The 288,358-nt window shown below is 40.1% G+C and overlaps 12 protein-coding genes across 14 annotated transcripts; 5 read left to right on the top strand and 7 right to left on the bottom strand.

Annotated features, from left to right (window-relative positions):
• Positions 1-6,783: 6,783 nt before the first annotated feature.
• cracr2ab (calcium release activated channel regulator 2Ab) lies at positions 6,784-18,439 on the bottom strand. Of its 2 annotated transcripts, none has more exons than XM_054624871.1 (18): positions 18,004-18,439; positions 16,736-17,105; positions 15,318-15,429; positions 14,600-14,789; positions 14,304-14,450; positions 13,041-13,131; positions 12,810-12,905; positions 11,687-11,874; positions 11,480-11,551; positions 11,266-11,314; positions 11,075-11,154; positions 10,125-10,803; positions 9,845-9,983; positions 9,307-9,388; positions 8,496-8,610; positions 8,084-8,185; positions 7,926-8,002; positions 6,784-7,595 (listed from the first exon to the last, which is right to left on the bottom strand). In XM_054624871.1, the coding sequence occupies exons 2-18, from the start codon at positions 16,886-16,888 to the stop codon at positions 7,508-7,510; spliced, it is 2,460 nt and encodes an 819-aa protein (XP_054480846.1). In that variant the 5' UTR covers positions 16,889-17,105; positions 18,004-18,439; the 3' UTR covers positions 6,784-7,507. The 2 variants fall into 2 exon arrangements, with proteins under 2 accessions (XP_054480846.1, XP_054480847.1); XM_054624872.1 differs by having other exon boundaries at positions 10,125-10,710.
• Positions 18,440-18,538: 99 nt separating this feature from the next.
• On the bottom strand, positions 18,539-20,722 carry ccdc59 (coiled-coil domain containing 59). Its single transcript, XM_054624873.1, has 4 exons — positions 20,478-20,722; positions 19,520-19,901; positions 19,119-19,227; positions 18,539-18,971 (listed from the first exon to the last, which is right to left on the bottom strand). Exons 1-4 carry the CDS (start codon positions 20,623-20,625, stop codon positions 18,804-18,806), a joined length of 807 nt encoding a protein of 268 aa, XP_054480848.1. The 5' UTR covers positions 20,626-20,722; the 3' UTR covers positions 18,539-18,803.
• A 2,331-nt stretch (positions 20,723-23,053) lies between these two features.
• On the top strand, positions 23,054-34,680 carry mettl25 (methyltransferase like 25). Of its 2 annotated transcripts, none has more exons than XM_054624673.1 (12): positions 23,054-23,330; positions 25,181-25,369; positions 25,462-25,568; positions 25,660-26,229; positions 26,512-26,659; positions 28,593-28,687; positions 28,894-28,923; positions 29,493-29,566; positions 30,812-30,905; positions 31,238-31,312; positions 31,753-31,824; positions 34,027-34,680. In XM_054624673.1, exons 1-12 carry the CDS (start codon positions 23,114-23,116, stop codon positions 34,111-34,113), a joined length of 1,758 nt encoding a protein of 585 aa, XP_054480648.1. In that variant the 5' UTR covers positions 23,054-23,113; the 3' UTR covers positions 34,114-34,680. The 2 variants fall into 2 exon arrangements, with proteins under 2 accessions (XP_054480648.1, XP_054480647.1); XM_054624672.1 differs by having other exon boundaries at positions 31,235-31,312.
• Positions 34,681-42,113: 7,433 nt separating this feature from the next.
• Positions 42,114-92,461, top strand: LOC129112492 (protein O-mannosyl-transferase TMTC2-like). Its single transcript, XM_054624611.1, is given in 13 exon segments — positions 42,114-42,196; positions 65,252-65,867; positions 74,543-75,377; positions 75,857-75,971; positions 76,726-76,811; positions 77,359-77,543; positions 77,663-77,741; positions 79,523-79,644; positions 82,372-82,453; positions 84,600-84,714; positions 86,931-86,994; positions 90,700-90,867; positions 90,869-92,461. Coding segments are annotated over 13 exon segments (2,586 nt in total). The 3' UTR covers positions 90,905-92,461.
• A 3,827-nt stretch (positions 92,462-96,288) lies between these two features.
• LOC129112498 (protein mono-ADP-ribosyltransferase PARP11-like) lies at positions 96,289-98,938 on the bottom strand. The gene is made up of 7 exons (XM_054624622.1): positions 98,760-98,938; positions 98,515-98,629; positions 98,365-98,434; positions 98,172-98,235; positions 97,084-97,217; positions 96,854-96,999; positions 96,289-96,756 (listed from the first exon to the last, which is right to left on the bottom strand). The coding sequence occupies exons 1-7, from the start codon at positions 98,853-98,855 to the stop codon at positions 96,458-96,460; spliced, it is 924 nt and encodes a 307-aa protein (XP_054480597.1). The 5' UTR covers positions 98,856-98,938; the 3' UTR covers positions 96,289-96,457.
• A 1,484-nt stretch (positions 98,939-100,422) lies between these two features.
• Positions 100,423-103,188, bottom strand: LOC129112499 (protein mono-ADP-ribosyltransferase PARP11-like). Its single transcript, XM_054624624.1, has 7 exons — positions 103,012-103,188; positions 102,766-102,880; positions 102,616-102,685; positions 102,430-102,493; positions 101,235-101,368; positions 101,009-101,154; positions 100,423-100,910 (listed from the first exon to the last, which is right to left on the bottom strand). Exons 1-7 carry the CDS (start codon positions 103,105-103,107, stop codon positions 100,612-100,614), a joined length of 924 nt encoding a protein of 307 aa, XP_054480599.1. The 5' UTR covers positions 103,108-103,188; the 3' UTR covers positions 100,423-100,611.
• A 1,518-nt stretch (positions 103,189-104,706) lies between these two features.
• LOC129112589 (protein mono-ADP-ribosyltransferase PARP11-like) lies at positions 104,707-108,505 on the bottom strand. The gene is made up of 8 exons (XM_054624750.1): positions 108,335-108,505; positions 107,380-107,504; positions 106,584-106,704; positions 106,306-106,381; positions 105,814-105,886; positions 105,600-105,727; positions 105,154-105,305; positions 104,707-105,052 (listed from the first exon to the last, which is right to left on the bottom strand). The coding sequence occupies exons 2-8, from the start codon at positions 107,494-107,496 to the stop codon at positions 104,736-104,738; spliced, it is 984 nt and encodes a 327-aa protein (XP_054480725.1). The 5' UTR covers positions 107,497-107,504; positions 108,335-108,505; the 3' UTR covers positions 104,707-104,735.
• Positions 108,506-109,573: 1,068 nt separating this feature from the next.
• On the top strand, positions 109,574-122,950 carry LOC129112556 (sodium- and chloride-dependent GABA transporter 2-like). The gene is made up of 16 exons (XM_054624710.1): positions 109,574-109,636; positions 109,945-110,148; positions 110,680-110,814; positions 111,102-111,242; positions 111,408-111,525; positions 112,612-112,662; positions 113,333-113,462; positions 114,609-114,743; positions 116,611-116,714; positions 116,809-116,933; positions 117,665-117,777; positions 117,850-117,987; positions 118,500-118,602; positions 120,477-120,577; positions 121,595-121,741; positions 121,883-122,950. Exons 2-16 carry the CDS (start codon positions 109,956-109,958, stop codon positions 122,051-122,053), a joined length of 1,905 nt encoding a protein of 634 aa, XP_054480685.1. The 5' UTR covers positions 109,574-109,636; positions 109,945-109,955; the 3' UTR covers positions 122,054-122,950.
• Positions 122,951-131,098: 8,148 nt separating this feature from the next.
• On the top strand, positions 131,099-140,153 carry slc6a1l (solute carrier family 6 member 1, like). The gene is made up of 14 exons (XM_054624711.1): positions 131,099-131,336; positions 133,140-133,271; positions 133,781-133,881; positions 134,708-134,817; positions 134,947-135,079; positions 136,129-136,263; positions 136,348-136,451; positions 136,543-136,667; positions 137,027-137,139; positions 138,107-138,238; positions 138,550-138,652; positions 138,956-139,056; positions 139,558-139,725; positions 140,058-140,153. Exons 1-14 carry the CDS (start codon positions 131,099-131,101, stop codon positions 140,151-140,153), a joined length of 1,791 nt encoding a protein of 596 aa, XP_054480686.1.
• A 4,598-nt stretch (positions 140,154-144,751) lies between these two features.
• On the bottom strand, positions 144,752-231,019 carry LOC129112447 (IQ motif and SEC7 domain-containing protein 3-like). The gene is given in 15 exon segments (XM_054624551.1): positions 144,752-145,369; positions 149,550-149,593; positions 149,927-150,019; positions 152,350-152,508; positions 152,912-153,011; positions 154,473-154,598; positions 158,427-158,566; positions 160,844-161,010; positions 164,874-164,996; positions 169,528-169,689; positions 178,016-179,295; positions 186,566-187,211; positions 211,751-211,831; positions 229,233-229,924; positions 229,927-231,019. Coding segments are annotated over 15 exon segments (4,668 nt in total). The 5' UTR covers positions 230,221-231,019; the 3' UTR covers positions 144,752-144,808.
• A 9,791-nt stretch (positions 231,020-240,810) lies between these two features.
• On the bottom strand, positions 240,811-243,435 carry LOC129112335 (troponin I, slow skeletal muscle-like). The gene is made up of 7 exons (XM_054624388.1): positions 243,392-243,435; positions 242,613-242,654; positions 242,153-242,194; positions 241,808-241,939; positions 241,621-241,710; positions 241,338-241,520; positions 240,811-241,210 (listed from the first exon to the last, which is right to left on the bottom strand). Exons 2-7 carry the CDS (start codon positions 242,631-242,633, stop codon positions 241,109-241,111), a joined length of 570 nt encoding a protein of 189 aa, XP_054480363.1. The 5' UTR covers positions 242,634-242,654; positions 243,392-243,435; the 3' UTR covers positions 240,811-241,108.
• A 7,318-nt stretch (positions 243,436-250,753) lies between these two features.
• On the top strand, positions 250,754-262,823 carry st8sia1 (ST8 alpha-N-acetyl-neuraminide alpha-2,8-sialyltransferase 1). Its single transcript, XM_054624788.1, has 5 exons — positions 250,754-251,642; positions 252,566-252,710; positions 255,416-255,525; positions 257,246-257,338; positions 257,936-262,823. Exons 1-5 carry the CDS (start codon positions 251,389-251,391, stop codon positions 258,414-258,416), a joined length of 1,083 nt encoding a protein of 360 aa, XP_054480763.1. The 5' UTR covers positions 250,754-251,388; the 3' UTR covers positions 258,417-262,823.
• The last annotated feature ends 25,535 nt before the right edge of the window (positions 262,824-288,358 follow it).

The raw sequence follows: 288,358 nt of genomic DNA, 5'->3' as shown, positions 1-288,358 counted from the left end.
AGCCACACATCACAGTCACATCACAGTCACACATCACAGTCACACATCACAGCCACACATCACAGTCACACATCACAGTCACATGAACGCACATCACAGTCACATCACAGTCACACATCACAGCCATCACATCACAGTCACACATCACAGTCACACATCACAGTCACATCACAGTCACACATCACAGTCACACATCAGTCACATCACAGTCAAACATCACAGTCACACATCACAGTCACACATCACATCACCACATCACATCACAGTCACACATCACAGTCACAGTCACATCACAGTCACATCACAGTCACACATCACAGTCAAACATCAGTCACACATCACAGTCAGTCACATCACAGTCACACATCACAGTCACACATCACAGTCACATGAACGTCACACATCACAGTCACACATTATAGTCACATCAAAGTCACACATCACAGCCACACATCACAGCCACACATCACAGCACACACATCACAGTCACATCACAGTCACACATCACAGCCACACATCACAGGCACACATCACAGCCACACATCACAGTCACATCATAGTCACATCAAAGTCACACATCACAGTCACACATCACAGCCACACATCACAGCCACACATCACAGTCACATCACAGTCACACATCACAGTCACACATCACAGTCACACATCACAGTCACACATCACAGTCACACATCACAGTCACATCACAGTCACACATCACAGTCACACACATCAGTCACATCACAGTCACACATCACAGCCACACATCACAGCACACACATCACAGCCACACATCACAGTCACACATCACAGCCACACACACATCACAGTCACACACATCACAGTCACATCACAGTCACAGTCACATCATCACATCACACATCACAGTCACACATCACAGCCACACATCACAGTCACATCACAGTCACACATCACAGTCACACATCACAGTCACACATCACAGTCACACATCACAGTCACACATCACAGTCACATCACAGTCACACATCACATCACATCAGTCACATCACAGTCACACATCACAGCCACACATCACAGCCACACATCACAGCACACACACATCACATCACATCACACATCACACATCACAGCCACACATCACAGCCACATCACACACATCACAGTCACACATCACAGTCACACATCACAGTCACACATCACAGTCACACATCACAGTCACACACAGTCACACATCACAGTCACACATCACACACATCACACATCACACATCACAGCACACACATCACAGTCACACATCACAGTCACACATCACAGTCACACATCACAGTCACACATCACAGTCACACATCACAGACACATCACAGTCACACATCACATTCACATCACAGTCACATCACAGTCACACATCACAGTCACACATCACAGCCACACATCACAGTCACACATCACAGTCACACATCACAGTCACACATCACAGTCACACATCACAGTCACACATCACAGTCACACATCACAGTCACAGTCACACATCACAGCCACACACATCACAGTCACACATCACAGTCACAGTCACATCACAGTCACATCACAGTCACACTTCACAGTCACACGTCACACATCACAGTCACATCACAGTCACACATCACAGTCAAACATCACAGTCACACATCACACATCACAGTCACACATCACAGTCACACATCACAGCCACACATCAGCCACATCACAGCCACACATCACAGTCACAGTCACACATCACAGCCACACATCACAGCATCACATCACACATCACAGCCACACATCACAGTCACACATCACAGTCACACATCACAGTCACATCACATCACAGTCACACATCACAGTCACACATCACAGTCACACATCACACACATCACAGTCACACATCACAGTCACATCACAGTCACACATCACAGTCACACATCACAGTCACACATCACAGTCACACATCACAGTCACACATCACAGTCACACATCACAGTCACACATCACAGTCATCAGTCACATCACAGTCACACATCACAGCCACACATCACAGTCACACATCACACACATCACAGTCACAGTCACATCACAGTCACACATCACAGCCACACATCACAGCCACACATCACAGTCACATCACAGTCACAGTCACACATCACAGTCACACATCACAGCCACACATCACAGCACACATCACATCACAGTCACATCACAGTCACACATCACAGTCACAGTCACACATCACAGTCACATCACACATCACAGTCACACATCACAGTCACAGCCACACATCACAGTCACACATCACAGTCACACATCACAGTCACAGTCACACATCACATCACATCACAGTCACAGTCACACATCACAGTCACATCACAGTCACATCACATCACAGGAACATCACACACATCACAGTCACACATCACAGTCACACATCACAGTCACATCACAGTCTCATCATCACAGTCACACATCACAGTCACACATCACAGTCACACATCACAGTCACACATCACACACATCACAGCACACATCACATCACAGCACATCACATCACACATCACAGTCACATCACAGTCACATCACAGTCACATGAACGTCACACATCACAGTCACACATCACAGTCACATCACAGTCACATCACAGTCACATCACATCACAGTCACACATCACAGTCACACATCACATCACATCACATCACAGTCACATCACAGTCACACATCACAGTCACACATCACAGTCACACACACATCACAGTCACACATCACAGTCACACATCACAGTCACATCACAGTCACACATCACATCACACATCACAGTCACATCAAGTCACACATCACAGTCACACATCACAGTCACATCACAGTCACACATCACAGTCACACATCACAGTCACATCACAGCCACACATCACAGCCACACATCACAGTCACACATCACAGTCACACATCACAGTCACACATCACAGTCACACATCACAGTCACATCACAGTCACATCACAGTCACATCACAGTCACACATCACAGTCACACATCACAGTCACACATCACAGTCACACATCACAGTCACAGTCACACATCACAGTCACACATCACAGTCACATCACAGTCACACATCACAGTCACACATCACAGTCACACATCACAGTCACACATCACAGTCACATCACAGTCATCACATCACAGTCACACATCACAGCCACACATCACAGCCACACATCACAGTCACATCACAGTCACATGAACGTCACACATCACAGTCACACATCACAGCCACACATCAGCCACACATCACAGTCACACATCACAGTCACACATCACAGTCACACATCACACACATCACAGTCACACATCACAGTCACATCACAGTCACACAGTCACACATCACAGTCACACATCACAGTCACACATCACAGTCACACATCACAGTCACATCACAGTCACACATCACAGTCACACATCACAGTCACACATCACAGTCACACATCACACACACACACAGTCACACATCACAGTCACACATCACAGTCACACATCAGTCACACATCACAGTCACACATCACAGTCACATCACACACATCACAGCACACATCACATCACATCACAGTCACACATCACAGTCACACATCACAGTCACACATCACAGTCACAGTCACACATCACAGTCACACATCACAGTCACACATCACAGTCACACATCACAGTCACACATCACAGCCACACATCACAGTCACACATCACATCACATCACAGTCACACATCACACATCACATCACAGTCACATCACAGTCACATCACAGTCACACATCACAGTCACACATCACAGTCACACATCACACATCACACACATCACATCACACAGTCACACATCACAGTCACACATCACAGTCACACATCACATCACAGTCACACATCACAGTCACACATCACAGTCACATCACAGTCACACATCACAGTCACACAGTCACATCACAGTCACACATCACAGTCACATCACACATCACAGTCACACATCACAGTCACACATCACAGCCACACATCACAGTCACACATCACAGTCACATCACATCACAGTCACATCACAGTCACACATCACAGTCACACATCACAGTCACACATCACAGTCACACATCACAGTCACACATCACATCACATCACAGTCACATCACAGTCACACATCACAGTCACATCACAGTCACACATCACAGTCACACACATCACAGTCACACATCACAGTCACACATCACAGTCACATCACAGTCACACATCACATCACACATCACAGCCACACATCACAGCCACACATCACAGTCACATCACAGTCACACATCACAGCCACACATCACAGGCACACATCACAGTCACACATCACAGTCACACACACAGTCACAGTCACACATCACAGTCACACACACATCACAGTCACACATCACAGTCACACATCACAGTCACACATCATCACACATCACACAGTCACAGTCACACATCACAGTCACACATCACAGTCACACATCACAGTCACACATCACAGTCACACATCACAGTCACACACATCACAGTCACACATCACAGTCACACATCACAGTCACACATCACAGTCACACATCACAGTCACACATCACAGCCACACATCACAGTCACATCAAAGTCACACATCACAGTCACACATCACAGTCACACATCACAGCCACACATCACAGCCAATTCACAATCACACATCACAGCCACACATCACAGTCACATCACAGTCACACATCACAGCCACACATCACATCACATCACAGTCACACATCACAGTCACACACATCACAGTCACACATCACAGTCACATCACACATTCACAATCACAGTCACATCACAGTCACATCAAATTCACATCACAGTCATCACAGTCACACAGTCACACATCACAGCCACACATCACAGCCACATCACAGTCACACATCACAGTCACACATCACACATCACAGTCACACATCACAGTCACACATCACAGTCACACATCACAGCACACATCACAGTCACACATCACAGTCACACATCACATCACAGTCACACATCACAGCCACACACATCACAGCCACACATCACAGTCACAGTCACATCACAGTCACATCACAGTCACACTTCACAGTCACATGAACGTCACACATCACAGTCACATCACAGTCACACATCACAGTCAAACATCACAGTCACACATCACAGTCACACATCACAGCCACACATCACAGCCACATCACAGCCACACATCAGCTGTTGTGTAAGATGATGTTAATGCATTCATGCATCCAGTGCTTACATAATGTTGTGTAGAGGAGGTTCTATGTTTGGCCGAGTCTGTCGGGCCTGAGGCTGAGCATCACTGAAGGAGTTCAGCCTCTGTATTTCTCCCACTGGGTGAGCCAGTTTCAGGTGCTTTGCTGTTCAATTTATTCCATGTTAACGTGCCCGAGGGACTCTGTTGCCCATTGGAACCATTTTGTAAATTCAAATGCTCTCACGCTTAGCGTAAACGTCTCTCTCTTTTGTTTCATTCTGCTTCATTCCTTTTTTTCTTTAACCTTTTAACACCTCATCTTTCTCCTCTCTACATCCTGTTCTTTTTCATTCCTTTTCCTGTTCCCCTCTTGCTCACATACACAATGTTCCTCCTGTCGTCTACCTTTAGCTCCAGATGCTGCCAGCACTCACTGGAAGCAGACAGTGTTTTACTTGGAGGACTACTTAACTGTCAAGAAGGGAGAGGAGATCTTTGGCAGCATCACAGTCAGGCCCAATGAGAAGAATGTGGTGAGACTCATTTTGAATAGATTTGAATTTTGTTAGTTTAATATTCAACGTCTTTATACTTTTTAATGAACTGGTAAAGCATGAAGGTAGTGGAGTAAAAGTTACAATATTAGTAGAAGTATAAAGTAGTATGAAATAGAAATATTGAACATTTACTTGTGTACTTTTTACAGGTAAACAGTAAATGTTAAACTCCACCACTGCTTTTTTTTTTTTTTTTTTTTTTTTTTTTTTTTTTTTTTTTTTTTTTTTTTTTAAGATTTAGTTTGGCTACCTATAAAAGAAGTTGAAATATTTTCATAAATGTCTTTATTAATTCATTTAAATCGTTTCATCGTCTGTAGCGTGACCTGGAGTTCACCATGGAGCTAGACTTTAAAGGTCAACTGTGTGAGGCCGCCATTTCCCACGACTATAAAATGCGTTAGGAGCAACAAGAACCGACCCCAACTACCCTCAGCCCCTCTCAACACACTCCCAGTGTGGGGGACGGCGCAGGCTCTCCAACGGGCTCCAACAGTTGGCCAGTGAGGGACCAGCGAGGGACCAGACGCATCTGATTAGGTGCCACCATGCCAGCACCCAAGTGATGTCATCAGAGTAGGCAAGTATCGATCAGCAATATTGCCATCAACTGTACCAACGTGATCGACTCGGGCACATCGTTGAATGTAACATCCTAAATGAACTTGATTTATTTTTTTTCGGTCACTAATTTCTGGAAATTATTTTAATTTTGAGCATTAGTGAGTCTTTATATTGTCTGTGCAGCTAACTGAAAAGCATTGATCTGTGTGATGTCAAGAGGGTCACGGCATAGTCATCTTTTTTTTTTTTTCTTTAGTCATTTGTTAAGATTTATTATGCTCTGTGTAATCGTTTAGCGGGTGCGGTAATTAATTGTGTTTTATTTGTTATTTATTATTTGCAATTTCTTTGCTTCATTGATTTCAGAAAGGTGTGAAATGTCATTTTTTTTGTATTTCTTTAATAGAGGATAATTGAGAGCAAACGTACTTTGGTGCCGGAATAGAACAGAACAATGCCTCAGAACAGCAACAAACACAGATGCAATATGTCATGTACCACTTTGTTATGATCGGACAAAGAATATGAAAAAAAAAAAAGAAGATGAACAACGATGATGAATAAAATGTCAAAGAATCAGATTTTCTTTCTCTCATGATTTTCATTTCTAACAGCTATTTTAATGAATTCCACATCATTTAGTTCATCTTAAGCTTAAACATAAAGCATTACTACATTAACATACATCAGACAAATACAGATAAATTAAGACTTTTAAGATAGCATTCATTTATGGAAAAAAACTACAGTTAAATTAATGATTTCTGTCTCGGTTGAGGTTTTATCAAAAGTGATTATAATACAGAATATATTTCTATGTTAAATCTTATAGACAGCACTACTGTGATTTCTCCAACACAGCATTATATACAGGGAATGGTGCAGCACCTTATTTTCACTCTAGATGAGCTCTTCCTCTGAGCCTCATCATTTAAACTTGACAGTTGGTTTAATGTTGAAATGGGCTTCACAGTCCTTCATGAGGGACTTCAATATGTTGTGCATTTGTGGGCCAAAATAAAGCCTGCTTGTTTAAAAGACACATTCTACTATAAAGTTCAAGAACGATTTCATTGTCATCTTATGAAAGATGCAAAAAAAAAGGTGATCTAGGACTTAGTAAATTGAGTTTACACTTCACTTGCAGCAGGCTTTCTTCTTTATGGGCTGAGCACTCAGAACGACTGTGGTGTCTCTCACCTTGTCCTCCTGCTCCATTAGCACTCTGAGTGAAGACAGAGACACAGAGAGCACACTGCATGAGCCACTGATGCACACACACACACACACACACACACACACACACACACACACACACACACACACACACACACACACACACACACACACACACACACACACACACACACACACACACACACACACACACACACACATACACATTCATTTCCTTTAAAAAGGTTGCAAGTACAAAAGGCCGTCTACTCTTCAGCAATTTATCATGTGTCTGATTACTGGTGTGCAGTGAGTCTGTATGGTTTTTCTCTTGAAAACTATTTCGACAAATTTATTAGATTGACAGCTTTGAGGTTACCTTGCCAGGTGTGTGAGGGACTCTGTCACATTCTTGGCAGTGTAGGCACTGACCTCAAAGAACATCACCTTGTTTTCCTACAGAGGGTTGAAAACAGAATTAATATTTGGAGTTAGCACGTTAAATGAAAAGATCGACGAGCTTTGAATTAAACTCACATAAGCCAGTTGCTCGGCTTCTTTGAATGACACCTCCCTCTCTCCATCCATGTCCATTTTGTTGCCCAAAAGGAGGATGGGGATGCCTTCTCCTGCTGCTTCCTGAAAACGAGTAGTCCATTAATAGTCATAGGAGACATTTTTACAGGAAAACAGACAGGAATTTACTATTGAGATCTTTGCTTGATCTATGGATAAATAAACACGTTCAACTGCTACAAGTGACGACCTTTAAACAGTGTAACATTTTGTGAAGACTTCAAATGGTATAAACTGGTAATTAGCATCAATTCAAATAAAATCAGTAAAATAAAATGGATAAAATTGATAAATAAACCCCCATAATCTTCCAACTCTCCACATGAAAAAAGCAAAAGAGTTGCAGAGGACATCCTGGGGTCAAAGGTCAGACCTGGACGTTGCTGAGCCAGGGTTGCACAGCCCTGAAGCTCTCCTCCACGGTGACGTCGTACATCACCACCACACCGTCGGCCTTGCGAAAGAACTGCTTGGTAATGCTGAGGTACCTGTGTCAAAGACAGAGATTAACTACACTACATTGTCTTACTCTGCACACCGGCTAGTATTATATAATTCAAGTGCACCGAAATACTACTACAGTATCATTTTATTGTTAAGATGTAATTAAAAGTGTAAAAAAAATGACTTCCTTCATATAATTCATCCATTAAGAGCACCTCATTATAGGACACGAACATCTACTTTAACTTATATTTGTAAATACTATACTAATTCTACAGTATGTGTTGACTTGGAATGTATTTTGGAAAAAATGTACACTTGTAATAGTAATGCTTATTAGCATACTTATATTAAGGTTAGTACACTAAAGCACTACAAGAGGAATAACTATTGTAAGTACAGTGAAACATGTTTAAAATATTTTCCAAGCACTAACATTTCGCACCGAAATGAATGATGTGCTTTAAATGTACTTATTTATATTTAAGTACAGTGAAAATGCATACTTAAGGTTTACCTGGGATAACAAAAAGACTTTTAGGACATTATATTATTTATACTTTGTCTTGGGGTGTGTAGAAGTTGGTAAATGATAACAATGTCCGTACTACTTATATAAATGACATGATGATTTTGATGTTATATTCTCGGTAAACATGCAAATCCAAGTTATGTTTTGTATATGTAAGTATATTTACAAGCTTCACTGGATTTGTATCTACAACTAAACTGAAACCCACCTCTCCTGACCTGCCGTGTCCCAAAGCTGCATGGCCACCTGCATATTGTCCAGGGTAAGTGTCTTCACACTGTAGTCAATACCTGAACAACACATAACAAAGATCACTATAATTTAACCAGGACACATTGATCATTTCTTAGTAGAAGTTTTTTTGTAATATATTTCATATTCAATTTAAACAAGATTATATTCAATGTTGTTTTTTTTGACAGAGCAACAAAGACAAAAGTGGCCACTAGGGGGTCCGGCGAGGCGTGATACTGACTTTGCCTCATTCCAGAGGAGAGGAAGGGGGAACAGAGTGGAGATAACAAGGCTCGTGTGAGGATTGAGAAAGATCAAAGCGAGGAGAAAAATTCATCAGAAGTGACATAATCTGCAGTACAATGTGTGCCAGGCCTCTCAGACGGGCAGTGTGACTTCACAAGCCCTTTCATGTGATGCTAAGTCACCCTCCGATCTTCTGCGTCAGCATCCACAAACACAGCCCCTGACACATGCAACACACAATATCATTACGATGCTTCTCTTCTCACCCACAGTAGCGGTTGTGGAAGGATGGAAACGGCCCTCACAGAAGGAGCGTAGCAGGGATGTCTTGCCTACGCTCGAGTTTCCGACCAGGACCACTTTGAAGAGACGGTCTGGGGCAAACAGTGCTCCTTCATGTGTCGTCTGAAGCAGATAAAACCACCGGGGGGAGGCCGAGGGAGAGAAAAAGAAACTAATGTTAATCTGGTTTATTAACTCTGCAGGTAATAACACATTTTCATTAGGATCAAAACATATTTGGAGCTACTAAGCTGTGGACCATACTTGCTGGGTCTCCTTCCCGACTGGCTGTCCTCTTGGAGACATGGGCGTCTTTTTCGTATGGGTGGAGCGGGATTTCCTTGCTCCTGCCGACCCAGGGACGTGACCAGAGGGTGTGGTGGCGGACAGGTCTACTGCCAGGACAACACTGGTTTCAACGTCACTCTGCGCTTCCTCTTCCTCCTCGTCTTCCACTCCGTCTTCCTCCTCGCTGAGCTGGTGCATTAAAAGTTGAGGCCCTCCTTGGAGCAGGTGGGGCAGGTGGTCCTCCTCAATAGAGATGACCCGGCGGAGGGGCCACCCGTCCGGAGGGGCGTCCAAGGCCTCCTCTTCTGCGTCTGTCTTCTTCTTAAATTCCACTTTCTTCGCTCTGTCTCTGTCTTTCGCCGTCAGCCTCTTAGTGGCGGCCATCTTTCCGTTCGTTTTTTTGACCTTTGGCCTCACATCGTTCGCTTTGGGTGGAGCCGGGTTGGCGTAACCGTTGGCTAAGCCAGTGTTTTTCTTTGCAGCAGGGCGTTGTTGACATGCTGGGGCGCTAACGGTGGGGGTGGAGAAGGAGGAGGGGGCGGCAATGGTGGTGTCATCCTCACTACAGGAAGAGGAAGCAACAAACACGATTTGAAGGTGCTCCATAGGCAGGGCCTCCAGAGACTGGTAGGACCCGTCCACCAACAGTGGGGCTCTTTGAAAAACAGAGGAGAAACAGAGGATATATATTGGGTCAATTCACTTGACTGAGAAGAATATCTGGAGGCCAAATCACTCAAATGTTTCTGAATTTAGTCTCATCTAAACAAAAAAGTTAAATCAGTGGATTTCAGAATCAGGTATCCTCTGTTTTTCCTCCATTGATTTTCACATAAAAAAATGAGGCACAAATTCATCTTTGTCACACAGGAAACACTCTGACAGATGATTTGTGTCAAGGAGTATTTGGAAGATAAATGAATCACCTTTTTGGCTGGCTGGTGTCATCAAACATATTGTCGAGGCCCGCTCTCTGCTTCTGCTTCTTTCTGAGCGAGGTCCGGGGCTTTTTTTTAACAAACAGAGTATATGTTTGTGTTACAGAGGTATTTGTTATCAATCAGGTGATGCCATGATGGATGCTGCAGCAGTGCAATCACATCAAATGTATACTCACTACTCCGCAGCATATGTCTCGTTCATCTTTTAAATGCTTGTTCATCTCTCTGGGAAGATTGAAAAGAGAAATTAATGAGAAAGCTGGAATACGCATTTAAAATCATTACAGTTCCTTTAACTTTGCAACCAGATTTGTGAAATTTGCCAATTACGACTTGACCAGAGGCCAAAGAGATTACCCGGCTTACATATGAGCTCATGGGATGTCATACCTGAGGAGGTCAAGCTGCTTCATGAGACTTTGCTTCTCCCTCTGCAGTCCCTCAGTAACTCTGTACATTTCCCTGAAACAAGACAAACTCAATATTCAGTAGAAGTACAAGTGAGTTTGTGTGTGTTTGTAGTCTTCAAACCTTAATGTAAGGATACACTGCTCAATGATTGTTACTCGAGCATGTGTAATATGTGTTTCTACCCACATCTCTTTCTCCTGCTGCAGACGGGCCGCCTGCTCCTGCAGCATGGCCAGCTGTTCCTGGGCCAGCCCCAGGTCCTGGCTGGTGCTCTCCAGCGCCCGGGACAGCTCGTCGTTGGTCATCTTCAGCTTGACGTTCTCCACGTGGCTCTCCTGCTTCTCGCTGTTCAGCTCGAGGCACTGGACCTCTAACTGGAGGGAGAGGGAGAGGGAGAGGGAGAGGGGGATGTTCACAGGAATGAAATGCACTCATGCTGGCTTAGTGTACTTAAAGTATGTCTACAGTGGAAAGGGAACCGTGTGGCTGCTGTTTAAACCCCTCCCTACAACACTTCAGGGGGGAGGATAAAAAGCATCTAAATGCTTGAAATGTTTCAGCAGTTTTAATTGACTTTTATTTTCCACCTACAGTACCAGTCAAAAGTTTGGACACACCTTCTCATTCAATGGTTTTTCTTTATTTTTTTTATTTTTTTTTTTCTACATTGTAGATTAATATTGAAGACATCCAAACTATGAAGGAACACAACACATTACATTACATTACATTACATTACAGTCATTTAGCAGACGCTTTTATCCAAAGCGACTTACAGGAAGTGTATTCAACATAGGTATTCAAGAGAACTACTAGTCACCAGAAGTCATAAGTGCATCTCCTTTCTTAAACAAGCATCTAAAAGCATAAACCAGAGCAAAAGTATAGTGCAGAAGCAAATTACTACGAAAACAATAATTGCAACAGACTAATACGAATACAATAAGTGCTACAAACTAATACGAATGCAATGAGTGCTACGAGGAAGGCTCAGGGTAGTACTTCATGAAGAGGTGACACATATGGAATTATGTGGTAAACAAACAAATGCTCAACAAACCAGAATATGTTTTATATTTTAGATTCTTCAAAGTAGTTGAATGAGAAGGTGTGAACAAACCTTTGACTGGTACTGTATGTGTAACAATAGCGACCATCTTGTGTTGTATTGCAGAAGTTTCACACAGCCATTCTTGATTAAATATAGGGGCAATTATTTAAAAGGAATGTTTGATATTTGCATGTTGTGTGAAGGGATGTCGTTGTTATCTAACTTGAGTCATGTGACCTTTTGAAAAAATACACGCACCCTTTTCTGCTTCTGGAAAAGATGCTCCAGCTCTTTCTCCTTCGAGAACAGTTGATGCTCCAGGTCGTGACTGCGCACCTGAAGACGTTCAGAATCCTGCATGGCCAGAAGAAGAAAAGGTTAAAGGTCAAATGGTTAAGTATTTTTGTTTCATTATTTATCAGGAAGTTATTTGGTTGACACAGGAGGAGTTGCTTTGGTAGGTTCTGTGTGTGTTTGAGCTTTTTGCACCTTTAGTATCAGCCTGTCCTTCTCGTTGTTGATCTGCGCCTCCATCTCTTCGTATAAATAACGGATCTCGCTGTCATGTGTTGCGGCCTTCCTGTACAGAGGGACAGCAGAGACATTACATTTAAGGTTAATGGTGAACTCATGAAAGACATGCAGTATGACATGATATAATATCAAGGAACAGAACATCATTGTTGTCTAGGTTGAGCTTAAGGCCGCGTCTGTAATTGCATGTAAATGCATGAGCACACACAGCAACTGAGCTTAATTTTCAAAAGAATACTGAGTGGTATTTACATTCCCTCTGACAATTGTTAAGACCCAAACAGCCAATTAGTAAAGTCTAGAGGAATAACTCGCTGTTTCACAGTACCATACAGTGCCAAGGGAAAGCTACATTTGTTTTACAAACAGCTTAAATCACAGATATCACTGGAACAAAACTGTACAGAAGCCCTACAGAAACATCAATTTGACATATAAGAGGAAGCACACTCACACAGACAAACAACATGTAAACTGATAAGATCATTAGAAGAATGAATATTATTGTCGCATGATGATTCATTGAAACTTGTTTTTCCCCTCAATCAATTCTATTTATTTATTTACTTGTTCATCCACTCATTTTACTACCTTCTACCAACAGTTCTTTGGCTGTTATTATAACCACCATTATTATCACTGTCATCTACAAACATGCTGCTCTGCATATCATAGGAAATATATTGACCAAGATATACAATAGTCCCTATTTTTTTTTCCGTGCTCCTTCAGGCATAGTGTTTATGGATTTCTGCAACAGCAGAAGGGGGTCTGACTTCAGAGCAGGCCTCCAGATTAGTGGTCATTTGACACGGATAAAGGGGTTGTTCTATGGAGAATTACAGGTAAATCCATGCAAATGCTCTCAGCCTGTGGGCCCAGCATGGGGTAGTAATATAAACACACAAAACACACACACACACACACACACACACCTACCGTTAAGTCACACATTCTTTAGGTGTCTAATGGGAACATTTGCTTTACATGTTACATGAAGTAAAGAACTTAAGCTCTCTAAGTGTGGTAACTAATTGAGAAATGTGGCCTTTTAACCCCGGATACACACTCACTGTTCCCTCCTCTTTTTTCTTTTGTCATATATAGTCTTTCACACTTAAAAGCAGGAAAAAACAAAAAAAAGGAGTAAAACACCACAGTTGGAGAGAATACAGTCTCTTGTTTTTAGTCATGCGCGCATAAGTCCTGTCGTACTACCTCTGTAGGGCGCTCTCCATCTCCTTCTTCTCCTTGTGGGCGTCTTTGATCTGGTGGGTGACCCTGGCCAGGAACTCCTCAAAATTGGACAAGAGATGAGGCTCATCCCGCCTGAGCCGAGCCCAAAGACTGCGCACCTCGTCTGGACTGGAAAAGAGGGAGAAGGAGAAGCACGAAGAAGGGAGATTTGTCAAATCAAAACACACCACAGGGTTTCACACAGCGTGTTTTCATGTGTGAAAAACACACCCAAAAAAATGCATACAAGCAAAAGGATATGCCGTGATTCCACTCACTCCTCAAACACATTACTGGCCCCCAGGCTTTCCAGCAGCATGCAGAAGTGCCCCTCTTCCTCGTCTTCACCTCCTGACAGCTTGGCTTCCCATTGGCTCTGATAAAGGGCTTCCTTGGCCCTAATGACAGGGCCGGGGGCCTGATTCTGGTCATCAGCCACAGAGATCCTCCGGCCATGCAGGAACTGACCTGAGATACACCAACACGTACATTTCTAAAACATATACTGTCATCTATCCTGTTTAGCATTAGTACAGAGGCCCATGTGAAATTAACTAATTTCAAAGCAAGACTTTGGAACTATGGAAAAAAACAAATAATGCATTCTTCTTCATACAAATGAAACGGTGAAGTAATAAAATGCATTCATGCTTGATTCACCAGTTTAGACCAGTAGCTTATGGTGGCTAATGTCTGCAAACTTTAGATAGAAGTTGTGTAGCTGACATTAGTGAGGTCATGGACTTTATGACTCTACTTTACTTGTGTGACTGTTACGCTATAATTTTAGCATCTATTATTATCCTGTCATCTTTACTTGTAGCCAAAGTGTTTTTGCAAAATGACATAGTCTAACTTTAAGCATTTATAGACTTTTAACATAAAACGAATGGCTCAACATGCATATTGTTTGCCATCCTAATTGACGTGACTTGGTCATTTAAACTTGAGATCATAGTTATCTGTATGAAAGGCCTCTGAAGGCAGGAGACCTACTGAATCCAGAGGAGAATGCCTCCAGCGTGAGGTAACCGGTGCGGTCTGTATCCAGAGAGTCAAACACATCCTCCAGCTCCTCCGCAGACAGAGGCAGCTGTCTGTGGAGCCTCTGCCAAGAAAACATAAACACAACAGGCATTAACATTGCTGCAACACTGAGCTGAACTGAACAGGACATGGTGACGATGGACGTGGTTGGATTAGAAACCATTCACGAGGTCACTTTTAAGACACTAGAATTATCTAAATCATTAAATGTCCCCTATAAATTCAGAGACTAAATTGGCCATATCTAGCTCTGTATTGCTATAGTTCAAGCACACCTATCACAGAATAAACACTGGCACAAAGTGGCTCTTTTATGTGTCACTGAACAGAGCTTTTCTTGGAAACCCTGAACACGAACAAAACAGCAACAAAAGGCATGATGCTCTCAAGGGCCCTGTCCTAATTAACTGACACTGCAGCGTGGACATTGTTCGCACTGTGAAGAGGCTTGCGTGTTCTGTTCCCGCCAGTAAAGTGAGTGAGGTGAACCTATACTCGTAAACATTTCCATTAAAGGTGCTACTCTGCCAATTCACCGGCAGCTCGAGTGTGTTGAGTGGGTGAAGTGCTTCTATAAAAATGGGGATATAACGTGAAAAGAATATTTTAGAATCGAGCAAAAACAGCGTCCATGACAGTGTTTTCCCACTCGCAATTCAACGACATTACATCACAACGGGACGCTTAATAATGCCACAGGGATATGCGTGGCCCCTCGACCTGTTGTTCCTCTTAATGGAGGCTTAATGCATTCGCAGAGCATCAATACATTTTAAAAGGAAGAATGTGAGAAGGAAAAACAAAGCTCTTTAAAGAAAACCATTGTGCTCTAAAGGAAATATAAAATCATGCAGAGCTGAAACAATTATTGATTAATTAATTAATTAGTTAGTCAAAAATTTCCACTGCAACAGTTTTTTTTTTTAGAAAGAAACACCCAAAATATGATGGATTCAGCCTCTAAAACGTGCAAAGTTTTGTTTTTTTACAACTGAAAAAAACTTTCTGACAATTTAAAAGACCAAATCATTAATTCATTCATCAAAAAGGTATTCAGCAGGTTTGTCTTTAAGAAAATACTAAATTGCAGCTCTAAAAAACATGACATCAATATCTCTGTGGATGAACTGGACAGCTTGGATCTCTCAAAGTGTGCAGACTTAACTTGAGTCTCTCCATCCCACTTCAACGTGACACACACACACACACACACACACACACACACACACACACACACACACACACACACACACACACACACACACACACACACACACACACACACACACACACACACACACACACACACACACACACACACACACACACACACACACACACACACACACACATCCTGTTTCTCTGACCCTCATATCGGTGCGGGTAATAAAGCCTTTGCCCTCCACATCGCAGGTCTGGAAGAACTCCTTGGTCTTGTCCAGCAGGGCGATTCTCCCCCAGTCTGAGCGCCTCGTCCCTGGGGTCAGTCCGAGGCCGTTCACCTTGCCTTCCTCCTCCATGCCTGCCTTTTTTTTACAGAGCAGCACGCTGTGTAAGTAGCAGGAATTTCAGTTCATTCAGGGGTGGAATCAGACATCAGGCCTCCTTACTGGCCCTGTATCCAGTGCTCTGGGGCTCTTACAGTCGCCATGACGACAAAGAGAGGAAGTAGCATCAGGTGATGAGATCACTGATAACTTTTTGTCTTATGAATATGCCTAAAATGGTTGCAGGCTCCTGTGAGACAGAGAGAAATAGTATAAATACAGCAGTCAAACTTAATACGACTTACTTTTGAGTAAACTAAGTGGTAAAATATACGGTTACACAAGTGATCAGAACATTAATGCAACAGTACCACATTTCTTACAACTATACAGTACTTCCCTTTTCTAATGAGCCAGGAACAAGAAACTCACAAAGGCATGTAAACACAGTGTAAGGGATTATCTTAATACCCCGCCATACAGAACACATGACAGCATAATGCCTGCAAGACTGCAGGAGCCGTTTCCAAGAGGCACAGTCGCGGCTGAATTTAGAGCTGTGATGTATCCTCCCCGCCCACCCCAACAGTGGTTTCTTGTTTTGTCGCCACAACTTAACCTTAAACAAGGTTGTGAAGTTCTGTCTTGTTTGCATGGTTAACAGCTGGGCTAATATAAGAAATATAAGACAGATACTGTGTGTGGTTTTGAAGTCAAGATAATACAACTAACTTCTTGTGTTGGAAAAGCTTGTTTTATTTGATAGTGAAATTTTAGGTTTAAGCTTTGCACCAAACAAAAATGAACACATAATACTGTAAATTACACATTAAATACATTACACTCCTGTAAGTATCCTCAAATAACTTTTTAAGCACGAGTACATTTACTTTACACACAGGCCACAAGTATGTTACCCTCTGCAGAATAACACTAGTACCAAAAATTGCTAAACACTTCTACATATAAAGTATGGAGGATACAAAAAGCTTTGGGCCTTTCTTTAAAAACAAAACAAAACTTTTGGCAAATTATTTTGCTCTCAACCTTCCTACTTTAAACCTGATCCACATCTTTAACATACTTTGAAGTCAACTACAAATGGCATCTTTAAATAAACCAGAAACAGAAGTAAGTAAAGGTCTTACCTTTTACAAACGATAAGCACAAGAAACTGACGCCTTTTTTTTTTTTCTTCTTCTCTCAGTATGAACAGAGCAGTGAGCGCGCTCTGTGCTGAGGAAGTCTTGCCTCACAGATGAATGTTAGAGAAGTCATTCTGCAACCATGTGATGTCATGAGGAAGCGGCCGGAGGCTTTTCAGCCCGCGTCCACACTCTGCTCCCACACCGAGGGTCTTAAGCGGTCTACATGCATGCAACATGTTTATATCGTCTTACAACAGCTGACTCAAGAACACACTAGCATCTGGAATGTTATGAATTCTTAACAGCGGTTTTATTACTATAAATGGCTGCTTGCAGTTTGGCATTACAGGATTTTAATCATAAAATTATAGATTAGGATTATGGTTATGACGGATTTAATTTTTTCAAGGGTTTTCAAATGTTTATTGGTTAATAAAATCAAAACTAGTTTACTGTTACTAGATGGCTGCTTATGTAATGACTATTTTGTTTCATGGTAAAAAGCTACAACTGGGGTGTGTGAAATGAACAGCTCTTTTCAGGAAGCTAAAACATTTATTGATAAATAAAAGTCATACATGAGCATGTTTTCTCATATCTTTGTGTCTTATAACGCCATCTTGTGGTCTGAGATTAAAATTAGCCTCTTTATTTGTTTTTCAGAGGCAAAATACTGAAAAATAACAGCATTTATTTTGTATGAAAAGCAAAATCTTTGATTGTCCTTGGGTTATCATCAAATAAAAGTAAAGGTCCATTCTTTTCCCAATAATTCTCCAGTATCAGCTCTGTCTTGGGAGTCATTTTTCAGTTCCTTGGGTGATCTTTTGAAGCAAATACTCCATTTGGAGGTTCAGATTGGGCTGTCCTTTCTTGGTCTTTTTGCTCAGCATCTGAAACGTGTCCATCTTTTTCTGTTTGTACTTCTGAATGGCTTCTTCTCGCTGCTGGCTGTTTTTCTGATACTCCTGCAATTACAGAGAACATGGCTGTTAAACTGCAATTTATTTGGAGTCATTAAAAAATATATATACATATATCTGACAATTTATTTTTTTTGCATTTGTTTCATAGGTAATAGTTAAAAAATGAACAATAAAAGATCAATATTTCACCTCTTTCTTCTGTCTCCGTTTTTCTGTGATTGCCTCAAAGTCCTCTTTTGTCTTCTGGTAGGAGGTCTTCTTCAGCACTTTTTTCCTCATGCGGTTGCTCATCGGAAGACTGGAAGAAAAAAATAATTAGGGCAATATTATTCTGTGTTTCCCAATATGTTTGAAAATGAACAGCAGAAGAGTGAAACAAATAATGAAACAACAATCCAATTTAGGCTATTTTCATGTTTCCAATTAAACTGACGGAGGTCACTGCTTCACCCTCATCACAGGTTAGGGTAGTGATTGAACTTCTCGGTCTTCATACAAAGCCCCAGATCACTTAAAGTCACTCTGAATCTCACAAATTCATGCTAAACTTGCCCACCTCATGTGAGGATTATGTCAGGACATTTTCTCACCCGTCTTTATCTGTGGCTGCACTTGGTTCAGGATTCCCAGTGCCAGAATCCGTCTGCTCAGATCCACCAGTAACTTCTGGATCTGGCTCAGCAGCAGCAGCAGCAGCAGCATCAGCAGCAGCAGGATCAGCAGCAGCAGCAGCTTCTCCCATCTCTTCCTCTTTCTCCTGCCCTTTGATTCTCAGTTTACTCCTGTTCATTCTATTGGTCCAGGCTTCGTCCCTCAGTTTCTGCGCCTCGGCCATGTACAGATGCTTGAGGTGTTCAGGGTACTCCTCCCTGTACAGAGCTTTGGACTCTGGTTGTTTCCTCCTCTCCTTCCGCAGCAGCTTGTTGTACTCATGTTTGACCTTTTCCTTCCTCTTTAAAGCAAACCCCTGACCTGAGGACAGAAGCCATGGAATATTAAGATGACAATTTATTTTAATACAAGTTTGCTTGGTGGACCTTTAAATGCCCAAAAATATTATATTATATATATTAAAAACTGATATATTTGGCATGATCACTTGTTAAAACACATTTTTACAGAATGGCTTTTATGTGACGTCGTAGTTTTAATGTTTCATTTTGTCTTAGTATTTTATCTTATATTCATTTACTATATTTTACCTATTTCACTTGATTGTATTTATTTTGTTCCTTTATTTGATTCTCACTTGTTATTTCATTTTGTTTCTTAGTTTAGTTTTATCCTAAAGATTGTTCTTAATGTTTCTTCTATTGCACTGTTTTGCTGGCTTGTCTGTCGAAAGCACTTTGTAAACCTTGTTTTTAAAAAGGTGCTATATAAATAAAGTTATTATTATCATTATTATTATTATGATCAAAGGTTGTCATGTAGAAATGCCAGTTTAAATCCAGACAGATGAGTTTTGCATTATGATAATCTAGATAAAAATATATAACTTTAGAAGTCGATATGTTTGCTTTATATGTGTTTTTAGCTCAAACTCACCTTCCTTAACACTTCCTTCATACACTTTTTGATCAGGGATCCATTTCCTCTTCTGCTTCACACCCTGCTGGTTGTGTTTAGATTTATTCCAGTTTCCTTCTTTGGGTGTAAACTTCTTATTCTTCATTTTCTGATCTGTGGGGGCCATTTCACTTTAATTTGCTACCAGGAAAAGGTCTAATGTTTACCACACTCATGCGGGTTCAGGCTGCATGCCATTTGCTCACAGGCGCGGAGTGATGACGCGTTCGAGGCAGGCATGAATAATCGAACACGGAGCATCCCGATATTGATCCAATGTATTTACATTTCTGAGGCACATAAGTGAACAAGAGGACATTTATAGATGTCATGGAGTACAACTGTACATACCAACAGGTGTCTCAATAACTGGACCATTTAATAATGAATACATTATGTTTTAATTACATTAATGTTGTTAAAAACGTACCAAATGTACCACTGTGCAATAATAGTGCAATAATAGTTATAATAGTTTTTCTGTCTGTAAATATAATATTTCAGTTATTGTTGTTTTTTTATTGCTTATTTATAATACTTGTTTTATTTTATTTTTATTTTCATTTTTTATTTTTTATCTTGTCTTCTTCTACTATGTCTCTTGTGTGCACTTTACTCTGCGCTGTTGTAAGCCTGCAAATTTCCCCGCTGCGGGACTAATAAAGGATTATCTTATCTTATCTTATCTTAAATAAAGATATTAGTTATATTTCACATATTAAATACCTTCCTTTTTATGCATGCTTCTGTATATTTTTGTTTAAAAAATACATCACATGACATGATAAAAACCTGTGCAATACAATACACTTTGCAATTATAGCTATAATAGTTTGTCTGTTTGTACATATAATATTTCAGTTATTGTGGATTCTTTACTGTTTTTATTGCTTATTTATAATACTTGTTTTTTATTTTATCTTGTTTTTCTTTTACTATGTATCTTGTTTGCACTATAACCTATGCTGCTGTAATCCTGTAAATTAGTTCATATTAATTAATAATTAATATAATTAATTAATAAAGGATTAGGTACCGCATGTCCTTCCTTCCTGCTGCTGTCAGGTTGCACAACCAACTCTGCTCCCAGCAGACCACATGACACATGACAATAAAAACATGACAATAAAAACCTGTGCAATACATTACACTGTACAATAATAGTTAAAATAGTTTTTTCTGTCTGTAAATATAATATTTCAGTTATTGTTGTTTTTCTACTGTTTCTTATTGCTTATTTATAATACTTGTTTTTTTATTTTCATTTTTTACTTTTATCTTGTTTTTCTTCTACTATGTCTCTTGTGTGCACTTCTATAAGTTGTAACCAACAACTTTTATTAAGGGGAACAAATTATTTATTAATGTTTTATCTTTAAGTTAGTACTGGACAATAGTTAAAGCAGCTTTTGGGTTGCCAAGTTTTGCAATAATAGTTATAATAGTTATTCTGTCTGTATATATAAAATGTCAGTTATTGTGGATTCTTTACTGTTTTTATTGCTTATTTGCTATTTATAATAATTATTTTTGATCTTTTTTTTTTTTTTTTTTTTTTTTTTTTTTTTTTTTTTTTACTATGTCTCTTGTTTGCTCTATACCCGATGATGCTGTAATCCTGTGAATTTCCCTGCTGCGGGACTAATAAAGGATTATTTTATCTTATTTTATCTTATCTTAAATTGTGAAAAGGCCTGCGTGGTCTGCAGAAAATATGGACCAAAATCTATTTATCAACAGGCATTTATTGATGGATTTCCAACATGTATTACTGTGTTATTAACCAAATAAAAAGTATTTCAATTTTTGTTTTGTTTTGAGGATGCCACCCCCAAAAAAATTAAGTAATTCATTTAATAATTCAATTTCTTTATATTTAGATATTTTTTAATTAAATGCTCAGAAAAGTGTCTGATCTAAAGTGTCACCCAAAATACAAAAAATGATTTCCCATACTAGCCAGACAGATAAATATTTCACTTGCAGTATTTTTTGAGGTATTGAAGCAAACTGATTTCACAGGGACTATTTCTTCAATAGAAAGTAGTTTGTCCACAGTGTCTCTTGTTTGCCCTATACTCTATGCTGCTGTAAGCCTGCAAATTTCCCCGCTGCGGGACTAATAAAGGATTATCTTATCTTATCTTATATACTGTACATTTTTATTCCTGTTCTATCTTTATTTTGTTGTATAGTATGTGTATTTATTGTCTGTGTCTGTGTAGTTGTATAGTATGTGTATTTATTGTCTGTGTAGTTGTATAGTATGTGTATTTATTGTCTGTGTAGTTGTATAGTATGTGTATTTATTGTCTGTGTAGTTGTATAGTATGTGTATTTATTGTCTGTGTAGTTGTATAGTATGTGTATTTATTGTCTGTGTAGTTGTATAGTATGTGTATTTATTGTCTGTGTCTGTGTAGTTGAGCTGCTGCAACACTTGAATTTCCCCATGGGGATCAATAAAGGAATATAATAATAATAATAATCTTATCTTATCCTATAATTGTAAAATCATCGAGCAGTGTTATCCATTGCTCATGCCTAGGCGAGCCTCAGCAGTGGAGGAGGACTTCCACGCTTCTCTCGGGTCTCCTTCAGAAAGCTTTTTAAACATGTCGTCCTCTCCATGCAGCCTCGCAGACATTCAACGTGGAATAGATGAAGTGAGGCGGTTTCTGTCTGTGAGCCTGAGCATCGCCAACGCTCACACGGTGGAGTTTTACACTCACGACGCGTGGGACCGCTTCGTGGCCGTGCCGCCTCAGGAGGTCCTGTCAGCTGTGGGCTCCTGTGGTGACCAGCAGGGGGCGCCAGAGCACAGAGTAAATGGTGAATACCATAGTAATGCATATTTACCATACATTTCTTTATTTATATGGTAAACACAAAAACAAGTTTGAAGAATTGTGCATGAAGGTTTTCTATAAGTTGCAACAAAGGGTTTTATTAAGGGAGAACACATTATTTATTAATGTTTTATCTTTAAGTTAGTACTAATCAATAGTTAAAGCAGCTTTTGGGTTGCCAGGTTGTGAAAAGGCCTGTGTGGTCTGCAGAGAATATGGACCAAAATCTATTTATCAACATGTATTACTGTGTTATTAACCAAATGGAAAGTATTTTCATTTTTGTTTTGTTTTGAGCATGCCACCCTAAAAATGAAGCAATTAATGTATTCAATGGTAAATACCATAGAAATACATATTTACCATACATTTCTTTATTTATATGGTAAACACAAAAACAAGTTTGAAGAATTGTGCATGAAGGTTTTCTATAAGTTGCAACAAAGGGTTTTATTAAGGGAGAACAAAGTATTTATTAATGTTTTATCTTTAAGTTAGTACTGGACAATAGTTAAAGCAGCTTTTGGGTTGCCAGGTTGTGAAAAGGCCTGTGTGGTCTGCAGACAATATGGACCAAAATGTATTTATCAACAAATGTATTGATGGATTTCCAACATGTATTACTGTGTTATTAACCAAATGGAAAGTATTTTAATTTTTGTTTTGTTTTGAGCATGCCACCCTAAAAATTAAGCAATTATTATTATTATTATTATTATTATTATTAATGTATTCAATGGTAAATACCATCGTAATACATATTTACCATACATTTCTTTATTTATATGGTAAACACAAAAACAAGTTTGTAGAATTGTGCTTTCTAAGAATGCATCCCCCCCAGGTTTTCTATAAGTTGTAACCAACAACTTTTATTAAGGGGAACAAATTATTTATTAATGTTTTATCTTTAAGTTAGTACTGGACAATAGTTAAAGCAGCTTTTGGGTTGCCAAGTTTTGCAATAATAGTTATAATAGTTATTCTGTCTGTATATATAAAATGTTAGTTATTGTGGATTCTTTACTGTTTTTATTGCTTATTTGCTATTTATAATAATTATTTTTGATCTTTTTTTTATTTATTTTTTACTATGTCTCTTTAGTTTGCACTATACCCTATGATGCTGTAATCCTCTACATTTCCCCGCTGCGGGACTAATAAAGGATTATTTTATCTTATTTATCTTATCTTAAATTGTGAAAAGGCCTGCGTGGTCTGCAGAAAATATGGACCAAAATCTATTATATATATTTAAATGTTTGTTTTGTTTTGAGGATGCCACCCCCCCAAAAAATTAAGTAATTCATTTAATAATTCAAATGTTTTATATTTAGATATTTTCTAACTAAATGCTCAGAAAAGTGTCTGATCTAAAGTGTCACCCAAAATACAAAAAATGATTTCCCATACTAGCCAGGCAGATAAATATTAGACTTTCAGTATTTTTTGAGGTATTGAAGCAAACTGATTTCACAGGGACTATTTCTTCAATAAAAACTAGTTTGTCCACAGTGAGATTGTGGCTTAATCCATCTTGCTATTGAATGTTTAGAACACGTTTTTTTTTCAATGATGAAAGAGCCAAATAAAAAAATTGCAATCCCCTCTTTTGTATTGGGGGGGCAGCATAACACCTAAACTATCTGGATGGCTGGATACCACTTTTTGTCATTTGGGGGAAATTGGGTAAATTTGAATGTTTAGTTTTGCTTTCCATCATACACAGAGGGTAATTCAAAACTCCCAAAAATGAAAAAACAACAACTATTTAAATGAAAATCCTAAAACAATGTTGTGCAACTTCACTGTTATTTCTGTGTCTTTCTCCAGAATCAGAGCAAACCAGGACTACATTTGGGTTTTGCAATGATACAAACCGACTCGTTGATACCCGTGAACTGGTGCAGGCGGCCAGGGCCCACTCTCTACCCGGCCTTGGAGTCTGCATGAGCAGGGATGAGCTGCTGCAGGCCCTCAGAGAGAACAGGTCCAAGTCTGGTGCTCCAGTAGCAGCTATAGGTATGGACCAATGGACAATCTGAACACATTTGTTTTTGTTTTTTAAAGGTACATTTCGGGCAAATATGACTTTTGTTTTCTGTCTAACCCAGATGCTGAGCTGGTGACAGACGAGTTTATGAACTCTAAGAAATCTCATGAGGTCCAGTCAATGTCTGAGGTGGTGGCCTGTCTGGCCCAGCGCTGTGGAGTCAAACAGGTCGAGTGACATTTTTAAACCTGCAATGAAAACCTTCAAGGCTCTGTTTAGGAGGCATTTGATTGAACTGGTTACTTTCTCTCCCACCCAGGTGATAGATGTAGGCTCGGGTAAGGGCTACCTGAGCTCCTTCCTGTCTCTGCAGTACGGCCTCCGGGTCTACGGCATCGACTCCTCCAGCACCAACACCCACGGAGCCCAGGAGAGGAACCGGAAGCTAAAAAAGTTCTCCAGGGCGTACCAGAAACACAACAAGGCATCGAGGGCACAGGGAGGGGCCACTCTTTCACCTCGGGAGGAGTTAGTGGACGTAAAGCCTGGACTAGATGGAGACGATGATGCTGTATGTGGAGGAATTGTGTCACGGGAGGAGGTGTTAATCTGCGTATCAGATGACAACCCTGCAGTTGAAAGGCAATCAGGGTCAAACCCAGAAACAGAGGAGCTCTTCCTCAGCGCCCTATCAGTGGATGTGATACAGCCTTCATCACCTAGAGTTCCCGCCAGCCAACTGAGTGCCGAGGAGAGGGAGAGGAGGAAGAGGGAGAACCTGGAGAGGAAAGCTCAGAACAGAACGGCCAGCGCCAGCGTCATGTTCTCACCCCTAACTTCTTATGTTACTGCTGAAACGGAGCTCCGAGAGCTCATCAACGAACTGGAGGTGAGCAGAAAAATACGTAGGAAATAGATCTACTGTGTTCAGATAGGAGGCCAACCGCACAGTAGAGTAGCAAAGCACGATTCCCACGGCGGCTTCTGAAGTTACGAGTCTGCCTCAGCAGCTGGAGTTTGCATTACTGGAGCGAGTGTGGGACGTTACTGGGGTGCCAAATCTGCAGCGTGTCATTATCAATAAATTTCACAATCGATCCTCTCCCCCTCCTTCCTCTCCTCTTCTTCTGTTCTCTCCTTTCTCTGCGTGCTTTCTCCCCTGAAATTCCAGGATGCGGTCATGGTCGGCCTGCACACGTGTGGCGACTTGGCTCCCAGCACCCTGAGGATGTTTGTGGCGAAACCGGAGCTGGCCGCAGTCTGTAGCGTGGGCTGCTGTTATCACCTGCTGTCTGAGGAGTTTGACCCCGCCGGACAGGGTAACTACACGCACACATAACACACACACACACACACACACACACACACACAGGGAGTGACACACAGAGATAGAGATCACAGCCAGGGCAGAAAAGTGTGTTTGTGTCTGTCTCTCTGTGTGTTTGAAAGCTGTGACAGTCACACTCCACAGGTTTTTGAAGAACATATGCTTTCCGTTGAACACAGAGCTTACAATTTTTTCTCTCTTTCCTTTTTCCTTTTCACTCACATCCATCCCATACTCCCACCTCAGACACCTGCAGGGTTCGCTCCGTCGCTCTGATCCAATCTGAAATGAAATATTACCTTCCCACGCGAAGCCAAACAAACACTTGTAGTCATGTTTTACAGTAAACAAGCCAAAGTTCCCCCTTTTTGGAGATTGAGTTGAGCTCAGAAACTCACTGCTGGAGCCGTCAGAGTGGATTTAAGGATTCAGGAGAGCTGTTTAAGGCTTTTTTCTTTCCTTAGTTATTGATTCCACAACTAGCGTGTTGTATACTCTTGGTTTAGTCGGACTTTGCTGTTATTTAGTTAGCCTGGACTTTTGTAAGTCATTTATACAGGTGCCAAAATGCAGGATATCAGACTGATATCATCCTCTTTTCACACCCCGTCACTGCTCAGTTTACGAGGTATGAACATTTCTACATGTTTTGTGACTGTGGCCTCTGCCTATCCATAAGAAAGAGCCCTCGCTACAGTCGCTACACGATCGCGTCATCTCTTGTTAACATGTTGACCTGTGACCCCCCTCCCCCCGCATCATCAGGGTCTGTCGTCGCTTCAGCCGAGAGCCAGCGGAAAATGATATCACGACAGCTCATTGAAAACACTTCTTTCCAGGCTTTTTTTTTCAAACTCCAGCTTGATCTTTTAAAGAAGTGAACAAAGGCATTCACACACACACACACACACACTCACACACACACACTCACACTCACACTTTCTCTCCCCTGATGGCCTTACAGTACAGTCTGGGATGAAGGCCAGCTCCTGTGTTGGCCTACCTCACAGAGGTAGTAGCCTCTCAGAGCTGAAAAAAGCTTTATTATAGAAGGCTTCATTTATGTGATCATGCTTAATTGCATCATCCACGTTTTGGAACCTCATGTGAAATCAGGAGTCCAATGTCTGTCATGCTGTTTACTCACAACAAGATAAGTAAGACATTCTGGCGTCTAACTTCTGGAGCCAGCTTGTCTCCTCATAAGATATATGCAAGTACGAGGGCACTACAAGGACATCAAAAATATTTGTCTTACTGAATGTGAGTGCATGTATGTGGCCACTTCAGATGTGAACTCTGTGGCCAACAAGAGGCCGGCTACTATAAACAGACCTCTCTGTATGTACTTTGATCTACCTTTCAGGCCGTGGAAAAGGCTTGTCCACTCCAATTGCCTCAGAGGGCCTGTGTCAGCGAGCGAAGCATGAGCCGATGCAGAGGGGAAGCTAACACGTTAGCGTGTCCAGAGGAGTCTGCGAGAGCCCGGCCGGCTGCAGCTGCACATGTTATTACTGCTTTTTTTTTGAGTGTGTCCCTCTGGATTCACTGCGCCTTGGCCTCAGCCACTGACCCTTTTGGAGATGACATGAAAAGGATTGGCAGGCTGTCAAGTAGTCACACACTCGGTGCCCTCCTGCTGGGGATCTGCTTATGTGTGTGCGGTCGCTGAGCTTGGCTGTGGTTGAAAAGTGTGAGGTGCTTATTGCTCGTCTCACGCCAGAAATAAGAGGTCTCTTCAAGGCAAATAGTTCATTATTTTATTCAAAATCAAAATGTTTGCCCACTCCGGCTCTCTTGAAGCTGCACCGGCAAATACTTCAAATCCATACCCACTGATTGCAGTTGTTTGAAAAGCCCCCATTAATCAACCAAAACGGATCCATCAGTTAAGCCCTATTATCTCTGTGTGTTCCACCTCGCAGAAGGTTTGCGCGGGGTGTGCGGTTTCCCTCTGAGTCAGTTCCTCCGGGACGGGTCCTGGTTCTGCGGCAGAAACGCCAGGATGTCGGCTTGTTTGGTGAGTTTTGGGCGGCAGCGCGGAAAAACGTGCACGGCGGCATCTTTGCATCATAAACATGTGATATTCAGATGGTTAACTGCCTTTTTTTATTTAATGAAGGAGTGTATGTTGATGAAGTAGTTTTTATATCTTACAACTACAGCTAAAGCTCAGTTTTTCCCAAAGATTGTCTTAACGGTGTACAATTTTATTCTTTTAAACAGGCACTTGAGAGAGTTTCACACGGCAAAGGGGTAAGTAAGGCATGCATACCTATGGTAATCAATTTATAAATGAATATGAATAGTCACCATGGAACTGGAATCTGACTTAAATCTCTTTCTCCAAACTGTCATTGCTTCACACCCATCAAAACAAATCTATGAAATGATTTCAAACATCAAACATGTGTGTTCATAATCCCTCCAGACTGTGTTATCTTCATCCGAGATCTTCAAACAATCAGACCGTTAATTATGGTATTGTTTTTATGCCTGTGAGTGACTAAAGTGTATTTATTTGAAATGTGGGGCTCGGAGCTCCAGGCCAAAGCCTGATACATGATACCACCATCCATTAATATGGAATGTTTATAAATATTAATGCAATCACGGTAAGATTGATTACTTGTTGGAACTTGGGGTTTGAATCCAAAAGCAGGCTGATTGCTTGCTAGTCTTGCATCAGGCTTGGAAAGTGTCAAATATTCATCAACTGTTCGCACACATGCTGAGGGAGTCACGAGGGAACGGCAACCTCGCTCTGTGAAAAATATAGTAAACTGCTTCGTGTTGAATCGGGTTGTCTTTGATGTTTCCTGCAGATTCAGATGGAGTCTCTGTTTTTCCGAGCCGTCCTCCACGTTATTCTGAGGGATCACTATAGTTCCTTTAAAAGGTAACATCCAGCAGTTTGCATCTGGCAACACTTTAATATAAGAAATGACAGCAAGTGTACAGCACCTAAATATGTCCTGGGTGTTATTTCACAGTGTCAACATGCAGGTACACATAGGAGGCAGAGCTCCACATTACAGTGGCAAATTAAAGTTAAAAAAAACATTATTTTCTTTTCTCTGACCCAGAAAGGAAACTATTCCTGGGTTATTTAGGTTACAAACAAGCAAATTAGCAGAGCAGATTTTTGCATTATAGACTTTAGTGCTAGAACAAAGTGGTCTATTTAAGATGTTTTTCGATAGTTAAATGAATGAGTTCCAGTTTCTCAGATGTGTTTATGTGATCTAAATAGATTATCTTTTGTTATCTTGAATTTGAAGTTGGAGTCGTTCCAAGCAGTAACGTGAAAAAAAATGGATTTGCTTAATATGTGCAAAAATACAGTCAGGATATAACATAAAGAACTGAGGGCTTTGAATGGCTGCTACTCTGAATTTCAATTGTTTCCATTTTTCTCACTTTTCTGCATTCAACGGCTCCATTGGGGATATTTTATAGACAGTGAATAAGAAAAATAAACACATTATTGGATAATGACAAAAAAGTATTTAATGGATTTTCTTTTTCTTTCTAAAAATGTATCTTTTCTGCTCATATAGTACCTTGAGGAACATGAAGAAAGGCAGAATAGGCTGCAGTTTGGCCTCGGTTCTGTTTGTTATGCTTTACTCTCCAAACATGAGTAACTGCTGGCGCTCAGAAGTCTAAACCGGCTGCTTTTTCCCATAAAATCTGAAGCTCTGCGGTCATTTGCTGTTGTTATTTTGCATTCCTAATGACTGAGAATTTTCAGGCCTTTCCAGATCCTTAGTAGATTACAACCATCGCTCTCCTCTAATTAAATAAACTGAGCTGTAGAAGTAAATTCTGCAGATTTCCATTAGCTCTTAACAAACGCCTTTAAGGACCCTTAACATTGACCTGGTCCCCTCCCGCTCAGTGACCTTTATGTTTAATGACTAACATCAGATCAGGATCGAATAACCATTACGTCTCTGAAAGCAGCACCTATTCATCACAGTTAAGTCCTTTAGAAGTGTCTTAACAGTTTGATTCCGGTTGCTAAGGTGTGATTTGACAAAAAACACAACAGGAGACACAGCATGATAGTAGAGGAGTGAATGTTTCCCTGGGCAGAAATGAGATGTTCAGACCTGTATTTGTATTTGTGTTTGCTCTGCAGTGAAAAGCGAGTTGGGAATGTGTACTCCAAGGCTAAATCCTTCGTGGACTACGTACGTCGAGCTCTACGCAGACTGGAACTGGATGAGTTAAAGGTCAGGACCAGAATATTACAGTCTCCAAAATAGACCTTCCTGCAACAAACTGTGGAAATAAATCATAATTTTGGCAGAATTCGAGGGAAAATGTTTCCTTGTTGGCGTTTATTTTGTAAATATTCCAATTCATGTCAGGTTAGTGAACTATAAGAACCAGTATGTTGAGGTCCTCGGGTTGCAACAAGGATAATATCTGTTTCAACTCAAGATATAAAAGTATTTTTCTTCTACTTTTAAGTCCTCTTCAAATTCTAACTTCATACGCCCTCATATTCACTTTCACTTCATAACATTCGGACTCTCATGCATGATGCTCTGTTTTTCAGCAGCTTTCTGACGGTGACATCCAGGACTACCACGACACATACAGACCACGAATGGATGAAATGCATGCTTTTAATATGGTGAGTCCTCGATAACGATTTAACTGAACTTGGTGAGCACCAAAAGAAATTCTGTAAAAAATGAGACGTATAATGCCAATAAATTGCAGACCATTAAGTGAGATCATCCTAGTCTGCTGGGAATGATTGTTCAGAATGGGAAGAAAACCAGCCGCTGGTGGCAGCTGAGACCACTAATTCAAGTGTCAACCAACATACCAATTTTCTTTCATGACACAAAGCAGTGAAATGTTTTTTTGGGGGATCGCCCACCAGCTACTGGGAAGACACTAGTCATGGTGGGTTTTAGTATGAAGATTTATTATTGGGAGTAGCTGAAAAGGAATAATCTTCAAGCAATTTTGTATCAGATAAAACAAGGTCTCTATGAAAAACACTGATATGAAATGAAATAAACAAATGTATATTTAAAGTCATCTCATGTCATCATCTTTGTGCAGTTAAAGGTGACCCTGGCTCCCTGTATTGAAGGTCTTATTCTCCTTGATCGCCTCTGCTACCTGAAAGAACAGGTAAAGTCATTTCAGTCGGGACACGCTCATCAATCATTCATGGCAAAAATAATATGAATTCATGTCATTTCGGAAGAGTGCTCTTCTCCCACAATGGCCCCCTTTTACATAACCTGGAATACATGAAGTTATACTTATTAGACACAAAGCAAAGATATAATGTAGAAATAAAGAGCGCCAACTAAATTTGTTTCTGTGTTCTGCCGACTATTTTCCACCTTTTTCTTTATTATGTGTAGGAAAGAGAATGCGAATCTATTTTCGGCAAAATGTTTCGTTTAGGGTTGGTTCTAATGATTATTTTTAGTATCTATTAATCTGCAGTTTATTTTCTCAATTAATAGATAAATCCTTTGGTTTATAAACTGTCTGCAATTAGTAAGAAAGACCATTATAAGCTCCCAGAGGCCATGGTGATGTCTTCAAATGGCTGGTTTCATAACCCAAAGATACACCCCTACCTAGCACAGAAGCCTGAGAAAACCAGAAAATATTCACGTTCCAGAATCTGAAACCCGTACATTCTTTTTAATCTTCTTTAGTACAAAAATAGCAAAGCCATTAGAGGAAATCAATCAATGAATAAAAATGTAACTATCTGAAAACAAATAGAAATTTAACAAACTAGAACACTAAAAACAAAAATGGTAATTAAATTTCTCCAGAAGCCCTGTGACACACAGATCTCCCTCTTTCCCGAATTCCAGCTGGACTCTATTTATAATCTGATTGTACAGCTCGTTGATTGGGATTTTAAATTTGCTTCCCATATGATGAAAGCGAAGACTCAGAAAGCGAAGACTCAGAAATCTCAGCGGAGATCTTTTGTGATTCAGCTCACCGACAATAACATAGGTGTCGGCTAAATTAAAGCCAGCCTGCAATTTGACGTCTCGTGCTTCTGCAGCCAAACACAACACGCTAATCTTCCGCCCGAGTCAATCTGATGAGATTCTGTACCATCCGAAAAACTTTTGAAGTTGTGATTACATCCGTGGCTGAGTGTCAGACGGACTTCTTAAACAGGGTCCTGTAATCAAACTATATCACGTCAAGAGCGCTGGTCAGCTTTGAGAGCTCTCCCTGGAGGAGGAGGAGCAGAGGAGGAAAAAGAGGAGGTGATGGATGGATGTGAATATGATCCATGTGATGATAAGTGTGCTGAAGCATGTTCAGCCTTAAAGAAGAATATAAACACGCGCATATCAAGATGTATAGTTCTGAACGAGAGTTGTGATTATTAGATTTTTGTAGGTTTCTATAGAGTCCTCAGGCTCCAATGTTGATAGTCAAGCAATGATGCACTTATTAAGCAATGTATACACTGTGATGCAAAGTCTGCTGAAAGGTCAAAGGTCCAAAAAGTGTATGATGAACTATGCACTGGTGATCGTGTGTGTTAGGAACAAATTCAAATAATTTTATTCCTCAAACAATCATCGTGTTTTGCGTGTGCTGGTTTTAGCGAGGGGATGTTGTTCTCAGCAACTATTTGATGGATTGACATTTTGCACAGATGTTCATGGTCCCCAGAGGATGAATTTTACTGACTTTTGGGGTCCACTGACTTTTCATCTGGCACCTGCATTAAGTTGCCATTTGTGGTTTTTGAGTGAAACGTCTCAGCTCAGCTATTGGATAGCTGTGCCACTGCACGGACATTCGTGGTGCTCAGAGGATGATCCATAACAACTTTGGTGATCCCTTTTTTCCTAATAGTGCCATCATCATAAATGCTAACTCAACTTTTATCATGCTGACATGCTTTTGCAGCTAGTTCAAAATAAAATAAAATGTTAAGACTAATTCAGTTAGAAGTTTAATGGAAGGTTTTCCCGTTTTTCTCCATTCTGAGGTAATTGTATGGATGCAGCAATATTAAGGCCTTCCAAAGCCACTAGTGTTGTTAATGACTTAGTCCTGTTTCTTTTCATATGAATGACCTAGAACTAAACAGAAAGCCTCCATGGAATACAAACTTGTTTTACACATGAACTCTCCTGACAGAAAAATTATACATATGTTTCATCTCTGGGGATTCAATAGAGAAATCTTTAATAGTTAGAACATCATACAGCACCGGATGCCAGGAAGTCACAAAGCCAAACTGGGAGGAGAATCAAGATTTTTATGTCCATGTGTTTTTTATTCAGTTCTATCGTGTCTTATTGTTTTTCTGGGTGTGTTTTTTGTGTCCTACAGGAGGATTTATCATTCTCTGCATTGGTGCAACTCTTTGATCCCCTGCTGTCTCCGAGATGTTACGCTGTCGTCGGACTGAAGAGTTAGGAAGACAGATTGTCATGTTGATTAACACACATGTGCACATGATTACAACACACTGCCTGAGAGGTCATGATTATACGTGATTGTACCAGCAATCATATTTGAGTGATTGTGTTTTGTAATGTTTTCACTCCTGTTTGTTTGATTATATGAATGATTTAATCTGCATGTTGTAGTTTATTTATGCAGTCTCTGTATCACTTTCAGCAACATCTTGTTTTATTTTATGTACTCAATTGTTTTTTAGGAAAAATAAATCTAAAAAATAGTTTTTTTAGCGTTTTTAGTCCCTGACTGTTTGCGTCCTCATGAAAACACATGCTCAAAACACCTGGAAAATCTGTCAGTCCTGTTTGATTGAATTGTGTCCATCTCAGCCTTTTGTCTTTATTGTTTCGTGACTCTTGAGAAAACACTTGTTTTTAAGGACCGTTCAGGGAGCCAGGGGCATTGTGGGATTTAAGGTAAGGCTTGGATCCCGTCTGTTAACAGGTCTGGAAAGCCCATTTCCATGCGTCCAAACCAGAGGAAGTAGGGGAAACGATAGACAGGGCAAGAGGCGCCCTTGACCCCGTTTTACTTCTGTTTTGCTTTGTGCTCAGTCATTTAATAAATCACTCTCTGCTTACATGTTTGATAACAAATGTTATGGTCTTGAGTACAGTCATGAATTATGGTAGTGGCAGGTACACTAACGCTGATGGAAAGCAGACACGAGGTAAGAGAGGAAATGGAGCCTTTAGGGCACCAAAAACATCACATTCTTTCACAGTGGGACAGTATTTATTAACTTAATTTACAAGTTAAGAAATACTTAGAATTTGCAAACAGATACTCTGACACACGGAAAAAGTTCACCTCTATTGTTCTATTTTGATATAAACTTGACTTTGTTGTTATTTGGACTACAATGAGATGTCGTAGGTCAGTGTTACCAACCAGGGGGGCTTCTGCAGTAGACAGGGTCATTTAGAAAACATCAACTTGAAATATACAACACCTTGCTTTGCGATCAAGAGTACATGAAAATAAATTTAGCAAGTGGTGAAGTTAAAAATGCTAAAATCATCCAAATGGATAAATGGTTGAAATAGAAAACTTCCGAGCTAAAGTTAAGGATACGTTGTTGAAATACTGTAACCGCACGTAATGTCTAAAATTAAGAAGATGTGGTTGTATCTAGTGTTGAAATATTATAGTATAAGTATTCGATAAATGGTCATAATAGTTAGCTAAAAGTAATGAATTGAAATATTCTGCTTCTGCCTCTCCAAGCGGAAGCTCCAATGCAGACTTGGCAAAATCAACTTAAATATTGACATTTTAATTGTATAGAAATATTAGTCCAACAATATATTATTTTATACAGTTTATAGTCAAATAACTTCTGGTTTAAAATGAATACAAAAGAACACATTTGTAACATTAGAAGTGGCATCAATGAAGGGGTATTTGAGTTCATGGAACAGGTGTGTAAGTCTGCTGACAAAGAAAAGTATCTCTTTCATAATGACATTCATTCTGTCATGCCCCATGTGTCTCTCTTACTATCCACCACTGAGTCAGCTGCTGTGCATGTGAACAGTGTTGATTAAAGCTCTGTAGGAACATACATTTATTTAAATAATGGAGACAAAAATAGACAGAAATAATGACATTGTGACAGACTTTCCCACTGTGCAGTGTTCCTCATATCACATCTTCCACTGCTCCTATTATTAATTGAATCTGCATCAGCCTGCACATCTGTAGGCCATCCATAGGCCAGTCAGCATTGCCGTGGTGAAACCTTGGTAAAGACAGATGGTGAGGCTCTCCGCTGCGTCTGGACCGTGTTTGGACCCGGCACCGTGTTTCACGCTGACAGCTGGCTCTAGTGGCCGAACCCGACTGACTCGAACTCAAGCAATTCAAGATGTGAGCGGGGCTTGTTTTGGGATACAAATGTTGCCCGGTGCTGTTGTGGTTGAGTGAGTCATGTCCTGTCGACCTGTCCCGTCCTTGGTGCTTGCACGCGTGTTTGCCCACACATATGTATACATATAAACAGACCCTGGCATATTCCTCTTTCATGTGCCCACATAGAGGACAAGAAAAATGTCATGGTCAAAGGCCCTGCTTCCAATACGCATAAAACAAACATGGAAACTTGTTGGAAGAAAAAAACAGCAAAATCTATCAAGGCATGTGGTAGGTAAAAACTATTTCCTGAGTTTGCACTTAACGCAGGAAAACGGGTTTCAGGATGTGATGAAGGCTTGGAGACAGAAATAGTCGGCACGGGGGAATCACGCGAGGCGATTCCACCTCAGATGACTTTTCAATGCATGGTAGGGATGAGAGGAAGTGGAGGGGAAGCGAGGGGAGTGCGTCAAACACTTCGGCCCTATGCTCAGATCACTGGTTCTCACGGTGGTGTTTGGATATGACTCAAGTTCCTGCTACCCTCCACTGATATGAAAAAGCATCTCAGGGTTCCTCTAAGTTCATGAACAGGAAGGGAGCTACATTTGGCAGTTTGTATGCTTTTAAAACATCATCAAATCCTGACTACAAGTTCCAAGCTGGTGGACGGTGTGTTTTGGATTGAAATAACACCCTCTCTTCTGGCTCATAAAGTTACTACAAGAAACGTTTAAATGGTTAGGAAATAGTAAAAATGAAAGGTTTTCTAAAGGGGAATATGGTGCAGGGAAAGACTTCCACTTTTTGCCACAGAGAAAAAAATGAACAAGTGGTAGCTTTAATCAATTCACTCAAAATATCAAAGGGTAACATTTGGAATGAAAGTGGCAGGTTTTATGAAGCATTAAACTTGGAAAATAAGGAAAAGGAGTGAGAGAAAGAAGTGGGTTAATAAAAGGATTATTTAAAAAAAAAAGTCTGGGAAAATGATGATGCTGAAAAAGCCGTTCTGCCCCAACCATCCTCACTTGTCCAGTCACTCTCATACCAACTCCCCGAATGTCTTCCATCTTGAGCATGATCATCATGTTTTCCTGTTTTTGCTGTCCCCAAGCACAAACTAGGATTCTTTTTTTTCGGGGCCTGGGCAGAAAGCCATCAAAGAGTAGGGTGCCAGGAAGTAACCCTGGCTGCCGTCGTCATGCCCCTTCAGTCACAAACAGACTCAAAAACAGACACAAGCAGGACTTCTGGCAGAAGCCCTGCTTGTGAAGAAGAGGGGATTTGGCTGGACTTTCATCTGGGCACACACAGCTTGTTTTCGATTCAAATCTGCTGCTGTCCCTTCAAGTCACTACAGATTTAATCTCTGAAGAGCCACATTTAATAAAAAATTACATTTCACACCTGTCAGAGATGTATCTGTGGACTCGTAAACAGGGATGTCAAACGTTTGACTCTGAGCCTCAGGAAACACACTGTTTACAATGTTAAACCCAGTCATTATGTATTATCCAATTACAATACTTATCCCTCTGATTCATATTTTCCATTAATCTTGCCCATGTTATCTAGATAAATATTAAATTAAATTAGATCAACCTAACACATCTGCCAAGTCATAGGAAACAGTCAGAGAAAACTAGAAGGACTGTTATGTGTGGCTTGTAGAAAGTAGAACTCCTAGTCCACAGCTTCAACCTTATTTAACCCACCACCACCCCTTTTTTTATGTTTTACATGATTAAAACTTGCTTTGATTGTTGTTAATAACCTGTTTAAAGAATATATATATCCAGAATCTGTTAATATTTTCAGCGAGCTGAGATTTAAGGGCTACTGAAATTCTAGTACATAATGTAAAATATGTACCCTGTAGAATTTACATCATGTTGGCACAAACTGCAATGTTTAATAGATGTGTCAGAAAGAAACTGAAGTGGAGCACCACACCGATTAAGAATGGTATGTAGAGTAAACTAAGTGTTTGTACTTTATTGTCATTGGGTTCAAATATTTCCCTGAGGTAAGAAAATGCTTTGAGTTGTATCATTTGGATTAACTTTACAGTATAAACTGAACTCAAGCAGCAAAGTATCAATAAAAATAAAGCCTCTAATTTAACCAGTCAGGTTTAGTGTCGCTCCCTTTTTTTCCCCCTCGACAATGCAGCTTCAGACTCCAAAACACATTAAATGTATTTCCCACATTAATGATAATAGTACAGGGAATATGAGCTTCTGCATTTTATGGTTATATGGTGTTTTATTTTTTCTCGTACAGTTTTATTTTATTTTCTCAGTCTGTCTTTGCTGAAACATTACAATCCACTGACCCTTTAACCACGATTTTACAGTCCATCATCAGTGTGGTGTAGCAGTCAAATTACTATAACACTATCCATCATAATTCAGCGCCAAGCCCAAACAATCATCAAACCCACCTCTTCTTAGTCCAAACAGTTTTATTTCTGATCTTCCTGAGCAGAATGAGGAGGTGACTCAGGGAGGATTTGATTTGGTGTGCGATGTCTCCTGATTACTAAGTTGGCGAGCTTCAACATTGATATTAATACCATGGGAGTGCTATTTCTGTGAGGGCAGGGCCCAGGCTCGGTCCTTTCCAGCTGTGATTATCTGTTTCCTGTGTGATGTTTATCTGCTGGGGTGAAGTAGCAGTTTTTCCGGAGTAAATAGCACGGGGAAATTACCATTACTCGCTCTGTATAGCTTAAAGGGGAGAGGAAATCTCTTAATAACAGGGGTTGATGGAAACACAGTTTGTTGTTAGAGATTGTCCTGTTGACCAGGTCAGTCTCTTAAATCGGATGCGTGAACTTAACAGATACATTCTATCACACAAAACCATGCTGTTATGCAATTCTGCACTATAACATTTGCACAATGCTTAACAATGCTTAAGGGAAACGTTTGACATTTTGGGAAGTACACTTATTCACTTTCCTTTCAAGAGAAACATTAGAAGTTTCCTACCACTCTCGTGTGTGTGTGTTAAATATGAAGTTCCAGCCAACAGCCGGTTAGCTTAGCTTAGCATAAAGACTAGAAACAGGGGGAAACAGAAGGTTACAAACTAGCATAACTTAATTGATATGTTTGTATTATATAATGTTGAACCAAGCTGAGACAATCAGTTGAATGTCCTGCCTCTGTATCATTTATTTCTGTTGACCAAAATATATATTTTTAAATATTTTTGAAACGTTTTATTAATATTTTCAGTCATTTTCAAGCATACATAGACCCTGAAAAAGGCACACAAATAAGTTGGGATAAAATCACTTTACATATTTCCGTTGTATTTGTGCATTATAATATTTTTTACAACCTGGAACTGTTCTATAATAATATTTTGAATGGTTATTACTCAAGCTTGGTACATTTTCGTGTCTGTCTTTGTCCATGTATTTCGGGTTTGTGGCTGGCAGTTTTATACTTTGCTTAATGAACAAAATCATAAAAAATGATTGAGTTTGTGCTGAAAAAAAAATACAATTTAAAATATTGTATAACCTCTTCAACCTCCAAAAGCAAAAAACTTTTCATGTACTCTCAACAGCTCTTAATATCATATCGTTTAAAAAATGTTTAACAAAGAATTTTTTTCATTAAAATGAAACTAGACTCCAGATGGTTAAATGACATAAAATAGATATAATGTGTCATAGAGAGCTTTAGAGGAGCTGCTCCTGTTTCTTTATGCAAAAGTAAGCTTACCGGCATGACAGTGATATCTATCTCCTCATCTAACAATAAGCGTATTTCCAGAAATGTTGGAGAAGGCGTGCAACTTATTTATTCAAAGCATGTAGACTCATGCTGACAGCCTCAACAAAGAACAGTTGAATCATACGTCAAGTCAAATATGCAAACATTTGCTTTGTTGACGAGCAAAACAAAATGTGGTTCGAATGAGAAAACCCCCCACAAGCAGGAAATGATTGTCACTTCCTATAATAGATGGAAAAAATAGGAAAAAACTAAGAAAAATACATTCATCAATAAATGTAAACACACCCAATGACTTACCAGAGCCCTCAACTGACTTTGTCATCCGAAACCCAAAAAAGGATTGTTTTATTTAGGACTGTTGGCTGTTTACACACAAAGAACAAGCAGTATATATTGAGGTGAGGACGTAGCAGGTAATCAGTCAGACGGAGTAAACACTTCTTCTTCTGTAATGTGTTTGTTTTGCCCTGGGTCTGTTTACACTCTCTACAGGAGCATGTTTCCCTTCGTTTCCTTAGCTAATCCCTTAATCACTTGTGTCGAGTTGCAAAGACGCAGCACTCCCATGTCCCCCATGGGGTTGGAGCAAAGTCACAGTGTGCATCTTGCTTTGTGTTTGCCTGTGGGTTTTAGTTTGGGTTTTTGTTATGACAATGTTGGTGTACAACTCTGCTAATCTGACAAAACCAGGACTGAGCGTCTTCCAACAACCCAAACAAAAGACTCTCATTTGTTCCAGCTGGACACTGATGAATTATGTAGAAGAACACAAGTTTCAGGTACAAAAACACAGAGGATTGTCCAACAAGTTCCCTGAGGTCAAGGTCAAGTCTTTTTTCAGCAAACAGTCGCTGGGTGCCACCGTTGCAAATGGCTACTCTCGCCCCCGTCACTGTCTCACCCATCACCGGTCGATGCCCTTGCGCTCTACATGCCCCTCTCCAGCCATCTGTTTTTCCTCTCTCCTCACTGCTCTGCACTGGATTTCTTTGCTCGGAGGCCTCCGACCGAGGGCCAGGCGTTGGTCCAGCTGGTAGTCAGCGGGACCGGGCTGCAAGCTTACAAACTGACGCCCAGATGCGTTCTCACCATAGGGTGAGGTACAGTTCATCAATCACGCCTACTCTCCCAGTTTAGCCTCTCCACAGGGACTCTGGGGGGGGTTGGTGTATAGCAAATGAATCAATATTTTTGATTCGTGGTTAGAATGAGATAATGTGATACATATGGCAGCACCCCCATCTCAGATGTTTAGCAGGACACCTCAGCATTAAATGTGTTGTGATGTGATTTCCCCTCCTTCAAGTCCCTATCAATGTTTTCCAAAGTCACAATCCAGAATGGGAAATATTACAGTTTATTTCTCAAACGCTCATGTTAATCATGTAATCTTCATTTTACTAGCAAAGGTCAAGATAGGGGTCCTAAATGGGATTAATTTAGACTAAATTGCATCCTACAAGTCCTGCAAAACATAAAAAAATATATGTTTTATACATTCTTAACTGTTATTATCTATATTTTATATTTAACTTAGAACATTATCACGATGAATATTATTCTAGATTATCTCAGTTGTGGTAGGGATTCAGATTTAGGCTATGTTACTTTATATTTGTGTTTAGGTCATTTTTATTTTTATTTTAAAATGTGCAAATTATAAGTCAAGGTTGATATAAAGTGGCTATTTTGTCCATGCCAATGTCTTTTTGTCATATTACCTTTATAGTTAACCATAAAGGTAACACTATCTAATAACAGACACTAAATGAAATCAACACACTGGACACATTGGACTGCTGATATAGATTTTCCATTCGTTATTCTAGTCCACCAGTAATGCACAATTACTTATTTCAGGCACCACCTTTTTTTTTTTTTTTTTTTTCTTCTCCTCCTCCTCCTCCTCCCTCTAGTGCAGCTCCCACTACGCATGCTCCAGCCTCTCCTGCAAAACCACATGCGTCTCCCAGCTCGGCTCTCTCCGGTGCCAAGGCGGAGAGATGCGCACACCGAGGACGCCGCAGCACAGAAATGCGCACAGCTCCGACTCCAGCTTCACCTCCTCCCCGCACCCCGTGACCCGTTCTCTCAACACCTTCTGGGGGTGGTCACAGGAGGGAGGAGGGGGTATGGATAACTTTGGCACACTTCGCATGTCACGGGAGATGCCCTGCGTCGTCTGGAGAGCGGTGCTGCCCAGCGGCTGATCCGAGAGAGCACAATAACGCAGAAGAGACTTGAGAGAAGAGGAGGAGGAGGAGGAGGAGGAGGAGGAGGGGAGAGGAAGACCTGATTCCAGTCATTTCTATTCCCAGCTCCTCTCCCACTTTATTGTTTTTAGAGATGATCACGGAGCTGGTGTGCACCGCCGTGGCTGTGGGTCTCTATCTGAACACGCTGGACGCAGATTTCTGCTACGATGACAGGTAGGCATCATCATCATCACCACCATCATCATCATCATCACCATCATCATCACCATCATCTCCTCCACTTGTCATCTCTCTCTCCACCACCGCCTGTACCCGCATGTGTGCTTTTGTCCGTAGCCTGTGAATGAATCAGCGCTTATATTCTGAGTGAAAGGCACAAAGCACAGGGAGAAGGAAGAGGAACACACTGAAGACCAGTATCACTAAAATACAACTTCTGCTTATTGAGTTCATGTTTGCTTTTATTATCTCAGCTGCCTTGGGTTGCCTTAAATGTCTTGGTTTTAATTTCTTCCATGTATTGTTAGGATTTACAATATATACAGTACCAGTCAAAAGTTTGTTCACACCTTCTCATTCAACTACTTTGAAGAATGTAAAATATAAAACATATTCTGGTTTGTTGAGGATTTGTTTGTTTATCACATAATTCCATATGTGTTGCTTCATAGTTTGGATGTCTTCAATATTAATCTACAATGTAGAAATAAATAAAAATAAAGAAAAACCATTGAATGAGAAGGTGTGTCCAAACTTTTGACTGGTACTGTATATATATTTATCTAAAACAAAAATCTATTAAACTAAAAAAAAATGAATCAAAGAGTGAAAAAGAGTCAGTGCAGCGGCCTACTTATAACCAGTTTTAATATATACAGTACCAGTCAAAAGTTTGTTCACATCTTCTCATTCAACTACTTTGAAGAATCTAAAATATAAAACATATTCTGGTCTGTTGAGGATTTGTTTGTTTACCACATAATTCCATATGTGCTCCTTCATAGTTTGGATGTCTTCAATATTAATCTACAATGTAGAGAAAAATAAGAATAATAAATAAAGAAAAACCATTGAATGAGAAGGTGTGTCCAAACTTTTGATTGGTACTGTATATTTTAAGATATATATGCTTGATAAATAGAGCGAGCATCACATGTCCACAACAGCAGAAATAAGTTAGACATGTTGTGAGCTGGCTGCAGTATAAGGTCCCATCCATCTCCTGCTGCTCAACATGAAGTGGTTCAGATGCTCTCCTTTGTGTTGATGAAGCTCTGGTGCCTGTTATAACTACGCCCTGCACCCCCCCTGGGGAATTACAGCTAATTTGAACCGGGAGTTTCATTTTGCAAACAGCTGAGTAAACATATCAACACTATCATGCAGTGGAGGGGCATTCTGGGGAAACATATGCTGCCCTGACGGACAGTGACGTAGAGGTAGAGGAAAATAAACTTTCACTAACAAAAAAAGATCCTGTGTCTCTTCAAAAATATAGTTTGGTTAGTCATATTTATTCATTCATCCATTCAGTTTACAGCAATGTCAAACATAAAAAAGCAGTGCATGTCTCTGTCAGCAATCAGAGAATATTTGGCAATTTTGCTCAAAATGATTATCAATCATTGCAATAGTTGCAGATTTTTTTTTTGTCCTACAACTAATCGTTTCTTACTCTAAATAATGTTTATTTATATTTTTTTGCTATCATTTCTTACCCTTTTTCTTCTTTTATATTCCATGCCTTATCTATCTAGGCCTGTGGACATCATTCAAATGAAATAATCACTATTTGTTGGGCTGCTCTTGATTTATGTCCACACTCAGGGTTTAACCTGTGATGAGGTGTCACTGAGTCAAAAAAGAATGACCCACTGATAGAGACTTCTCCATGAATTATGACCGAGCCGTGTTCTGAGCCTGTTGTGTTTCACATCCACTAAAAAGAAAAATCTGCTGTTACATTTTTGCTAGTCGAGTTTGCTTTCCATACATCTGTGCTTGAGAGTAATCGTCCTTCATGTAAAAGTTCAGCACTGCAGCTGGTCCCCCTTTTTAAAAAGAGCGGTTCGTCATCGAGCGGTTCGTCATCGACTCTGAAATATTGTTTATGGGCATGAGGGCGTTTCGGCTCCTGCAACGGTACTCATATTAATTAGTCTTACATTATCAAGTATTAAATCATAAGATGAAGTGCTGATATGCAAGGTATGTGGTAGATTTCTCTGTGGATTTAAAGAATGGAACAGCGTACCGTACGCTGCGTACGGGGCGCCTCCCTTATTCGTCTGCTGCTCTGTCAGTGGTTGCTGTCTGGTAAGCATCTCCACACACCCCAAAAAGGTCAAAGATCGCCCCACTTTACTTTTCAGCACCATCCGTGACCCCTGTGTGTGTGTTATAAGACAGAGTGTGTGTGGAGGTGAAGGAGGAGGAGAGGTATTTGAGGGACATAGGGTGGTGGTAGAAATGAGCTCCGTATGCCGTCTCCAGTTCCATCGCACCTCACCAAGAATCCCTGTAAAGCGCCCAGCGGGGGGGCTCTTCATCCATCAGCCTCGTCTGTAGAAGTGACCGCGACACTGGCCAGGTTGTCAAAAAAGCCCCTCGGTGACAGATTACCCGCGGCGCCTTCCCTGCCCGCTTCGGCCTACGCTCGCACTCCATCCCCATTCGGTGAGAGTTCAGTATTCGCCCAACGCTGCGTATCTGTCAAAGTCACCGTGGTAATTTACGCTCTTGGGGACACACTCTGGCGTTTTGGTTCAGCGATCTCACATGGAGGAGGTTGAATACCAATCAGAGGTCTGACCTTCCCCTGGTCGTCCATCAAACGGCGTCTTCTCTCGGGGTCAAGAGTCGTGTGCTCCCGGGTCGCTTCCCTCAGGGATTAGAGGAGAGTTATGAGCAAAAGGTTAAGGCGGGAGGAAGATGGAAGTGGAGGAGCGTTGCAGTTATAGTTCTGACCTGGAGTTGTCTAAGAAGATTGTCTCTGTTGTAGACAAATTTGTTCCTCTATGTTTGTCTTCCTTGTTGTGAGCTGAGACAGTCTTATCTGACCTTTTCACCCTGTAATCAAATTATTTTCACATGTCACATGCAGTTCTGAACATCGAAGACGAGATGGCGGAGCAGATAGTTCTAGGCACTCAGACTTCTGGGGATGTTCTGGCCGAGCTCTGCTTTTTCAATCATGGCAAGTGTTTTTCCTGGGCACTGCTCATGGTACAGCTGAGCACTCTTAAGTATTCCCAATGAAAAAGCCTCTGCGTGTGAAATGACTTTGTTTTACGGGAGCTGGGAGAGGACTTGAGCCAGGCACATTTTTGGATTTGGGAAATAACCAAGAAATGATTTGCTAGTTTACAGTTTCTCGTGTTTAGCCAAATGTAAAGGTAGACTTTATGATTTTTTAAACAAGCTATTCACAGTGCTGATGTGTTAATGTATGTCCGGGCTTGTTTGATTGATTGCTTGAGACTTGTGGACTTGGATTGGAAATTATATTTAATGTAACCTGTGGGCTCTCCTTTGAATACTCATCATCGGGGATTTTGACAGGCTAACAAACGAGGCTCCTCATGATGCCGACATTTCAATGATATGTTTTTTAATAAACACCTTTTTGACAAATCAACAACGTAAAGGACGTCTTTACCAGGAAGACTTGGACATTATTCCGTAGACACAGAAAATGAAGCAAGGACAAGCGATAAGGAAGGCGACATTGGGAAATGAAATGCATCCTAAGTGGATTTCAGCATTCATAGATGCGAATCCCAAACGGTCTGTGACCCCAATCTCGTTACAGTCCCTCTCTGTAAGAAATGCATTATGGTCCCTCGGGGGATTAAAGAGAAAACATCTTTGTTTCGAAAGAGCATAACAATCTCGGGGCAAGAAGCCGGGTTCAGAGGAGTTTTGTATTTCACTGACGGGCATATTCCCCATTATAATTTCAGTTTCATTCTCGATACGAAATATCCTCATCGTTGAAAGAGAAAATGCTCGTCCTACCCAAGGTTTTAAATAAGTAAATATACCACACAAATGACACAGGGGTGACGTAGAGTACTGACTAACAATGAAGACGGACGATCACGGAGTTGGTCGGTTGCGACATCTGTTACTTTTCTATTCTGGTTTCCGAGGCCAACCGATAAATGCATCAATATGGGATTGTCTTTAAGAAGCAGCCTTTCATCTTAGTTTCAAACCATATTGCTTTGAGTTCAAGTGCTAATGATTTTCCTCTATGTATGGTAATGGTGCACACATTGTTTTACCCCCTGGATCACCTTTAAATATAAAAAATATCTCAGTGAAACCCTCCAAAGAGCATAAAACAAAAACATGGAAAGAACATGGGAACTGCCGGTTGTTCCATGTATGAATTTATATGTAGCACCTATGTGGAATCGTGCTCAGTTAAAGAGCTTTGTTGTGTCTGGAATTTCCATATGCTTGTGTCAACTGAGATAATAGAAGCAGTAAATTCAGTTTTCATTACAGTGTTGCTATTGTGTCCTTGCTACTGTCTGCTGGCTACTTTCAATTTATTTTATCATATTGCTCTTTGAAAAAGTCATTACATCACTTACTAATTACTCAATATCCAAATTTATTAGGAACATAATTCTTCTTCATTCTATTTTCTTTTCTCCGGTAAAGGTGCCCTTCAACAACTCCAGTTTTCTCAAATGTATTTTTTGGCCCTTTGAGAACGACAAGCCGAGTGCCATAAAGTCTCATTACCTTAGAGAGCCGTATCTCTACCGGTGATATCTCCATAGGCAACTCACAACAAAACAATCTAGATTGATAAATAGCACTACAGGAATGAGGAAAATATGTACTTCTGTTATTGGGATGAACCGTCCCGTTAAAACATAAAGATACATTAGTCATTTTTCTCTGAATCAGATAATCTAAACCTAAGTGTTTGTGTCGTTATAGGGTTGTAAATGTAACTTTGTTGGCTCATCAAACAGTTGGAACGTTTCAAGCACATTTTTGATTATGTTCCATCAAAAGGACCTTAATCATCTCTGTTTTCCATAACTGTTCATAATTGTTATCTCTTATGGCTTGACGCTCCCAAGGCTCACTGTGATGGGTTTGGGCCCACTCGCTGTAGTTAATGTTGCCAGAAATCTTTATGCCTCTAGTGGAATGATTATCTAAAACACGTGCCCTAGTTGTGTTGAGGCTGTTTAAGTTATATTATGTGCTCGGAGCAGATAAATATTGAGGAGGGGATGTAGGCTAATGTTTTCGTAGTAACTTGCCTCTGCACTATACTTTTGCTCTGGTTTATGCTTTAAGATGCTTGTTTAAGAAAGGAGATGCACTTATGACTTCTGGTGACTAGTAGTTCTCTTGAATACCTATGTTGAATACACTTCCTGTAAATCGCTTTGGATAAAAGCGTCTGCTAAATGACTGTAATGTAATGTAATGTAATGAAATGAGCAAGAGAAATCTCTTTCTTTGACTGCAGGAAGTAATGCAGTTGAGGTGAAAAAGCTTTTGTCTGTCAGGAGGAATTTTAGCGTTTTAGAGATGAGTAACACCGCTTAAAGAGGAGTAAAGATTTAAATGAAAATTATTGTGAGTGAAACTGATGAAAAAAGTGTTTATGAAGGGTAATTTGAGATGGTTTTGAGGCTTATAGCCACAACTGGGTACATAAAGAATTATGTGTTTTTGAGGAGAAATTGGCAAACCTCAGGAAAAGTGTGGTTTGGTGGTTAAAAAAATGCTGATGTTGCCATCTTGTGAACTTTCCCAATGTATTTGAGCAATATAATGTTTTTACTCATTGCCAAAGAGTCTGTAGCCTTCTCAGAATTGGGGTAGGAGGGATCGAACTATTAGTCAAACAAAAGGAGGGCGTGAGCAAAGAGTCTCTTTCTGATTACAAGCAGATTTAAGTCACGAAAGCACTTAGTGGTCAACTCTGCAGATGTTGTGGATTTGAAACTGCTTTAAAGCCACAATTGAAGGCTCGAACCCAGTTATGTTGAACGGGATGAATTATAATTTATCTTTGGGTTTATAATGGTGTCCGGTTCAACGTTGACAGTAAATGACAGTAGATGTGCTGAAGACAGAGGATGAAATAGTAAAGCCTATCTTCTTACGCTGGGATGCTCTCCAGCTTTTACAATCCTTGAAGGGGAAGGAAAACATTCTCCTGGGAAATAGAAGAGCTTGCATGGCTTGTCCTTCATAATGAAAGGGTATTGAGGCACGCATAAGGCAGATTTATTTTTATCAGAAAGATTTATTAAAGGTATTGTCATTGCCAGTTAAGGGTCTGAGTTTGAAGTAGCTGCTAGCCAGAGTAACTCTGAGTAAGTTTGTTTTTTCTTTATTGCTATTAACGTTAGTTTTAATTGTTTTATAAAGCCAGTCTTTAATACTTGATACCACCCTTGCCTCTTGAACCACTTCTCATATTCGGAGAATGGCTTTGATTATTTTTAGGATGTCCCTCCTCCAATCGGGTCCCAGCGATGCACGATGCTGGTTGAGGCTGCTGCTGCTAACCCTTGGCTGCCCCGTATGCTTCGCAGGCCGCAGTCCACCTGCCCATCTGCCAAGACACGACCACGAAACCTCAGTCCCATGACCCTCCCTGTATACACACCATATGTGGATCCCAAAACACTGGTATCCATTGACAACAGGGCATACAAGTTTGCAAGCACAACTGCAAGATATATGTCAAAGCCGTAGATTTGTCATGCCAGATCTGGGAGTATGGCAACCGCAAACATAATCTCACAAGTTTCTTATCAGGCCAACCACATGCTGACTGCGAGCCCTCACAACTGCTCTGCACCATGGGCTTGAATTTCCACCTCAGTGCACTAAACTCACTTTGAAAGCATAGCTGCTTTTTGTGGCGTTAGATTACACTGAGAGGTTATCATACACTTTCTCTCTTAAACTACAAGGTGGACTTCTATATCAACTTAAAGCAGTTGTGGTGTAATACAAAACCCAAACCAAAGCTGGGGATCACACGAATCCCAAGCAGTTAGCCTTTCTACCTTTTGTAATCAATAGCCAATGAGTATCATCTTTCAGTGACCGGGGAGGTTTTTTTTTGTCTGTAGCCCAGAACAGCTGTCAGAACAGAAAATCAAACGTGGGTTTTTTCCGCAGCACTTGACTATGCGCTCATATTTCACCACAGCTCGTATCCGCTCTGACTGTGAAAAGCACTCTGGATGTGAGGTTGAACTTTCATCCACGTCCTCAGAATCTGTTTGTGCATGTTGAGGGGTTTGTGTTTCTCTTCCCCTGGTGATGGTGAAGCTGTCAGTAGTTAATGGTGTAAATGATCAGGTTGACGGAGCAGGTGTTGCCAGATTGGGAGGTTTTCTTCCCAATTGGGTTAGTTGCATTTAATTGGGCGGGCTGTAATTATTTTGTCTACTTTTTGGTATAATCAACAAAAGGTTGCCTGTATTCATGCCTGTTGTAAAACTGCAACTTTCTGTTTTTACTACATCGTTTTTGTCTGGTGTATAGTGTGTTAATTTGTTAGCTTTTGAGATGCTGGTAGGGAGATTTTTGATACAGCTCAGCTAGTTGTTTCGTTCTGTTTCCAACCTTTATTCTAAGCTAAGCTGAGCAATTGCGGGCTGTAGCTTTATTTTGTACCTTACAGATATGTCATTTCTTATCTAACTCTCTGCAAAAAAACAAACAGGTATATTTCCCAAAATATCTAAACATTCTTGAACCTTGCTAAGGTTTACCACACTCAGAGTTTCTCAAATAAACACCCTGGTCTAGATACTCAAGATAAAGTAAGAAATAAATGTCTTTGTATTGCAAAACACATTTTGTTTGGCCAATACCTATGATGAGGTGGATATTGTGCCAAGCAAGCTATGATGAAACTCCCATTCATCTCAGCATGGTATATTGACCACTATGCTTTGCATTGATTATATTATAAGTACCAGTAGCTTCACAAAACAAATATAGATTCATTAGCTTGGCAACCTTGGCACTGAACCCTAGCTGAGCACTGCACACACTCCTTCCATTTCGACGCATGGCCACTCCAGCTAACTCTTGTAAAATGTACTAATATGCATAAGGCTCTCTGGGTCAGAACAGGGCCAACGTTGTGTGGGGGAAAGTCGGCTTGTGCTTCTCACCTCATAAAAACCTGAGAGGGGGGGAGAAAGCGAGTTGGTGTGAGGGCTTGAGGGATTTAAGATTCAGGAAGGATCAGATAACAGCCCCTGCTACCCTTTACTCAAGGGCACAGTTATAGTGTTTGGTATTGAGATGTAGGAGGCGTGAAGTGATTATACTGGAAGCTCTGTCGCCTAAGTGTGCTACAGTTGGTATTTGTTTGCCTTCAATGTCTTTGTAGCATGATATCGGAGACATTCTAAAGACATTTTTCCGAAGCGGAACGTGTAGGAGGACATGAACGTGAGGGTTTTTAGATGGGTATGCTGTGATTTATCTCTAAATTCAGGATAGCATTTTGTACACATGTATAAAATGTCTCAGAAATCTTCTAATTCTTGTAAAACAAATAATTTGTTATTCTCTGCACATTAGGTTTATAAATGTTTAAAAGGGACATTCATATTTAATCCACATGATTTTATCTGCGGATGTAGATAGACGTTTTTCTTTTACTGTTTCCTCCTTATAAGCGCCCGATTGTGCAGAACAATGATGAACTAGATAATGCAGATAGAGGAAGTGTGGAGGTCTCAATGAAGCTGTACTATTTAGAGGTTCTCTCATTGTGTAATAGAGGGCTATTTAGAGGAGTGATGAAACAAGTTGCAAATTAAAGGATATGATAGTTATTACTATAGGTAGTTGGAAACAGAAGGAATTGGTGACTGTGGTTGAAAAAAATGGTTTGGAAAACAGGAAATCAGCATAGCTTGATACTAAGCTGTTCACAGTTGGAATTGAATCTTCCTGCATCACCATATGGCCACAGATTTTAGTTTTGTGGTCCACCATTTCCCGCCCAATGGAAACACACCAGTCCAGTCAGGTTTGGCTCTGTAATAAGCCAATTATTCTCTATTTAGAACCATAAAGCATGGCACCCTTCAATTTATGTATCCTCCTTCATTATCTAGGCAGGGACAGGAAACATTTAAGCCAATCTTCCCATTCTGTTGGTCTGCCCATGAAAGCATTGCTCAATGGCCTGCTCACCCATCTCACGGAGGGGAACTGAACTCCTCATTTCTGCACAATTGGTCTCCGTAGCTAATACTCTGGGCTTTCTGGAGATAAGGTAAATCGCTGTTTAAGTAAACATGACGCTCCTGACTGTAAGCAACCCACAGTGGAAGCCAGCCTTGATAAATGGGAGAAATCTGCATTTGATAATGGCTGTTTTCCTGCCTCAGTCACCCCGAGATAAACCAGCTCCGTATTTATCTTTTTTTACTGAATGTAATTTGTTTCTCACCATCATTCTGATATTCATGGATCAATGGCTATAGGGCAGGCGGTATGTTTACAGTGCTTTCAAGATGAGATGGGACACTGCAATTTATTTTTGATGTATGTTGGCTACCACATCACTTCACAGTTTACCCTTTCAGTTTATCATTTTCATCTTTTAATCTGGTGGACTGTATAGAAGGTCACTGAATTATGCATGTTTTGCTGTTGATAAGATCATGCCTGGGTTTATATGAGCTCTGTGATGCATTTTTTCAATTTCATTATGATAAGAAACACCAAACAGAGAGCTTGAACTGTCAATACTTTGATTGATCGAACCCCGGTCTTAAAGAAATTCAGTATCCTAAGGTAACATCCAAAGGCGCTGCCCTGATGTAGATTGGTATCTCTGCTCTGGTGACATGGCCAGCAGACAGATTCGAGGTCACCACTGAGTGTGACGGTGCCAGCTCATCCACCTCGCTGGGTGCATTTCATCAGAAAATCCACACAGACATTTTCCCCCGAAGGCTCACTCATTACCGTGATACCACATCCAGTCAATCCATTACCGAGACGGCTGACAGCGGCAATTTATTCTACACTCTGTGGCCTCACTGCTTTTTTTTTTTACTGCTTTGACCAGCAGCAACTACTCACTGATAGCTTTATCAGCACAAGTAACAAACCATGAGACATCCTTGTTGCAGACAGGATAGATGTCTGTCCGTAAAGCGGAATGACCCATCCTCGTCCCTTTTTAACAGAGATATGGAGATGCATGCTATCTTTTACTTATTTCTGGAGAGTTGGCTTCATAATGTGGCAGTACACCATCTGATCTTGTTTTACAGTTGTAGGGACGTTACAAGAAAAGTTTGAAATGTTGGGAAATACTCTTATTCTGTTTCTTCCCGAGAGTAAGATGAGTAGATTGACACCACTCTCACGTCTGTGCGCTCAAAATGAAGCCACCACAAGTCTGCTGGCTAACTTAGCTTAGCACAAAGACTGGAAAAAGAGAGAAACCGCTATCCTGGCTTTGTCTAAAGTCCACAAAATCTGCCTACTTGCATCCTCATGTCAGTACTCTTAAAACCGTGGAAATGTTTTGGAAGAGTTCCTTCCATCAGTGCTCTCTATAGCTGTGAATTATATGTTGAATAACAAAAGGAACAACTTGGCTACAATCACTTGTAACCCGGTCTGCCATACACATGTCATGACGTTGTAGGATGACATCATGTCTGCTTGTCCCTCTAGTCCATATCTGAGGGGAATATGGTACCTTTATTATGTAACACGATGCATTTTATGGTTTCATAATGGAGTTTTTTGCAGCATTTGAAACAAGGCTATATATTTTGGAACCCCTGCTGATAGCTTGACAGACTTGGAATATATTAAACCTCCTGCAAGGCATTGCATCTGACATATTTCATTATTGCGCTGGATTCTGTTTGTTTCATAATTCATACGCTATAAATACTTGTGCTGGCCTTTGGATATTTGATAGAATTATTGCATTGTTAAGGTGTTTTAGAGCTGACTGAAAACGTGGCTTGACTTAAAAGTACCTTTGAACCACTTCAGCCAGCTTTTGCTTTGTCCTAAGTTAAGGGTCAAATGGATGGGGTTTGACTTCATTGGTTCCAATGTGAGAGTCGAGTTCAGGCAAATGGTTTCGTTGTACCAGCCGTGTTCAACAGATCACAGATCAGAATGTGAAAAGATGTTAGATAATTAGCACAGATCCTTGAAAAGAAGACAGATTTGGTTTGGGTTGGCCCCTGTGGTACCCCTCTATAGCTACAGTTTCTCTCTGGCTAATGCTGGAATGTGACAACTGGTCACGGCAGAAGAAAGGAGGGCCTATTCTGGATTGGATACAGTGCCGTACGGCCTGTTAGTGCAGCATACTTGGCCGTTACAAATGCTGCATGTGAATCTGACCACTGAGAGCTGTTGAAGCAGAAAGAAGCCTCGCTGCTCCTGAGTGTGACACTGTTTTTCTGCACTCATACCCATTCTTTACATACAGCATAAAGACACAAATCCTCTACATTCTTAATGCATTTTTGAAAAATTCCGGATCAGATTACAAACCAATTCTGGTGGAGGATTTAAGTATTTTTTTTTTTTCATATCAGAGAAAGAAGGCTTTTGAGCAGGAACAGAATGCACCATTGTTTCTCCAGCTGCTCCGTTCTTGGCAGCGCTGCAACACTCAGATGATCCACTGGCTCCGTGATTTGTCATCAGCAATTAATGTTGTCCTCATTATGATCTCGGCCGCAGATCAAAAATGATCCAGTTTCTCAAAGGGACGCAGAACTTTGAACAAAAGTTTGATCTTCATGGAACAGACGTGAAATATGGACTCCTCATATCCACATTTGATTAGCCTTCAGTAAAAGAACTCTTTCATTAACTATTTATACCGGTGTGCTATTTTATAGCAGAACAAGAGTCGGGTATACACAAGTTCAATCTTCAAGATACAAGTTTTTGGGGTTTGGTGCACAGATTTTTTGTTCAGAATGGAAAAAAAGGAACCTCTTGCCAACAGACCCAGCTAGACAAGCCAAAGTCTGCCATGCTGTTGATTCAAGTAAATTGTGTGCCTGCAATCCTCTGTTTAGGGTATTGTTGGGTATTGTTGATGCAGAGTGTACACGCCTAGTGCTCTGCGAGTGTGTGAGTAAATTTGAATATGTGTTCATGCAAATTATACAGCTGGACTAAGGTGAAGAGTGAGCCGAGATCATTGGCTGTCCTTTTCTGTGCCGTGACTCTTCAGGACCCTTCAACGTTCATCTGTTCCCTGTAGAGAAAAATCAATGCCAGGCAATATATTTGTCCTCGGTGTTCCAAGTCCCTCCATTTTAATTCAAGTGTGGGAGTGAGGCTTCGATAATGATGAGTGTAGGTGGCTGGAGGTTTTTTATAGGTCACTGTGCCAACACCCGCAGCTTTGCTGGAACTAGGCCAGTGGAATTGATTGTAGAAGCAGAAGGTAAGATGCATTAAGGAGGTAAGGGAAAAGGGAATAGGCGTTGTACCTGGTGCTGAAACAAATACATGATCATAAGCTGGTGATGGTAAAGTAGTCATGCCACTGGAGGTGTAATAGTGACCTCTGGAGAATACTTGGACAGGAAGATGGCTCATTTTAATGAATGAGAAGTAACAGTTTGAATTAATTCAAACGCATGTAGCCTTATCCTAAAATATGGCTGTGTCTAAATAAGCCACTATTTACTACTATTGTGTACTATATGTTTCTGTGTGAAAAATGTGCAGTATTGTGCCCTCGAAAATTATTTTATGGAAATAAGTACTATCCACAACATTTTATAGAGCCCTTTACAATTACAATTGCAGTTTTCATTTTTCATAGCATTTGCTTGACACCTCATTAAATAATTAAACATAAGTGTTGGATGGAAGTCTCAGAAATGTACTGTCACTTTTGAGTGTCCATTATGTAAGGAGCAGTAAAGTAGTAACTTTAAAAATCCATTTTCAATAATTCCAGCAAGCGCACTTCTCTATCTTAACAATCCCATTTTTTCAATGCGAAAAATCCATTTAGAGTAGAGTAGACTACTGACTGTCCCTTATTCAGAGAGGGATTATAAGGTGACATCCCTGTTGAGCAGTTCTGCATATTACAGTTTGACAGTGAAAAGCAGCAAATTACATCCCAGCAAAATAGCATAACTTTGCATAAATTCTCGCAGATGAATCAATGTTGTATTTGCAGAAGCGACATCTGTCTGGCATTTTAAATCATATCATCAGCCTGCACACAGCTGTGATTTATGTATTGTTTGGCACAGCCAGAAAACAGCACTCGATCCGTTTTTAATCAGGCGTCACATTTATCACTGCGGATGCAGGCGACTCAGGGAGGCCACCCTAATTACCCGTCCACAGTCAGACACTGTAATCAACAGTCGAGGCCATGTTGGATGCAGAACTTGGACAGACTGATTGGCTGCTCATTTTTTTTCTGGTAACATGCCGGAGGTTGTTTTCTGTTTGGATCCCACCGTGGGGATGGATGGATGGATGGATGGATGGAGGGTGTTAAAGTTGGCCACTGTTTCGCTGATAAGAGCTGGATGTGTGGGGAGCCAAAGAATTTACAAACCCTTTAAAACTCTCAGCATCCATTGCTCCTGGATATTGGCTCATTTAAATGTGCTTCTCACTGTGGATGTTGTCGGGCACAGTACCATACTGTTGGCATATGGCGTTTTTATTGGGTGAGGCGTTTTTTTAAATACCTATGAATTTCACATTAAGAGCTCCAATCTTAATGTGTAAGGGAGGAACAAATATCTATTAGAACCATTTTCTAAAGACGTTCCTGGTAGTTTTTGGGAGGTGCAAAACTGTAATTTGCTTTTGAAAAAAAATGAGCTTTACACTCCCCAGACCTCCCTCTCAAGTGTTTTTCAATACAACTACTTTCACACATATTTCTTTTTTTAAAGGTACAAATACTCTAGTGGAAGGTCTGCTTTTAAACTTGCTTCAAATAGCTGCTGTTCTGTATGGACAAACTGTCACAAGGACTTCTTTTGCATCTGCAGTTGTACATTTAGTTTTCATGTTCATCATATAAAACCTTGATTAATTACGCAGCTTTTTTGAGCCGGTCTTTTCCTTTCACTGTATCTGATGTATTTATGCCCTGGGGAGAGAGCATTAGTTTTATTAGCCATTGATTTCCCATAGCCTTCCCCTTGCTGCGGGCAGAGGATCCATCATTGCCTTTTATTGACACCATCACTCAGGGGACTCTGTGGTGGGCCCTGCCTCCTTTTTAGCTGAGGTGGCAGTTTTGGCATTGTTGTAAGATCACCTCTATTTTGTGCAACCATCTAATGGGGGAAGCAATCAATCAATCACTTGGATGGAGATAAAGACTGTGTAATCAATCTGCTGAAGAATAGATGAAGGAGTTGCACTCTCGATGATTGGGTTCATAACTTTTAACCACAAAAAGCTTTGTGTTTTAAGAAATGTCTACGTCAGATATACTCTAATGACTGTGGATCTGTTTTCCACACTTATGAGGTAATAAACCAATTTTGATTATCAGTTGGTCAGACACAATATTGCATCACTCATCATTAAATATGTACTTTTGTTGCAGAGAGTCAGATGAGAAGATGGATACAACTCTTATGTCTGTCAGTTAGCTTAGCTTAGCATAAAGAGGGGGGGAGTTCTTCTTGTCGTAGTGAGCTTAGAGTTGTTTTATTGGGCTTATTTGTGATCTTTGGACAAAGCTGGAGTAGCTGTTTGCCCCTGCTTTTGGCCTTTTTAGGCTAAGCTAATCAACTCATTTTTGGCAAGAAAGCAAATAAGAGTATTTCTTTGAATTTGTAACTATACTTTAAGTATTAAATATATCATTGCACAACAAGTGTACACATTTTGCTTTGCACATTGAGGTTACCGGTAGGTAGGTAAGTCTAAAGGATTAGTCATCAGTGGGCGTATCACAAAATTTGTTTGCAACTCAAACTTGAACCAGTCCACAGATGATTGCAGAGCGCTCTTCTTGTTGAAACACACAAACTCTTCTTGTACCTGAAATGTAAGCACATGTACAGCACATGCACAATGGCTGCGCTGTCCTTGGGTTTCTGCTTCAGATTTATAAACTGGAAAAACACGGTGGCCATTCTGGCAATCGTTTCCAATTTCCCAATCCGAGGTTGAACCATGCCTAATTCTTAGATCTACAATATCTATTTGAAGCAGTCATGAGATTGGGAAGTTCAGAGATGTGGTTCAACAATCATTAAGAATTCACCACTGTGCGTCACTACCCTCAATTTGCTGATTGTTCTGGCCTCCAACTGACTCCCAGTTGGCGCTTTTTAAAGTAATATCCTGAAAACAGAGCTTGTGGGTGCGTCAATGCTTGATACTCACTTATGAAACATAAAAACAGGCTTTAATATGACGTATTTATCGATCAGAATTGAACCAGTAATGGTCTATTACAGAGTTGACCCTGGCTTATTTGGAGTTAGTTGTTCTTGTAATCAGGAAGCCAGCTTCACAGGGTACATGGAAGTGAGTTCTTGGCCTGACAGAAGAAAGACAGCCAACTTCCTGACACTCTGCTCTGACTGTTTCAGCCTCTTTGAAGCCGGGAGCCCCCGGAAGAAATCTGTTTCTCCTGATTGGCTGCTCGGACAGACTGAGGATATAGAGGAGGCTTTATCTTAATCAGTTGACTGTTGGGCTCAGCTTGATGATGACACTAAAACACTGGAACCCAGTGATGAGGAGTAACTAACAACAAGTGTGTTCTTTTGATTATTAAAATTAATGAATAGTTATATTACTTATTTGGACAAATATTGATGTGAGTGGAACGTATCTGTGTTTCGTAATTATCCTCAGTCTTTTATCAAGTAGAAACATTGTATGTTGCAGTGGGTCTGTGAACAAATAAAATAACTGCAAATATCAACCTTTGCCGTTTTAGAAAAATAGAAATACAACATCTAAAATAGACTGCTTTGTGTACTTGGCTGTGCTGTCAGGCTACGTTCTTCTTGAAGAGTTAAAATAAGCCATTTAACTGGCCTTTTCATTGCAACAAACTTCAGGCTGGTTATTCTGCACCCTTGGGAAAAATGCTGGAAGCTGCAGGATGGGCTATTTTTAATCAATGAAAAGATAGATCCAGTATACTGAGCAAGAGAGATAAAATGTAGGTTGCTGCCTTGAATACAAAGTGAGTTGCATCCTCTGTGTCTCAGGTTTATTTCCAGTAATATATGTATTTGTATCAAAGAGATTGCCAGATTTTTCCTCATTTTTTTCATGTCATCAGTGCCCAGCTATGTTGAACCACATCCAGCAGCAGTTAATCACTGTTCACACATTTCAAACGATGGAAAGAAACAAATAATTGCATCTGAGAGCCGTGCATGAAATCTGTCAAATTTCGTCTTAGGCACCGGCAAAGGGAAGACGCTCTGCAGGGCTGAGGATAAATCTTTCACAACTAGGCCGCTGGAAGAATGACGGAGTTTTATGAATGCTATCTGGACATTTATGTATTTTTCCTCTCCACCCATATTCGTGCCAGTTTGGCATGGGACTGAGTGTGGGAAAGCTGCTGTGCCACTTCTGGGGGTTATTGTTCTGCCAGTGGTTTCTATGACGTATGATGTTTGAACACTCCCTTAATGCTCGCTTCCTGACCAGCCTACAGATATACAAACTAAACAGAAACAAAGTAAAAGCAAATATTCTATTAACGCTTTTGTGCATAGTCTGTCTCGCTGGCATAACCATTTAGTGAGGAGAAAAAACTCAAACGGGAACGGTATCTTTATTAAGGTAGAAGGAATATTGATGAGGTTATAAAATCAGAAAGCCAGAGCTCATCTTACTCTTTCATCTTCATCAGCCCTGCCATCATGCTGTGGCCACATACTGGCAGGATTATAGAAGCTGATAATCAGCCAATGAATGAATCACTCAGGCCCAGCCGGTGAGCCTAAAGACTTTACGCATGATCGTTCCACCTTGCACTGTGATGGATGGGTAGATACTTCGAGGATGGATCTCCACGTGTTCACTTCCCTCATGTGGTGGAGTACAATACACTCCCCCGCTGCAGTGACCATTGGCACTGAAATTTATGGGATTTTTTATCCTCAACCAGCTGTGGCGTTCACCGGGAACAAAGCCATGACCAGTGTTTTCCTTCCAACTCCAGCACCACATGGAATTAGAACACTGCTTTGTATAGATTACATATTGTGTCAATCTATGCCTTGAGCGCACATACACACAACTTTTAAATCAGATTACTCGTTGACCCCTGACCCCCGTGCATGTCTCAGGAACTCCATGATCACTTTCTAATCCTGTTAGAATTGGATTAACACAGAGGTGATCTGGACCCTGACACCGACCCACACATACACTCTCTCCATCTCCCTTTAATACACTGCCCATTTATCTCCCTGCTTGTGCTGGTAAGACAGAATCGAAATGATGATGATGGCATCAATAATTGGTAATGGATGCGATGAGAGACTCCTCTTCCAATGCAAATTGTTTTGAGCACTCAGATAAATGCGATGTCTTCAATCAATGTCAGTAAATCATCAACCATTTGTTCTTGGTCCTCTGGTTCTAAATGAATGAATGATTTGGTAGTTGGTAGTTGATAGTTGGTGCATTTGTCGGTAATATGTTTTTGGGCCTAGAAAATATGTGAAAACAGTGAAAAATTCACCGTTTTCTGAAGCCAAGATGGAAGTCACTTGATTTATCTGACCAACAGTCCAAAAATAAAAAAAATATTCAGTTTGCAATAATATTAAAAACTGAAAATCAGCAAATCCTCATGTTAGAGAAGCAGAAACCAGAGAATGTTTGTTGTTCTCACCTGAATTGACTTGATTTGTTGTTTTTGCAGTAGAGATAGTGACAATAAAGGAAACCTGAAACTGATAATGATATGCAGCAAAAGGTTCCCTATTGGAGTCCAACTGGGGACATTGCAGTTAAGGTGTATGGCCCTTTAAGTCTTCTGTGACTCCATACCATTTAAGAACAAAATGGGTGTAAATTCATGGTGATCCAGGTGGAATTTCACTTGTTTATAAAGGTGGCAGCTCTGTAATCATAGTGCTCATTAGTGGCACATTGTCCCCCGTGATTTGTTGTCCCTTCAGTACGGCGGACCCGTCTTCTCACACAGTCTTAATCATCTGTGTTTCTGTGCACAAAGCCAGCAGCATCGGTGATGTGTTTACTTCAGCAGCATGCCAGCCCAAGATGAGCATTGTGTGAATAGGACTGTCTGCCGCTCCGTGTCTGTGTGCTTAATTAGCACTCTTGCTCAGTGAGGAGATGGAAATGTAATAGTTCTTGGCCAGACAACGGGCACTGAAAATAACTTGGTACCACAGCAGACCAGTTCAGATGAGTTACATTCTAAAGGAGAGGAGAGAGATTAAAAGGATAAAGGTAGTAAAGTAACGGTAATTGGATAGGGAGGTAAAATGGATGGTTGAAATGATATTAACTTCATAAATACAAAAAATCAAGATAAAAGAATGAATGGAGGTGGCTAGAAAGAAAGACATAATGCAAACAAAAAAAAAAGAACAAAGAGGTGATGATGTCCTTTAAATAATGTCCAGATCCGTATCCATTAGCAGCGCTGATTTCAGGATGATTGGCTAATCCATCTCATTACTGCTGTCAGGGAGCCAGAGGATGCTCTCTGCTACTAAAGGTTGTAATTCAGCCGGTCCTGATTACTTTAAGCGATGGCAGTTTACACAGCAGATGTTTATTAGAGCGGAGCAGGCGGGCCCGTGCACATGCAGCAGACAGAGAGGCTGGACCAGAGCCCAAATATTTAAAACAGACTCAAGTGCGGTGTTTTGAAATGCAGTTAATATTGCTGTTCTATTAGTGGACGCAATTATTTAAACTAAAGGTGGGTTTGTTGAGGATGAGCACAGAGAGCAATGTACTTTGGTGTAGAGCCGTATGCGTTTGTGCATAAACTTATCAGAAATCTGTAAACTGAATTTAACACAGATGCAATAACAAAAACAACTATTTTTATAGGATGCAGTCTAATTGAATTCCCAGAATAAATATTGATATTGTTTGGGAGTAATTGGTTAGACTAGCTTACATTACTATATGCTAAAGTAGTTCTGCTTGTATTTGGTAAGTTGTGTACAGACATACTGTATATTCACATAGCTCTGTAGCTTTTTACGAGAAATTGGGCGATGTGATGCACATTCCTGTTTTCTTACTTCTCTGCTGATAGATGGTTGGTGGCAGCGAAACGCAAAGACATGTGGCAATCCGACAAAAAAATAAAATAATGAATGAAATTGACTTTGCTAATGTGTTGAGGAGTAAGATGCACTCACATTTGTTAGAGCTCAATGTTACATGCAATGCATTTTGGTGAGAAATATTTAAAACATTACTTTTCAGTAAGGAAACTCTGAAGACACCTATTTTACCAGAAGTAGCCACTTACATACAAACACCTTCTGATAATCTGATTAACAGTAATGTTGGTGACAGGTTAAGAATACTCAACCCGTAATTTATATGATTATTTTACATCGAAGAGAGCATAGTAGAAAATATGTGAACTTTATTCCCTTGAAACTGTAAACATTTAATTAAAATATTATCCTGACAGATCCTTTTATAGCTGCGGCACAAAGAGGCATGGAATATCTGCCCTGTAGATTCTGCTCCACCTTTGCTGTATTTTTGGAAGACGCAATCATTTCCATTACACCCCCCTAAATCACGGAGTTATCTTTAAAAAAAACAAAAACTCTTCCTCTCTTTGTCCACATCTCCTTTGGGACTGATGTAGTATAATAATGAATAATGGCTTTCACTTCATCTAATCAGTGCAGAGAAAATCTCATTGGGTCCCTTATATTTTGCACATTCAATGTATATTTAGGGACTGTAGGTTCCAACAAGAGGCCCAGTGTGTGTCTGTAGGCAGCCACTGCACATGAAAAAGCAAATCACTGGTGGTGAGATCACTGTTGGGGAGGTGGTGGAGTGCTAAATTTGCATATTGAAAAGAAACATACCCAAACACTGAACGACAGCCAATTTTCTCGTCACTAAAAGCAGTGGACAGGTGAAAGAAGGACCTCAGCCTTTTACAAAAGGTCCTAAAAAAAATGTCTCTTTTCAGCCCCTGATGGAAATCCCTCCGATTTTACCTCCCCCCCCACAAAAAAAAGAAGAAGAAAATTGAAAAGACCGAACCCGTCCTGTACTTTGAGGATTGTGAATAGAGTGCCCCCGCCAGCCTGCCTGCCTGCCTGCCTGCCTGCCTGCCTGCCCCACATACGGGGGCTGAATACAAAAGACCCCCCTATGTAAAATGCAATCACTACGGGAGACCACTCTATCTGCACGGCTGCAGCGACAGGTCTCAATGAAGCCGTCAGCACGGGCTCTACTGTCACACACACATGTGCACACACTCACACACACAAAGACAGACACCTTGCATGTGGCTATTTATTTATTTAGCCCTTATAGCCACAACACACACACACACACACACACACACACACACACACACACACACACACACACACACACACACACACACACACACACACACACACACACACACACACACACACACACACACACAACCAGTACTTTCAACCCATTCCCCTCATGGCCAATGCTTTCTTTTCAGCCTCCAGTGGCGGGCAGGAAAAGGGAGGGAGATGAGTGGCTGGTGCTGATTTGAATATTTAAATTATTTATCAGCAGAGAGTATTGAGATCCAAGGCATACCAGGGGACCAGAGGGAGCTGGGTGAGGGTGAATATAGCCATGTTTGGATTTGATAGTGTGCTGTTATTGCCCGAGGGGACACTGGAAAGTGGAAAAAACATGGCCACAATTGCAGATTTTGGTGGACATGGTATTTCTTTTGTTTCAGCAATGAATCAAAATCTATTATGTGCATTTTTAAAGCTGAGTCGGTGTTGTAATGTGAGATTGCGGAGGTCTCTCAGGACATTAATTTCAATACGGCATTAATACAACATGTTCATAATCTTTACATTTCAATATATGTTTATTGCTCCTTTATCCCCACAGTTATATCATACTCGTACTGTTCTGGGACTGTAAAACATTTTATAAATAATAGCTCACTGTGGAACTACAGTAAAAAAAAAAAAATGGGTTTGTTAACTGAATGATGTAATGCTTTGAGTCCTTAGAAATTTCAGACAAGGGAGAGTTCCCCTTTGGCCTGTTGCAACTCAGAGCCTGAGAAGCACACTTTCCCTGACTGAGAACAATCCTGGGAAATGAAGGAATTTACTAGAGCTCATGTGATGACAGGGCTGTTGAAAGAAAATACATTTAAACTAGGACTTACACATTGAGCATCAAAACCGGATTTATCTGAAATATTTTATATTCGCATTGGTCAGTCTTTCCCTTTCTACTTTTTCTGCTCTCATGCTGGCTACAGGCTGGCAGCTCGAGCTCTCCCTCCTCTTTCTTTATGCGCTCAGCACTAAGTTGCAATCTCTAGACAAAGGAAGTCCTCGGCTGGCCCCCTGTCGCTGTCTTTTCCCTCTCTGGTGCGCCATGCACGAGAACAGAAACAACGCTGATCGTAATCAAGCCCTGAGAAAGTAGATTGCCATGAGGGCCAGTTTGAACAAATCTTAGAAACACAAATGTTAAGACATTCATTCTCCAATATCCACACGTTTTGATGCTGCGACATGCAAAAAACATTATTGCCTGATACAAAAATCAGTATGCGTTGTGGTTGTCCTTGAAGGTCAGAACACGTGGTTGTCCTTGTGTTAATGGTTTCTTTTATAATGAATCAGTTTTACTTTCACTTGAAGGTGATTTGAAATATGATTTTCTTTGATCTTGCATTCAAAATGTATTCAGCATACAAAAAGTCCACTGTCCTTGTTCTGTCAGGTAGCCTTCCTATTTTCTTCTGGCAGGCTGCATAGATTCAGGAAAACCGATTTTTACAATGTTATTTTAAATTTTTAACTGATGCAATCCGAATTTACTGAATCATTTTGCCTGTTGTTGTTGCTTGTGTGTCTGATATTCAACAAACTTCCCTATGCCACTCCGAGCGCCGTTAAAAACGTAATAAATTAATTATTGTTATAAAATATATAAATTAAACCGATATTGATAAGCCTGATACATGCTAGAAGCTAATGAAATCATGTGTCTCAAAGTCAGTAGACCGTTGACTGACAGAACATGGAACAATTCTTTACATTAAGCTGAAAAATGAAAAATGCAATCCTTTTAAAGTTGACAATCAGTGTGTTAATATCTATGCCAGCGGTATCTTTTACTTATTTTATTTATAATACTGTATCTTGTGGGGGATTCTCCCTTTCGACTCTGAGTTGTTGTAGCTGCCATCCATCACTCTCCATGTGGTGAACCTCATCTGTTGCAGTCTGTGAGTGAACACGAATGAGCTTGTGTCACCAGTAATGATGCCCTAATTATGAAAATCCACAGCAGCCTTGGGGGTGTGAAACCACCTGAGTGAGTGAGAGTGTGTGTGTGTGTGTGTGTGTGTGTGTGTGTGTGTGTGTGTGTGTGTGTGTGTGTGTGTGTGTGTGTGTGTGTGTGTGTGTGTGTGTGTGGGTGTGTGTGGGTGTGTGTGGGTGTGGGTGTGTGTGTGCCGATACCTGTGACATATGTACATGCTGTGAGTGCGACAGAGAGCAACAAAGCACACGTCTGTGTATTAATCACACACTCTGTGGCCTGTTTATTACATTTGGCGTCCTCATTGCATTTGTCTATTAAACTTCACTTATGACTGTATCATCAGCAATGTGGAAAACATATTAATCCATAAGAGGCCGTACTGTACATACTGTGTGTGTGTGTCCAACTAAAAGTCTTTGGAAAAGTAATGATTTGTTAATACTTACATGTTAAAATGCTTAGTTTAGAATATGTCTATGTATATACCATCCGTCACTTGACTAATTTGCTAGTGGTGACGTAAAAACCCAACTTTGCAGTTCCCCACAAAGATTCATTTATAGCAATTTCCAGTTCATTGGTGGGTTTTTTTTTTTTTTGGGCCCACACCTTTTCTGTTTAAAAAACAATCCAAAATAAATAATAAATAAATGTAGCCTTTCATTTTGTATCATATTGAAGATATTATTTCATGAACTTGGTGCTTAATATTCTTTTTTTTTTCTGCTCCTTTAGCCGAGCCATTAAGACCAACCAGGACCTTCTTCCTGAGACTCCGTGGACCAACATCCTGTTTGACGACTTCTGGGGCACCCTGCTCACTCACAGCGGCAGCCACAAGTCCTACCGTCCACTCTGCACCCTCTCCTTCCGCCTCAACTACACCCTGCATGCCCTGCGGCCCTGGGGCTACCACCTGCTGAACGTGGTGCTGCACGGCCTGGTCACCGCCCTCTTCACGGCCTTCAGTCGCCCGCTGCTCGGCGGAGGACTGTGGAGCCTGCTGGCCGGCCTTCTCTTCGCTTCTCATCCGGTTCACACTGAAGCGGTCTCTGGCGTGGTTGGGAGGGCGGACGTTGGCGCTGCTTTGTTCTTTCTGCTGTCTCTTCTCTGCTATGTGAGGCACTGTGGACTTCGCAGGGACCCACATGGGGCTTTTCAGACCTGGCCATGTGGGGGAAGCTCAGTCGGCTGGTGCTGGGGCTGGATGCTGGGCAGCCTGTGGTGTGCAGCAGCCAGTATGCTGTGGAAGGAGCAAGGGGTGACGGTGCTGGCCGTGTCGGCTGTTTACGACCTCTTCGTGTTCCAGAGACTCCGGTTGCGCCAGGCGCTTCTCCTCCTGCTAGGAAAGGTAAATGAATGCGTGCCACGAGGGCCGGCGTGTTCACAGGCTCTTGGCGTCCCCACCAGTTTCCTTTTCATCCCCTCAAAGGCATACCTCATCCAGCCAGCTGTTATGTTTCCTGTGTGGTGGATTTAGTTTTGTGTGTGCAGGCTGTTTGCTTTTCATTAGGAGTGTAATTAGAAAAGCTGTTTGTCGATGCGAAAAGCGCACAGTTGGTGAATGAAAAGTAAGCCATTGTCATTTGTCATCTGCTAAACAGGAAGAAAATATATGCACAGGGGAAGTTTTCCACTTCCTCGCAACGCTGCCACCAACTTCAGCATGCTGCAGTAAAAAGATTCACATTAATGCGAGGGATTTAAGATTAGGATCTCGGCCTCATTATGTTTGTTTGTTTGTTTCGAGGAAAAAAAAGAGCAGTAGCAGAGGAAAAGCTATTTTCAGGGCGAGTTGGTTTTTTTGTTCAATATAAGGTGACAAAAGGTATGTGCAGAAAAACAACACGTCCTACTCCGGTAAATGATTTATTTCCACTTGTCGAGTAGACTTTACAAACAATGTACACACATATAGACGCACTATTCTTCTTCTGCAAGATTCCATTTTCACCTTCAAACTCAAGTTGTCTGGGGAGGACAACCTTGACGCCGTGACTCATCTGATTATGGGGATCAGTGTTTGACTGGAAAAGCTCTTCTCGTAGGCACTCAACATTTGATTAGAGGAACTGCTCCTTAGCCAACGTGATGGCCCTCGTAAAAAGGCATAACTAGCGTAATAAAAAGTCCCCTTGGGTTTACTGAGCAAGGACAGTCTCTCAGTGGTGTGTGTGTGTGCATGGGAGTCTTTTTTTATAGTTGATTCTTCTTGAGGAAACATCTATAAATACCTCTTTTTATAGCAAGGTTTGTGATGTAACCTTGCATAGTTCATGACAAATGTCCTATGGAACTTCCTGGTGTATGCAGACCGCAGCGCAGAACAAACTTTAGCGTGACTGATCTTATTTACACAGCCTGCCTACAAATAAAAACAGGTTCTACCTGCAAGTGTGTAAGGCTTTACTGTACCAGTGGGGCAGCTTCTCCTGTAGAGGTTTCTGGCAGAATGATAACCCACGACTGTTATTAGTGGGCCTGCGGTGAGCGGCGCAGAGAGATCAGAGAGGGGAGAAAGAGGGAGTTATAATGTTTTCTCTTCTCCGTGCTTGGCATAAGTGACTCACGCATGTGTGTGTTTGCTTTGACGACTGCGAGGCCATGCAAAACAACACAAGCTGCTAAATCATCTCTCTCAATCTCTTTTTCCCTGAATGCTTTTTAATGGCAACTTCAAGATCAAGATGAAAGATATGATTCAGTTGTGCCGACTGACCCTGATGAGAAAGTGGGGTTTAATTGCCCCTCCCTTGGACACCAAGTTCAATTATAAAAAAACAAAGAAATATTGAAAAAACATGAATCTAAATGGATTGCGAAATGTCAAACCCTCTTAACGCAGTATTTGTCGGGATTGTGTCATCAGGCGTTCTTTTGTCCGGCCCTTTGTCAACAAAGAGAGTTGAGAAAGTACAACCTGAAATACATCCAGCACCACCCTTTTTTTCCAGTCTGTTGCATTACAGTCTGAAATATTTCATCACCCTCAGTGCCTGTCAGAAGCCGTTATGAAAAATCCCATTTTCCTGTGTATTTATCACACAGGAGAGCAGGGCTATCATCAGCAGCCTCCGCCTCTCTGTCCAGACACAATAGCCCTGGCCGGCATCCCTGTGCCAGCCTGTCAGGTCCTAGTGCCAACCCCCCACCCCCCAGCACCCCCAGCACCCCAATGCCGCCTCCAGCACATCTGGCTCGTTTATCACTCTGGCAATGCCCTCCTCTATTGCCCCGGTCACGGCTATCTTGGCGGGGAGCTCGTTATGTGCGGGGGCCAGCCACGGGGGCAATCGTTTCCTCGATTATGAGCCAGACGTCTCAGGGCGCATGGGAACACAAAAGGGAGAGGGATACCGAGAGAGAATGAGAGGGAAACTATGCCCTCACTTCCTTTCCTTTATCTGGTCTTGGTCTTTCTCACCCACTGTACCCTTAAAGGCACATTGAGAATGAACGACCTGGCGTCTGTTGTATCACACTCTGCCACTGAGGCACAGTCGGTAGCCATTGGATTAGATGGTAGACGGATAGGTTGCAAATATTCTCGGTTCAGAACACTGCAGCATGTGCTATTTCCTTTTTAAATCAAAAATGTCCCATTTCTTCCACCATGAAGCAAAATATTGGAAAAACCTTCACATCACGTTATTTGACCGTTGCCTCACAGCAGCCACAACCAATAAGGAAATGCAAATCAGCTGCAGTGGAAAAAGCAGGAGACAGATGCGCTTCGCTTCGGCCAGCAACCCATTTCTTATCCTATTAACTCCATAATCAGACTGAGATGAGATTTGAAATGAGACAAGGTAGAAAGGAGGCATTGTTAGGAAGTGGAGGATGGAGACAAAGAAAGGTGTGGCGTTAGCGCTGCAGCCTATTGAGAAGGCAGAATGAGTCTTGCATGCCAGCATCATAAGAACATTGCTCTTTGCACTCAGTCTGTCAATGGCTAAAACAAAGAGGTTGATGAATGAGGCTCCAGGCTTTAGACAGGTCCAGGGAAATATTTTGCTTTTGTTGGTTTTACAGAAAGGTCAGTGATTAGACCCTGTGTTGAAAGCACTTAAGCAAAAGGTGGGGAATATAGTTCCTCAAATAATCCTCCATGCTCCCCACTTTTTAGGATTTACTTGAGGCACGTGGGCATTAGAGGGATTGTATAGTGTTCTTAGAGGGTTACTGACTCCTCCTCCCCCGTTTGCCTCAATGAGCGCTGCAGGCTGGCAAATTAAGATCAGTGTAACCAGCTGACGGTTTGGGTGACGTTGTCCTAATTAATTAAAGCAGAAGCATTCAGCCGTGAAATGATCCCCTCTGTTGCAAGTTCTGCTCTATGCTCTTTATTTAGCTTGCATGATTGGGTGTACTGGAATGTCAAAAGTAGGGCATGGTCAGATTTTCTAATTTCTTATCCTTCACATACCTTGCACAAACTATCTTAACTGCACAAACTTGTTTTTAATTGCTTGATTCAACGTGTCATATCCCATAAGTCTGTTACATCCATGTGGTAGTCTATAGATAGTTGTTAGCTAGCTAAGTGTTAATTGTTGTAACTAAAATGGTAAAGTTATTGTCCTTCTGGCGCTAAACAGCTTCAGGTGCATGTTTACTGCCCCCAAAATTGGATCCGGACACAAGACTTTGACGTGTAAATGGAACTTATCTGTTTGTGCAATTGGTTCTTGCATGACATCCATTGTTTTCTGAGCCTGTAACGCTATTTTAAGAAGATTATCCTCAATAGCACAAATTAGTAATTACACAAAACCAACAAAAGCTGTACGACATTTGATCATCGTGTAACGCCCTTTCACAGTGCTGTCCCTAAATTACTCAAACAGGAAGCTCTTTAAATGTCAAGTTAACACCACCGGCGCCCTCTGCTTTTATCAGCTGTCTTGGTGGACAGCACGCGAGGCTTCAGCCTGTGACCCGTCTCATTACAGTCCCCTGTGCCAGCAGCGGCAGGGCTTTCACGGAGAGAACTAATGGGGTAATTAGGTCACTCTATCAAAGTCAGCCCTCTTAATGCCAGCCAATGCTGCCGTCTGATGACTTGGGTGAGTTGCGCCAAGTCAGCAGAATCCAGTACACATTAGAGAGTTTGGAAAAAAAGAAATGGATGCATGCCTCATTGTACCTTTCATCACAATTTAACATGTCACTGGTAATGCATCAAATATGAGCACGGCTGGGATGTGTGCTGTGCAAACTCAGTGGGTCCAGAACTTTGAAGGCCTTTCCATGCACTTGTCACTGAGAATGAATTGCTTCACAGTCGAGTGATGTAGCTCCCACCTCATCTTGAACATAAAATAAACCATTTAATATTTAAATAATATTTTAGTTGCAATAAGTAGCTGGCAATTAAACTTTGGGGTTGACATGATGATTGTTGTTTTGTCTATATTTTGGACATGAAAGAAACAGTTTCAAAAGAGTTTTTTGAGCATAACAAGATTTTGATTTAAATTTGATCCCATCCATGATCAGCCCAGTGTGCTGGAAAGAGTTATGTGCGGTTTGAATTGGACATGACTTTAACAAGAAAAGTCCGGAAGATTGATCTCCTGCTGTCTTGCGTCAGTCCTCAGCAGCGTTAAACAGTGCACGTATGAACTCAGCCGTATCCCGCTGTTCCTTCAGGCATGTTTTAAACAGCTCTGCACGCTACAGTGTCAACAGGCAGACCACACACTTCTGGGATTAATAAAACGAGAGCTAATAATGAATGGCACCATTAAAAGATGAAGGCTTGGGAGCTTAAAGCTGTATATTTATGAGCGGAAAGAGAGAGACGGATAGAATGAGAGAAGGGGTTAATTCAGGAGAAAATGTGGATAATAAACTGAAAGTGGAACGAAAAGTAGGAGAGGGGAAAAATGCAGAAATTGACGCTGAATTTCCAAATGAGGATCCAAAGTGAAGGAGATATGTGGAAGGTTCAGAGGCTTGGAGCAAGCGTGAATATTGCGTTTGACAGTTGGCTGGGGATTATGCCAACCGTCCTCTATTGATATACACAGATCAAATGAAGGCAAATCAATCATAGCTAGAACATGTTCCCAGGGATTTAAGTTACACTAAAGCTGAAAACAGTTAAATTAGAAGAAACCTGAAAGCATATACAGAAAATACCCCCGAGGATTAGCTTTTATGGCTAACTGCGTTTGGATTTCATTCCGGGACTTGCCATATGATACATTTTTCTTTGTTTTAGCACATGGCATAGTTATAATGGCCACAAACAAGTAATAATAATATTTAAAAAAATGTTTACTTATAGTTTTCTTTTTGAAGCCATGAAATCCTTCTGATCATATTGGATTGGTTTAAAAAAAAAAAAAAAAAAAAAAAAAAGAAGTTGCTGTCATGGCTTTGTTTCAAAAGGACATTTTAACATTTTTCATTGAGCTTATAGAAAAAACTAAGGACATGTAGAAGCAGAATAGTCCTCTCTTGTTGTAGAAGTCTGGCTTGTCCAACACAGGTGAGACTCATGGACTTAATTAGCTCTGGAGAGCTTGAATGTGGTTCGGCCATGGTTAATGTGATTAGCTTCACCTGTGCTTCTCCTTCCTGGAGTCACAGTGTGCACCAGGAGAGAGGTTCAACAAATGTAGAGAGTTTAGGTCGTTTTAAACTTGATTCCCAGAGCAGATTCATAGATACCTGTGAGAGCCGTAGATGCCCATTTTATAATTCATGTAGGCATTAATCTTAAATCACCACTAAATCACAAAACCAGCTCGTTTCAAGAGCTGTGTTAGTCCTGATAGTGCCCTGACAATAATCATCTGACCATAGAATGACAATGTAAGCAGGAATTGTCAGGAAAAGCAATGACTCAACAGTTCAGTAGAGAGGTTAAAGGACTTTTTACAGCAATTAAAGGGTGCAGTTTAGTAGGGAATAATTCAGTTGTTGGGTTATTGAAGATCTATTTTCAATCGAAAACAGAAGACTCTACTGAGCAAAGCAATACAGCAAAATACAACCATCAATCCTTTCACTTGAGTCCTTGTTCACCAACGTGTTGCTTCTCTAATCACACAAGGGATTGGTGTGTTAAGTTGGCAAAAAAAAAAATTCATTTCATTTTCAGCTGAGTTTGTGCATTCATGGTCATACAGCATTCAAAAGCAGATCCAGCATCCTCGCTCGCATACTTACAGGTGTGAGCTGTGTGATTGAATGGGAAGTCGGTAAATGAACGATTTAGAAATAGACAAGGCAGCGAGGGGTGAAATTAAGCTCATTCACCTAAATACCACAAATGACTCTCTTGCTGGAATTGGCTTATCTTCTGATGCCAAGCTGAATTGGATTTCTAAGACAGTTTCCTCCCTTGATAGGCACGTGGGCTCATCCATCAATAAGCAAACCCCCCTCTTTTTGTGTAAAAGCACTCTCTCTTATCCTTTATGTGCGGCCTTTCAGCATGCAAATCAATATCCAATTTTTTTTTTCACTCTCACTTCCCCAATGCTTATCCGAAATGTTGAACTCCTTGAAATGGCCCTTTTCCATCTTGCTATCGACAAGTGGCTTTCTGTAACTAGCTGTGTCTACACTGTGTCTACGCCTCCCTCAGCAAACCTCATGGGGGAACATGCTTTTGCCATTTTTTCGATACGCAGAAATCAACTGGAGCCAGTAGGTCACATGATTTAATGCTAAACCTCTTATTCTAATCCCAACATGGGTTTGTAATGGTTAACTTGTTGTTTTCCATCATGGTTCCTGAAAGCGGGCAGGAGCTTACTCAAGCATGCTCATAGCAAGAGAGGGGATAATTCTCTCAAAAGTTTATTAATGAGACAAATGTAAGCTTGTTCTTTGTGCTCTGTGTAGCTATTATCTGCCGATTGTGCAATTCATTCAGAGCTGATTTTACAGAGAGTCTAAATTATTACTGAAGTAGAGTAAACTCAACTTAAGAGATAAAAAGAAAAGTAGGGCTACATTGGACCAACACTGAGTTATAGAGCACATCTTTGGACATCAAAGCCAACATAAGAGATAAAAAAGAAAAGTAGGGCTACATTGGACCAACACTGAGTTATAGAGCACATCTTTGGACATCAAAGCCAACACTGATAACAGAGCTACTAGACTACTAATATGTTAACTTCTCCTGTCCCATGCTTTCATACCAAACAGCATAAACAGTAATTACATTGTGAAAGAGTGCTCTTGTGTGTGTGCAGACACACCTCTAATTCCCCCTGACAGGTTCAAATACAGTTCATATTACTCTGAAAAAACAAGTGGGCTCGGAATGAAAGGAAGTGAGCAGCATCTCTGTGCTCATCACTCATGATGTTATGTCGTATTTAGTCCATTAGGTAAACTCTGTTAGGAACATGAATAACAAGCACTTTTTCGGTATTACGGCAGGCTGTCTCTGTCAATAAGCCGGTGTGACATTTCAGTTTAACCTAAATGAAATACATGAAATCAGATGTACTTAATCTTGGCAGAAATACACCACTTGATCAGATTAAAGCAGTAATTGATTTCAGCAAGCATTATGTTTTAATGTATGGAAGAAATATGACATTAGAGAATATGACAGACAGGAAATGTCTTGCTGTCATCAGTATGTCAATTTCCCTGCCGACCGTCAACGCTGAATGTAATTTAACAAGCCATTGATCAAAGGTCAAGGACGTGATAGCACAACCTTGTCATATCATAGCAGCTGTATCTCAAAGTGAAGCCTTACAGACATCTATTAAGTCCTCCATTGTGCAGCAACTGAAATGAATGATACATTTGGCCCTGGAGTGTCACAGCACACTGTTTCTGTCTTTGGCTTTGAATATTTATTCATTCTATAAAATGTATGCATCAAAGACTGATTTTCCTGAAGAGTCACCAACCAAATGTCCTCTATGTTTCCTTCCAAGTATGTACTGATACGACAATCCGGAGTGTAACACCATTCAGTTTAGGAAACACTGACAACCGGTTGCGTGTCACAATTCGTTTAAAGGTGTTGCGTGACAGAGGACCTAATAGCGATCATGCTGCAGAACTAATGCTCTTATGAGATGTAAACAGCATCTACATACCAACACAATAAGTCTTAAGCTGATTACCAGTCACACTTACTGAAACCCTGACAGGCAACAAGTTAGGACTTAGAGAGAAATCCTCTAATGCTTTAAATGAACTTCAAAGTTGACCTCCACCAGTTTAGAACTGAGGCGAGTGTGGTTTAGTAATATGTGGAAAGTTGTAGTAATAATCCTTACTTCACATCTATGTGGAAGTACGTTGCCCTGTTATCATTAATACAATGTTCTTAACATTCACAAATGTATTGGCAAACCAAACGTGAAATTCAAAATAATGCATCTTCAACAGATTTAAATTTGAGATATTCCATTAAAAAATTACTATTTCTTAAAGTAAACAGTCACATTGTTGCTGACCGAAAGAGACATCCATTACAAAGCCCAGCTGTCCAAATCCCAGCGTGTCTTTCACCAGCTAGAATTTTATATTTCCCTTTTTTTTCATGTAAACCAAGCTGTGTTGTTTCTGGCTATGGGGAGTTTTGATTTTAAGAAGTATGCTAGTCTTACAAAGAAATGCATAATTGTACTTGAGTGTGGTTTATGCCCCAGGAAGCTTTCAAAAACATTCCAGAGATTGCTTCGCACGGTTTCTCCTTCTATAGGGGATAGTGGGATAACACATTTTCTTTTAACAAGTTTTTTCTTTATTTCAAAGGTGGGTTTATATATCAATACCTAACAGCTCATTCCAAAAAAACTGGAACATACTTCTTAATAACGTGTTGTCTTGAGTGACCCTCAAAACATTTATGGGACCACTGGCTCTCTGATTCAGCTCTTATCAAGACCTTGACAGCTAGTGGATTAGCTTTTCCCAAATGAAAACAAAATCAGGTGCTCTGGAAGACAGAACAAACATTTGCGGCTCTGGACTGAAATGTTGATTTAGGTGTTTTCCTTTAGTGTGACTTTTTTATTCTCTCCTCTCTTTCAGAAAAAGAACATCAGTGTTTTGCTGAGTCTCGGCGTGCTGGCTTCCTGGGGAGTGATTCTGCTGTCAGCTCGCTTCTATTGGATGGGGAATAAGCCTCCCAACTTCTCCAACTCTGACAACCCTGCGGCTGACTCGCCACATTTTCTCACTCGAACGCTAACGTTCCTCCACCTGCCGGTCGCCAACGCCTGGCTGCTGCTCTGCCCCGACAAGCTCAGTTTCGATTGGTCCATGGACGCTGTTCCCTTGGTCAGGTCCTTGGCCGACTGGAGGAACCTTCACACCTTTGCCTTTTATGGTGGATTTGTCCTCCTGAGTTTGTTTGGCCTCCGTGGCTCCACCTCCACGTCCAAGGAGACCAACGGGAAGGCCTATGTCACTAATGGGAAATCAATCACCAACGGGAATGGTTACCATGCACCTGACACAAACCATAACACAGACCAGGGGCCGCCAAAGACCACTCTTAATGGGTCAGCTGGACTCCACCACTGCCCTCCACGGACGTCCCTGCCCCCTACAGAAAACCTAGTACTATTTTCATTAGGGATCGTCTCATTGCCTTTCATCCCAGCCACAAACCTGTTCTTCTATGTAGGTTTTGTTATTGCAGAGAGGGTACTATACATCCCCAGTATAGGCTTTTGTTTACTGGTTGCTGTTGGTGCAAGACACTTGTATGTCAGACTGAGGACTAGAGGCTGCAAGGCCTTAATGTTGTGTCTCTGTGCGGGACTAGTGCTGCTGAATGGACTCAGAACTGTTCAGAGAAACAGAGACTGGAGCAACGAGGAGAATCTCTACAAGTCTGGGATTAGTGTGAATCCTGCTAAAGGTAAGAGATGGGGCGCAGTTATCATATGGGATTGGAATCAAAGTCCTTTTTCTGACTTAAGTTTCCATTGGAGACAGGGGAAGGGAAGGGACTTTTGCCTCTCTGTACTATTTGAGAACTGACTGAAAGCCCTGTGCAGCACTGAGTTCCAGTAACTGTCAAGCACCAAAAGCAATTTAAAGCAATTCAGTATAACTTGTGAATAAAGAAATAACACATTTTTCTTCTTGCAAATGAAATGTTGGATTCATAAGCGATGAAACACACAGTTGTTCAATTGAGTACATTCTAACATCTCTGCTTCGGGAACCTTTGTGAATATTTGTCTTTTAATTACTTATTTATTCTGTTTTATTTATTTATTTATTTAATTAAGCAAATTGACGGCAATAACACTCTTTTAAAATGTCCTTTTGTACCAAAGTTGTGTATTTCCGGGTCTGAAAGTGCAACTTTTGACTGAAACCTGTCTCCTGTAGCCTGGGGAAACTTGGGGAACGTACTAAAGAACCAGGGCAAGATGGCGGAGGCGGAGAAGGCATACAGAAACGCACTGCACCACCGAGGGAACATGGCCGACATGCTGTATAACCTGTGAGTGTTAAAGATAAAGACGCCTGCTCCCCGATCTTCCTGTTCGCAAAGTCTTGACGCAATCGGGGTTCAGATTCCTCGCATCCATCCCTTGAGATTGCAGTGGCAGAACAAGAAAGGCAGCAGGGAGAAAGGGAAATGGCATGCTGACAGAGAAATGACAGACAGGAAGATCTTAGAGACGGCAAATATAGATCTGGTACATGAGGAAAGAAACAAGTGGGACTCAGACCTAAGTGTGATGCAATAGTGTGACAAATAGGAACTAACTTTGTGTGTCCCTGGTGGTTCTCTGTACCTTCTGGTGCTGATTTGAGACAGTCTTGGTTTGCGGGGCCTGTGGGAGGACAGAAAGCCGCCTCCAATCCTGGAACACGGCGTGTCAAAGGTGCCAAAACCTCATAGCGGACCAACGTCTCTCGTGCTGACATTGTTTTTCTTCCTACAACTCTGTTCCCTCTCAAGCTACGGGTGTCAGGAAGCTGGCAAAGCAACATAGGGAGGAAGTGAAAACCTAGTGATGGTGTTTTTTGCATTATTTGAAACTGAGGTGCAAAGGTATATTGAGTAAGTGATACAGAAGCTGCTTTGGTTTTTTGTTGTTTTATTTATCAGCTTTCACCCAAAGTCCACACATCACTTTGAAGTGCTGTAATATTGAGCAAACCTTCACTGATTTAAAATACCAAGACAAATCCTCAGTTATGCAGTTCATGGTGTTGTCTCACATTTTTCCATTTTTTGTGTCTTTTAGTGGCTTGCTGCTGCAGGAGAATGAGCGTTTTTCTGAAGCACTGCATTACTACAAACTGGCCATTGGGAGTCGGCCAACACTGGCATGTAAGTAAACAAAAAAAAAACTCTCATTTTGTAGAGCTTGTCGTTATCAGTAGAGAGTTATCATCAATTAGATTTCCTCCCTCATTGATTGACCAGATGTGAGCCAAGGGCCCGTTATTGGATCGCCATCATGGTCCAATTTAAGTGCTGAATAAGATGTTCTTTTTCCACATGCTCATTTGGAGGGCCATATTCAGGCCATTTCAGCTTGACGGTGAAATGATGAGATTCAATCTCACACTTGAGTGCTCGCATGTGAGATGAGGGTTCGTCTCTTACTGTTCCAAGGACAATTTTATGAGAGAGGTCAGGACAGTTTCCAGACTGCTTTTTCAACTTGATAAGTTATCTTTATTTCGTCCTTAGCTTCATCTCCTTATAGACTCATTTATTTCTATTTCTCACTTACTTTTCTTATGGTAATATCATCTGCCTTTTGACCTCTGTGCCGTCTCCCTTTTGCTGTATTGCGTGTCCACTGGATGTGTGAATGAGTTTTTAGCTTAACAACATCCAAATTGACTATGATTTCCTCTCCTCTTCACAGCGGCCTACTTGAACACAGGAATCATACTGATGAACCAAGGCAGCCTGGATGAGGCCAAACGCACCTTTCTGACATGTGCCGACATTCCAGATGAGAACTTGAAGGACCCCCACGCCCACAAGAGCTCCGTCACCAGCTGCCTGTACAACCTGGGAAAACTGCTCCATGAACAGGGCCAGCAGGAGGTTAGGACTCAAAGCTCAACCATTTAGAATTGAACAGGAAACGGTGTAGATAGTTAAGAGTCCCTCATCTTTATTATGCTGATGCAAAACAAAAACTGGACTCTTTTCCTCTACTTCAGGAGGCCCTGTCTGTATATAAGGAGGCGGTACAGAAAATGCCCCGACAGTTTGCACCACACAGCCTTTTCAACATGATGGGTAAGTTATTGTTGGAGCCTGTTTCACCCCCAGTCTTAGTTTGTAATTCAAAACTGAAATTGCAGAATGAAAAATTACTACTTTGACAATATCTGCTTTGAAATTAAATCTGAAATGAGTATTTTAGGTGAGGTAACTTAACCATTCGATACGTATAATTATGAAGATCAACGTCATGCTTGTTTTATGACGTAAGTAAAACAATGTCGACCTGGCACAAGTTTGGCTTGAGTTTCAGATTGTTTTCATTGTAGATGTTGGTCTTTCATTTTATTCGAGCTTTGAATTGAATTCAACAATTTGACATTAACTCACTGCCCAAAAAAAAAGGACTTGGACCACCTGTTTGATTCCAACACTGCGCAGACGTTGTGTCCTCTTGCAGTGGATTATAGCTAATCCGTGCAATAAATCACATCCCTCTCTTTGTTATTGTAACACTAATTACATTATTGGAAGCCCATCCTGACGGCAAGGTTGTGATTGCAGGGAGATGTCTGCTTATATACCTTGGACAAGCTAAAGGAGAATGGGAAATGTGTTTTGTCAGGTGGAGTGAGGGGTTGATGGAGGGCAGTGTTTGCATTAGTGCGATGTCCAGCGGCTTCTTTGTTTAAACTGATGTCACATTACACCAGGGGCCCTCAGCATGTCCTCAGATCAAACAGAATCTTATAGAGATTTACTCGTGACAACTGTTCTTTCAGGGCTACATTCCTTTAAATATTTCAGCGTGTGAAGTCCTGCACCTGTTAGAAAAATGCCAAAGATTGGAGAACTTTTTTGAGAAGCAGTTTCAATATTAACTTTTTATCTATGCAGCAGGGTGGTGGGGGGAAAACATTAAACATTGTGGCTTCAGAATGTTTTAAGAACCCATTCACTTTTTGCACACTTTATTGTGTTGTAGATTAAATTTTAAATTGATAAAAAAATGTCCCCATAAATCTACACTCCATATCCCAAAATGACAAAGTGATATTGACATAATATTCAGATATTTTGCTCAAGCACTCCAAATTGTTGCCAGGTGCATCCTGAGTGTGTAGAGATTGGTCGGAGTACACCTGTGGCAAGCTGAATTGACTGGACATTAGGCCCCACAATTCACATTGCATGTCAGGAAAAAAAACAAGCCATGAAGTTATCTCTGGTAAAAAGTCTGAACTACAAATAAACTATGCAAAATGAAAGCCTTATGTACAGTTGCTGAAATGTGAAATATAACAAACAAAAAGTATTTAGTATTCTTTACCATAATTACAAACACATAATGGACTTTATATTACACTAACTCCTCCTCTTCGTCAACAGCATCCACTTCTATTGCCTTTTTGCCAAACATTTTAACTTTAATTTTAAATTAACTTTCGTCACTAATAACCACGACTTTGTTGGCTTTGATGGACGATGGCTTGGCCTACACTTAGCGGTCTTTTTGTTTTTGGGTTAGGACATACATGAAGTGGTCAAGGCTGGGAGAATGGTCTGTAATAAATTAGCACAGACAAAGATATACTAAAACAAATAGGATGTATTTGTATTGCACCACATTGAACAACCACTGCCCAAAATGGACCACATTTGGCACATTAGCTGCCAATAGCTTCCAGAAGCAGAGATTAAGTGTTGAAATAAAAATACACACATGTATTTCAGCTCACAGCATTGAAACAGCATTTTCTGATGCAAATGCACATTTATGTTTCCTTTGTTTTCTTTTATTCATAATCATCACCCAAAAACACAAATTTTGACTCTAGCTGTGTGTTCTGTTTCAGGAGAGGCCTACATGAGGCTGAACAGGCTGGAGGAAGCAGGTCACTGGTACAGAGAGTCCCTCAGGGCCAAGCCTGACCACATCCCAGCCCACCTTACTTATGGCAAACTCCTTTCCATCATTGTAAGTCCCGTTACTGACACACACGCATTGAGAATCATGACGCGAGCCAAAGCATTATCCTAGTAACGATTGCAGTGGTTAACTACCTGGCAGAGTGTAATTAAACGTGGAGCTGAAGTGGCGGAGTGAAGTGATGAATAATGCATATTGACCGAAGCGATCGATTCCCTGCAGAGCCTGGAGAACTGTGATAATTATTATGAGGTGTGAGCTTCTGACTCTGAAATAAGCACGCTAAACAAACTCTCCTCCCCTGATCAGAAGTCAGCGAGAGGAAGTGAGGTGCATTCATGAATGAATATTGTTTGACCTGAAATGATACAAGTTAGTCTAGTGGAAAAGTGGATCACACAAGTGTGAAAGAAGAAGTGATAAATACTTCTTCGTTGGCCTTGAATCGACCCTGATCCAGGACCAGTGCCAAATAGATAAGAGAACAGCCAAATCATAGCGGCATAAAGTCATGTCTGATGTCTGAAGGTCACAGACGTGGGGATGAGAGCCACCCCTCTGTGATTGGACGAGGTCCAGATTATCTGTGTGTTTTCTGCCCCTCACTCTGCAAATGCACGAGTGTTAGAAGGTTTGCCCAACTTTTCCCAAATGTTACTTTGCCCTTCCAATGTTTTTTGTCCACAGAAAAACTTCCACTCTCCATCCTCCCACCATCGGCCCCATTCCATTGAAAACAAAAACACGTTTGTGTAACAACAGATGTGTTCACAGCTGAGTCAAGTTTAGATGTGGGAGTTGAACCGTGTGCCCTCTGCAACCCCCCTAGACATGTTTTACCTCCTCCCTTCCACAGCCTTCTGTGTTGATGAAACCAACATGCAGCACCTTACTTGCAGCTGTAACCCTCACTGGCTGCAAACCTTAGTTCTGATCAGTTCCTCTCTTTGTTGAAAGATTTAAAGATATACATAGCTCACACACCACTTGTAAAGCACAGGTTCAGATCAGAGTGGCTCCCACTGTGGCTGGACAGCTGCTGCGCTCCCTCAGGCTCAGGATGCAGGTCCATGCAGGGCCCCGACTCTCAGAGAGGCCCCCTTCACTGCTACAGGGCTTAAGGAACAGGAGATTGGATGGGCCCTGGACAACGGGCCAGTGGACAGGCTTATAATGCAATTACTCTCCTTCCTTATTAAATCACTCCCATCAGCTCCATTTTTGGCTGTCCGGCCGCAGTCAATCGACAATACAGACACGGGGTGGAGAGGTCAAACTGAATTCTTGTACTGTGGTTCACCCCGACGCGTGCTGTAGTGCTGTTTTTCTTGAGTAGTATTACCCATCAATTTTCAAAGTGTACATCTCCGTCTTCCTAAAGCCACAAAATAACAAAGCTGGAACCGGATAGTCTTGTACCCATCCACATCCCTCAACAGATAACAAGTACACTTCCTAAAACCACTCATTTGCCTCATTCTTCCCAAGGTCAAAGTGCTTACAAATAGGCTTAGTCTAACATTAGAGCCCTGCTGTCTGTCGGAGATCTCTTGCTGGAGTCAGGAGGGTGTGGTGTGCATGAGGGAAAGTTGTGGTCAGTCAACTCTGAGCTGATTTATGAATTTGAACTACGCTGTGTTTTTTTTTGTAATGCTCAGTAATGCAAAAACAGATGATTACACAGCTTTAAATCTGTTAAAATAGAGCATACCACATAATTGTCTTTATATAGTTGTTAAAAATATATAATCGACTTTGGCCTGAATGCTTCCTGTAAATCATTTATATGATGACTTGCTCCAACCTAACTGGACTGAACCACTCCAACTTCAGTTCTGATGGGAGTCTGGGGGAAAGGGTTAATTGAATGTAAAGAGAAAAGGGGCCAAAGAAAATGTGAAATAAGCCATCAAGGCCTCATATTTTCTCAAACATGTAGAGGGATTGCAGGCATGGGGGAAAAGCTAATGAAGAAAATGTAATAGGCCCAGTCCTCTCATTTCTTGTTGCATGGCAAGTCCATTGGCAATATGGAAGCAATCAGGGCTGAAGCATGAAGCAATTGAGAAAAAAAATTGAGTCTAATGCACACAGAAGCTATATGTTTCGCAGTTTGGATGCAGGTACACACACACACATACACACACAGCTTGGGGGGTTTTCTGTAAACGTTAGGCATGGGAGGTGGGGTCCTATATTCTTTACAAGCATCACTTTCATGCTGTTACTAAGCCTCAACTGATGCATGTCAGTGCATTAAAATGCCTCAAAGCAGATACGGTAAAATGCAAGAGAGATTTTTGTAGCTGTGTGTGTCTGTGAACGCATGTATGACACAAGATGTCCAGCTGTACAGTCTCCACGTTATAAAATGATGCTGCTATTGTTGGTGGTGAACAAAAATGTTAATTTGACTCTGTGGTCCTTGTAGTGCAAAGCTGCAGCAGATCTCAGAAATGTGCACCTCAGGAGGGCATCTTAGCTTGCCCGAGCATATAGACAAACATACTGTATGTTGTTATAGCTATTATATATAGCTATTATAGCTATTTAAGCTATTTAAACCCAATTCCTTCTGATTGCTTCTGATGTTTGGACCCCGGTATACCTTCTGCAGGTCTACTTTATTTATAGTGAGGTCAACAAAAAAACGTAAGGTCTTGTATGTCTTGTGCCATTGCAAAAAACTAAATATACTATATACATATAACTAAATATTACAGGTAACAAACAAAACTTGAACATCAGGTGTAATTTCCTTCCTTTTTCTTATAGGGGCAGAAGACAGAAGCAGAGAAGTACTACCTGAGAGCTATTCAAATAGACCCGTCTAAAGGAAACTGCTACATGCACTACGGTAAGAAGAGATGTCAAAGTTTTTTTCCTACTGTCGAAAAAAGGCAAACATTTTCAGCAAAGCCTGTTTGAAACATTAGAATAATAAAAATATGGATGCCTGCGTCCCCGTAAATTTCTGTTGTGGTTGACAGAGCTTTGAGAATATAATTTAAAGGTCCTTTCTACCAACTATAACATGCCTGATTGCCTGTAATTCAAACCTCTGCCATGCCGCACTTGTAGGCTTTACAGTAATGACCGGGCTTTGCTGCAGTAAGCTGTACTCAGGATGATTATTAGGCTGGAGTCTTTAGACCCTTTCATCCAAGACCTATACTTTGTAGTGCCACCTTCAGACCCAGAGTCATTAAACACACCAGCTCCTCTTACAACATGTGTTGTAAACCACCCTGAATCCAAGCTCATAGCTTATGTAACCTGATAGGAGTTTTGGAAAGAACCGAAACAGCGTGGTAATCATTTGAAAGTGTCAAATACTCTGCTGTTTTTTTTATTATTTCCCCCCCCAAAATAGTCATGTTTTAGCAATCCCTGCACCACTGTAACAGATTTGTGGACGTGTAAGATCATTTAATTTACTTTTGGTTTAGTGTTGGGAGTGTGAGAGAGTTGTTGCAGATGCTGCAAACACACATACAATGCGTTGTTTATCTGAGTTGGGAGCTGGGATCAGGGTACATTGTTTACCATTTGTAACAGAGAGTGAAATAACACGTACAGCCTGTGCCGCTCTTGATACAGTGTTTCATATCAGGTAGGAGAAACAGGCTCCTTGCCGCTCCATGTCGCTATCTTCAGGATATTTGTAGGAAATGAAATCCGTCCTGAAAGCACCATTGTTTGTTGTCCCTTTCTCCTCCTCCTTATCTCTCTCCGTTCCTCCTGGTGCTTTCTCTTCGCTGGATATCTCAGAGTTTGGGTTTAGTTTGGTCCCCAGCGAGGGTTATGTTGCTGTCTTTGGACCAAGCTGTTTCCCCTTACACTCTTTTTCTTCCTCTCAGCCTCTCTGGCTATTTTCTTTTTTCAATGTTATCTTGTAGCTTCTTGCTATAGGTGATGTTTATATGGGCCGGTCCCCCTCCTTTATCGCAAATCTCGCTGCTTTGGCCGTCCTGGGTCCACTGGATGAGCTCCAGGTGTTAGTGTGTAAAGAGCGATGGTATCAGTCTACGTTGTAACACAACGGATGCACACACAAACACACACACATGAGAGATTGAAAGGAAGTGAGGACACAGAGGGTGATAGCTAAGACAAGGCTCCCCTTTCCTGCCATTGTTCACAGTAACTCATTTTAATGCAAACTGTCCCTCACATGACCCGGTTCTAAATAGTCTGCTTTGGTTTTTAATGGCTTGGTTATGGAAGCTGCGCTCAGGCAAATAGGGTTAGCTTTCAGCACAAAAAAAAGCCCACAGAAATGCACCTCAATGGAAGCTTCTCGGCAGGCCCCTCTTCCTACATTCAGCAACATCTGCGGCTGAGCTCGGCTGTTAATTTATAGCCGCTGAAGCAGACACTTGGGTGGGTGCCGCATCAGGTGGCCAGACTCCCACAGGAAAACGCATGGAATACCTCCGTCTCATCTGTGCTCTCAGACGTCACCGAGCCAAACAACAATCCTTTCACTGTCTCACTTTTCCCCGCCTCCTCGTTGCATTTCCTGTGGCACTCTTCTGCTTCATTCATCTTCCTTTGTCTCCCCAATGATCTCCATCTTTGTATGTCAAAGCTTCTCTACAAGCTTACCCCGCCTTTCTGTCCCCTCAATGCAACTTCTTTCATTATGCTCACTATGACAATCCTAACATGGTGATTTTTAGAATCTATACTATTTACCACTAAACCTTAGTTTAGTGTGTTAGTGGGCTAACATTTATTACATTTTGGTGCTAGATGAGAAGAGATATTACAGTTCATGCCGAGGAGGACAAGTTATAGATCACCAAAGTAATTTGGAATCATCATCTTGGGACCATCAATATTTGGCAAATTTCATCTAGTGGTTGAGATATTTCTGTCTGGACCAAAGCGGTGGACCATTGCCATCACTGAAGCCAAACCATGGCTAAAAAAAGCACCAAACAGAACTTCTACTTCAAACAAGTAATAAATGCTCTTCCCCTGTCTTCCTCTCTCTTTAGGCCAGTTCCTGCTGGAACAGTCTCGTCTTGGCGAGGCGGCGGAGATGGCGGAGAGAGCTGCGGAGCTGGACAGCTCAGAGTTTGATGTGGTCTTCAGTGCTGCCCACATGCTCAGGTTGGCTAAATTGATTACACACAACAACACTGCTTCACGGTGGAGTTTGCCTACTTGAAAAAGCATATAGTACAGAAAATTGAATTATTGTATATATCAAGAAATGTGGCACTCATGTATTTACAGACTTTGTCACTTTCACCATTTGCGGGTTTATTCTTTACCACTGCCATTTAATAACTGCCTTTTAAATATAAATGATACCAACGTTATAGAATAGTAAATGTATACTCCATGGTAATTGCTGCAATAAAAGCTATTAAGTATTTCAGATATAAACAGCAGTATAGTTTCAGTCTATCATAGTGATGTTTCGGTCCAAGGTTGTTAAGATGCCATCAGAGAATTTCCCCTCAAAGTTTGGCAAGCACGTGCACAGACAGCACATGGGTCTTAAAACGCGTCAAAGAGGTCTGCAAATGTCCTCTATTCCCAGCAACTCAAGGAAATATTGGAGCGATGTGCCACCATTCCTTTTTTGCTCTATATATCTGGAGAAGTCATTACTACTCTATACCATCCATCTAAATGCAACAGCACAGAGGATCTATAAAAAGTTGAAAGACTCTGGACTTTTTTGGAAAGAGCAGATGTAAATGACAGATCACTCTGCCGTATTCTGCTCTAAATGGTTGTTTTCAGCTGAGACGGACTGTGACATGAATCTAAACCGATTAGGATTGGGTTAAAGGAATGTGACACACCTGTCCTTAGCTGGATGTCAAACTTAAGCTGCTCTACTGCTCTACTAAAGGTGAGCTTTTCATGTTGACTGACCATAACAAGGATTTAAAAAAAATGACCCGATAATCCAGTTTGATGGAAGCTTGAACGTAAATGTCTTGCATGGACCAGGCCTACGTTTCATAGGAGCAAGCTCTTATGATTCAAATATTGTGTTAGTATGATATCTACAATAAATCATTTAGTTTTTACATGTTTTGGGTTAAACCATATTGCATGTTTTGTCCGCCCTGTTCTACTTTCCATAAACCCTGACTTCTTGAATCTTGATTTATTCTGCAGCACTTGACCAAACAAAACAAAGACCAAGGAAGCAAGCTATAAGATGATGACTAAGATAGCCAGTCATGAACTCCACTGAACCCTTGATAAAGTGTTGCCTGGATCCACATGCATATTTTACTTGAGTCATAGTCTTATAAATATAAATGATCATGCCGGGAAAGAATGGTTTCCTTGACTTTATTAACTTTGGCACTGCTAAGTCCAGTTCATGTACTCTTTGGATAAAATGTATGGAGCAGAGTAACTATTGCCATTTTACAAACCCAGCTGTAACATGTGAATGGTTTGGTGGAGTGATTCTGGCATAAGAAACATCCATCTCTCTTCATTATGCTCTATTGAATAATAAGTAAGGCATAATGGAGTTCAAATCAATGCCCCAATACGAAATCTAAAGTGCATAATCAAGATGCATAATCACAGTTATTACACAGCTAAGAAATTAATCACCTGTCACAGAACATTGTTTCCTTTTATTCTAACTAAAGTATTTAACAAGCCCATATAAAAAAGAAATCTAGCATTGCTGCAGCTGAATAAGGATCTGTACCATAAAAACAATAATGAAATGTGTTCCCGACCCAATTTATACTTGTTTTTAATACTAATTTTTCAGATTAACCTTCAATCTCTGCTTTTCCTTGTATTCATATCAATAATTTAAAAAAAACTGGTAGACACATGCAACCGAGGATGAGGGTTTGAAAGTAGACCTTGTTTTGTTAACAAACCAAAAAAATGTATGGAACTGTTTTGGCATATTTTCAGTAAAGTTGATTTGATTGATTGATTTATTTATTATTGTACCTGCTGAATATAATGGTGCATTTTTATTAATGTTATCCTATATTCAAACAGTTAATCTCTGACATTAAGATGTATTTTCTTAAGAGAGACGTGTACACAACAAAATAAAAGAAAAATACAGTATAAGCATAGACAAACACAGAAATTCACAACACACACTTTTCATAAAGAAATGAGAGGTATTAATTTCACATCAAGAATTGAAAGTTTTTCCAAGCCGAAGATCTGACTATTCCAATTTTGAATCGATTAGCTGATTAGCTGTACAACAATGAGTGGATACGATTATCAGTAATTTGTATTGGCACAATATTATCAGCATAAATTGTGTTATGACACGTTCTAACTCTACTTTTCTCTCTGTTCTTCTTTCTCTTCAGGCAGGCCAGTCTTAATGAGGCAGCGGAGAGGCAGTATGAGCGTGCAGCCAGCCTAAGACCAGATGTAAGTACCTGGGACTGGTTGGCCTGTTAGCACTTATCATGGAAATGCACACACACACACACACACACACACACACACATACGCCTGCACTGTTAATTCAATTTACAACATAATATATGTTACCCATCATTCTGACATGATATTATAATACTGTTGTTCCTGGCATGCAGAGGAAATCAAATGGAAAACTGTGTTCTGTTCATGGTTGTGAACTGGTGCCTCATTGTGCTTTATGCAAAACACAAAAGATCCCAAAGAGAAAAGTGGTTACTGTCGTCTGTTATTGAATTCACACATTCAGCTTCCGAGCACACCCTTGTTCATAATGGTATAGTTTACCAGACAAAGCCTTGAGGGATGTCATGTCTCTCGATGTAAGCACACGCGGTTGAGGAAGTGGGGGGCTATTATATCCAGTTTCTGTATATCAATCAGTCACTTCAAAGAAAAAGGGGGATCTGTGAGAAAGTAACTTGGAGTCCTAGGAACCCCTGCGCTTTCAGACAAGACCTAGAAGAGCTTCCTGCAGTCATTTGTCATGCTATTCTGCTTAGCGATGGTCTGCTCTGCGACTTACGTTGCCAAAGGAGAGAGGGGTTGGACTTCCATCTACATGCATTTAACTGGAGGAACTAGTGTTACTGTATATTGTGACAGCCTTCATAGTGTTCTCCAAACTTTTCTGTGCGGTTCTCACGCTCATGCGACCGTGGTGGAGATTGTTTAAGCTTAACGTTAGCTTTTAAGTTTTACCAATTGCATTCACACTTCAAAAAATCATAAAACTGGTGTTCATTTGGGAAGATTATCTAGCTGAACAATACGTGTAAGTATCATAAGCTTGTGTTTGCCACAGAGTTTATTTTCTGCAATAATCCAAAATGAAATGGAGCGATCTCATTTGAGTCGAGGGAACCAGAGTGATGCCAACTTCCATGGTTGGCGCACAAAACTATGTCATCCCTGCATCACTCTATGGTAACACATTGCGTTCAGGGGTATATTTCATTTTTAAATTAGCTGAGCTACTCTTCTATTTTTTCCACATATCCCCGTTGGCAACTGCTGATCCACCAAGGGAACACATTGGTCTAGCTGGGAATCACCGCTTTAATGCTTTAATCTGCCCCTTTTATGATAAGGTCTGCCTGTCTGTTTATATCCTGTTTAAGCCTTAAAAAGCTGAGTAAATCCATGCAAGATACGATTACTGGTTGTCTATTTTAATTTGGAAAGCCATGTGTTTATATTTTATTCTGTAAAAAAGTAAGCTACCTACAAGTCATTATAATCCCTGGAAGCATTCATGTGCACATTCAGATAAACCGGGGGCTTCTCTTGTCATTTGTCACAAGTAAAGCTTCTCTTGTCGATGACATTTTCTATGCACGTCTGCTTAGCGGATGATATCAACTTAATCCAGCAGCGTTCAGGTCATGAAAGATTCAGCTCTTGCTGTACGTGTTAAGAAAGTAAAAGATTGTTTACCTCCAGAGAAAGTTGCGAGTCAAATTTTTCACTTTGGAATCAAACTATATACAGAAAAATTTTTTTTTTTTTTTTAAACAAATCAGATAGATGCTCATCTCAAATATAACGCTGTACTCTGAGCAGAATCGGCTGTATTTACTGGGGAAAATGGGAATTCTCAGGGTAATAAGGCTACAGTATGAGCTATTCAGCCCCTGCAAATAGAAAAAGATGCAAAAAAAAAAGAGCAGCTACTAAAATACAAGAAAATACAGAAAAGAGACTGCTGTATCTGTTTATAGAACAGCCAAAAAAACTTTTTTTACAACATATCAGTTACAAATCATTTTACAAAGCATAGTATTTTTTGTATGTGTGAAGAATTATAATTTACCGTATTTTCCGCACTATAGGGCGCACTGGATTATAAGGCGCACTGTCAATGAATGGTCTATTTTCGATCTTTTTTCATATATAAGGCGCACCGGACTATAAGGCGCATTAAGCGAAACAAAACAGTCAGTCAGTCAAACTTCCTCCACTTCCTACCATTGATTCATTAATGTTGAATTCTCTCGCAGCTGCTCTATTCCCATGTTCTACTGCGTGACTGATAGCCTTGAGTTTGAAGTCCGCGTCGTAAGCGTGTCTCTTGACAGGAGCCATGTTGGGTCCTTATCCACACACACTGTAATATTATGATGAAGCACAGTATGTATTACTCCTGACGCTCCTACTACGGTAGCCGTAATGCTGCAAGCGGTGCGGCTTTGTAGTTTACTAAGTCTACTAAAACATGTTGACAGAGCGCCGTGTACCACACAAAATCACTTCGAGGTCAGTAAGCACAGCCAGAATTAATCCATATATAAAGCGCTCCGGATTATAAGGCGCACTGTCGTTTTTTGAGAAAATTAAAGGCTTTTAAGTGCGCCTTATAGTGCGGAAAATACGGTACAACTTACAATATAAAAAGGGTTCATTGTTGCTCGTAGAGCAGGATGCATCTCTAAAACTGACTGATGCAGAAGCTAGCTTATCAATACTGTATATCCAACTTGCTGAAGGTCAAGAACAACTTACATCTGTTTCATCCCTGTCAGTGGATTGTCGCAAGACGTCAAAAATAATTACTGAATTACTTTCAGTCGGCCTTCCTGTACACAGAACACAAGCAAGGCTCCTTTTCTGATGATTCAGCCCCGTCTGTGAATCGCATATCACCCAGTTGTTTAGAATGGCAAAGGGACCCTCATTTATACAGCTTAGTATGTCTCGGCTGTTTACCAAGTTCCTTAATGGTACAAAAAGCAGAGCAAGGGTTCGGAGCACTTTAAAATGTAACCGCATGGTAGAATCAATTATTGCACTAGGTGAGAAAAAAACAAACCCACCGAAGGGGCGGAAGTACCCCACTGTAGCTCCTCTCTCTGTGAAAGTGCATTAATTATGATGAGGTGAGAAAAAACAAGCTGCCACTCCCAACTCTCGTCTCTTAACACCGCTTGAGAGGTGGAATGTAAACGAGAAAAATGGGAAGAACACTTGGGTTTGGGGATAGAAAATCTGTGAAGTAGTTGCCAAGTCGCTAACCATATGTCATCCAGCGAGGACGCAGGGCCTGGGAACAAGGCCAGGTCTGGGGGATGAGGTGCCAATGACTTTTAGGATGAGCTTTGGGTGTGTTTGTCAGTCATGGAACGCTGAGAGTAATGTCTATGGACCTGGATTTTGTAGATTTCAGCAACTGGTACACTTTTCCAGATGCCAGCTGGTTTCAATTTGCAACTTCTTAAGAGGGTATTTTATTAAATAAGACTCCAGAAAGACACCTCTAAATTGTTTGTTCATTGATGAATTTTTTTTTATAATAGCTACCTATTATCACTGTGGCACTATCTAGGGACACCCATATTTTTTTGGCCATGCCAGCTACTGTCCTGCGAGATTTAGATTAGGGCTAATTTAATGCATGTTTGATTTTCTAAGCTTCGAGCACATTTCACCAAAGCCCTTGATCCACCATCAATAAAGAAAAAAAACCTGGCAAGCTTGAGTGTGTGAATGTCTCACATTACTAGAACTGAGAAGGGCGATTTTAAAATAGATTGCCCAGATAGATAAATCCAATGTCGACACAAGTACAGTAATCCTGTAAGTCCTGACAACTCACCATGATTATGGCATTTGCTCGTCTCTGTCTCCTTTTCTAAATGTGTCTTTGCCCTCTCCTAGTACCCGGCTGCTTTGATGAACCTTGGTGCCATCCTGCACCTGAACGGGAAACTTCCCGAAGCGGAGGCCAACTACCTGCGCGCACTGCACATCAAACCCGATGATGTCATTACCCAGTCCAACCTGCGGAAGCTGTGGAACATCATGGAGAGGCAGGGACTCCGGATCAAAGCGTGGGCTCGGGATGCAGAACAGCAACCTTTGAACTGAGACAGAGTTGCTGCTCTGTTCCCTTCATGATGTGTCCTCCAGAAAGCGAAGCAGGACAGGAAGAGAAAGAGCTGGAGGCTAAAAGCTCTCTCTACAAGACAACAAAGACTCGTTCTTTAGAGATGTGGCCCGTGATGCTTGTTGAAGACAGTTTGAGGCTTGGCATGTTTGGGATTTAAGGGTGTAAGAGTTCTGCCCAATAAAACGTCACCACCAGCACTGTTTGGTTGCTCAAATAACTAATGTTACAGTTATTACATTTTATAAAGCAATGCTCAATGTCTTTAAAAGATGCACTGAAATCAAAGGTAAATAATTGCAATGTCCAAAAGATAAAAAGGTCTCAAAGATCAGCTAATTATTATTTCACTATCATTGAAAACTTTGGTATGTTTTAAAGCACTTCATTTGAAAAAGGATGTAGAAAAAAGTATTTAAATAATGTTTTCTTCAGTTGTCAGCACTGATGTGTGAATGATGCCAGTTGGTTTGTGTTAAAGGTGACTCCAACGATTTGGAACTGGGAGTTCAACTGCATACGTGAAAAACCTTTTGTAAAAGAGAACTGAGCTAACCAGACCTCTGTAGCCCGCTCCTCACCTCTGCTTGAGGCTAGCGGCTTGAAGCTACATTAGCTGCTACAAGCGTTGAGTTGCATTGTGGGTAATGAAGGCACCAGGTTTTGACAAGAAAGTAGAATGTGCGAAATAAAAGAAGACAAAATCTCTGGTTCTGCTGCATTTATTTGATCCTTTTTTTTTCTTTTAAACTGTCTATTGTGAGTCCAACAATGTCATAGGAGTGCAATGCTAAATCAGTGGAGTACTCTTTTACAACAACGTGATTATTACCCTCAGGGTGCACTTGCTTTCTACGTTTACTCTTAACATAGTAGAAGCATAACATTAAAAGCATGCTAGTGCTAAGGCATATTCAGGTACCACCCTTGAATACAGTGCTTTGTTATAAGTTGCTCCATCCAATTAAAATACCAGGTTAAAGCATAATGCATATAGCTCATTTACATTCTGTTGTCTTGAGTCACTGAAGATTGTTTGCACCTGGTGCTCTGCCAATTCTTGTGACTGTAAACATGAAAACAGATCATGGGACAAATTCCTCAGCGGTGCCAAAGCTTGTACTGAGTCTTTACGCCTCTCGTGCCAAGCAAAAACTGAAATGTGTCGTGTTCCTTTGTGTCAAACGAAGATGTTTCATTTCCTGTGATCCAAACTTAATTTATTAATACATGTTGTTTCGTGTGAAGAAGCCAACACTGTGCCGTCACTGTCACAGAAGCCCGCCCTCTCTGATTTCTCCACATAGATCGGCTACATTATGCAACATGAGAATTGCATTAAAATGTTTTGTTTTTTTAATGTGTATTTTTTTTTCTTCTCTCTGTTTGGGGATATCAGGTTGTGGTTCCTTTGTGACACAGAGAGAGCTTCTTCAAGTGATGTTAGGTGTTTTCTGATGATCGTGATGTTTGGTTAAATTATAGAAAATGTGTAGCTGGATATGTGTTGTGTTTTGTAAAGAAAAGTGAACTTTTTTCCACAATAAAAACATGACTGTTGCTGTCAACAGTGGGATGTCCTCTGGGAAGCCTGTGCCTCTCAACAATGTAAATTCAGTCCACCAACCCACATGTATATATATGTAAACACAGATTATGCATTGAGTTGATAGTTGGCCTTTTATGCTGTCAATGCATGCTAACATACACAACCATCTGTTTCTCACAGCAGAGATTGGGAAGTGACAAAATCAAAGCATGTAGTTTCCCATGAAGCCAATATAACATGGGGGATGTGTTCAAGACAGCAGTTGTTTACTTACCTAAAGCCAATATACAATATTACAAACTACTTAGACTCAAGTTTGCAGTGAGCTAAAAGGAACTCCCTAAAACAGGCAAGAAACAAGGGGGAAATATGCCCTTAACGCTCAATATTATTTTATTGCTATAAAAATCAAGCATAAAACAGCCAAATTAATACCAATGCTAATACTATAGGCCCTGCAAGCAACCAAGACATCAATTTATGATGTTGATGATACAGTCACACAAGCAGCACATTGGTAATTTGTAACACACAGTTACAACGACTACTGACAAAAGGATGGAGTCATTGCAGGGAAAGTCTGAGTGTGAATACAATCATTCTTCCCTTTTCTAGCTTTTGAAATTATTTGTACTTTTCTCACACAAGCTCGTATGAAAAGGACCTTTTTCACAGCAGTCATTTTGACCTGTCAGAGCAGGAAAATCACAGGTGCAGTTGATAACAGTAACGATGGGGAGGCAGGAGTCATCGTTAAGGTTATTAATTACACCTGGGCTTTTCCTGCGGTGACAGGTCAAAATCTCTGCTGGGAAAAAGGTTGATTCTAAATGAGCAGCAGCAGCAGTAAGGACACTATCTTTACTTCCCAGTTATAAAGCTGTATACATATTAATATTAAGGACAAATGCAAGTTTACATCAAAATAGAATATTTAAAATTGAAGCCGTAACACTACCTTTTGACACAAACTGAACCTGCATTGCTGTCACACCAAATACAGAAATGTTTTAAAAGTTATGGACCAAGCATGAACAAATAATATATTTCTTAAGGTTGCCAAAAGTAATTCTTTAAAAATGTTTAATAAATGTTAGAATTAAGAAGTGTTGTTATATACTGTATGTCTGAGAGGTCTAACTCCCTGTTGGGTATATACAGTATCTTTTCCATATATTGAATATTGCATTTAAAAAAATATTCCTGAACTATTTTGCATTTAATTGACATATTTATGTGCCATTTACAAATTTTAAATATTGTAAAAAGGGAAATGATTTCTCTCCAGTGCTGTTAAATAGTCTTGTTTTTATTCGAAACTGAAAAAAATAGTGTCACACTCTCTCTAAATGACACAACACATGCACAGCTCTCTGAGAGAAACCACTAATTAGACTTCTCACAAACTCAACATGTTGGTATCATCTGATCAAGCAGACTTCAAAGAGGTTCTAATCACACGCCAGGCTTTGAGCACACCACGCTGTAAATATTTAAGAAGATATCTAACTTGGCTCATTGACTTGCAAGAACTCACAGCCCCAGTTTCAAACATTTCAAACTAGAAGCTAGCATACATCTGAGTACATATTTAGTTCTGTAATAATAGGAACACTGAATCAAGAATGTATTTATTATGCACAGAAAGCCATCTGACTCATCTCTGAATCTGCCCATCTCACCCATAGGACCAATTAAATCATCTCATATAGTTTACTGAGAGATGATGGCCTGGCTCTGGGAAACGGCACCAAGTGCAAAAACTACCAAGACCATACCAGTAAACAGCCAAATACCCATGATAAATCCATAACATATGTATCCAAAATGAATGAACACATCAGTAAATTTAAATAGAGGACACTGTTATTTTATGTTTATGGTTGTTAACCTATGAAATTGGAGTCTGAATATTTTAGTTCATGAAAATGCTTATATAATAAGACAAATAAAGTGCGGGTATGTGCATGTCACTTGGGATTCTAAAACTGGAATGTAATGGGTTTTCTTATCATTAATATAGTGAAATATTCCATCTAAAGAATAATGAATTATTGCATCATGTTATGGTGTGGAACAGATTCCACTGGACAGTAATGTGATTTCCATGTTTTAACCAATTACGTACACAAGAGCATAGACATCAGTTTAAAATAGATAAAGTTCTCGGCAAATTAAACAATAATTCATCAAATAAATTCAGGGGATACTTCTATTTATATTTCTGAAATTAATTAAATAACATATTTTGGGCAAGACTAGTCAAGTTGTATATCCTGGGCTTGCTCACACTCTGTCCAGACTTCTAAAGCGCATCACAATTGAGCATGGAAGTGAAAATGAAACACAGCGCCTATTTTTGTAAATCTTGCCCCACCTTGTCTCTGTATTTCTCTGGTCACACTAACTTGGCAGCCAATAAGGAAGCCTTTGATAACCTCTTCTCCTTCCTGCCTGTGGGGTTGAACACACCACTGGGAGTGAGGCCAAGTTGTCTCTGTTCCAGTAAATCAGTCTCATTTTGCACAAGTGACACAATACAAGCAAGTCATCCTGTCTAATTGCAGCTGAGTAACATTTTCCTTCAGTGAAGACATTCTGTACTTACTGTGCTTTACGCCTTACTACCAATTAATTGTAGCTGCCTTTGTCATTCAGAATATGTAAGTTATTCACACACGAGGGCTAAATGTTTTTACATATCCGGCAGACATGACCTTTGAAATGACCCAGCAACACCTGGGCCTACATGTTAAAGTCAACCACTAAAACTACACAATAGGGAAGGAAGTGAGGCAGGCCCATTGCACATGACAGATTTCCTCCAACTGCCTGCATGGCAAAGCATATGGCAGAAGTGGAAGCATATGGCTTCTATATTGTTTCACTGAACTGATGTTAAGATACATTAGATGTGTTTGAAGATCCGCTGTTGTCAAGACACATATCCAAGATTCACATATAAAGTATGAATTCACAAAGAAGCGTGTAATTCAAATACTCACGTATAGTACAAGTACTTCAAATTGGCACTAAAGTATGTACTTTTAGTGAATGTACCCAGTGACTTTCCGCCACTGAATATAACCACTGACTGTGACCGTTGCGTAACTAATAATGATGATGCTGGGAGAATAAATCAAGAAGGGCTGCTGACTCACAGGAATAATGGCTAAACCTCTCAACATAACATAACTAAAACTGATCTCTGCCAAGAATTCAAACCACTATTTCTAAAATGTATACAGTGACCTCTTCTGACAGTTTTCCTTCAGTGCAGTTGGCTCCATTTCAAGTCGTGGAGGAAAGGAATAAACCCCTTTTGAAAAAACATGCATGTGGTAACCCAACAAGCTTCTTGTCAGATATGAAAACAAATCTTATATTTTTAAATTCTCCATCCATTCATTATTTAACAAACTTTGCTGGGCAGCAGGAAAAGGGTCAAAGCTACAGCAACACTTGATGTAAGATAACACCACAGCCAGTGATGTCAGTGCAGGTGTGTGGTATTTGCTTTAATTGTGAAAGTACAATACCTGTTTCGACGCAGCGGCAAGTTTTCTATCTTGATTGAGTTAAGTTTTGATTTGCTTGCTCCTGTTGAAAAGTGCTTGTTAATAGTTTAGAGGTGCTGTATGTGCTGCTAACAGAGTCTGCACCAAACCTTTAAATGTTATCAGTCTGACTGTAGTGTGTATGTGAGTTAGTGTCCAAAGTTGTCATTGAAACCACAATCAATTCAAGCCCAGTAATAATACAGCTGATACAAAATTGGAGAAGAAAAAAAACACACGTAGTTTTTTTTATTGGCTCTGATAAGAAATTTATTTAAAAAGCTCCTCTGTTTTAAGATCGAAGAGAAAGTTGTGTAATGTGGCCATAAGCGTTATCGTATTCAAAACAAATGTGATAAAATTCAACCTCTAGTGTAAGGTAGACATGTTGATATTGCACATGCTCATGGTCTTCTTTTGACTTCAATTGTACTGAATCAAATACTCTGGATATATTTGATTTGGATCAAAAATAACAAAAATCTTGGGATTTGTGACATCATCCACACAGCTGTCATGAGAGTTTTCGATACTTCCGTGATCAGGTTTTCTGAAATGCATTTGTCCAGCAGTTGATTTCCCGATCATTACTCGAGCCAAAAATATGACTTTAGTGTTTTGACCCTGTCGACCTTGTGTCTCCCCGCCATAAAACGGCAATGGATCCGTGCTGCTGAAGCTGTAGAGGTCCGCATATGCTGCATGTTTAGCAAAATAGATTCCTAAATAAAAACAAAGGAAGTCGGGTCAGTCAGACCTACATTTACAGTTAGACTATATATATATTATAAATAGTACAATGTTAGTCATTTAACTTACCTTGGCCATAACAGCCTAGTTCAGACAACCGTAAATCAAAGTTATACTTGCAAATGCTGTCAACATTTGGTAATTTGGTCCCATGAAAGAGTTTTTTCTCCTGAATTTCTTTGACACCTTGGATTCTCATTAACTGCTTCTTTTTCCTTTGACATAAATAAACAAAAGGTTTTGATTACAAGGATGATGATGAAGCGAATGGAGAGAGACAAACTCAAAGAGATACTTACAGACAATACATGTCCCATAAATCCATATTCTGTATCCTGCTGATTGATACAATGGAATTGTCCAACAGCCCCTCCGTCTTCACATAATGTGCCACAGTCTGATACTCAGCTCTGAGTTCACTCAGAGGGATTAACTGTAAAATGTATAAGAAATACATATTTAAATCATAATACTGGGCCTAAAGAATATAAGAATCATAGTTTTTGAATCCCAATGCCTGTCTGTTTCTTTTTTGATAAAAATACTGAAAGGAAAAACATTTATAAAAGTACATTTTGTGACCATAAAATTATGCTTTTATCAGATTTTGAATTTGCAAAAATTTATTTAGATTATTTAAGTTATTTAGACTATAGATTTGATTTATGCATCAATGGTACAAAACAACTGAAAAATTAAAAAGGTTCTCCATCTAAAGCAATTCTGTAAATTGGTTAAAATTATGAATGACACAAATACAAATGCCAACTATGTTGAGAGTCATCTTTTTTAAACATCAGCTACCATGATAGACAGATATGTAATTTTTTCCTGACAAATAAATGCCAAGCAACTCCTCTAACCATATGCAATAAAAAAAATTTGTAACCACGTTTTTGGCAAATATATTTTTCCTAATGCAAAAAAGATGCTAATGTTAGCTGTAAATAACATATATCTATGTGTAATTTAGACAATTTGAAACAAAATCTTGAATTTTGTTACCATTTATATTTTACTTTGCTATTTTTAAGTTTTCATTCAAAATAATGATATTTCAGAGAAACTGTGCTCAGCTAACACATCTAGCTTGCTAATGTCATTGTTATGGTTTGCAATAATTAAATGCTGTTATTATTAGTAATTTAAGTCACTGTGACTTTCTTCAAAGAGGACAGAAATTACAGCCAAAATTTGAATGTGTGAGAATATAAATAATTCAGTCTGTAGCAAGCTAATTGCTAAACATTGAAATGTTTTACTACTAACTCCACTGTTGTCCAAACTGATTGTGTTTTCAAGGTTGCCTGTAATCGAGCCATATAATTCTTTGCTCACAACTTGCTTTACTGAATAGTTTTCAATACATGTAGTCAGTCATTGTCACCTGGTACGGACAAGTTGGGTCAACCCTTTCCCAGCAAACAGTAAGATCACTGAAGCAGGAGCAACTGTGGGAGGAAAGAGAAACTAATTTCCATTATACTTTCACTTTCATAACTCCAGAAACTAAACTGATATATCTATGAATCAATGTTGTATTTTTTTGTTATTTTAATGTGTTTTAAATCTCATTTCACCTTCTTCCAATGTTGTAGCCTCGTTGGATACTTTTTTGTCCTCCTGTGAAGTAGTCGGTCCGCAACATTGCTGTTTAACAACAAATAAGTCATGTCAACTATGTTTTTTACAGGTAAATAAGGACACAAATATGTACTCACATAGGCTACCTGAGAAATCAATCTCGATGTGACAATTCGAAGAATTTTTATGGAACACCCCTTTTGAGTTTCTTCCAAAGTATTGTTCAATATCCTCACTTCTCAGGGGGTTATCAGGGTCATCCTGATGGACAGAAGGTAACAAATGTTTAGTTATACCTCAGACATTCTGCTCCATAATGATGTAAGGTAACATATAGAGTTGATGATCTACATCATGACAGACTTTGAGCTGAAGATTAAGAAAAAATTACCTCAAATCTGTGCCAACTTCCACAGTCTGCCATGTAATACCAAGACAATGGGGTTTCTGATGTGTCCATCGGTTCCACTGCTTCATTGTCCCACATCCTTCTGACAAAAATGTAATATATCACAACAAAGCTTAATGAATAAGTTAGATTTAGGTAAAACTGGCCTTCCTCTCTCTGACTTGCTCAGGTAGCTAATAAAGTTAATATTGGTGTTCCTCATATACAAATGAGGTGTCATTCATAGCCACACCTCTGAGGTAGGCTGGCTTACCTCACTTTGAAGAGGAGGACATTGTTATCAGCACAAGATCATTTATTTTCGGTTTCCTACTCTGAAATGTGTTAAACAAGAAATAATTTCATATGCTTAGGTTGAAAAGTTTATTAGTTGTAACATTCAATTCAATTCAGTTTATTTTGTATAGCCCAAAATCACAAATTACAAATTTGCTTCAGAGGGCTTTACAATCTGTACACATGCAACATCCTCTGTCCCGGAACCCTCACATCGGCACAGGAAAAACTCCCCTAAAAAAACCATTTAACAGGGAGAAAAAAGGAAGAAACCTCTGGGAGAGCGACAGAGGAGGGATCCTTCTCCCAGGATGAACAAAATGCAATAGATGTCATGTGTACAGAATGAACAGCATAACAGAGATACAACACATTCAATGTATATGACATAAATTATTCATATAATCACAGTAGTAAGCAGAGTAACGAAGGAAAAAATGAAGATTAATAAAAGCAGCAATGACTATAGTGGAATTAAAATAATGATATAGGGAATAGTATTAGTAATGTGACTAATAGAAATAATCGAAGTAGCAGTGGGTGTCAGCCGGGTCACAACAGGAGGCACGACCACGGTCCAGGGACCACAACGATTCGTGGAAACCTGCGAGGCGAGAAAGCAAAAAGGGCTTCAGGGTGGAAGCAAAGCTAATATGCATAATGGTACAGGTAATAGTAATAGTAATGTGACTAATAATAATAGTGCTAGTAGCAGTGGGTGTCAGCAGGGCATCAGCAGGTGGCACGATGACAGTCCAGATATAACCCCGATTCCTGGGAACCTGCGAGTCGAGAAAGCACAAGGACTCCGGGGAAGAAGCAAAATCAGTAATGTGCATAAATAGGAGATTAATACATAAAGATGGAGGGAGAGAAGAGGAGAGAGGAGCTCAGTGCAAATTACAGACACACACATATAGCTTCATACACTCTAAACTCACACACATCTCTAATGGTATGACTGATGACATCTGTTTGTTTCTCTTAGTTGTCTGCATTTACAAGGAAATGCAAAGAGTTGTGATCCATCATTGCACTGTTACGCCACCTTGTGGCACATATGATACTGATACATTTAGTTATTCTCCTTTCTCAAAAACACACAATCATTCAATGGATTGAACAAATGCACACTGCAAAGCAATATTACATTTTGTGGTTAATTTTCATTACAGTACTATACATGTGCTGGCTACTTTTTTTTTTTTATTTTAAGATAGATTTACGGAGTTGGCTCCGTTTCAAGTCTTTGAGGAAATTAACAAACCCCTTTGAAAAACTGGCATGTGGTCCAACGTTGTCATTGAAACCACAATCAACTCAAGCCCAGTAATAATACAGCTGATACAAAATTGGAGTAGAAAAAAAACACACGTAGTTTTTTTTATTGGCTCTGATAAGAAATTTATTTATAAAGCTCCTCTGTTTTAAGATCTAAGAGAAAGTTGTGTAATGTGGCCATAAGCGTTATCGTATTCAAAACAAAAGTGATAAAATTCAACCTCTAGTGTAAGGTAGACATGTTGATATTGCACATGCTCAAGGTCTTCTTTTGACTTCAATTGTACTGAATCAAATACTCTGGATATATTTGATTTGGATCAAAAATAACAAAAATCTTGGGATTTGTGACATCATCCACACAGCTGTCATGAGAGTTTTCGATACTTCCGTGATCAGGTTTTCTGAAATACATTTGTCCAGCAGTTGATTTCCCGATCATTACTCGAGCCAAAAATATGACTTTAGTGTTTTGACCCTGTCGACCTTGTGCCCCCCCGCCATAAAACGGCAATGGATCCGTGCTGCTCAAGCTGTAGCGGTCCGCATATGTTGCATGTTTAGCAAAATATATTCCTAAATAACAACAAAAGGAAGTCGGGTCAGTCAGACCTACATTTACAGTTATACTATATATATATTATAAATAGTACAATGTTAGTCATTTAACTTACCTTGGCCATAACAGCCTTGTTCAGACAACCGTAAATCAAAGTTATACTTGCAAATGCTGTCAACATTTGGTAATTTGGTCCCATGAAAGAGTCTTTTCTCCTGAATTTCTTTGACACCTTGGATTCTCATTAACTGCTTCTTTTTCCTTTGACATAAACAGAAGGTTTTGAGTACAAGGATGATGATGAAGCGAATGGAGAGAGACAAACTCAAAGAGATACTTACAGACAATACATGTCCCATAAATCCATATTCTGTATCCTGCTGATTGATACAATGGAATTGCCCAACAGCCCCTCCGTCTTCACATAATGTGCCACAGTCTGATACTCAGCTCTGAGTTCACTCAGAGGGATTAACTGTAAAATGTATAAAAAATACACATTTAAATCATAATACTGGGCCTAAAGAATATAGGTATCATAGTTTTTGAATCCAAATGCCTGTCTGTTTCTTTTTTGATAAAGATACTAAAAGTAAAAACATTCATAAAAAGTACATTTTGTGACCATAAAATTATGCTTTTATCAGATATTTAATTTGCAAAAATTAGTTAATTTTGTGGCAGTATTCTCTACAAGTTATTCAGACTATAGATTTGATTTATGCATCAATGGCACAAATAAATTGAAAAATTAAAAAGGTTCTCTATCCAAAGTAACTCTCTAAATTGGTTAAAATTATAAATGACACTAATACAAATGCCAACTATGTTGAGAGTCATCTTTTTTAAACTTGGTGTAAAAGGGAATTTTACTATTAGCTACCATGCTAGACAGACATGTAATCTGATTCAAAGTATAAACATTACTTTTTCTGACAAATAAATTCCAAGCAACTCCTCTAACCATATGGATGAGAAAAATATTCCATCCGCTGCAAAATAAAAAAGATTTTTAACCACTTTTTTTGCAATTCTTTTTTTCCTAATCCAAAAAAAGATGCTAATGTTATCTGTAAATAACATATATCTATGCGTAATTCAGACAACTTGAACCAAAATCTAAAATTTGTATTACCATTTATATTTTACTTAGTTATACTTTATTTTTTCTATGTTTTCATTCAAAATAATGAGTATTTCAAAGAAACTGTGCTCAGCTAATTTAGGGGCTAACGCAAATCTAGCTTGCTAATGTCCTTGTTAATGTTTGCAATAATAAAATGCTGTTAATAATAGTAATTTAAGTCATTGTGACTTTCTTCAGAGAGGACAGAATCTGTTTTTTTAATGTGTGAGAATATAAATAATTCAGTCTGTAGCAAGCTAATTGCTAAACATTGAAATGTTTTACTACTAACTCCACTGTTGTCCTAACTGATTGTGTTTTCAAGGATGCCTGTAATCGAGCCATATAATTCTTTGCTCACAACTTGCTTTACTGAATAGTTTTCAATAAATGTAGTCAGTCATTGTCACCTGGTACGGACAAGTTGGGTCAACCCTTTCCCAGAGAACAGGAGGAGCACTGAAGCAGGAGCAACTGTGGGAGGAAAGACAAACTAATTTCCATTATACTTTCACTTTCATAACTCAAGAAAGTAAACTGACATATCAATGATCTAAATCTTCTGTTATTTTAATGTGTTTTAAATCTCAATTCACCTTCTTCCAATGTTGTAGCCTCGTTGGATACTTTTTTGTCCTCCTGTGATGTAGTCGGTCCACAACATTGCTGTTTAACAACACATAACTCATGTCAACTACGTTTTTTACAGGTAAATAAGGACACAAATATGTACTCACATAGGCTACCTGAGAAATCAATCTTGATGTGACAATTCGAAGAACTTTTATGTAACACCCCTTTTGAGTTTCTTCCAAAGTATTGTTCAATATCCTCACTTCTCAGGGGGTTATCAGGGTCATCCTGATGGACAGAAGGTAACAAATGTTTAGTTATACCTCAGACATTCTGCTCCATAATGATGTAAGGTAACATATAGAGTTGATGATCTACATCATGACAGACTTTGAGCTGAAGATTAAGAAAAAAATTACCTCAAATCTGTGCCACCTTCCACAGTCTGCCATGTAATACCAAGACAATGGGGTTTCTGATGTGTCCATCGGTTCCACTGCTTCATTGTCCCACATCCTTCTGACAAAAATGTAATATATCACAACAAAGCTTAATGAATAAGTTAGATTTAGGTAAAACTGGCCTTCCTCTCTCTGACTTGCGCAGGTAGCTGATACAGTTGACATTGGTGTTCCTCATATACAAATTAGGTGCTATTCATAGCCACACCTCTGAGGTAGGCTGGCTTACCTCACTTTGAAGAGGAGGACATCGTTACCAGCACAAGATCATTTATTTTCACTTTCCTACTCTGAAATGTGTTAAACAAGAAATAATTTCATATGCTTACGTTGAAAAGTTTATTAGTTGTAACATGTGCAAATTACAGACACACACATATAGCTTCATACACTCTAAACTCACACACATCTCTAATGGTATGACTGATGACATCTGTTTGTTTCTCTTAGTTGTCTCTAGAGTTGTGATCCATCATTGCACTGTTACGCCACCTTGTGGCACATATGATACTGATACATTTAGTTATTCTCCTTTCTCAAAAACACACAATCATTCAATGGATTGAACAAATGCACACTGCAAAGCAATATTACATTTTGTGGTTAATTTTCATTACAGTACTATACATGTGCTGGCTACATTCTTTTTTTTTTTAAGATAGATTTACACCAGGTGCAAAGAGAACCTGCTTATTCCTTAAAGAAACATGTTAGCAGGTGGTGACATCACACTCAGATGGTTTTAAGTCAAATGTGATGCTGATCTTGTTTTGGTTTGGAATGAACTTGGGTGCTAACGCATACAAAATCCAACCACGGCCATTGTCAAGTCTTTTAAAGATTGAAGTCAACGGTCAAAAAAGTTACACAGAAACATATTGCTAAAGGACCACAAGTGAACAAGACATCACAACTTTATGTCACTGTGACACAAATACAAAACCTTTCATGGAAAGGGGGAAAAGTGCACTGATGCATGGTTTAAAAAAATGCAGAGGTAGAAGCGTTTTTTTGAATAAAACCAAAACAAAACAAAGAATCCATGCCTACATAATACGTTGTACTAAGTACACACAGATGTTGATGTCACTAACTGACAGGTCAAGGTGCTGAATGAGTGAGCGGGAACGTGTTGCAGGTTTTTGGTTTCGTCATTTGGAATTATGTCTACATGACTTGTAAATAAGCTCATGCGTGGCACTGTGGATGTGGAGGAGGGGCTGTGGCCGATGGCAGGACATCACCTAAAACCTACAGGCTGCAAGTTCCACTCTTATTTTACAACAGCTGGGCACAGATATTGAACAAGCAAGCACAGATGTATGCATTTAATACAAAATTGCCACAAAGACTGATCTTTAGGAGGCATTTCATCCTTTTTATGTCGCTGGAACATTCCAACCACGAGGGCCTGTCTTAGAATATACTGTACAGTACACAAACTGTACACAAAGTCTTTATTGTCTTCTTGTTTTTCCAAATCCCCAAAGGCACTTTAGATGACCCATGCTCCAGTTAGGCACTGGATCGGACTGAAAGAAAAGGCAAATGTCCTTAAGCCGCCTTTTTTTTTTTTCCAATTTTCATCCTGTCATCTGATTCTGTATCTGAAATATTTCCATGTTTGAGATCAAGCCTCTATAAAAAAAAAAAAAAAAAAAAAAAGTCTTCTTTTTTAGTCTTCAGTAGAACTCAACCAGATACTCTGGGTAAATCTGATTGCTGTCAAAAATGACGTAAATCTTTGGATTGGCCATATCGTCCACACAACTGTCATAAAAGTTGGTGAAGCTGGCATCCTTAGACGGCGGTCTGCAGTACATGGGATGACCGACCGTGTATTCGCCAACAATCACTCTGGCCAGGAACATGGTCTTGTAGGGCGGCTCAGTCGCAAATATTGGTGGGGCGAGTCCGTGTCTCTGCAGAGTGGTGTTGTGCTTCCCTGTGGTGTGACAGAATTTACTGGAATATTTGGCATCCCGGGCAAAGTAGCTTCCTGTGGGGAGTGAAAATTGAATGAAATGTTAAAAATCAGACAGCAAAACAAATGTTGCGATTTGTTTCATGATTGTCACTTCACAACACAGATGGATCTACCTTTGCCATAGACATCGCCATGGCTTCCTGTCAGCCGCCAGTCAAAGTTAAATGTACATATAGCTTGTATGTTGCTGTGTCCTGTGCCGTGAAACAGCATTCGCTCCTCAATATCCAATGTGCGCTTGACTTTTCGCAACTGTGTTTTCTTCCTTGGGGGAGAACCAATGAATGACAACAGGACACAGAGTACTGGTCATCACTTTGTGGCTCAGTGTGGTATCAGACATGGCATCACAATCTATTTAATGTTTCAGGGAGGTGAGGATTGTCTAAATTAGGTTTAATTATTTTTGATTTACTTTAACAGAAGAGAAGCTTTTGTCTCTGGTAGGGGCTGGACAAAGTACTCAAATTAAAATCATCATCACAGCCGAGGCTCTGCTAACAAACAAGCACTTTTGGGCATTGTGCTGTCCACTTACAAAAATATAATGAGTGTCTACCTGCAGAAGAATTCCCAAAGGTCGAGGTTCTGAATCCTCTGGATGGATTTGATTGGATGATCCATGGTCCTTTCATACAGTCTGGCAACTTCTTTAAACTCATAGGTGTCTCTCCCGAGCTGGATAAGCTAAAAAAAAAAGAAAAAACACAATCACACAAAAGGTAAAGCAGTCAAAGTCATACTAACAATAGTAAGACTGTTATTTTACTGACCTGGTAGGGCTCATCAGTATTTATTCTCTCCCAATGACACGGAACAGGCAAAGCAAGATTATCACATATAAACCTGACGGAATAAGTGAAAGAGAGAGGAGAGGGTTCAGTGATTCAATTGTTACAGCAGTACAAGACTAAGTTCATTTGCTTTAATGTCAATACACCAACGTCAATAAGAAAAAGCTTGTAATGAAGACAGAAACCCTGTTCTAAAGGTATTTTTTTTTCCAGATGCAGAAATCCTCTTCCTTCATGTGTTTTTAGAGAGACCAAAGGTCAGGGTCAGCTGCAGGCCATCTCCCTGTGGAGCTGGTAGGACTTTAGATTCCTGAGGCTGACACATGCTTGAACCCTGTCATTTGATTTAAAGCATGTTCTCTTTACTCCCATCTTCAACCCGCTTGCTACAATATCCTTTCCTTGATAGATGAAGGGATCAGTTGAAGTCAACAACAAAAAAATTCTGGGTGTTTGAGCGTCAAATCTTACCTGAAGCCAGTTGCGGAGTGGAGGGAGCGTTTGATTGGCCGCTGCTTCCCTGTTGTTACATTTATCTGTCGCATCACTGGTGAGTAATTCAACAAAGATTAGAGCCGCAGGAACTCACATTCATGCACAATTTTTGCAATAGGGTTAATCCTGACTCATAATCTTTACCTACTTATCTTCACTACTTTGCCGTCATAATTCTCAGGGCTGTAATATTCGCTGTCTGATGACGAGCATTTCGTATAACTTTAACTAACTCTTTAATTAACTCATCGTACCTGAGAAGTCCAGTCTGTAGGTGTACTTGGCTGTGTAGAACTCCATGACACCTCGTTGGTTTCTGCTGTAGCACTGCTCAATCTGAGCACTAGTCACAGAGCAGGCTGCACTGGGATCAATCTGACAGGGGGGGGATTGAGAAATTTAAATTAGTCTAACAGAGAGCTGAGACAATTAGTTGATTTGTTGTTTGGTCTATCTACAGAAAGCTATTTAAGTAATTGATTCATTGTTTGAGTATTTTTTTGTGATGTTATGTGATAGTAAATTGAGTATCGTGGGGCTGTCGGTCAGACAAAATAAGTCATTTGAAGATGTGACATTAGGCTGCATTTTCACCACCAAATAACATGTCATAGACAAACAATCAAGAAGTGAATCTGCAGATTAATCAACAACATGTGTAATGTTAAATAATATCCTAGAGCACATGGTAACATCATCCCACATCACATTTATTTTGACTTCCAACAAAATAAGGACAATAAAAGCAGTGAAAGAATAACTTTTATATAACAATTAATTTATTATGCACAGATCAATTAAATTGAATAAATAATTTTTGCAGCACTGCTTTAATTTATATGCAGATTAACACTGAAATGGGATTCACAGTAAGGGTGTCATCATCTTTCGTGCCAACCAAAGATTCCACGTGAACATTTTTCATTGACTAAAACCAAAGAAGAGCTGATCTGTGACTGAATCCTGCAGACTTTTGTCTCTCAGTTGCACACAATCAGAGAGAACAAGTGCTGCATCAAAGTGTGTTGTGATGGGTAAACTGTGAACTACCTCAAACATGTGCCAAACTCCACACTCAGCCAGGTAGAACCAGCACCAGTTGGGATCAGAGGTGTCCATCTCCTCCATCTCCGTGGACTCCTCCTCTGACGACCTGATGGCTAACATGGCTCAATCTGAAAGGAAATGAGTGAGAAATAAGCCAAATGCAATACAATAAAGTCTTTTTTTTGGGGGGTGTTTGGGAGGCAAGGTGATGTTTTATTCTGGACAGAAACCTAACTTCAAGGACGTGTTGGTCTCGAGGGCTTTTGAATCCCGTAAACAAATTCTATCTTTATTTTGTTGTATAGTATGTGTTTTATCTTTATTTTGTTGTTTTTTGTTGTATAGTATGTGTTCTATCTTTATTTTGTTGTTTTTTGTTGTATAGTATGTGTATTTATTGTCTGTGTCTGTGTAGTTGTATAGTATGTGTATTTATTGTCTGTGTAGTTGTATAGTATGTGTATTTATTGTCTGTGTAGTTGTATAGTATGTGTATTTATTGTCTGTGTAGTTGTATAGTATGTGTATTTATTGTCTGTGTCTGTGTAGTTGTATAGTATGTGTATTTATTGTCTGTGTAGTTGTATAGTATGTGTATTTATTGTCTGTGTAGTTGTATAGTATGTGTATTTATTGTCTGTGTAGTTGTATAGTATGTGTATTTATTGTCTGTGTAGTTGTATAGTATGTGTATGTATTGTCTGTGTAGTTGTATAGCATGTGTATTTATTGTCTGTGTAGTTGTATAGTATGTGTATTTATTGTCTGTGTAGTTGTATAGTATGTGTATTTATTGTCTGTGTAGTTGTATAGTATGTGTATTTATTGTCTGTGTCTGTGTAGTTGAGCTGCTGCAACACTTGAATTCCCCCCATGGGGATCAATAAAGGAATATAACAAATTCAAATAATACAGGAAATTGCCTCATCAAGCTAGCTTCCATTAGCGGCTGCAGCACCTGAGTCCTCTCCAGCTCCACGGGTGTCTTCACCGGTGTCCAGCCCGTCTCTAACCCGGGTCCCTGTCCTTATGGGGACACGAGTCCTTCACGCATTATGAATCACAAAACATCACAGACTCCGAATGAGCATCGATGACTGACGCCACATAACATTCTTCGTCTTCCTGTGCGTTGTTTACTTTTACTTCCTGGTTTCCTTCGTCACGCAGAAGACGTCATTGCGTCATCGGGATGTAGCTCCTCCCCCTTTCTACGTAAAGGAGAGAGGAGGAGGTAAAGGCCCTGAGTTTGTGCTGTCAGGTACAGAGTCTGCCCAGATACCTCATAACTAAAAACACTGTTTTAATGAGGAATACATTGTGAATAGATTATTATGAAATACACATGTATAGGAATATAAAGTTTGAAAAGGATGAAATGTTATGTTTACCATGTTGATACTTTTTGCGGTTATAAGAACTAATTAGAACCACACAACAGTGGTGAAATAGTTAAAAGTAGCAGTGTGTCTGCCCAGATACCTCATAACTAAAAACACTGTTTTAATGAGGAATACATTGTGAATAGATTATTATGAAATACACTGCCTATGCATTAGGAATATAAGGTTTGAAGAAAGATGAAATGTTATGTACATTATGTTATGTTCATACTTTTTGGGGTTATAAGAACTGATTAGAACCACACAACAGTGGTGAACTAGTTATAGGTAGCAGTGAGTCCCCGAGTTTGTCCTGTCAGGTACAGAGTCTGCCCAGATACCTCATAACTAAAAACACTGTTTTCATGAGGAATACATTGTGAATAGATTATTATGAAATACACATGTATAGGAATATAAAGTTTGAAAAGGATGAAATGTTATGTTTACCATGTTCATACTTTTTGGGGTTATAAGAACTAATTAGAACAACAGTGGTGAACTAGTTAAGAGTAGCAGTGTGTCCCTGAGTTTGTCCTGTCAGGTACAGAGTCTGCCCAGATACCTCATAACTAAACACACTGTTTTCATGAGGAAAACATTGTGAATAGATTATTATGAAATAAAAGAGTACACCTAGTATACAGATACAGAGTCTGCCCAGATACTGCACAAATAAACAAACACTGTTTTAATGAGGAATACATTGTGAATAGATTATTATGAAAGCTGAGCTGTATGTACGTGTACGTGTATGTGTGTGTGTGTGTGTGTGTGTGTATCACTCAGGACACGCCCAACTTTATAATAGAGATTTTCTTCAAACTTAGTTAGTCAGTCTCGGGATTTCATTTACGGCGTCAACTGCACGCTGACGAGTGAGTTGCGTGCATTCAAAACTTTCTTAGGAATCTGGACATATTTGCAGTATTTCTTTTTGTTGCAATCATCAGAATAAGTTTGGCATGCTATTTCTTGGAAGTTGCTTGCAGTTCATGGTTTATTGGGAGTTGTATTGTGTTGCCAGTCATTTGTCGTTGACATGACCAGAGGAGCAGGCTTTAATAGACTGCTGTGTGAGCTATAAGGATGATTATGACAACTACCAATTACATAGTAAAGGCCATAACAGATGTTATGTTGCATTTCACAAAATGTGTTTATTATGTGTGTGTGCATACAATAGACGGAGAGACCATGACTGAGGAAACGGCCACAGCGAGTCCTGCAGGAGGATCGGGACCAAATGCATCGGAGCCTTCTCATGGAGGGCTTCAGCCGAGGGGGAAGTGGGCCAACAAGATGGAGTTTATTTTCTCTATGGCTGGAGAAATCATTGGCCTCGGGAATGTTTGGCGTTTCCCTTATCTGTGCTACAGAAATGGAGGAGGTGAGGGACCAGATTTTGACATAGGGGTGGGGTGGGGGGGATTATTGCTGGCTGTAAGTGTATAAAAGATGGAAGCTGAAAATGTGTGTGCACATGCATTGGAATGTCTTGATGATGTGGGAGTAGAAGAGGAAACACCAAAAGTCACCTACATCTGTCACTCAACAACGTATTCTTCATCATCTTAATGGCACACTGGATTTATTGAAAAAAAAGTTTCCCACTGTTGTCCACATTGTCAGAAAACATTTTATAATGACCGATTAAAGCTTCTGTATAGATGCCAATCTTAAAAAATATGATGTTCATGATTATTTAGGCGTGGTTTAATACATTTCTTCCAAGTAAAATTGTAAATAGTGTAATCCCACTGTAAATTATTTCATTAGTTACATAATCAACCTTTAATATGTGTTGGATTTGTGGCTTAATATGTATTTATCTGTCAGTGTGCAGCATGCCAATATTTGTGGAAAACCTGCTTTACATCACATAAAAGTGATTCTTCTAAACGGGCATGTTTATTTGCAGGTGTCTTCTTCATCCCGTACTTTGTGTTCCTCCTCTTCTGTGGCATCCCTGTGTTCTTCCTGGAGACGGCGTTGGGCCAGTACACCAGTGAGGGTGGGGTGACCGCCTGGAGGAAGATATGCCCCATGTTCGCGGGTAAAGACGAGGCTCGGACATATTTTTGTAGAATTACTCAACAATGAGTCCCTTGACAGGCAGGAAATGTATGTTTTTCATTGTGCTTTCTTCATTTTTACTGGAAAAATACATTAAGATAAATCCACTGGTGGTTGATTTTTCATACTATATGAAATGCTTCCAAAGTGAAATAACGGTCAGAATAAAAGGTAAATATGCACGTACATGTGTATCTCAGTGTTTGTGGTTCGGAACCAAATCCAAACCTTTTGTGAAAGTGTGTGACAACTAGTTTTGTCGTGCAGGGGTGGGGATTGCGTCCCAAGTGATTGTGGCCTATCTGAACATCTACTACATCGTGGTGTTGGCCTGGGCCATCTTCTACCTGTATAACTCCTTCAAAAGCCCGTTGCCCTGGTCTACATGTGACAACTCGTGGAACACTGGTGAGTAATAAATCAACGCTGGCTTATTGAAACACCTCTGGATTTGATCAGCAGTGTGGTTATTGCTTTCTTACAGTCTTGACAGAAAGAGAATTCTGCACATTTTAGCATTGTGAAGCGTGCAACATCCAACTCACCCTAATCTCTCTTTCCTCAACCTCTTAGAGTTATGTCACAGTCGCTCCAGCGTCTTTGCCAACCCCCAATTGTTTCAACCTGGCTCAAACTGGTCGTTCCTAAACAACTTCACCTCACCGGACTACGTGGATAATGCAACTTACTCGTAAGTTGCACCTTTATTGTCAAGCTGTACCTGGTGAACTATCATACTTTATAGGCAGATGCTATTAGCACCCAGGTGTCCGTAGCCAACAATGCAATTTGCATCAGACCCTGGCACACATGAGATACTCTATGTGTATATGTAATCTACTGTCGGTTATGTATATTTTTCCTATGCCTAACCAAGTTGTTGTTTCCCTAAACCCAAACTGTGATTGAAAATATTTTTAAGTAAATAACTAAATAATAAGTAAGTGTTACTCAGTATAAAAACATGCTTCTCAGAGGACCCAAGCCCCAGTCACATGGGTAAAATTCCTTAATTTGACCCAATCACCAAACTAACTATTGCTAAATTAAGAAGCATATTTAACTTTGCCGGGTGGAAATAGCTGAATAGCTGCCTTGTGACTATTCTCACCCAGGCCAAAGTACATTCTGTACAAGGCAAGCAAGAAATAGTCTTGGCTTTCATTGATGGAGCATTGGGACACGCCCATGCTTTCATGTGATCAGAACAGGAGGTTCTTACATCTCAACAATTAATCACTTCCTTGGGACAGTTTGAAGGCGAAAAGTACACACAATAAATATAAAAGAACTATAGTTCAGTAGTGGTTTAAAAAAACAAGTGGGAGGTAGAAAAATGTCATATTGAAATAATAGACATGAGGGGAGATTAACAAAAGTTAGATGGGAAGTTTGACCCATACCACTCTTATACGTTTAATATGAAGCTACAGTCGGCAGCCTGTTGGCTTAGCTTAGCATAAAGACTGTAAACAGGGAAACAGTTAGCTGGCCTCTGAAGGTCTGAAGGTAACAAAATCCCAAATCCATCAAATTTGAACAATAACTATTAAAAACAGTCAAAGTACTTCTTTAAACATAGTTCAAACATAGCATCTGAGTGATATCTAAGTGCTACTTTTTTAGAAAAATTAAAACTGAGGACTTCAAAAATCATTATTATTATTATTATTATTATTATTATTATTATTATTATTATTATTATTATTATTATTATTATTCAATTTCAAATCTCTTTACTTACTTGCATATGTTTTTTAACAAATATTTCCTGCAGGGAAGGTGCTACTTTCATGAATGGCAGGTCACCGGAAGAGGAGTTCTGGCTGTGAGAAACACACACACACTCAACATGTTATCTTTTTAAAACAAGAATACAAATCCTAATTTCATCTTCCCCAGTGTGCTTGTCTTGAACGTTCCTCAATAATAGCTTCCAGCCTGGCCTGCCTGAGGCCAAGAGGCCATCTTTACTGTTGGGGCACTTAGTGAACATGATGTTAAAGATGAAACTATTATCTCTATCATACTAAAAACTGAAGGAGTCTCTATCTGTAAATATATGTATCTACGTACTATGTCTGTTCTTGGACTTTCTCGACAATTATTCTTCCGTTCGACTTCACACAAGGTGGGTGGAAGTTTTACTGAGGGAACCGAGGAAACACAGTTCCCAGTGTAAAGTAGTTTGGATGAAGGGTTCTGGAGAAAGCTGTAAGGAGCAACATCGGAGGCCAGGCGATCGCCCCGTTTCCAAAAAAGCATGTTTTTAAAAATAAGCTCTGTTTGAGTGGACACACTAAAAGAAACATATAGCTTTCAATGCATTCATGGAGCATTAATAGCAAGCTGTTTATCTGCAGTGGGAGAAAGCTTATGAAAAGAGAAACAAAGTGTGTTTGTACTCATTGCACATCTGTACATCCATCATTCTGCGTGTTATTTGCAGAGGATGCAGTTTAATATATGTGTTTATGTGTCTGGTCTCTTCCCAACAGGCACCGTGTGTTAAGGATGTCCTCCGACCTGTCCCTGGGTAAATTAAACTGGGACCTGGCTGTGTGTCTCCTGCTTGCCTGGATTATTTGTTACTTCTGCATCTTTAAGGGAATCAAATTGACAGGAAAGGTGAGTACTACTTTTAAAATCCATATACTGCACTGTCCCAATATTAGGGTTGCATACACATGGGTTCTTTTGCTCATCTCCCTTTCTTTCTATCTACCTTCACACCTAGTATGTGATTGATATTGATGTTATAAAAAAAAAAATCAATGAGCTAGAATTAAATTCAAATATTTATGGCCACATTGTTTCAGCAATATCCATTCAATGTACGTATTTGTGTTCTGTTATTGCCACACTATATACTGTAGTAGTAATACTTGTTTCTGGCCGACGCTGCCTTTCCCGCCTGCTATTTAAATTGTATTCCCCCGCTCCAGATTCTCAGGAAACAATGCTTGCATCTGCTGGACATTATGTTGAATCTAGGGCATGCGAGTATTTAACATATGTGAACATACAAACTAAATCTTGGCCTCTCAAAGACTTCAGAGGAAACACAAGATGGATTCCCCGAAATGCTTTCACATTTTCAATTGTGCAACTTCCAACTCACCTTTATCTCAGTTTTCTCAATCTGTCAGAAATCTGTCAGAATGCTTTACCTTTTTTTGCCAACCCCCATTTGTTTTGTATATTCATTGATGCAGCGTTGCCATTTCAGACTACATTATTGAGAGTCTTAAGTCTTCTTTCGCAAAATCAACTAAGAGTAAAATCTTTTTAACTTACACAACTCTATGGGGTGTCGTAGCATCTTTCAGCTATTTGTTTTGGTTGGACGTTTTCGATTAACTCTGATAAACCCGCTGTATGCTACCTGTCCAGCACCAAACTGCAGGCAGACAACATTACGGACTAGCTGGTTAGCATTGTGGAGTCTAGAGCCAGAAATATCTCTCGTGAGTTGGCGGAGACAGAAAACGGAGCTAAAAGAGAGTGAATACTGGACTCACCAATATCATGACACAAAATGAATTCTAATGTTCCTTCATGTTCACTGGATGTGTAAAAAGGCAGCACTCGGGAAAGTTTGCCCTCATAGCTTGTATATCAAATTTATAAGGTGTTACTATGTCAGTTTTGTGTGTCAGTGTGCATGTTTCCGTTGCCCCAAAAGATCACTTAATTCAGGGTAAATGAAAAGATTATGAGTGTTTGAGTGTACATATATAAACTACCTTCTTTGTATGTATTTTGTGTTTGCAGGTCGTGTACTTCACTGCTACATTCCCCTACCTGATGCTGTTCATCCTCTTCATCCGAGGAGTGACACTCCCAGGAGCTGGGGAGGGACTGAGATATTACCTCTACCCTAACTTAAAGAAGATCCTTGAACCACGTGTGAGAACTCAAAGTCATAATCTAACTATGGTTGCTTTTGAAATACAGCATTACAAACAAGAACCACAGTTTGACAATTCTGTATTTGCTAAAGTACACATGCAGAAAGAGGCATTAGAAGTTGAACTCATCTGTCTCTTTTTTATTCTCAAACCTTCTCCCTCTGTTAGATTTACTCTGTGTTCTAACAGGGTGAATACAGAGCCCTTTTATCTCTTCCTCCTTTCTTTTTGCCTTGAATCTGGTTTCCGGTCCCAAGACAAGAAAAGCAAGTCTTAGCAAGAAAAGCAAACAAGGATCCTTTTTACAGTGAGAAGTTTGTCAAAGAAAGCTTCCCCATAGAGTATACAGTAACATCATCATACATGAGTAAAAATAGTGTCTCTCCATGAGGACTTTCTAACACATTTTTAGGGCATATTTACCATATTTAACATTTATTTTAATTTTACTTAAATTAAGTATTACTTTCTGATGGCAGATCTGTCATTCACTCAGCATAAGGATGTAGTTTCTTAACTGAAATTGGGGAAAAAAACAACAGATGGTGAGTTCTTGGTGCATGCTCTTGCACAATGACCATCTGCCAGCAACAACGGGAAAGAAAAAGGACTCTTTTTCTCACAAAATAGATCGTCACCCCTCTTCCTTTTCCTCCCCCTGCTTTATCTCAATCTCTTTCTTCCGCTTGACAGTTGAGAGCACCGCTTAAGGGGTCAAATGTAATAACCAGGGCGTTAACCCTCAGACACCCCCTCTTTGAGGAGGGGAGTCTCTTCCTCTTCTCCTGTGGGCATGTGGATGTGCGTGCATGCAAACTTTCCTGTGAGTGGTGAACTGAGTGGTCCATGTAAGAACATCTATTCATTCAGAAAATCCAAAAATGTTTTGGTTTAAACACTTCCTGGACTTAGATAGAGTTGGTTTGGGGTGCTCTTTGGATAAGGGAACAAGGAGAATCCATGAAAATACCTTCATTTTAATGGCATAGTCATTTGAGACCTTAAACAAACTCAGTTTAGTTTCAGCTTCAAGGCTTTGTGAGGGAGTCATAAAAGTCTACTCATACAGCTCTGAACCATCATGGGAATCTCAGAGTGCAATCATAGTAGGAAGCAAGAGGAAAAACTGTGCGAATGTTATTTGGCGTAATGTGGAAAGCAGGTGGAAGCAGCTATGTTTCAGAAAGTTATGCAATCCCACATGCTCTTAAAAACAGATCTGAAAACAGTTCTGTTTCTAATACGTCTTGCTTCAGCATACTTATGTGTCGAGGAAATCGTAAACAAGTTCTGGCCTGCATCTGGGGACTGTTTATGCTGTGTGTCCTTTTGTTCATGTGCGTGTGAATGTGTATTCAGAACAGCCAAATAAAACGCGTCACTGACTGAGGATTACTTGTCTGTGCCGAGGCTGGGAATAAGTTCCATGGGGCCAGAGTAAGGGCCTGTACATTTCGTTGGCGCTCTGTCTTTTACTAGGAGAAACTCACAGTGCTGTTGTGCCTCTAACGTTAACCAGATGCTGTCAGAACGAGGGCCCGCAGATAGACTTTCATGTCAACATTCCTGCCCACATCCACAAACTTGAATGAACACAAAAACACATGTGGTGCACACACACTCGTAGTTGTGAATGCAGTGACAGAAACAATAAAAATGTTTGCATATAAAGCACATTTCAACACACCATCACGGAAATTGCAGCATGTTTAATGCTGGCTTGAATTGTTTTGTTGTTGTACAATTCTAGTTATTTGTTTTGAGCTGGCAAGTTGATGGAAAGCATATATCTGGGTTATTTTAACAATGTCAACATTCAAGGTCCCTCTCTAATGTTTCTAAAGTCATTCTCTTCCCCACTCTAGGTATGGCATGATGCAGGGACTCAGGTGTTCTTCTCCTTCGCCGTGTGTCAGGGAGTATTAACCGCTCTGGGGAGCTACAACAAATACAACAATAACTGCTACAGGTCAGTGTCATCACACACAGCGCACGGTCACATTTACAGTTTTACATTCATGTGCTCCCTGACAATGCAGGCTTGTGTTCTTGGTATGTTGTAGGGATTGCGTGGCGCTATGTTGCCTGAACAGTGCCACCAGTATCTTTGCTGGTTTTGTTGTGTTCTCAGTGCTGGGATTCATGGCTCAAGACATGGGGGTATCCATGGAAGATGTTGTGTCTAGCGGTGAGTTCTTTCCTCCCTTTCCAGCATCTGCATCATTCATTTGACTGCTTGCTATGATAGTTATGATTTATTGTATTTATTTCCCATGCATTGTTGGGCTGCAATTAATACATAGAAGCTAGAAACAACAATTGTTTGAGATTTCTGCTTAGAAAATGATTGACATTATTCAATCACATTTTCTAACAATCGATTAATACATTCATTGTTACAGCTGTAATACGTTGTGGCTCTGCAGGTATTCTGGCAGTGGCAACAAACAACCAACAATGTCCACAAGATGGCATCTTAAGCTAACACACAGTTGATAGATTTGAACTAGAATGTCTTTATTGTGGTTGCATTCCCAAGGTTAGAGAATACTGATGTCCACCTTCTTTTTAATCCTGTTTTGGAGAGCACTGGGCAAGACAAGTTATTAAACTGAAGTAATTAATAGTTATGTTGAAGTAATGATTCCCAACATGGGGATCTGGACCCCTCAAAGGGTCACAAGATCATTGAAGGGATAAGAACAAATATCTCTCTTCCATGAAATTATATATATATATATAAATATATACTCTTTTACTGGTCATTATTTGGCTTAAAGGGACAGCGTGGAGGATTTCGGGGGAGCAATTGGCAGGGATGAAATATAATATTCATAACTATATTTTATTATTTTATTAGTGTATAATGAGCTGAAACAAAGCATTGTGTTGAATGAAGCATTCATGTCCCTTCTACAGGTCCTGGTCTGGTCTTTTTGGCATATCCAAGGGCTCTGTCGTTGCTGCCGGGTTCATCCTTCTGGGCTGTGCTCTTCTTCGTCATGATCCTCTTCCTGGGCCTGGACAGTCAGGTACTGTATATACTGCAGTGTTACAGCAGCATATTGTATCCACACAAAGCTAATCTGTTTTTGTCCCCATAGTTTGTGTGTGTGGAGAGCATGGCCACGGCCCTCACTGACCTGTTCCCACATCACCTGAGGAGGCCTGGCCGCAGAGAGCTGCTGGTCCTGGTCATAGCTGTTGTCTGTTTCCTATTAGGGCTGCCGCTCATCACTGAGGTAAGCAGCAGAGATACTTGTGATCATTTTTGTTGTTGTTTAATCCTATAATTCATGAACAAATACCTTTTAAATTAGCAGCTATATTTTCTGTTTAGTGCTTATTGGCAAATATTTGCATGCTATCTTTCTAGACTAAGACAATAAACATGGGAAACATACCTGCTAAACATTACTGAAACATTTGGCTCAACTGCTAGTATGGCTGTAAACTATAAATCATGTTAATTAACAAACTAACTCAAAAAAAGCACAACCTTGCAATTCTTTTTTATTATCAATCTATTCAAAAAGTGCACTACACTTAATATACTTTGTACACCAGTAATTAAATTGTTAAATTTCATGTTGTTTTCCAAATATGGGAACGCCGTGCTCTGCTAACGGGTTTACTGATGCACAAGAAATGGCTGATTTGGTAAAGATAAAGTCTGGACGGTCACATAAAAACACAGCTGGTCTATTTTATTGGGTTTTTTTTCCCTCCATGTGTTTTTCTGCTCTTGTCACAGGGAGGGATAGTCCTCTTCCAGCTCATTGACTACTACGGTGCCAGTGGAATCAGTCTCCTCTTTATAGCCTGTTTTGAGACCATTGTCATTTCCTGGGTGTATGGTAAGTCATGCCATTGGCTGTAATGGCTACACTACATGATTTTTATTACCCAACAGTGAACTACTACTGCGCTGTTTCTCAAAACACACCTTATTTACTCACTTCAAAATATTTCTGAAGACCTTAATATCTAAAGCTTTATGCTTATAAATGCCACCAAAGGGAACCTCGTTTTTTTTGTCTTTGGGCTTATGTGATTCCGACATCAACATTTGTTTCATCGGTGTAATCAACCTCCTGTATCTGTACAATCTTATCTGTAAGAAACCAGCATCTGATATCCACCGTTTTATTTCCATCCTGAGTTATGATATTAAAAGAGCTCTACTAATAAGAAAAAAAGTGATGAGATTTAAAATATAACAGGATCATGTGCTTATTTTTGTCTTACAAAAATCCATTACTTTGGATATGCAGCACATCTATTCTATCTGTATCTGTAATAGAATCCAGGTATCCACATTAAATACACATCCACATTTAAAACTAATCATGTCTTCTGTAATAACTGAAAGCATACAAACATGTACAATCAAAAACAAGGATATTAAACTAAAAAAGGTTCATGTGATGACTTGTTTAAAGTGGGGACGCCCATGACCTTTAGCTTTCTATTGGCAGCATTTGTGTGTGACTTTCTTTTCACTCCGACACCGCCCTCTGGTCATTTATAACATTCACTACACACCACAACTGCTGAAGATCAACAACATTTATCAATTACCAGATTTGTTTTCTTTACATTAGACATGACCACCTCACAGAGACTCTTATTCTTGTTTTCTTCAGTTTCAGTTTACATGTCTCTGTGTTTTCATTACAGTCATTCCTTTAACTGCTCAGCTCCGTATCTCAGTGGTTGTTTGTCGAGTTTGACTTAGACTAGAAGGATGATTGCTCCATCTACTGGACTGAAACCAAAAGCAACACCTGAAACGATCTGAAACAGGGATTTATTTTGTTCCTGTGTCTAGCTGCCATTTTTCCTCCCTATCTATTTAACTACAACATTTAATTAATGTTTCAATGGTTATCTCTTTCCCTCAAATGTTTAAGGATTTGTCCATTGGCTTCTTCACAATTATTTATCTTCCTTTTCCATATCGCCGTCTTCCTCTGCCATCATTCTGGATAAATCTTCAGAGCTCTCACCACTTCCCACTCCTTCATTATTGGCAATATTACTGGCTAAATTACAGCATGTGGGTGCAGAGTTGACCTCTTTTTATATTGGTCTTTACATCTCATCTCTACGAGCATCTGTATTGCACACCTTTCTTAAAACAAGCCATTTTCTTTCAAGAATCTGAAGGCATATTCCTCAGTGCTGACCATGTTTGTGTATTTAAACAGTATATACAGTATTCAATTTCTTTGACTCTGAAAAGTGCATTTCCTTTCCAAAAATGACTTGCTCTTTGGAATAAGGGTCAGCTACACATCTTCTACTGCAAACTGATGCAGAGTGAGATATCGCCAGTTTCTGCAGCTGCTTCCTCATCCCCTCTTTGAGTTGTTTAGCCATTCGTTTAGCTTCTCTGCCTCTGCTGAGTGAGTCTGTGTTAAATATGCACAAACTTCCTCACACACTCTTAAATGAGCCATTAACTTTCCTCCTCCATGGTGTTCATTTATTTTGTAGTTGTGTCTACTTTTCTTAAATCCGCTCATTTGCCTCGTGTTTTTTCTCTCTTCCTCTCTTTGGTAGGGAGCTTCTTTTCACTACTAGTCAAACAAACAAACATTATATAGATGACAGAAAAACACCACAAAGCTAAGGCTTCAACATCTCATTGGATTTTTAGGTCCCTGTTAAAGCAAAACCTTTTTAATGCCCTTTGGGTGTCTAACACCTCCCGTCCATGACTTTGCAGGTGCGGACCGTTTCTATGACAACATTGAGGACATGATCGGGTACCCACCATTCCCCGTGCTGAAGTACTGCTGGTTGTTCATCACGCCGCTCATCTGCGGGGTGAGATACCCACACCTGCGTCACATCTCTCTCACTTGATTCATTTATTTTGTGTCTCTGCTTTAATGGCTATTTCCTCTCATGTTTTTTTATATTTATTCATGAATTTCTACCTTGAATTACTTCAGAACACACATCTTTAGCTTCCTCTTATATTTGCATCTTCTTGTTCCCCCTCTCTCTCCTGGCCTTTATATCTTTGCTGAGTGTTTCACATATTTCATTTTGCCACATCAGTAGTTATGCATGAGCTCACATATGGGAAAGAAGAGGTGAGACTGCTGCTTTTACCTGAAAATGTTGACTCATCTGTTTTTACAACACACTTCACTGCATGATTGATACAAGATCAGATAGTAAAGCAGAGATATCATTCTAAATGGGAAATAGTAGTCAGTTAAAGGAGCATAATGGTGTTTTTTTTATCACATACAATTTAAGATACATAACTGCCGACCTTTTTTTGCATCACAGTTCACTGTCGAAGCTGTGGATGATTTGAATATGTTTATGCACTGAAGTGTTCACGTTCAAGACTTAAAGTTGCATATATTTATTTTGCAGGTTTAAATGTTCCACAAGATCATTTTTGATACATAATCCTGTCAGTTTTACATAAGCCATTTGCTCTTTCCATTTTTTTCCCACTGTTTGTTTTCCATCATTTTGGGAACTCGTTGCCGTACAACATTTAAAACATAAGAAAAACACTGGCGCTTTCCTTAACTTACACCAACTGTGAAGTTAAGAGAAAGTTATGTAATAAAATAAGTTATATTATCATTATTGAACTATTAGCAAAATAGTAGTTCAGTAATTGCATACTTACCTGATTGATAATGTTTTCACCATATCATTTTCAGCATTTGTTTTAATTTAGAGAGAATTTGATTTTATTCACTTACTGACCGCTTTCTTTCCACTTCGTTCTATTGGATGTGATTTGTTTCTCTCGCTAAACAAAGCACACCACAACACTTGTTTTACAGCTTAGCCTTTTTACTTCTTAACCCCTAGATCACACTACTGTATGAACTGGCGGACTCAACCCGTCTCCTTGTGTATGGTTATGAAATCGGCCTGAATCGGAGCATTTTGGGCTCTTTCCTTGTCATCACTCCACTGATATGTATCCCAGCATTCATTTTGTTCTCATTGTTTAAGGTGGGTGAACTTGAAAATTGCATTTAGTCAATTTCAAATATATATATATATTTTTTCTCAGATCAGAATTGTTATACTAGTTTGTGCTTGACTATGTTTCATAACATTATGTTTTAATTGCATTTCCCTCCTATGAATCAGAATCCCCTAAACATGACTACACCATCCAGTGATCTGCGTCAGGCCCGACCACACAAGCCAATTCTCACACTGTGTAAGCGCGTCATTTTCAAGGCACAGGTGCAGCCAAACAGACAACATGCGGAGGAAAACAAGGAGAATCTGATGATCGGGGAAAACAGCATGGTTTGATGGCAGCACATTATTGCGCGTAGATGTCATCACTGAATGGTTCGAATCTGTGACAACAAGAAACACAATTTTACAATCACTTGAAAAAAGTGTTTACACATTTCATGAGTATTCAGGGACAATTATATTTTTTTATGTTGTATTTTTTGTCTTGGTACATTAGTCTTTACCTTTTAAAATGTTGTGTATTATGAATAATAATGGAAAAGTCCCATACGATGCTTATTTTTCTAAACACCTATAATCCTATATTGTAAGTGGCTTAAAATTGTACTTCACTGACAAAGCCTTTCACCCCTATAATACTCACAATAGCGGGTTAAAAATGAAAAGATTACACATACACACATACATTGCTGCCGACAGTTCGGTCTGATATTTGGATGTGATATCCTAGTCACGGCTAATGTAGCTTTGAGCTGCTAGCCTCATGTTGAGATGAGGAGCGGACTAGAGAGCTCTGGTTCGCTCACTTACATCACTTGAGGAAATTCATCAGAAGGCTTTAAACAACTTTGTTCACAGATACAGTATTACTGCCAAAGATCTTTAAACAGACGTTGATATGTAAAAAAAAGATGGATTGCCTCTTAAACACATGCATCTGGAGCATTTGAGTCATTACCATGTCTGACCTGCAATTGCAAATTGAAGTAGCTGTTTGTAATCAAATGTATCATGCAGTCAAAACTGTTACATACTAGAATGTTGATCCTGATCAACGCAAAATCTGATTATGTGTTGTTTCACTGCAATGGTGCTATCATGTCCATTGAGTGTTTGTACACTGCAACGTTTACTTTTGTTTTCGTTGATATATCCATTAATTCATGATATATGTTGTAACAGTGATGAACCTCATTAATCTCATTAAACATATCCCTATGCTTAATATCCTGGTGCTGTGTGTGTGTGTGTGTGTGTGTGTGTGTGTGTCTCTTTTCATTCTGTCCATATTGATTTCGGACCAGAGAGTATAAACATTCAATACAAGTTCAGGATGATCAGCTTGTCAGGTCAGTGAACAAATCTCAAGTTTTTGATTTATGTAGCAAGAAAATTAAAAATATTACGCAGGTCTTTGTGTCTTTCTACCTTCTTTTTCTCATGTTAAAAAATGAAATAACTGGTGGCTGTGTGTATGTGTGATTTTCCAGTATGTGTAATTGGTTGAACAGGAACTTGCTCCATCATAACGCCAAGTTCAGTCATCTGTGTGATCTGAACCGGCATTCAATTAACAGAGAATTCCGGTCAGTAGCCTCCCACCTCTCCTCACCCGCTGACTGCCTCCAGACTGCCACAGACGACAATGAATGACCCTCAGTCCTGAAAAATATGTCCCTGAGAGCTAAAAAAAAAAGCCAATCATTGGGTCAAGGGCGTCTTCAAATTGCCATTTGTCTTTTTTCTCCTTAAGATACAAATCAACAACTTGAAGCAATCAGATGTTCCAGTGGTAGGGAAAAGGTTGTGACCCCATTTTGTCCATTGATGGCTCTGTGCTTAAACTAGAAGCTGCAGGTTGCCTGAGGGTGGATATATATAGTTTCACAAGTGGTATTTACAATTAGAACAGCTACTCATCGATCTTTACATAACTAGCCATTAAACCAGCTGCAGCAGAGAGAGCCAGAGTGGAAAACCCGAACCAATTGCGGGTGTGCCAACAACTGATATCTATGTCATACAAATACAGAACGGTGAGTAAATTAAGGACAGTGGGACGGTATTAGCTCTCATGGAAACAGCAATAAATTAGACTATTCTTTCTTTTTATATGAAGGGTTCAACAGGTTATGAATAAAACATTTTTGTTCATTTTCTTACCTTTTTTTCTTACTCCTCTTTATACTGCAGCAACATTAGAGGAATACTTCAGCAATTGAGTATTGTACTTCCATACATGTGGAGCTCAAGAAACTGATTTAAAAAAGAAATGGTCGAAATCAAAGCCACAGAAGAACAGATATTCTAACTTTTAGTCCCTAGAGTCATGAGCACCAAACACATTTCCCATAGTTCAACATGAAAGTGTTTTTATTAGTTCATCCCTGACTGATAAATGATGACATGTTTCAAACTCCACATTTCCAGTTTGTAACTCCGCTTTCTGTTCAAAATGTGACCTCTTGAAGCAAATGTGAGATAACCCTGATAACATCACTGTGACTTCATCAAGAGTACTTTCTCAGACTTTATGAAGCTCCCTCCAGAGTCCCAGAAGAAATGATACAACTGTTTTCAACTGTTTTCCTTTTAAGAACACATCAATTTTGGAGCTTTGAAATATTAAAGACAAGAAAAGTCAGACAGAAAATAACAAATTTGGAAATGTATAACATTTGCAGTGTGTCAACCACTTGGGATGTTTGGGCTGAAATCCCCTGGATAGTCTGAGCATGCCTGGATATCACATTTAGTTAATTCTGCTGTGTCAAGACTGCATCAGACTAAAATAAGATGTAAAAAATGAGAATATTTGTCAAGACTATAGAGACATTTCTTCTATGAAGTTTAATGTGGGAGGATTACATGGTTTAAATCCTCAATATAATAGGAACTGGCAATTAGGGAGCCCAAAATTGCAAAGTATATTCCTTGAAAGTTCTCAATAATTGTAAGCCTAAAAGAGACAACTACTGTATTTCTTGGTATTATTTTAAATTATAACCATGTCTTGCAATTACAGGTTTCCCTACAACTCCCTGCAGCAGCATGGAGGGCAGTAATCAGGGAGATTGGGCTCACCTGGACTCTCTGCCTTACATAAACTGGTTTCAGCGTGGTTTGGTTTTATTTCCCTTGCTTAGTTTTTTTTTTTCTGGTTTTGACAAAATTGACTAGCTGGCCTACTAATGAATGCACGGAAGTAGGAAGAGAAGGACGAGCAGACCTCACCTAAATGAATCATTATATCCTTGTATGTTATTTTAAGATATTTAGTTTTTGACTGCATTTTGTAGAGACACCAACTCAGTTAGCCGTATTTTTTTCTCTACAATATTCAAACTTTTTCAAACTTCAAGCATTCGACTTGTGTGGAACATTTCTTAGTGAAAACATGTCGGTGAATGACATTGCCGGTCGGACATGCATCATTCTGTGTTGCATTTATAGCCATCGGGCCCTTTCCATATATCACCATGAACGTTTAATGAAGCTTTTGATTGTTTACTGCACTCAGCAACAATTCCCTCAGTGCAAGAGGGTGAGAAAGGAAAAAAAATATCTGACCTTAACTTTCAGTCAGCTGTTTAATCAAAACTACTAAGATGAAGGCAGCACCAAATGCATCCCAGAAACAAATTGCAAAAGTTCACATAACGCAGATTGTGTTTCTGCTTGATTGCTTCTTTAGGGCTTTTTAGTTGACAATGTCTTGATGTGATTTATTGTGGGGCATATTAAGGACAATGACTTTGCCTATACGTCCCAAGTATTTGATACACTCTGAATGATAAAACATGATGCAGGGGTAATGGAAGGATAGCTGCATGAAATGGAGAATTAGGTGGTTGATGGATCTCCAGGGAGAAATAGTACACTCTGCATTGACGTCAATGAAACTCTACAGGACTGATGTATCAGGCACACTGTAAATGAAGACATCTCAATGCCCTCTGTCGCTTCCTTTATCTCTCTCAGCTTTTTATTCTATCTCCAGGGATGGAACAATCTTTCTCTGCGTCATTTTCCGTTTCTTTGTATCTTTTCATCTCATTTCCCTCTTATCTACCCAGCCTCTGTGCTGCGACATATCAACTGTTCCCGTTTTTATCTCACTATCTTTTCATTCTGCCTACCAGCTCTATCTCTACCTTTTTGCTCATTATTTGCAGTGATTTATCTGCCCCTGCCTGCCTCATCATGTTTCATCTTTTTCGCTCTTTCTCTCTCATTAACACAATAATACTCACTCTGTTGAGTGCCTTGCCCCGCGTTTGTCCTTAACCTGTGCAAATGTATGCAGTAATGCATTGTTCTACTTAATACATTACAGGATGATGTTGCCCCTGTTCACACAAATAAACTGAATTCAAAAGAATGTAAATCTGATCATTTTTATGCACTGACTCAAAATTCAAGTTATAATGGTTGAAAGTATTACAACTTGCACTTTGGATTCACCAAAATATTTGAGACTGTATAGACTCTGTGTTCTCTCAGCCGTATGTTCCCTTAACTCTAAGTTCCCTCAGCCCTATGTTCCCCTCAGTCCTAACCCCCTTAAAATGCTAAAACCAGCATGCAACAAAACATCTTGATTTGCTGACTCATCTATTGTATGTGTCATAATGCAGTGCAGCTCACTAATTAATGCAATAAAGGAAATGCATCAAGTGAGGAAGTCAAGGCTGCATTTGATGCATATCCTTTGACATTTATTAACATCTACATCAACTTCCAACATTTATGTGTTGTTTAATAACATCAGTTAGACTCTCCTGTTGAAAACAATAAATCTAGAGCAACATTATTATTCTAAACATTGGTCCAAAGAAATATTGAGAATTCGCAATTACCATTTTTCAAAAACAGCACGCATGATTTACATCATATTGTATATGAGCAGTACTCTTTTTTTTTTTTCTTTTTTTTTTTGAGAAATAGTTTGGATGTTGCTACAGGCACTCATTACACAGTGACAGGTCCAGAGCTCATGCATACAAATGACTGTGGTGCTGAAGTTTACCTTTGGGCATGCAGGCTCAGCAAATCTCAGAAGTATCCATACTTAAGTTTCCATCACAAAGTAAAGTAAATAAGATATCACAATGGATTTAGCTGTGGCCTTTACACAAATTACCACACCTCCTAAAAGCAGCAAAAGGCTCATATTCAGTATGAAATATCCAAATATGTGGTCATACAAACAGTTTAACATTATGTCAAGGTGGAGCAATTGTGTGTCTTCTGTTGTATCTTTTCTATTTCACATTACATTTGTATTTGGTCTTCACCTTCTGCAACAAAGAAGTTGTTCTTGTTTTTCAAATTCTGACTGTTTTGGGAAGGCCAACAGGTAAAACTGCAGGAATTTAATACTGTTAAACAGGACTTTGGCCAGAGCATAATAATATCTGTGAAATTTTTGCTTTTTATCATTACATTTCCTCTCTGTCTCTCTCTTAACTTACTCTCCATGCCTTCTGTGTTATTATTTTTTTTTCCATTTTTAATCACCATCTTAACATACATCTTTTAAGGAGGAAATATGACCAATCCAGTTCTGAAAAAAAATCTAAACTCTGACAAACTTTTAATTTATCTTTAAGGCAGTATGTGTTTCTGTTATTCTGCCTCTATTCACTTATAATGGCTCCCTATTATTCTCGGCTGCAGATTGCTCTGGAATCATAATAAGGCTGCATTGATTGGGGGACGCTGTAAACAGATTGATGAAAACCAGCTTTGACAACTCCAATATAGCCAGCTATCATCATTTGGGTCCACATGGACAATAAACCTCACCCGAGATCAGACTGAATCTGTTCTTGATAAAAGCAGCTTGCTGTGGGTGTAATTAAGCTTCTAATTTGATTAAATCTATCACATTTGAAACCCAGTATCTACCAACTGTCCCCACTAACCGGCACAGCAATGGGCATTGGGTACAGTCCTGCCAGGGGCATTGTGGGAATGTTCATTAGTCTTTCTAATTGGCTGGTGCTAGAATATCTGGGGCAGATATTAACATTGAGAGGTTAACTGACAGGACAAAACAAGAGAGGATCATGCATAATATCTAATTTCATTAATATTAATGAAGACATTGTTTTACTGTCACTAGAGTAATCAAAAAGACAATATACAGTACAAACCGTCACTGTATCCACTTTCAGGACACAAGTGCACTTGTTTTTAAATTAACAACAAGGGTTTTATGGTGTCTGCATTAACCAGCAATAAAGTGAAAATGCATTTGTCCAAAATCACTTCCTGTTTTTTAAAAGAAGGAATAAGTCTTACTTACAAATAAAAAAAAAAACTGACCATTACATCCACAGTTTATGGTGGCTCATGCTAGCAAACATCACACTAGATGTTTCTTGGTAACTGAGATTACTGACTGTTCTCCACTTTTGTTACACTACATTCAGTATTTCACAGATAAACATTTCATTGATTTGATGGAGAAAATGAAACCACCTATACCTCACTTGTCCCCTGCTTGTTGTCCAGTTTGAGTTTCTCTCAACCCTTTTGGGAAATTCAATGCACTATTAACTGCCACTTGTGGCCACAGTGGCCACTGTTCAGTACAATGTAGGCAAAGCCTTGCTTGGACACCAATTAGAAGCACCAGTTTAGACTATTTGGCACCTAATCACAAGATTATTTATATGACGGGGCTGTTTCAGAGGCTTACCATGGCAGATAGTTCAGATAGAGTAGAATGGCACACTGCGATGAGCTCTCTGGATCATAATCTTTGGATTCCCACACATTTCTGTGTGTATGTGTGTTGGTCTGCATGACGATCTGGGCACCATAATCCATTTGGCAGCTGTTTGTGGAACCTAGCAGAAATATCAATTGTACTTAGAGTAAAAGTACAAATTTTTATCGGTCCTACCTTCCTTCCAATCATTTGAGTGAGGACATTGAGTTTTAGTATTATGTCACTTTATGTGCCATTTGCCAAGCCTGATACTGGCATGACCACATTTGTGGTCATACATTTCCAGGGTCTTTGCCAGCAGCCATGGCTTGTTTCATTTTCCAAAACTCCACGAGGTCTTTCACTGATCAGGCCTTTCTCTGTTGGGAAATACCATGGTAACGGCACTGGCAAGAGCTGACCTCGGCTATCGCAACAAACACATACGCAGAAAGGACAAACACACACACTGCTGCTGCAGCTACAGTTCCCCACCAGAGTTGGGCGATTGACATATCCCCCATGGCCTCAGGGGCCTCACTTGTCAGAACTGAGCAGTAATCAAAGCAGACACACAGGTCGAACTTTATTACCAACCACTCGATAGTAGCTGCAGGAACACCCACAGATCCTTCAAAGTACAGTATGCTATACAGGGAGGAGTTGCAAAATCAAAAACAGTTCTTCGGGCAGCAGATACATTGTGGCTTCCCTTGGGGCCATAGAGTCGGCTAGAAGCTTTTCACGGTTCACTCAAAGATGTTTTTTTTCCCTTTGGATGTTAAGTTGAAGTTTCAAGACGTCTTTGGTGCTGTTGTAGAGCTCTGAAGCTCATGACCTGACGGAGGACTTGAACATTTCTCAGGTAGGAGTAACCTTTTTTTCCCATCCTCCATCCTCTGCTTTTCAACTGTGTCATCGAGTAAGTTGTTATGTTGGTATTGTTCATAAATCCCAGGGTTAACACAAAGTTGGTTTTAGGTCAATGAACTGCCACAGACCATAAAATAAATATTTTAATCAATATGAATTCATTAACTGAATGGAATTCTTTGTTAGTAATAGTTGAGAGAAAGCGAAACCCCTCTGCTACTGAAAAGCATCATAAAAAAAATGGCATCTTAAAAGCCTACACTGTCAAAAAAAAGGAGGATTTACTTTGAATCGAAATGGATGACACCCTCAAAGGGAATCTGTGATGTGTTTGGTATTATTGGTATGCTTTTGAAGCAGATACTCACCTCGGCAACTATTTGCAAGGTACCCGTTTGATCATTTCACAGTATTATGCCCGATTGAAGTTGATTAGTTTTTACACAGTGTGGAGCGTAACTCATTTCACAGCGAGAAGGAATATTTTTGATCGATGATGATTATGGTTAACATCACAGTCACTGTTCAAAATGTATCACACATAACTTTTTCTAATACACTTTGCCAATACTTCTTTTCTTCAACATCATAATAGGCTAGAATGCTTAAATGATGCATCTGTTAAATGATGCAAAGGCTTTTCATCATGAGAAATTGCAATTGAATATACATTTGAATGTGTTGGAAAAAAACAAACAGCAAGCACAATGAATGAGGCAGAAAATAAGATAATTAAATACAGCAGGCGTTTGGAATCAGTCTATTGTGGTTGATGACTAAGTATGCAGAAGAGTAATACAATGAGTAAGCTCAGTGAAACCCTGCTGTTTCACAGCTCCTCTGTGTGTGAAAATAAGCAGTGAAATTTGCTTGAAATATATCTTTGGTCTTTGAGGGAATGTATCAGCGAACTGTCACGAGCAATGGCATGAACTGATTTGGACAATTTCTGGGTCAATCAATACTTGTAATCATGAACAACTTCCTGCAATTAACCCAATTAACTTCCTGACAATGTGACGTCATCCAGGCAGAGATGAGGGGTTATTCTACAAGCACTGGATGGCCTAATAAAGATTAATATAAACTTGGCTCATCGGATCAATTTACATAACATGTAGACTAGTGTGTCAGTAGTAAAGACTGTGAACCCTTCTTTTGTAGAAAGCACAACCTCTGTTGTATTTCCATCCATGATTTTCTTGTCCTTGCCTTGTCCTTTTTTTGGTATTGTGATGACTCACCATGAACTTGGACTGGAAAGAGAGGTGAGGCAGGGGGTGTGTCAGTAGTGATTAAGATGCACAGTGCAGTGTTCTCAAAGATGACCTGGATTGCACCACCTGCCTGTTCATATTAGGCCACTGGTGCTTGTTATGTGCTGTTCACTTTTGCTTGAGTCGACATACCGACATATAACACTTTAAATCAATTAATAACCTTTATTTTGTGTAATTTTATGAAGTTTCCCAAGTTAATGAAATGGCTGTGAAAGACCATAAAAATGCTTCACCATCAGTAAATTGTAATTTGAGTAGTATGGCATTCAATAATGCACATATATATATATATGGTATAAAACCTCTGCATAAACTGTCATATTCTCCCTCTGTCTACAGCTCTCCTGCACATTCAGTGTCTGCACATTGTCCTCATTCTGTCGAGTCAAGAACCAAACTCAGTGTGAGAGGCACAGTCAGACCCAAACAAAGACTTTTATTCATCCCCATTACAGGCCGTGAGGACAGAGTGACTTACTGACCCCACTGGTCAGTAGTGGTCCCACCATGGGGAAGACTGGGCAGAGTACAGTGGACTCAAACTCCCCTACAGAGGTCAAACAAGCAGTTCCCTTTGAGGAGCTGGATCATGTGGCGTCCCCTGCAGACGAAGAGAAGAAAGAAGAGCCGCCTGACAGGGGAAGCTGGAAGGGAAAGTTTGATTTCCTTCTGTCATGCGTGGGATACGCCATTGGCCTGGGAAATGTCTGGAGGTTTCCTTATCTGTGTGGCAAGAATGGTGGAGGTGAGGGCTATAGTGAGACCATACTAGTGTATTTCAGTGTGTTGAAAGTTTTTGAATAGTTGTAAATACATAGTAAAATGTTCAAAAAGTTGGGTCAGATTCCCATGGAAGCCTAGAATTCATGTTAAATGATGAGTTGAGCCATCACTTGGCCCTGTAGTGGTCCTCTAATGGGCCCAATATCTTGCCCAGACCTAATGTGCCTTTAAGTATCCCAGAACCAATCTCTTCTTTTTACATGCAACCACACACTCAACTCAACCCTCTAAAGCACTCACTTTTTGACCAGCTAACTGCATGCTAACCAACTAACACCCAACTAACACAATGTCAAGCTAGCCAGCATGCTCAACCCACTAAGAAACAGCCCAATGAATCACCCTCCACTACTTTGCAAAGTATGCACTACTATCAACTATATCACGGCTAACACCATGTCAGGACAAATGGCATGCCAATAGAAAGCAAACCAAATGAACCAAGCAGCCGGTGAACTAGCATGCTAACAGCATGCAACATAATGAAACTATCTTCTACAGCTACTTCACCTTAGCAATCAACAGAGCATACACTTCTACCCAACACCATTAGCCAACAACTTATCTAGACCCAGCAGTCAGGCCATCTATAGCAAACAGCCATCTAATCATCACCAGAATATCTTTGCCCCAGTCACACCTTTCTTCTAACCCATAGCATTTGACTGGAACTTGCTGCAGTGCACTTTTAGTGAGTGTTCTGCTTACATGGTGCTGTGGTAGTGATGGCTGTCTTATCATGTATGCATTCATGGGTGGTAAGCGCTGCCCTCCCTGAAGCCTCTTTCCCCTACAACCCACCTAGATGACTTAATGATAACCACAGTCATAGAAGCAACTCTCCGTGAAATTGTGCCATGATGCATATCTCCTACCACTCCTCGTCGTGCTGTAGTAAACTCCGCTGCTGCGATAAATATCTGAGAGTCCTGAAAATATTCCCTCTCTAGCCCTTTGATTATGGAACTGAGGACTATGGTACCATAGTACTTTGAAGTACTCTGATGAAGCGTCGAGTAGACCATGTGGTAGAGCCAAATTCATTTGCTAAATCTAAGAATACCACATGCCAGTCTCTTCATTCCCTATTTACCAAACACAAGCATCCCACCTTCTCTTCCTCCTTCTCAACTGTAACTACAACTCTTCCAGTCAGAAGCAAATAAACCCGTCTTACTAGCCTTTGGCCGAGCCGCTTTTGAATCATTTATTAAGAAGAACTGATCAAAGATTATTAATTTAATCAATAAAACTAATGGAGGGATGTGTTTCATAGGTTATTTGACTGAGGTTAGGTCCTTAGCAAAACATTAACATTTACAGTACCTTTTTAATCAGTTGTAAAGCGTTATGTCTGGTCTACTGTATATTCAATTCAAAATGTTTTGCTCCTGCTAGCAAATTGTACAATATTTTTAAACAAGGCTGTCTTCTAGCGTTTTTCATAAAGTGCTGATAATATAATAAAAATAAAGTAGATCTTTAGGCAGGAGTCGTGAAAAGGATATGTCATTCTTACTACAATATTACAGCTATATTTCATTATTTTTCACTCTAAATTGAAAAAAATAAAACATTTATGTAACTTCTGTTATGATGTTATAAGCTTTTAAATCACATCAGTATGTTAAAATGCATTATCATTTTGACATGTTTATACCAGTGTTGCATATAAAAACTTTTAAAACCTCTCAATCCATCTAACTGATATCTACATTATCTAACCAAACCTGTTTTGTTGATCTACTTTGTGATGATCCATCAGGGGCCTTTCTGATTCCATACTTTTTGACACTTGTGTTTGCTGGGATTCCGCTCTTCTTCCTGGAGACGGCTCTGGGACAGTTCACCTCAGTGGGAGGGCTGGGGGTGTGGAAGCTCATGCCTATGATGAAAGGTAAGATATGGATATAAAAATAGGAAGACAAGTATGTACCTCTTTTGGTATATCACTTAAAAATACACATACACAATATTTCTATTTGACTTGAGGCTCTTTCTCATGGCACTTTTTGCGTAAATGACAAGGTTAGGAGAAAGACGGAGAGAAACACACAAGCAACATTTTTTCATTTAAGCATCTTTTGCAGCCAGTTCTTGGTGGTAGAGCAATTACACCACTGCCTCGAGTGAAGCACATTTTATCTACTGCCAGCACAGACAGCAGCACTGATAGTATGTGTCCTGCTGTGCTAACTGATACTCAAAGCCAAGGGCACGTTAACATTAGAGATAACCATGATGAGGATGATGAAGATTACAACTAGCATGCTGAGTGAAGCTGTCTGAGGGGAAATCTGCTCCTGAAACCCCTTACATATTACATTACATTTTACTTTGCATGTCAGCTGACCTGTAAAACATTGTAATGTAAAATGCTGATGTCTGTGCCTCTTCCTTCTTCAGGTGTTGGTATAGCTGCAGTGGTCCTGTCCTTCTGGCTCAACATCTACTATATTATCATCATTGCCTGGGCACTCTACTACTTATTCAACTCCTTTGGTTCGGTATGTTGCATTATCAGTCATTAGGGAGCAAACCTCGACTTTATATATTTTAAGTAAAGCTGAAATTATTATAATAAGTACATCAAGAGCAAATCAATTGGCAACAATTTAGGGGTTTTTTTCAGAAAAAAATGTCAGAAAACTCGCTGGTTCAAGCTTCTCAAGTGTGAGGATTTGCTGTATGTTTCATATTTGATAGTAAATTGAAAATCGTTTTTTGTTATGACATTTCAAAACAAAGCAAATCATTGATCAATTCAAAACATAATTTGCAGATTAATCAATAATGACATTAACTGTACGTTGCATTTTTAAGTAGTGTATGTTGCTTTACATATCCTGTTAATAGTTTCTGCTGCCCTCTAATGGCTAATTAATCGGTTATTACAGCTTCAATGGCTAATTGGAAAAGCATATTTAAAAAAGAAAAAAAGGATGCTAGGCATAATAAGAATTCAGTTTTGACACCTGATTACTTTGGTTCATGCTTTCCTCGCCTCATGTACGTCAAGGAAAAAATACTTGGGTCTTGTTTCTTGCCTCCAAAATGGCTATCTCACTCTGCTTTTGTACTTCTCTGCGTGAGTGCCCGGCTCAAAGAAGCATGGTGTCAGACATATAAAGACTTTGCAGGCATTGTGCATGAGGCTCTTTTGGTGGGAAAATTGGAGGATTGAGAAGCAGGAATAAAATAATCTATTGTTAAATTATATATCTGAAAATATAGTTGATCATTAACAAAGGGGATTTGTAGAGGGTCAAGGACGCACATGATAGAAGTTTTTCTGTAAAGAAAATATTTAATTACATATTGCTTTTTGTGCAGGAGCTGCCTTGGCAAAGCTGTGATAACCCCTGGAACACAGAGAAATGTTTCTGCAACTACAGTCTGACAGACACCACCAACCTGACCAGTGCTGTCACAGAGTTCTGGGAGTAAGTCGGCGAGACATATTCCTCCCACATATTATGAGTGTGTGTGTACAGGATGCCCTTTACAACAATACGTTGAAGCTTTTTGTGCCGATCTGTGTGTGAATTCAGTTTATATGTTTGTTCCTGCAGACGCAACATGCACCAGTTAACCAATGGTCTGGAGGAGCCAGGCCAGGTTCGCTGGCCCTTAGTGGGCACTCTGGCGCTGGCCTGGGTCCTTGTCTATTTCTCAATCTGGAAAGGAGTGGAGTGGACAGGGAAGGTCAGACCTGGTTTCTCTCCATTATTTTCATTTCTTTCCCCTTCCTCTGTTATTCTTCAAACTTACGGTACTGTTTCCGCTACATCACAGAGTTTGCTTTATCCAAGAACAAGAACAAATTGTAATACATTTGATCCCACTCAGCCTTGATGCTTCTCTGACGAGTATTTTGTTGAGGTTTATCTGTTACCTTTAGTCCATTTGTCCACAGAACCCTCGAGAAGGCATTAGTTTTAATTGTGCAAAATGTAGTTGTTAATTGGCTCCATAGAGTCAAACAACAGCCTTATACATCAAATACATTTGATTATTATCATTTGATAGATATATGTCTTGGTATTCATTTATTTATTAGATTAGATATATTAGATGTTGACAATTTAAATCGGCTGTCATTCTGCAGTCCATATGCTGTCCATATGCCATCTCTCTCACGACATTTCACGAATAGACATGGTTTCGAAAAATCCTGCTGGAGGATTTAGAGGTGATAGCAAAAGAGTTAGAAAAAGAACAATATAAATCACTTTGCCTTCTGCCTGGGCTTTTTTTTTAAACTACAGCAAGTCCAAGCAATGTATGTGAGCAGAAACACATTTTCACATTCACTGCCAGTGGATAATTGGATTTTAATGTGAAGCATCTGAGAGCAGTGAGAAAAAATGAATTCCCCCCAGTCCCGGCCTTGACGGACATCACCAATTAAGCATAATGATTACGCTACAGAGCTGCGGGCCTCATCCTTAAGGCTCCAGCGATGCCTTCTGGTAAAGAGAAGCCATGAAAATATTCTACAATATAAGACTTATTTCACTCTGTACACTGTGGGTTTTTGCATCTCATTCTGTCTCTAAACTATTTAAGAGAAATGGCTTTTAATTGTTTTCAATTGCGATTACCTTGAAAACAAAACCCAAACCCTGTCTTAAAACAGACTTTTTCCATTACTAGTTAAGTTTAATTCAAATTAGTTTTTTTAATTCGACAGAATAATAATCTATGTTAATTTAAATACTTAAAAAAGAAGCTGTTCTCTCTCTTTCTCTTAGGTGGTGTATTTCTCAGCCACCTATCCCTACGTCATGCTAATCATCCTGTTCTTTCGTGGGGTCACTCTGCCTGGAGCCATCGATGGGATCCTCTTCTACATCACTCCAGACTTCAATAAGCTCACCCGCTCTGAGGTAGACAGTTTGCACACATTTAATCACACGGACATGTTCAGAGACAAACAAACACAAACACTGGCGCATACGTGTATCTGACAGGTGTGGCTGGATGCAGCAACTCAAATCTTCTTTTCCTACGGACTGGGCCTGGGTTCGCTCATCGCACTGGGGAGCTACAACCCTTACAACAACGATGTATACAAGTAGGAACATGCAGTCACAAGCTTTACACATCCCATTTTCTTCTTTCAACTTTCTTTTTCCAACTGTTCGTTTTTGTTCCTTTCTCTTCAGGGACTCCATCATTGTGTGCTTTATTAACTCCTGCACCAGCATGTTTGCTGGCTTCGTCATCTTCTCCATTGTAGGCTTCATGTCCCAAATCACCAAGAAACCTGTAAAGGAATTAGCAGCATCAGGTATAGTACCGTATCCACTCGTTAGGCAATGCAAGACTACACAGGACTTTTTAGAATCTATAATCGGTGCTATGTGTATCTTGCATGTGACAGTGTGAGTAAAACAAACCAATATCCTTCTTTATAAACAGGAGATAATAAAAAAAAACTTGAAACAAGTTATTTATTTTACCTTTACATGGTAAAAGGCTTCTCATGCATATTTTTCTGCTTTCAGTTCTTCTTTGCTGCACATTTCAGTAAACTTAATGTATTTGGCAAACTTTTTCTTTTTGTTTCCTAGATACGCAAATATGTTCATGATGTAATACAATTAAGCATTTGAAATTTAAATGGTATTTTTTCTGTGTGACTTTTAGGTCCAGGTCTGGCGTTTTTAGCTTATCCTCAGGCTGTCACCCAGCTACCCATGTCCTCTCTGTGGGCCATTCTCTTCTTCTCCATGCTCATGATGCTGGGCCTGGACAGTCAGGTACAAACAGCACACGCTTTGCCTGCTGCTGAACAGATGGTTTTATTTATTAGATTATCTGGTCTCATTGTTCTTAATTGACCCTGTTGGCATTCATAACCCTGGAACAACAACACAAGCTACTGTATAACTAAATATTCCTTTTTATGATTAAGTCCAGTGTCCTATTTACAAAAATAACTAGCTTCCCTCTGAACACCACCGAAGAGTGTCTAGTGCTTAGATGAGATTAACGTCAAGTTCAGTGAATGCGACTAGCAGTTCATTCAATAATGGAAAAACCACACCCTACATTAAAAAAATACTCATCTGTTCTTTCTCTGGGAGAGATTTGTAAAAACACATTATGAGCGCTTTTGATTGGGAATAAAATGTTGGTGTGAGAGTCAAAAGAGACCCAAGTCATATTAGCAATTTACAAACAGTACTATTTTGTAAATGTTGTATAAAGATATCAGACATAATCTGTTTTTGTGAGTTTATGCCCGTCTGTCATTACACCATGTCATTTGCATGATGCGACTCAAGGCTACATTAGCATCTCCTGGCATTCACCCGAATCTCCAACTGTTTATTATTATTATTATTATTTATACCATTCTTGCATTTTAACACACGTAATATGTATACAATTTTTCTGAATGATTATTATTTTCACAGTTGTTATATGTTGGAGTCTATATATTTCTATTCTTCCATATTTATTGTTGCTACATATTATGGTAAAATGTGCCTACTTATTACTACTTAATCTATTTTTCTTATAATGTCTTTATTCTTCTGGGACATTTCCAAATTTAACGTAACCCAATTTTTTCTGAGGATTAATAAAATATTTTTGATGTGATGTGATTCTAATGTATGCGCATGCTTTTATTTTTTTACAAAGAACATTGATTAATTGAATAATAATCTATGTTAACAAACTGCAGTCAAATCGTGTCTCTTTATAATATGGATCTGTTAGTTCTGCACAGTGGAAGGCTTCATCACAGCTCTGATGGATGAATATCCCATGGTGCTGAGGAAGAGGAAGAAGATCTTCATCCTCATTGTCTGCTTTGTCTCCTTCATCATCGGCATCTCCAACATAACACAGGTGAAGTTTAGTCCATCTCTGTGTATCACATGCCCTAAATCCATGTTGATTCTTCAGCATAAAAAAGGGAACTGACGTTAAGTGTGAATGTATGACTAAGTTTTATAAGAAGGTAGTTGAATTAAGTTTTTTTTCCAACACTAACAAAAAGAATCCCCTCCTACATTATACATAATGACAAAATGATCTCACAACAACCTGCGGTGTACGTTCATCATGCATATTTCATTCAATAAAGAGAGGTTTATTAATATTCAGCTTCTAAGGCACATGTGTGTGTGTCTGTATGTGTGTGTGTTGAAATCTCCCAGGGTGGTCTGTACGTGTTCAAGCTGTTTGATTACTACTCCGCCAGTGGGATGTGTCTTCTCTACCTCGTCTTCTTCGAAACTGTGTCCATATCCTGGTTTTATGGTAAGAATTCTATGTTATACAGTCTACGCTTAAACCAAACACGGTGAAATCAAATGTAACACACAGCTGAGAAAAGCTGAGCTGGATAGAGCGGACTATATTGTGCCAAATCAACGAATTAATCAAGCATGTCGATTTCCTAAATACTGTGGCTGTCCAACAGGAAATTACTCCCCTTTCTGTGATAAGACTCTCTGTCTAATCAGCTTTGCCTCTCTTTCACACCATAAGGCTTTGTCCTTGTACTTATTATCTCCACATTAAGACGCACTTCTTCTTTGTATTCCTCTCTTTATGCCTCAGGTGCTGATAGGTTTTATGACAACATTGAGGACATGATCGGTTATAGGCCGTGTGGCTGGTGGAAGCTCTGTTGGAAGTACTTCACTCCGCTGATCTGCCTGGTAGGCGGGGAATGATAATCAATTTAGCATCCATAATGGCTTTTCTTTCTAAGTCAAACTCTAGCATGTGATTTCTTCCATCTCACTGAGATCTATGAAATTGCAGCAGGAGCCAATGGGTGCCAATACCTGCTAAACAATAGCATGTCAGCATGATTATTATGAGCATGTTCGTATGCTCATGTTAGCATCTATCATATAAACACAACTGTATGTAAGTACATTCTCACCGTTAGCTGCTTGCTGCCATTTGCACAGCCCTAGACTTTTGATTAGACATCAAGGTTATAAATAACTGTTGTTTTGTTTGTGACTATATTTGAGTGTGTCTCATCCATAACAAATCATAATAATGTAAAAGCTATTTTAAACAATGTCACATAACTTAGACATCTAAAAACACATTTGTGAATTTGGCCTGTTCTCCCTGTTCTAATTCTGTATCAAGTTAACTGGCGAATAATTTACGTAACATTGACTAAATAAAATTGTGTATTGCAGGGGGTGTTTACCTTCAGTGCCATTGAGATGACCCCTCTGACCTTGGGGAAATACGTGTATCCGCTGTGGGGCCAAGTGATTGGCTGGTTCATGGCTTTGTCTTCCATGATACTGATCCCCGGTTATTTTGTCTTCATGTTCTGCACCACAAAGGGCAGCATCAAACAGGTAAAAACCTCTTACAAGTCTCTCCGTTATTAATGTCCATAGTTAAGGGTAGGTATCTGTTGAAAGTGAACACACTTGCTTGTTACAGTGAATATTTTTTCGGTGTTTTTGTCCTACAAAAGCAGGTTTTTATTGACAATTTCAAAATTCCAATGTTCTAGTTCTAAACATTTAGTTTTCTCTGCTTTCCTTTGAGTTAATTCATGTGAATTATGGCTGAAAAGCATATTTTGTTCACTTTTTACACTATTCATTTGTACGTTTTGGGCCACCTTACTTATCACATCTGGACTTGTGTTCTCATGTGTTGTAACTGTCTTTTACTTGACCAGCGTTGGTGGAAGATGACAACTTCCCGTGAGGATAAAAAGCAATCGGAGCGTGAAGAATTTGCACACTCAGGGAGCGTGGGCGAAGCTCCCGTCTAGCCAGGATCGTTCAGGTTCAAATAAATCCCCTGTCTACCAGGATCTACCATAGTCAACACTGAAATTTGACAAATGGACAGTTGGAGCCTTGTACACACTAGGCTTTTCAATTTTGATAAATGGAGAGGATAGAAGATTTTCTTTTGCAGTAAAAGAGTGACCTGTGATTACAAATTGAATGTTATAGATGATTGAACCTGTGTACATATACCCCATATATACTATTAATGTATAAATCTTCATTCTACTTGTACATTTTCTCTACTATTCAACAAAAGCACTGTCTTATTATGTAAACCTACCACAAATGTCTTGAATGTTGTTGCTCAGAAGCATTAAAAAATCTGGTAAAACTCGATGTTGAGGTGTAAAACTGTAATGCATCAAAGATGATTTGCTTGTTGTAGCCTAAAGAACCAACCAGCCAGCCACTGTGATATTTTGTCCAGCAATAAATATGTGGGCCATCCAGTTATATTTGTTGTCTTTGCTGATTCAGAACCACAAAAAGAAAACATTTCTAAAGAATATTAATGTTATGGAAGTTGCACAGGCTATTTACTTTATGCAGTTTCCCAGTTAACACCGCTTTGAGATAGGTTTTATATGAATTTGTATAATCTCAAGTATTAGCCTGGCGGTCTGACTTCCCTGTAGAGCCATTTGTGTTCAGAGCAGCACTCTTAATGACATGGATGATGAAATTATTAATACAATAATTTACAACCATGGGAAAAGCTACCAGAGAAAAGCCAATGTTGCGAAAAGAATGATCCTTTAAACCTGCAATTACTTTTTGGCCACTTGGGGGCAGCAGAAACACACTGCACATAAAACACGGACATACTACCATATATCATTTTAAATACCTATTAACACATCTATTAACACAGTATGTATTTTTTTTTGCTTTTTTTCCTGCCTGAAACAGCTTCCTGCTGCTATTGGAAATGACACTGATGAGATTAGATATTTCCTAAATTGTCTGCCAGAAACCAAAACAATCAGCTGATAGACACTGAAACATTTCATCGTACAGCGTTAGGTGATAATAATCTGTGGGTGTGTTGTGTTTGTTGCAACCAAACCCTTTCACATATAAACAGTCATGTGATCCTTTGTTAATACAAAAATATTGAATATAGTTAATTATAGATGCTTTAACCGTTTAGAAGCTATGTATGTCTCATTGTACTTTTTTAGTTTAATATAAATTATTTGATTCAAACCTGTTGTATATATGATACGTTTTCATTCCACTTTCTGTGTGTTAGCAGGTATTGGTATGGGTTCATGGTGCAATGCATGATTCAAATAAAAACATTTTAACTGTAAGTCTAAATAAATCAGACTGATCTTTGATTTAAATCTGTGAAGAATCAAAAATATTACATCCAAGAACCAAAGCAAACCCTTGTTGTGAATAGACTTAAATCATCTTTAATAGCATGTTGATATACTGCGAAGACAGGTAGAGAGGGATTCAGAGCCAACTGAGGGAGGTGATGGTTCATATCTGTTACACTCAGTTTCCACTTGTCTCACCATAAATATGTCCACTTTATTGTAATTCTTTTTTTAACTAGTATGAGCAAACACAGTGTTGAAGAGCCAGACAAGATCCACATGTCATTCATGAAGCGGTGCACTGGTATGCCAGAGCCCTTTTATCAGTTTTTCAGTTAAGAAAGTTAGCCGCTACTGCGCTTCCATGTCATATGCTAGACTCCCAAAATGCTACATTGGTTTCTTTTCAAACATAAACTCATGATCTTCAGTGTGCCCTATATTCATGTGTATTGCACACACAGGATATCTTTCTTCCAAAATGCTCACACACATTGTCAAGTAGGGAAACTTAACTAAAGGATGGTGAAAGACAGAGGAACAAAAATGGCCACTGTTTGGCAAATTAAGCCTTGAATTTGCCATTGTAAATCCATTTTCTGTTCAAAGGGGTGTTTGCTGTAATTTTTTTAAATATTTTAACCACCAAAAAAATCATCTGTCATCTTCATTTCCCATAGACGTGCTAAGAGCAAATTCAGTCATGCACAAACAAATCTAAACTTTTGGGAATCAGAGTTCAATAGGCCTCCAAACTGATGGCATGCATGAGAGAAGAATCACATTATATCTGAATGTTGATCAAACAAATGCATCAGCAATCATACAATCATCATCCATCAGTGTAAAATCCATTATATCAGAACTGTTGATGTAATTTACTGAATAACCTTCAATATTTTTTATAGCCACGACAAATTATAAAAATTGTCATGGAAGCTCTTTATTCATTTTGAAAGCGCAATTTTTTCTAGTTGTGGTGAAAGATAATAATAAAAGAATTACCACAATGAACGGGATAGAGGTCAGATTTGTTTTTGGGAAAGTTAGGATTCCACTGTGAGCAGGTCACACACAAACACACACACACATAACCTTGTACTTGCCTTTGTGGGGACCTATCATTGACATAATTCATTCCCTAGCCCCTTACCCTAACCTTAACAATCACAACTAAATGCCTAACCCCAACACTTACCCCAACCCTAACTTAAACTTAATTCTTACCTGAACGATAAAACCAGGTCTGAACCCTCAAACAGGCCTTTGAAGGTCAGTCCCAAAGTTAGAACCAGCCAAGATGTCCTCACACTGAAGGTCTAAAACAGTAATTGGTCCTCACAAAGATAGCTGTACAAGTACACACACACACACACACACACACACACACACACACACACACACACACACACACACACACACACACACACACACACACACACACACACACACACACACACACATACGCACACAAACACTCATCATCTCTGCCAGATTGTTTTTTTCCGCAACCTCTGTCTTTCCGCTGGGTGAAATTGTGAGTGGAAAAGGACAGAAAAGATGAGATAGAGACCACCCTGCAGTGCCTCTGTGATTATAAATCAACAAATCCGAAAGGTGGGGGTCAGATGAGAGCAGAGTTAACCGAACATCCATTCCACAGTACCTGGTGGGACTTGTGTTTAATTGATGGACGCATTCAGGCTAATGCAGTCGCTGACATATCTCAGAATGAAGGATGCGTCACAGGGCAATAGCATTTTGCAGGGGCTAAAGGTATCTTGCTTGTCCTTTCCGACACTATTCGAATGTGATATTTACAATCTAGGCTGGGGTGAAAGAGAAAGAGATCAGATAATGCATTCTTTTTGTCCCGTTCGTATTTAAAGCAGACTAGCCAACAGCACAAACAATACCATTAATGCCAGCATTTGCAATACAAGCTCTGTGTATGTGTGTGCCTCTGTAGTTTTTTTGCCTTTTTGAAAAATGTCAGACTGAAAGGTTAGGAGGGAAGAGAGTCACAAGGAGCTGAAACAAAACCTGGGAGTTGTACCGGCATAAAGAGACAGTGTCTGGATGCTTTGTGGGTGGAATCAGTCTTGCATTTATCCACCGACAGAATACACACAAAGGTGGAAAATATGCTTTACGCAAAACAGAATAAACACAGATGTTGACATTTAACAGTTGTAGCAGAAGCTTTGAGGAAATTCAAGGTGATTTCCTGAAAAAAAAAAAGCTAAGAAACGTTTCATAAACAACAGATGACAGTACACTGTACATATACTACATTTAAATGATGAATGGTTGTAGTTTGAGAAAAGTCCGAGAGCAGTTTCATCAGCTTAAACAATTTCAAATATGAAAAAGACTTTCCCTCCGTCAACATGTGGCAAGAGCTCGTGGGAAGCGTTGACAATATTAAATATGAAGAGTAAAAGACAAACAACAATCACCAGGACCATCCTGGGCGGACGTTTTGGTTTGGCAGAAATCCGTGTGATTGGTTGCCTTTATTTCCTGTCATACTTTTCACTGTAGAATGATCTATGGAGACTGACAATTGAGTGAGAGTGTTTTCTGATGATAGAGAGCCACAACACAACAGAGGAGCGGATGTTCAGTTTCGATATTCATTTTTTGTGCTCCTTGTGGGAGAAGCGCGATTTATTTTTTTTCAAAGCAAAGGAAGGATTTTTTTTTTCTTTCTTCTAGCCCTAGCGTTTAGTCAAGTGCAAAGGAGTCAGTGTTTAGTGGAGGCTATGTATTTTGGCACACGTTTTCAGTATTTCAGTAAGTGTCATCTATGCACGCACGCGCACATACAGCACAGTAGGCATGAGGTTTGGGATGATAAAAGCGAACAGAAGCGGAAGGTCCTCGGAGGGTGTCCAGCCATCACAGTCCATTTCTGTCGTTGGTGGTGGTGAATACTGGAACTAGAAGGAATCCATCCAGAAACTGAATATCTGTGTTTTCTCTAGCAAGTTAAAACTGACAAAAAGTTATAGAAATTTGTTAAAACTACATAATATTTCAAAATACATGTGGAATCAAGTAAAACTTTATATATGCACTTTATTTCTCATTTTTTTCTTTTAAAACTTAGATTTTTTTCTTTTAGTTTATTTTTTCATTAAATATATGCATATAAGTGAGATTCAATTATTTTTTTCATTATAGCTCTTTCCTCTGTATGTATATATGTACATTATGTACTGTTAAATAGGTAGAGAAGGGGTGGGGTTTATGTGGGAGTGTGTGTGGAAGAGTGTGTTTCAGGGAAAGAATACTAATACATTTATTTACACCATGCTCCGAGAGCCACTTGGGGTCCGGTGCAGACTGAGGCGGGGGTCCGGGGGTATATACTGGTGAGGGTGGTTGTAAGGCGGTGGTGGGGGAGGCAGCGGGGGCTGGTGGCCGTCGTTGCCATGGGAGCAGTCTGGCGAGCGGACCGGGGTGGACATGGCCGACTGACTGAGCTGGTGGTGGCTGTGGTGGTGATGCTGGTAGTGGTGATGGGTGGGCGTTTGGCTGAGGAAGGCCTCCATGTGTCCGTGGCCGCTGTTGTCGAGCATGAAGACCTTGACGATCTGCTGACACTGGATGAGTGTCTCGGGCCTCAGATCAGTCATGCTGACGGACGGCTGGTGGAGCTGCTGGAGGTGGAGGTGGTGGACGGGGGTGCTCGCCGCTGACTGCAGCTGCGGGTGCTGAGGTGGAGGCGCCGGCCCATGGGTTAGCCCCTGGGGCCCCTGCTGGAAAAGCAGCTCCCCCTGGTGGTTAAGAAGGGCCACGCTCTCGGGACTCCGAGCCGTGCTGCTGCTGAGCTGGTACGTCTGAAGCCTGTTGTGAATTGACACCTAGTTTAGAAAACAGCCAAGAGAACAGCATCAAATGTTATAAAGCTGGTTCCTCCTCTACAATCCGTCAAGCCCTCTTTTTGTGTTTTTTTTGGGGGTGGGTTGGTGAACGCACAGCACACTCACACACAGGGCATGCGTGGGGGCTTTTGGGTGTTGGGGGTCGGTGGTGGAGGTGTAAAAAATATTGTGACTACTGCTAACTCCCCTCCCTCCACCCCCACGGGTACTGGGAACAGTTTCGATTGGATGCTGGGAACACCAGTGTGTGACTGGGGTCAGGAGGAGGACAGAAGTGGGGAATGGGGATAAGAGATTTGGTGTGATGCTACAGAAGGGGCCCGGTGGTTCCAAAGGGGACACTGAGGGCCCCTGTGACTCCCTTCCAAACCACTGTGCGGCCACAGCGGACACGAGGAGAATTAGGGGGTCGGGGGTAACCAGAACATAGACGGAGTGCATACGAAGAAGAGGGAGAGGTGGAAGGAGAGGAGGTGAGCAGACTGACAACCACAGACGTCCACAGGCAACACTCATCAGAATGCAAACCTCCAGAAATCACATTTATTTCAGCTCTCTATTTTCTGCACACGCTTTCCTTCTGTCAAAGTTTGTTTTTCAGCAAACTGTTTTTTTCCCTCAAAGTGTATTTTCTGCTATCTGTCTTCCTTTATTGTTGGCTACCTTTCCTGGATTCTTTTTATGTTGCCTATTTTAAGAAACAAGTCAGGTTTCCACCACTGTTCTCAGAAAACAAAAATATATGAGTCATCACTCATGGAATGAGCACAATCCGAGATGCATATTACGTGTTTGTGAAAAAGTGTAAGCAACCTAAAAACATGAGGGACGCTATTTTAAGTAACTCTGACTATTATTAGAGGATTATGACCAAGTGAGAGCAACTATTTGCATGTTCATCCAATATTTTGACCACAACAGCCTGTTTTTATTGTTTTTATCATTTTCTCAGAATTTTGTGAAATCAAGCAACTTGGATTAGCATTCACACAGCAGCCAGTTTCCTAAATAAACCTATAAGAGCAATCCCAACAACAGACCTTATTCATTGTATTTATATATGTTCTTGTCATTTTAACATCCCTTGGAAACACATAAGAGCCTTATGTCAACTGAACCACATCCTCAATTATGTTTCCAGGATTATTTTCGCAATTTTAACAAACGTGATTGAAGTTGTTTATTGAAACAAAACTGAAACGCAACCAAATTACCAATATGTTATTTACTGACGTAAAATAAAAATAAGTCAACATTAATTTTTGCTTTCACGAGGGAAACTAATAGTTGTTGACAATGCAGGTTTGTTGTACAGGAAAGAAAGTGTTTAGACACTAGGCTGTTTAGTTTTTCTTCATATCAGTATCCCTCTCTTCTATGTACTATAAGCGTGCTGACTAACTGACTCCATACTTAGTTACGTAGTTCTTCAGATTTGCTGTAAATTTCTGTCTAAAGATCTTAGTTATAAATTATTTTTGAACCTACTGTGAGGATGTCAATCAGAATAAAGTTCCCCACAAAAACTCTTCAAAATGGCGACTGTGTGAATAAGGTCAACGGCAATTCACCTGCAATATAATGGACTTTTAATGTAAAGTATCTGAACTTAAGACAGGGCTTACAGCAGTGTTCTCCCGTTCTCTAAGAGGAGCTGATGTAACTCTGGTGTGAAAGAACTCCATTAACATTTGCTCCTAATCAATCTGCCAACCACTATTTCTACTTGACGACTTGGCACATATACTTAAGAGTACAGTATCAATGAGCTCTGAAGCACTTTAGATAAAGAATGAATGATTTTGTGACTTTCTGCTGACTTTCAAAAGTTTAAATTCTCAGTAGAAAATTATATTTTTTCCACAGAAGACCAAACTGATTTTTGAGTGTCCAAAGTGTGGGATTTATGCACTACCTAGTGCCCACAAAAATGCCCTCAGTGGAATGAAAAATATATACTACGATATGTACACAAAAATGTGTAAACAGCAAATGGGGGAAGCTCAGGAAGTCAATCCTGATCATCACCTAACTTAAACTCCATACTTGTCAGATTGATTGGTATTGATGTTTTCATCTAACTCTCACATGAAGGCACATGAACATATTTTCCAAAACTATTCCTTTCAAGCTAGCTGTCAATAAATGCCATGTGAATCAAGTGGCATGTTAGTAGGATCCTTATCCTTATGGAAATTCAACTTTTTTACCATTCAGAAAAACATTGGCTGACTGTGATTATCGATAAAATTAAAATATGTATGTCTACAAAATAGCAAACAGGACTGTTGTATTTGGATGGCAAGTGCATCAAATAAAGGAATGATAATTCACAACGTTTTATTGATTTGCAAGATTCACAATATAACTGACTCTTTTTCCAACACTGCATTAACATTTTAATTTATTTTTCTGTTATTCACAAGCATTCTAGTCATTTTGGTAACTAATCACATGTATGTGATTTGGACGGTGCAGAACCCAGCTGACATGTCTTTGCTCTGACGAGGCCAGGAGTGGGTGGATCATTAGCTGGATTGGTTGCACCTAAGGGAGAAACTGGCAGAGCTTTAAAAAGGGCTCCTATTTGAAGCACTCTGTTTGTCTGTCACTTCTGTGATGATGGCTTTCTTTGTGTTTGGTTTTGCTTTGTATGTCAAAAAAACCCAAACCACATATCTATTCAAAAGTGTGCCCAAACATGTCAGTGGTATTGCTGACTGACAGTCTGTTACCATGACTGTGTCTTCAAGGGTGTAGATTAGCAAAAAAAAACAAAGAAAAATAGGATTTTGAAAAAAACACATTGAAACTACTACTCTGAGGGGAGACAATAACATTTCAAAAGCTTATGATCAAATTCTTCTCATTTATAGAAATCCTGCTGTGGGATTCAGCCATTCATGCCTCTAGTATGAGCAGGATTCTCTATGTGACCCTCCTGCTTCCCAAGATAAATGTGTTTCGACAGCTAACGGCTCCCCACCAGCCACTGACATTTACTGCACACTGCATGGCAGAGGGGATGTCTGGCGGTGGAGGTAGCTCAGACAACCTTGAAGACTGGCCTGATCATCACTCCCTATTATGAGGACCCAAAGGCTGCTCAGAGAGAGAGAGAGAGAGAGCACTTGTATTCATAAAAAGAGCACATATTCCTTTGCATATACAAAAAACATCTTCATCTTTTTATGTCTCTTGTGCAGCAATGAAAGCATGTTTGCTCTGCTGTAATAATTGTCATTATACAGGCATGTATAGCTTTGAAAATGAAATAGCTCTGAAGCATTTTCAGTGCGACGTATATATGTCCTTTTGCTCTCACCAGTACATGAGTACAGATTTACAGCCTACAGTATAACAAGTGAGCTGTGTGAAATTTAACAGCCACTGAGGGTCAAATTGACCCTGTGTGTTTGTTTTTTTCACTCCAGCCCCTCAACTCCACAGCCAGAGAATTTACTAGGGAAAGGTCATCTGATGGTAATTGCAAAGCCCCATGGGTACTGTAGTTCAGTTTGCTCGGTTGCGTGCAGAAAATGTTCGCACGGTGAAGTTTCCCCCAGAGATCTTGCAGAGGGGTGGAGAGGTGACGTTTCTGGGTCAAATGAGCGTTAAATTTATCCGCCCCCATGTTACTGTGTTAATTAATGTCTCCGTGCTGCACGTGGGTACACACACACACACTATATGTATTCAACACATGTACTCAGCTACTTTGCAATGATGGCTGCTTTCTCTTTTACCCTTTAAACGTCCTAAAGGAGTCACAATTTCTTCCTGAGCTTGTGAAACTAATTACCACCTATCCCTTTTTTAGGCCTCAGATAACATTTAAGCCTCTGAGTCTGATGCATTTCCTGTGCATGGGTAGAACCTGTTATGATTTTATTAAATTCTCCAAAGCCACTATCTTTGATTTTCTGTACAGCAAAGTACTTTAATCTAATATATTTAGTTTGGTTGGGTTAACTCACATACCCACGACACTTTACCCAACAGAACTCTTTCTCTCATCGACTTTTCACCAACTTGACGCCTATAGCCCTAAAGTCATGACTATTCCTGGGGTTTCATCCTATCTCGTCCTACCTTGACGCTGAAACTCTGTACTGACTTACCTGTTATTTGGGACATGGCCCTAACACTGAGCACTTACCTCTACTGCATTGTGTCCACTTCTCTCATCTATCTCCAGGTTTCCTGGACAGAGAATAAATGGAGGGAAAAGAGACAGAAGTGGCAGCAAAATGTCTGTAATTTCATCTTACTGCTTATTAAAATGATTCTTAAGAGCAAAAAATACACTTGCACACTTTATATCACTCCACTCCACAGACAATAAATATAAGATTTGTTGAAGTGCTACACCCCTTTTTTTAAAGTATAAAATGTATTTTTCCTTTTCAATTATTAATAAAAACAGCAGTGGTTCAACTTTGTTTCAACAGCAGGAAAATTAATGCAACTGAGGAGAAGGTCTCTGCAGTGGGTTTTAAAATTAAAAAGCGGCGGTGCACACACACTCACACTCACCTGATGCGGAGCCCGGTTTGCCGCGCAGCTCTAGCTGTGTGCCGTTGTTCTTTACTGAGTGTGTCTTGGCTCCCTGCTGCTTTTCCAGCTCCCCTGCAGAGAACAGAAGACAAAAGTGATCCATTATTTACACACCATGACAGAGGGCAAAATAGGTAGTCAGACAGGCAGGTATAGAAATAGATGGGTAAGAGTAACAACATTAATCGGCATAAGTCTACTTTCTTTTAAATGCAGAACACACACGCTCTTGTTGCCTGCCCCTCCCACTCTCCCCTCTAATCTCAAAACACAACTTGCCATCTCACTAATTACACTTCACACTTGATGGTAATTGCATGTCATTTCCAATCATGATGACTAAATGTTGTTTTCTCTCCATCACTGCTCTGCATTTTGATTCTGTGCTGCAAAACTGCCAGGCTGCGACCTTACAGCTGGAGGAGGCAGGTTTTTTTTAGCATTATTGGGCAAAAAATTCAATAATATTCTTTCTTAATATTGTAATTCAATGGGCAGTTTTCTGGAAAAGCCCCTATGACCATCTCACAAGACAAGCAGGGACATATGCACATACATGAACTAATTTCAGAGATGGAGAGAAAATGTTGGCAATAATAGTTTAGCCTTCTGCTAACCGTAGCTGTCAAGCCAAAGGCTAAACTCTTAAAGATGGAGAGAGAATGGCCTTTGCCCCAAGCGACTGCTGTAACCACTGTGAGGCTAGCTCAGCCTCTCTTTTAGTCCTTCTATTTTGGGTTGCCAATGCAGGAATAGCAATTTTCCCCACAGGATATGCTGCCGTTGAATCAGGCTTTCACAGATGTGCATGCACATCTGCATTTGTAGTACAGCCAATAAAAAAACGCCCTCTCTCTAAAATGGAGTCTCCCCTAACTGGCTAGATTCTCTAAGGCCTGAAAACCGAGCCAAGAGGATCTGCAGTAATGTAATTTGCTCTCCGACCACTTGAAGTAGAAATATGCTAAAAGTTATTATGGGCTATTTGCCCAATGACGTCAAAAATGTTGTGCCTACCCCAGTTTCAAGGGTGAACTACACAATGTGTACCAACTCATTGTGTTGCAAGTGTACAAAAATGTGACAAACAGGAAGTGTCCTAACTGGTAGTTGATTAACTGGCAAAGGGATCAGATGAAGCTATAAATAAACAGTGGCAACACTTTATTTGGTTGGTATTTTCCCATTGCTTCATTTAGATGCTTTCTGTAAATAAGCATATGTTGTGGTAGTAATTATAGAGTAAGACAGGTTTTTAAAAGGAGTAATTATTTCAAGGAAATTACTATCGTACTTATAATTAGCACATTCAAGTTTTTTTTCCAGTTGAATATACACTTTGATGGACTTAAACAAGGTAATGATCGAAGTTATAGTTAGGTCTACAGACTAGAGCACAGGAATAGCGAACAACAATGCTTGTTGTTGTTTTTTTTTACTAAATTCACCATATGAACAGAAACTGTGATTTCTCCATCCTTCCTCAGAGAGGGAAAGCCCAAACATAAGTATGCCAGCCTCAGGCATGTTTGCTAATGTGCCAACAATCCAAAACCCTTAGAGGAGAAAGGGTGATGTAGCGCTTTTCTGTGCCAGCAATCATTCTTGTTCTAGATTTTGTTCCTATGTCTTTGAAAAAACGTTTTGTTTGCATGCCTTTTTTAACAAATATGTCGCAACATGAGTTCTTATTTGTGTGCGTGTTGGTTCAAATTGTGCACAGCTGTCTGTCCTTGCTCCACTCTACAGAGATAAATAACTTCCGTCTGTCAACCACTGCCTGTCCGCATATGTTGTTGCCTGCTCTCCCGGGGTGCTGGCCCTCCCTCTCTGTGAAGGGTTGCGTCAAATACCAGCAGGGATGCTCCCTTTGATGCCCACTGGCTCTTTATACTCCGGTTTTCCGTGTGGGTCTAAGTATGCGCATGTCTTATTGTCTGGAGAATTTCAAATGCACGTAGACCCAAACAACTCAGATGCCTGGCAGCTTTGAGGAACACTGGCCTGTTTTCACCTCCAATTTGCTGGCCCCCTGCAGTCTGATTGAGCTGCAGTGCACCAAAGGAAACAAAATGCAAAAGTATTCCTGCACCTACACAGGTTAGCAAATAACACAAAACAAAAAATTGATGACTTCTGACTCCTGTGTACTATCTGAGGACTTATTGATTCCCACACAGCGTATCTAAGAATCCACATTCCAAGATGTGAGATTATTGATTTGGTTAAAAATGTAAAGCAAGCTAGCATTGCCAGAGGAGGATTCACACACACATTTCAGTTGAAGGACCTTCTCCATCACATGTATATATGTCACATATATATACACGTCACATATATGTATGTGTCTCCAGTCTTTCATTGTTATACGGGAAAAAAAACCTAGAAAGACAGACACTTACACTCGATACGTATCTGCTCCATCTCTGACACCTCTGCGATTGACTCCTTCAGGTCTTCTACAAACTTGAGCAGCTCCTCAGCACTTTGGGCGCAGAAGTTAAGTACCTGCTTCTTGTCTGAGCCAAAAGGTGAGAGGATGGTGATGCCATGAGGGTAGTCTGGGGAGCACAGAAGACATTGAGTTGTTGATTCAGGAGAAACAAGAGACATTTCAAGAACAGATTGCAAAGTATTGGCGAGTTTAATACTACAGGCATTAAAATACCTTTGAATGTTGATCGGTTAACTATTTTTGTTCTCCTTTTGGAGATATTGTATGAAAACACCAAATTAAGCATGCACTGTGGACTGTAGAGGGTTGGGATTGTACATTTTGAAAACTAAGTTCAATTCATGAGAAGAAGTTTACATTTCAAACCTATTTCAAATACAGCAATAACGCCTACATCCTTGTACAATCAACAATTTTCTTTGTTTTGCAACAGTCCAAAGTATTGGGTGATATTATGTTTCATGTTTTTCATTGCGGCTGTCTGCAGTGTAGACATTATTTTATCTTACATTCATTTTCAAACAGGTGAAACTGCATGCCGAGTAGGCCCATTGCTTTGCAGAAAGTGTAGGCTGCAGAACTCTTCTTCTTTGGGCAAAGCTTCAAGATCTGCAAAGAAAAACAATAAACCAGTTATAGCAACAAACTGAGTGACAGAGAGCTCAATGTTCAGAAATCGTTGTGACTGTCACTGATATGAATCATTTATCATATGCATTGAATGTGTTGCAACTCTGTTATGTTTACTCTGTACACATGACAGCTATTGCACTTGTGTCCATCCTGGGAGAGGGATCCCTCCTTTGATGCTCTCCCTAAGGTTTCATCTTTTTTTTTTTCTTTTAAAGGGCTTTTTGTGCCGATGTCATATGCGTACAGATTGTATAGCCCTCGGAGGCAAATTTGTGAATTTTTTTGGGCTATACTAAATAACTTTAATTTAATTGAATTGGTATGTCAATGTCACAGAGCAATTTCAAAGGAATCTCAGAAAGAGCAAATACTTTGGTAATTCAAAATTTACTCAAAGTGCAGAAAGAGTCAATATTAATATGCAATACAAGCTTCAAAGCGTATCAGATTGTGCACTAGTGCTCTTTGAACAACAACACCATGGCGAGCCTATATCAGGATGTATTTGAGATGTTACGGAGCTTTTTCATCGAATGACCTTCTCGATAGAGAAAGATGAGGCTCATCTGTATTGCAGCGCTACTGTTGGGTATAATTTACCAGGCGAACCATTTTAAAACAATACATCATGTGGCACATTAAACACTACTTGACATTTTCAAGCTACTAGAACAGGGGCCACATTTAAAGAAAGGTCCCCGTCACTTTCATTTTGCATTAAAGTCCAAAATGTCTGCCCCACTCTCAAAGCTGTCAGGAGAAAGAAGCCTCCGCTAACTTTTAGAGCCAAATGAACAGAATTCCATTGTGACGCTTGAAGATGACTCCTTGTACCTCTTACTCCAAAACTGGCCTTCTAACCTCCTTTTCCTGCAGCTATACCAATTACTTTTTATGCTTAAGCACAAAAGGGAGGGGGAAATCTGCTCCGTTTGCTGGACTGATATCAAAATCTGACATAATTATGAGAGTAGTTAAACACTTTGGATGGATAACCCCTATGTGCCTCCTTATGGGCACATTCATTATGCCTAACATTAAACCTTTTGATAATTATCCAATTTTCACAACTTTGGACCAAATGATTACCTTGCTGTGCTATGAAACACAACTTTATTACTGGCCCTTAAAGCTGCTCTGTAGGGGACAGCTATTTGCTTATGAGTGAACTGCAAAACTACATTTACGTCTATCTATTATTAAAAAGAAAGGGCCGGAGGGGACAGATGTATGAAACAACAACAAGGAAGAGAGGGAGCTCACAGTCGAGGTAGGTGATGGTGCATTGCAGCTCTAAGTGTAAAATAAGCAGCTTTAAAGATTGACTGTTTGCAGCAGAAACAACACATTTTGGGGTGGTTATAAAGATACAGTAAACAACATGTAAAGGAAAACTATGCATTATTACACTGAATCCCTCTTTTATCGTATACTCACCACAATGAGATCATTGAAGAGGAAGACTTCTCTCTGGTGTGCTGCCTGTTTTTGGGCCTTGTTGACATCGGTCACCTCAAAAAGTCGACTGCAGCACACCAGTCTTCTATGAGGGACAGAGAGAACCTGCAGAGAAAGACACAGACATCCAGGTAAAAGGGGATCTTCAATCACTCAGATTAAGTGTCTGAAAAGCTTGAAAGTCATTCAAGACGTATGAAGTAGAGACTTTCCCCTCAGATAAAATCTTCTCCTCAGGGGAAAGAGTATTAAAGTGAAACAGGGAGACTTTCAATACAAATGACTTTTGGCTGGAGTACTGCACATTATTCACTGGGGTTAAAAGCTGAGAAAAAAGAGTATCAGAGAAAAAAAACATTAAACTCAGTTTGCTGAGACAAACTGAAACAAAATGAAGACTGACCTAAAAAAAAAATTAGGAGATAAGGATAAGCCAGCATGTTGTTTCAACTGTGTTCCCCTGAGGAGAACATAGGCATAAATGCAGGTTAACATGTTATTATTCTTAACTTTTCTGTGCTAGTAAAGACGTTTCTCACCTTTTCTATTTGATTAGATGTGAAAAAGCAAAAAGTCTAATTTTTAGTATTTGAGAAAATTGAAATTTATTGTTGCTTGCTATACCTACTTCTAGTAGATGGAGCAACCCTAGAGTAAGAGTAGAGAAGTCTTGCTCTAAAAGAGCTGTCCTGCCAAAAGTCCCAAAAGCAAAACCTTTAATGAGTTGCTGTCAAATTGAGTGTTGTATTTTTTGCGATATACATCTTCCTGTTTAGTCATTAGCAACTTAAGAACAAAAGGTGGTAACAATTCACTTGGAGGTCCATTTATAAAGTTGTTTTTTTTGCTAGAGGCCTGGCTTCTCCTCTTAGACTTAAGTGCTTTTCGATGTTTAAGCAGATTATACAAAAATGGCGGCGACCGATCAAATCATGTTCTCACACTATTGTCTCTCTGAGTAGTCTCCATGTTGGATTACAGTTGTTCCCCTCTTCGTGATAAAGTACACCCATCCGTGGCCTCTGATCCATTTTGTCTTTGTGCATTTCCAATTTTAATTCCCTGTGCTCCCTGTGGACTATTTGCAAAGCAGTGAGTACATGCGCAGCCTCCTTTTCTTTCTCTCACGCTCTCATCTCTCATCACTGCAGGGTCTACTGACTCCCACCCAGCTGGTCAAAGCCAGCCTGCTTTTTCATTACACTGTCAGAAACATGGAAAGACATCATTAGCTTGAAATGCCTTATGCGTGTTCGACAAAAAGAAAAAGAAGAACCATATAGAATGCTATTAATAAACAATTTGACAGGATAGAGTTAGTGATACAATTATCAAATTAATTGTATGACTAAATAAAATTGTATTGTACAATGTTATCCAGATCAAATATTTAAGGACTTTTTTCGTATTTTGTGGGAGAAACCGTTAGGAGGTATAATCACTTCATCACATTCAGGAATAGTTGTTGCAAGGCTTTCATCAAGTCATCAACTATTAATCAGCAAAAAGCAAACTCCTTTTATTAGGAAAATCTTTCTAATGTTAACCCTTTTTCCATGGGTTTTAAATCCACATTAAAGGGATTTTGACACCTGCTGTTCAATATTACCAAAGAAGAAACTTTTTCTAAGTCTTTTTATGGCAGACAGCTGCCAAAGGAAGGAATAGTCTCTTCCTGTCACAACAATCCATCATTGTTTTGGCTATGACAACACTCCCTCTGTCATCCTATGGCTACTCATCCATCACTGAGAGACACTGAAAGGCAAAAAGGCACAAAAACAAAAAAAGACAGCGGGAATCTTTTCAATGTCATTGCTCCAATGTCATTCTGAAAGCAAACAAGGAATGATGGAGATTAACTTAAACTAATTAAAAGTATATTTATAGTGAGATTCATCCAAACATCATGTTCTATCTTGCGGATGTACAGGAAGACGAGACTATAGACAAGACTAAGAGTCTATAGTAAAGAGTTAAACAATGCTAGCATGCTGATGTTTTTCAAAATGTTCAAGCCTCCTCAAGGTTACATCTCACATACATTTTCACATTTGACAGCACACTACGAGTTTTAAAAAGAAAGGAAAGTAAAAGAACCTGCAGGAAACCAGAATCTTTAAACTGTCTCTTGAATGTGGATAAGGGATGTCATGATATAGATATTTTGCTACAATGATTATTAAGTACAAAAGAGTCAATGATAACAATATTATTGTTTAATATATTGAAAATAAAAATGTTATTAGTCAAATTCATCTTTAAATATGTTTACTGTGTGTTTCGTCTCTCTCTTTCTTGTTTCCAAAGGACTCGAGAGAGAGTCTGTAACTATAACTGTATATATAAAATGATTGATGATGATGGCAGGCACAGGATGATTTACACTCTATTATGATGTGTATTATTAACATGATATCAATATTTCATTTTTAAAGGTCACGGTTATCACCAACAATATATCGCAACTACCCTGATGTGAACACAATCTGTGTTTGGGAAACAAATCAGCAATTTTCATATCTATATTTCATGACTAAAGGATAAAAATAACTCCCTGAACTTTTGAATCCTTTTTAAAAAGCCTTTCAGTGTTATGAGTGTGCTCACAAAGCACCTTTCCACATGAATCAGTGTAATCAGTCATTTACAAAGCTGTCTCTGACTTTTAAAGTCTACAACAAATCAAACTTTGCACAGAAATATTCACACGATGAATGAAAACAATAGCCACGAGTGAATGTCTGTAGTTGACTCTTAACTAAAGGACATTCCAGTGTGGTTCAAATGCTTACATTGCTCATGTGCACTGACCAAGCCTTTCAACCTTAAAAGAGACTCTAATGATAGCGGTGGTTAATGACGTATCTAGCTGGAGTAATGACCTGAGGTAATGATCAGGCCGCTGATGAGACATTTAATGGCTAATAAATGTGCTCTGCTAAAACAACTAGGTCTAGGTGATAGTGATGAGGCCTTGAATAATGAGTAGGTGTCTTGGACTGCACTGAGTGACATGTTTTTGTGTGATTAATCTTGCTTACAATTCTAGCGAGCCAGGAAGATTATAAAACGTGCTGTTTAAAATAGATCAAATAATTTGTATAACTGTGTAATGGATACAACGATTCTGTGTTTTTAATCCCCATTAAGTAATTGGTGAATTTTCTACCGTGTCTGATGATGAAAACAGTAACTGTACCATCAGCTCAACCCCATCTGGGAATAATTTTAACTTTCTTTACTGTGTAATTAATATATTGCACTATGTTTATCTTTGACTTTTAAACATGAAGAATAAGGATTTGTTTTGTTCTTTAGACCCGGTTCTCAAGTTAAACTATGCATAATACAATTCAAAGGTTTGCTTTTAGTGATGAACCCACTGAAATCATCACCAGACCCTGCTGTTCCCCTCTGCTTTAAGTACCATTTTAGCATCTTTTAGCTCGTTATTTTATTTTTATTGCCCACAGCTTTGTTTATGGTCCACTCTTAATGTACCAACATCCTTCCCAGATGTAAAAAGTAGTTGTTTTCAGCAACAAAACCTTTTAAAAACCAAGTCGACACCACATGCCCTTCACCACATGGCAGATAGACAAAGTTAGTGACTAGCTTTTGAACATTGTGTGGAATTTAGCAGCTTAAGAGCCAGATATTTACCAAAGGAGTTGGTTGAGACCAAAAACAGAGGATGAAGAGATTGTATTTACATCTGCCAGGTATGCTAACAATTTGTAAGTGTTTGTTGCACTTCCCCAAGAGACTAAAAAATATAAATGAATGCAGGTTAAGGTTTAACATGGCTTCAGTCAAAGCTAAGCAAAGGTCAGGGTTTGCTATGTTGTTGTACTTTAATTGCTAAGGAATGCATTACGTTACTGTAGATCCTCACAAGTATAGAACAAAAGTGCGTCTGTGTGTCCTTACTGTTTTCATGCCTACGATGGACTGCTCAACCTTGGAGACGTAGGTGACGTGATCTTCGTTGGAGCGTAACTCCCTCAGTTGTATTCTTTCGTAGATTCCCACCACCATGTCTCTTGGGATGTCTGCTCCATCATCCACACCTAAAATGGGAATGGGCTGATTACACACAAAGTCTACACACATCACTTTGAATTTAACCAGACATTTCTGTCCATCAGAAGGAACATGGAGTTACTGCTGTTGTAACAGTGGTAGAGGAGCCATTGTGTGTCTACTCTGGCTTAAATAAAGAAGGTATGTGTCCCTGCATAAAGGGACACATACCCTTACATATTGTGCTGACGCGCGTTTGTTTTGCCTCGTTATTTGATTTGAGAGTGGAACAAAATTCAATTTCAGAGCCACAGAGAACTCTTTCTCTCCTTGTCTGTCCTTCTTTGAATTTTTGTCTTTCACTGTCTCCATTAAATAATGACAGAAGGCAGTGTGAGAGGAGGTTAATTGGCAAGTGAAAGGTTAACACCCGTGGAAGATTTTCTGTCTGGAACACAGTGCAGTTCAAGGCCATGGCATTTCAACGCAGGTAGAGCTGCATGTCATTAGGCTGAAAGGTTGCCCCCAGAGATGCTCCCCCATTATATCCGCACAGCTGTACCGTGCTGTGTGGTACATTGAGTTTTCAATGGGGCAGGATGTGTTTGGAGAAAATGAAGCCGCCACAAGTGACGGCGGTGACAGTGAGGAACCCTGGGACACCGCTGAGACATCACTACACATTATGGAGTCGGAGGGAGTGGAGGAGATGTCCGGGGGGATATGTGTGTAAAGTGTCAGATAAATAAGTGACTTTATATTTTTTGCTGAATGCCTCTCTCCTTACACTCCTCACAACTTCACTGCTTTCTGTCTCTTTGCATGGTTTGCACAGTTGGTTGGTGGTCCAGGCTGAAATATCTAAAATATTGAATGGATTAACATGACATTTTAACATTTATTGTGCTCAGAGGATGAATGACATTTGTGATCCCCTGACTTTTTATTTAGATTTCACTTATGTGAAATATATCAACATCTTCAGGATGGATTAGTACTATTTTCTTACTGGCACTCGTGGACCCCAGATGATAAATCCTAGAAATAATGACTTTGGTGATTCCCTGACTTTTCTTTTAGGGCCACTTGTGGTTTAAATTAAAGCTCTCCAGAACACATTTATGTCTCCCTGGTGATAAATTACAGTAACTTTGGTTTAAAGTGGCACCATCAACATGCCAAAAATGTAATTAGTCCAATGCTTTGATTTATGACTAAATACCTGAAAAACTGGAAAGAAAAGGTGAACTGAACTTTGTGTAAATCTGAGACTACCCCTTCTATCCAGTAATTGAGATGCTGCAATTTACATTTTTCAATGAGCTGACATAAAGGATTAATTTACGGTGGAGGCTGGTTTATATTATATTGGCCCATTGTGGAATAGCTTAGGCACAGACAGTCTGTTTTAAATGAGATAATGAATGTTCTGTGGTTCTTCATTACAATTGGTTTCTGGTGCATAATTGCATTTCACCTCAGTCAATTAGTTGATTGAGTTATTCTTCTGTCAGTGTGTATGAGAGATGTGACGGAGAAAAGAAAAAAAGGATAAAGAAACAGGGAGAATACAAACAAGGAAAGATGGATAAATAAACAGACCAAATGATATTCTGACTGAGACAAAACAAGATAAGAGAATGCATAAAGAGACAGAGAATACATAGTAAACTGAACAGAAGGCAAATAGAGAAGCCAAGAGAGAGTGGCTTATTTTAATTTGCATAAGATGCCGAAATTGATTTCTCAACTTAATTTAATTGTTGGGAACAGTCTGGGTGAATCTATTAAAGTTGTTCTGCATCGACCTCAGCGTTCCCTGATTGATTGAGCAGAGGGAAAGCAAAACTACAACGCCGCTGTCTCGTCCTCACCGCTCGCAGAATGAGCATCTGTCTGCATACGGGAGACACGAATTACAGGTGCTTTCTGTCGGCGTCGCTATGAGTTGTGAATGCATAAAGCAAGGCCGGCGGGGATAGAAATATTAAATTATTATTATTTTTATCTGAATTTATGCAGGGAGGTTTGATTTAACACAGATCCAAACACAGTTTGACACTGACTCACTTTCACTGATTCATCTTGTTGGAGGATTGAGTAGACTGATTTTTGTTGACATTGTAGTAGGTAGTATTCAAACTATTGGGAAATAGTCACAAAATAATAATAACACACATAAAATATTCTCTGTTGACACACAAGCACATAAACACACCTAAACACAATCCTACATTACATAAGCTGATTATGTCAAATAATTAATGTCACTTTAACTCCCTTAATGAGCCTCTACACACCTGCTTAAATGCTGTGCCACTTACCTCGTAGGTTGCGTATGAAGTCCTCCAACATCATCTTGCGGTCGGGCTTGATGTTTGGACTGTACATGTCAGTGTTGAGCAGGATGATGGCGAAGGCCAGGATGAAGATGGTGTCTGGGTTGTGAAACTGCTGCACCACATCGGGGTTACACATGCAGTAGCGCTGGCTGTTGGTGTAAAGGATGGAGAGAAAGAAGAGGGTAGAATTAGAGGAGGAAAAAAAAAAGAATGAAGGTGGAGGGTAAAGAAGGCAGGTAGTAATATATGTGGGTCATGGCAGAGGACACAAACATGGAGGAGGGAACAGGAAGGTAGGGGAGGCCAGTCAGAGGGAATGATAAGTACGGAGAAAGATGAGATAGGAAAATATATAAAGCACAGGAATATGAGGACAGATAGGAAACGATAAAATGTGAAAAAGACACAGATTAATATGTTATACTAAAACACTAAAGGCATCGTTCAACACACAACTATGCTGATAAATGCCTTGTCACAGGCTGAGCATGAGAGTGTCGCACAGAAATAAGAGTTATGACTTTAATTTTTCGCTTGTGGAGCTGTTTGCTGCCTTTCAGCAACAAAGAACCTAACAATGCTGCTCAAACGGTGTCTCTCTGTATAAGCACATTTGTCCCACTGGATTGGATGGTTCTACGGCTTGTGCACTAAACCCAAGAAAGATGATGCCGAGCCACACAACCTTCACCGAGCCATATTTAAACACTCTCCAATATTTATGGGCATGGATTAATGCAGGTTGTTACTCTGACGAAGAGAAGAAATACTTTGAAATATGAAAATTTCAACCTTGGTACTTCTGCAAAAGAATGCAAAAGAAGCCAGGGTAATTTTTATGTAGTTCCCAAAAAAAGAAAACTAAATTTTAAAGCTTGAGAATGGGCCTCTCTGTGTGTGGTTATGAAAACCCTGAATCTAACAGATTTGTAGACAACTACTTCTGGGGTTTGCATACGTGTGTGAGAGTGTGTTTTAGAAAGATGTGCCCAGAGGAGAGAGAGAATTTGTTTCTCTGTGAAGTGCATAGACTCTTGAATGAATAATACAATAGAACAACATCTACTGTGTGTGAGTAATCGGACAAAGCAATACACAGGGTATGAGGAGAATGAGAAGGTGTGTGTGTGTGTGTGATTGTGTGGACCCTGTGGGCTCAGTGCTGGCGTGTGTACTGTAATGTTACTTTAATCATTCATTTCCATTGAGGCTGTAGCACCTTTTTGCAGACCCACTGAGCCGCATTATTGAAATCTAATGTCTCTGTGGGATTTAATAAAGACAAATATATTGGTATGAATAAAGTAGGTTCGGATCGTCACACACACTTTTTTTTACGTGTTTATGAACACTGCTTAAACCTTGCAAGTTTATCAAAAAGGAAAAACAGAGCTTTTTTTTTTTTTATATATGTTTATATATTTATATATGTTGTAATAAGAGCGTAATTCACCAGCTGCCATATATTACTAAAGGTGTTAAGGGCTGTATTCAACTTGTGAGGAAGACTACAGACACTACTCAGGGCTCAAAAAATCCCCCAACTACTATGCATTTTTAGGTCAAATAAAAAATAAATCATTTAGCTGGTTTTAAGTGTCCTTAAAAGAAGCAAGAACTGATTATGAATCAAGTATAATGCAATTATATTATTGGAGATCTGAATTTGTTTGAGTGCATTATGCTGTATGCAAGTTATGTGGCTTTTGTCTTGTATACGCACATGGAAAGCTTAATGACCATTTAATCATTACTTATTATTTACTAGATATACATCTATATAAATAAAGAAAATAACATCTATATATAATTTGTATATACTTGTGTTTTTTACTGAGGGACCATTGATTTCATTGCGTCCCCTTACTTGTAACTGTGTGTTCGTGATATACAGTATTTGTTTTAGCCTGGTAATCAAAGGGCTTCACACAGCTGCTTATTCATATCTCAGTGTCTAAAACCCGTGACTCCGCAGCAACCATCAATTATGATCTTGTCTGTAAATCCTTATAGCACCAGGCACTGAAAAGCCTCAATTTGTGCTGTTTTATAAGTGGGCTCTTACTCTGCAGAGAGAGACGTGGAAAAATTACTGACCAAAAAACAACAATAAGAGGGTAAAAACATGGACCACGATGCTGCTCAGCGAGTGATCTTGGTCTTCATATTTGGCACATGCTGCTGTCTTCCAAACTGATTTTGTTTTTTGTTGCAGATGCTAAAGATGGTGTAATCCAACAGTCATTTTGTACTCTGTGAGGATGGATTTTGGTGCAAGATTATACACATCGCATGATCTTTATCTATAATAACCATAATAGAAAATACAGCAGGCGTTTGTGACTGCAGGTTGAGTAAATTGTGATACTGCAATGTAATGCAGACGTGAAAATATTAACTGAATATATCTGCAGCATTGGGAGCTGGCTCATATTTGCTCATTCATTAGCACACTGACGCAGCAGATACTGAAACTGCTGGCTGCTTTTCACTTTTTCCCCTCTCCATTTTTCACTGCTGCTTCAAATCCCCTTCACTTACTTGGGAGATTTCTTTCTTTCTCCATGTGTGTGTATATGTGTGTGTGTTTGGAGGCATATCAAAGCCCAGGAGCAGGGGGGGGGCAGGCACAGAGAGGCAGTGGCGGTTATGCAACGGCAGTTATTTATAAACCTTCCTCTCTCTCTCTCTCTCTCCTTTTCTCCCCTTCCTTCCTTCCTTTTCCCAGTTTGTGTCCCCTTACCCCCATCGTCCCTCACCGTCTTCTCTCTCTCTCTCTTACTCCTGATAACATGCAGAGCCTGCCTGATGTCCAAACATTACCAGTGCCAACATCTCTGCCCACTCACAATGCCGCCGTTTTTTCTCCTCATTTGGCACCTCGACAACAGTGGCGGGTGGTTGTTACTCCAGAGGGGCTACGGCAAACAGTTAGCATTAACACACAGAGCCACAGCTGCACTGCAAATTGTCTCCCTGCCGCAAATTGTGGCTAGAAATGACACACTCCCTGGCTATTCACATGGGGGCTGCATTGTCAACGTTTCATTGTAGCAGACATGAATAAAAGTGTGTGTTTGTTGAGATGAGGCAGTGTGACTTGATTGCTGATTTCATACGTGTGTCATCCAGATTCCTGCGTATTTATGTTTCAAATGTTCAATCTGTGATTTGTCCAATACTTCTTAGGGGCTTATGTGTGCATGTCCATGTTTCTCTTTTTTACATGTATGGCTGTCGTTTTTTTTTTTAATTAAATCTAGTCGTACTAGCTTGTTTTCATGTTCCCTCCTTGTCTATCTGTCCGGCAAACAGAGTTCCTGGAATAAGAAAACTGGAGCGCTTGGCAAACAAATTCACATGTGTACCTCCTCAGCAAGGCTTCAAAACTTGATGTGTGCATATTTCAGGATCAAACAACCTGTGAATTGCATCTTAAAGCTCTGCAAGACAAGTTTTGCCCGGAGGTAATGCTTGAGTGACAGTATTTCATTTCACTTTTTACATCCTCTCAAATATCAACACAGCCAGATTAACATTACAGTAAAAAAGTAAATGACACCAGTAGGACAAATGAAGGATATTTTGCATAACCCACGAGATGATACATATTCATATTTAACTTCTTTTTCGATCATCTATTCTCTCTCTGCACAACGATGTTTCTGAATATGTATTCTTTTTTCAAACTTATGATCAAAGCTCTTGCTTGTACGATATAAATAAAACAATGTTTATACTCTATTCCATATTTACCAATAAATCCCCCTAAATGCTACACGCTGATCCTTAAGCTTTAGCGTCCTTAGTTGGTTGAGAACGCTGTGTCCGACTGGCTTTTTATTATTTCCAGCTTTTTGAAACTGGACATACAGGGGCGAGGTTTTGGGAATGCTTAGGGTCAAATACAAGAAAAGCATACCCAAATATATATTTTGGAAAAGGCAGATTATGTGCAGAATACTGCAAGATGAACCCAGACTCTCACAGCAGCTACTGTTTTTATAATTACCTGAAGGCCTCGATAAGACGTTCCACCTTCTGGGCTTCTCCCTGGACACGAATGTGGGCTTGAAACTTCCTCAGCGCTTCATCCAACTCCATTCCGGAGAAGTCCATCTCATCCACCACACAACTGTTGAGCACAGTGAGGAATGGATGTAATATTGAGGGAGCAGTAGAAAGGAAGACACAGGGGGGGAAAAAGGAAAACATATTAAAATTCAAAGCAAAATATCAACGTGATGACAGTGGCTGCTCCTTCACTGGTGGCCTGGGTGGTTGTGTTGATGTACACCTTAAGATAAAAGTCCAATCATTCCCAGCTTCCCAGTCACAGCACCACTCTGCTTACTGCAGGTGTTAGCCACGCACGGACACCAGGGATTAGACTGGACCCGGCTATCTTCATCGCACCACAGCTGCCAAGACACACATGCACACGTACGAGCATACAATCCCTCAGAGCAGAAAATCCTCCCTATTACCTGACAACCCCGGCTTAATGACTTTAATTAAAAAAGCAAAATATCCTGTCCAATGAGTTCAGGGGGATAAATGCAACTTGGGCAATTTGGAGGTGAAATGAGGTTTTGAAGTAAAAGGTGACTTTGGGAACGAGCTGGGAGGTTTTAAAAGTTTTCCTCGCTTTGATGTGAGGTGTTCTGTCGAGGTACAAAGTGGAATGATAATCGAACTATGAAATTAAAGTCTTTTTCAACACCCTCATCGCCGGCTTTCATGTGGTACTCCAAACCTATCCACACTATTTCAGGATCATCTTTGCCTCGGTTATTATCAGCCCATTGATGGATCAAAGAAGGATGATGCTGCTGATCTCAAAATAAAAAAACCAGTATGGAGGGATCATTTCTGTTTCGTTGTACTACAGAAAACACTGGGTACACACACACACACACACACACACACACACACACACACACACACACACACACACACACACACACACACACACACACACACACACACACACACACACACACACACACACACACATACACACACATACACACCCCTGAAGATGGATTACTGTGAACAAAGTGAGTTAATGAGGTGGGTAGTTGACTGTGACACATGCTGCTCCAGCAGAAAAGAGTAAGATAGCTGAGTCTACAGTACTGCCTGATGCACCGTGTATCACACCATGAGATCACTGCAAAACCTGCTCTCAACAAAAAACATAAAGTGTATACTATTTCATTTAGTACTATCACCACCACGAGTATAAGAAGAACCACACCTAGCGGTCCTATGTGTTTTACTCCAGTCACCACTACTGCTAGTACAACTTGTCCAACAGTATTACTACTAATACTACAACTACAACTGTAACTACTTCAACTGCTACTTGTACTAATCCTGTATTACCCTTACTTACTACTACTACTACTACTAAACTTCTGCTTCTGTTACCACTAGTACTATTGCTACTATTTGACCTAGGTCTACTACAAAGGTCTACCATTACTACTACAGCTATACTACGACTACAACAGCTACTATTACTACAATTGCTACTACTTGTCTTATGTATGACTCTTTCACTTTCCCTTGAATCAGTTTTCACAACCCTCCCATTCAAACCACTTTTTTATTTATTTTCCCTATCCTTTCTCTGTTTACAATTACAAGAACCCTAAAATCAGTGCTCACAAAGAGACTCCTTCAACACTCTGAGTCTCAACTGCACCGGTTCCCTCCTGGCTCCAGCTGAAACTAGTCACCATCGCCCTCCTCCATCCATCCTCCATCCATCCATCCATCCATCCATCCATCCATCCATGACCCTGATTCCTCATCAACCCTTCATCCCTACAAACCCCATCTCGACATCCGTCATCCTCTTCCCAGACCCTAAATCCAACCATCCTACATTATCAGGGCTCCCCTCCACCTTCCATATGTAGTAAAACTATTCTAAACGCATATCGATATTGCCGTTGTCTTTGTCAGTACAATATACTGGATGCTGCTAATTCTAACACATAGAGCACTTCATAATAAACTGTATAATTTTCCAGTAGTGATTTGATTCTGTGAACATTATCGACACAATGCTTATTAAAGTAAAGCTTATAGTACCCAGTGACTCTGATTTGATCAACTCTCTTGACGGCCGAGCCTCCTTCATCGCCCTCTTCATGACTCACTTCCTCGCTCCACCACCTCTCTCTCTCCCCTCTTCCCCGGCTGTCACTCCTTGTTTGTGTAACGTCAGACGAGATGCTCTCTAGCCTGAGTACATCAGCCCTCTCCTTCCCCCTCCTACCTCCTCCATATACACACTCAAACATAATAACACACACACGCACACACACACACACACACACACACACATGCACTTGGCGAAAACCCACAATGTGCATATACACGTACTGTTATCACGCATACACTTTGTTGATCTGTGTACTGTACCTGGCAAGGGGATATACATCACATCCGTCTGTATAGCACGGCTTAAATTGTGGGTTTACAAAGCTCAATTGCAGGTACACACACACACACACACACACACACACACACACACACACACACACACACACACACACACACACACACACACACACACACACACACACACACACACACACACACACATAATGCAAATAGAAAGAAACAGCAGACCAGATGGAGCCATATTTTGAGCAGCCAATGAGTAGATGACACTCTGAAAACAAATCTCATTTTTCCTGCTAAACAAGTACACTACATTATCGGTAAATGACTCTTCGGGGTGCCACATTTCTTGGAACCCAAATCTATAACCACAATTTGGCTTAATTGACTCGAGGCACTTTAACTATTGTTGTTTATGCTCAGAGAAATGTGAAGAGAATGAAGCACAGTTGGCTTTATAGGGAGGAGGAGGGAGATTCAAGAATACAGGAGACAACACGATGGGGACACACATTCATTCACACCTTACCTATACACACAAACAGAAGTCACATGCTTTCACACACTCACTCACACACACATTCAAGATCAGTAAATCAACATGAGTGATTTTTTCATATTAGACTGCAATCCCTCAACCGCTCTCCTGCGACTACACTTTATGGAAAGTGCTCTCACACACACTTTGCACTCTGCCATCATGTTCCTCTTCAACATCACCGCTTCCACTGTATGACTGCACTGTGGGAAAATAAGTATACACATATGTATCCCAATGTCACCTGCGCTGAGGTATATTCACGCTGTTTGAGGCATTAAAATCATAACCTTGTTAATCTAATGTATTTGGAGCCATGACGGCATCCATTTAAAATAATATGGATATTATTTGAGGGCAGCCCGGGGTGAACAACTTGGCAGAGTGCTGTGATGTGTATGTCCGCCCTAGCAAAGACTAAAAGTGTGTTCTCCGTTTGATAACTTGGACAAAAGAGAGGATAAAAGAAAGATCTGCAGTACCTCCTGCGGGTTGATATGCAAATTTTGAAGTAATTGCTGAATGAGAAAATGTAATAGAATAAAAAAAGACAATTACTGAGATAAAGTAAGGAAGTTCTTTAAAGAAGGAAAAGAAAAAAGGAAAACTTGCCCGTCAGGTTAATGACCTGGAATGAAACTTACAGGGTGAAGTGAGTCATCTGTGTACGTGTGCGTCTTCTCATTCATGTGATGAGTAATGCAATAAGGAGGCATCTCTAACCCCATTAGGTTAATATGTATTTTCTATTTTATTTTTATTATGCTGTAAAGAACAAACTGTACTGCATGATGTCTCCACATTTAAATGATTTAACTAATCATGTTACTCAGCCTGTGAAAACATTTGAATACTGTCTTTTTGATGCTGTGGCGGAGTTTTTTAGTTTGAGAGTCCTGGTCAAACAGCTAATGAGGTGCATCATGGTTTTAAAGGCACAAACTTTGGTTCGGATACAGCACCTTGGTCTGAATTCAAACATTTGTAAAATAAATTAAGCTCCTTCATACAAGGAGCCTTATTTTGTTTCTATTCTGTTTATGAAATCTCAAAACAATATGTGTATCAGATGACACTACATGGCTCTTTGTTTCTCGCTCCCTGTCTCATAGAATAAAGCCGATACAACATCAACTACGTTTTTTGTATCAACGGGATAAAAGAAACTGAAAAACAAATAAGGGCAGGAAAGGTTTTTTATTTTATTATTGTCTGATCAGCTTGTTATCCTTCCTCTAAAATTTGGTCTCGCAACTCAACCTAGATTTACAATTTGAAGCGATATGATGGCTTATTTGTTGGATCATGACATTTCAATTTGAACTTGTTTTCAGGCTGTTTACTAAGATGAAATTTAATAATCAAATGTCAATGTCTGCTAAAATAACAGCTTTGACAAAAGTGGTTATAAATTAGGTTTCACATTCAGGTTTCAGGGAATCATCTGACCCCAAAATAGACAGAACTGTGTATATTATTAATCTACAGCTGGCTCAGGTATCAACACGTCTCCACAACCACTATATTGTGACTAGTAAAGCTGATTTTCAAAGATTTTTCTTGTCCTAAATCCTCTATTGAATCCAGTCCTGCAGTTGACCCTGACCCCTGATCTACCAGAAAATTAAGGGATTAGTAAGGAGAATCTTCTTTCTATGAGGAGTGGTAAATTAGCCTAAAACGTGCTCAGGAAATAATGTGTGCTACTCACTCTAGGACATCTCTGTTGAAGGGCTTCTTGCTGTTTCCGAGGAACTCTCCTATCATCTGTCGGCTCAAGCCCTTCCTCTGTAGCAGAAAGTGGGCAACACCGATGGGTGTATCTGGGATGAAGCCTCGAGAGATCAGGAACTGAAGGCCCTTGTCAGGGTTTCTGAAAGAAAAAAAAACAGAGTAAAGGAAGGAACTGAATGAGCGAAAGGGAATCTGTCCTAAATATTGCTAGTAGTGTGACTTTGACAGATGATTATGCTTTAATATAACCACACTAAGCAGCAGTAATCCACAACAACACAAAATAGATCCCTTGTTTATTATCTATTTATTATAGATGAATCCTGATAAATAATAATTCATAATAAGTTATTTCTAAAAAGATGCATTGCGGTATGAAAATGTCGGCTGCTTACTGTGCATACCTGCACACGGTGATAAAACACACAGGGCACAATCTCATCAGTATTCATTCCCGTGCTGGATTACATTCATTAACAACTGCTAAACAGCTCGACTCTCTGCTGAAATCAGAGGACACTGCCAGAATCATAATGGCTGATCTGGGATGCAGCCTTAAATCCCTGCTTATATGCACAGAGGCGTTCCCAGGTAGACTTTGTTGGAATGAAACAGCTCTAAGATTTGCTTTAGTCAAAGTTGGTGACTTTTGATGGTATTTTTCATTAATTTGATGACAAAGTTGCCACTGTGATAAATTACCTTTGTCGGGCCACTTCACACTGATTTTAAAACCATACCAAAAATGATATCCCCCATTGGCTGCCTGGAAGATTGTATATCAACCTAAAAATGTGTGATATGGTTTTGAAAACAGTTAACAGTATAACCATACTGTTTGCATGAGCCTTACTTTCTCTGGTATGACTTGAGCTTTTGATGGTTAATATTAGCTAATGTTTGCAAACTCTAAATGTATATTCTGTGTAGCAGACATCAATGAGTATAGAGCTACTGTTACACTATATTTAAGCACTATATAGTGACACAATTTGTTACTAGTGGCCAGATTAGCTGCTGTTTAGCAAAAGGAAAGGTTCACTTTAAAGCACGACTTGATAACTTCTGAAATAAGAAATTCTGAAAGTTGTTTTTATTGGTTTTAAAAGTTGTTTTATTAATTAATGAAGGAGGGTTAGCTTGATGCATGCAGAAGCTGTTCACCTACATGCACTTTATGGGCAGAAGAGGCCGTTTATTCAGCTAAAACATGCAAAACCACTGGCAGGATAATTTCTATACAGACATAAGCTAACATAGATTGTATGCATCTATGTGTGAGTATTCTATGAGAGCTGGACAACAAGGTGTACTTCGATGCTCATGCCTTCATAAAATTGTCCAAACATCTCATTGGTTTCCATGAATCACTACTTCTGAAAGTCATCGCCTCTCATCTTGCTGTTAGTTTTTAACCGACTGCATGGCAGAAGTTACGTATGAACAAAGGAGTTATACGCGACTATTTATAACCCTATTAGACACAGAAGAGAACGGCTCTAGGGAAGCTACCACAGCAATGCCACAGCTCTCCCTCTCCAGTCTCTATACAGTGTTTAAACCACAGCCTTTACATAACAGAGCACTGTGTGTCTACCACAGCTAATGGGTTTATAAGGCGAGGGCGGGACAGAGGGGAGAGGAGAGGGGATAAAGGGCAGGATAGAAAAAGGAGGCTGGAGGAAAACCAGACAGAGCAGATGTGCGGGAATAGGAGTGTGAGGATATAGAAGGGGGGGAGCGATGAGTGAGACTGGACTGCCTCAAAGCATCTGCTGCGACAGCCTCGGCACACTCACTGTTTCTGGCTCACCCTCTCAGCGGAAGGTGATGTCTCGCCAAACGAATTTGGCAGATATCACTCATTTGATGTTTGTCCAACAACAGATGGATCGCACATGGTGATTATTATTTGGATGGGGGGGGGCTGAAGATAGGAAAGGAAAGGAAAGGGAGGTAATGATGCAGGATAAATGGATTCTTGTGAGCAATGCAGAACGAGAATGTCCTCATCGGACAATCATAAGCCATATGATTGTTCAAATGCGGAAAACAGCCGTGTTTACATTTTCAATTATATGGAACGCCTACAGTCAATGTTGGTTTGAGAGCAACCTTAACCAAGAAGCCCTAGTTTTCTAATCTTTCATCATCGAGGTGGTACATCAGAAAAGGGTCATTTTGGAGGACAAATGACCTCTTGTTTGTTTGTGTGAGGACTCGGTGAAGCTATAGTGATTTGGACAGAAAACTGTGTTCTTACAAGGATGAATTGTGAAAAGAGAGCAACAGTGCTACATAATGAGACACATGCACACAACAGAGGGGTGAATGCAAGAGACAGTTGCAGACAGGACCCAGATGTCACGCTAAAGTGACAAATCCCCTATAAACTACTGCATGCCCAGACCTCTTTCTCCCTCACACACACTTTTCTTGCCTCCCTCGTTATTGCAGAGGCACTTTTTTTTTGCCATCTTGGACCCTCACCCTCATCATAAATACAAACAACCACTTTTATTGGCCCTCTATTTTAGATCCATTTCAGATGTGCACAGGGGCCGAACCTCAGAGCTGTGTTTTATGGCTTTTACAAGTGCTGAACTGTCACCACTGCGTGTTGCCTATTTCTGCAGATGCACACTTTTTGTGTTTCATTACTAACCAGTGATAGATTGATGGCTAGTTTGCGCCGCTGAGAGTCTTTCTGAGTGGTAATACAATTTTGTGCTGTGACTGTAGACACTTCAAGACTCTGGATCATGACACTGATGGGGACTTGCTGTGTAATATATGCCCGGAACCCTATCACAATGAACCCTGCAGGCCACACGACACAAACGGCAAACCTCCTGAGATAACCTCCTGAGATAACAATCTTTCCCTTCACCTTATCAAACCCCGACAATTTCAAGGGCATATGATGTTGAAGGCGTGTCATGTAATACTGTGCACCTGCAGATAGACCTACTTGGTTTATCCATTATTAAAGCTACCTATATCAAACTATTTCAGCTGTTTATTCCTTAGCATGACGTATTTCCTTGCTAGTCCTGTGTTGCCATGGAGGTTAAATTAATTAATTTAATTAAATTAAGTCTATGGGAAAAAATCTTCTTGCACCAATGGAATGAAGTGACTGACCAGGAAGTTGTAATTCCACGGTTAGGCCACTACGAACATTTGCTTCAAAGCCAGACGCTCCTCCTGGGGGCTTAGTCACGACACATAGCGATAAAAGTACAATTGATGAAATTTTAATTTCTCTTTTTCCAAATCCGCTGGGCTACTTGACAGTCTTACCGTGTACCACCTGCAGAACAACTGCGGAAGAGAAATTAGAAATGTTTTTCTCTGTTCACCATCTGGATTTCAGAGTTTGTAATTATGTGCTGGGTCATTTAGCACCGAGGGCAGAATGTTAATGCAGGCGAGGTTTGTGTATGCACAAACAAACAAGCACAGACCCACACATAGTTGTTCACAGAGCTCTCTCCTTCTGGCGTCAGAGCATCCCTCTCGAGGAGATGGGCAAGCTTCACTGATCTGCTGATCTTAATTAGACGTCCCTGACATATGCATTCAGATCTGCCTTTCTCTCTCTCTGACTCTCTTCACACTTATCTCTTATGCCACCTCATAAAACTCAATTTTGCATGATGGGGAGCCGATGTGATCCCACCGTGAGCTGCTCTAATGCTTATGCTGTCACTACCTGTCTATTAGTTCTGGCCCAGTAATGTGCATACATATCCATCCATACAAAAAAAAACAACGAAATTTACTCCGGAATATGTCATTAATGTCACACCTCCTCACAACCTCCCCTCTCTGTTGAAGGTTTTCTATCAGCTCCCTTGTGTGATGGCAGTGTCCTTGACACACCCTTCAATGGAGTCATTGTTATTCCATACACTCTCAAAGCGGAACTTTATCAAGTGGTCTCTCTCTCTCTCTCTCTCAACCTTCCTCTCCCTCTACCTTTTTGTGTCCCATTCAGTTCCTCTTTCTTGCTATGCACTCCATTTCCATTGCTCACTGTATCTTTTTATTCTTGTGAAGGCTGCTGCACACATACTAACAAAACGTCAGACTTTTCTTCCCGTTAATTTACTTGCTCCCCTACTTTTCCTTGACCAACACACAAACACACACATACACATTACACTACCTTAATGTGTGCATATGTGTGAGCTTATTTGTCTGCACGATCAAGCATTGCCTAAGTTTTAGCCTAAAGCAAAACGCACTGTTTAAGATGCAAAGGATACAACAGCGCAGGTATTAGAGGGAGGATATGAACTGGTGGAACTAATAAGCCCCAAGCTTGATTGCCCTCTCTCTCTCTTTTTCCCTCTCTCTCTCTCTCCCTCTTGTATTTTTGCTCTTCCTTCCTCATTCTGTTTTTCTTTCTCTAGCCAATTTATTAAAAGTCAGCTTATCTCTCAAGGTGTTTGACTAGGGGAATGAGAAGAGGGGATAGCAAATATGTAGAAAATAACTATGAAAATGTCATTTTCTGAAAACTGGGAACTTTCATTAAACAGTCATTACAAATATGTGCAGTCCTCACTTCCCCTCTAAGGATATGTTTCAGATCAAATCTGAACAAACAGATAAGTGGCATAGCCAAACTAACTGTGCCTCTCCAGCTGTCATTCAGAGTTACACTATCAAAGTGGAAGTGTCTTAAAAACTAATTGTACAGCTGATAGTAAATATAGAGTTTGCCAAAGTGATCTTTTCTTTACGCTATCTGGAAGGAAGCTCCTAACTTTTTAAGTAGACTGACATTGAAATGTCATGAAAGTAGCAGAAAACCTTTATGTTCCCATGTTACTTTACATATGAGGATAGTGTGATATAGAAATAATATTTGGAAAGAGTAGCAATGCCAGTGTTCAAGTCTCAAATCATAGCTTGGATTATCTTCTCTTTTCCACTTTAAATTTAATTTGACAGTTTAAATAATGTAATTGTTTTGTATAAATTATCGTTTTTTTTTCCATTTGATAATGACTAAACCCTGAACTAAAATTGAACCACAGCTGCTTCAATTGCCAAACCATAACTTTATCCTTTAAGTAGTTTTACAGCATTTTGACAGTGCTACTTATGTGCACTGGGGAATAAATCTCTAATACTTTATACACTTTAGGAGATAAAGTTTAACAGATGACTTGATATCTGATGTTATCTTATTTTAGAAATAGTAACATAATAATAAAACTTTATTGCAGTTTTTATATAACCCACCTCCCTCCTTGCCATTCATGTTTTTACTTTTATTTTCAGTAATTTGTTTATTTCTCCTGGTGATTATTTCCTCTCCGGTAACTGCACAGCTCGATCCTGCTCCTCCTGTGTCACGCTCCAGCATTGAGTCAAAGTTAATCGGCTTTATTGTGCACTTTTATTGCGCTGCAGAGCTTGGCAGTGAGCAAAAAGATAATGTGTGTTCATGAGCTCCAATCTTCTAAATTTGTATGAGATGGCTTAATTGGGGCAATATCCTAACAAAATCTTGTAGTGGTTTTGCACCCAAGGGAACACAGTGTATTTTCTGTTAAAAGCGGGATATTTTGGAATGCAAGGAAAGCTTCTGCAGAAATGGTTGAGGTGGCAGGGGCAAAAGATACTTGTTTTGAAATGTTAACACATTTTTCATTCCAGTTCCCAAGATGCCGGTTCACACAGTGCTGAAGGAACTTTTAATTACATTCACGACTCGCAGCAGAATGACTAATGAGAATTTTAGGCTTTGTGAATCGTTGCTATTATTTTTTGGATCCACCCCTCATGTATTCTGACTAATTGTTACCCAGCAACTCCATCAGTGGTCGGGCTCAACTTGTAATATATGCAAGTGAGATCAGTTAATTTATTAGAAAACTCTATGTGGGGTGTTAAGGTCCTTTAGGGTCTGCTCTGGGTGAAAAGCCAATAGAGCATATGGTTAATGTCCTCGTTTAAAGATGTCTTGCAAGTGTGCTGGTGGCTGCTTAGCACATTGTAAAGAGTCATGTTGTTACAAACATTTCTAAAAGGAGAATTTATGTGTATAAAATAAGGGCTGCCTATGAGAGATAAACCAATCTAAAATCAGCACCTATCTTAGATTTCGTTCTGCCTTTATAGCATAAAGTGTACATCAATTTAACAAAAAATGTTTTAGAGCTTCTTTGAATATGTAAAGATTTTTAAATTACCATATGATAACTAGCTTGGAGTCACATGTCACCAAGCAATCCATTGTCTACAACACACCTGTGTGAGTTTGACACGCATCTCAAGATGTCAGTGTTTTTCTCAACAAATCAACAGATTCAGTCAGCGCATGGGGCCAGCACTGACTGAATCAGTCGTCACCATGGCAACACTTTTTCCTCCTATCTTTGGCTGCCATGTAACCACCTTGCACCTGTCTGGAGCACGTCCTGGGAAGTTCTTATCTGGTTTTGACTTTGTCACTCTTCACTAGGCAGCGAGGGAGAACTGAATTCACATTGGCCCAAAAGCTGCGAACATAAACAAGCTTTTCCAAGACAGACATGTTTTTCTTCTGCTGACAATTTGTGAAGCCGCAGAGGAAAATGCAGAGGGAATTGGGTAGGCCTTATAGTAGGATACAAGAGTAACCTGTATCTGTCCTGGCATTTAAGGCAAACTTTGAGATTGGCACATCAAACCATGGATATATAAAGAGAACTGGTTAGGGTGTGTATCTGTGAAAGTTGCTCAGTGGAGCATAAAGCAAATAAAATGTAACTTCCTGGGTGTAAAATGACCGGCTCATTCACATCTATGGGCCAATAGAGCAAGCGCACCAGCGTTTAGACTTTAACCCCTCCTCCCAACTCCTCAGCCTCCAGGTCGTTCACATGGACGACAGTAAAAAACACTATGGATTCAGCAATTATGGAATTTTACAACTTTAAGGACATAATGATTTAAATAAGGGCTATTTGTGTAAATGGAAGTTGATTTACATAAACAACAGCAAAAATAGATCATCTTATTTTAGCTACAGATGTCTCTTTCCCAATCTATGTGGAAAGTATTTTTGGCCCCAATGGCATCAGATGACGGACCCAGAAATTGACCCTTGGTGTGGTCATGACAATAAGTGGCTTCAAAGCTTAGCGCAATTTTTGCGTCATAACTGAACATAACTTTTCTCTTGTTACATTAAATGATGAAGTATGTAAGCTAAGAAGCTAAGTATTTATAAGATACGATAAGATAAGATAATCCTTTATTACAGGATTTACAGGATTACAGCAGCAAAGAGGATAGTGCAAAACAAGAGACATAATAAATAAAAAAAACACAAGATCAAAATAAGTATTATAAATAAGAAAATGAGCAATAAAAAACAGTAAAAAACAGTAAAGAACAGTAGAGAATCCACAGTAATATTATATATACAGACAGAAACTATTTATGCATTTATTGATAAAACAAAAAACAACAATTTTGCGCTACCTGCAATACAAAGACAAAGTGCCATCAATATTTAAGACCCCTTTTCAAAACATTTAAACAAACACTAAAAAGACAACGGGAGAAATAATTTTCAACCAATCGAACCATTGTTTGCTTTAGTATCTAGCTGCAGCTGATCTTTTTTCTACCTTTATCTGAAATCAATGACATTACAAATTAACTTGAGTGGTTAATCTTCCACTGTTATCATTGTCATCTGCATTATGCGTATGCTTGAAAAAAAAGCTATTTATGGGGTGTGTGGGGCTTATCCAACTGTCATTTCCACCATGTCTGTTTCCTTCATTTCATTCCTGTCCTCTTACAAATCAATCTCCACACAGCTCTGTAGCTCAATAATTGATCCCAGTTTTCATTTTTCTTTCTCAGAAAAAAGAAGACACCTCAGATCCATCTTGGGACTTAGGGTTCATTCTGTTTGTTTGCTCAGCACAATGGGGATCAGTGAGGAAAAGTGCTTTTCTTTGCTCTTTTGAGTCCAGAGGGCCACATCAGACTTCAGGTGTACTCAGAGGAAGGGTGGAGGTACAGATTGTTTCATTAATCTCACTTGACAGTATTCTATCTCTTCCAATATTTCCTGTCATTTTTTTTTTTTTACTTTCCAATAGTAATCAGAATATATAGTTTCATTTAGCCTCTCATAAGCACATTTGAATTTAAATAGACCTCACAAGAGGAACAGCCACATTACCAGACCCTGATTAGCTGACAACGCCTACACTTCTCTTTAGAGTGTTAAACTGGTACGAATACTACCAAATTATTCCCAAACGCCATAACATTTCCGAACTGGTTTAACCATCTGATCATGTGTGTGTGAAAAGACGATATTAAAATCCATGGCTAACCACTGAGCAAAGATTCAGAAGTGATACCATAATACTGCAGCAGGATTTCAAATTAATCAGAATCATCTGAACACAAAAGAATTAAAAAAAAATGCAGTGGCTACTCACACATTGAAGAGATTGAGGCCGATGCGGTAGAGGCGTTTCCGCATGACGTCAGTGGACAGCGTGGGTGATTTACAGCTGGCGGGGTTCTCACAGTGGTAGCGTGGCAGGCTGAGGATCATGGCCTGCAGGGCCTCCTTGGATGAGGCTTCAGATGTAGAGCGTGCCTCGGTGGACGTGCTGCTGCTGCTCATCTGCTCTGAGCTGTTATCTGCTGTCTCGGAGCTGCATCTTTTGACCTCCAGGGGCTCTGCCATGGGCGAGCTCCCCAGCAGATGCGGAGGGGCGTGATGGGGCTCCGTGGGTGGCAGCAGTACCACCACAACTTCATCTGGGCTTTGCGGAGCAGCCATCTTATCCAGAGGGGTTAAGGGAGGCTGGTCCTCCTCCTCCAGCTCTTCTTCACTCGGTGGAGGAGCAGGGAACTCAACATCCTGCTCGCCTTCTTCAAATTCTGATTCTGGGGGTGGCGGGGGCTCTTGTGGGGGCGGTGGTGGATCTATGGGTTCGTCTGGATGCTCTGCAGGGGGAGGAGGGGGTTCTTGCAAGAGGACAGGAGGAACGTAGACTGGAGCGGAGTTTGTTGTTGTGGAAGTAGATGTGACAGTCGTGGGGGTTCCTTCTTGTTCGACGCTGCCGAGGGTGACGGTGGACGACTCCATGACGGAGGATGAAACACGGAAGTTCTGGCTATCGAACTGCACCGTCACATCCCGGAACGCCATCATCAGCTTGCTTGCACTCCTCGACAGGTCACTTGGGTCCAGCGGGCCTTGATGAAGCGTCGGCTCCACCCCAACACCTCCTTCCCCTCCACCTCCTCCTCCTCCTCCTGGTGCTGCCGCTGCTGCTGCTGCAGCACTGAAAGAGTCGGCACTGAACTGATAGGTGCCGCCTTCTTGCAGTGAGCACATGGTCTTCAGGCTCCAGTTGCTGAGTGCATCGTCTATGGACTTTGCCAGTGACTGGACCTGTTCAGTGAATGAGTCTTCCAGGTCGGTCAGGGTGCCACCAACTGTGACAGGCAGAGATGGTGAGCGCACCAGTGGGATGCCTGTCAAGTTGCAGCCTTCTGCCAGGGCTCGTTCAGCAGAGAAACCCTCTGTGTTTTGCACACGGACCTTGCGCAGGGAGATGCGTCGAGGAAGACGACTCTCCAGCAGCGAGTTGCGGATCTTCTCGAAGTTCTTGCTGAGCTGGTACTGGCGGAAGGCGGTCTGGATCTTGCAGGCAGCACGGCGGGAGATGAGGTGGCCACCGTATTTGTGCTCTAACATTTCGATCTAAAAAAAAATGAAAGAAAAGGAAAATAATGAATTGCTGGAATTTCTGTTGAATTTTAATGATTTAGATAACCTGTAAGGGCAATCTGCAATTATTGGGAAAATCATCACTGTCTCCATTATACATGACAAATATGGCTGCTTACTCATTCAAAATTGCAGAACAGCCACAAGATACACACAAATTGCCAAGGACTCCCGTAATCCCCTTTATCACACCAGTTTTTAAACATTTTTCATCATTCTCCTGCCTGTCACTCTGGTGCTTGGAAGATGAATATGGCATATGAGTTGAATATCAGTGTGAAAAAAAGAGTGTGAGGAATGGGATAACTGTGGTGGGAAAAGAAAAACAAATGAAATCCCAGGAGATGAAAAGGGTTGTAAAATCCAATTTGACGAAGAAGCAGGCAAGATAAAAACATTAAAGTACTCAAAATTAAAATAATAATATCCTAACTTGGTTCAGTAGTTCTTTTGTGTGATGTGTGTACTGAACCTACATACAGTTTGGTCAAAGCCACTGTCTGAAAGAGAGAGCACAGTAAAGGCTGACTCATGGTATTTGGTAAAACTGTTCATTTCCTCTGCAAATAAAACTCAGAATCTGTTGGAACTCCATAGAGAGGTCCTCCACGCAACTTTAAATTGTCTGAAACTGAACAAGCCATTAATCTTGCCTGTGAAAAATTGCTCAAATGCTGTGGGAAATAGATAGTGATGTAATATAGCCATTTTTTATCTAGCAGCAGCTCAAACACTGGATGAGACCTCTTTGAGTTTCCCAGAACAATCAGGGTGTGGGTATCTTTGGAAGTGCCCAGAAAGTGCTCTTATCTTCTCCAGTCACTCTGAAATTCTTTTCACTCAGAGTAAATCAATGAATATAATTCCGTTTCTATTCTAACTGTATCAAGGGCACGCGTGTGGAGGAGGATTCGGCTTTGAAAGAGTAGCAGTGTCACCTTCTGTCATTTTACAAATGGGAAAAAATATTCTGTTCTGCATAGACAGTGCATGTTAAAAATCACATATAATTCTAGGAAATAGAAATCTTGTTCTCTCCCTCAGTTTTTTCTTCAGGAGCTGGTTTCTTGTATCGGGTCGATGTGTACATGAGGACTAACGTATCCCTCCTGCAAACTCAAATGTAATTGAACTAACGGTTACAGCGGCCTCAAAGGGTGTGACTTTCAGCTGCTAATCTCCTTTCGCTTTAGTAGTGGACAAAGTCACCCAACCACCTCCTGATAGGCTGTAATGCCTCGAGGGTTTGCAATTTGTGATAAGTGTTTAGTTCAAGATGCAGCCTCTGCCGTTGGGGGGGGGACGGAATCACATACAAAGCTTTTTAGAAAAGTGGAATGACACTGAAAATCCATCTTATCTACTCCATTTACATTTCACTGCAGAGCCTCTGTGAGCAAAGTGAGACGTAGTGAGAATATTAAGGTGGTTTCTGAATTGGACGCTCTAATGTATCTGCTGATGGCGACTTCTCATTTGCTGTCGTCTCGTGGAGACTGGTCGCACTCAGCCTGAATATTCATCACTTTTTAATCAGGATTGTTCTGTGACTGTTCTTTGTGCACTCTATAAATGACAAGGTTAGCCTGGCTCCAAAATCAACCTTGTGTAGGTTTGTTTATTTTTTTTAAAGACAGGCACAGAGGTAATATGATCTCATTACTCAGAAAGGTGTCCCTCATCAAAACTAATTCTGCAAAGAGTTCCACTGCAGAGGTGCCCTTGGTAGTGCGAAAGGGCCGTCAGCGTGGCTGCGTTTGATTAAATGTGGCAGGCGAGCTTGTTTGTTTTGCCTTCTGCGCAAGCAGGTTAGGGGATGATGAATAAAGCATTTGGGTCGTGTTGCTTTCTTTCTTTCAGAGTGTGTAGCTGATACACTTTGCCACTCAAGCTGGGTCATGATAAATGGAGAGGAAAAAGACAGACTGGCATGGAATCATGTCCACTTTTTTTTACTAAGATTGTGTTAGGACTAGAGATGTGCTGTGTACTTCAGATTTAACTCCTTTGTTGGAGGTATTTTTACCATCAGAATGTTTCACCAATTTCTATTACTGTTTAGCTCGGTTTTTGGTCTCTACCAACTCCTAAAGGAAATATCTGACACTTTAGCTGCTGCTGTTCACCAGCCAGTCACTAACTGTGTCTGTCTGCCGTCTGGGGCTGAGCAGGTAATGTGGTACTGTGGGATTAAAGAGCTTTTTTGCTGAAAACAGCTCCAACTGTAAAAAAAAAAAAAAAAAAAAAAAAAAAGTTGCGGGTCAACAGCTAATCAGTGAGCTGAAACAATAAGGGCACGGTCACACATGCTTGTAGGCGTCGATATTCACGGTGAAGGTGGGATGGCCTTAGTCCACCATTCACAATACTTTGCTATGTGTTGACGCTGCGACTTAGCCGGTTCAAAGGTCACCAAAGTTAAACTCCAGGTGATGCGAAGATGTCATTTTTGCGCCTTAAAGCTCCATAAAGCCGAGGGGAGCTGCAGATTTGGGTGATAATCCTCTGAAGGTTCATTGCCTCTCACTCTATACATTGTTTTTCACGTTGTCATAGGGGCGTGGTCATACAATAATCATGGCATGAAAATGTGCATGCGCATCCCTAGCTGCCACTTTACCAATGTACAGAGAAATACATGTAAAAAAGGACAAGACAGAGAAATGTTAAAAAAGATGGATGATCAGAGCACTAACGAAACAAGAAAACAAGTGCATTGATGGGAAGGTAAGAAGATATAGAAAGAGGTGATGAGACGGATGGCCGCGCCGAGAGTGGCACAGCTGAAAATCCCCCCCATTAGCCGACTGTCAGTTCTACCCCTGATCTCTTCACTAAGCGCTGATGGAGAGAGATTATTATTCCGGAGACACAGTGCTTTGAGAGCACAGTGATGGCACTGCTCTGTTCCCCCAAGGTCTAAATCGATTTTGACGGGCAGATCAGCACCATGCTGACCTCATGTTCCCCTTTGAACAAGGGGGAAAAAGGTGGAAAACAAACCAGTGCAAAGTGGTGCTTCACTGCAGTGTGCAATTCTACAGATACATAGAAATGGCAAGATAGTACTGAGTGGAAAAGGTGTAATTCTTAAATAAAGGATGAATAAAGGAGATGGTACATGAAAATATTTAAAATCAAGGAGACAAAAAGGAGCAAATCTCTAAAAATTGTGAAGTCAAATAGGCTACACATCCACAAAAAGGGGGGGTTTAATATAAGTAAAGATATTTAAGTTTATGCTCACATTGAAATAGAAACGTGAGCTCAAATGTCATCAGATAGTGATGGTGGATATCGTGGCTTGAAATATGGGACTTTTTCTGTCTCTGTATACAATATTAATACCCAGAGGCTCTGGGAAAGGAATGTGCTTTAGTCTGGAAATGTTTGCGCTTTAAATGAAAATGTGTCTCAAAACAAAGAGTCATTCAAAAGTACAATACAAAGCATGATTTTTTAATGATTTCAAGGAGCAGATTTAGTCATGTGCCAAGATTTTCCGTGTTCAAGCATTGTGAGATTACATGTCATGTAGAATACTAATTATTTATAATACTAGCTTGTGGTGAAACAGTTTGGTTGTTTGTCACTGAGGCAAACAGAAACAAATTACTACCAATTGAAAGGAGTTACTCAACATTTTGGGAAAAATGCTTATTTACTCTTTATACATGTTAGATGAGAAGAGTTGTATTGATCTTCTCATCTAACGCTCAGCCAGAGAGCTCATAAGTGTAGTTCCCAAAATGTCACACTATTCATTTAAAATAGTCCAGTGGGAAAAATGCACTGCATTTCCTTTTTTAGCAATAATCTATTAGTCTCTGACTAAAAGGCTGAATTGCGTAAGTAAAACAGCCGATTGTCAGATCTCACATGCTGCAGAAATAAGGGGGGTGAAATGCAAAGCCACGATTATTAGCTTTCATGCACACTGTCCTACAGCTCAGAAACATCTGCATGATTAATGAGATGATTATATAACAGCAAAACTGGGACACAACTAATGCTGACTGTATTACAAGATGAGGATGACAATACGAGACTTGATGTGATCAGAGGATGGTGATCCGTTAAGCTGAGACATCCTTGACCAAAGTCAGTGAGTGAAAAAGGTCAGTAGTTACTGACAGACTAATTCTGACGCAGAAAAAAAATGCAGTCTCATTAGCGCAGCAAAACAATATGAAATGATACTGCAGCAACCTATTGAATATTTTCAACACATTTGCCAATCCATGCCTTTTTGCATGAGCAGTTTTAAGACAAGCTGCTAAACATATTGATCTAGCCCTTGTTTGATATTTCTTGTCTTCATGTCGCTTGCACATTAACGAGTTCCATTAAGTTAAAATGTTTCCGCTGTTGAATCTTTCACTTTATGGAGATAAATGCCTTTTGATTCATGGGTACCTACATTTCTCAAGCAGAGATTAGCAGCAATTACAGAGCAAGAAAAGTCATTTAAAGTCAGGTCTGATCACCAACACTTCATCATCCCCGAAACAAAAAGGCTTCGCAGTTTGCAAAGATTGAACCTGCACCTCTTTCTTTACAAGAACCTCTCAGTTTGATGAACAACTTTGGAATAAATTTGTCTGTGCTATACAAACAAGGACCAGTGAAGTGTTCCTAAGGCTTTGGCTCAGGAGTTTTAATAGACTCAGAGCAGATGACAACACAGATAGTCAGAGAAACACTGAAAAATTATTTTAAAGTAATTCAGATTTTTGTATTGTAAGAACACTTTCTTTTTGTGGAGATTTTACTTTGTTTTTAGTAAAGACTAACCAGCGTTGAACTGGTGGTTTTAGTGGGTTTATGGACTTAAAATGGACGTATAATTTAAGCAGTGTTTGAGCTTTGCTGGGATTTAACAAGCTCGCCTACCTCCAACTTGTTTTCTTTCCTCATCATGCAGCCTTTTTGTGTAACTGATTTATTTTTATTATTTAGCATACTGAAGATTGCATTCAACGTTCACGAATGAGATCAAAGAGTACATTGACTTGAGTTGTTTTCCTATTAATCCTAAAGCTGTAAAAATATGTATTATATAATTGTAACTCCCCCAGCTGAGTGTTGTTGCCTTTTCTTCTCTAAACAATAACCTTTGTGCCTTAGTTGTTTATTGTAATGCACAATTTTGTACTTGATCAATAAAATTAAGAATATAACTTACACAAATGCATTTAAATTTAATGAACAAAACTACCCAAGGCAGGGAAATTTACATGTAAATTCCCCAGCGTTCTACTGTAAGGCATAATTTGAAATTCAATTAGGTTCTAAATTTAAACCAGCTTTAAACAAACACATAAAAGTTGAACTAGTGACTTTATCACGAGGTTCCTCCCCCGCAATCAAGGTATCGCCCCCAGATGCAATTGCCCTGACATTGACCTGCAGATGCACCAACAACTGTACAGGCAGAAAATCGATCTAGCTGATCGCATATCTCCAGTATTGTTGACGGTGAGATAGTGGGAGAGATGTTAGATTAAAGGGGTGATAATGGAGGTGAGAGGGAGACACAGGTAAGGAGCTGAGGTTAAAAGAACCTTTAGTATTGAACAGAAGCGATGAGTGAGGAATGGACTGAATGAAAATGGAGCTGACTTGCAACCATCCAAACTACCATTCAATCCATCAAATGAATTGTTTAATTTATTGCTTCAGCAATGGATTTTAGCAAACATCACCATAATGACATTTTAACATTGTAAAACAAAAACATGCATGATGTGCATTTGTGATATTAACCCTGCAACTAAGAGAAATCTCCATTGTTGATGAAAAGATTTCCCAAAGCTTATGTCGATTTCTTGAATATCCTAACCAAAAGTACACCATCCAAAGATGATCAATTTAAATGTTATAAAAACAGAGGAAAGCTGCCAATCCAAACAATCGAGAAGCTGGAATCTGCAAAACCTTGGCTTTTCTGCTGGAAAGTGACTCCAATAATGTAGCATTGAACTTGCCTACTTCTGTCTAACCACACACTTTCCTTCGTAATGCAAACATTCTGTTAAAACTTGCAGGTGTCAAGTCCAGACCAAGACAACCCTGATGACATCATTATGACATCATGAGGGTTATTTCTTCAAACTTTGAAAAGCTTTCTTTCAGAGCCACATGGACATTGTACAACTTGTTTTTCAAGGTTGTGACAATAAAACCTAACTTCATGTGCAAAATTGAAATATTAAATGATTATGAAAATGATTAGCTCTAATAAAATGATTATGAAAATGAAGATCTGAGTTGCAGAAAACTGATCAGAAGCACACACGGAGCCCCACTAGTTTGCCCCACAACTCTGCTGCCTTACCTGGTTGTAGATCCATGGACTGGAGAATGTTGGTTGGATGGATGATCATGAAAACGAATGGCAAATGTTTGATGGTTCTTGGAATGGAGATGATTATATAATGATTTCCATGCCCCCTGATGAACAGCGTGATAAGAACACAAAAATGAGAACATGGAAATGCATGTTTAAATACAGTCACAGTTCATAGACATTTCGGTTTCAGACAAAATCAGTATAACTGGCTGCAACAAGATGAGAACAGATAACGGTCACATGCTTGTATTCTTCATGGAAACGGGGGCTTTTCATCATCCAGAGGATCTCATAGAGCAGCAGAGGAAAAAGACAAACAAAAAGGCTTTCCATTCATGCAGATACAAACGCAATTTGTTTGCACATTGTCTTTATTTTACCCTGATGTGTGTACGTGTACGTATGGATCCTTTGCAAAGAAATACAGTGTATAAAACTTAATGTACATGAGTTGCTCCACTTCCACTTAATTAAACCACAGCAGTAAAATACTGTCATATAAATGTCCATAGTACTTCCAGAAGACATACACTCACAATCCAAATTTGGTGAAAGACGAAACCATGTGACAGTGATGATGAAATGATGACATGACAATGATGGTTCATGATAATGAAGAAAAGGAAGCTCTTCTTTAGTTGATACAGTTTGGGAAGTCTAAAAGGGCCGATAGGGATCAATGCCACAAACAACCCAAAAAATAAAAAATCTCATCAAACACCAGCTTCTCTCCCAAAACACCAGTTTCCTCTTCAGACAGGAACATCACAAACATGTCAGACCACAAGACGTACAATACACACAAGCCAAGTTACTGTACCTGCCACCCCCCACCCCCACCCCCACCCAAACCACACACCAACCCTCCCCCATCCCCCAACACAACCCTACCTGCTTATTTTTCAGGTCAAGCGAGAGCTCATAGTCGGAGGTGGTGGAGTGTGAGCCGGCCCCGTTGCGCTGCACCCTCAAGGGCGACGCCGTGTGATGCAGGCTGGCTCTCCTCCCTGCCCCACCTCCTTTTGCTCCTCCCCCTTCCTCCTCCTCCTCTTCTTCCTGTACTGCTTCACCCTCGCGCCGCTTGGCCTGTGCCTCCTCTCCCTCCTGCTTTCTCTTTGCCTCCACGACTTCTTCCAGCGTTTCCTTCTCTTGCTCCACAACCATCTGCTCCTCTCCGCAAGGTGAAGGGGCTTCGGGGGCTTCCGGTGCCGCCTCCTCAATTGGAACCTCGACTTGGGGCTGAGGTTGAGGTTGAGGCTGAGGCTGAAGCTGAGGCTGAGGCTGAGGCAGAGGATCGGGGTCCGGTGCAGGCTGGGGTTTAGTTTCAGGTTCCGGTTGAGGTTTGGTTTCGGGCTGGGGCTGTGGTTGAGTCTGTGGTTGGGGCTCGCTCTGAGGCTGTGGCGGTTGAACCTGTGGTTGAGTCTCTTGCTGCTGTTGCTCGGGCTGAGGTTGTGGTTGTGACTCGACCTCACTCTGCAGTTCCCCCTCTCCTCCCTTCCCTTCCTCCCCAATAGACGAGTCTGGAGAAAGGTCATCGCTGCAGAAAGGAGGAGAAAATGCAGAGTGAGGTTGCTGCTGCATCCGTGGTGAGCTCTGACCTCTTCTCCAGGCTGCCTGGGTTAGTGGTAAGACGTTGACCTTTTTTTTTTTTTTTGCATGAATCTCACTCAATCTGCTACCAATTGTGTGCAGGGCCAGGTCTTCTGTCTACCTGCTCTGTTCTGTCTGCTTTTCTTGTCCGTCTAGACACTGACAGACAATGCAACAATGACGTAAAAATGTACAGCACACAACAGCTGACAAAACCACAGTGTACAAAAGTGAAAAAAGGATCAAGAGCGATTATTTATTTCAGAACAATCTTCAGAAGAGAAAATGTGAAAAAAACAAGAAAGCTGACAGCCAAAAGTGACACACACCCAACACACACACACACACACACACACACACACACACACACACACACACACACACACACACACACACACACACACACACACACACACACACACACACACACACACACACACACACACAGGGGGGACAGTCATGCAGCTATTACAAATGTGTCTACGCTTTAAAGACTACATGTGTGAATTGTTGCATGTATGAGTGTTAGTGTGGGAGGTGGATTTGTATGGTGTAATTAAACAAGAACATAAAACACAATAGGGAAGGAGGGAATCTGTGTTTCTGCATTTTGGTTTAATATGTTTTTTAAGACCCCTTTTTTCTTTTTCTTTCTTATAGAAGGCCCTTTTGTTCTTTGTTGCAGATTTAGTATAAACATATAAATGTTAGCCCCAGTTTACTTCCTATTGGTCTCTGTCTTTGTGTTTCTGGGTTGCCTCGAGTTGTATCGCTCCAATTGGTCTCTGACTTGCTGTAATGTTGTTTTCTATGTGGATGATGTCATACATGCATTGTATGACAAATACGTTTGACTCTGCGGTGCAGGCTTTTCTGTCAACGCTGGTTTTATAAGCAGGGACACATTAGAGCAAAATTATCTGTCAACCAAAAGACGCATCCATAATAGGCTTGTTTAACAGCAGCCATTGTGACATGTCATTGAAAGGTGTAATTATGGCCCAGTGGCATTTAGGTGGGTCAGTCCACAGTATTGTGCATCCTGGATCAATGGATTAGCTATGACACACTAAATACTACTGCACCATAATTAATTTGATCAATTACACCTGTATTTACTCTGAAATGTCATGTCAAAATGGCAACTGTGGAAAAAAAAGGCCTGTGCAATAGAAAGGATACCAAAACATTAAAAAGCTCTAGTGCCTCGTGTCTTTGTAAAATTACATAAGATATGAATTGGTCTTAAGTATGATTTTGATAAGGCAAGCCTTGTTTGAAAGCTGGATTATACCAACTGTATTGAAATTCATCCCCTGGGCATCGTGAATGTTTGTACAAAATGTCATGGCAATCCATCTAACAGTTGTTGAGATATTTCAGATTGGACAGAAGTGTTGGGACGACTGACCGACATTGCCATGACTGTAGCCAATGCTGCTAGAATAACATATGCACAAATAAATCAACATCCGTCTTATTGGATATGGTGTTAAAACTGGAGTCAGTGAGCACAAAATCAGGACACTCAGTCTGCCATATGCAGAGTGCTGCAGTACAACATCGGCATGACTCTCCCCAGACGGGGAGGAGGCTTCAGAGAAAATACATTTTTTTTGTCCAAACAGAAATCTGTGTATTTGCAGAAGTTGTCGAGACAAGGAAATAGAGTTGACAGGTGAAGAAATATAACCTCTACATACCCCTCCCTAATGTATATGTGTATTTATGGCTAAAATTTGCTGTGTGTTTTGTGTGTACGCAGCCTTAAATCTTAAATATGACTCAAACAGATTTGTGTGCATCAAAATCCCGTCTCCTTCCTCTCCCTGCACAGGAGGCTCACTTCTCATCTTCATCACACATAAGTTGAGGAGAAAGTATCTTTAGCAGGGATATGGCTGGGTCTGCAACTTCTAAAATAGAGCTTGTACGAGTAATGAATAATGAATGGAGAAATAAAGTCAGACACTCAACTTTCGAGTTTTTTACTTTTGCAAAAAATAGATCTGCCTGGAAAAATAAAGGACTCCTTTTTTAGGAGAGTTGTTCTGTTGCCTACCTACCGTCTCTGCTCACAATGCTTTTGCTCATTGTTGTGAGAGTAAAGGTTGCTATTTGCATTTTGCGGCAGTGCTTGTTCTGGTGGGAGATAATCTGACAACCAACAGGCCACGTGCGGCTGGATTTAAAAAAAAGTTACACGCCCTATGGATAAGTGTTCAAGGGGATTATCTGTGAGGGCACACAGCAGAAAAAAATGGCCACTATAAAATGACTGATAACATAATATATGCATATGTGTGTATTTATGTAAAGCATAGAATCATTGTCAACAACTCCAACGACGGCTTCACTTTCCTCCAACCTCTAAGTCTGTCACACTCTTTCGCATATCAACTCTTCTCATCCTCTTTCGTTTCATCCATTTTGTCAAGCTCCCTGTCATCCTCTCTGTCCAACCGTCCCTCTTACACACACACACACACACACACACACACACACACACACACACACACACACACACACACACACACACACACACACACACACACACACACACACACACACACACCAGCACACACACACAAGCACACACACTGCCAGTCTGTCCTCCTCCAGGTTAGGAGATTGAGCAGTTCCAGGTGTCAACGTGACTGACGAGGCGGAGACAAGCCCTGGATGCTGCCTTTCTCTCTCCTCTCATCTTTCCATATGCCAGCATTTGAAGACGGATGAGCCAGCGCAGCGTTGTCAATGCATTCTGTCCAGAATATAATTACAGTGCTTCCCTTATGTCTTCTGCTCTCTCTGCCATGATTGCTAACAAGCTGTTGCTGTAGTCTGATGTGAGTTCAGGTCTGTGTGCTGTTCACTTGTGTTGTTTGTTAAGTCTGCAACATTGTACGATACAACATTGATTTGAATCAGGGTGCATGAGAGTATAGGCTTCATTCTGCTTCTGGCTGCACACAATTTCCATATGTGCAGCCTTTGCAACTGTGTGGCATTTTGCAGCATTGCAGGGATGTAGTTATTATGCTGAGTAAATGTGAATATAGTGTGTTCAGACATGCAGTTTTTAATGTGCATTCTATTTATGCGTGTTCATACGCACACGTCCTTTGTTCAGTGGTGGAAGTAATGTTTAAAGCACCAATACAACGATGTAGGTGCAAATACTCAATTGCATGTACAAGTTCTGCATTAAGTTAAAAGAATACCTGCATAATGCACCAAAAGTAAAAGTAATCAAATGATCCCTGTGATTGCTATATTATAAGATGATTAAGTTATCAGGTCTTCAATGCAGATGCATCAATGTTACAGCAGAAATTCACAAAGCTGGAGCTTTAATTGCATTAAATCAACACGTTGTCCATGCTCTCTCGAAAGACATGAAGAAGCATTTGCTGATCTGACTGTCTCCCGTCTAAAAGTCCTGTGTTTTGTTGAACCATACATCCACACCGACCTCCTCCCTGTAATGACTGTCGCTCTCCAACAGCCTCCTGACTTCCATCTTTGCGCCTGTCAAAATGACTTCCGCCTCTAGTGGATTACCTGCTGAAACTACTGATCCGACGTTTTTCTTCTTGAGAGGACATTCACCTTTAAATACAGTTTGGTAGTTTAGTCCGGTTGTTCCCGACCTAGAAGTCGTGCCCCTCCAAACAGTCACAAACAAATGAGCATATTACCCAAAATGTCTAACTAATCCGTTTAATATGGATGGGAATAATGAAATGAACCACGATTTACATTTAGAAGGGCACATAAATATATTTAATGTGTTCAATAACTAGGGTGAGTAGTTCCACTGGGAGAGAGGGTAAAATACTGACAGTATTGCGACCCAGTGCTGACTACAGCCACTGAGCGTTGTTGCACCGAGTGTTAGGGCCATGACATCTGACAGGGAGACCATTATCTTAATGCAGCAGGTCCACTGATTAAATCCTCAGTCTGAACTCAGTCGCTGTGGACTGCTTCGACTTTCATTAACCTTGATCGTGCAGCTTTTGCCGCGTCATCATTGTAGAGGTGTGCCGCAGCAGAGCTGTGCCGTGTGACTAGTAGGGTTCAAAGGGTCTTTCCTCTGGCCGGCTGCAGCCAGAGGGTCGCTGAAGAGGGCATCATGTGTGAAAAAACCACATCAGCAGAAATTCTAACAAATGAGATCCCTGAAGAAGCTGCTTGCTGCTATGCTTTCTTAGTCAAGAAAGTAGTTTTCTTTTAATCTATATATATATATATATATTCTCATACTGCTCATAGAGAATTAATCAGTTCATCAGGCAGAACACAAGGACTGGAGAGCAGAAAATTCTGCATAACTAAGCATATTTCTTTCTTCTTATGAATGCAGAGGGTAACGTAAGGAGCAAATGTGCTGCATACATCAACCAAGTGTATTTGAAATTCATCAAAGTCTCTGCAAGCAGTAAAAACATGACGTAGTCCCACATGCAGAACTGAGAATTCAGACTGACTGAACTGTGTGGTCAAAGTCTGATTACGTGTAAAAATGTTGCATTATTCTCCTTAACAGTGAACAAATATCTGAGTCTGAGAGGGAAGAAAGTCAAAAGTAAAAGAAAGAAACACACAGATACCACTGCCAAAGTTCTGAAAGAAGTTCTGTTTCTGCACCACATTAAGACTGCAAATCATTTTCAGCTGAAAAAAACATGATCTATTAAAATGCACACTGTTGGCGCCAAATTAGAATAAAAAAACGACTTGTCTCCAATCAGAAGGTCAAGTAGAGTCATTATTTTTGCAATTAGCATAAAGAGTGCATAACCTAATATCCCACTTATCTTTATTAATGGCCTAACCCCTTGTTAACCTCCATGTGAACACATTTATTTTGTGATTGCTTGCGCATGCATGTTGGTTTAAATGTCCGGAGGGCGCGGAGTCTTCTGTACGCTTACCTTTTGAATGTATTGCCTCTACCATCATTGCATAACCTCGTCTACGGCATCTGTAACTCTGACAGAGGCAATATCCCGTCTACAGCTCTTTATCATATCAAGGTAGCAAGCAAATGTTTTTTTCTGTCAGGCACTGTTTCCTCCATCTTACGGATCATAGTTTTTCTAAGTAATGATTTTACGGAGAGATGGAGACTCTGCAGTTGATATTCCCTCCGCTAGGTAACCAGCTACAAGCTTGTTCATTTTTCTAGGAGTGACAGCCTGTTTCGGAGCTGTAGCACCGGCATCGTTCTCTTCCATGATGCGTCTCGCTGCCAACCGGTGCTTATTCAATTTGGAAGCAGAGTTCTTTGCTCATACACCAGGCACAATTTGCATTTCACTGTGATGTTCTTGGATGTAATGGATTGCTTATTTGAAAATGTAACTTCATAACTGATTTTACTCATTTTAATCTGACTACTCCTATTTGGCTATTCCCCCAACACTGGGTATGGCTGTGTGGATATGAATTATGAGGAGATGAGGCAGAGCGTGAGGGTGACAGAGGTACATAATCAAAGCTCTGACTCAGGAAATGCAGGAGTGAAAGCCTGATCTCACCAAATAATATTTATGTACAAAAGAAAAGGAAATCAGTTTTCTAGTTATGGGAGTACATAGTTGGTTAAATCGATTGTCTTTTTCGGCTCTAGCGACTTATAAAGACTGAGAAAATAACTCCTGTGATCATCAGCCACAGACGTGGGCGTTTATAGAGGGGGGGTTTAAAGGAAAAACAACACGCTGCATTATGGGAATTGCAGGATCTACCATCTTTTAAGCTTGACCCTTTAGGTCAGGATATCTTAAACTCTGCTGCATCAACAATTCGAAATTTGTCGCACAAGTACTCCAACTTAATGTCAGTGTAATTATACATCTACAAATATCCCTTTACGTTATAAGAAGGCACACAAAAAGGTGGCATACATCATAGTGCCACTCAGTCTCCTAGAAGTCATTTGAATATAACTAAATTGCAACTATTAGGTTTGGAAGCAAACACAGATTTTTCAAATAACATAGTGAGTAAATGCTGTTAATTAATTGTCTTTTTAGGCACTAGCATCACTTGGTTAGGTTGGACAGATCATACTCTGGTTTACTACTGGAAAGGTCCGCAGTGACTTGACATATGATGTGGTTATTGAAATTTAACTGAGATCACAGTCTTTTCAGAACCTTAACCATAGACAGGAGTTTGGTTGCGAACCTCAAAATCTGGTGTCAAAGTTCAATGCTTTGTATAACCCAACATTTAAAAAGTATGATACACGAGGACAGAGCCTTGAGAGAGAGTAAAGGCCTGAAATATAAAATCAAATTCATCCTACTATGCCTCCTTTTATAAACAGATGAAAATCCACATCTTGTCTTTGAGTCCCTGTTTTGCAAGGTCAAACGGAAACATACATCTGCTATCCACACACATCTGCTGCACTCTTGCTCCCATAAGAAAACCCATCATGTTTCAAAGCAGACCGCAAAGTCCAAAAAGGACTTAGTAAGCACATATGCAGCACATTCTTGGCCACGTTGTCTGAAGAAGCTTTTGTGTGGAATGGCTTACAAATATAGCCATGACATGTTTAAATCATTAGATAGACACTGGATGAGTCACATGGTTAACAGTCTCTGTGCTTTACTTTTTTTTCCCCCGAGGACAAGAAGTCAATCTGCACGTGTGTGTGACATAAATCATGCTAGGGGAAAGGTCATTTTGGAACAACCATAAAATTGATCCATCTATCTAGAATGGCACTGATCAGATCAGATAAAAAATGGAAAATTGTATAAGATGAAATAAACTATTAAAAACTGTAAGAATGGGGGGATAAAGTGCTGTTGAATAGTTAAATAGAAATAAAATATGCATGAAGTTACTATGCTCCTATACCAAGCATGGTATATATGTATATATATATTACTCTACTCTGTGAAATTCACCTTGAGCCGACATGCAGTGATGCATGCTAGGTGAGATCCTCTTTGTGCTCTCTGCCCGACTCGTGTGATCAATCCTGCAGTGATGGATTGGTTATGGAGATGCCAATCAATAGTGCACTCACTTGAGTGGGACGACACAGCTCATAAATAGCACTGTTTAGCAAAAAAGAGGCAAAGTTTCGGGAAGAAACCTGGCGTAAAAGAGAGGCAATATGTTTAAATGTAATCCATATAGTCTAGGCACTGGGAGTTGACTGAAAAGGACTGGGATCAATGTTGACCAGTTTATGTTCCTAAAAAGCAAAGAATCAGCCTTCAGCTCTTTTTAAATTCCATACAGTCATTCTTTTATGGCAGGGCCAGTGATCAGTATCACAGGGTGAGCAGTTTGAGGTGAGAATACAAAACAGCACACGGCACACTCAGTGTCTTTCCTCCTGCTGTAAAGGGCTAGGCTCGTATTTATCATGTTGAATTTTAAGACTGAACGAGGATAGTCACCCTCAAGGATTTAAGAACAAACTGCTTGCACACACTGTACGCAATACACACAGACCATTTTTAACCACAGGCATTTCCATGCAATGTCAATGTAACATCTTTCCAGCAACAACAGAGCACAGGGTATAAAAAAAAACAGGTTGGGCTTGTGAAAATATGCAAGACAGGATTTCAAATTGAATCTCTTCAAAAGCCCCGGGATGTGGATAAAATGGAGGGAGAGATAAAAAGAGGAAGAGTGAGCGAGACGGCGGCGGTGGAAATTGCATCGTAGATTTATGGTTGACGTAGTGCAAGTACACAGATATATACACAGCCCTGTACTCAGGGTCAGGACTTCAAGGAAGGAAAATGACAGGCATTCAGCACTCAATGTCCACGAATGTCATTCTTAAATCTGTTTGGATATCACCCCTATCTGCTAAAAGAGACACGCTTCCATACTATTTTTCTACTTTTGGAGACATGCTTAAATTACCTTCATTTGAATGGTTGTTTTTTCCTCAAAGATGGCATAAAGTTATAGATTTTTCAAGTCACAAGTAACTCTCAAGTCCCAATTTATTATGCCTCAAATTTGTAGGAAATTTCAGTGAAATCCATCCTATAGTTTTGGACATTTTTTACTCAAAACCACACATCATCCTGTCATGGTGGCACTAGAGGAAAAGTAGGTGGAACACTTAAGTCACGAGGATACATGAATTTATGTACAAAATGTGATCATAATGCATCCAAAAGTTGTTATTTCCATCTGGACCAAAATGTTGGACCGTGCAGAGTCGTCAGATTCATAAATAAAGAAGTCATGGGACCCAAATTTTCTGTGGTATGACCAAAATATGGTTTACACACTGCTCCACAATGAAACAAATTTGTTAGAAGTTTTCTTATAAACTCAGAAAACACATGTCTGGGCACTTCCTGCTGAGGTAGACCTTAAAATGCCATGTACAGTGTGTCCAGAACATAAAGCCTGCTTTAGATTCTCATTGTCTAATGTCTTCATCACATGCTTCTTATTCACATCTTGTTACAAATGTGAATCACAAAGCTATTTTTATTCCTCGTGGCAAAAGCGGCTTTTTATGGGCGCCGAACAGAGAAGCATTAAAGAAAAGGACGTGTTCCAAGAACAACAATGCCTGGAGAAAGGATTCAGCTGCTGCTTTGCCTCGTTGTGAGTGGAACAAACAATTGAGGCGTCCCCTCACCCTGATGATTTCACAAGCTAATTGCCTATTATGTGCCCATCAGGGGGAAATAACTGTTTTTTTCCCTTATTTGGCTCACTTTCTTTTTCACATATCTGAAAATATCCTCAGGCAGTTTACCAATGCACGAGTGTCTTGTTTGAATTTGCCTTTTTCTAAGCAACACAGTTCAATACTTCAAGGACCACATGACAGAGGCTCTTTGATGCTAAATCACAGGAGCTTGGAAAATACTGGAGATGGCTCATAAATATCTGATGTTTTTCTTTAGTATACCAAATATATTAAACAAATCTACTGTGCACACTATTGATTCGACTGTTTACAACTTGCTGATATATAGTTATTGGCTCGAAAGTAGGAGAAACTCACTCACCGTAATAAAATGGATTAAGGACACTTTCAGTGAGTCTGAAGTGATACAAAATCATGAGTGTCAGATGATTCAGCTAGTACATTATTTTATTCATTGTAATTCACCGCACAGTGGTTAGGATGAAAGTGCAGGTTGTCACCCCAGTTAAATGTTGGTTGCGTTCTCAGCAATTGAGACTTGAAAGTGAAACAAAAGAGTTGAAAAAGCCACGGCTGTTTAGATCTCTTAGATAAGAGTTAGGGGAAGAAAATAATTATTTGAAATCAAGTTGTCAAGAGCTTTAAAGAATGAATACACATTGCCAACATGTTGTAGTATGGCCTACATGCACATTTTGAGAAAGAAATGGAAGAAGAGAAGGAGCAGTAAGATGAAACAGTTCTAGGAAGATTAAATTAAATCAGAATGTGAATTCCCACAAAAGTCTTGTACGGCGTTATAAATCATCTATGGTGTCCTGTTCACGTGTCCCACAGTCCATTTTCAGTAACTCCATTTCTGTCACAATCAACTCCCACCACAAGACCAAAGATAGAACTCTAAACTAGAATGACTTGACTTCAGTACTTTATACTTCCTACTCATGCGCTTATTGAATAAGAGAAGAAGAGCCACCCACAGCAGCCACCATGATCTTAAGTCTCCAGGGAGCTTTATATGTGTGTGGGCGAGCACGCACAGATAGATATTACACTTTCAAATGTAATGACATTTTGTCTTGTAATTAGCAAGTTTATTCTGATTAAGGTGTTTATGTAAGCCATTGAGCCCTCAGTAATATTAGTGTAATTAAAGGCTCAACCCAAAATGTATTTCAGGTTTAAAAGCTGGATGTTAAAAAAAAGTGTTTCATGAATTTTTGCTTGGTAAATATGCCACCATTATTATTTGAAACTATACCACGCGCGAACAGAAAGCTTCACAGGTAACATTAGTTAATGGTGGAGGGGCTTAGCAAACCAAATCAGTGAACGCCGTTTCAAATAAAAAGGAAAAAAGACCAGTAACATGGCAGTGATGAAAACGCCACCATCAACAGATAAACAGTGAACAAAGAAGAAGAATCTAGGATGGACAAGGAGATGAATTGGGTTCATTACATGGCCTGGTTGACAGAAAATAAATACCCATAGACTGTTGCCTCCAAATGTCAGAAAGAGTTCTCAGACCATCGAAGGGAATCAGAGGCAGCCACTGACATGGAGATAACCCCAGACTTTCATTACATCCAGGACGAGAGAGGAAATGAGCGGTCAAATTTACGTTTGGGAGTTGGAAGTGATTTAAGAATATTCGTGGACTCACTGTGGTATGATTGGACGGTGACAGGATGAACCAGTCTCAGCAGCATAAAAGACAGATTCTCAAATGGAAGAGAAAGGCTCACTGTCATGGAAAATGGAAATGAGACTGCTCAGTGTGGTGGTGGTGGCGGCAAAAGATGAAATATTAACAGAGAACAAGATGCTGCGAGTGAGAGATTCTCCGGGTGTTGAGGAATGAAGACTGATGCATGCAGGATAAAGATGAGTTCTGAGAGGACGAATCCATCAATACAGCACTGAAACTGATTGTCTGAGAGATTATATCCAAAACAAACAGGCGAGAGACAAGTGGAGGGAATGGAAATACACCATATCTCCAAAATGATTTAGCTAGAAATGATGAAAGGCGGTCTGAGATATGGAAATGGAAGATCAACTGAAAGATACGGTTTCTTGCACATTAGAAGAGACAACTGGTGAAAAATGCTGTAAAAGTAAGACACAGGCAAGGAAGAAATGTACAATTTGTCTCTAAGCAAATATCCTGACTAAGCTCGAGGTTATCCCATTCCCTTTTTTTCTGAAATACTTGATAGATACTGCTAGGGAAACCATTACAATGCTCCGTAGCTGAGGGAAACGGCAAAGTCGGGTGATCATTTTCTGTGCGTTTCTCACTTCGAGAAAATATTTTCTCTTTACAAAGTGGTCATTTGACACACTTTTTATTATAAAAAATATTGATTTGTGCATTCAATCAACAAGGGTAAGTGTCTTGATTGCAATTCTCTATTTCTCTGTTTGGAGGTGGATTTGTTGTCCTGCACAGTCATCTATTGGATATACGGCAGTCATTTTTTCGTAGTGTAGTGGCTGCTGACAATACATTTCTCCTGCAGATAACTCTTGCTTTCTTGCTATATATATATGGATACAGAAAAAAATGAGAGTTTGAGATGTTTGTGTGAATTGAATTACAATACTACACATAACAAACGCTATAATGTGATATTCATAGCAAAATCTGATACAGTTCAAGCCATCTTTACTGCAGTATTGTGATGTAATGCGCACAGAAAACATCAATCCACTTCCTGCACCTTGAGCAACCTAGAAAACCTGCTGATGATCACACACACACACACACACACACACACACACACACACACACACACACACACACACACACACACACACACACACACACACACACACACACACACACACACTGCATTCCTTAGCCCCAAGCCCGAACTTAAACCGAATCAAAGTCTGAACCCTTCCAAAATGTCCTCACTTGGAAGGTCTGAAACTCAAATGGGTCCTCACAATGATAGATGTACAAGTACACGCACACACACTCACACTTCTCTGTCGGTAAAGGAAGTATATATCTAACACTGTCAGCATGAAAATAACCCTGTACATACAGAATGATCTGTTTGATCCGTGTTTGAAAAAAAAGACGCTACAAGACGGCATATTTGGCATCTGATAAAGCACTTTATTACACCACAGTAGGCCTTGACACGCAAACACACACACACACACACACACACACACACACACACACACACACACACACACACACACACACACACACACACACACACACACACACACACACACACACACACACACACACACACACACACACACACATACACAGACTCAGCACAGCATAGCTGGATACCTAATGCAGCCAAACACAGCAGGGCTTGTCAAACAATAATACTGGGGGATCATGAGACAAACAGGCACACATATAAATACAAGTTATAACACAGACAAGACTGTCTCTACTTACAAATACAGTAACATAGCAATAGCCTGGAACATCATAGATTATCGTTAGTCACCAGAAGCAAAACTAAAAAGAGATTAAAGTGAGCTAATTATTAAACTATGTCAACAGAATATTCAATAAGCCATTTTTTTCCAAGTTTGTACAGCTGTTGATCCTTAAATACTGCATTATCTACTGCTAAGAGACCAGATGTAAACCCTGGTCACTAATATCATTATGACCGCTAATCCTTTTTTTTCACTTTGCTATAACAACTTCTCACTACTTCCTGCTTTGGCACGCAGGTCATTCAAAACAACAAACAACTAATGTTGTCAATTTTTCAGGAGAAGACGTCTCCAGATTATGTGCAGACTTAGAGTGTGAAGCTATTTATTTCCCTTCCTAAAGGGTTTATTTGTCACCAGCTACAAAAGAAAAAATCACGAGAGGAGGTTGTTTATTGTGACGACGGAGCCGAGGCAGGAGAGGCATGGTCTGTCACCGGGCTCTTTATTATCTGTCACTGTTCTCACACACACATGCACACGCTCATATACTCCAAATCAGTCTCCCCTCATCGGTGAAATTGCTTTCAAGGGAAGGGCAACAAAAATAATGTTTCACTGTGCTCATTCTATGGAGAGAAAAAAACTAAATAAAGTTAAGCCAGGAAGTGACCAGCGTTGTGTTTTCCATTGACTCTCCACTAGAAAGTGGTGAGATGCTATCCCATCACCCAGCCGATAAGAGCGGCAAAGAATTCAATTACATCTCAGTGAAATGTGAAAGGTTTTTCTTCCAGAGTGAGAGCCCGTCCACGCCTGTGTGGACCTTTACGTTTAATCTTTTCACTGATTTTGGGGGTGATGTGGGCCGTTCGGGAGCGGACCAGTATGGTTGGCAATGTCAAAGCGGGTCTATCTCAAAATGGGCTTAGTGGGCTACTGTGGAAGCAAACTAATGGTGCGTTTTATGGTTACCAAATGGGGTGAAAGAGTGGAACCAAAAAGAGAAGCACACTTGGTCTGCAACATAAGTCTGACGTCACCAACACTGTCCTTTTAAATTACAAGGTCAAATCTAAGAAGCTGTACTTTGAATGAGTGTGAGTCATTAACACAGTTTTCAGCTTCTTTTTCTTTGTTTTATGTTCAAGGTCTTGTAATTGATCTTCATCTTGAAAGCTTCTGCGTGGTTCTGTTCAAGATAAAAGTGGAATTATATATATTTTTCGATCTGGCCCCGCCGGGTCTGTTTTAACAAGTAACTCATTCTGACCACCCATCACCTCTTCAAAACAAGCCCCGAACTGACAGGGAATGACACAGCCTGACATACACACTGCAAAGATGACTCACACACACAGTTGAAGTCATGGTAACGGGCTGCACACTGTGCACAAAAGCATGACAGAGTAAAAAGGGTTGCTCTCTGAAACATTTCCTTTCATCAGCGTTCAGTCGCCTGAAGATGGGGTCTTCATTTTAGCAGATATGTAAGATAGTCCTTCTCATAAACATGTCCTCCTCATTTCTAATACTGAACACAAATATTTGAGAAAAGATATTATACTTAAGGATGTATTTTTACCAGATGGAATCAAGCATCTACATCATTAAATTTCCCTCCACAATCTTAACCTCAACTATGCTCCTTCACTCCCACGCACTGGCCTCTTCGTCATTCCTCGTCTCTCATTAGAGTCAGCGAGGCGACAGCAGCGTCAGGTCGCCCTGTCAGCAGTTTTTCCGTGTCCTCCTCCACATCCTCCTCTCCACTCATTACCTTGTTGATCTACCGTCGTGAGGCTGTCAGGGAGCTGTCAGGACAAGGACTCCACCCGGTGATGTAAGCTGAACGTGACAGTGTCACCCACGCCGGGGACACCTAATGTTCCTTTACAGGGAACAGTAGGGAACAACTTGTACCCGTTAGATCGCTACCTGGTTCAGCGTGTTCGTGACTGGGAGGCGAGGCCGGCGTGCAAGATACACGCAACACATTTCCCTATTTCTTCTCTGTTAGTACCTGTCCCTGTTTGTGAATCTCTCACTCTCTCATGCTCCTCCTTATTTATTTATATGTTGCTCTTGCTTGTGGCGTGGATTAAGTGAGACACACAGGGATGATCTGGCAACAACAGCGAACCCAGATGTTCAATGTGGCACCTAGCAGCGCAAAGGAAGTACACAATCATGGTTGTGTTTTTAGAGGAGCTCTGATATTCAGCCATAGCTGGAAATTTGTTATGAACAATCTGTATTTTTTATTTATTTATACAATTTAGCATTAGCTCATTAATAAGATTAATAGGTTAAGTGTTTCTATGGATCAGATCCTTAATTATGATTCAATATGTAGCTGACACATTGAAATAACAGCTTGTCTTCTGAATTTGACAACCTTTGTTTCTCCCTAGCTTCTTGATTGAAATACTGAGCAAACACTCGTAGGTGTTACAGAGTGAAACCCACAAAGCAGAGAAGCACACACTCATAAAAAAACGTTATGATAACGATTGATTCATCATTTAGATCGTACTTTTGCTTAGTAAACAGATACCAGAGTCAGATCCATTAGCACAGATCTGACACATTCCTCAGGAAATTCAGAAAAATTGTCACAGATGACAGTAAAATTAAAGAGTGGAGCAGCAATAGCAGCTACTGATAGAGTTTACTCAAGCCATGTTTTATTTTCAGGGACATGAAACATTTTAGTAAAAAATCAATCCTCCCTCCAAAATAAAAAAAAGATCACAGCACTTCAGCATAAAGTGGTTCACACATGATAAAGATGTGCATAATTTGTATTTTAAAGGTCAAGCCAGAGCCTCACATTTCCACGCTCTTAGTACCTCTTCTGTTTCCTCTCAAGCACAGCAGAATGAAACAGATTGTTAATTCTTCCCTCCGTTTGAACCCGCTAGAGATTTACAGCTCACACTCTGCCCTCTCCACTACCTCCTGAGCTTATGTTGTAGGGCAGCTGAGGGCACCATATGGGGGCATTGGGATCTAGTTTTCTCTCCACAAATGAGGCGCGCTGTAACACACTGGCCCCCAGCTGACATGACGTTGACTATGCGGATGAAAGTGATGGTCATCGGGTTCAAATTATCAAACTGCGGTCATTGGCTTCTTAACAGTGACTAGGTGGAAGGACAGAGGATGAAAATACAGGCTGACGGCCAAAAGCAGAAAGGTCAGGACAAAATGTGCAGCCAGCATGTGGACAGACGGATGTCTCTTACTGTCAGGACTTATGTTTCTCATTAGCACCCCCTGCTGTCCAGAGGAGAGTTACATTTGTTGAGCTGCAGGCAATATAGACGGAGGTTACAACCGAGCACAAAGAGCTGGAACACAAACACACTCCCAGGACATTATGCTCTTTTTTTTCTTGGCTGACCCTCTCTCGCTTGCATACACACATGGGGGACAATTTATCGTAGCACGGTCAGGAAGGAGTTGGGCTATTGACTGGCCTGCAGAATGGGAGCATGGGTATTCTGAGACCCCTGAGATGATGGAGACTAATAACATGGAAGGCTATTAAAGAGGGCTGGAGAAAGGAAACTGTGGAGGGGAAAGGCAGATCATTTATACTACCATGACACATTGTGTGCACGTATTTGTGTGTGCGTGTTGGTGTCTGTGTGTGTTAGGGAATGAGTGGTATAGCGAGGAAGAGAAGGATGCTTATTGTAGGTCAAGAGCCTATATACACTGTGCTTGAAATATTTATTATCTGAAATCACGCAAGATGGTTGTAGCCAGGACATTCATCTGAGACGCTGATAAATCAAAAGATCTGTATTCAGGCTGAGAACAAAGAGAGCCATAATCAGAATAGAACTTCAGCTCGTAATGCGTCATTCTTACGTTAGGGAAAAACATGTGCATTTAGCAGTCGCTCTGCTAGCACAGAATGGTTATGAGTTGCTGCATAGTACGTCTTCCTGTGACACATATTATGGCAGTAGCTGTGCCTCCAGGGACGAGGGAGTCGGTCCCAATGCCCAAATCCATTGTTGAACGTGGTGCAGCAAGGGATAAAAAAATGATCAGAAATCCCTCAAAAAGAGTCTGAAGAACTGCATGCATTAGGCATTTCATGTTTTTTTTTTATTATTATTATTCACTGCCTGTCTCTGCAGAAAATCAAAATGTGCTGTATTTATGGTTCCGTCATTTCTTCCTGCAGCATATTTCAGTTGGTATTCTGGTAGTTGTCGTGCCTCCAGGGACCAGTGACTCAGTAAAATGACCAAATCCGTTGTTGAACATGGTGCAGTGTTGGATGTAAATGGTAAGAAATCCCAAACAGTCGGATAAACTGCGTATGTTAGGCATCTCATGTAATTTTTCATTCCCTGCCTCTGCAGTAAATCAAGGAAACTAGGATGGATAAGTATCTCTTCATGTAACACTTACAATGTACTTATTGTCTATAGTCTGTGATCCCTCTGTTTTACGTTGCCACACCATTGTTTATTGTTTTAATTTCGACTATTATGTTTTATTTATATGTTTTATGTCCTTTTGCTTAATTTTTATTGCTGTATTGATAGTGCTATTGTTCTTATTGTTTTATGATTATCACTTTCCCGATTCTCCCTGTAAAGCACCTTGTAAACCTTGTATTGGAAAAGTGCTATGTAAATAAAGTTTATCATTATTATTATTATTAGTAGTAGTAGTAGTAATATATTATCTGGTTTTATTCAAATATTTTAAATTCCTTTCAAACCACAGTTTGTTACACAGACTTTCTGACAAACCTCCAACCATGGTTGAGTAGCACTCCTCATTGCTAGCAAACTCACTTTAAAATTGGCGCATTGCCCCTGTAAAAATCATATTATACTACATTGCTATCAACAGCTTTCATTCTGCCTTTAAAAGCAGTATGTGTGCATCAAAGAAGATCTAAGTACCAAGCGCTGACATTTATACAGAGGCTGAAACTTAAAAGACTGCTGATTCTGAGACACAAAAGAGACGCTGCAGCAAAGTCATCAAAATGTTGTGCTTTTATTAAATCTCCTCTGTAATAAAACCCTCCGCTCGCTTCACAATGCTGAGATAAGCTGCAGAGCGGAGAGAGAAGAGGAGGAGAAGCTCTCAGATCTGAACGTTTGACGCTCGCCGCTGTACCGCTGTTCTGCTAAAGAGAGGGCTGACGTGACACTGCAGGAATGCGGCAGAGCAACGAATAAAGTAGGTGGTCTTCTTTCTGTCTAATCAAGGCCTACGTGCATCAAAAAACAGTGAATGACGTCTATGATCATGAGTCTGGGCATGAGCTGATTTGGTATCAGGGTTTTGTGGTAAAAGTCTTGCATAAATCACGCCTTAGGGTGAAAATAAATTAGTCAGAGCATCAATTTAATTTGAAATTACTCCAAGCACTCTCACTCTTTAAAATCTGCTTTCATTCATTCACAATGCCGCTGAGTGCTGATTTCAATTTTCGGGTGAATTTAGGCTACTCAAACCCCAGAGGATGTGTTTAAAAAAGGAATAAGCTAGATCAAAAAAAACAACAGCTGAATGGATGGGCCCCTGAGGAGAATGACACATGAGTGCTTCTCTGATTGGCCAAGAGACAAAACCTTTTGAGCCAATAGGAAAATGACAAGAGAAAAACAGGGAAATAAAACAAGAGGCTAACTGGTGGCACTTATTCGCCAAAAATAAGGACAAATACAAATTCAACCATGTGCACATACACTCAGACAACAAACAGTCTCTGGACGCTGTGTCATATCTCTCTGCTGTGCCCTCTGTTCCCATGACAACGGAACAGCAAGCCGACAAGGTCACTTTCCACAGCTGAGGCGGCGTGCGACGCAGAGAGAGAGACACAGGCAGAGGGAGATGAGGACGATTATTAAATCACGGGGTGAAGAGGTGAGAAGATTTTTGGCGAACTGTGATTGAGGATACAACGCGGGTGAAATTTAATTTGCGGAAGGCCCAGGTGAGACTAATGCTGGGAGTCTGCTGGTGAGAGGACAAAAGCAGGTCTTAAAGCACTTTAAGGGCAGCTCTGTGCAGTCTGAGTGTTTGTACGTATGTGTGTGTGTGTGTGTGTGTGTGTGTGTGTGTGTGTGTGTGTGTGTGTGTGTGTGTGTGTGTGTGTGTGTGTGTGTGTGTGTGTGTGTGTGTGTGTGTGTGTGTGTGTGTGGTTGAACGCCGCACATCTCAAAGGCAAGTGCTGAAAAAAAAAACCTTCAGGCACACTTTCCCAACATGCCCCTGAACGTCCTCCAACCCACCAGATCAATCATTCTATCATCTCCTCAAGCTGTCTCAATGCATCATGGTTCCTGTAGTTGTAGTAGAGGTTAGAGCCTCTTTTTGTCCCTGTTGCTACCCACTGTGACGAAGCATTTCCAGCTGTGTCCTTCATTTGGCAGAAAGCGCGACTCTACTAATTATTGCAGTTTATTATTAATTCCAATGATTAATTAGAGAAAAGAGGTGACTTGACAAGACGACGCAGCTGTCAACTTGTCACGACCAGAGGTGAATTCATTTCCTGCACAAACGCCATCTTTCTCCCCACTGTGATATCTCAAGGTGTCAGCTTCATCTTAAACACTCAAGGCATAGGACATTTGCTTCCTGTATGACCAAGGACGTTTTGGAGGTGTAGATGAAAATGAACACAAGCCTCCTAAATCTGATCTGGCAACAACCCCAATGTGTTGTCCTTCTTTTTATGCTTCACTAAAGACATATGCTTCACCAGATGCAGTGTTTAATCCCGCCTTTCCTATACTTAAGCATTATTTATAGCCTATCATAAAAGACAAGGTTGTAAACTTTAATTAAACGGAGGGCTAAAAAGTGCAGATCACCACAATTTTACTCTGCTAAAATCTAAATGAACCCACAAATCATACTTTAATGGGAATGGTTTGACAATAGTCACGTGTTCATTAAGATTCCCCTAACCCAAAAAAAGTAGAGGTGGTTCATGAACTTGATAACTAACTTCCTCTCTGACAAGGTAAAAAAAATCATTAGTGCAGATTGTGTGAGCTAATTAGCATAGCATACCTCATTAGGGCGTCGGTGTGCATATGTGTGTGCAAGTCGTTTGTCAGGAGCACAGCAGGAGGACTAATTTAAAAGAGGTTTTAGATGGTGAGCAAGATGTCAGTCTTTTGTGTGCACACGGTGAGCTGGTGGGGGAAAGCAGTCGGTTTGGCAGCTGAATCGCCGACAGGCTCAAGTATCAAGCCAAGAATATGCGCTGCCACCTGCCAAAGGCTGACTGGTCCGTCTATATTTAACTCTGTGACCAAAAGAGTGAGTGTTTACTATCCTATCAGCTCCATCATTAAGTGTATGACTCAGCCATGAAGGGAAATTGTTACTTACTTGAACTAATTACTCAAATTTGTTTTGCCAATACTGTGGAAGCAGGAAAACAGTAGTATTGTGTCCAACTTTTTGCAAAAAACTTGAACAACAGCTGAACAAAGCCAAATTTAATCTTTAAGCAAAACATTTATAATCCAAATAGTGCTGTACTGAGACAGAAAAGTATTTGATTATAGACATTGCTCTGTAAGACATTAGTCTATGTGTATGTGATGCTATTCCAGAAATGTGCTCATATATATAAGGTATCTATTATGGTTGTTTTCCAAGTTTTTTTGTTTTATTTACCCTTGACTACTTGCAGGAAAATACATTTCTAAATATATTGTTTGAATTCTGCCTGCCTGGCCATTTGCCTCATCCACGGATTAATGATTCCCCACAAAGGTCAGCACTTGTCAAAATGGCTTACTATTGGTCATTTAATTTGCCCCCACGGGTGAATCCGCCAATCACATCCTATCCACTGGGATTCATTGTAATCGATGCATAATTAAGCCATTTTACATGCTGGTATGACCAGGCCTTCAGTGAGGCACAGATTGGACTGAAAGTGCAGGTCTGAACCACCTGGACCATTGAATGTGGACAAAATAAGATTTGAAAAATACCACATTGACTAAGAGCAGACTTAAAACCTGTTATCTCAAAGTCAGCTTGTATTACACTTTTGGCGTCCAAAAGTCTTTTCTCTGTCTGCATCTCCTCTTTTGTGAATGGTTTAGATTTAATATCAGAAATGAATACATTACCTGGATTCACAAAATAATTGCTTTTCTGTATGGACATTCATATGGCAGTAATGTGACCTTTGTCTGGGGTATTTCTGCTGCATCAAGCTCAGAGCCAGATATTGCGCCTAACACCTTGTAAGTTTTAAGTGACACTCTAACCAACCCTAGCCAACGAGTTATTGCCTTTTTTACTGGACAAGATAGCTGAGGAAGCAGCTGACTCTTCACAAGCTCTACATCACGCTGTCCTTGTTTACACATACAGTTCACATCAGTTTATGTCGATGGAACAACACTGCCGTTATCACCATTTGCCGAAAAAGGGAAAAAAAAGGTTGTTTCTGAAGTGGGAGTTCACAGTCAACCTGTTCGCTGTAACACTTGAGGAATGATTTGGATGAGATCCCGTACACTTGAGTAAACTTCACACAGTGGCACCAAACTGTGAACATAAATTTGTGCTTCGAAAAGTGTTGTCAAGAGCGATGAAGATACCGTTTCTTGCTATGTTTTCCTCGTCTTGGTGTACACAGTTTGTCAATTGGAATTTCTGGCAGTATTCATGAATTAGTGTGTATGAATGAGCATTTGTATGCAAATCTTTTGGATGCAAATACTCAAATACAGCACCATTGTGCTCTTGTTCACCCTAAAAGACTGGAGAGGCTTTATGTTTTAAAAGCGGACTCTTGCAAACACACAAAAACACAAAGCAGCCATTATGAAGTTACGATTCTTCCTGAGGCTTGTCCAACCAGGCATCTGTCATTATTTATAGCTCTTCTGCTGGGCCATTCTCCATGCTAGAATATTCTAATAATGCTTTCCTTCCATTTAGTAGGTTTCTGGGGCCCTGTGTGTTGACCACAGCAGTTCTCAGTTTTGCTGCAGAGCATAAAGTTAAACTTAAGGTCCCTTATGGAACTGTAAAAGTAACAGCAAATCTCCTATGTGCAATTTTAGCACACTGCAGCAGAAGATGGCTCACACTACTAATTTAAAGGCTGTGGCCATCCCGCACAATCAGCCCCTTCCATGAGCGATTATGGATCCGACTTGGTGACCCTGAATACAAATCCCCTACAGTCCCTAAACCCTCTGGTGCCTCCTTAAAACTTGGCAAGAGTGACCAGACTTCCAGGGTTAGATTCCAACCTCCACAGGGTCCTCATTATATAAGACAGTGAAATCCTCAACTCACTTTTTAGTTCACAACTTTCTACTTCCTCCTCATTTAAATGATCCCACATACACCAAGTTATAATCAGCTTGTTTTTCAGCTTCCTAACTGATCAGATAACGCTCCCCAGGTGCAGACAGATACAAACCAAAAGCAAGTATGGCTTCAAATTAGTACAATAATTTCCTGTAGAAATGCACGCCGCTGCCCTTTTCTGAGCTGACCCCCCTGTGACTCAGAGGGTTGAATTACTCTCAGTAGGAAGAGTGGTGCAAATGAAATATCAATGATTGCACTTTGTCTGTCAGGTTCAGTAGGTGAAGCAAGGTTTCATTACATCCTGAAGTGGAGGCAGCGCACGGAGAGGCAATGAGTCTGCCTTTTTACACGTTAATCAGGCCTTGTTTAGTGGCGAGTGGATCCCCTCAATCATGCAAAAGAAGAGGAATTTACACGTGTTTATTTTTCTGAGAGGCTTTTGTATATTTTTTGCAGGGTTTGAGTAATTCTCAAACGATTGTAGCAGTTTGCGTCAAAAATCACACTGCTTCTTCCAGGAGTTGAATCTAAACACACACACACACACACACAACACACATTTAAGGATTAAGTGTTACTTACACTTTGTGGAAATATCATTATCATTATCATTATATCTCCAGAACCTGCATTAGAATCATCACATTTTAATATTTTAAATGTGCCAATTTGCCAAAATGTAAACAAATACAGGCTAACAAGATAATGATGCTCCAGTTGTAGGCCACCGTGAAACCACAGCGACATTCTTCTTCCTGTTTACATCCCCCAAAGCATTATGGAAACTGTAGTTCCATAATGTAGAGAAACTTAGAGCATGATCCCCCTGTCCATTCTTTCAAAAAAACAAATCCTGGGATTCAGAGGGTTTAAGTTTTAAGTCTATCATTATGGATTTCCCTGCTGGTCTAAGGGGTGTGCACAGTGTTGTGTGTTTTCCTGGAGTATGTCAATTATCTAACGTATGCTGTGTATACCGTAGTGACACACTGGCACACACGTACATTAACACACACACACAAACACACACACACACACACACACACACGGATAGACAGGGAGCTATGTTCTGATCACTGCCAAGCCAAAGCATGCAACATGATAAGAACTTTTTTTTTTCACATGAACACGGATGCATTACATGTGTCAACAAGAAGGTTCGCCAGTTTCTAGCATGGGAAAGACCCTACAGTACACACATCAATGCATTATGGTAGTTTTTTTACATTGCTTTGTTACACTTTTGTTACATGGTTATATTCATACATGACTCTTTCAAACCAAACGTGACCACAGTGGAGAGACAAGCCCGAATGAAGTGAACATGACTGGTGATGGATGCAATGAGGTGTGGGTGCTATGTGGAGTTATGATGCTGTGATGTGGTGATGCCACGTGAGTGAATGATCAACAAATTACTGACAACAATGCGGAAGTACAGAAATCAACAACAACAGAATACAGCTTTTTAAAAGAGATAAGACGCAACAAGAACAAAAAGGAAAGACAAAACCACAAGCTGCTTTCTGTCTCGGCCCCAGAGAGTCCTGCTTTGAAGTGGTTTGCTTCAGAGGTAGGTAAAAAGGGGGGGGGTTGTTTTGAGGAGTTACAGGGGTTGACAAGTCAGCTGAGAGCTTCTGTTGTGCACTTTGATAGCACCTTTAGCTAATGGTCCCGAAGCCCAAAGCATCCCAAAACACAACAGCACCAAACAGCTTCTATCGAGCAAAGTTCAAGTTGCTCAACTAACATCGATTCTTGTCCTTGTTTTTTTCTACCTTTTTCCCTGTAGCTTTGTTTTTATGGAAGTCACACCTGTTGGGTTTTAACCACTGCCTCTAGAATCTCACGTATTAGGAGGCATGAAGTGACACCTGTTGTGACAAGAGAAACTGGAAGAGACTTGGGTTTTGAGTCGCTCGTCTGAGGATTTTTCCACAAGGCTGATTTTAAAAAGCAGACTTCTGCCACTTATTTACTTCCAACACTTGGGGCACTATTATTTCACATCAATACGTGTTTACTTATTTTCTATTTTCTGCCAAGCTCATACAATGTAGCAAAACATTCCTGTGAAACTACCAGTCCACAAAAAAACAAACCATTTCAGGGCAGATGGCTTAATTGCTACTGATGCCAGATGAATGCCATCATTTTCAGTGAAACTCCAGAGTGCACTTTATTGAATAAAAGCAGGAGGCAAACTAAATTTTGTGCTTTCAATTATGCTTGAAAGTAGCAAGATAATACCTTGTCAAAGGCGATAATTGTTTCTTTTTGTACCTGCTTATCTAATTCTATATTTTCCAGACTGCCCATTCAACATTAAAATACAAATGATCGTGCCCCCTCAAAGCTATTGTACAAAGGCAGAGGTAGTACGGCACCTAATTATCAGTTGGTCTATTTATTATATTTCTCAGGACAGTGGATGCAAATTATAACATCAAACTACCATCCGAGATTTTGATTTGTCTGACTTTAAATACTTATTTTGCAGTAAAAGAGACTTCTGTAATTCATGTGCCACTGAACACTGTTGGATTTCCACTGGATTTATCACTGCCATGTGCCAATCTGACATCAAGAGATAACAGTATTATCGCCCTTGCTTTGCTTGCTAAAGTCAATGTATTATGTTTCCAATTACAATGAAGGACTTGAACACAATCCAGGAAATCTTGATGTGATTGATTTTGGATATTACTACTGCGTAGATTCATCTTGATAGTCTGACAAACACTAACAAGCACCAATACAACCTCGCAGCCTCAACGAGACCCAAAACCCAAGCTGATCTGACAGAGTCTCTCTCTTATTGGCTCATTGTGATCACGGAGTTAAAGAAAACTGAAGCATTTACAACCACTTCAACTTAGATAACACTGCTGGGGTAGTTGTGTTGCCTAAAGTAGCTCCTGCAGCACCGCTATTAACAGGATGCATGATAAGCTGCTGCAATTAAAACTTACCAAAAAAATTATTTGTTCAAAGTAAAGAAATAAAAAAAGGTTTAAATATAAAATTGTGCAGATGTTACAAGGATGCAGTCGTCTTACCTGGGGACACAGGCAGTAGAAGTCTCCCCCTCAGGGGCCTCTGGGGCCGGGCAGCAGAACTGGTGAAGCACTGTTTGGTTGCTGTGTGATGAAGAGTAGAAACAGAATGATAGAAACTGTCAAAAGCATGTCATCATGTTCTGGAAGTCTTTCAATTCCTGTTTCAAAAATCAGAATTTACACATTTAACAAATAAAACTGTTTTTTAAAGAGTTTAAAGAAATACCAGATGGCACAAAACACCATCCCCTCTCCAAATAGGACAATGTTGTTAATAGTGCTAATATTATTTTTGAGCTGTATAAAATGTTTACTAGTTGTAGTTGCTACTTTGGTAGGGGCTAATGGACATCCAAATTAATTAAAAAACATCTAAAAGGTGAGATCTTTCCTCTGATTTTCCTTCATATTTGAGTTTTTATTTCCAGATGATTCCATCCCTTGGAATCAACTACAGCAGAAATATGTTAAGTTGATATATTTTGTATATTTTCAGCAACCCCACTGGGTGAAACAACCTTCATTGTTTTTGCCTTTTTCATCTGCTCCAGTGATCCTGTCATTCTCCACCTGTCCACCAGTTATCCTCAGAGTATTTCCCATTCTAGCTCGTCACCTGGCCAGTCTCCTACACACCTGCTTCCCATTAGTCATCAGCCTCAGTATATACTCCAGTCAGCATTTGCTGGTGTGCCAGATTGTCCACTCTGCCTCATGGCTGTACTTTTTCTGAGTCCATGTCTACACAATGCTGCTGCAGTGTTTATTCATAGGGCCCAGGTTCAGTTAGGTTGCCAATCAGAAGACAATGGCTGACTGGTTTTAAACCCTTGACAGCTTTGTTGTCCCATTTACAGCAGTTCAGCCAACACTGGACCTTGGTACAGCCAGATGTATTTTAACAATCAGGCCAAAGTCGAACCAACAGTTATGATGTTGGCAATCATTCTCTATTCACAGCTGCCAGAACCTGGAGGAATAGAAGGCAACTTTATCTGGCAATTTTAGGGGCGTTGAATATGCTAATGATAAAATCATCGCCTCCTTATTAAAAGGTGATGTTCATCAGGCTGAAATGAGTGAATGTGTTTGTGCAGTTAAAAGAGTTTGGTGAATCCCACTGGGAGGAAAAAAAGAGTTTAGGATAAGAATGTTTAAAGGACAAGTGAATGTGAACACTTTGGGGGTTTTTTTTACAAGAAAACTCTATAGGTCACCTTTTAACTAGATGAAATTGACATTATTTGAAGAAAAAATGAATGCCAGACGCCGATGAAGCGAAAGGCCACATTTAATGGCGACTGTTCTGCTTTTGATGTATGATTGTTGCTGTTCAGTTGATCTGAAAATGATATAAAGAGATAAGTAGAGGCAGAGTGTTTCAGCACCATGGAGAGAGACACAGACTGAATGTGTCAGCACCACAGACGGATACATATAATAAAGTTTGCTCCTGTAAAGTTGAATCCCTTGAATCATGGAAATAACCCCCAAACAAAGTCATATTTGGTTCCAGTTTATATAAAGCATCAGGGCTGCCTATTATTTTCAGGATTCGTTAATTGTTTTTTGTCTAGGAAATGTATTCAGTTGACTATGATATATCACAATGAGAAGCAGCTAATGAAACCCGATGACTTAAATGATGAATCCATAGATATAGTTGACCGATTGATTCCACCCTTGCAGCAACAGTATGAAATACTTTACTTAAAAGTTGTATCCTACAACTTACTACCTCACATTTTGGCTACTTCAAATGAGATTCTGAAATGAAGCAAGGAAAGAGCGGGGATATCAAATTTTAATGTGCATGTGAGAAAGGCATGAGTGCATTCACTTTCATCCCTCCCATCAGTGTGTCCTTTCTCTCAACCTGCACGCTTACTCACATTCTTCACATTCTTCAGTTTACAGCCTCATCCATCTCATCTTTCAGTATCATCCCTTCCCCCCCACCCTCTCTCCTTCTGTCCCTTTTACACTGATTTTCCATCACTCTCTATGACTCCCTACCCCCCCCTATTCTGGGTCCTACAGGCCCGGTGTGTTGTGCAAGAGGGCTGTTTGCTCAATTACTCTTGCTGTCAGAAGATGTAGCCAGTGAAAAGAGCAGCCGCTTTCCATATGCCGTGTCCTCATCCCTGGACACGGGACACGGGACATGGAGAAGAATGGAGAGGAGAGACTTGTGACATAAAGATGAGAAAGCAAGGCCCACATTTCCAGCAGCAACCAGCCCTCCGTCACTTATGGGCCCTCTGTTGCCTTTTGATCCTCCCCCTGAAGGATATCGCCCGGCCTTCATCTCTTTCTGCTTCCCCTCCTGTCTGTCCCCTGGGAGAGGACAGGGGAAAACAAGGAGACCTCTATGTCTTCTTACATACCAGCAGCATGACTGCTGGTTCACTTAAAGAACACTTAAATATGCTCTTTGTGCTGCAAAGTGAAATCACTCGATACACAAGGTCATTTGAAAATCTGAAGTCTGAATTTTTCAGCTAGTCAGATTCTTAAAGTTTATCCTAAAGGTCTCTTTTTGTCCCGCTTTGTAAAGATTGAGAAAGAACAAGCTGGATAGGGAGGTTGGGGGTTATTTGACAGCAACAATAGCAGACAGTACGGGGAGGGTATGACAGCAAATTAATTCCCATTGTTAATGGCTCCTCTAATTGTGTTTGCCTTAACGACCATGACACCGCTGTGGCCGTTTTTAATAGGTCGAGAACACAGGCGCTCTCTGAGGGGACACAGATTAGAGCGAGCGTTGGAAACAGCAGAGCCACTTGCTCTCGCAGATATAAGTGTATATTCTTCAGGACGAGGTATAAAAACATCTAGGTTAATGGACTAATCAATTGTGTTGCACTTGTATTTGTTGTCATTTTATTAAACTGCTGAAAATGTTCAGCTGACATACACAAACCTAATAAAGTCTGAATCACTTTTACAGTGTTGGCACCCTGGCATGAGTAAGAGGGAGAATAGTTTTAACATTTTGGGAAATACGCTTATGCACATTGGTTAAGAAGATTGATACCACTTCCATGTGTATACGCTAAACATGGAGCAAGCCAGCAGATTAGCTTAGCATTAAATCTTGGGAAAGGGTGTAACAGCTTAAAGAAAATGCACCCACCAGCACCTATAAAGCTCACTTATTTGTTTATCTGTAAAAAAACTAAAATTGAAAAATTGTGTTCATATGTTATTGTATGGGAGGTTATGTCTGGAAAAAAGTTTTGGCCAACAAAGTGACTTCCTAGAGTTTATATTTACTGACGAATGTCCAAAATCCCACATCTTGCTATTTAGTACGCTAAAACAATAAGTGACATTTTTTTATTTTGACCGAAACCCAAAGTACGCACATTGCATACTATTTCTGTTGAGATATTACAGTATGCAAACACTGGACACTACACCGGCAACAATGCAAAGTGGTTGTGACGACAACGTTCATAACGGATTAAGTCTAACTCTTAGCTAGTGCACCAACAAGCGTATGTTCCAATAGTATAAGTAATATGATTTATATTAGAACCGTACTTTTAGTAGTTGTTACTTTGTAAACATTTATCTTTAAATGCAAGTAAAAAATGATAAGAAATTCATTTTTTTAACAAAAGAGATGTCTAGTAATAGATAAATACAACTAATGTTTAATTAAGAAAAATGGGCAGAACTTATTCTTCTTTTATAACAAGATTGCCAATGTGCTGTGCCTGCCACTAGTCATCATCTTCAAGCTACGGTTTCAAATGTGTGCATCCCACTTGAACAGGCCTCTGATTTTTTTGTGCTGACCAATAAAGACGGCATAATCTCAGACACTCCGAACCTGCTGAGTCGTCCTTTTCTTGGCAACACTGTTTAAAAGAAGCAGAGCTCATTTGAATTTAATCAATAGGTATTATTGGCGAGGAGGAGAAGCGCGCAGTGGCGTTCGATGCCTTTGATGATGAGACGGTGCACAGACATAAGTGACGTATCCACTCTTGCCAAACTGCATCAATAGGATAAAGTGTGGCCACATCTGAATCATTGATTTCATCATATTTGAGGAAAAACACCTCCCAGGGAAGTATTATGGGATGGAACTCTTTTCATCTTTTAAAGATTCATCTTAACCATCCATTTCTTTCTGCTTTGATCTCTCGCTTATCAAAAATTGTCTCTCCATTATTTTCGGCCAGGTCTCTGCTCACTTCTACCATCACCTCTATCTTTCCACGAAAAAACAGCCTTCAAGTGTTTTATAGTAATTTTAGTTCATGAGGGGGCATCTCTGCACTACAGAGATGCATTTTTTACTTTTTTTTTTACTTATTTAATATTCTTTTCTGTTTTATTACTTATTTACTTATTTAGAATACTTGTTTTGATCTGTTTTTTTGTTTTTGTTACTATATCTCTTGTTATGCTGCTGTAATCCTGTAAATTTCCCAGCTGCGGGACTAATAAAGGATTATCTTATTTTATTTTATCTTATTTTATCTTATCTTATCTTATCTGATCTGATCTTATCTTAAAAGTCAACTATCAGGTCATGTATCATGAATCTGTTCATGTGCAAGTCGTACTGATATAAAACGACTCGGAGCTATCATTTCCTTATTAATCTCTGTATCATTGTGAAGATAATTCGCCTATTCCCATGTTCGGGATTATGCAAACATTTCTTCTGCATCAACATAAAATCGTCTCTTGAAAATTTGCAAACCCTTGCCTCCAGTCTCAAACACACCACCTCCCTCGAAGTTTTTGATCAATGCGGGTGCTGAAGATTAAATTGTACTTGCATGACCTGCTTTCTGATCTTCCACACCATTGACTCAGCTCCCCTCATGGCCTAAACTCGCTAATACCACCTATAAAAAATCTATAAGCTTTTATAAGCTCTTCCACACACACTGGGTCTGTTTGAGGGCGAGTGTAATCTGCGCACCATGGTTTCATTGTATTTTGTTTTAACATCTCGTGTCTAATGTGTTTGTCGATGCGCTCCTCCTTGCGTTGAATTCAGCTTTACTGTGTCAATAGCTTTCCGGCTGATTCAACTCAGCTCAAGGCAGAAAAAGATCTGTGCACACTGAAGTGTTACAATTTGAAGCATGGGACGGTGAGTGTGTGTGTGTGGGGGGAGGGGGGGGATAATTGACGGATTAGTTTTCACAGACCATTTCCTTGGCAGTCAGGAAAAAGAATAGCTGTGAACATGTTCACTCATTGAAATAACATAAATGCAGTCTTAGAGTCTGCCCCTGAAGGCCACACATGGTAAATACAGACCCAGTTGATCCTCGAGGAGGCAAACACATTAACAAAAGTGGTTCAGCTGAGGCGTTTAAGGTTGCATGGCTGCTTGCTTTAAAAGGTACTTTGTTTGTTTGTTGCCTTTATTTCATTTCCATGTTTGTTTTTATGTGGCTGTAAGTGCCAGTTTATCACTATGTTTTACCGGCTAAAAGTGTGTCAGGTTTTCTGAGAGAAATATATATTCAACACACACACGGTTCATGTTTGTGTGCGCATTTCTACGTGGTGTTAAAATGATGTAATAAACATGATTGTGTGGAGTATTATAAGCCGAAATATATCCTTGAACTAAATCAGACGTCTTTTGTATGAGCACTGCACCAATCTTTCACACACACACACACACACACACAAACACACAGATACACTCCTAATAATTCGGTCTTGAAAGCCTACTATATCAATTGCTTTACACACACGCACAGTGAATTAAAAAAAGCTTCCTTGAAAGGTTTACGTCAGCACGGACTCTTGGGCCGTCCCAAGCGGCTTAGTTCGCCCTATGCAAGCCAAACTGAGAGAGCTGGAGATGGACTAGAGAGCGGGAACGGCTCTCCCAGGAGGAATCTAACAAAAGAGGAAGAAAAAAAGAATTTCGTCCTTGTATTCGATCCCTTAAAAAACTCCTGACGGTGCCAGAGTCGGGAAAGCTGCAACATCTGAGCTTTATTCACACTATCTATGTCTCATTGTGGCCTACTTGACTCCACTGCAGCACTTCACAGTAAATATGAAACCGTTTCACTGTCAAGCTCTGCATTTATGCTGCATCATGTCAGTCTGAACAAGATGAGCCTTCATCTCTTGAGATTATGGAATGTAACACACTGATACGACAGAACCATCTGACAAGTCGTCATTGGAAACTGTTTGGATATGGATAGGCACGCTCAAAGAAATACCTGGCAGGTGATTGGATGAATCATCTGTCAATCAAACTCTTGCTGATCAGTGAGCCTTTAGTGCCGTTCTTTGCTCTTCTTTGAATGAATGCATACTCTCCAGATCTGATATAACTGATGCTATTGCAGCATCTACGCTAACCTCTGTAGGAACCACCATCAGTGTTTTAGTCGAGCAGTCGCCTCTCTGTGTCATCACTCACACTCCTGTAGCTCCTCAAAGGACGCCGATCGGTCCGTGCTCTGGCTTGCTTGGACACAAACAAGTTGACTTGTAGCCTGACAAAATGGATTTTCGTGTAATCCCGCGATTCTCGTGTGATGACATTGCGTGAATCCACCTGCCGTGCAAGGCAACATGTATACAAACTAGTTATGCAAATAATTTGTTAACCCTCAAGCGTGAGTATTATCTCTGATTGATAAGTCAAAAGATGTAAAACCGCCGTGCATGAATGTGACTCTGTATACTTTCGTATGACAGCGACCTCCTGATTGTACAAGACGCCTCTTTTTCGTCCTGCCTGTTTGCAGTCCAATAATATTAATAATAATACAGATTATAATCAGTTATTTAGCTCATTGTGACACCAGAAAAAAACATAAATAGACATCATATATATCAGATGCATTAAAGTTCTGCTTAAACTTCATTTACCATAATTTGATTTCCCCACGTGGGTCCTGACGAAGCAGGATGACTATTGCCAAAACTGTCATTCTGAATGACTTGACCTCTTTATTATATTGTAAAAAGTGAGTATGAATAGAAACCAGAACTAAAATGCAACAAATTCATCGGACACATTTAAAGAGTATTTAAAGTAAATATCAGTGTGTTTTAAATTTGGGGTTATTTCATCAGCTATATGAGTTCTGTAGTAAATTTAAATGATGCACTATCTAAAATGTAAATGATAAATGTCAGGTTTTGATGTCACCCCATAAAAAATCAAAGAAGAAGAAAAGTTATTTCTTAGCTTTCAACATTTCACACTCTTCTTCAACTCAACTCCCAACTGTTGTTCCCCCTTCAATATAACTTGAAAGAGAATCCTTTGACGGAGGAGGCAAAACAAGCATAGAGGGAAGGAACTGAGCCCGCGGGGGAGAGCAGGAGTGAACCACTTCCTGGCGCTCACTTGTCGGAAAGAGCTCCATCAGCTGAAGGGGTTCAAGACTGACACTGAGTTGGATTTATTGCTAGAAATAAAAAAAAATGCTGTCCTTTAACCAATTTTTTGATAGATTGACAGATATCTGGCTTCTCTAAGTTTGTGCACAGTTGCCAGACATTACAGCGAAACAGCAAGGGAAGGCAAGTTTTTATTTTGTCACAAAAAATAGAAATACTTGCAACCATTATTAGCTACTCCCACTAAATGTATTCAGTGGGCTTATTTTCCATGTAGCAAACTTAATAAAAGCCAACTTTAGCTCGTTTTGCTAATTATCATCTGAGTTGCAGAAATCAGTTTTTGCCAACATTAGCCTCAAAAGATTGTAGCCATGTTCTTCGGCTGAAGAGGTTCAAGACTGGAACTGAGCTAGATGTATTTCTACTTCACTGGTCCAAATGAAGTAGTTGTTGTTTAACCAAATGTAATGTATCATTGGGATACTGAGACCAGCTGTCTGGGTCCTCTTACTGCTGATGAAAACCCAACATTTCCTTATTTGGCTACTTCAAAATAAAAGCTTTTAAATAACAAAATAACAGTGAACTTTTATTGTGTATAATCTATAGGGAAATGTGTTTATTAAAGAATTGGAGGAGCTTTGTTAGCAGTTATTCTTCAATCAAACAAATCAACTAATACTGCACGAAGGAAGAGTAAGCAGCAAATATAATGGGTGACTTTTATTGTTAAGAATTTATAGGAAATTTTATGTTTATCCACCCTTTTAAAACCGCTCCTTTCACCATGAAATAAAAATATCCAATCAAGCAGGTCACATTGAAGTGTCAAATAAACAGCTAAGTTCCGGTCTGGCGAATCCGATATCCAATGGTCGCATTGAAAAGATGAAAAGTGTTACCCAATATATTTATTATTAATTTATATGCAACAATGCTTGTTGGATAACTCAGTTTAACAAAGCTAGCAACTAAATAATAGCCAGATTTCTAGCTAATGCCACCATGTGAGTAAGCAGAATCCACCATGACAACACAAAAGGATAAATTTCAACCAATAGCAGAAAAAAAAAGAAAGCGTGAAAATAGCTGTCACTATGTTTTCCCTTAAAAGCAGCAGTTTTTCCGACTGTTTTCTCTCCAGCTGGTGCCTCCACTATTGAGCAGCTTTATCAGCTCATATCGAGCCTCAACGCTACCCTGTGTGGCTGCAGGGCCATCTGCTGAAGACTTGGCTGTGGGTCAAATTTCACAGCTATTTCCCATGCTTCACGCTGATGCTTGACAGCTTTCAAACTGACACGGTTGTCTTATATCAGCCAGGGCTTGGGTTGATGAGGAAAATCCCATCAACTAGATCAACAACACTAGCCATACATTTTGTGCTGGAGTAAACTTTAGTCTCTGAATGACACTCCTGGTAAAAGAACGAGGAAGGAAAGGCATGTAGGCAGACGATGGGGGTGGCGTGACGAAAAAGAAAAGAAAGCACATTTTTCACCACATCATCCACTTAGAATAACCTCTTTACTCCAGTACCCACATGTATGACTCATTCAGACTTCAAGTCCTGCATCTCACATTTGATTATTATAGCATGTGCTCTAAGTTAAAACCTCCGGTGACATCACTGGTGGAGTCATCAGCTCCTCCCCCTGGCACTGCGTACCTGATGATGTAATCCTGGCATCAAGGGGTCGACAGATGGGGGGTTGATGATGTAACCAGAGTGGAGGGAAAAGGCAAGAAGCTTTAATGCTCATCTGAATGTGAAGACAACCTACTATGTGGCCAACTCAAATGCTTATTAAATGTCACGGTGAACACACCGACGGGGTGCATACAATCACGCTCATTCCGGTTAGTCATTTCTACCTGTGGCCTCCAGGAAAAATATTAAAATCTTCATTCATCCAAGCATTTAATGCAAGGTAACAAACCCCTCTTTATAATATTATGCAGAAAATTACTGCAGTAAAGCACAAACAAGCAAGTACATACATTTATGAAGTGACGCAAGGAAAAGTAATTGGATGAAGCAATGTGTGTCCGTAGGTGTGAAGAAATGCAAATGAATGATCAAGTATTCAGGGAAATTAGAAGCTAAGTGGATGTATCCTGTTTCTTTTCTCTTGCACATTACAATAAATCACGGTTGAGCCTTGGTTGAGGCTTTGTGTGATGTGCTGAGAGGACCAGGAAAGCCGATTGGACATGCTATGCCTGTTCCGATCAGCTCTGCACTGCCTCGAAGCCTTAGGTGGATGGCTTTGAACATTACTCTGGGTTGTAAAGTTAACCATACCTGACATTTCCCTGGGCAAGTGTGTGCCTGTGCATGTCTCTGCGTGTTTCAGTATGCAATGCAACAGCAGACGTGGCGATTATGTCGGAAAGAGAGCAATGGCCCACAAACGAACCCCAAAATAAAGTATATATATATGAGAGTATATATTAAAATGATACAAACTGTATATTACATACCTAACATTGATTATTAAAAAAACTATGTATGTAGTCTGTAAACTATACATATTGTGTTTTACCAGCAGTTTGCCATTCAAATTGGCCAACAATACAGCTGTTATCAATGCCACTTTTGAATGTCATAATTATATCTGAATATTATTGAGTATATTTTAAGTGTCATATCCTGCTAAATAAACCACAAATACAGGAGTGTAGTCTAATTGAAGAAAATACAGGAACATTTTGTAAGAAAAATCACAACTAGATATTTTCCTCAAAGTCTTCAGCCCCAACACGGGCCCGTTATTCAACCGCTCACCTAATACTCATTGGACACATACAGATGCACACTGGTGCACATGGTGCAAAACAATCAGGATTGTCTGTTGAGGGATTTTCAGAGCTAAGCTCTCAGAGGGGGAATCTCTGCGACAGATGGGTGGACATTTTTCCATAACTGCACACTGTTTCAAAGATCTCTTTTCCCTGAACTGCTGCACAGGTCATTAGCTTACTGACCAGTGTGTATCGTCACACAACATTATTTGCCCATAAGGAATCCCACCATCTTTGAAGTGCAAATACTGGAGAAACACATTTTAAACTGTGCATAATGACATCTGTATGTGTTAGTGTATGGTCAACACATCTGTTTCATCACAACACCACATACTTTAGCAGCTGCTAACTGCCAGCTAAAAGCACATTTTGTGTTGAAGGATTAAGGAGGTTGTAATGCATTGCGGAGCCATTAAAAGAGTGTGAAATGAGGGGTGTATTATCAAATGTTACATGTATCACATTAGCACATCTTTTTCTTACTTAAACAGTGCAAAACAGTGTGCAGTTATTAAACTGTGTTGTTGGTTAGCAGTGCTTAAAGTGTCTGGCTCCTTTAAATGTAATTCAACTGTATTTTCCCCAAGGCTTCCCTTGAGATTTGTTTTATGTAACAAATTGAAAAATGTCATCTTCAAACATCATAAAATGTATTTTAGTTAATATTTTGGGGCATCACTATCAGAGTAATAATGAAAAATGTAATGATGTGCAGAGTTTAAAAAAGGTTTCGTTATGAGCACATCTTTGATTATTTAATCAAATTGTCTGCTTACATTATGCAATCAAATTGAGTGACGACAGAACACTGATATAAGTTCCATTTGCAACCACAATTCAGAAAAAATTATGTAGATTACATTCCAATGGATCACACTGTCTGCTGATTGCTCATTACGCCTACTGTTCATTTGCATGAGGAAGACATGAAATGCATCAATGAGAGTTGTGAATCATTTACTTCCAACCATGAAGGAGACAAGTCACTATGCAGCTAGTGTAACATGACTAACGGCAAAAGCATATTTCTATGCAGACCTGTTATGTGGGTGTGCAATATTTACATATAAAAGATGGTGTCATCTGTGGCATCTGGAAGTGTCAAGGACGAGGATGACACGTCTGTCTTTCACTGAGTCGGCGTGGTGCCCAAGAGACAGAGGACTGCCAGTTGGGAGCCATGTTTAAATAAAAATCACGGTCGAGCCAAACTTTGTCATTTCGATTCATTGGGAATTATAGAGGCAGAGGACGCTGGAAATAAACTGTTTGCATTTTTGCCAAGCTTTGAGGAAAGTGGGACAACATGTGGACTCTTCAGCCCTGTGGGGCTTCCCAGTATGTTTTTTTCTTAGCCCTATTTTTTAATCTGTCTAATTATTTTAGCCTGTCTGTCAATCTGTTTTTTTCTACTCTATGTCCTTTTTTTATGGTCTCCATAATCATCTTCTTTAGTTTTGAACAAAATGTCTGGCAACCTGAAATGTGCAGCAAGGCAAACAAAAAAATCAATCAATCAAAAGATTTAGACTCGGCACAGTGTAATCTAAATTAGCAATGGTGACATGCTCACTAAAAAGGGAATCAAACCAACGCTTCAGACCGACAGAAGTGTCCAGTGAGCCAAAACAAGTTATATCCTTGATTACCATACAGCCACTACATGAATGAAAAAGACAGAAACTCATCCCATATATCCCCTTACAACAGCTGTTCTCTTGTCCTTTTAACACCCAAACACAACACACAATTTTAACGCACACGAACACACACACGGCTGAATTACAGACAACTGGGACTGTCTTTCGCCTTGCTCAACTTGTGCATGAAAACAGCTAATATTCTACCAGGGAGTCAGGAATCACCCGGCAGCTACATCCTCTGAGAAATGAAGCAATTTAAAAGCACTATGCACCAAATGTGATATTCATGATTTGGATTCCAGCAGCAGCCGAGCAAAGCCACCCTGTCATAACCGAGCAGACGTGATTCCCATTTAGACTGAGGGGAGGGGAGGTGAAGTAAAGAGCAGAGATTTTTGCAGGAGAGGAGGATCCAACTCAAGAGTATCGGTGGCAGGACGGGAAATACAGAGAGAGAATATGTCCATCTGAACTCATTACATCCATCATCCACATATCTATTTGGCTCTCCATCCCTCTCACCGTCCCTGAGAGACAAACAGGCAGCGAGGCAGTGGTTCTACTTTTCTTCTAGGCTCCAGAGACAGGATATTGTTATTCTTAAAAGGTCAGTTCGCCCGAATCATCATAAAACAATATATATTTTCTGACTGTTTTGGTTTTCAACTCCGCAGCTTTACTATGCTGGTTCACTCTCATGGCTCTCATTAACCTCGTTTCCAGCAGCCGGCAGCTGTTTTCAGCTAAAAGCTTCTTATAAATCTTCTGTAAACCACCTGCCCAGCAACAACGGGCAGACAAACAGAGTCAGCTAGTGAACAGAGCCGAGTATTTAGCAGCTAAAAAACAGATATGTCCTTCAGGAGTTGCTGGAGACCAAAACAGAGCTAAATGGAAAGATAGAATATCGGATTTACTCTAATCTGGTGGTCACAAACACGACTCCAAATGAATGCTATAGTTGCTGATTTAGTTGCTTTGTGACTGAATGTTACACAAAATATCTGCTAACAAATTCACCATAACCAGTTTATAAGGTGGTAATATCTCTGTGTTATGTTATACAGCTTGCACAACTGCCACAGGTGGCCAATAAGCTTCTGTACTGTGAGTATGAATCTGAGTGAAACAGAATATTTGAGTGATGTATAATTACAAAAGGGATTTAAATCATATTCTTCGCATTTGATTTGACTACCAAAAAGTGGGCGGGCTTAGAATGTTGTGCGATACAGAGCTACACAGGACTGTGGCTCCACACTCACCCTTAGTTGTTGTTTAATGTTGCAGATTGATTGATGGATGGATGTCATGATATTATTGGTTGAAAGTGGTTGGCACTAGCTTACATAAGCACACGTCTTATTTTGTTTAACAGGAAGAAACGATCATTTTGATATAAAAATATAAGGAAATTGCTTTATTTTGTTGTTTTTCTTGCATATAAATAGATGCCACAATATTGGGGTTGTGATCTAAAAGTGTTAAAAAGGCATTGTTTATATTTAAACGTTTTTTAACACGGGTTAGTGTGGCTGTAAGGTTTAACATTGTGTTACACATTGTTCCAGCAAAGTAAGTAAAACGACCCATGATAGATTCAAATAAAAGATAGCTTGGCTTTAAGATAAAGCCATAAGACCTGGAGATCAATGCTAGAGTGGAGCCTCTGCTGGAAAATCTGCAGGCTCATTGATCTGAGAGCATCAGTACAAGGATACTGCAGCATCCAGCGGGCACTCAGCAGGGTTACTCTGTAATGTATGTGCATGTGTGCTGAATTACCCATCTCTATATGTTCTATCTGTACATCCCAGCGGATCAGCTGGCATGCATTCGGCGCTCCAGCTGGTACGAACTCAGTAGGAGAGAAGAAAAAAACGAGGGCATGGAGGGGCGTAGTGGGAGTCACGGCCAGTGTGGAAAAACATGCGGGCTGCCAGGTGGCGTGCGGCACGTTTGGGTTTGTGTGCATTAGTGAGTGTTTTGTGTGTAAGAGCAAGAGCTTAAAATATCTGTGAGAGTGTGGGAGGTAGAGAAGCAGCAGAGAAGCACCTGCAGCTATATGAGAACCCTGGGATTTCCACCTTAGGCTACGGGATTGCTGCCTATCAGACACACACGTGATTCTATGCACATAAACACAACACCTCCTCGCCACTCTTCCTGACTCCAACCATTCACACTCTCGTATTTTAACACACACACACCATGGCAACCCCCCAGAGCGTAGACAGAGGACCAGAGTAAGGGGGACTGAACACTCCAGCCATCTCCAGGAGATGGGTTAAGTGGTGGAGAGCCTTATGGGAAGAGGATGAGACTGAATACTGATCCAGACTGCAGAGTTGGCTTCTGTAGTATAAGATCCTGATTACAGGAAAGGAGAACAGGTAGGTGGGGATTAGATGGTGGAGAAGAAAACATAAAAAAACAGCGTGATTTTAGATGAAGTGGAGATGAGGACGGTAAAAAGAGGTGGATAATGAGGTGGACAATCGTATCATTTGTAGGCTGGGAACAGGGAGGGAGGAAACACCCAACAATGGAGGCTGAGAGAGTGGGAAGTACAGTAAACAGAGAGAAGCGTAGACAGGATTGCTGAAGGCTTCTCTCTCAGATCACACAAGCCCCTTAAGAATCCTCCTCAGACTGAGTAACACAATTGCAACACTTGAAACTCTTCGTCTGCGAAGTTTGAGCTCACACACTAACCGAAGTCTGCCAGGATGGAATCAACTTTTCAATCACATTCCCTGTTTAAAGCTGAAGGCAGCCCTGCATCTGTATTCTTCAAAGTATGCCGCTGGAAGAGATGGGAATGCATGGCGTGAGTAAGCGAACATTAAATTTTTCATTTAAAGCTTTGCAAATTGATTTTATGCCTTCTTTTAAATCAAGCAAAAACACAGATGAGCTAATGAACAGTTGGAAATCCAGTACATCCTAGTGTTCTGGGATTCTTTGTTTACTTACTGGCTTCCTTCCTTCCTTACTTCACATATTAACAAAATAAACTGTCCATGTTATTAGTCCAAGCCCCTAAATACATGAATTGCATGAATTATGGGCGTGACATTGAGTTATTCCAGCTCCTGGAATTATTAATTATTATTAATTATTATTAAAGGAGGTGGAACAGAAACTTGTCTATCTCAAAGCAGACCGACACAGCCTCAAAATCCCACTTCACCACATCACTTAGCTAACGCTAGGCTAACTTTATCCCTCTTAAAGAAAAAGTATGACATTTTTTGTAATATACTTATTGCTTTCTTGCTGAGAGTTAGACAAGAAGGTCAATACCACTCTTATATTTGCACACCAAATTTGAAACTACTGCCAAAAGCAATGTTACGTTAGCGTAACACAAAGACTAAAAACTGTGGGGGGGGGGGGGCTGTGTCCACAGGTAACTAAATATTTATTTGTTTAAATCGTTCGGGGAAAAAAGTGTTAAAATCGAATTGCTGTTTTACAAGGGGGTTATGTCCCAAACTAACTCCGGGCAAGAAAGCTTAGAAATGTATTTCTAAAAATGCTTCACTTTTCCTTTTAGATGTAAAAAGGCGGTACTCCCACATTTCCCCGAAAATCTCAAAGAAAAAGGAAGACACTCGTAGCATGCCGCTTACTCTCTCAGGCGCCAGCTCAGTAAAAGGAGTAACCAAAGGGGAGAATAAACAAAATAATATACAAACAACCCTTATTAGTAAGTGTGTGACATGTCACTGTCATCCTCCCACTAATAGAAATGCATTACTCCCCCTGCGGCACTGACAGCACAGCGATACACCATCTTGTCCGACCAGAATCAATGCTCTAAATGGAAATTAAAATGCTGCTTCACGTCTGCTGCTTTTTCATGTGTCACTGCTTTTACATTAAGGAAATAAGATAGGGTACAGTATGCTCTCTCTCTCTCTCTTGTCTTCATATCTCTCTCATTGTTCATCATTCTGCGGACCTGTCAAGGGGCGAAATTAACCCACTTATTGAATCCCCTCCTGACATTTATCTTGTACAACTCATATCTTGTGTGTGGTGTGTTTGTCCGTGTCTGGGTGAATCCATGAGAAAGCACTTGTTTTTTCTCAACTTCTAGTATCCTTGCTATAATGCGTGCTATTCCTGACCCACGCTCTTTAGGAATTATGTCTTAATGGACCGATAAATCAATCTGGATTAACAAAAACAATGCAAGTGCAGCCGAGTGGAACCGACGGGGCTCAGCGCGTGCGTTGTGTGTGTCCCTGTGAGCATGTGAGAGAGTGTGTGCCTATGTGTGTTTGTGTGTGTGTGTGTGCATCTCTGGCAGAGGTAATTCATGTGACCTTGATAGTGGCGAACAAAGAACATTCAACATCACGGACCGCTGTGAGGCAGATACAGTGCATATAAAAAGCAGAAGATTTCATGTAAGATGATTTAAAGGTGACAGCTAATGACACACTGTCTTTTTTTTTATTCCCCCCAGCTATGTTCCTCCTCGTGTGACAACCTCCAGTTTGTGTCTTAATGAGGAACAAGCTGTAGTCCCCAGGAGCAAACCTCGATCGGAGGTGTTTCTTTTTTAATGTGACGATTTGAAAGTGCTGACATTTGTCTCATAGTCAAAGATTTGCCATTAGGAGTCAGCGCTTTTTCTTGTTTTAAAAATGTATGTTTACAATGTCACCATGCTCTCACGGCACCCCTGAAATCGCTACCTCAGCCGAAATAAAAACAGATGCATTAAAAAAATATGCTCATTTCACAGTTGAAGTGTGGAAACACAAGGAGACAAAGTGGCCTCACTGGATCGGGCAACAAATCTAAAGGAACAAGTAAAGATGACAAAATTATTGAGTGCATGATTTAACCAAACTTCTGTTCCGTTCAACAAAAAACACTTTAACTCCAGTGTTTAGTCCCATCCATTGGTGACAGTCTACCTTGGTGCAGAATTAAACATCCACCACTATTAAAATGCCGGCCAGGGTACTCAAAATCAATATCCATTAAGCATTCAATTGATTAAACAGGGCAGCAACCGAGTGAATGATGTGAAAATGCAGGCGGAGCTTGAATTAAATGTCAGAAAATTAAGCCTCAGCTTGTCAGGGAATGTGAAGTTAATCAGAGGCAAATCCAGCACAGGCCTCCTACAGTGTCTGTGATATGACTTTACAGTATCCTCTAGTTGGACACTTCATAAAATATTTACTGTCTTGCTTCCCTGGAAAATGTTTCAAGAGGTGACACTCTTACGTGGGCGCTAACATGCTGTGGCATTATATCTGATGGCCCCTGAGGGTATCACAGTGTTTTCTGGCCAAACACTTTTGATGTATTTAGACAAAAGGATTTGCACTGATAAAATACCCATAGGGTCACTGAATGTAATATTGAGTCTTTAATTTGTTTAATGAGACAAAAGATAAAGAAAAAACTGTCAATTGTTTGAAATACTGTGTAGTTTAGCATCTGAATAGAAGGTCGTGTTGCAAACCACACTGAGATAATATCAAGCAAACTGAAGATGATTTACATAATATAGGAATATCTTTGTTTATGTTACCGGGAAAATCTTATTCAAAGATTCATCACAATACGCAGTAAATCTCTCCTTAAGATGGAGACTGTTTCATTTATTTATTCCAGTGCATGCAGCATTAAAAAAAGCTACTTACTCCGCTTTCCTTGCGAGTCCCACTGAGCGGCAGAGAGAGGTGGGAGTCTGCGGAACCAGGGACTTGCAGCAGGGGCTCCTCTTCTCCTCCTCGGCGGAGTCCGGGCTGGCTTGGCTCGCTTTGGGTGACTGCGGCGAGGTGGGGACGAGCTGGAGCTGCTGCGGGTGGTGGGAGGACGGCGCAGGAGGGGTCGGATGCTGCTGAGGCTGGGCCGATAGACCGGGGATCTGCTGCTGATGCTGCTGCGGTGGAGGAGGAGGAGGAGGAGGCTGCTGCTGATGCTGATGCTGATGATGCTGATGCTGATGCTGCGCCTGCTGGCCGAGATGAGCCGCAGCTTTGTTGCTCCCCGGGTGCTGATGGAGGTTGGCCGGCGCCTGTGGACTGGCGCTGCGGTGAGTCGGAGGGTGGTGGTGGTGGTGGTGAAGCTGAGCAGGCTGCTGGACGTAGTGATGGGGGTCCCGCAGATGTCGGTTCTCTCCGATCAGGTCCTCCACCTTCCTCTCGAGTTCGTCGATGCGTTGGCGCTGCGTCTGGATCAGGCTTTGCTGGTTCTGGACGATAGTGGTGAGCTCCTTCAGGTAAAGCACGGCTTTCATTGGATTATCCAGCAGGCTCTCCATTACTGACTGCAAACGTGGCCGTGTGCCCGACTGTGGTGACTTCTTCTTCTTCAGCTGGTTTCTGGCGCTGCAAAAACGTCGATGGGGCCTCTGGACAGTGCGTAACGGGGATGCTCTGGCCGTCTGACGCCTTTACGCACTGCTGGGGTTGGGTAGTCTCTCTCTCTCTCTCTCTCTCTCTCTCTCTCTCTCTCGCTCTCTTTTCCCTCCCCCTCTGGATACCAGAAATGGTGCTGATGCAAGGAGGGGATCAGCATCACCGGAGTGTGGAGGCGGGGCCGTAGTGGATCGGTGATGTCAACACGCAGGGGAAACAGTGAAGCTGTCATGCACGTTTTCACACGTACATCCACAGTGTTTTGCATCTCATTTTCCCAATTGTGTGGTTTAGCTCTTTCCAATGCAAGCTAAATTCTACTTTATTCCAAATCAAATGAATGATTTAAACGGTTACACCACCTAAATGAAGAATTCCAATATGTTATTTTATGGCCAATGAAAGTCCAATCCATATTTGGGAGCCATAAACCAGAGATAACCTTGTTATGTCATTAAGTGAAAGTCTAGAGCTGCTCCATGTACAATGAATGGGAGACTGAATTTTTGGACCAACGTAATTTTGTTTTCTTTTGTAGCTATGTTAGTGTGACAACCTTCAGTTTGTGTCTTAATGAGGAACAAGCTGTAGTCCCCAGGAGCAAACCTCGATCGGAGGTGTTTCTTTTTTAATGTGACGATTTGAAAGTGCTGACATTTGTCTCATAGTCAAAGATTTGCCATTAGGAGTCAGCGCTTTTTCTTGTTTTAAAAATGTATGTTTGCAACCCTGAAATCGCTACCTCAGCCGAAATAAAAACAGATGCATTAACAAATAAATGCTCATTTCACAGTTGAAGTGTGGAAACACAAGGAGACATTAAGTGAAAGTCTAGAGCTGCTCCATGTACAATGAATGGGAGACTGAATTTTTGGACCAACGTAATTTAATTTTCTTTTTTACATCCAAATTAACTTAATTCTATTTGAATGTTATAGTTTATGGAATTAGGGAAGAGTTGTTCAAAGTTATTAATATTTTTTGGACTGTCTTAGACCATAGGAATGACATGTGTGAATTTTAAAAATATGGGTTAATTTGCCCTGGCTTTTATTCCCTTTCAAATAATAAAAAAAATTGAGCTAATCTGAGCTAAACTACACCACAAGCCCTGGTCACATGCTGTTTAAAAAAATTGACCACTGCAAATCCAGAAAACACAACCACATACAGAGTGTATGTGGTTGTGTTTTCTGGATTTGCAGTGGTTTTTTTGCTCTGTTTGAAAAATGTTTTCTTCATTTGCTTGTCTTTTCTCAGGCTGCAGTGTGCAATATTTTATCACACCAGAAGCAAGGAGATATAGTCTTATTTAATGTGGTCTTTTACAAACTCTGGTAAAATTAGCATCTGGTGTTGTGAATTAAACAAGCTTTAAGCTCAGGACATCCCTTTTGTCTATATGAATGTGTGATGTAATTGGTATCGCCTGTTGTGCTATTTTTGTCACCAAGCAGTCTTTGTGTGTTGCATGGAAGCATTTTTTGCGATGTTGCCCTGCAGGGATAGATAGGAAAGAATGGCATGGTTAAGAATGTAATAGCTTCCTCTGAGTGAAGCTCACTTAGCAACACAGTATGAAAATGATTTGACTTGGATACTTTTTTTTTTTTTTTTTTTTTTACGGTTTCTGTTTTGCTTATTCACAAAATCCCTTTACGTTTTAGGAAAAACTTCACTTTGCTCCTGCTCTGTTGAGATAGCAGTATGATTTTTTGCAAATTGGATAAGGCAAAGGAGGCAGCCTTTCAGTCTGCGCCTCGGTATCTCTGACTTCACCAAAAGGGAAATAAAAAACAAGCCAACCAGACAGATAGCATGCAAGAGCAGAGCAAGGAGAGGAAATGGGTTTTAGGTTAGATGATCCCTCCTGATACAGACTGAAGTGATATCTCACTGAGAGGGTGCTCGGCTCCTCTGGTTGCTGTAGTGTGATGCTTTCAGAGATTTGCACTTTCATTCCGTTCTTGCTTTGCAAATGTGCAGAAATCTTTACTCCTCGCTGGTCTATTGTCAAGTACATAGTTTTATATATAACATGCTTTTGCGTTGGTGGGTGACAGAATGATTTACACTGACAAGATGATCTAAAATAAACATTTACGTCACTTTTTTGCTAAAATCTTAATAGTTTTCGCATGATCGATCTTTTTGAAATCTAGAGGTTTGCCCATATTCAGCATGAGTAGCTTACTATTAATGTGTGTCAGGGTCTAATGAAGCAAAGGACAATCTGCCATATTCATCCAGAACAGGAGTGGCATCAACAATATGCTGTGATAAATGCTTTCTATATTGTTGAAAGTTTCATAAAACTTAAAAAAAAAACAAAAAAAAACAGAGGAAGTATTAATATCGTATGACCTCCAGACAGTGAAGTATGAGGACCACAGCGGTGAGCCATTGCAGTTGCAGCCGGGTCCCTGCTTCCATATGGCTGCTTTATAACCTAAGTGAAGTGAAAAATGGCTTGTGCACCAGACCAGCGACGTTTGGCTGGAAGGAGACAAAAAGGAGTTTTGCAGTGAGATTGTAAAAATGGAAATGGTGCCAGCAGAGACTGTGGCGTTAGGTGACATCTGCAATGTCCAGCTTTACTTATTATGGACCATCTGCTGGAAACGGTGCAACCCACCTTTAACACCAATTACCTCACAGAGAGGTCTGCGGCCTGAGGGTCACACATCCTTGATATGAAACGACAAGGACGGAGCTTAAAAGTGTGAGGCTATACTTGGGTCCAGCATTGACTTGAGCTAAATGCTAATGTCAGCCTGCACCCCAATAACAATGCTAAGATGCTGGTTTTATGCAAAGATAATGTCCACCATATTCACCATCTTAGTTTAGCATGTTAGCACGCTACAGTTTGCTAGTAAGCACTAAAACAAAGTTGAGGCTGATGGGAATGTTATCAGTTTTGCAGGTATATCAAAGCATCGGACAATGAGGAAAAGTCAGCGGATCGCCAAAATGATATACAGATAATTTACTAAAACCCAAAATATCAACCTCCTCGTGACACAGCAAAGTCAGAAAATCACCAAGGTTATTACAATGTATCCTGCAGGCACCATTAATGTCTGTAGAAATTGTCATCCCAATCCATCCAATATTTGTTAAGATATGTTAGTCTGGACCAAAGTGGTCGATCGACAAACAGAATATTGTCATCTCTAGAACTCGAAAAAATCGGACAAACCTCTGGTCAAATATTTTCATTTTATCATATTTAAAAGCTGTACAACCTTAGATGAGATCACTGATAATCCTATTCCTCACTCCTGAAAAATATTTTTGATAGTTTGAAAGTTGGCTGGCGTTAAAGTTTTGCCCCGTCTTCAGATCCTCCTCCGGAACTTTTCTTATCAAAACTGTGTTATATCCATATAGGCTTTCTCCCCAGAGTCCTGTTTTGTCTCGGGTTTGTTGCTAAGTTGAAAGTAGACCAGCTGTATTCCTTCTCATTATTTAGCGGTGCTTGATGCAGAATCTAACACACACACACACACACACACACACACACACACACACACACACACACACACACACACACACACACACACACACACACACACACACACACACACACACACACACACACACACACACACACACACACACAGACTGAGTACACTGTTGTGAATCCAAACAAAAGAGTGTAACAAGCAAGGAATAGCCATAGCACTCAGCACCTGCATTCATATTCAAAAAGTGAAGACTGTCATTCCTTCTATCCCTCCAGCATTTAAAGTGAATTCTCGCTTTTTCCCTATCTTTCCGATTTTGCAATAAAAGAAAACTACTCCATTTTTAAGCTTCTTTTTGGGGCAGCGCTTCTTATTAATATTGATAAATGGCTTGTTGCATGCACCCGACTTGACTCAGAATACCAGAGATTTTATGCCCTAAAATGACTCAGTGGATATTGATGTTTTATGTGTCATCGCTTTCCCTTTTCGGCATGAAAAGTTCCAGAAAAAAATACAAATGAAAAAGGAAAGATTCATCAAAATGAAGCTGTCACTGGCATCTTTCGCTCACAAATGATGCCAAAGAAGTCAAGCTAGTTCATGAAATAAAAAGAGGAGTGGAAAGTTAACAAATCTGATGGAAAGGAGACAGGAGTTTTCCAAGGACTTTGGAGCCTTTATGCCATTAAGAGAGAAGAGATAAAAGCAGACGACACGATTAAGCAGTTAATGTCAGGTAGAGATTAATTACTTGAAACGCTACACTTCATTAGTGACACTCTGCAGTGCTGCCAGTTTAGATGTCACTGACACCAGGAGCATCTGCACTTTAAATGGTTCATCCAAGTGGCAACAAGGACTGTTTACTATTTACACAGTGTGCAGCTGTTTTATAAAATAAAAAAAAACATGATTTGAAGGTCATCTTTTAATATGAACTTGACTGAGAGTCAAGCTGCTCTGTGATGCTACCTGGAAATAGCAGTTTTACATTTATATGTTGGCATGCTATTTTGCCAAGCCATTCTCACATCCAACTCATCAAATAACCTTTGATCAGTGGCCAAATTTTAAAGATTTCTATCTTTAATTCAGATATTTAATCCAATAAAAGGAAGAGAAGCCCACACTGAATGTTTAAAATACTGCACACACATTTCATGAGGTACACTGCTGAGGTGCGTTCAGGTAAAACTCATTATTCTTCATTGATTTTTCCTAGTATCTCTACACCAAGGGGGAGATGGAGATAAGAGAGAAGCAGACGAGCACAGAAGCGGTTTAAGTGGGATGTGGGTTATGAAAAACAGGCTGCACTTAAAGATGATCCTTAAAATTGTGTGAATTCAGTTTAGTCAACATTTAGTCTACACAACAAAGACCTCTTGAAGATTTGGACAATGGCTTATATAAAGTAGCTGTTTGTGAAAACATGAACCTCCATTGTTACTCTTTCCCCAAAATCTTCCAGGGTGGTTAATTTGAACATCGCTATAAATAATACACTGAGTCAGGCTGTCCACGAATTTGTTCCAAGGAGACCGGAGGCCACGTAGGATCAGCTGACGTTTTCCTTAGTTTTTTTTTATTACAGTGTCAAATGACAACGCCAAGATTTAAAAATGTGCAAACCTTCTATCCACAAATGGAAAAGCAGGAAAATTTAAAATAAATAATGTAAAGGGAGTCATAATTAAACATAAGGAACATTGTTGTTCCTGTAAATGTTTGACTTTCACCTTCGTTGACAAGTTGTGTGTTGTCGTACACTTGCATTAGGACTGTTGAGCGTTTTCCCTCAATTTTAATGGCTTCTTCATTGAAAATACTCAGGAGGAAAATGATGTTGTATTACTTTATGTCTCTGTCTTTCTGATATTTCAGAACAGTTATTCCAGATATCAGATTTTATTTCCTTTGGGTTATCTCTCACTGATATTGTTAAAAACGCCATATTGACATGCTGGGTGCGAAAGCTTGACAAGCCTGGCAACAGTAACCAAGGAGGGGGGAAAGCTTAGCGAAGGGTTGATTAAATCAAACTAAAACAAATAAAAGCTGTACTCTTGTAAAGTTGAACATAAGGTCTAATTTCTACTCCCCCCATTTGAAAGTTTCCACCTGATTACAGCAAAAGGAATTAATAGCTGCATCTTGTTAACCCCAGGTCAGCGTTAGTGTTCAAAACTAATACCCATCAGCCCCCTCTGTCTCCCTATTGGCTCAGAGGAGATCAATAATGAGAAGGGAGTGAGGCCACGGGCACCAACTGTAGATTAATTTACACCATTAGAGGTGATGGATGGATATGTGTGGATGGTGCCGTGCTGGGATTAAGACACACTTTGGCAGGGCATTGAACTTTTCCCATGATGAAAAATGAAGAGATAAAGTGTTCTTATGGGTCTTATTCCAGAATATAATCACTTTCTTAGATTGGGTGAGTAGTAAGTGTTTAAGATGAATTCATTGTGTGTGGTACACTGTTTAACACACTAAAGAATCATTTCGTTTGACGGCTTTTAAAAATATATACACCTATAAACAAGTCTAAAGTAATACTTGAGAGCTGCAGTTCACTCCCATGTTGACTCCCTTTCCTGTATAATTAGTAGATTCCCTCGAGCATAGTTCAGGGAGATGGATAGAAGGGGAACAAAGCCTGTCACAGGTGGGCGGGTTGAGGCCTGACCTGCTGTGAACCACCACTGAAGCTGATGAAACAGCCCTGAAACCTCTTTTTAGAAAAAGGACACATAAACACAGAAAATTCTCAAAGAGCTTCTCACACTGTTCCACTTAACGTGTCACCTCTTACAACACATTAAGTCTTTGACCTCATTCAAGTTAATAAAAACAAGAAAAACAGTCTCCAGAAAACATGTTGGCATTGTACGTCTCTGCAAACTACGTTAAATGTGAACGTTTCTGAACAAAAAACATGTTTCATAAATTCGTTTCATATCAGCCTCGTATCAGTTTTGCAGAATTGCACAATGGCACATGGTTGTGAAATGATTGGTTAGGTTAATACAACAATAATACTTCACTGGCAAGGACCACGCCACAATAATGATAGTTAAGTGGTTTTAATATAAGAGGAATAATTGAATAATGTAAATGAGTAATGGTAGTGAAGGAGAGGATGTGGGTGGAGGTCATGTGATCAGGTTAGTCTGGGTAATGTAGGTGGCTCAGGGGAGAAGGAGACTCAGGATGGGGATGTCGTCTCGGGTTTGATGTTAGGCCGATCCAACTACGGACCCACAAAAAGATTGGGTAGAACTTTTAATGATTTGTTAACATGTTAGCCATATCAACTTAACAAAGAGATTGCATGTCAACATTGTGTTTACAGCTTGTTCCCGTGGCCAAAAAATCATTTAAGAGAAATATCTCAATTGGGTTAACATTATATTGCCACTATTATGTAGAAAATGAATTAACTTGGCTCAGTTTGCTGTCTTTTCTCCCTGCATATACTGGCTAATATAGAATCATTGATACAGAAATATAAATAAATTAAATGAGTCTGGATCATTAGGCGACTTGTAGATTCAGTTCAAGTGAGGCAAAGTTAATCCTCAACCTTTTAGTTGGGTCAAATGGATTAGCAATGAACAACAAATGTGTGCCTTCATCACTTTGTTTCCAGTCATTTCCATCTGCTGCTTGTGAATGTTTCATTGAGGTTGAAAAGAGATTCACCTCTCGCTCTGAACCCAATTAACACCTTTTGACTGCGGGGAGCATATTGCATAAATGTGTTTGCGGGTGTGTGTCTGTGTGTGTGTGTGTGTGTGTGTGTGTGTGTGTGTGTGTGTGTGTGTGTGTGTGTGTGTATCTTTCAGTTTAAACCCTTGAATCCACCAGTTTAATGCTTCTTTTAAAGCTCCTTTTCTGTGTCATTACCTCCAAATATAGACTAACATTTAGAAAAGAAACAGCATTTGCCTCAAGCTGCTTATTTGTCGCATCGCCACAGAAAGCTGTAAATACATACAGTAGCTAGTTAGTGCGACATAAGCCCAGAGGTCACAGAATACAGGGATTGTTAGAGGAAGGTCGGCAGATTGCTGCCTCAAACCAACAGAGGCATGTGAAAGTGGAAAAGTAAATTAATAAATCTTTCCCCTTGTCTTCTTGAAAAACAATGTGTTTGAAGTGTTTTTTCCTGTGCCAGGAGGTGTAGAGACTCAAAACCCTTTTATGACACACCTTCTCCTCAAACTACAAAAACGAAAAAGGCTATTTACTCATGGAAAGGAGCTTAATATCAAAGACTGAAATGGCTTTTTGTTAAACTCTTAACAAAACATAAGAAAGGATTATTATTAAGAACTGTTGATAGACAGCAGATATAAGGAGAAATGTGTTACACTGTGCAAATATATAATGTGAATCATGTGAATTCCATCCATATTGTTTTGGCAGGCCTTTACCAATCCAGTCACCTGACTATCCACCTGGATGCACACCTGTTCCTCATTCCCTCATTAGCCCAAGTTTACATATTCCTCCCCACTCCCTGTGCCCACAGCATCCATGTTGCTTACCTGTCACAGTGCTCCAGTCATGTGTCTATCTACTTTAACCTCTCTCTTTAACTCTTAAAAGTAGCTGCTGGAGTTTTTTTTAAATCTGCTGCTTTTCTGTTACCGGCCTGCTTATCTCTTCTTAGTTGTTTGTCAGATTCTGACCTGCCTCCAAGATGTTGACAGGCCTGTTAAAGTGCCTTTAATTCAACCTGCTCTGCTTGAGTTTTTGCAGTACCTGAACCGTGACAGGATATTAATAATGGGAGAATTTCTTTTGCAAGAAAATGATTTGTCTATCGCAGGTTTAGTTTCACAATTGCAAACAATTTCACTGCAGTAGTGCATACAAAAAGGAATGTTACATTCTTGTGTACCATGTTTGTGATATTGGCTCAGCATCACTTAGACATATTCTGACTCTGGCCATCCTATCTCGCTGAAGGACATTTTGACAAGATACGTGACAACAACATTAGCTGCTGCACTAACTGAGCCTGGAGCTTCCAGTCTGAGGACAGCCCGTCTAATCACTCAGCCCACCCTCTGTTACTGTCAAATATATTCCAATATTGGCAACCCCCTTAGTCCCTGCAGCAATAAATACACTGCTCGTGTTGTATACTGAAGATTAATGACATCAATCACACCTTCTCATCAAGCCACGCAAACACACACGAACACGCTCCAAACATTGTAATCTGCTTCAGTGTTTTCTTCGCAGACTAAAGACTCTCATTTTTCTTTTCCTTTGGGTTATTCCATGAGTGAAATGAACTGGCGCTGCTTACAGCCACAGTGGTAATTATTTATTGTCAGGCTCCACTTCTTCCATCTTACAACTTGTGGAAATGATGGTTTCTTGTCTTCTCTAAGACAGCAGAGTCACAGTTTTTAAACATGAAGGAATAGAGGGAAGGAGTTTTGAGAAGTTTAGTCGAGTGAATTTTATTTATATAGCCCGAAATCATGGATCGGAGTAGAAGTAGCAACTTCCAGGTGTTTTGCTCTCCAGCAGGTGGTAATTGACTCAACTTTCTTCCATAAAACATTTTCTATTCATAGAATTCAGGTATTTCCACCGCCATTGTTCTTCATATCAAGTGTGACATAGTTCCTTAAAGGTGCTAAATAAGAAATTCAGAGCATATCTAAGATTGAGGGATTTACTCCACACGGTTCTCAACATGGCAACAGCGGCTAGAAGCTAACGGTGCTAACAGTGCAAACAACGCAACAGTGCTAACAGAGCTAACAGTGTTAACCTGAGGGGGAACCGGGTGGTGGGCCATAGGTTGGGACGGTGTTATCAGAGGTCGTATGAGTGCAGAGTGCCGTGAAAAACGCTAGCCAGTTGAGCATATACTCACTGGGACTAACATGCACCTGCTACGTAAATAAAACACAGAAAAGCTTGGATAACAGGGACGCCATTACAACACAATGTCTCTACAAATGTTTGCTGCTATATTAATACTCTGAATTTTGCACCTTTTAATGTTTTCTACAAAAACAAAATATACAAATGAATAATCCTTTTGAATTGTTCTCTCCATTTAATGAATTCCTTTAGCTCAACACAGTTGTTTCAGCTAACGTTTTATTAATTATAGCAGGAGATGTACTGTATTCCTCTGATTGTGGACTGCCACCAAGTGGCACTGGGAATGAAGCACAGTGTGATGCATCCCCATAAGCACATGACTGACTGACTCTTTGGTTTGAGATTTGATCAAGTCACACTTGAATGTGTCTGTCATCTTAAGACGTTTCGGGGAAGACTCCAGCATCCTGACCTTTTCCATTTCACATTCACCATGTGGTGTTGACAAGAAAGAACTCTGGATGGCACATCTGGATCATTTGTTGTACGTGAAGGTCACTCTCATCATTGCCTATTTATAGATACTGAGTGTGCATGGAGTTGCTGTTCATTATCAGCTAGTTAAGCTTGAGTGTAAGAGGTCATATATCAGCTTTTCAACATGACTAAACATACACACATACAGTGGAGGTTGATGATTGGACACATGGAAAGGGATGTGACTTTTAACCCATCTAGATTTCACACAATCATCATACATTTGTAAGGGGATTTTTGGCATTCGTGAGACATGTGCATCAGCTGTCCATAACCAGCCCATAAAAGCATACAATACCACCAACTGAAGCTATTGTTGGTGTTGCTGTCATACTTCAAATAACAATGGCTGGGTGAGGACAGCCAGTCGACTCACACAGACAGAAGAAGCACATGCATGCACGCAATGTGTGGGACGACAATGCCAGAGGGTTTCGCTTTCCAAGGCTTGGATTTATGGAGGACAGCATCAGTTCCAGAGTCTAAGATTCAAGTCACATCTCCTGGGGTTTATTTCTATCATCAAACTAGTCTAAAAATATAACTTATCAAGAAGTACTGAAGCAGCAGTAGTTTGTCATTTTTTCTGAAATGATTAAAGCCTGAAAAATGAGCAAAACATAATCCCGACGATGGTTGAAACACTGTTTTGGCAGTAATTAGATTGGAGACCATTTTTCTTTGTGAAAATGTGTAACAATGTTGTCGAAGTAACCGTCCTAATCTTTATGTGTGCGTTGTCATTTAAATTTGAGATTTACTTTTAATATTCCTTTTCTTCTTTTATGGCTGTGTCTGCAAGATCTATTTAAACATTATGAGGTTGAATTTCGGTAGGTGACACCTGTTGCACACCCCTCTCTTGACTTATCGTCTTCTTTTTTAATCCATCATGAGTTAAGATGCTTTCCATCGTCGACAGGTGCCAATAGAATGAAACATGATAAAGTCAAGTACGGATTTGGAACATAAGAGACTGAGACGTTATTCAAATCCATTTTAATTGTCTAAAGATGTCATAACAAAACAAGAATAATGTACTTTTGTAATAAAAAAACAATGGGTCTCTACTCATTCTACACTTTTCTTTAAGTGCTTTGAGTCATTGCACAGAAAATGGCCATCTAGCAAATGAAGGCACAGCTGATGTATTCGAGCCGTTGATTCCTACACCTCAAGTCATTTAGCCTTCTTATAACTATTCAATACTTTTTGTCTAGACTACTTTCCTTTTCCCTGTTCTTACTTAACCAGCTTCGTCACTTGCAGGACCCCCCACATAGTGTCTCACTGTGTTCCTCCGGCTGTATCGAACATCTTCTTGCGGCCCTCCATGCCTGACATGGCCTCCACGTTCTTACGCCAGTCACCCACTTCAGAAGTGAGCTCCTGGGGTTCAACAGAAACAAAAAAAATAAATGAAATCACATCATCTACCTGAGATATGATGTTGTTTTTTTCCCCTCATACTGGGAAAACCTGCATGCTTAATATTTGGGAGTCTGGAAACCGGTACCTTGTCCGTTTTGCCGTCCTCCTTCTTCACGGACTTGAGGTTTGCTCTGAGGTCCATCGAGCCCTTGTGTTTGGAGCCCAGGAGAGCTCTCATCATCTCATCTGCCGACACCCTCACCTTCCTCAGGGCAGGCTTTTTGAACTTGCCTCCAAGGTCCTGTATCTTCAACTTCAGCTCATGGATCTAAAAAATATGGAAGAAAATATATAAAACAAACTAAGCTTTCGTTAAAGATATGAATATGCTAAGACTGAAGCACTGACTCAGGAGAGTGTTCACTTACATCTTTGTTGTGTTTGCCCACTTTCGACTCGCAGTCATATCGCTCCTCGTCCACAACATCGATTTTTGTATGAAGCTCCTGGCATAATTTCTGAGGGAAAGAGGAGGGTTTTAAACATATCGCTCAAACATGGACATACATCTTCTGCTCTAGAAAAAGCTGAATTTTTTTATGATTTATGACCCACTTGTAGTTCATTCAGCGGTAACCCAGAAAGTTGCAAAGGGGGCAACTTTTCTCCTATATAGCGCACTTTCTCCTCCTCCCTATCTTGCTTCTCCCTCTCCAAATCCTCACAGGCTCTTGTGAGGAGGAGCATCTGATAGGACAAAACAGATGTTCTGGTCAAGTATAGGTACTGAACAGACTCTAAGATGCTATAGTAAATCGTTATTTGTCAAAAGGTGTCTTGGTTGTACATATGTACAGTATCACAATATCTTGGAGGAATATAGCAGTGATTCCCAACCAGGACCACTTCTGCAGTTGCCAGGTTGAGTAGGTGAAACAAAAAGGGTATATCATAACTCACCTTGAGGGAGAGCTTGCGGGAAGCCGAAATCTTCGACTTCGGCTGTGGAAAAATACATTTTAATCAGGCACATATACCATGGATGGACAAATATGCAAATACATCTTGAAGTGTAATATATAAACTGTAGAAAAAAATGTATTTCTTGAGGAATTTCTATTTTGGAATAACTCCTAGATGTTCCTGTTAGCTCACCAGCAGTTGTGATACATGGCAAGTCCATGAACTCCATAAACAGTAAAAACATGTGTATGGAAAGTCAAACTCGCCACCACTTACTGCAGCGGCATGTGAATAGATAATGCTTTATTATTAGGATGAGGTCAAGGGGAAAGCTCTCATTGATGCTGATAACAACTCCGGCCAGATAAGCACTGCCAGATTTTTGCCGTGTGCATCAGGACAACGTGTCCCCTCTCCACGCATGAGGGATTAACACTGTGGAATATAGCCTGCTAACCTTTTCCCCTTTGGGATTCATCCCTTTGGGTCTGTTGGGATCCTGAAAACCAAAACAGGAACAAATGAGTATGATGCTTTATGGAATTAGGTTTATACAAGAACATAAACATTTCTATTTGAATAGTAAATTGAGCAGTCAATGAAATAAATATGAATTATGACAGTATCATTCAGGAATAGTGCGTATATTTTCTTACCACTTTTAGACTATTATCACAAAAAAAAATGAGAGAAACAGATATCAGTACAGTTTAGGGGTGAAATGTCGCCCCAGTGAATCAAACTGTAATTTGATCCATCAAGGCGCCACATAGCAAACAGTCCTAAACCCTTGACAAGAGGATTAAAGCAAGGACATGGTGGGACCAATTCCCTCCACTATATTCAGCATCATCTCAGCTGTGTTTTTTTTTTTTTTTTCTTTTCTCAGTATGACTGCAGCTCAACAGATTTGTTAAAAAAGCTCTCAAACTGACAAAACAGACAGAACTGTGACAGCTGTAGTTACAAGTAGAAGATCTGGAAAATCAAATATTCTCATTTGTAATTAGATAATACACTTGATAAATAAAGGCTTTTCCACTGTAAAACTTTTAAAAAACGTTCTATAATAACAGCTCTACCAAATAAACTCTGTCACACTTTAATGTACGTAAACCAGAACAAAGAAAATTACAAATCGTTTCACAAAATTATAGTTTAACCCACATAAAATGTGAGGAATTCACTGAAAGACCTAAAGACTTCAAATTCACTATAAAGCAATGGTAGTTTTACCTGTGAATGGGTGTCTATAAAGAGAAGAGAAGTATGAAGAGAGTCAAACAGTGGCCGCTGGAGACAATGGGCAGCTTTTTATGTGAGCCGTGTGGACAGCAGATATAACGTCTGGTCCAAAGAATGTGCTGGCATGAGACCAAGCATGAAATATCACCTCCCCTGACACTGCAACAACACTAGGGGAGGGTAATAATAAGTCATGAGCACTACCTTAACGGTATTGTTTATAGATTTACTCAATGTATTCATAAGTATTGACAGGCTGTTTCTTTCACATGTGGGAGTAAAGGGAATGTTTGAAATCGTATTCCTTTCCTGCTGAGAGTTGATGAACAGGATGATGAATCGGGAGCCAGAAGCTGGTTAGCTTAGCTTAGCTTAGCTTAGCTTAGCTTAGCATAAAGACTGGAAGCAAGGGGATACAGATAACCTGACACTGTTTAAAGGTTAAAAGCACCTTTTAAAAGCCAGCTAATGAATATATATATAAAAATGCGAATTCATATTTTATAGGAGGTTAAGTGTCGGAATATTTCTTGGGCAGGACCAGTTGTTATAGGCAACTAGCTGTCATTTGTGCTCTTTGTTGTTGTTTGTACCGATTAAACGATCAAGATAAAACATGAACATTAGTGAGCTTTAGATGGGTTTGGAGATGAGTTTTGTTACATTTGGACAGAGCTGTTTAACCCTGTTTCTAGTCTTTCAGGCTAATGTTAAGATAAACTAGCTGGCTCCCTTTTATAGCTTCGTACTTGAGAATAGTATCATATCACCCAACGCTTGGCAAGAAAGCAAATATAGTATAAACCCTGCTTTAAACCAAACATGTCAAATAAGTAATTACATTAATGACTTAGAAGTAAGAAGTGTTTGTGTGACCTCATGCATAGCGAAATCACACAATCATATTCTAAGAATAGGTGAGGAACTCTCCCATCACAGGCTGCTCTATCGCGGACAAAATTAGATTTAAAGAAACAATGTAGTCAATCTAAATTGTTTTCTTTTTCTGACTGTTCCTGGGTATTTAGTCAAACATGTCATCCTGTTCAAAGGTTAATAAAGTGCAGACCCTACATATGTGTAGCTGTAAGGCAGCCATGCAGAGACCGTTAGCTCTTGTCATTACCACTCTGATTTATCTTTGGGGCAAGTGTAGTCAAGGTTAAATAGCAGGAATTACTTCCTGTGACATTTGATCTTTTATAATTACAGTTATTATGATGAAAATACTTGTTGGTGTAATTATATAGTGTCACAAAATAACGACAGGTTGTTCTATGTTGGGCGGATGAGTAGTAGGTGGAATAGCAGGGTTGAATAGCTGCTATGGTAAAGATATATCATTTTTTGTCTCAAAGGTCTCATTAAGAAGATGGTGAACGGTCACAGTTCTTCATTCTATCTGTTTATGAGTCGTATTGTGCTTCAGTGGCTGATGTTCTGCAAATGTCCAGGCAGTGACAAATAAACAGACATACATTTAAATAAATGTTTATGATTCATATAAATGTGTCAAAGATCATCTCTCTGATTCCAACGACATCCTTTTATTTGACTAATCTACCGTTCCACAGTCACTTACATGCAGTTTGAATGATAATTAACAAGAACCCCTGACTTATAGGTTTTTATTTCCTTAGGAATCACCATATGTTCACTGTGAATATACCTGTTTTTACAGCTAAATCCCAAGATAAAACAAAACAGAATTTAAAATACAGAAAATCTTCCTGTGTACAGGGTGAACACATTCATCATGAGAGAATATTTCAAACTCAGGTCTTTCAAAATCATGCGGCATGAAAATGCACTTGCTACGGATACAGCACCAAATGAATAATGTAAAAAGGTTGAAAGCTGCAAAACTATTAAAATCACATCAGCTTTAGCTAATTAGCAAATATCAGCATGCTAACATGCTAAAGCAAGTCATTGCAGTTGACTGACAGTCGACTCTTTGTCCTGTGTGTTTTTGTGTTTACATCTGCTGTCAACAAATTCTTGGCCTGACTTCATCAAGATTTCAGAGCTAATCTTGGCCTGAACTTTGACACTTCTTACGCATCACTTTACCCCGTAGCATCAAGTTTCTATTCTTTCCACTGGCTTACACTGCAGTAAAGCTGATGCAAGTGCTAAGGCGTTTTTGGTAAACAGGGCATTAGCAACAAGGACATCTTCAGAAGAGTCCAGAGTCTACGCTGAGCCTTTTTCTCTTTGTGAGCTGTGAGGGCTTCTCAGAGATTAGAAACCAGGGTGAAAATGAATGCAAAGATGTGTCTGCAGGAACAGCATGTTCAAGTTTAAGTTACGGTAAGTGATTCCTTGTGTCTGATACATCTGCAATTGTCACCTTTTTCCTAAAATGACATGTTAAAAATATGTACATAATTATAGATATCAACAATATCTAAAACAAATAGGTTTTGTGTATGTTCATACGTTTGAAAAGAGAGAGACAGAGAGAGAGACATATTTAATATAGATTATATAAATATGCATATAAGGTATTACTCCCTTTTATTCATTTTTCATATGCCAAAATATATTTTTAAATTTTGTCAATACACATATACACATATAATAAGTTTGTATATTGAAAATAAAATCATGAAATTGAAAAAATGTACAAAAACCACAAAGCTCTCTTTTTTTAATTTCTGAATAAAAATGACCTGCAGATAATGCCTAAGAAAGGCAGGCACACCCCTAAGAAATAAATCTCATAATAGGTGTATTATATAAAAAGTAATAATAAATTGTTACACTACAAGCCTATGAGCATCCAAATTAATTTTACACTTGCAGATTTGACATTTGCAATCATCCTTCCTGTTTAATAAGTGCTACAGTGTAAAACACTGTGCGGCGTTGGTTCCTGACACTAATACCAGAGGAGGAACTGGAGCTGAAGAGACAATGCCTCAGTGAGCAATGAGGGCCAAAAAAAGGAGAAAGACGGGGGGGGGGGGGACAGCAAATGTTCTGTCATCATTTTTTTTTTTTTCCCGTGATCCTCAGCAGGTGGGAGTTCTATTTCTGCTGCAACCCGACTCCCCTCTGTCTCCACACAGACACATACACACAAAGAGTAAAACACAGGGAGGCCTTGGTAGCAGGGGGGGCTTGTAATGCTCTTTTTTACCATCGTCGCTTTCATAAATAGGTATAGGTGAAAGCTCAGTGTGTCGCCCCATAGTTCTCCTTATGTGGTCGTTAATCTCAACTATTGAACTCATTTTGAACCTTTGGGATGGAAAGAAGGAAAAGTGAACATCTGCTACAGCTGTGTATGTGTGATCTTCAAGGATTTCACCTCCTCACCTGCTCTTTGAAAGTGTTATATATGTTCAGTTGTCAGTTGTCTATGTTAATCCGTCTGAACCCACTGTCAAGCTCAATCATGAGATGACGAGGTGTTAACTTAGAGGTCTGTGGTATTACTCGACATCTCTGTGTATCCTACATAACATGACCCACAGAGAGAGACACTGAGTACTTCACACTAAACCTTAAATGTTTCAGAAACACTGACTTTTCATATACTCAGTGGTGGAAAATTACATTTGCTCACTTACAGTACAAAAGTGTCATTTTGAGGTACTTTGCTAAGGGATTCCCGTTTTATGTTACTTTATACTTCTACTCCACAACTATTCAGCGGTAAATATTGTACTTTTTACTTCACTCCATTTATCTGACACCTCTATAGTTGCTAGTTACATTCAGAAACAATCCGTTTATTTTATATGACGCATGTTTTAACTCGACCAGCTACAACAGTTAAATGCTAGTTGAAATGCATAATCAATAATATGGAATATCATTCATAGGGGCCAAGAGTTCTACTGTTGATACTGTAAATACTTGACATTTTCAATGCAGGACTCGTAATGGGAGTATTTTTAAAATGCAGTATCACTACTTTCGTTAGAGTAAGGGATGTGAATACCTCTTCAATCCCTGATTTTTACTGATATGTATCTATTTTTTTCCATCTTACCGTCTCTCTGCACCCCTGTCTGTGTCTTATCACTTTCTGGATCTTGTACAGGCCTCTGTAGTGCCACCGTTGTCTGGACCCCGGGGTGCAGCGAGCAGCTGACGCATGACTTCAGTGGTCTGACATGGCATCCCTCTGCCCGCTGCTCTAACCTTGAGGCTGCCCTTTCCCAACACGGGGCAGCGTCTGCCCTGAGAAGCCAACATTTATAAGCTACTCGCACTTTTACAAGCTTGTATTTCCAGATGGAAAGGGTAGAAGGGCAGTGAGACAAATACAGGATGGCTGTGTTATTGTTTGCTTGATTGTAGGCACCATATGTTTGATAAAGATGAATACTTTTTTATCATTATTGTGTTGTTTAAATTATTTTTCTACATGTTTTTGTGCAGAGTTTTTTCAAGTGCACATTTTTATTAAAAAGAAAATGTATTTATGTGTGTATTTATTTATGTGTGTATTTATTTATGTATTTACTTGTTTTATAAATAAATGTAATAATTGTATTTAAGTTGTATAAGTTTTTTTAATCTAGTTTTTATGTCAAACTGTTTTGCTTCTATTACTGTTATTATAGCTTTTAATATTATTCGATTCATTTTTTTATTATTGTATTGTCTCACGTACATTGATCTGAAATTGTTAAATTGATGAATTGTTTTTCTTCTTTTCTGTTGTTACCGTGTCTGTGCTTTTTCTATCCTGTTTTTGTTTGATTGACAGTCGCCTGTGAAGCACTTTGAACTGCTCTAACCTGTATAAAAAGGTGCTATACAAATAAAGTTTGATCGTTGTCTGTTTATTTTGAAGTAGCATTTCTACCCGATTTGGGTTTATAAGTGACTGCTTTTGAATGTGAAGTTAATGCTTTTGTGTACACATTATGTCTTTTATGAGAATTGTATTTTTTAAAGTGCAGACAAGTAAAAATTCAGCAAATCCTTTAATCCATGACTCTTTTATCCTTTGAGACATTAGAAGCAACCTTGAACCCTGAAGCATCTACATTAGAACATATCCATTCCACAAGAGGGCTAATGGTTGAGGACAAGTCTATTTAAAAACAATGCAACTGGATTTTAGAAGTCTATTGTACACAGAAATAAATGCACACAAATACCCTTGTAGATTATCTACATTTGTGTCTAATTGTGTCCCTAACCTAAACTTAAATTTACCCTGAAATCTAAATCATTCAACTAGACAATAAGTGATATTTTCTATATTTTGCTGTTTATTCATATGGCATATTCGAATTGTTTATTTATCTTATTTTTAACACTGAATATACCAACTTCTCACATACAAAGACACACCCACGAGAAAACAGAGCTTGCAGCCAGGATAAAAGTTACTTTAAATGCCTCCAACCACCCAGGATTTTTAAAAAAATTTATGGAATATAAAAAAACTGCAATTCAGTCTGAGTACAGACTTTGTCCACACGAGGGCACACATCGCTGCAGCTACTAATGTGTATAAAATAGAAAATGATGAAATATTGTAGGGCATAATGTGAGTGCACTGCATCATTTTGTAAAAAAAGAAATTAGTTGGATATATATGGATAAAATAGAGGATCATATGGTGACAGTTTGGAGTTAGGGTGTGGTACTGTGACTGACAGCTGCAGCAGCGTCTCCATCAATCATCCTAAAGCCTTTCTCATTCAGTGCAGACGCAGTCCAGCAGGGGGCGGCAGAGCTTCACATCATAAATCTCAGCAGGAGGCTTTCATTTGAACAGTGTCAAGCTACCGGGAATGCAAACAGGAGAAGGAAGCAGGACTTTCAAAATAATACCCATGTGAACAAGTGGTATAGTTAAAGTTAATTGAATGTATCTTCAGGGAATAAACAAATCGCAAGGGGAATTGTCTGAGAGTCTAACCCTAAAAAAGCCCATTTTAATTATGGCACTGATGTTTCCAAAATGTTATATCTGAGAAATAATATTTAAAGAAATGAAAGGACTTAATTAGCGTCCGGTTGAATAAAAACATGACCTACTAGGCCAGTTTTTTCACAAAAGAGGCTATATTCATATGCAAGCAATTGCGTTAATGTATCCTCTATAAAGATCCATTTAAATCAATTGTTGTTGAACAAGTATTTGTAAAATCTGTAGAATTAGAGCTTCAGTGTCTTCAGTAACTCTTCAAGATGGCACATGTACCTCCTAAAAAAACATGGACCTTTCTAGGTCTTACAGTCTATGACTACAATACTTGGCCTGCTCCTTATTTACATTATCAGCTGGTATGGCCTGCTCCTTATTTACATTATCAGCTGGTATGGATGATTAAATGTAGCACCAGCCTCAAACTTTTGGCATAATATAGCATCCTGTGCATATATGGGACTCTTTTGCAGCTCTCTCACATTAAGTCAACAGGAGACATGTTTTTAACTTAGATGACAGAGTTTTACTGTTATCATTGGCTTGCGTTAGCTAACCTACAGTACCAGTCAAAAGTTTGTTCACACCTTCTCATTCAACTACTTTGAAGAATCTAAAATATAAAACATATTCTGGTTTGTTGAGCATTTGTTTGTTTACCACATAATTCCATATGTGTTCCTTCATAGTCTGGATGTCTTCAATATTAATCTACAATGTAGAAAAAAGACTACGTCATATGTCCGCGACCCGAACGTCACCACAAATGGCCGTCTTTGTAGTTTTATTCAGAAACTATTTGGTTCTGTAGTTTAAATTCAATTTGTATAGTGCAATTTGACACAATTTACTTCTTTTGTATGTAGAAATTACAAAGACATAAAAGAAACCCTTAATATTAGGACATTTTTCATGGTTTTGCAATTCAGAAGGTGGCCCTAATTGTTGTGAAACTGGCTCTTGCTCTAGTTTTGCATGTCTTCCATTACATTACATTATATTACAGTCATTTAGCAGACGCTTTTATCCAAAGCCACTTACAATAAGTGTATTCAACATACAGTACCAGTCAAACCTTCTCATTCAACTACTTTGAAGAATGTAAAATATAAAACATATTCTGGTTTGTTGAGCATTTGTTTGTTTACCACATAATTCCATATGTGTTCCTTCATAGTTTGGATGTCTTCAATATCAATCTACAATGTAGAAAAGTAAAAAAAAAATAAAGTTTACCACATAAAATAAAGAAAAACCATTGAATGAGAAGGTGTGTCCAAACTTTTGACTGGTACTGTACCTGAGGAGGATTACTGCGTTTCTGTTTTAAATGTTCTATGTTTGTGTGCTTTTATTTTGAAGGTCAGCTTCGGTTGCGCCCCCTGTGCCATCTTCGGTGAACTTGACGCGCCTCGGAGCGCACAAGAAGCACTTTGTCTCTGCGGAGGAGGGGGTGTTGACAGGAGCAAAAGAGGAAGGTGTGTGTGTGGGGAGGGGGGAGGCAGAGAGACCAAATCTGGACTGGCCCAGTTCACTCGCACCGCAGACCCCTGCAGCAGGACCAGGACAGGAGAAAGAGGGACCAACGTGGACCTGGATAGTGGGGTTGGGGTGGGGTTTTGGGGTTTGGGGGTGGCTGTAATGCTGGTGGTGATGCACCGAGATCAGAGCCGCGGATTCCTGCGGAGCCCGACACACTGCACCACGGCCCCGCAACCCAGTATGAGCTGCTGCAGGGTCAGGCGCTCCTGCTTCTCCCCATCAGAGCCCAGCCAGCACAGAACCGCTTCCCCACAGTTCTGCAGCCTGACCCAGACCGCAGGGTAGCAGCCTACCGTGCAAGCTTCATCCATACTCGACCCCCGTCTGCAGGAGTGGGGGTGGAGAGAGAGAGAGAGAGAGAGAGAGAGAGGACACCTTTAGAAAAACACAGTCTGCAGTTTGCTCCACCAGTTTCATTTTTTGCATGCACCAGTTTGATTTGTTTTGCATGCACCAGTTTGATTTATTTTGCATGCACCAGTTTGCATTTTTTTTTGCATGCACCAGTTAGATTTTTTTGCATGCACCAGTTAGATTTTTTTGCATGCACCGGTTTCATTTTTTGCATGCACCGGATGTTCTGATCTGTGCAAGAGACAAGAGGGTCGGGGGTGGGAAGATGTTGGTGCGATGCTACCGAGGCAAGCTGTCGGTGTGGGCCGCTGCCTGCGTGCTGGTGCTCTGCTGGTTTTACGTTTTCCCAGTCTACAGACTCCCCCGAGATAAAGACATAGTGGAGGAGGTCCTGAGGCAGGGGGAGCTATGGCAGAAGAACCAGACGGCCATCCATCTATTCAGGTTGGTCTTTTTTGTTTTTTTCCTTTTATGTTTTTTTTTTTTTTTTTTTCTTGCATCCACTTTGGAGCACACTAGAGGGAAATAATGCAATGTATGATAAGTTATGTTAAGCAGCCAACATAGGGGTTCTTGGTCATTATTATTAAACACTGAGCGTCTGTTGCCTGACCTCCTTTGTCTGTATTTGAAGTCCCTGAACATATGGGCATAATGTCAATATGATGACACTGTATATCCACTGGAAAGTGGTTAATATTAGTATTGCAATAAATACCACAAGCTTTGTATGATACCCTACAGGAACATTACAGTAAAACCAAAAGAGATACACACATATCATAATCACTCTCTATCAAGAACCACAACACACTTTCATTTGGACATTGAGGCTGATATATATATATATAATTTTTTTTAAAGCAAACCAGATGAACGTTGCATGTTCGTCACACTGTGGCAGCCTTGTTTAAAATCTCATTGAGTTGAGAATATGAGAATTATTCTCAGGTGCAAAGCCGATTAGGATAATGAGAGACGGTGACACCTGCAGAGCAGCGGAGAGGAAGGATGTGAGGCTCATTGGAGATGTGGTTTTAAAAGTCACAGAGCTGTGAGGACCTAGATAGATAGATAGATAGATAGATAGATAGATAGATAGATAGATAGATAGATAGATAGATAGATAGATAGATAGAGCTGCAGTGGACCCACATCTCATCAAGTCACATTTTATTACAAACTAACAGGTTGCTTCACCGCTCAATCGTAAAAAAATAATAATTCTGTCTTCTCTCCCAGGCCTGGCTTATACAATCTGCTACAAATATGCCTGTCTTTTACCAGATGTGTCGTTGAATACAAGTTAAACCATCCAGAGATCACCACAGACCAGATTTAATATTTCCAACATCCTCTCTGCACAGGAAGTTGCTGACGGAGTGCTGCGATCCACAGAGGATGTTTGCGGTGACCAAGGAGAACTCGCCGATGGGAAAGGTCCTGTGGTACGATGGCGAGTTTTACCACTCGCACACCATCAACAACGAGACCTACCCAATCCTCGTGAAGGTATGTTAACAGAACAAGACGTTTGTTTTCCCATCAAAGAGCCACAGACGTCTTTGCCACCAGACACATGACTCTCAGACAAGCAGATGTGTTCTAGAAAGGGAAGTAAAACCAGATTCAATCCAGTCTGGACTAATGGAAATTGATTTCGCACCCACTCAGAACGTGGGTCGTCACTTTTTGCAGTTTCGGTAGTGACAGGATATGTTGCCGTTGTGAAGAGGCAGATGAGGACACAGTGTTTTTTTTTTTTACAGTTTATGGCTCAAGACGATATGCCCTGTTGTGTTATTTTTCCACTTTTCGTCTAATCTATGACAGAGATGTTTAAAGCGTACGTAAACACTGGAGGAGGGTTTTTTTCACGTGTCTCCCACCCAAGTTGTTTCCCCTTTTCGTTACCATTTAGAGACTTTACTATTGTACATTATGTATGGGCTGTTTTTACACGGCGCCGTGCCTGTATGTGTGGATGTGCATGTGGATGAGGGTGTTTGTGCCTGGAATAAGCAAAAAAAAAAAAAAGGTTGAGGTGCTGTTGCCGTGGTTTTTGTATCCAGGGGCAATGGATCTCACTTATAATGAAGATTGGATCCCTATTACTGATGCCACAGATTTGCAGTCTAATGTCCTGGTTGATAAATGCGATGAATATGTGACCCTAATTTGCAGGCGAGAGTTGGGCATGTTCATTCATGAGGGATGGGGGAGGTGAGGGCCAATGAATGAAAACAAAAAGTAGAATATGAGGTGAAACCACAGTGTGTGTGTTAGTGTGATCAGTCCCTGCACTTCCTGTGTGTGTGTGTGTGTGTGTGTGTGTGTGTGTGTGTGTGTGTGTGTGTGTGTGTGTGTGTGTGTGTGTGTGTGTGTGTGTGTGTGTGTGTTTCTCAGACATTAAGGAAACTAATAGTTAGGTGGGACAGACGAAGCACAAGCTCACACACACATTTATTCTCTGCCCTCCCAACTACCAGTGCTGTGATTGCAGGTTCGAACCCAGACCGACAGCCAAACTACACTAAGCTGGCAACAGCCACAGAACCGGGGCATCTGCCAGGGAATGTGCCAATTAGGGCTTTGACAGTTAATTGCCAGTTTGTTCCATGGCTCAAACAGGGGCATCATTACATACAGTTCACTGGACTGTACAGTAGATTTCTATGATTTCTTCGGGCAATTTCACAAAAACAAATCTGTGAATTCTGACAAAATATCCCCAAATCTGCGCTCAGTTTGACATCATGGTAACATGAATATATATTTGAAATACATTCATGGTAAGATTAATCAACAAATGATAGCCATCAATCAGCCATGCATAACAATCAACAACCCAAACCAAAATATGTTAAGCTATTGGATTAATAACTTTGCAGAAGTTTCTGGACCATGTGCAACTGAAATAAGTGTCCCCCTCTCAACATTTTAGCCCAACTTGCTGGTTCCCTTCCCCTGTTAGATGTGCTGTTAGCAGGGTATTGTCCCCTGACTCAACCCCCTGTCACGGTCTAAAAGAGACCCCGAGGCAAGGAGAGATGTGTGTGCCTTTTGTGTGTGTGTGTGTGTGTGTGTGTGTGTGTGTGTGTGTGTGTGTGTAGTCTTAAGTGTGTGCACTCCAGGGGGAATAATGAGCACAATTGTTTCCGCCATCTCCCTTAATCCATGTCTCTGACTTAAACGCAGCCGACGCAAAGAGAAAGGACATGTTTGGGCCCTTGCTTCATGAGGTGTGGTATTTCAGTGTCCTCTGCAGCAGCTTTGATACCAACCCATACAAGGACTTACTCTAAGTGATGAGTGGGCAGTTCTTCCCATCCCAGGGGTTATTTGTACCCTAGTCTGAATCAACAGATGTAGACCTTGGGTACAAGTCTGCCATTAAATATGAATCCACCTCAGCTAGTGGAGAAGTAAAAACAGTTAGCTAAACATGATGAATAAACATTTAAATTATCTGAAACGTATGGATAAACAGTCAGAGTAATTAGCTAGTAAGTACTGAAAAGAGGGCTTAATGGATAAACAGTTGAAATAACTCAAGTTAGCTAACTAAATGAATGTATAAATGGTTTGAAACACCCATCGCTGCCACCTACGGTAGTATGAATCCAAATTTAACGGACCTAAACTTGACAGTTCATGTGTATTAAAAGCAGTGTAAAACTACCCACTTTTATAGCATTAATAGTCAAATAATGTCCAGTTAAAAACTATTCAAATGAGCATTAACAGGTGTTTGTTTGATGGTTTCCATCTGAGAGATGTGTTTTCTGTGAGAAATGCTTTCGGGAACCTTTAAGCTCAAAGTTCACATTTATTGAGTTGTCCCTTTTCCACATCCAGTTCATTTTGATGTTTACAGGCATGAGAAGATAAACAAAAACATTTTTTTTTAACTTTGCAGTTCATTAAATTATTTCACCATACAATTAAGACTTTATGAATGAAATCTGAGTCATAAGCTGTATGACCTCGACTTGGTTTTGTCCTCTTCCTCACTTCATATGTCCCTGCTGCTTTGTCCATCAGCACGGGAGGCTGTGAAGGGAAATAAGCAGGAGGCCAAGGTCCTGTGCTCTGCTGAACACAGGGTGACTCATGCAGCTGTGTCAATTTTGGGGTGCTGGGTTGAGAGGAAATTAATATTTGTGAAAGTGGCTTTGTGTGTTCATGTCTAGGTGCTTTTGTCTCCCTCTGACCAGGAAAACCCTCTGCAGCTGCCCCTGAAGAAGTGTGCGGTGGTGGGCAACGGTGGCATTCTTCGTAACAGCAAATGTGGACAGGACATTGACCGGGCCGATTTCGTCCTGCGGTGAGAAAAAAAGGGACTCTGTGGGGCTGTGAGTGCCCGCGCATGCATTGTATGTGACTGCTTCACTGCTCCATCAAATGTGAATCGTTCCGTGCCTAAGAGAGTAGCCACACGCCATCAGTGATAATGAGAGCTGGTGTCCACAGCCAAGAGGAAGAGGAAGAGACAGAGACAGAGACAGAAAAATGGAACAGACTAAGACGAGGGAGGAAGAGGAGAAGAGGCATAAAGCAAAATAAAAACCCTATGGTGGGTCAAAGTTTAAGGAGAGCACTCCATAACGCAAACTCAATGCTAGGTTTTATTTTTTAAAGTGAGGTGTCAGCCAAGTTGTTGCAATCACACAAGTAGAATCATTTACATAGTTTCAATATGACATAAAGGTGCTTTTTCCTGTTTGAAACAAGTAATCAAAGAGCTGCATTTGTATCGGTTTTGATTGAGGGGAAAAAACAACCTCTGAATGAGCTGTAATCTTCCCTGAGCACGACAACTACTCCAGAGAGTTGAAGCAGAACGAGTTGAAGAGAGAGCTATTGTCGGCCTTGAGGGTAAGAAAAAAAAAAAATGAGTGATGTTGGAATTTCCACTCAAACAGAGTACCAGGAAAATGATTCGATTGATAAACGGCCTCATGGGTTTACACTGAAAAAGATTTAACAGGACATGGACGGATCACATTTGCTTTGGAGCAAGCAGAACATACAAATGCAGTTTTTAAGACAACATTTCTTTCTTCAACAACTTGCACTCTTTTCATGCCGCATGCCCTTCAAAGTGTGTTGATTGACTTCTTAAACTGTGCATTATTGTTAATTGGCGTCTTCTTCCATTGACAAAACCTCAACATTTCTGCCCTGTGATATAGCAATTTTAGGCCCCATCAACTCAATAATAATAATCAGCAGTAGTGGTTCATACGACCTGATTTAGGTGACTGAAAATGGCCAGAGTCAGACAAATGAAACTCGAAAAGAAAATAGCACGTCAGCATCAGGGGCTGACCCGACAGATAGCAGAACGGTTACTGAGATAGGTGAAGCTCAACTTTAAGCCAGCGCTTATCAAACGTTTGGAAGCAAAGCAGGGCTGATAAACCCTGTGGGAGGGAACACTGTAGCAAGGTCACAGTGGTATCAGCATACACAGACGCAAATGATCCTTTCTAGCTGTCCTTTATTTCCTCCATCTGCTATTTATAAACAGCTCTGATGTGATTAATCACATATGTGGCCAGTAGGAGGGAATTATTCCATGATTATTTTCATTTATTCGACTAAACACTTTATGTGGCAAACACTCAGTGTAATTTAGTACGGTACTGTCATTGTTTGTTTAAATTTGCATTATTGCTGACGCTGAGAGTGAAAGTGAGTGACATTTGTTATATGCAAAACATTTCAATATAACTACACATCACATTGTCACTCCAGTTATTTAAGATTTAAAATATGGCAACCACTCTGCCAGCTTTGTTGTCTTTTAGCCTCCTCATTAGTAATTAATTGTCTTTGACATGTTGTTTCCATTTCAAACACACACACATAACTCGACATGCCTCTCTGCTCACTATCATAATCAAATCTAATCAGAAACGAATGACTTAAATAAATCGGTTCAGTTGTTTATTCTGTAAGTGCTTGAGCAACGAACAATTTTCAGTAACCTAGTGGGTGCGAAATGTTTAATAATGTGCGACCTGTGTCTTTTGTTCATTTAGGTGCAACCTTCCACCAATGTCAAAGGAATATGTGGAGGATGTGGGGACCAGAACTCACCTTGTTACAGCCAACCCCAGCATCATACAGAAAAGGTGATCAGTCAGAATCAATAAAATATACATCACTTGTACAGATGTATTGATCACTTTCAGAAGAGAGGAAATGTAAGTGTAGGTTTGAGCGTCCCAGCATACATAGCCGATGGGTTATGTTGTGGTATCAGTGTGGTGATGTAAGGAGATGTACAGAGAATCATCAATTTTTAAGAAACAATAATTCAGACGTTATATGCCGAGTTTACAAATAGGAAGGAATGAATGGAAATTGAAATATGCATTATCCAAGGCGAGCATATTTCAACAACAAGACAATTCAAAGTGCTTTACATGTGACATGAACAGGCATTAAGATATGAAAGAAACACAATATAAAAATATACACATGAATAGGATTTAAAGAGGGAAATGAAATAAGAATTCCCTCTCTGACTCTTCACTCTAAGCTGTAGAACAGTGCACCCAAAGATCCATTGTGTTTGTGTAGCATTGCATTTGACAAAACAGGAAATGTATTTCCTCTTTAAACCGCAGGAAAGGGAGCAGAGAGCTCTGCAGCTCTTTCATCAGGTCATGAGACAATTCCCATTTAGAATAACTTCCACTCTTTCTCACTATCACTCTGACTCACAGATTTCAGAACCTTCTTTGGTCAAGGAAAGTGTTTGTGGACAGCATGAAGGTTTACGGCTCCAGCTACATCTACATGCCAGCGTTCTCCATGAGGACCGGCACTGACCCATCGCTGCGGGCCTACTACGCCCTGGCGGACACCTCCTCCAACCTCACCATGCTCTTTGCCAACCCCGAATTCCTGCGCACGGTGGGCAAATTCTGGAAGGCCCGCAGCGTGCACGCCAAGCGCCTCTCCACGGGTCTCTTCCTGGTCAGCCTGGCCTTGGGGCTGTGCGAGGAAGTGACGGCCTACGGCTTCTGGCCTTTTTCCGTCGACCTGGACGAGCAGCCGGTCAGCCACCATTACTACGACAACATCCTGCCCTATAAGTGGTACCACGCCATGCCCGAGGAGTTTGTCCAGCTCTGGCAACTGCACAAAAGCGGCACGTTGCGCATGAGAGTGGGACGCTGCCACCCTCGGGAAGGAGGGAGTTAGAGCTTCCTGGTGAGTGAAGCGAGAGCGGCCAGTTGAAGCTAAGTGGGCGACAGGAAGCAGATGAAGACATTTGGATTGTGAAACGTCAGGATGTTGTCGTCATGACAAACAAATGGGGTGCGCATATTTCCTCTGAGGAACCTCGGCAATGCATCTGTGTCCAAACCCACCAGCTAATCCCTAATTATCATAAGAATGTCCTCCTCCCAGACCAGCAGCATCTGGGACAGGATAGGCACACATGCAGCCAAATACACACACACACACACTCCCAAATATTGCCATGTCTCTTCCCCTCATTTCTAAAATTGGGTGTGTGCGTGGGTGTTTGTTGTAGGCCTCAGCTGGGTTTTTTTTTATGCTGACTGCTGTATCTGACTGACATATGGGGCAGCTGGCCCAAACCCCCCTCTGGGTCTTTTTCAAAGGACCAAGGGGAATAATAAAAGACTCTGAAAGACTGGCGAAATACGAGGAACAAGGGAGAGATAATGGTATCCTGGTACCTAGTAGCTTGAATAGGACTGAAATTTAATGGAAGAAAAGAAAAAGGAATGGTAGGGGGTTGGGGAGAGGAGCGAAAGCTGGCTCGTTTGTGTATGAAAGGATTTTTCTCTCTGCTTTTCTTCAACCGAGCACTTGATTGGCATTCTCTGGTGCCAAACAGGGCTTTAGTTCAAAGCAGGGGCCATTAGAAACGGAGTCTTACGTTCTACGTACCCCAGAATGTTTATCCAAGTTGCATTTTAACCCTTCACTGAAAACGGAAAGATAAATACACCCCTGGTGTCCACATATTGTTTTTGATGGCCAAATGTGATATTCAGGATTAATGTGGATTCTTTTTCTAGGTGCATCAGCAGAAGGCAGAGCGCTTTATCAACATATGTAATCAGAAATGAACATTCATTACAAACAAGCCTCACACATGGGTACCTCACTTCTAAGCGGACATCATTACAGACTATTCGGTACGATTCACTCCTAAGAAGGCTCCTTAGAGATGGCAGTTACTACGTCATCTCTTGGTATCTGTGCTGAACTTGCTAAGTGCCAAGCCAAGGGAAGAGTGGTCTCTTTGATAGCCACTCTAGCACGGTCCTAGTGCTCTCAAATGGCAAGGCACTGATATAAAGAGACGTATTGTCAGAAAAAGACTGGAGGCACAAAGTTTTAATGGTTGACTTTTTTTCTTCTTTTTTTTAAGACACTGGACTCCTTTAAAGGGTAAAAATTTGATTTATTTGCGATGTTATTATCATATCATCATGCATCTAAGCACAGCAAAAAACTGAGCCTCTGTCCAGTGCTTCTTTTATAATTCTGATTTGTTTTGTTGACTTTTTTGTGCACAAGGGAAAAAACAACTTGCTCATGTAGAAGCCAACACAACACACACGACAGTTGTTGGGTTTTTTTATATACTTGCAGGCCTTGCAAGTCACTTTTTTTGAACATGTTATTTAAGAGTGATTAAATGTGACCGTGCCATATTGTCGATACCGCAACAAAGGATGACTCTGCATGGAAAGTGCATGGAGTGTACCTTAATCCTTGACAAAAAACTCCTTGGACTCAAGGTACAAAACATGTGGATAGTTTAGTGCTTTATGCTTTATTTTACTCATTGTCTGTCAAACTGAATAAGGTCCAGGTGCCTTTTGAGACGTATTAAGGCAAAAAAAAGGATCATTCAAACGAGGGATATTTCTAATGCTGACCATGCATCTTGGGTCTGCGGATCAGTCGTTAAGTGTGAATGACAGTGAGCCCTGACGTGTGAAATGCACTTAAAGAGAGCTACATACTCCTGGACCGAGTTAATGAAGAGGAACAAAAGCTAGACCTTTCTAATCCTCATGTGGCTCTAGGACACTGGAACCTATTCGTTTTTACCTATTGTGTTGTTTCTTACTTGCACCTTTTATTATTTTCTCTCCTTCCACAGTATTGTGAATGAGTGAGATGTGACATAGTGTGAATTTTGATTAAGCATGAGGATTTTTTAAATGTGTATGTGCTTCTGGTACACAGATTATTTTTTTTTGTATCTATTTCCATTATGTTCTGATTCGTGGCCCCTCATACCATCCTATCTGAGTGATAACAGAAGCTGATGTCTTATCAAAAGGGAGATGAATCTGTCATGTACATTTTGGCCTGTTAGTTCATCGGCCATTCGTTTTTAGATCTCCGAGCGTTCTTTTAAAGTATGCTTTTTCAAAAGCTACTTCTGCTCCAAATAAACTGCAGTTGTTGCCAACATAAACCATCTGAATCTTTGATGCTGTGCTCTTCCTGGTACAACCTGCACAGCTTGCATATCTGTGCAGCCTGTGCATTGATTATTTAAAACACTGAAGTGACCATCATACGTTTTTAACAGTTTCTCTTAATGATTTAGCTTGGAAGAACACGTAAGAGCAATCTGATCACCAACGAGGGCAGCATATCATGAATGGTGTTTTTTATACATTCCAATCACAGGAGTCATATCAAATGGTTGAACACGCCAACATGTGCTCTGCAGCTGCTTAGTCATGCTTGTGTTTTTTCATATATTTCTCAGAATCAAATTTCAGAAAATGAATGGAGATTGTGCGACATTAGTTGAGATGAGAAGATTGATAAACTCTGTCTGAATGGTAAGTATGCAGCTTCAGCCAATTAGCTTAGCATATCTTAGCTTAGCATAAAGACTGGAAACGGGGAAACAGCTAGCCTACCAACACTTCCAGTGCACACTAGTTATCATCCGTGAGTTTAACTCGGAATTGACATTAAAGCGAGATGACCGCGGAAATTTACTGAACTATAAAAATATTTATATAAATAAATAAAGAATAAATATATAAATTGTTTTCATGTAGGCTCCCTGGGAAGAAATCAGCATAGATTCACTGATTTCACTGGGAGCCTTGATCACTCCTTAATGATAAGTAATTATTAATAATTAATAAGTAAGATATTTGTTAATCTAGAACATATAAGCACAACTCTAGCTGTTTCCCCCTGTTTCCTTGCTGTTCCTTCACGTTTAGCATAGCAGATATGAAAATCATAATTTCAAACTTTCTTTAAAGCTGCAAGCATTATCATGAAGTCAGTGAGGAAACAAAATTGTGGAACAGGACTGAAGGAAATAGAGCATGGCTTGTACACTTCCTAGACACATTTATGTGCCTGAAGGGTGACTAATTTGGTGTCATGAGTCTGGTCGTGGAAGGGTCACATGTTTGATCCCCCTAGCGGCCATGTTATCGGCTACAGTGTCCTTAAGCGAGACAAACATGAGTTATGAAACCTGCCACTGTGTTCTTGTCAAACAATTAATTCTGTGTTCTTCTTTAACCTCATGATAATGTCTTCGACTGTTTGGTGGGAAAACAGCGAGTTCATGCTGATGTCTTAATGCAGGTTTAACACAGCAGAGGGTCTCGCATGTGGAGATGTGATCACAGATCTTCTGTCTCGTCTTCATGTGTGAGGACATGCCGTGTCACAAATGGCAACCTTAATATGAAGTGGGTCAAATAGTAAATGCAAATACATTTTGGTATTTGTTTGAATCTGAGAAAACTACTGAATGTTTAGGCAGAAAAAAAACGAGTTAAAGCTACTACATGAGGGAATTTTTTTATGCGATTATATCATCTTTCAAATAACTTAATTATTGTCCGTAACAATTTTGGTGAATATTGGTGCAGTCTATGTGTTGCCTTCAGCCGATTCATCCCAGTCTGGAGGGAGAGGAAGAGTTATAGTGGCATGCATTACTGTACTTTTTAATCCTACCACAGGGGGCGCCAAAGTCATGAACTATCAAATTCTACGCATATCTTTTAAAAAAAGGAATTAAACCTCAAATATAAAGTAAAAGATTTAATTAGATTTTATGTTACACTGTTCGATGATTCTCTGGTAGATAATTGACACACTTTTGTATTTGTTTTTCATGTAGTAAATTAGGTTAAAACAAATACGAATACTCATTTGTAAAGACTGTTTGACTCATTTTTTATTAATACCGTTCCAGAGGGCTCAACTTTCCTACATATTTAAATATTTGATGTTATGCCAAGCTTGGTTATTTTTTATCAACAGGTGTAAATGTGCTTTATTTGCCTTGATTGCCTGAATTTGTTACATAAAAAAAAAAAAAATCTTCTTGAAGGCATTGCTGTTTGCGCCACCCTGACTTTCACCTCCTCTGCTCGTTCATGTCATCTGACGTGAACAATCCCGCCTGAACATGTTAAAAATAAATCAGAACTGCACCTAGAAATGGACTCAACCAACTGTATGTGTAACCTGACTTAAACTGTGAAGGATAAACACTAAACAAACTAATGAAATCAAACATTTTCATATGAAAGGCGAACACTGCTATACAATAAAAGAAGGAAAACGAAAAAATGATCTCAGCTGTGTGGTTTCCTTTCATGTGATGTTGGAGCGCCACATTGTCACGTTTCTGCTCATTTTCAGGCAATAAGTCTTGTTTTATAGCCCGATATTAGAACCAAACAGAAGACAAATGTAAAGAAGATGTGCCTAAACATTTGACTTCTCTCATAATATGTACATATCTTGTTTTATGGCTATTTTAGTTTTTTTTAGGCCTTGTCCTATTCCTGTTCTTTACCCTTGTGTGAATGTACAGGAATGTTGCTGCACACATTATTTGTTCAGTAGTTATAAATATTTCTGCTCCTGTGGAATAGCATCAGTGAAACCCTCAGCTGGCCACAGTATGGCCTCTGTTTTTCTGGGCCATTAATTTGTGTCAGCAGAAGCTACACATCTGTTTCCCATCACGCTGTTTACCGCTGCACCGTTCAGCTGCACACAGTTGTTTTCATGATCAAGGCATTTGTCTATCTGATGTGATGAGATAGCAAAGAGGATGGATGGAGCATATTAAGGGTGATAGAGATGTATTGAATGAGTGTGTTTGTAGAGCTGCTGCATGCAACACGTTCTGCATTACATGTAAATGGACAGTTCCACCTTTTAAAAATGAAAGTGCGTTTTTCTTTGAACCAAGGATTAGACAAGAGCAACTGACAGTAAGCAGTTTGACAGTGTGGTGAAAGGTGCAGATTAACTCGTGCAACATTATTAACTTTGGAGGGATTCATTTAACTTCAACTGCATGCTATAAATATCATTCTTAGGGATGCTCGCATCTCAGTCGGTCAGTAGGTCCACCTCTTTGGTCCGGACTGAAATATATATAAGCAATTGAATGGATGTGGGCAAAAAAACAGGACTTTCAACCCTAAGTTTTGTTGAATTATTTTAAAGTTAGTGATGTGTTTTCAGCAATTACGTTATATTTGTTAAGTTTTACTTAGTTAAGGTAACCCTAACCCAACCACAATGTTTTTTTCCAAACCTAACTGAGTGGTTTAGTTGACTTAAACTGAACAGGTGTTTTTGTTTGAATTCACAACCTTAACCATGTGTTGAAGGTTGTCCATAGTTTCACATCCATAGTTTCACATCCATAGTTTAACGCACCGGTCTACTCATTGCGTTAGAAAGATGTTTGGCCAAGACGAGTTAGAATGAGGAAGTGTTGAGTGCTAAATATTTCCTCTCGCACCGTCATCAGGTCAAATATTTTTCCTTGAACCCATGATGCTATGCTGATGTGTAACATTGTAATCATTACCTCTTGAATAGCAGCATGTTAGCATTATCATGTCAGCACAGTTAACAATCACAGTGCTGATGGCACAGTATTTTGCCCTGGATGATTCCAAGTCACATCTTGCCTGTATAGTTTGACAGTGACAGTCCAAGAATATAGTAACATTGTCTGACATGTGCTATACTGAGGTCAAGAAAACACAAAGACCTGTAGCTAAGAGACACATATTTACACATAATTCAAAGTAGGAGCTTGAGGAATTTTTTTCCCCGACAACAGGAACATGTATAATGTAGAGTGTAACAGTCTGAGAGCAGACATGCCTCACTTTTTCTCCATTTGCCAAGTCTATGTCTATGTCTATTTCTGGCACTAAAGCAACCTACCCATAGAAAGTAGAAAATGAGAACTTGAGTGGGATTAAAAAAAACGCCCCGTCTCTCTTGCATGCACATCGTCTCTGCACCATTCAAGCTTATAATAGCAACTCTGGACACGGATGAGTGTTATTGCCTTTCCACAGCAAACAGTTCAGCTCAAGAATCTGCTAATTTACATCACATGAACCTAGATATAAGGTTTTGTGTGTAGTGTGATGTTTACATTTAACATGCAATGTGGTATGGTGCTCTTGTTTAGTTACACTGAAATCTAAAATAGACATTAATGTCTCCACATTGTGAATCTCAAATTGATTTCAATTATTTATGTTTTGTTTTATTGGTTAATTCGGGTCACGGATGCGGTACATAACACATATGGACCTCTAGTCTCTGCTCATGTTCTGCTATGAGTGGTGACTGGAAAATAAACCAGCTTTAAACACTATTTTTGACGGCCAGATCACCTCCTTTAAGTCTGTAATGAAAGACTCAGCAACTGTCTGGCTTTGCCTGGTTTTTATTTGCTTACCGCAGCATCACTGGTGCTTTTAGTGGGTGATTCTACTTCTCTTTAGCTCCATCTTACATCGTGATAAACTGCAAGACTCATTCAAGATTTCGGGTTTTTCCAATCTTTCGCTCTGCCAGTAATGCCAGCAGCAGATATTCAAATTTAAATGGACTTTTCTTTTGCATCTCTAGTTACTCACTTCTGTTTTTAGCATTGTAAAACACTGTCAGTGCATTAAATACTTATCATTCTTTTTTGACATCCTTTAATATTGCTAAATTATTTAGAGTTAATTTAAGGAACAATGAAAACACCCATTTGTTTCTCTAATGAATCACCCTCATACTATTTCATGGTCATTTTCAACCTTTGTTGAGGAAACATTTTGTACAGCTGAAGCAAAATGTAAATGCTTTTGCAGGTATTTTGTACCAACAATTGGTACATTTCTATGGTAGACCTTTGAGCCTGCAAGCAAACAAGCATCTAAGATAAGATAAGATAAGATAATCCTTTATTAGTCCCGCAGCGGGGAAATTTGCAGACTTACAACAGCGTAGCGTAAAGTGCACACAAGAGACATAGTAGAAGAAGACAAGATTAAAAAAAAATAAAAAATAAAAAATAAATAAAAAAATAAAAAATAAAAAAAAATAAAACAAGTATTATAAATAAGCAATAAAAAAAAACAGTAGAAAAAACAACAGTTCATCTTTAATCAGGTGCATGTCTGAAATACATTTAGCAGTAGCATAGCAGTTCACCTGATGGCTACAGCTTACTATTCAATGCAGCAGTGGGACAAATGGTGCTGCAAAGTCCCGTAATGGCGATACAACTATGATTAAACACATTTTGAACATAAAAGATGATGTCACAGTGAATATACACATATATATTTATTGAATGCACATGTTGCTGTTTTTACTCACCCTGTCCTACAGTCGGTAATGGCCCAAGGCACTATGAAGGATTCAAATAAATGGATCCTTTTAATAACTTCTCTGTCTTTCCATTTTTCATGCTCCCTCATCTATATTTCATTTCCTCTGTTGATATGAGGCGGTACTTTCGCCCTTTTCAAATGCGCACACATGTACCCTCACTGTCAGACACATGGCCCTGCCTGGGCTCTCTGGCATCCTGTAAATACACTGGGGACGCAGAGGAGGGGGGGAAACAAACCCAAGGAGAGGCCGTTGGGACATGCAAACGCAAATACGTTTCCCCACCGGTGCCCAATGTCAGCTCTCATTACATCCAGCAGCAGAACCCACTGGGCCAATTAGGGTACAGGGCTGCACTGCTAAAAGCTATGGGATTGGCCGTCTCTACTAACTCCCTCCCTAGTGTTGACATTATGGAGGAATAATAAGGGAGACTTGTGGGAGGTCAGCAGTGCACAGGAATGTTTCAATTAGTGAATGGAAGGAGTTGAAAAATGCTTCTAGAGGTACTCTGTTAGGTGCACTATTTTAACTGCGCTCATATATTTTTTTTAAGAGGGAGAAGCAAGTCAAGGCTTGTTAGAAAAATGGGTAGCTTTCTGTTTGTAGCTTTCAAGCTGTTAAATTATTGTAAGGGCTGTCTGTCTGTTTTACAAATACTGAAATCAAATACAAAAAGATAAGTTCATGCTGGGACGGTTGAGAGGCAAACATTAAGAGGCTAAATTCATTATCCTTGTCTTTCCCCAGTGTTTTTTTAATTACTGGGTCACAGACTCATTTCTTCTGTGTCTCCATATGACAAATGAGGGCTCAAAAAAAGAACAAAAAATGATCATATAGAGAAAGAAAAGAGCCATCGTCTGTTATTTCTGTCATCTTATTGTCATTATTATTATTATTATTATTATTATTATTATTATTATTATTTATTATTATCTCTCCCTGGTTGCGTGCCATTTCCCCCTTCGTCCAATCCATGATGCATCACATAGCCAACAGGGGGGGGGGGACAGAAAGCCCTTTGGATGATTTCCAAAGAATGGAGGGTCATTTGGAGATGGCCCATGTGGTCTAATTGAATTGACTGAAAGGAGATGAGATTTAGGGACTTCACTTTGGCCACTTTGGAAAGGAGCTGATTCAGCAGATTGTGATTCTTGGTTAATAATTCAAACCAAGAAGAAGCTAAAAAGGGAGCTTTGTACAAACACAAATGAAATAGTTAAAGCTGCTTTAATCCATATTATTATGTTAAGAATGAATCAAATGTCGTGCAGTGACAAACCCACTTCTTCTTTCTTTTAATCACTTTTTGACACTTTGTTCCTCTGTTGGTCTGGGTCAAGCATTTATCGTAACTACGAAAGTCTAAATGTCCTGACAGTTTGTGCTTTTATCCCTACCTCAGCAAGTAAGAGACAGCTGGCAAAAGTAGGGCCAGTTCCGACCGCTATCCGGCTCTAATGCAATCGTATCCGATTTCCTTCCTCTTCAGTCTGGTTTTGAGGTCATTGTTTTGAGGTCGGCGGTCATCGTTAATGTCCCACTAGTTGCCAAGATTTAGTGGCAACTAGTGGTGCGTTGAAGATTGCAACCAACCAAATACCCCTCTGCTCACCCCTCCTTTTCCAAGTGTGTTGGAGAACTACGGTGGCCTACAGGTATGGATAGGTATCTTTAGGATTTTATCATTACAAGGAGCTATTCTTATCAATTCTCTGCTTTTCTGCATCAGTCAGTTTCAGTCATTCCTCCTGTCCTCTGCCCTCCTGTCGTCTGACCTCCTGGCTGCTTTGTCTCAGCCTCTAGAGGCTTTAAAGCTAAAGTATGTTTTTATATAAAGTAGTTTGTTTCAAGTGCAAGTCGTCCCTGATTACTTGCCACATATTTGCAGAATAGTTTTACTGCTAAAACCCACATGATTTTCTTAGTACAGGTCATAACTGTGATGAAGGCGCATCTGATGTCTCAGCTGGGAAAAGCATGTACCGTGTAACCACAATATGTCACATCAACAGATTTAAACCAAGGAGCCTCTCTCCAATGTGTGTGGTGTGTGTTCATGTTGCCACCGTAGGAATAACCCTCTCTATCACACGCTGTAATGTGACTAGGAAGCTGAAACTACACATGTGACCCTGCTTGTAGTGGCCGATTGTCCGAAAAATCCAAAAACAAACGTAAATGAAAGGGCCTCTGACGCACCATGGGTTTGTGGTTTACGCAGGCAAAGAGGTCAATGTCCAAACAGAATTCCGTGTTGCTGATGATTTATTTGGTCAAAACAAATAAGGCAAACAAACAAAAGAGCAAAGGTAATCCTGTCACTGACTCTCTGGCTCTGATAAAAAACTATAGGCCCACCCCGGTGCATGCTGGTCCTATACCTGCCTCCTCCTATATGTAACCGCAGGTGCCCACAGTGTTACCCAATTCAAAATAAATGACCAAACCCAAAAGTAAGTATACTAAACAACAACAAAAACATTATTAAACTAAACCAATGACCATCAATAGAAAAGCTATCTTAATAAATCAAACAATATTGCTTATGCATAAAATAACTAAATATATCAAATAAATAGCTCCTACACTGCTGAATCATTTTGATGCACAAGTTTCCATGTTGTGACATTTTATCAACCTTTAAATTTGTCCTTTTCATTTCACTGTACCTTCCTAACTAGTGAAATAAATTCAAAGTAGCATTTCATAATAGAAAGAAGGCACATCCTCTTAGCCTCCTGACAATACTTTATATTTTTCTCAAACCAGTAAGGAAGACTAAATCCTTTAGTTTTCTTTGGAGAGGGAAAATAGTGATTTAATCTGTTGAAAGTGACGGGCTCAGTGAGTTTGGGGCTTCTTAAACATTAAAGCTGGCTACTGTTTGTAACCCCAGAGCTCAGCAACAACCACCTGCAACCATTATGTTGGTATGGCATGGGTCCACACACTATATATAAACAGCCTTGATTGAATAATCTACTAGCATCTTTTTTTCCCCGCTCCTCTTCTCATACAAAGCCTCCTTTCTCCCCCTCTTTAATTTACAGTTGTTGATGCTGTCAGGGGTATTGACGGGGATATTGACTCCCACAGAAGCAGCCGTGACTCATAATGTTGGGGCTGGAAGGCTTGCAGGAACAGTTTGGAGAATAATGGCAAGTGGGTGGAAAGACGAGTGGGTGGGAGAGCAATAGGGGGGTCTGCGTCTGGCTATGCTGAAGAGCTTTATTTATTATTTATCTGTTTCTCCCTCTCACCCCTTCTCTTTCTTGTCATCCTAGGTGGGAGGAGCGATGGGAATAAGTGCATGCGTTTGTGTGTGTGTGTGCGTGTGTGTGTGCGTGTGTGTGTGTGTGTGCAGAGGTTGTGGTCCTGCGAACGCCAGCCAGGTTTGTTCGAGGATATTTATAGCTCTCATTAGACACATCCCGCTAGAGCCAGGGTCACAGCAGAGTGAGGTGAACACTGAGGGAGACTGCAAACATCTTACACCAGCAAAAAAAACAAACACACACACACACACACACACAAACACACACACACACACACACACACACACACACACACACACACACACACACACACACACAGGCGCCTGATTTGAGTCTGTATGCGCTGCCACACACACAGGAACAGAATGTACAGTAGGCCACTTTTACCCAGATTTCCTATTCACAGAATAAGAAGCTTCCTCCAAACCAATATTTTAAGCCCCATTTTGGCATGTGAGCAGATGCACACAGAAACTCACTGTCTGAGCTGATCATCTGCTAAATCTGTCTGGTTGAGAGATCCCAGCATGCATTTGGTGCTGCAGGTGGCAGAGGGGCGTGGGGAGAGGGGAAGCCTGCTACGGCCAAAAAAAGACGTGGAAGAGGAAATGGAACAAAAACTGAAATGTGTGAACACACACAGCAAAGCACACATAAAGGGTGCTGATGATGTTCCTCTGCTACTACACTGAAAGAAGGAGCTATTTTCCTGTGCTGCCTATTCTGTTGGCATGGCAACAAGTTGCAGACCTTAGCCAACAGGGGTTTTTCATTAGATACATGTTGGTTCTGGCACAATAAACTGTAATTATAATAATGATAACACTAAATCAAAGATAATTGTCTGTTTAAATGTATTAAAGCTTGTATATCAAAATGGTTGTCAATTTTTGGACATTAAAATCACAAATCGATAACTGTAATTGTCTTATCGTTTCAAAGAAAAAGATCATTAAAAAATAGCTTTATCAAAATGCAACAAATACAGAAAAAAAGATAGGACAGTATATGCAAATTTCTTCAATTAGGCCATAAAAATTCAAACATATCTCACTTAAAAGAAGGATCTACAGTGAAACTGTAGCACATATGGAATGAAAGGTCTTTCTCCTCAATTGCTAAATTGTTCGCAGTGACAATGCTACGGTGCTGATGTTTCAGCAGAGTTTAGCATGTTCAACCTTTGCATGACATTAGTTTAACGTGTTAGCATTACAATTAATCCAGAATCACGAAAGTCTTAAGGATTCAAAGTTCCTCTGATCAAACTAGAAGCAAAACCTGAGAGGCATCTGGACAAGTAACAATGACCGTCCCATTGCTGTTGAGCTTCAGGTGACTGTGTTATGTCACCACTTCCCTTGACTTTTCAAATGTTTATCCAGTCCTCTCTGTTTATTCAATGCTTGTCTCGCAGAGCCAGATCTGTGTCAGAGGTAACGACCAGTCTGGCTTCACACATTATCATTCTGCTATGGGGGAAAACACGTTGTATTTCTTGAAACCAATCACAGTCGTCTCGGGTGACACTAAGCAAAAGATTCAGCGATCAATCAAACACTGGCCGGGAATTAAACTTGATGTCATTATATTTAATCTGACTTTCAATCATAATCATTTAATCAGGTTATGAACCATGATGATGGAGCTGGTTTCAAATCTTTTTCTGCCTAATGCACAAACACACACACATGGCATATACATGAAGCCGGACCAACTATCTCTCTCTGCCACTGTTTAATTCCATTAGAAGTGCTTATACTGGAATGGAAGACTCACCACAAATCATTCAGTCACTTGCCATGACCAGAGATGAAACATGCTCAGCCCTGCAGGCTATAGCATATCCTATAAATCATTAATTATGATATTCAGATGACCTCTCTAGTCTGTAGATAAACAGGACAGCTGTGGGCTACCCGAGACGAGTGAGGACATCTGTCATCTGGAAAAAGAAAGTGAGATTTGCACGGGGCGTGAAGGGGGAAAGCCGACAGAGAGAAACCAAATCAACAAAATGAAGCGGTTTGTAGACGAGAAACAGGGAGATATGATTCATTAAGAAAGTTGCAAAATGTCCATTTGAATTTAGGGCGTCAACTGTCAGTGGACACAGATAAATGTCTTGGACACGCACGTGCAAAGTTTCATCAAATTATACAAATGTGTGCTGGTGGTGATTTGACTGTGTGTGTGTGTGTGTGTGTGTGTGTGTGTTAGTGCAGTGAGTGATTTGTTTCTAGGGTGTGCAGTTGGGCAAGCGTCATCGCTCTCTTTTTCGGTTTGTCTGTCCTTCCCCTCTCTCTTACTCTCTCTCTCTCTCTCTCTCTCTCTCTCCTTCCTCCCTCTCTCAACAGAGCCACTGCACTGCGGAGGAAACTTGAACTGTGCCCAGCTCCTGTGAATATCACTCACACACAGCTCTGTCCAAGCTTGCACACAAACAAGCCCGTGCAAACGCACACACACACCAAGAACTACCTTCATATTACAAACACAGTCCAAAACACGCCCCATATACAAGTTCACCCTGTCAGAGAGGCATTCAGAAAGGAGGAGATTGAAATTACTTCTCTAAAGAGACCAGAACTGAATAGACATACATGCCATGGCATGTTCTCATTAGCAGCATTTCTACATTCCCAGTCGCATCAGCTGGTTTATTGCCAGAGCTCTTTGTCAATTTTTGTGTTGACATGTCCGTATCTACAGTAAATGGAAAAGATTGATTGGTTTGCCCCTTGTAATAAACCTAAGGGTAGAGAAACACGACTCCAAGTTAATCTGAATGTTGCTCCATGTATGTAAGATGAGTAAACCTTTTTCCATATTAACTTAAAATGTTGTCCATGTTGTGTTCACAGCTTTTCAGCTGCCAAGTGGCAGTTATGGCAGCTTGCCATTTACATTTTGTTGACATGATGCATATTCCAGAAATGAAGTTGTATTTAATCAAATTATCTCAAACTTACCAAGTATTTCCTGTATAGTGTTACTGGTTGCATTGTTAACAAGATAAAAATAAATTGCACTGAGTACAGTAGGTGGCATTTCTTTGTTAATCCCATTACGGCGATCATCTTGTTGTTTTATACAGGAGACAGGCAGAATAACCCTTGCACCATGAATAAGAGTATAATTATTACACTGACATCGAATAATATTTATATTAACAATGATTATTATGAGAGGGCTGCTTACACTGATAACCCCAATGACAAATAACGCCCAACACTGCAGATGAATGCAGATTTTATGACAGTTCCTGTCATGATGTATCATCACAACTTGAAATGAGTACAGTATATCAGAGATGTATTTCATTAGAATAATAGGATTTCCTTTCCCCTGTGGTCTAAAACTTAAATCAGCTTGAGTTATATTTTATATTATTACAGGCACATTGAAATCCTCTGTATAAACCTCAAGCAATGCAATTTATTTTATAAAAATATAGCTACTGTTTTTTTTGTTTTTTTTATACATTTGTCTAATTGATTGCTTAACCACTTCAGGGAAGTCCCACAACAACTCAACCTCTCAGTATACCGCTGTTGATATACACCACAGACCCACAGACAACATTAGCACTAATTCATGCTCCAGTGTGAATGATTAACGCGAAATGGAGAGAAATTGCAGCTCCTATTATGTCTCTGTGAAATTGAACTGTTTACGAGTGCAAGTTTCACTGGTTTTTGAAATTCTAATGCAACGGTTTTTGGATAATGGTGAAATTATAAAGATAGCAGGGAAGAAAATAAAAGCCTTTACAGTTTACAGTACAGTTTGGGGTCAGAGAATGAGGAAGAAGGGCAACACCTCTTCTGTCTATACTGAGAGATCAAGTGTGATACACCAAGCTATGTCCAGACCAGAAATGTCACTGAGCAGGGGAAGTGTGTGTTGTGTTGTGGGGAGCTCAGAGACATGTACTCTGATCCTCTTCAAATCCCCACGGGAGATATTCCTCTTTTGGCTGTTTGCCCTCCACTGAGCACAGGGTTGGCTTCGGCTCATCATTGATATGTATTCAGCATCTTGCTCAAGATATCAGCAGTTGACCGTTTTGCGAAAACCCTTTCCATGAACAGCAATGGGTTAAATCGTAACCTTAGCACCCGCAAGGCCCAGCAGGCCTGTGTACACTTCAGCAACTCCAGCCAAACTCATTGTTTATTCCTTGTCCTATACTAATACACTTTTATTTATAATACTGTACTATAATACTGGGGATAACTAGCTATTTATAATACTGTACTATAATACTGGGGATAACTGCAATATAAGCTGTCCATTTTTATGATTAGCTGTTCAGAGTACCAACTTGCGCCTGGAACAAAAGTCTTACTGACATCTTTTGGTCTGACGTCAAGTTGCCATCATGTGCTTAAAAAATACGACGAATGCTTGTTATAAATAAATAAGCTGGAGACGTTAAAAGCTCAGCTGAAAACATATTTTTCAACCAACTTTAGGAGCTTTAGCATTAGCAATAGCTTACACTAGCTAGGTACGGCTGGTAAGATGTGCTAGCGAAAGAGGTCAAATGAGAAGCTGTTTTTGTTTAATTGTGTGTGACAGCAAAGACCCATTCTTTAAAAAAAATACTGTGAATTGAGACTGGAAATGTATCACTGTTATCATTTTAAACTGTGGTGCTTTACATGCTAGAGTATAAAACCTGACAGGCATAGAAACAGTGACATTGCTGCCTCGCTGTGCTGCTCTAAAGAGCAAAGTCATGAAATGAAAACTGATGGAGGGTGTAAAATAACATTATGATCACTGTAAGTATCCCATTAGAATCAATACTAAGAGATACAAACACTGGATTACTGCAGGATACAGTTTGTTCAAGGACATGAGGGAAACAGATATCCACAATAGAGTATATGACATGTGCTTTTCTCAGCATGTCCACTCTGTCGTCCACATGCTGCCCTCTGGTGGTACAGAAAATATGTCACCATTGTGCACAAGATTCATTTCATGTTGGAGTCTGCCATCCAGTGGAACACAAGCATATCATTTCCCAAAAGATTCTGGCAACTGTTGAAAAATCACTTTAATATTGCTGTACATAACTACACTTGCTGTGATCTAATTGAGGTGCCTCTTCAATCACATCACGGTAATAATATAAATAGATTGTGTTGTGTTGTTTTGTTCTGGTGCGGGGGGATTGATATTATGTTCTGTATTATATTCTTGAGTTAATAAAAAAATAGACTGCATAGAGTAAAAAAAATGTCTTTGACAGCTGAAATATGATGAGTTATATTTATTTAATGGGCTAAATTGTAAATTCATGTTGTAATTCCGTGAGATTGAAACTTGTATCGTCGAATAGAGTTGATAGATAGATAGATAGATAGATAAATAAATAGATAGATAGATAAGACATTACGTATCTATCTATCTATCTATCTATCTATCTATCTATCTATCTATCTATCTATCTATCTATCTATCTATCTATCTATCTATCTATCTATCTATCTATCTATCTATCTATCCTCAGGCAGGTCGTTTACAAAGCCGACCTGCTTGAGGAGATCAGGCTTGTAAAATCAGTAATCTCTTTTAAATCACTTCTTAAAACACATTTTTACAGAATGGCTTTTATGTGATGTCGTCGCTTTAATGTTTCGTTTTATTTGGTTTTACTATCTTATCTTATTTTCATATACTATTTTATGTTTATTTATTTTATTTTATTCATTTAATTGATTCTCACTTGTTATTTCATTTCGTTTCTTAGTTTAGTTTTATCCTATCGATTGTTTTTAATGTTTAATCTATTGTACTGTTTTGCTGCCTTGTCTGTCGAAGCACTTTGTAAACCCTGTTTCTAAAGGTGCTATATAAATAAAGTTATTATTATTATTATTATTATTTATTAAGTGTGGAGACCCAAAGTGATCAAAATAAATAAAGGCATATCAAAAAATAAAAACTTTAGTGCAGGTTACATCCATTTCAAAATGTCCTTTTACAAACTATTTATCTCAAGGTAGTTCTCCAATCAGAGGGTCGGTGGTTCGATACCCGGCTTTGGCAGTCGATGTGTCCTTGGGCAAGACACTTAACTCCAAGTTGCTCCTGAAGGCTTGCCATCGGTGTGGACTGGATGATGAATGTTAGTTAGAGTCTGATGGTGGCACCTTGCATGGTAGCCAGTCATCAGTGTGTGAATGGGTGAATGATATGTAATATACTACTGATTGTAAGTCGCTTTGGATAAAAGCGTCTGCTAAATGACTGTAATGTAATGTAATGTAATGTAATCTCACACCTGAATGTCTCCCAATTACATAGCATACTTCAAAAAGCCACCAGTTATGACTAAATAGTTTCAAAGGAGAACATTTTGAATTAATTTAATTATTTCATAATGACATGCTCACATATATATATATTTATCTGCATTTATTCCTATGTGTTTTTTATTTCACAATGTCTCATTTATGTATTCAGTGGTCTCCTTGTTGAGGTATCAGTCTGGGTTTCGTATGTCTCACTCCACACCAGCAGGGGGCAGCACCGAGCAGCTGTGCGGTGAGTTTCCGACCGCAAAGGATTGTGGGTATTCATTTCATAAATAGCAACGTGTGCGCTCCGTTCCACGTACACATGACTAGGAGGATCTACGGGTCAGACGTAGAGGCCAAGCTCCGGATATTTAGTATATAAATGCTCAATTTTATTGCTTTTTTTTTTTAGATTTAAAGAAGACAGTTTGAGAATTATATTACTATTTTAAAAAATATTTATAACGACTATTTTTAACTTTTTTTTTTTTTTTTTTTTCTTCTACTGCCATTTTTTTTTTTGTCGGAGATGTGTATTGAAGCAATGGACACCAGATCAAAGTACAGAAGAACAGATTGTCCGCGTAAAACCATGAAAAACCCCGGATCTAAGCGGAGGTGGAAGCTGTCCCGCGTCTTCGCGGAGGAGGACGAGGCCTTGAAGCAGTGCCGCGTCACCGCCGTGCGCACCATCCGGAAATACCTCCGCCGGGAACACAGGCGGCCGCAGCTCGCACAGCTCGCCAAGCTGCTGGGCGTCATCGGGCGGAAGGAGAAAAAGGAGTCCGCGGCTGAGCTGTATCCCTCCGCGGCCTGCGCACAACCCCCAGGAGCAATGGCGCCTGAGAACACCACGCAATACCTCATGGGTAATGTGTATGAAGACATGACGTCAGACAGCCACACATCAAATAGTGCGTCTTTGCAGGACAGCTGTCTCGCCTTCCAGCAGAGAGACTTTGAGGAGGTGTTTGACCTGTACTGGAAACCAGAATAAACCTGTGCAAAACCTTGTGGAACTGGTTTTGGGTCCCAGCTGTGACTTTTACAATAAGGGCAAATGAACAAGGTGTGATATTTACATTGTAACATCCCTTGATTGTGATGTAAATGTGTTTCTGTGCAGCCCCTTGTTGTATACTATGACTTCATGGTTGGGCTTTATTTTTGCAGGAATCAAACGCACCCTCTCACCTGGCAAAGGATTGTGAAAAATCCAGGTAAACCCGGGGCAGGTATTGTTGCACTGCAATTGGCAACCTTTGTAGTACATTGTGGCTGAAAGTGCTTTTTCCACAGTTACTGTTGTCTGAGCATTTTCCAGGTCAGCCTGCCGGGACACGTGGCTCTGTCTGCAGAGAGAGAGAGGAGCAGGAGCCCGAGGAGGTATCACGTGACACAAGGTGACACTTTAATGCCCATTGGTTCTCTTGAAATGTTTCCAAGAAAGGTTGAAAGTCCAGGTGAAGACGCATGGGACTTGAGCATTACATGTAAAGATAAGTGTGGGAGATTGTGTTTATATAAAGTGAAATTATAAAGTGATAAATCCTGAGTGTCTAGTTTAAAGGATAACTGTGTTCAATAAAAGTTATGTTCTATGAGAAACTATTAACTGTCTTGACTACAGCAATAGTTGCAGCATTTCAACATCTTAAACTGGAATACACATTTTGTGACATTTTGTTTTTTTACTTAAAAACTGCTGTAAATGTTTGTTCATTATTTCAGAATTTATATAAGTAACATTTTAAGGAAAGTAACACGGAAATAAGCATAAACCTGCATTTATGATTACAAAATAATTTTCCTGAGCATACAGCAGTAGTTGAAGCATTTCAACAAAAGCTGTCCTGATGTCTTAACATCTTAAACTGGAATACACATTTTAAAGAGGACATTTTCGTTTTTTCCACTTATTTCCAAAAGTCAGTGTTTAGTCTACAGAGCATTTGATTCCTCCATTCTTAGGCCATTTATTCAGATTAGAGCAAACTAAAACCAAGGTTAAGACTTACTACTCATGTTGAATTATGAAATAGAGTTGTAGCCCCTCCATGCTACACAAAATGTATAAACAGATATTAAGAATATTTTAACAGCATGAAGTTGAAAACTTGATATAAGAAGTGCTCATGGTATATATTCTGTTACTAAAGATGAGTGCAATATGCAAATTAAATGTTTGAACATAAAAATGTAATGTTCTCAATTATTTTACCTTCAAACATTTATAATTAGAACTACATGGATTTAAGGGCCATTTCAGAATTCTGTCATATATTCACAAGGCATTAAATCGTAAAGTATTTTCAGCTGGAATATGTAAAAATATTTGGGCCAGGGCCTTCTATTGAATAAATAAAATAAAAACTGAGCTCCATGTGAGCTAGAAAAGACATGCCCTACAAATAGCTGGTGGCCAAATCCTCAGTAGCATGACATCACACTACTACTGACACAATTTAAAGGAAGTTAAAACATCAAATATACTGATATTCAAATATCAGCCGCACACCAAGCTCTCAGTCCATGGTGGTGTTCATCCGTACTGTAACGGTAGTATTTAAAGCTACCACAGGGTGGCAGTAGTGTCCAACTAACCAGGAGTGCTCCAGCAGGTCACTCGGTTGATGCCAGACTCAGAGGTGTTGATTATTGGTGGTCCACTTTTAGATCATGTTGCATGTTATTTGTTTCAGAAATTAGCACACTGGTACATTTGAGATTAAGTCTTGAAGGCGACAGGCTGGCAGAGCCAAACGTCTCGGGTTACAAATGTGACGACTGAACTGTAGCTCAAAGACCATCCATGTTTGAATTGTTGTAATTTACTGTACAAAGCTTAGCTGATCTACATCTGATACAAGTTTTTTTTAAGGAGAAATTGTTTGGCGTCTTTGGGGAGCTCTTAAAACAGCACACTCAAAGTTCCATGTCTTTTTAAGGGAGAAAACTCACCAGGGGAAAAAGCGGCTGCAGTGCGATTATCTTGATTTCCTCTGAATCTCGGCCTGTCTGATTCAGAGGCTGATAATTCTGAGAAATGGCCACAGTTGTTGCTCTGTGGTGACGCACCGACTTCACTTTCTCTTATTGCTGCCGGAGCCTGGGTCCACTGTTGGCTGCACGGATTCAGTGCCTGTCAATCTTAAAAAAAGCTCACCCTGTGGTCCAACTGCCATTTGTGATGGTGAGCAATTACACCTACAGGTGCACTGTGTGTGTGTGTGTGGGGGTTGGGGGAGGCTTAGACAGCACTGCTGCTGGCTGATTAATGGACACTCCTGTGGGCTGCCACAGCATCGATCCCCTTGTGATTGGTTCAGTGCCGTGTACACGTATTAGCCTGTCCCCCTTCTGTGTCCATCTGGTCATGTGAAACAACAGGTTATTCTCTCCGAATCTCCACTGCACCATCTTCTTCAGTTGTATTTCATTTTGTTATGCTGCCTTTTACAGATCGCCTATATACCTAGAAAGTAACCGGCATATAACTGTAAATTCATGACAAACTAGTATGGTATGTAAAGCGACATTTTAGAACATTTCCAATTGGTAGTAGTAGCCTTCAGTTCAACAACAACATGCAAAAATGTCAAATGTGTCTGCAGGCAAGTATAAAAAAAAATCAACATATGAAGAATAATGTTTCCAATGATGAATGAATAAAGAATGAATATGTTCTTAAGTTTGAGCTGAACGGTTCTTTCAGGGGAATCCCTCAAATAACAGCTATCTTAACTTAAAATACAATTTCTCTACACTATTAACTGAAATACATCATTCTTTCTGTGAACATCCAAGGATTACCTTCTTTATTAGAATAACAAAAGTGAAATCTTTGATTTACAAAAATAGGTAGGTAACCATGTTGCTCTCATGTTGTTGTAGAAAGTCAGGACATAGCAAACATTAAGGACACTAATTAAACCACTGGTTACTGAAATGTTCTCACCTGGGGCCCCTGGTCACTTTAAAACGTCTGTGAGTTAGCAGTTCGACCAAAGAGAGATTTCCCTGCTTAACTTCTCAGAGGGTCTCATTTATATTAAGGTACAGAGAAGACTAATCATATATTTCACAAACAAAAGAACTATAAGGGAATATCCCAAAACAACGTTTATGAATCCCAGCTCCAGCACAGGCTGACCTTTGACCTCCCTCTCAAGGGGACGAGTGAAAAGGAAACGTCTCTACAGACATCGAAACGTATTATTAAATTGTTTTCCAGAAAGACTCACTTTCAGCGGTCGTCTGTCCCCACCTCAGCAGAGATACTCACTCATGGGAGGAAGTTTGGGCACTTGGCTCCGCATGAAGAGAGAGGGCGACCGGCCAAGAGTTGGGATTTGGCTCTGACTGGGACTTTTGGACACAGCCCTCCTTCTAATTGGAGCTGTTAAAAGAATCTAGTGTGTGAGTGGATGTGTTTGTGTTGGTGTGAGTTTCGAGCCCTACTTAGAGTGTGAAAACACATCAAGGATAAATGTCAGGCTACAGTATGTGTGACGGGAATTAAGGAGTAATCTTCATCCTCGAGTCCTTCTCTACACCCCACATGAAGGCAAAAATACTTAGCTGACAACCGTCGATGATTATCTGTCTGTGCTGACGTGTGTTTCGGTGTGAACTTCAGGACGAACCTCGGAGAAATCAGATTAAAAGAGCTCTTCCCATGAATCAAAAACAGAGGAAGCAGCCATTTAAGCTCCCAGGAGATGGAAATTCTGGCAGAGATCCTTTGTTGAGAGAAGTGACTAACTAAAGTGTAAATATTCCCGCATTTTCCAGTCATGGGTGGAACTTCAAAGTGTTTTTTTTACTGGAAAATGGGGTGTGGTGGAGGTGGGGGGTAGGTGAATAATCAGTATGCTGAATGATTAGCATTAAGAGCATATCCTTGTCATGCAAACGCATTGTTTAAAATAGGCGTTGATAGGCGTTGATAGGCTTAGCACCCTGACTTAAGCACCCTCGATTTAAATGTCTCTCTCTTTAGAAAGGATGCCTTTCACAATGTCATGGAACATTGAGGCAAATAAAATGTGATGATTATTCTACTACAACTTTTTTTACCATTTAAATCTACAGATTTCCCCATTTTGGGACCATATAATCCATTAAATAGTTCCCTCAGGAAAAACTATAATAGAGAGTTTGGACATTTTCCTGTTCAGTAGGTGGCAGCAGAAAGATTGTCAGAGCAGCCATCTTGTGTTTAACAGGCAGACAGGAGCTGGATGAGTGTCTCAACCTGATACATTTAATTCAACTGCACTAAACAAGCTGTTTATGTTAGCCTCTTTACCAGGAATAATGAAAATTAATGTGACTTTTAGTTCACAGTAAGCGTCAAGGTTTGACACTATTGTCACAAGAAAACAGAAATTTCTCTAGTTCATGATTTCATAAATTTGGTTATGATTCTGGTTTGAAACACGCAAAAGATCAAGCAAGAATAGCTCAAAACAAAAAGAAAATAGATGATGAATTTCTAGGTAGCTCTCTACAAGAAATAAACGAAAATGCCATTTTAAGAGGCATTCTTTTCCAAGGACTACATTATCATTTTAAGAGCTGACTGTAGGAACTATTTCAGGATTTGGATGTTATCTTGTTAATCTGGTCTTTGGGGGGGAATTCTTCTTTTATTTATATGCACTTAGGTTTGGTTGTACAGTGTTTTTGTTTTCCACTTTCACTTGCACTCATCAAGAATCTACTCACTGGGAATCTGATCGGGAACTTTTCAGGGCTTCTAGTGGTTAAGATGGAGGAGGAATGAGGGGAAGTCATGTCTTGTTAAGGAACACTTAAGTGGTCATGTTACACTCATACCCAACACACCTGACCCCAGTACACACACAGTACAACTCAGTTTGTATCCTGTAGTAGACGGGTAGATTATAGCAGGGTTTTTTTTTGTTTAAAAGGCCTAGGATTTTGTGAGTGCATCATTATCCTTATTAACAGGATTTTTTTTGTTATGACTTTTATTTTTCAAGGGTAGGTGTTTACTTTGCAGTAATACACCCAGAGGCACACTCACACAGTGACACACATTCACACCTAGGCCCAGTAAGACTACAATGTGGTCAGTTAGTCACTAAACAGAGCAGTTGGGGGGGTTTGTGTCTGTCTGTGGATCAAATTAGTGACTTCTTCGCAAATTTATTGTCCTTCTGTTTCATGTTTCCGGGGCTCCAGCTCCCTGTGATTAATAAGGTTATTTCTATAAAACAGTGTACTTGTCCTAGACCCACTTCAGCCTTCCATTAGAGATTTGGATTGTGACCCAAATAGAAGAAGCTAGAGGTGGCCAGCACAGAGTGAGCGTTTCATGTCCACCACACACATTAACAAACGCTCAGACGGGCACACACGCAAAAAAATAAATAAATTGAAAAATAGGGCAAGAAGAAGGGGGCATTGACGTTACCCTGTACACCCTTTGGGAATTAACCCCTCCGCTACACTGGCTCATTAGTCAAAACAGTCCGAGGCGAGGAACCGAGGGATGAATGTGCCACATCTATTTCCGTCCTCATCTCCCCATTTCAGTTTGCTCCTCTGCAGAGATGGAGCAGAGGGCGTTCATGGCCGTTGACCCATCAGTTTCAGGGAAATAGGCAGGTAGAGAAGTGTGTGTGTGTGTGTGTGTGTGTGTGTGTGTGTGTGTGTGTGTGTGTGTGTGTGTGTGTGTGTGTGTGTGTGTGTGTGTGTGTGTGTGTGTGTGTGTGTGTGTGTGTGTGTGTGTGTGTGTGTGACACTGACACTGTTTCCAGGGGAGGAATTTGCAGCTTGCAGTGACAGTCCTCTAACTGTGTCAAGGGCGTGAACAGACAAACCTGCTATATCCAGAGAGAGTAAGTGAGAAGACCTGATTCAGTCATACCTCTAAAACACACACTTCAGAGTGTAAATATTACTCCCAAAGGTAAATACTCTTTTTGAGCACGAGCAGACTTTTGGCCTCATTTGACCCTCTTTTAAGTGCTTCTTCATGGGCGTATAAGCAAATATCAGGTTGTTTTTTAGACATAGAGTTGTGTACACTTGAGAGACTAAACAGGAGGGAGGTGTAAACAGTATTCACAAAAAGATTCCTCTCCCATTGCCATGTAAACTATTTCTTTTTTGACTACTGCACAATACATACAACTCAGACTCTATACTCTATACAAATACACACAGCATCTTTCCTCAGTTCCATCAATGCTGTGTTAATTTGTGAGCACAGCGCAAATGGCAAGAGTGACTCATCCATTCTCACACCCACACACTCACACAAACACTGGGTTGTCAATCTTGCTCTCTACTTTTACAACTACATAGTAGCCCGAGTGGAGGATTCTCATGTCAGATTCTGTTTCATAACAGGTTTGGGGGGGTCAGAGGAGCAGACTGTCAGTCATGGCTGCTGATTGGTGGAGGGAGATGAGGAGGAGGGGCCACATAACTCACCACATGGAGACATACATTTTCCAAAACCTGGTAGTGTTATTTCTTCCTAAAACTAATTACTTGACACGATGTCATTTAGACATATCTTCCCACAGAAAGTGGACAGTTAACAGTTGTACTACTCTTACATGTTGTCACACAGCATTTTAAAACCCTGTCCCATAGAGATCACATAGTAAAACTGTAGGTCTGAAATGGCTTCCCATTTCTGACCTAGAAAAGAATGTAGCATGCGTTAACAATGACTTTCATTTCCCTTTGTCAGCAGGCGATAAAATGTGACAACCACAACAGGTGTCCTATATGACCGCACAGCCCGTGTGACCTGTAACTAAAACAAAATAGGTTTTCTGAAACGTAGGCAACTAAAGAAGGCAAATAATGCAGAGACAGACTATATATATATGTAGAGTGGAGGTAATATTACAATACAAAATACTTGTTTAAGCATAAATGCACTTCATTCTTTGTTTTGTCTTGCAGTGATAAAAAAGCTATGGAAAAAGAATTCAACCAGCCTCATTCTGTGCATTGTGACAGCCCTATTTCTCAGTACTTTTTTAACAAGCGATGGCTTTCTTTGACCAGTGCAGCAAAGACAAAAGTGTAGAGGAGATCAGTGACAGCGCTCTGTGGGTCCTTGCGTCCTTGTCACTGCAGAGGCTGGAACAACTGTGTCATTGTCAGATATTGTCGAGGGCAGCAGAGTGTAAACAACAGATGGCTGAGTTTGTACCTGAACGGCATGTCAAGTCCAACAATTCAACGTTCAGCTCAGCCTGTACTTAAAGTCACTGTCTGAGAAGCCATGTATGAAATAACCTCTGGGTGTTTGGCAACACGGGCTCGTGATTTTATGGGTTGGTGTATGGATTATGGTTTGTGTTCGACCTTTGAATTCTTCCTTCAATATGACATCCAATAAAGCAGAAATGCCTTCTAATACCATTTTTAATAAAAAAAAACAACCTCTCTGTCTTTATGGCCCTAATATCGCCCTTTAAAGAACAATACTGACTTCCCAGTGTGCCTCAAATTACACATGTATGGAGCTCAGAGGTTACAGATTGATAACTATCCTGCAAAAGCAAGAACTGTATTCCCATTGGAGCCACCTATTTGCAATAAATGACACTTTCATGGTGCTGTAGGATAGCAATATGATGATGATTGTATGTAAAGCTACAACCTTGACTTTTTCAAAATGATTCATGTCCACATTGGAATTAAACTAAACTATAAAAAATAACATCCACTAACATTTGTCCTTCAGAGAGAGCAAGGCATAGGCTTGGCAGTATAAATTAAATAGTTCACAGCGCTACAAAAAAATCTTGATTTGTACAAATAAATGAATTAAATGAGTCAGTCTTCATGCTCACAGTGTGTGCTGGAATGCTTGCATCTATATTGCTTTGTGCTCCAGCTGGCATGGTACAGTTTAACTGTGTTAAAGGGTCGCGGCCCCCTAAAGGGGTCTTTAAAGAAAGTCAGAGGGTTCCCCCGTTTATGAAGGAGCTAAGAAAGCAAACAATATATATTTTTTGATGGTAATTTTTTCTAAGTTTACTCAGATGTTATGCCTTTTTTCTTGAAAAATACTTATACTTTGTGATTATAAAATCATTCAAATGATGCAAGAAGGGACAAACTAAATTACTTTTCCTTTGAACTGCTCTAAAGTATAAGTATGGCCGTGCACACAAACACACATTTTGTGTAAATTGTAATTCCATTAAAACTGTTAAAGATCACTTATCAATATAGGCCCATTATCAATTGAAAATATGAATTGATAATGGGCAATTGCAAATTAACAAAGAGCCATTTGTTATAGGTTTCGTGCCTATACTTTCAAAAATAATTTATGCATTTCAGGTTCAGATGATGTTTTATAAAGGTTTAATCCTTTAATTTAACTTAAGCCTCAGTAGCTGTCACTTAAGTTAATGTGTTTTTCCCAGTGAATGACTCACCTTGGGGGGTTTGGCCTAAAAGCAGACAGCCACCTCACAGAAAACAGACCAGTGTTGTCTAGAGATGAATGAGTAACTTCTGATGAAAACACTTGTTTGGCATTCGAGCTCATTCCACCTGCCAGCGGTCGCTTTGTTCTGACTTTGTTGTGTGGCTGGGTTAAAATGAGGTGTAATAAGCTTGAGTCAATGCCGAGCTGTGAGTTTTGGCAGGAGCTAAATAAGATGGAGGGGGATCGATATGATGAGAGAGGCGAGGGCGATGTGAGCCTGCTCCGCGCCATCCCCCACCGCCTGCTGCTGGACACGCTGCCTGTCAGCTATCTGTCACCCAGTGCTCACATGCTGAGAGGTGCAATCATAGAGACACAGCACACACACACACACACACACACACACACACACACACACACACACACACACACACACACACACACACACACACACACACACACACACACACACAGAGAGAGGTATTAGTCTACACAGCTTACTTTTGTATTAAGGCTCAAACAGTGTAGGGGAGTGCACATGCATACTCTCCATGGAAATGTGGCTGCATAAACATCAAATTACGCTCTCTGTGTTAACAGTAAACGGCGCTTATGTCACATTAATAAGTGCAACAATAAACGTCAAAATTATCCCAGCAGATAAGAAAAACACAGCACACACGTGTGGAAGAAGATGGCTACAAAAGCTGTGGAATCAATCACGCTTACTCTGCCTCCCCAGTGCCAGGAATAAAAGAAAGAAAATTGATTTTTGCTGTGCGGTGAAGGATGACTCATACCGTCTTGCCGCCTTAAGATGATGATGTGTGAAGGAAAAAAATGGGAAAGTGGCAGAACAGCAGCACACAAACAATCCTCCTGCACCTCGTGGATGAAGACAGACCGTCATCACCTGTGGATTTGACGCCATTAAATGAGAAAAGGGTTAATTTATTCGCACTGGGTCCGTCAGCAGGCCTGGAGCTTCTTATGAGACAGCAGCACACATCTTACTCCTTCAGTGGTACTTTCGCCCTCGTTGCAGCTCCTGTCAAAAACTGTCCACACTCCCGCTCAACGGCTGGATCTAAATTGGTTCTGTTCTATGTTGAGACTTTTGCGGTTCTGTGAGCTCTCCCAGAAGAAATGTGTCAAATTGTCGCACTGGATCTGCATCAAAGTCTGTCATGAATGCCCCAACAGCCTGGATAATCTGTCGCCACAAATGCAACGTTACAGTATGTATCTAAATTGTAAGTCCACTCAGGCAGGAAGAAAATATTGAAGAATTGTCAACAGCTGTGAGGGAGACAGCGCACGGAATAGAGACAGCTCAGGGACAAATGTACAAGACGTACAGCACAGTACACAAAAACATACACATTATACAGTATGTGTACATACTATGTCCTCTGAGAGAATGGCAGTGTCTAACTGGATGTTCAAACACTCATTTCAACACCAGAATCGTCTTTAAACCTTCATTAATTCTCTGAACATGCATGATTCTTTTACTCAGTTAGTCACATTTAGACTGAAGGTTATAGTTATTGAGATTCAAACTTATTTTTCTAGAAAGATGGGGCAAAAAAGGCAGCATTAAAAACAACTTTACAACAGTAAATGGAGTACAGACAGCATACAAATAGAAGAAGAAAAACTGTCACACAATGCAATGACAGACGGTAGAGATTATCCAGTTAAAGCATTCAGATATTTGAAGGAGGATTGGTGGAGGAAGTAGGTAGTTCAGGTGCTACTGATTGGATGGGAGGAGTTGGTTGATTTGGAGCTTCCTGATACAAAGAGCTACAGGCAGGTACACAGAACACAACATACACATCACACTATGTATTTTTCTTTTACATCGTCAAGGTAAAATGGGCCGCATAGACAAGCAAAAGGCCCCACCTCTCCACAATGAAGCATTTTGAGCCTCTTTTTGTTGTTATGTTGTGTAAGCAGTTGTTACACACCTCTATGGTTTTCTGTCTATGTGGTCATTTTGTGTCACTTTGTAGTTATTCTTTGTCACTTTGTAATTGTTTCGGTCTTTTCCAAGCTATTTCTGTCTTTGTTTTTTTTGGCCCCCTTTTGTAGTCATTTGGAGTCTCTCTGCAGTTGTTTCGTTTCTCTCTGTGGTATTGCTGTGTCACTTTGTACTCATTTTTGGTCTCTTTGCAGTTGTTTTACTCCTTTTTATAGAATTTTAAAGTTACTTTTCGGTCTCTTTGTAGTCTTTTTGTGTCTCTTTGTGCTGTTTTTATTCTTCTTTGTGGTCATTTTGAGTCTTCTCCTGGTTAGTAGGTGTCTCTTTGAGTGACATTTTGAGGGTGAAGGCCAGGAGGGGGCCTGAGACTTTTGGCCCCTGAGCCTGTGCCCAGTCGGCCTGATCAGTAATCCAACCATGTGTGTGGAAGGTTGGTTAAAAGGAAGTGTGAGCTGTTGTTGGAGAGGAGAGATGTTGGATCAAGCAAGATAAGACAAACAGGTTATTGTTATACTAAATGCTAATGTTTGTTTGGCCTTTGACATGGACAGCAAACACTGAGCTGATGTTGCGTAGTAAGACCCATGAGCCACATTATCTGTGCAAGCTGTCAGACCAAACTCCAACTAATGACACAACAACTAGGTTTAAAAGCAACAGACCAGGGAAGCTTCTCACGTCTCGTTGGCTGTGCTGCCCTCTTGTTCACATGTGTGATTGCTATGATGTGGCCAGTAATTACTTTTCCAGTCAGTCTGTTGTTGAAGTAGAGTCACTAGAGGATACCCTGGACACATTTGAAGTAGTTTAAAACTATTATTCACAATTCTATCCATCAGATGGACGTATAAAGGCCAGTATTAAGGTTTTTCAGCCTGTCATGTAATTTGTGGTCCTCTTAACACATTAGATGATGACAATTCACAGCTTGCGCAATAACTCATGAAATTTTGTGGCAGGCTTCAGTATTTACTTGAATCATTTATGACTTGGCGTGCCGCCCATTGTAATCAGGAGCAGGTTTTCTGGCTTAAGGGCAGGCTGAGTTATGTTGAGTGGCTTTCAGCTGTTTACATTTTGTGTTTCCTCTGCCATTTGATTAGATTAGGTCCAGATAGTTTACATTGTTTGGTCCACATTGTGAGCACTGGAATGTTGTGTAAGCGAAGGACTGCAGATTCATTTACTCGCCTTACAGTATAAACGCCTCACGTTCAACACCAGCTTTAATCAACAACACGGCAGATGTTTATTGAAGTCTAAACATATTACAGAAATGTGATGATGTTTAACAAATTCACGACTTGATGTTTACGTTTAATTTGCAATTTATTTGGATAAGTTAGACAAGATTAAAAAGGGTTTCCCCTCACAATTGCAGCTCTCTCTCTCTTCCCTTTCAAATCCCACCAGTCTGTTTC

The sequence above is a fragment of the Anoplopoma fimbria genome, chromosome 23 (assembly GCF_027596085.1).
Source record: "Anoplopoma fimbria isolate UVic2021 breed Golden Eagle Sablefish chromosome 23, Afim_UVic_2022, whole genome shotgun sequence".
Taxonomy (NCBI): domain Eukaryota; kingdom Metazoa; phylum Chordata; class Actinopteri; order Perciformes; family Anoplopomatidae; genus Anoplopoma; species Anoplopoma fimbria.
Note: the sequence above shows the minus strand (reverse complement) of the source record. Positions and strands in the feature narration are given on the sequence as shown.

Coding starts and splice junctions, on each gene's coding strand:
- LOC129112499 (XM_054624624.1), bottom strand. CDS start 103,107: ATGTGGGACAATGAAGCAGTGGAACCGATGGACACATCAGAAACCCCA. Junction 102,686..102,765: donor CATCAAGATTGATTTCTCAG/GTAGCCTATGTG, acceptor GTTGTTAAACAG/CAATGTTGTGGACCGACTAC. Junction 101,155..101,234: donor TTATGGGACATGTATTGTCT/GTAAGTATCTCT, acceptor TTTATGTCAAAG/GAAAAAGAAGCAGTTAATGA.
- slc6a1l (XM_054624711.1), top strand. CDS start 131,099: ATGGGGAAGACTGGGCAGAGTACAGTGGACTCAAACTCCCCTACAGAG. Junction 135,080..136,128: donor GAGTGGAGTGGACAGGGAAG/GTCAGACCTGGT, acceptor TCTTTCTCTTAG/GTGGTGTATTTCTCAGCCAC. Junction 138,653..138,955: donor GTCCATATCCTGGTTTTATG/GTAAGAATTCTA, acceptor TTTATGCCTCAG/GTGCTGATAGGTTTTATGAC.
- st8sia1 (XM_054624788.1), top strand. CDS start 251,389: ATGCACCGGTTTCATTTTTTGCATGCACCGGATGTTCTGATCTGTGCA. Junction 251,643..252,565: donor ACGGCCATCCATCTATTCAG/GTTGGTCTTTTT, acceptor CTCTCTGCACAG/GAAGTTGCTGACGGAGTGCT. Junction 257,339..257,935: donor CCCAGCATCATACAGAAAAG/GTGATCAGTCAG, acceptor TCTGACTCACAG/ATTTCAGAACCTTCTTTGGT.
- ccdc59 (XM_054624873.1), bottom strand. CDS start 20,625: ATGGCCCCCACAGATCAGAAAATGAAGAATAAGAAGTTTACACCCAAA. Junction 19,902..20,477: donor TGAAGGAAGTGTTAAGGAAG/GTGAGTTTGAGC, acceptor TTCTGTCCTCAG/GTCAGGGGTTTGCTTTAAAG. Junction 19,228..19,519: donor GCAGCCACAGATAAAGACGG/GTGAGAAAATGT, acceptor TTTTTCTTCCAG/TCTTCCGATGAGCAACCGCA.
- LOC129112556 (XM_054624710.1), top strand. CDS start 109,956: ATGACTGAGGAAACGGCCACAGCGAGTCCTGCAGGAGGATCGGGACCA. Junction 111,243..111,407: donor TGACAACTCGTGGAACACTG/GTGAGTAATAAA, acceptor TCAACCTCTTAG/AGTTATGTCACAGTCGCTCC. Junction 121,742..121,882: donor TTTTGTTCTCATTGTTTAAG/GTGGGTGAACTT, acceptor CCTATGAATCAG/AATCCCCTAAACATGACTAC.
- LOC129112498 (XM_054624622.1), bottom strand. CDS start 98,855: ATGTGGGACAATGAAGCAGTGGAACCGATGGACACATCAGAAACCCCA. Junction 98,630..98,759: donor GAAGTTGGCACAGATTTGAG/GTAATTTTTTCT, acceptor TCTGTCCATCAG/GATGACCCTGATAACCCCCT. Junction 98,435..98,514: donor CATCGAGATTGATTTCTCAG/GTAGCCTATGTG, acceptor GTTGTTAAACAG/CAATGTTGCGGACCGACTAC.
- LOC129112335 (XM_054624388.1), bottom strand. CDS start 242,633: ATGAATCCCAAAGGGGAAAAG. Junction 241,711..241,807: donor TACCGCTGAATGAACTACAA/GTGGGTCATAAA, acceptor TCTTTCCCTCAG/AAATTATGCCAGGAGCTTCA. Junction 241,521..241,620: donor TGGGCAAACACAACAAAGAT/GTAAGTGAACAC, acceptor CATATTTTTTAG/ATCCATGAGCTGAAGTTGAA.
- mettl25 (XM_054624672.1), top strand. CDS start 23,114: ATGTCGTCCTCTCCATGCAGCCTCGCAGACATTCAACGTGGAATAGAT. Junction 25,370..25,461: donor TGCTCCAGTAGCAGCTATAG/GTATGGACCAAT, acceptor TGTCTAACCCAG/ATGCTGAGCTGGTGACAGAC. Junction 30,906..31,234: donor TGGAACTGGATGAGTTAAAG/GTCAGGACCAGA, acceptor TCTGTTTTTCAG/CAGCTTTCTGACGGTGACAT.
- LOC129112589 (XM_054624750.1), bottom strand. CDS start 107,496: ATGTTAGCCATCAGGTCGTCAGAGGAGGAGTCCACGGAGATGGAGGAG. Junction 106,705..107,379: donor GAGTTTGGCACATGTTTGAG/GTAGTTCACAGT, acceptor CCCCCCTGTCAG/ATTGATCCCAGTGCAGCCTG. Junction 105,887..106,305: donor CACTCCGCAACTGGCTTCAG/GTAAGATTTGAC, acceptor TTATTCCGTCAG/GTTTATATGTGATAATCTTG.
- cracr2ab (XM_054624871.1), bottom strand. CDS start 16,888: ATGGAGGAGGAAGGCAAGGTGAACGGCCTCGGACTGACCCCAGGGACG. Junction 13,132..14,303: donor ATGGAGAGCGCCCTACAGAG/GTAGTACGACAG, acceptor CCCTCTGTACAG/GAAGGCCGCAACACATGACA. Junction 10,804..11,074: donor GACACCAGCCAGCCAAAAAG/GTGATTCATTTA, acceptor TGTTTTTCAAAG/AGCCCCACTGTTGGTGGACG.